A 266584-nucleotide genomic window follows, 5' to 3' on the forward strand; every position below is an offset into this window, starting at 1 on the left:
ATTGTTATCACACAGAAAACCCGTCAGGTAGAGGTTCTTGATCGAGAAGAGCAGTTTTACGTCCTCTTGTAGCTCCCATACTTTCGATGATCGGAGCACCAGGATGAAGTGACACTGATTCCTCGATAAGATTTGCACTTATGCCCTCCATATGTTTGGAGGAATTCAAGCACAAGTTCCAACGCATGTTGTGGCTTATTAGGTGTCAATGCATAGCATGTTCCATCCATTTGAGTTTGGCAAGGAAAATATAAATGAATTTGGCATATGTTTTTCACCATGTACGGAGAGAGTTTCACCCTAGGCGATCACACTTATGTTAAAGATTAGTCAAGGAGAAGGTAGTAGCTGTTCTTGATGTTCAGAAAATGGCACCGGCATGTGTAGGAAGCTCATAGATCGAGCACACTAGTATGCATATAAAGGAAGTGTTAATTGCATGCTGAGAAAAATGTACTATAGATCCAGTTTTGAAATCTGAAAACTAGCATGAATATGTTGTTGCTTAGCTAGAAAAGGTAAAGTATGCAAATTTATATAGTAAGAAAGTGATGTACGCCGATTTCTATGGGCTAGATGTGAGTCGGAGCATTTGTTTACTCAGATTACATTTGTTATTGCAACCTAAGGAAACTAGTTTATATTTTAGAATGATTTCTTGTTCTTATGCCCTAATTAAGTGCTAGAACTAGCTAGTGTTCTTTGTGCAGAACATCAAATTTCTCTAGAATTTGTAGGATGAATAATCACAATAGGCAGTCCCATCCACCAGCATCAAGCAACCCCAAATTAGACATCAACTAGACATGTATCCACAAATTTGCATGGTATAGAAAATTCCCAACTGACAACATTCAGGTGAAACAGGGTAGAGACTGATCTACTATTATTACTAGTAGAAGTAGTACCTGTAGTAGTTCATTCTTCCAAAAAGAGGTAGTGGTCTAGTCTAAAATACTACATACTCCTAGTAGTAGTGGTAGTGCTGGTAGTAGTAGTACTACTACTAGTCCACATGATTATGATAGGATGTTATCATTAATTATTCAAAATTGTTGGAAGCATGCATGCATATTAGAGGTCATTAGGTTGTCTGCAGACTTGAGAGAAAACACAAATTATTGTGAAACTTATGGGTCTTGTCACAACATAGCCTCGTAAACATTGAGAAGAGAGTTGAAGTCCGCATGCCCTACATCAGTCAATAGATAAAAAAAACATCTTCCCCCTCACACATGTTCTAGCATTAGGTGTCCCAGTCAGTGAAGTGTTGAGAGAACGCCTCTGTGTATTCCTCCTCGTGGATGATGTCCACGGTCATGATGTCCACGGTCTCCGATTGCCCCTTATCAAGCGGCCCCAGCACTCGATTCTGCAGGACAGGGAAGTGGATGCACTCAGAGATCATAACACCAATGGTAACGACCGTTTCCATGGTCTCTGCCTGGCTAACGAAGCCATGACGTGCAAGTGACTTTTAGGTGGCATATAGGGCGTCTTGGCTCAGCTTGAGCTTGGTGAAATCAGGTTGCAAACCTCCATGTGAGTAGCTACCGCTGCCGTTGAACTAAAGCTTTCTGATCCACTGAGCTTCCTTGACCTGTGACACACCCGCCAGCTCATCAGCGTCCTAGAAGAGATGCCACATGCTGTCGTGTAGAAAACCCGTCAAGTAGAGGTTCTTAAGCGAGAAGAGCAGCTTCACATCCTCTTGTAGCTCCCATCCTTTCGATGGCTGAAGCACCATGATGAAGTGACACTGATTCCTCGACAAGATTGGCACTTTATACCCTCCATATGTTTGGAGGAATTCAAGCACAAGTTCCAAAGCATGTTGTGTCTCATTAGGTATCAATGCATATCATGTTCCTTCCATTTGAATTTGTTAAAGAAAATGTCCGATCATAGCAAATAATTCGCAAAAATAATATTTTCCTATGTTGAAAATAATCATAAAAATTCTATGTACTGTTATTAATACAACCAAACAATCACAAATGCTTATATGTTAAAAACGATGTACATGTAATACTTTAAGAGTACAATTGATAATCCCCTTAAAAATATCTCATTCCTAGATCTAGAGTCACATTGTTAGCCAAACATCCTTACTGTCAGTTCTAGCTTCATAATAGATCTGCTCCACCGTGAATTTCTAGAGTAAAGCTAAAAAACCTAGAGTGGAGCTGTGCCAAATATAGCTAACTCTCTATGTGCATGGTGTTAGTCATGCATGACTACCACTAGTAATCTATTGCATATATTAAAGGGCTAAGAATTGGAGCAATCCTAGGGTCAAGTGACTGTAGCTACTATTTATGTGGGTCACGTGTATGTGTGTGTATATATATACATATATGTATATATATGTACACATATTTTTTCCCCAAAATTCCAAAAAAATAGCGAAAGGAATAATAGTTATATTAATAAATTGGCTGAAATAATTTAAAATGTATAGGAAAATATCTAAAACTCAAAAAAATATGAAACAAATTTAGTTAGGTTCATATTACCGTCGTCTACATGTTAAAATTATGTGCATGCATTAAAGTAACACTGTTTTCCCCATAATTAAATGAATGCGTTAAATATTGATAAATTCATAAATAAATATTGAGAAGCCCAAAAATGGTGAATCCAATTTTGTTAGTCTTCTTTTGCCATGCTATGTGCAGAAAAAAAACAGGCGCAACTTAGGCGTGCCAATCCACATAGTTACTATGATGCTGCCTTCATGTTCACAAATTTGGCTAGTCTAGTTGGTTATGCATGCAACGTACTTGAGTTAAGAGGTGAGATAAAAAGAGGTCCAATTAATAAGTGAATTAAGGACATACTTAATGTAGTAGTGGGGCTTTTTTTGTTACTTGTGAGAGGTTTATTGGTCTATGTGCCAAAGAAAAACACGTTCAACATATATTATGTTGGATGGATACTTGACGTTTTGGACACAACACATCTCTTATGTGTACCTTGATCATTATTTTTTACTATAATATATTTATAAAATCTAACGCAGCCCTCTAGGTTGTGAGAGTTCGTCCTCTTGATAGTTTGCTCAGTGTACTGGTATCTTCAGAAGCGTGAGAGCGACAAGGATGTAGAGGCACCAACATTGAAGGCCTTAGTCTGCTACTAACGTAGAGGCACAGGCAGCAGAGGTGCCAGCGGAGGAAGCGGCTGCTACTGCTATGCGCCTATGCCGATGGTGGTGGTGGTGTTTGGTAGCGACTGCCGTCTAGCGATACATGAATACTCTAGTTCAATTTAATTAACTAATAAGTTAATTTAACTTAATCAAAATAACTAATTAGTTGGTTCAAATGAACTAGAATAGATCCACAAATGCATACGGATAGATCCATACCCATCTCTAATAGTGGCAAAGGAACTGTGGCTAGCGCCTATGTACATTTTGTGTACAAAGAAAGGCCATGCACCGCGTAGAGTAATTTAGAACGTTACAACTGGAAAATTCCAAATATTTAATTAGGTTTGAAAAGTTTTACTCGATTTTTTCAATCTCTACTACTTAAAAAGAACATAGTGCCTTTTCCGTTCCGCGTTTTGCCTCCGTCGGTGGCGCCTCCACTCACCCCTCACCCTCGCGCTCGGAGCACCGCTGTTCCCATCTAGCCACGCCGTCGTCCCCTCCCTCCCCCCCAAAAAAAAACAGACACCACCCCCTTCCCTCCGCCGCCAACCGGCCCGATTCCCCTCTCATATCGGCATGGCAATGCTAGCCGCACCCCCTACCCCCTCTCCCTCCGCCGCTAGGAAGTTGCGCTTGCCCCCGTCCTCCAATGGAGTCTGTGAGTCAGACCTCTAGCTCTTGTCATCTCCAGCTCACCGGAAGCCACCGCCCACATCCTTTGCGCACACCCGTCCACCCACGTACACCTAGCGCCGTTCGAATATGTAACTATATGGTATATACGTATAGGAAGTACATCGTATTCGAACATGGTATATTGTATCCATATTCGGCTACTTTGGATATTGCGGAACCAAATCTGTTGATCCTGATACACCCGGACATCTAAAAAGCATATACTACGAAGGTCTCGATCAATTACCCGACTCAAGTATGACTAGTATCCAGGTCGGATTCATCTGCTTTGCCTTGGCCGACAAGCTGAAAGACTTCCTATCGACTACAGCTAGAACCAAGGCAGTATCTCGACCCCAGATAAGGTAGGGACTCAGATCCCAAAGGGGAACCCAATCCGGCACATCTTGAGGCAAGCGACATCAAGATCCTAGCAATTGAGAGACTGAGCAACTTCAACCCTAGATTAGTCTAGATCTAATTTACTTGATTGTAATAGGTTTAGCCACATTGCTTATACTTAAGATACTGATATACAACAACATCCACACATGACGTAGGGTATTACTCCAACCGAAGGCCCGAACCTATCTACATCGCGTGTCTTATTTTGTACTTGATCCCTGATCTCGAAGGCACTCCTCGTTCAATTTATAGATATATTGTCGGGAACAAATATTCGACATGCCACCGTTTGACATGTGCCTTCCGCGCCATGGCTACCGCCACAGTTGTGGCGGTGACGGGCTGCGCGCCTCCGTCTGACCCGCGCTGCCGTCCGACCCATGGAGAGGAGCAGCAGTCCTGCGCAGGATGTCGATGGTGCCATCATCTGGCCCTTGGAGTGCGACGTTGGGCTCTCCCTCAACCTTCTCCTTCTCGACGTCCCCGATGGCGAGCACGATAGGGAGCGACATGTTTACAAACCCCCCCCCCTCCCCCCGCCATCAGGGAGCCAGATGCAGTTGAAGTGCAGGCTCTACAGGTACTCCACCTCCCTCATGACCCCATGCAGTGGGGTTGACCTTCCCTCATGGTCGTTGTACTGCTCCTCCCGCGCCATAGTTGTCGCACTCTCCCGCGCTATGGCCGCCACCACAGCCACGACAGGGGTGGGTCATTGATGACGGTGTCTCACCTAGGAGAGCGGTGATGGTGACCCAGCAACACGACCACGGGTGAGTGATGGTCAGACTTGGGTCAACAACTGCCGTGGAACGACACAAGTTTGGCTCCAGCAACAATGGCCACATCTCATGGCAACCACCGAACATGGATGACTTCAATGTGGTACTCTACAGTACATAAAGGAAGAACCTCTCATTCCATTCTTTGCTAATGTCTTCTCTTACGTCATCTTCATCTGTGCTACTGACCGGAAGGGAGGTCGCCAAAGAGTAGGACAAGGAGGAAATATCGCCGAGGAGGAGAGAAGTGTCGCCAGTGAAGGAAGGTAACCCCATGAAACTAACAAAAAGTATCGAGATTTCATTCCATGCTCTGCTACTAACCTTCCTCTTGCGTCTGCTTCCATTCTCTGCTACTGACCGATGAAGGGAGGTTGCCTAGGAGGAGGAGAGGGTTCATAGCTACTGATTGATGTGGTGGCTTTAGTGTAACCTATGAATTCAGATTGTTGTCGCCTTCTTATTTTCTTGGTCTGTAACTTGTGATGATGTTCCTCAATGGTTTTTTTGCTTAAATAATACAACTTCTGATGCTGTTTCTCACAAGGAAAGACTAGAAATTTGACAATATGTAAGTTGACTATAGATAGCAATGTTAATGGTAGCTAATGTTAGTTTCATTGCTTGCTTGTTGCAATCATGCAGGATTGCAAGAAGCATATCATGTACTTTTGTTTGTCTAGCCAACCCAAAATTTCCAAGGATTACATTGCTAGGACAAGGAACTCTCTAGTCTAGAACAATACCAATAATATATAGACCTTATTTTTACTCTGCTACTATATATTGTATGAAAGTAGTAGATATCTCATGGCTTACTAGATCTGCTACTGTATAATTTTTGGGAATGACTACACTACGACCTAAAGCATCTGAAATTGTATCTTCTCATAGGAATATCTAATGTTTTGAGGCTCTGAGCTTTGCTAGCATCAACTGCATGTTGAGGTGTGGTTATAATGTTTTGTCTTGGCCTAATAGTACCCCTCTTGTAAGTGTAGATGTATAAGCTTTGCTAGCGTCAACTGTATGTTGAGGTGTGGCTTATAATATTTTGTCTTGGCCTAATAGTACCCCTCCTGTAAGTGTAGATGTATGTGAAAATATATGTCGACAAGTAGTCTGATATGAACCTTGATATGAATTTTTAGTTCAATATCTGTCCTTGGCTTGATAGAAATGGTCAGAGTTAAATTAGTTGGTGCATAATCTTGATATGAGTATTAAAAGCTATCCTTTGTTGAGTCTGTGCAAATTGCTACTTTGAGTCTTGTTCAGTTTTACGCCTTAAGTTTGACCATATAATGATTATTTATCATAACTAGTTTGAAAAGTCAATTATTAATTACCAAGATGCATATGCAAGCATCATCTTGTTTTGTGTCTTGTGGCACTCAGTAAATACCTCACGAGGGCATTTTTGTCTTGTGTCCAGTTCACTATTTTTAGATTTTAATCTGATCATGATTCTAACCTTCTAATATGCACATTTATAGTAGAATCTAGGTATTTTTCTTTTTCTTTCTTTTGCTTTTGGGGAATAATCACATTGAAGAAAATTTTAATGTTAAAGTGAAACTAGACATCGTATACAGAATAAATGTAGGAGGGAGGACCTCCAACAGGCTCGTCGATGATGGCATCCGGTGACCCATGGCGGCAGAGGCTAGTAGGGAAGGCAGGTGCCGAGGTAAGGTGGGGAGGGGCAGCAGTGATGAGAGGGACGAGAGATGAGTGAGCGGATGAGAATGATCGGGTACTAGGTGGGAGGAGATATTTGTTCTCTGCTCGACATAACCTATCAGTGACGAGTCTCTTTGTAGACGTGTCACTAATGACTGATGCATCAGTAATGAGTAATAACAGTGCTATTATTAATGATAGATTAAGTTGAGACACACCGCTAATGACATGTCATCTAAGACGGGTTTGAGCCCGAGGTTGTCATTAGAGACGTATCATCTTTAAACCTGTCATTAATCACATATTAGTAACGTATTTTGAGCGACCGTGGTTAATATTGTATCTTCTTTGTTGATTTTTTACGTAGTAGTTTTAACTAATATTAGAAAAATTTCAACTCAGATTTAAAGATTATTTTCAACTTGATTTGAAGATTTCCAGCATGAAATCAACAGCGTATCGCGAGTGGAGTGCAGCCGAAGGCGGCGGGGACATTCTCCGGTGATGGAGACTAGAGTCACTGCACGACATAGGGTAGGGAGAGAGAGAACCTGCGCATGTGCCCCGGTGATGGAGCTCAGAATAGGCCTAGGTGCACTAACAACTTATATTGCTCCTCAAGAATAAGTGAATAAATTGGAATTGCCCACGATACTCGTAAAAATTTCCCCACACTCGGCCTAATGACAAGGCCTCACTCAACAACGATATTATACTAAATTCACTTACCTTATGCAATTTTTTTCGAGGTTACAAGGATGGCCACTTGTTCGCTCATTTTTCGTCCCAGCCCATCTCTGCAATCTTTGTTACTTTATCTAATCACTACCCAGAATTAGTTTGTAAGGATTTCATCCATTACTGTTAGTAATTAATATTGTGGCATATGTGCTAAATTTACCATGAAAAGTTGGTGTACAGATGTTTAGATCACTTGGTTGCTAAGAACTGGGAATGGCGGAGACCTTGTTCGGAGCACATGAATTTTGCATGCAGGATCTCTGTTCCCGCGTGAATCGTGAGAAATTTCCGCATTCCAAACGGGATAAGCATCCAAGCCTTGTGTGATTTGATGATCCCCAGATCGGCCTGTCTAAGTCACGTGATTTGCACTCATGGAGAGGATGAATGAACCACATGCACACTTTCATTTTTCTTTTGAAAACAAGGAGTAGCGGAGCAGAACAAAAATAATCGGACATCCTAAACTAGCTTTATAGAGGTTTGGGTGTCTCATTTTTTTAACTAGAAGGTATTACATTGACTGTTATATACGATGAATCACTAGAAAATAAAAATTTAATCATTATCTCATACATCATGTGAACAAAGTTGAATCTGTCCCTGAAAACAATGACATCTACACATTCTAGGTAACCATTTGTTTTGGTCCACCCATAGAGATCATCTCATGGGTGTCGCTGTTTCGGATGACTTGTTAGACCAAGCACAACTGTAAGCATGATGGTGGCCAACGCTCACACGGGCGGATTAGTACCAAATCACTCTTAAGTGATAGCCCATTGTTTTTAATCATCCAACAGGTGATGATAAGTGCAGAATTAACATTGGCGTTCGTATTGCTTGGACCCCAAGGGAAGAAGCTTTCTTGATGAAGAGGGAGCGGAAGTTTCTATTGAACCAAAACATAATAGAAATTGGGTTGACCAACCCCTTGGCTTTCTCTTATGTAACATATTGGAAAACCTAGTAGATAGTAAGCCAAAAATATGTAGGTCGTGTAAACCAGGAAAGATTAATTTGCTACAAACAGTGATTTTTTATAACACCATTTTTTCCTGAGATATTTTAAATGATGTTTCATTGCATGAGATCATGCAAGTAATAACCAGTATCTTGCACAAAATTTATGAATTTAGATAATTTATTAGCACGCTTAAAAGTCATGGCAAATTCACATACAGTGGTGGAAAGTTAAACCCATGGTGCAGTAATGACTACTAGTCACCGGATGATGAAAAGATGGGCAACTAGAACTAGTCAAAGTAAGTTGTACTACTGTAAAACCGTTCTTAGTTTCAAACTGATTTTTACTATCGATTTTGTAACTAACAGTACGCAACAAACAGTGATAGTTCAATTGTTATCACTGTCGGCTGTTGTCCACCGACAGTATTACCATTTTTTGGAAATAAAAAAACCCCGCTCGGCCTCGCCCGCCTCGGCCACCGCTCGACGTGGTGCTCCCGTCGCCGTTGCCATTGGGCACCGCCGCTACGGTATTATTACTCACAAACAATCATAGAACACACTCGTAGAACATTCTTAAAAATCACTTAGATTACTTAAAGATTAATTGGTGAGTCATATTCATAGAATATTCACAAAAATCACTTAGATTACTCAAAGAACATTCACAAAATTCACAGAACATATTCACATCGCCTCCTCCCCTACCATGTACTTGGTCGGCACAGCCACCTTCGCGCCGGCACCACCGCCATGTCCACTCATCGCTTCCTGAAGATGAATCGAGTGTCCATCCACGTCGGCACCACCACCAGTTCGACACCGGTGGCACGCACCGGCCAGCACAACGAGGGAGAGGATGCCCGGAATGGAGCTAGCTTTGTGGCGGATATGGGCATGGCTAGCTTGGGGCTGGAGAGGAGCTGCAGCAGCTGCTTCGATCTGCTCAGCAGGGAGAAAGAGAGAGAGATGAGTGGACTGCAGTTGTCGCAGGCTTGCGCGTGAGAGACAATCGATCGAGAGGATAAGGACGCGACCGTGAGAGAAAAAGAAATGAATAAACATTTCAGATCCGGACACTAGTATCAATGCCGATGGATGGCTTTAACCGGTAGTGATGGCATCACTTCCGGTTAAAGCCACGGACCGACAATGATACTCTTTAGTGTCACTGTCAGCTCATGGCTTTAACCGGTAGTGGTAGCATCATTACCGGTTCTAACCATCGACCGGCAGTGATTCTCTTTATCACTGCCGGTTTGTAAGTCATGATGATAAATTTTTCGTGTATAGCAACATCACTACCAGTTCGTAAGCCATCGGCAGCGATGAGCTGATATATAAAACTGATTCTGTAGTAGTGTGGAGTAGTTCTGCACAAGGGACATACGGCCGTACCGATTTCCCAGAGAACAAGCAAAAGTCTGCTCTAAAATTTCCTGAGCTTAAACATCACATCACTAGCTAATTAATTAGGTAGTGTCATGGGAAATTCATTTTACAAATTTAAATAGTATCTTCTTTTACGTTTTCTATACCTTCCAAATTTTCCTGCCTTCAATCTTCTAGAATTCATTCCATTCATCGATGATGCATTTTTATCCTATCAATTCCTTATGATTTTCTCTTTCACTTCTACACATACGAGGAGTCAGGGACTACACGTATTACTGCTATCGTATTTCCCCATATGGACCGAGGACGATCGTGCTGAAGCGACAATATCAATATACTTCCCCTCCTCTCTGGCACCAGTCTTGTGCGGTCGCCACAAAGCGGTCTCCCGCGATCGTATTGGCCAGTCGATCTCCTCCCATTTTTCTCAGCGGCGACCACGACTAAAAATTCCTCGTCGCCTTAGCTTCCGCGAGCTGCTCTACGTGCCAGGGCTGTTCCATGAGTTGCAATCATGACCCGCGGATCAACACCGCGTGCGCCCCTAAAAAATTAATCCTCGAATGGCCGTCTTCCAAATTCTAGCAGAAGCATAGATACACAGCCTGATCAAGAAAGAGCTCCTGAACAAAGCCTCCAAGAATCCAAGCCTCCGAGACTTCTTGTGCCATGCCGCGGCAACATGTTGGCACGGCGCCGGCCACCGTCCCCGGCCGATCGGCGCGTGCTGCTCTAGCGGCTGGGTTCATGCCTGGGCGCGACAAGAATCGCGCTGCCACCGCCGACGATGCCGACGACGACGTTGCTGGCGCTCCTGGCGGGCAGCGGTGCTCGTGCCTGCCGTTCTGCTTCTTGGGAGGCAGGGGAGCGGCTTCCGGCGGCTCCGGAGCCGCGCGGGGTCGGAGACGGCGCCGCAGGTTCATGAACAGGCTCTCGTGGTTCTCCTCCTGGCCGTGGCTCCAGAAGAGCGGCAAGAAGGAGGCGGACGGCGACAGCAAGAAGAAGAAGGGGACGAAACGGAGGGGGAGGCGGATGCTGCTGCTGCTCACGACGTCGCTGCAGGCCAAGAAGGCGCTCGCGTCCGTCGTCTCCGGCAACAGCACCCTGCTACCGGCCAAGGTACGTCACGTCAGGTCACGTCCCTACGTGGAGATAGCCATGGCCGCGCGCACACGATCTTGAGCAGTTGATCATTGCACCGTGATTCATTAATCACAGGACGACGTACGATGCTGCTCGATCGATTGCGTGGCCAGTTAATTTTGCCCGTCCATTCGCGCGATCACCCTTGGCGTGTTGCCGGTGGAGTTAGCGGCGAGTAGGTGGGTGGGTTAACGTGATTGGCGTCATGGCGATGGGCGTGGGGGCCAACCGCGGGAGGCTGCGTGGTTGACCCACCAGCGCCGTCGCCGGCTGTCACGATGGTCTGACAGTTGGACCGAAAGCCCACCCAGCTGAGAGTCAAAGGGGACCTATATCAGGCAATCGTCCATAACAACAAAGGCATAGAAGAACATACAAGAAATCTATATTATTTTTCCCTAAGTCTTCTTCCTCCCTGAGCTATCCCTTCTATAATCCCTTGCTCTGCTGTTGTTCTCTTCTTCTTAATCTAGCTTGCTAATCTCCCTAGTCTTTGCTGCTCTCTCTACCAATTGTATTTTACTGAGTAATTGGATTTGGTCGGCAATTCTTATCGCTGATGTTTGAGAGTGAATTGAGGTGTTCATGTGTTAATTCTTTGTTTGATTGAGAGAGGAACGTGACATCGGTCCTCACTCTGTCTCCGGCGTGCACATCACTGTTGTGAGGTTTTGGACGCATCACTTTGGCTCGTCACGTGGGTTTACGAAAACCTTGTGATTGAAATGGACGTGTCTAGTATTGTGCACAGTCAAGAATAGTATATTACTAGTAGGGATTAAAATTTACCGAAATTTCAGTGAAATTTTGCTAATATCAGGAATTTCAAAGGGAACGAAATATTTAATTCTGAAAAAAATTCACTTGCATGTGAGACTCACAAAGAAGATGGCGAAAAATATCGATTTTTTCACCGTGAATGAAAAGAATTAGAAAACGAAACTGAAATCCCTGATTCGTAGGACTCTCTGATGAATCTTGAAGGGTTCGAATTCGAACTTTTCAAAAAGAAATTTCATCAGCGATGAATTCGCCTAGCTGGCCGCCATCTTTGTTACTAGTTCGCTACCACCTCCTAGCTTGTGCATATTGATCCATGTTCGCCATCTTTTGCCACTAAGCAACTCATCAGCGATCCAAATCAAGCGTGATGTCCCGAATTTAAATTCTGGCTTTCCGTGGGCGACAACAGCAAGCAACGTGATACTAAAATCGTTCTGTTTGCTTTCGCTGGGCCCATACGCTGCTGATGACGGGAACTCTATCCTAGTCAAGTACTCATCGCTTATTGACATGGTCTGCAGGTTAGCAGTTTATTTTTTAAAAAAAGTTTAATTATTTGCTAAAATAGCCCCGGTTTTATGCACGATGGGACCCGGCTCCTCCTTGGAGGATAGGTTATTGCCAGTCGTCCGCATGTAGCACCCGTTTTGACGCCCAGGGGCGCCGAACCCGGTTTGCGGCTGCTCGACAACAGCTCACAACATTGCGCTACAAGCGCGTCTGCTGCAGGTTAGCAGTTTCAGCGATGCCAAGAAGGAAAACAACCGCAAGCCACGGCCAACGGCAGACGACAACGCGTCAAGCGGCACCAGGCAACCGCAAGCCGCTACGGCAGCGACGAGCACCAGAGGAAGCACGGCGCCTGCTCTTGCTCGGCAGGAGACGAGCCAACCGTGCCCGAGACCAACCGACGAGCCGCCGGCGGCCAGCCGCGTCTGGCGAGCCCCATTGAGGCGCCACTCGCTTCATCAGCCCGACCACACCGAGCGGCCGGCCGGCGCCGGTGGCCTGTGGACGGCGGCGACGACGCTGGGCGTGATCGTGCTCTTCGGCCGCGTCACCGCGGTGGTCTTCCTGTGCTCGTGCCTGTACGGCACGCGCTTCGTCCGGTCGCGGGTGACTGGCGCCAGTGCCAGTGCCAAGGCCAAGAGCAGTGGCGGTAGCAGCAGTAGCCGGCGGTTCGGTGACCCGGTGGGGGTGGCCGCCGAGAAGGCCGTGGAGCTGTCCACCACGGAGGAGTGCAAGAAGGTGGTCATGGCAGGGTTGCTCGAGAGGGCCGACAAGAGGCCCTCGTCGCGCTTTGGTAGGTAAAATCACAAGCTGACGTTGTAAATGATGCCAGATGCCATTTTCTGTTGGGAGTGTGAACAATTTTGGTGGCTGGCATGGTGCGCTGGTGGTGATACCAGTATTTGTTTTTTGTTTTCTTCTTTGGTGAATTTGGCATGGAGGAGAGCTCTGTAATTCTGTGTACGATTGGAATGGTTTTTGGTTATGCTCAATGGCTGACATGGCATTCAATGGGACGACACTTGTGGGCACAAGTATAGGAGCTTCAGGTGTTCTGGAACAGCAGTGGATTCAGGCTTAAATGTGAGAAATCAGCTTAGTTGCACGAATCAAACAATAGCATTCGTTCAGTTGAACTAAGGTCCTAACTCCTAAGGATCCAAACCAAGGGTGAACTCTGGCTTGGAGCGAAGATGGCACAAATTCCACTAGGGACCAGAAAGAAATTGGAGCTTGAAATCCTATTTTGGTACTGACAGCTGTTGAAGCTAAGAGGTCTAGGCGTGGATAGTTTCACAAAATGTGGGTCGAAATCGTACCGGTGACCAGTATTAATTCTTGCAAAATGTTTTGCTTTATCCATCAAGTAAAACTATAGATTGTAAACTTTGAGAAGGCAGAAACGTACAGCTCTAGCTTGTTTATACAGTAGTATTGTGGAGTAGGAACTAGATTCTGGAGAACCCAAGTGGCCAGGTATTCTTGTTAAGGAAATGAACGGTAAAGTACCATACCACTATACCACCTAGTACTAAATAACACATACTACAGTCAGTCTATGCATATCGAGTATTTCAGACACATTTTCAGCACAATTCACTTTGGGAGGGAGGCATCCATTAACTTAACTGGCATATTGATCCATGTTGCTTTTTGGGGAATATCGATCCATTTTGCTTCGCTACGTCTTGCATATGCAGACCTTGAGTTCTTGAAGTTTCTGAAGCATTATCAACGATGCTGAATCTTGAGAGCTCTTTTTGTCGGTTCGTCGCTCACCTTGAAGTGTAATGACTGTCACATCAGGTATGTGCAGGGTGATGGTTGAAACAAAGCTATTAAAGTTTGTAGTTGTAACGCCATCAAGAGAAATAGGAGTCCTGTTGCAGCAAAAAAAAAGAAGAAGAAGAGAACATCATGAAAATACCCCAAATATCGCTCGATTAATTGATGAGATATATATTCAACACAAAGAAGCATGAGAACTGGGTGATAGCTCAGTTGGTAGAGCCTCCCGTCGAGGAGGCCACCCACTCGGGCTCGAACCCGGGTGCGTGCGGCGGGTACCTCCCTGAAAAATCTGGTTTCAGAGTGATCCTTGGCAGCCACGGTTCGGAACCCCCGCCCCCCCCCCCCCCCCCCTTAAAAAAATCAAAGCCCAGGGAACATGTCCTCCCCGTGGTCAAGGAAAAAACAAGCATATAAAAAAACCACTGCTCAGATATGTAATAGTGCAGATGATTTTTTATGGCTTAAAAAATAAACACTAAACCCGCCATACTATCTGCATTCAGATGGTAGGTTTCCCTTTTTTCCCCTGAAAATTGGTGACAGAGCATTAGAACCCTGCTGTTTTCTGCAGGTAGTCACGTGTGAATCACGAATCTTAAATAATTTCTGGAAGAGCAAATGAATAAGCATTACCAAGGTTCATGTGAATGAAGTTTCACATTCTTTTAATAGAAAAAGTATATTTTGGTATTCTTGTACATACCTAAACCTTTGTTCCACAAATTCAAATTCCGGCATTGGCCACTGCAAACTCTTGCATAGCCTAAAAAGAGCAGTCCGGGGTCCACCTTTATCCATTTTGAGAGGAAGAACAACTGAAAGCATATGAAATGGCATGGTATCTGAGTACTGCTAAATATTTTGCGGAAGTTAGGACCATGTAGAGACAACAAATTTGAGTTCTAGTATTTCTTATTGATAGCTGGCAAGGTAGTGAGTACCATATAACAAGCAAAACAGGGCATACCTGCTTCTCTCACCGAGGAAAGAGCTTCTAGGCTATGACTGCCATTCACATCAGGATAATCAATTTGGGGTTCCAACTACAGAGAAGCAATAATGTTAATTACTCAGAATTAAGTTCTATAATTTGATAAATCATTTGGTGCAAAACTCTCTAGAAGCTTACGCTTGTCAATTGAAATTGCAGTTCTGAAACAATATCCAACTGCTTAGCCTTAGAGAAACATTGTTTAATTGAAAGACCCCGTTTCTGCATAAAAGTTTAACATCAGTGTCTAGCATAGTGGAATAAATAACCAACAAAAACAAAGCATCTATTGCCAAAGCACCAAAACACCAGCGATCTTTTCTTTATGGCATTTGAAACACCCCAGGAAGAGTGTGCAAGAGATTTGAATGTTTCCATTGCAATAGGACAGAAATTTACACCCAGGGTGTAGTTATGCTGCCCATTAACACCATAATGAGGCACCTGCCCCAACCCCATGAACTAGACACTTTTTCACTATTTTTATTTCTGTTCGAAGAAACCTACCTTCAGATCGGCCAAAATATGGGCTGCTGCCTTTGCCTTTGCACTCTTCTTTTTTCTGTCATGTCCTTGGGCTATCAGCAGTTCATCTCGTAATTGCACCGTCATCTCTATAATTAATTCTTCTCCTTCACCAGTACATTTTGAATTTATGAAGCAACCAAGGTGACTACATAACTCCAGCAACTCACGGTAAGGTGGCAACGCAAGCTTATCAGGGGTAATCATCGGAGAGAGCAACGGTTCAACAATCTTCCAAACCAGATCAACATTAAAATTTGTGTCTATAAATATTGCACCGGTAATACTTTCCATAATGTCTCCAAGAACCTATACAAGAAAGAACAAAATTTGCTTTCTAACTTGTATGCATGATGTTGACTGGGGAAAAGCTCCACATTGATGAGTAAAGAGAAATAAACATCACAGAAACAATAAAAGCACAATATTTGTTTACGAGAATATGCATGAGAGATGTGCATCGTATGCTAAGATAGATAAAAACACAATGTTGAAAACAAGGCTCTTAAAACCATGAACATAAGTAGCACTATATTTTCTAACCTTGGGTACTTTGCATGTAGCATGTTGGAGGAATTCATTCTCTTTCCCATGGCACTCCAAATTGGACTTAACATATTCTGTTATTTGCTCCAAAAGTATTCCAGATCCATGCTGTAGATGATTATGAATGTTGTTTCTTACAACTGCTTGTGCAAAATTGTCATTACTAACCAAAGCAGAACGTAAGTCTGTTAATTCTCCAGGATCAATATCAGTGTGGGTAACATAGAGATGCCGTGTGATTAGTAAATCCAGGACAGAATCACCAAGAAATTCCAGCCGCTGATACAAAGCAGTAATTAAGACGTGTTAAAACTGCTACACCTACAAATACAGAACTACTTTGTTTGACTGACCTGGTAACAGTAGTCGACCCCTAATTCTTGCAGAGATGGATGAGTTATGGCTTCAAGCAGGAGGCTCTTCACTGAGAAGCTGTACTTCAGTTTTGCCTCCAGTTCCTCAATATCATTTAATTTTGATAGATAGCACAGATGATATGCATTAGATTTCACTTCCTGCACTAATTGCATATCACATCTGATATCAATACCAAACCACCGCATAACCCAAAGTGCACCAGCAATGCCACCACCAATATAATATGCTCCAACTAGTGCTTCAACACAATCAGGTACTGTTTTTGAGCACATCCATCTGTGACCTCTGTCACATGGTTTTCCTACAACAAAAGATGGATCGTCTCTGATATATCTTCCATCAACAGGAACAAATGCAGTCTCGATTCCACATCTACAAGGAAAAGGGCGCAACGATATCTGTCCAGGAGCGACCCAACGACGTGTGTCAAATGCACTATCACGTACATAACCCTGAAAGAATGGCAATATATATGCATTAAAGAAAATGAAACCTCAATCAGAAAAGATTTAAAAGAAATCAACCAGATGACACCAGTTGTTGAGGCCTCTGATGTAGGAAACTACAGATGGGTGGCACAGTAAGGAAAGCAATGTAACTGGACCCCTATTGTCCTTCTAGCATGAATACATCCATACATCCTTTTCCATTTGGACTAAGCTTCTGGGAAATTTCAACTTCATTACATAATGATAAGCAATTATTGGTGTCATTCTCAAACAGAACTGGTTGTTGCCTATTCCACAGGATGTAAAGAAAATTGACTAACAGAACCTAGTGTAAACTTCAGGAAGTTGACACCATGCAAATGGAATTAGGCTTAAAAGCATCTACCTGCAAGGATCGCCATATTCCATGTTTATGAAGTGTGGCATTGCATACGGCCTTGGATCTCATATCAGAAAGATGACCTTCATGTTTCATTGGATATCTCAGGAACAAGTCACATCCTATTACATATTTCAGTACTGAGTCTCCTAATAACTCTAACCGCTCTAGAGAAAATGTCTCACAGCACCTTAAAGTTGTGATAGCTTCCAAAATCTGACAGGAGGAGAAATCAAATTGCTGAGTTATGCATTACTATCCTTGGCAAATAAAACAATATGTAATGTCATGAAAGAGAACAAACCAGACTACTTGGTACGCATTGAGTGTAACCAATATCTCTGCGAAGTTGGCTGGCTAGCATGAGAGACTGAAGCCGATGCATTACAGAAGGGAGTAAATAAAATGATTTGAGAACATCGGTTGTGACATCAATGTGGATGAGTAGTTCAGGTGGGACCCGGGCATGAATTTGTTTTTTTCCCACGAGCAGAGGATTGCCAGTAGAACCATCTGCCATACGGTGTGTGGAATGTCATGTAAAAGCAGAGCCAATAGTAACACAGTTGCTATATTGAAGACATGCAATTCATTACAGCAGAGCAAGAGAATAAACGTACTAGACTAGAATTTAGTCATTTACAATACCTTGGTACTTCAATTTTGAAAAAAGTAGATTGTGTGCATGGTGGCTTTGCTTTAACAGCAACAAAGGTTGTCCTGGATGTTGAATAACAATACCATACCTACAAATAAGTCAAAAATAGATAAATTAGTGAGGAAGCATACCAGAAAGAATATTTCTTGAATTAAGACATGTAAATGAGCAATTACTTTTGATGGTAGTAGTCCACGAATGAAGAAAATGGTGAAGCTTTCCCATTATACATCTCATCAAATGAGTCGTCTGCAGTTGTGTCAAAAATCAAGTCAAGAACAGAATATATCCTCCCAGTATGAAGAGATAGCACGACTGAATCTTTGACGCTGGAAAAATGAAGAGATTTATTCGCCAGATGAATGATGTCTTCTCCCTTGTTTCTTTTATGTGGAATTAACTTTCCATAATCAAGATTTCCATCTTCTAGATACAAATTTCTCAACTGTTCAACTGCTCCAGAGCAGGATTCGATGGCTTCCCAGTTTATGTTTAGATCATGCCGGATATGTGAGGAATGCCTCAAAGGCAAAAGTAAGTACATGTTGTCCGAGCTCCATTGTATTTCATAGCCTTTTCTGAAAAGAAATTCCCTTTGCAGTCCACTCGTTCGGGAACCATGAAATAATCTACCAAATATACCATTGAAGAAGAATTCTTGAAATAACTTCCCTTTATGCAGCTGAAGAAAACTAGGACAAATAAGCCACTGTTAAACATTACGAAATTCTAGCAACGGGAATGCAAGTAGTATTGTTTCTTGAAGAACCTGCTCTTTGTTTAGTTGAATTTTTCCACAAGGAGTTATGGTGGTGTAGACTATTTTATTAGGGATAAGGAAGAGATCTATTTCTGAATGTGCCACATCATCGTCAAGTACTGATTCCATTAAGAGAACGAACCCAGCATAGTTTTCACCTTCTTGGTCACAGAGAAAATCAAATTTATAAGGATTCAGAGTGACAGTTCCACTTTCATGGATCCAATTTCCTGATAGACCTTGAACGTTTATTGTTCCATGAAGCTCCTTTCGTTTAGTTGTTCCTGCCGAAATGGGGAAAGGGCAATGAAAAAAATATAGAATCATCTTCAGAAGGAGAAGCGCTCATAGCTGTTGGCATACTTTACGGGAATGCTACTGTCAACTTTCATTTGCAGACTTAAGTATGTAGTGTATTGTTCAAATCAAATGTTAAAAGTAACAAATTAGAGAGAGTGGCTACATAAGGGCAACAGAGCAAGGTAGTTTCAAATCAAGCTCCCAATTTTCTCAAAATTGTAATTTTCCACTTTTGGAAGAGCATTTTCAAAGGAACAAGAAACCGTAGATTTGTTACTACAAAAGAAATCAAGGCTGCTTTCATTTCTTCTTGGAAAAAACAACACTATATATGAAGAGAGTTTCAGTAAAAGTAATTATAATGCAACATGCAAGACAACAAACAGATTCTACCAGCACTAGTTTCATCTTGGTATGAAAAATTTCAGACCCATTCCGAGTCACAATCATTTTGAACAGTATTTTATTAGTACTAAAACAGAGCAAAACAGACAAAGAGATGTTCCACTCCAAGAAATCTTGATATAAGCAAGAGTGCAAGACTTGCATGGCATTAGGCCCATACCTGGTCCAGAAAGACATTTTTTATCTTTTATAGTTGTATCAATATTCATAGGCTCTTCAATCAAGGGTACTAGATGATCACTGAGTTCTCCCAGCTTATGTAATTTCTTGCATGCCTCCAGGGATACAAGCTGCTTGGCTAAATTACATGTACTGCTTGAAGGACCAACTATACTTCGAAAAGCAGCATTGGGAGGCATTGTCAAGGTACATTGATATGACCCATCTTTGAGACCCACCTCAAAGGAAGGCTTTGGCATGTAATACCTGCAGAAGGGTGCTGCGATGAACAAACACTTTTATGCAACTAAAATACAGCCCACATAAGTCAGGTAGGAGGAATAGTTTTTGTACTGTGTGTGACATTTAAGTCTGGCCAACTTTTCAGCCCACATAAAAATGCTATCCATAACAGCAACAAATCCACTTGAAATTTTAAGCTTACAGTCATGCTCAATTATCATGCCAACGTTGAAATGCTAAATTTTAAGAAACTAAACTCTCTTCAGGCATACGCAAACTAATAGAACAACAAAGGTTATAAATAGTTACAGGAAGGTGTAAGTATACCTATCTTTAGGAAGCTTCTCACAGTATTTATAAATTAGATTGACACAGCAGTCTGCCGTGATAGTCGCTCCTGTTGAGTCGACATGGTATGTGTAATTCACTTGGAGAGGCAAATCATATGATGGAGTACTCGGCTGTTTATGCAGTGCAAAGTTTTTAACATAGTATTCAGTTCGTATTATACGAAATATGTGTTCCTGCTGCACCAAGTTCCCCCTAAAAGTTCCACAAAAGAAGAAAAGATGTAAACATGGGTGTGATTTAAACATGGGTGTGATTTAAACATGGGTGTAACTTCTTTTTTGTTTCAAAAATTGACAAGCTAAAAGATTCAGCAAACTAGGGCTCAGTTTGCTTCTTGACAAATACATAATTGCACCATTCATATCAAACCAAGTTATGCAAGGAACATATAATTATTCCCTCCATTTCTTTTTGTTGGACGTTTTAGCTCTAAGCACACAGATTAAGGAACATTAAAACTGAGGAGACAACAAGCAAAAAGACCATACTAGCCTTGCTCTTCCGCTGCAGGAAACAAAACGATCAAGCAATGCTGACTCTTTGTTGAATGCGTAGAGAAAAACTACCAGGTGCATGCTCTCTATTTATTGCTTGCAGCTTTCAAACTCCCAATCCTCTCTCTCGTGGTGGGGAGACGAGGCGGAGTGAGGAAACTGTAGGTGACCGAGCCACTTTATTCTCATGCATGTGAGCGTGGTTGGCAGTAATGAAATGGGGGCAAAATAGGAAGTGGTGAATGATCGCTTGGAAATGTTAAACGCCCTACAAAACGAAAAAAAATGCAATCCTAAGACGCCCAACATAAAGAAATGGAGGGAGTACTATTCTAGATCACATAATTATTTGCATAGCTGGTCTCCAACCTATTAACATGATTGGTGGAAAATGAACTTAGCATGGGAGTAAATCACTGTGACTACATAAATTTTTTTTCTAAAGCTAAATAACCTATATCAAAGTGCAATCGATGACGTGTGATAATCTTTGTACCTCTCAATCATAAGAACATAAGTTGAACTGCTTCTTCTGGCACGCCCACGAGACTGGACATAGCTACAAACAGTTCTGGGTAGGTCGAAGCGTATCACACAAGAACAGTTAGGTACATCAATGCCCTCTTCAGTCACATCTGTTGTGAAAAGCAAATTCACCTAGAAATTGACATAAAGTTAGCATATCATTTGAAATCCTATTTAAATCAAATTTGACAAGTAACACATCATACCTTCCCAGATCGGAACAAATCCAAAGTAAATCTCTGCACTGCTGGGCTCAAAGCATCTTTTGATGTACTCCCTCCAGTCAAGTAAGAAATTGAAAAACGAGAGATGTTTACAATTCCTCTCATAAACCTTTCAACAGCTTTGGCTGTCATAATTCTTTCTACAAAAATCAGGCAAAGCACTTCCTCTGATGAGCTGTGGAGAAAACACACATAAATGTATCTTTGTACCAACAAAAGACCAAAAATAGGCAAAACTAAACATCTTGAGTGGAGTGTGGTATTACCCAAATGATTTGAAAATATTGATCAGTGTCTCCACTTTAGAAGAAATATATCCCCTCTTAGTTAGTTCCGCAGAACCAGATTCTGATTTCATTATATCCTCATAACCTATTATACAGCGATGCCATAAGAATTAAAAAGCAAAATGCATAAAAGTTGTAGCTTCGTAGATGGTGACAGTATAGTGAGATATCAGTAAAACAATGCCTAAAAAGGAGGAATCAGAAAAGATGCAGATAAACAATAACTTCAATATGAAAGCTGCAGGATTTAATCTTGGAAGCTATAGATTCACACAACAGGAACTGCTGAAAGTTCCTTGTGTCTTTGTGGCACGACTCAAAAGGGCATCGAGCATGCCAAAAAAAAAATGTTTAGAAGCATGCCTTTCTATTCTTTTTATTTTGCAACATGACATGCAAATTACAAAAAACAGGGTGATTACTCTATTTAGTATTGAAGGCTACTTTACAGTAGAGCATTAACTAAATACAAGGAAATAAATAACAGTCAATAGGGAAGATAGTGCAGATTATCGTACTTATGTAGGCTATGTAGTTGCAAGGGAAAACAGTAAGATATTAAACATACTTTTGAGCTATATAACTAATGCATGCTTGCTTATGCAGTTATCATCTGAAATAAGAAACTGAACATAACATAGAGTGCATCATACCCTGTGGCAAAATTTCCTCTATCAAACCTAAAGCTTCTTTAAAATAGGACACCTGTAAGTTCAAGCTAGCTTTAGAAAAGAGGCAGTCTTCGGAATCACCTACTGTCTTAATGCTTTCGTTATATATTTTCACCACCTGTTAGAAAAATAAATAAAGAGTTAGCTTATAAGCAATTCAAACTGTACATGTTGTTACTCTGGTTAATAAGATTTCAAGCACAAATACATGAATGCTTTTCTAGAAAAGAACAACATAATCCTTCAAAACAGAAATAAACAATTTGAAGAAATGAAATGCTATGGGAGAATCCTTGCGAACATAGGATTAGGACCACAGATTTTCCAATACAAAACTGGTATTTGTGAGCAGTGTTACACTATTAAGACTGGCAGGGAAATAACCAGAAAATACAGCAAAATTTATTCGCTGAGTGGAGCCATTTTTTTTATGGTGAAACAGGAGAAAATACAAGAACACAATGGTTATTCTCAATTCATGTATGGTATCTTAATGGTGTTTCCCACAATCAACCAAGATGAGCAAACTCGATCGTGCAATAGGTTAGTTTCAGTTATTGCTCAAATAGTCCAGGAACTATCATAACAAAACTATTCCCTCATCCCTGCCAATTTTTTTCTATTACAATATATATTTCCCTGGCTGGGCATGAGTCAATAGAAATAATTAACACATGTGTGCAGGAATGTCTGAATCAATTTAACAGGACACGGGAACCTATGCAGCTACTAGTCAACAAATAGGATGAGATGTAGCACAATGACCATTATAATTCTTAAGAAAAAGAAAGATATAAATACTCAATGATTAGATAATACAATACCTCCAAGGTAACAATTGGACCAAGAGTATTTAGTCCGTACAATATCTTCCCATGGTATCTGGACAAGGTCTTTCTTGACATCTCCAATATACTATCAGTGTCTTCATATTTATTAGGTGATGATTCTTGTAGACTAACCAACAAAGCATCAAACTGCCCAACAGTACAATGTTTAAACAGATAAACATATACACAAAGGGGGAAAAGATACAAGGTATTCTAGGGTGTGGCTACTTGAAACGATATGATTGAGAAGAAATACAGTTGTTTAGTTCAATCACCTCCTCGAACAAGATCTGTAACTTTGATTCCAGATCATCAAAATCAATCAAGTAAGCATCATAGTATTTATTCACAATTGTTGCACCAGGGGCGAAGCTCTCAAGTTCATTCCTACCTTCTACGAAATATACCTGGGATAGCATGTAAGATATTGAAATCAATATGTTACTGCAAACTCAGGTTTCCTTAAAGAACTCAATAAATTTCAAAGCTAAAGAAGTTCTGGCTACTAGAGAAAACCTTGGCATCCAATATTAGTTCAAGTTGAGCAATCTGTGCTTCACAATCTTCTATTGTAGAAGCTCCTGAAAAAATGGAAGTCTTTAGAAATAAAAAGTTGCTGTAAATAGTAAGCAGGAAAATTAGAACCAGCATGGCGCGTTTTAAGGTAGGAATGTGCATCTGAGGTGTCAATATGTTCAAATAGGGCTTCCGTGCTACACTCTGCCTGTACCCAGCCAAACAATAGTTAAGGATCCTCCAAATGTGCATAGTTCGAAAATTCTATGCCTAATGAAACAATCATAGAACAGAAGACAACTTTGATGTAATAAATTGGTCACATGTAGCTTCCAGTAGGATGAATAGCAGCGCTAAAAATAATTGTTAACAAGAAAATTCAGTGCACACACAGGAGTCAAGTCAGATGCACAAACTGTGTTCTCCAAACATCAAAAAACTGAAGCCGCGACCAATATGACTGCTGAGCAGTAGAGCAGCATTAGCACAAGAGAGAGCAACATACTTGCAGGTAAGTATTATCTTGTGACGCACACAAGCATTAAATATCATCACAAGAGTTTTTCATGGCACATGACACAAAGAAAGGATGATAATTACAGTCATACAACATGATGATTGAAATAACTATAAAGCATAATTGCTGAAACAATTGACGAAAGAGAAAATACTCAAGGTACAGAGCACATGATTGTCATGTACATGATTCTTACCTTTTGTAGCAACTGGAGATGCCGTCATTCCAAATACAGCTGGCCTCCACTCAGAACCAATGTAAAATTCCTTTAAACTCAAGTAGGGTGTAAAACATTAGAAAAAATTGCATGACACTTTATTTATAAAATGCAATCCTAAGCAATTCATCTGCTCTACAAAAACTGCACGAGAGTATAGAGAAAAGCTTTATCGATATTTTCAGACCAAAGAAAAGATCTTCAAATCCCATTACCTTCATTATTCGTGAGTAGGGATGGTTTCCACAGGCACGATGACATTCATCAAATATTAGCAAGTTCATCGCACTCATTGTTAGAAAAGCATGCCTCAGAGCGTCCAACAATATCTGTGGCGTCATAACAACAATCTGAGAGAAAGAGGAAAAGAGTCATTGCTCAAGGAAAACGCATATTTCAAATCAGAGAGTAGATAAACAAAATATGGTACTTCAAAGTTCAAGCTGATAAGTGAACAATCGTATGCACAACTATGGTATCCAAGAGAAGAAACTAACTAGAAAGCTATATCATTTCAAATAATTTGACCAGAGTGGCATATTTGCAAGGATTGCAAGATCACACGAATGTAAGCCAAGTATCCTTGTAGCAATGACAACAGTGAAAGTTAAAATGATCAGGTCTTTGAGCCCTGAACCACCTACTTGGCTATTTCAAATATAGGGCCTTTCAAAGAATAACTTTAGTCAACAACTCTGACATTATGGACAATAACCTCAATCTACATTCGATGCAGGGCCACTACTGTCAACAAAACACAGTGTTGTCAGAAGGACAGGAGGTTTTGTGTCCCAAGCTATTTGTCAAGCACTTGGCAGGCACGGCAGTCGGTAAATTTTACAGTACATCACAATTAGTCAATTACCGCCTCAAGCATAGCACTGGCTTCAGTAAACCCCCATGCTTACCTCCTTACTCCCAATTTCCTCCTTCCAATGCTCAGCGCTCCACTCGCCGACCCCCGATGCCCCATGGCACTCCACCGCGTCGAGGTCCGTGTACTCCCGAATCACCTCGAATTGCTACAACAAAAGCACAGAGAAAGGGAAACGCAACCGCCTACAGATCAAAACACAGCATCCGCTCCACCTTCGCACAATGAGAACACAAAACGCAATGGCCGTTTGGTCGCCGCTGCAACAAACGCGCACCTGGTGGACGAGGTGCACGGTGGGCGCGAGGAACACCACGATCCGGCGCGGCGCCTCCCCTGCGCGCGAGCGGCGCGCGTGCTCTCGCGCGAGCATGACGGCGACCATGGTCTTCCCCGATCCGGTGTTGAGCACCGCGATGGTGTTGCCCCGCAGCGCCGCCGCGAACACCTCCACCTGGTACCTGCACGTGAAACCCCTCATCAGCTAAGACGCCAGCGGCCACGGCCCCGTAGCGCGACCGCGTGAGATCAGGGCGGGAGGGAATGTGAGCCGGTCCGTACCCCCGCGGCTGGAGCTGCTTGTGCGGGCGGCGAGGAGGCGGCAGCGGCGGCGGGGGCGGGGGAGGCGGGTCGGCGTCCTCGGCCATGGATGCGGCCATGGGGGCGGTGGGGCACTAGGGTTCGGCGCGGGTGAAGCCGCTGTGGTGGGGAAGCGCATGGCGGGTTGTGTGTATAAATCGGCGGGGCTGCGAGGCGGCAGACGCCGAGCAAGGGGAGACGAGCTGGGGGAGAAGGCGAAGTGCGTGAAGGTGGACTGGTGGGTGTGGGTGGCGGTGCGAAGCGTTCGTTGGCGCGGGGAAGGTTTCGCGTCGTGGGGGAGGCGGGCAGCCGTTGCGGACCGGAGAGACGGACCGTTTCTCGCTTCTGGGCGGCTGGCATGTGGGCTCAATTTGTCAGATGGCACGTGCCTGCGAGACGCAACACGAATGCTGCTTCCCTTCAGCCTCCTGATCATGCCATCCGGATGAATCTGTGTCTTTGCAACATCTCAAGCATTCGTTTTTTAGGAGACAGAGAGAATCATATTTTATGAAGTTTAGGGCATGTTAGTTGTAGAATCCGTAGAAACTCTTTTTATTAGATTGTGGATTATGAGATTTTATTATACAACTTAGGTTTTTTTTAATGAGAATCAATTTTTAGATTAAGATTCTTTATTTTTGCTTTTGCTTTTGCTTTTGGGATTAGAATCCATAATCAAAAACAAAAACAAATAGGGTCTTATTCTACCGAATTATGAACAATATAGTATGAGCTATTCTACCAAATTATGAACAATATAGTATGAGCAACTTTGAACGGTTGAATTCACGTAAGAGAAAACAATGTATAAAAAGTAGGTTTTTGCATGTAGGTTCCGAAGAGTAGCTAAAGCAGCAAGCTTACATGCACTAACAAACAACAACGCAAAATGACCGCATCGTAATTAGGTAGCTAACACACAAAAAAGAACTCAAATGCAGGTCAAGGCCAATTTCTTCTATATTTTAGGATATGGGATCACACATACAACATATGTATAGCCGCCCTTTGATCCTACATTATCTGCATTGTGTACAAAAGAATACCATCCTCAAATATCCAAGTCTCCTCTATGTCATCTATAACTTATGTGAAGAATACTAACGATGCTACCCTTGGTGCAACATCTCCAATATAACATGAGAACCATGTAAATCTAATCTAAGAACTATCCGCATCATGGAAGATATGTGTCGGATCTTCTGTATTTTCCAACTAGCAGGAACCAATCGAGGTCCTGCACCTCCGCCTGCTTCCATTGCTGGGAAGACTGGTGCCAACCTAAGCTCTTCCCGGGCCTCCTGAAGATCAGGGAAAATCACCATTAATAACCAAGATGCGACGAATTATTAATCTCGAGCCTCCTTGTTTCTCCAAGCAGCAATTGGCTTTGGGATATTGTCGAAGCGAGGGATAGGGAGAGGAAGAGCAAAAGCATCTGGTTTTAAGCTCCACTTGCTCGCTGACCATATGGAGGAACTGGTGTTGCTCTCTGGCTCTTGGAACTCTGGAGTGCTAGATGATTTCCGTACAGTTTGCAACCCATTGACGAACAAAGGCTCTGCCATTGCAAAAAGATTCTGCTGACTCTTGTTCATGTCTGGTCGATTGCTCGACTTTGGCCTCAATGCCAGGCCTTTCCCAGCGCTTGCCAAGAAGTCGCCACCATTTTCCTCCCTAGGTAACAGCTCACCATCAGCTTTCTGGCGCCGCCTTATCAACCTTTCACTGTCACCATTCTCATCAGTCTCGCCATTCACAAGAGAACCTATCGTCAAGCTTCTGGTTTTATTATTCTGAAGAGGGAACGGATCAGAATTTGGTGGCTCAAGCCACGGCTCAACATCCAAACAAGCAGATTTGCCTTTTCTATAGACTGTCATTTCAGTGCCTTTGCCTGTTTGATCTCTCTTTGGAGGATGTGCAAGGCCATAGTATCCCTGCAAAAGGCTCATGGCTGGCGAAACTTTGTGCTTTGGTGTTTTCAATATTGAATCCAAGATATCATCATGAATTCGACGTGGAGTACATTCCCTGAAACAATAATATTGTTGTATCAGGTAAGGCATAAAGTAGACCAAGCAAAAATGTCTGCTGATCTGGACAGCATTTCATAAAATGTAATTTTTGTGGAAGTGCTATAGCCTCGATAAGTTAGCAATAAGAAGCACTTGCAAGTTGCAATGCCAAATTGCCAACTAGAGAAAAAGACTAAAATTTTATGGTGCATAATGAATAAAACACTGATACAGTAGAATTTATCCAAAAACACCTCACACTCGTAGGATGTAAGTGCATACAGCTTTGCGGACATTATTTTAGAACATGTAACGGATAATACATGCTTGATGGAAACAAGATAATTGCAGCCACGTAAGCACAACATGACAAAGATCTATTCGCACCCTGGTTCACGTGCACCTTTTACTCATCTTTCAATGCTCTTCGCATGTCAATTTAACTAATGTCCAGAACTACTACTATGGTCACATTAGGAGAGGTTAAAGTCGAGAACGAGCCGTAGCTTGTTTGGCAAGTCGTACGGGTGGCACGCTGCCCACCACGTTCGATCCCCAGGATCAGCGCTGGTGTCTCACCGGGGCTCGCCCCCAAGTAGGGTTCCCACACATGTTGGGTACCACAGTACGAGACCATCTCTTCAAGGCAGGTGTATGAGTGTGAGTATAGGTTGTAGGTCTTAGCTTGCGCTTAAAAGGGTGTGTGTGGGTGGGTGAGTGCATGCGTGTGGTGTGGGTCTCTGTGTGAATTCAAATACTACAACTTGTACTTCGAGGGCCTACTCAAAAAAAAAGGAGAGGTTAAAGTCGCCAAAAGAAATAAGCTAATAACCATGAAATATTCCACATTAGCTTTCATACAGTCCGAACCCCAAATATCAAGTCATATGATCACAGATAGAAAAAGTGGGTAAATGAAAAATTCTTAACTCCAACTCCTTCAGTTACAGTGTCTAGTGCATACATATTCAATTAAAATTGTGTTCTAGTTCTTTCCATAAAAAAACAAAAATAACTGCAGGACGCGTGAAGTAACCAACTCATTTGAATAGTACAAAAGATCAAAACAACTCGAAGCACTCCACAGGGAAGGGGAAAAACATTTCTAAGATACCAAAGGTAGAAAAGGGAATAGCTAAGGAATATTTGCTGCTCGCATTGAACATGGAAACAAAGATCGACAAAAGGTCAAAAGGTAATAACTCATGCTGCATGTCTAGTCGTCTAGATTCTAACAAACGTGGCAAGTGGTTTTCCTAGCACTAGGGGAATGTCCACCTACAGCATGCATAGTTCAACACTTCCTCAGGTCTATAGCAGGTATGTGGGGACTTTGTAGTTCATATATGCTTCCCTCTCCAAGCACAAATCTCAAAAACAACCTGAATGGTCGATGTGATGGTGGGATGCCCCCTCGGTGGTTGAAAAGCTTTTTGAAACAAACATGTACGTCGTGTAGTTGAAACTTGAAACAATAAGAATCGTTTGCACTAAACTACAAGACTAAGATCCCCTTTCAATTTCTTTCAGGTTAGTTTATACACTTCGATTCCACGTGACAATAGTGTAAGTCATCCTCCAAGTACTCAACTACCTAGCACCGGTGTTCTAATCTGACCTTGACCATAATACATCTAGAAAACTTGTATCAATTCTGTAAACAACTATTGACAATCAATTAACACAAAACAAAACAAAACACTTGCTCAGCAGCACTGTGTAACTCGCTACTTCACTAGTGACATGGTTTAAGTGACATGCTGATGCAGAATTTCGCAATCTAACTACCTGTCATCACTCTCATATGAACCATTTTGCTGGCAAGACGACGGAGGATACCTCCCCGGGAGCGGAATCCGCAGCGTCTTGTGTGCAAACATCTGGAGGTCCGTTGAGAGGCCATTCAGCCTCTTAATGTCCGCTACCTGCACGATCCAAATACGCAAATCATTCTAAAATCATTTTCCTCATAAATACACAACAGAGCTGCATTCCACCCCCAAACAGCTACAAGTTAAAGAATGCTGTTATTTTATACCCCATCTGGCATTCCAAAGTAATACTAAAACCAGAGACCCTAAAAGAACATCACTCCTGTCGCGTTACCTCGACGCCGTACTTGATGGCGACGCCCGCGAGTGTGTCGAGCTTGCCCACCCGGTGCAGCATGTACTGCCCGCACGACGACATCGCCGGCGCCGGCGACGACGCCGACGGGGATGAGGACTGCGAGGGCGACTGCTCCACTGCTACGGTGGCCGCCGCACCCACTTCCTCGATCTCGCCGAGCCCGCGGGCCCCGCCGTCACAGAACCCATTGGCGCGAGGGAAGGCCTGGTCCTTGGGCAAATGGGGGCGGCTCATGACATCCGGAGGCGCGGAGGGGGGAGATCTGGGCGCGGGCGGCGCGGATTCGGGGCGGGGCCTCGCGAATTCGCCGTCTGTGGCGGCGGCGGCGTGATACGGGGGAGGAGGTGGCGCGAGCATGCGAAGAATCAGCGAGGAGAGAGGAGGACGAGGGTGTGAGAGGAGAGAGAGGGGAGTTCGCACGAGGTCTGGCTTGTTTGACGCGGCTCGGGGAAGGAGAAAATTGATTTTTTGCACTCTCAGGCACCCTCCACTCTAAATTGCCGCGTTGTTATTTTACCACTTGGAACAATTATACTTCATATTCCTCGTCAATCTCTTCTTTTCTACACGCCGGTTCACTCTTTTTTTTTAAGCATGACGTACATGTGCCTCAGCAACAGTAATGTTTGTATATAAATTCATAATCAATCCTTCACCCGTTGCATTTGACTAGGGTTTGTACGGTCACCTCTCCGTAACTTCTCCTCCCACTCCTATATCGTTGGCGGGGGTTAGGTGGACATCCACCACAAGCAGCTCCGCACACTTGGCCACCCTTTGACGGCAGCACCGGGTCGTGAAGTGGGAGGAGAAACCATTAGTCTCTCTATCAGAACAACGTCACTGATGCGGAGGAGGCGGGCAGGCGTGATACGCGCATGGTGGGGACAGCGTAGAGCACCTGAGGTGGAACTGTTCCACCATCATCTCCAAGCTCGCATGACCGCTGAGTCAGACATCGCGGACATTGCTGCCAATGTTGAGTCCCAAACCTAGCAGCACCCATCCCCTTATCGTCGCGACGGCTCAAGATCTACCCCGAAGCTACTATTGCGTGGCATGGCTGGTGCCGCGTGGCACTCGGGGCGGTAAGATTGTATAAATCTAATATGCTCATGATCGGAGTCGAAGTCCTGGGTGGGGTGGGGATTGAATCGATAGATGTGTGTGCCGCTATTTGGAATGAGAAGGAGAGGTTGGATGAGTTAGGGATTCAGGTGCTCTACACGTGCGCACTCTAGAAGATGAGTGACGGTGGAAATTAAAGGAGGAAGATAACCCTGACATATGGGACCATGAGTGGTTTTGGTATTTAAGGGGGAAAATAGCAAATAGCAATGTGGCGAGAAATAGAGTGACCATTTAGAGTGGAGCATACAAGAGGGGAGTTGGGAGTGGCAAAAAATCATTTTTTTTCCCCTCGAGGAAGAAGGGATGAGAGATACGTAGCGCATGGAAAAGTCCTTCCTATTTTTCCTCTCTTTGAAGCTTCCAATATTTTAATAACATCATAGAATATTCAAAAGGCACCTAATCTCTATTTGAAAGAAATGGAAGTTCCCACCTGAAATCGAGTCTCCAGTTGTTGTTTGAAATGGTCTTTCATCTGCAAACCCAAGCATGCTAGACCACGGAGAAGACGGTTAGCATGGCAATAGATTATGTTGAACTGAAACTCAATATTTTCTGGCTCCTTCGTGACAAATTTGTTTTTTAAACATCTGTTACAAATTTGTGAGCATACGAAAATATGGTTATATAAAATCTCATTTGTTATCTTTTTCACCGTAACTCTCCACTTGCCACAACCAAACGAGGTTGCAGCGTATTGCGCCATCACTGGCCATATCTTCTTCGTCGCCTTTGAGTAAGGCTATCCCTGTTGGCTTCTGCAAAGCTCAATGCGACCATGACAGGGTCTACGTGAAGACGATGATGCAGAAATGCAGCATGGTGACGTCTGCATCATGGTGACGGGACCAAGTGTTCATCATGTGATGACACGAAGACGATGATACAACACGCGTACATGGAGCTCGGTCAAGTGCGCAGCAAAGCCAAATACCCGACGAAAGGTGAGTACAATGGTGGAGTTATGATACAGGGCAGAGGGAGTTTGTCCTAGAAGCCACGATTAACCTGAAGACATGGTACAAGTACAAGGCAACCAACCTCGACGATGACGGTTTGACTTGTTAGGATCATAGTACGAATTTTATATGAAACAACGCACGGGCATTCGACCTGTCCCAAAGAAACATTGGAACTTGAACATTGTATGCCCTCTGTCGTTTACGTGCGAAACAAACACGAGAGGAGCAAGTGACACATGACGAGTATGTAACTGGTAGCTTCAGCGACAGCACAGCCTTTTCTACCCTTACTTGTTGGAGAGGGGGAAAATAAAAAATAGAATCTTTGATTAGGAAAAGGGCATAGTTAAACGAACTTCAATACATTATAAAATGTGTTGAGCTGCATATGCACATCAATCTACGCCTCTGCTGCTGGTTGAAACTATATGTACAAATATGATGGCCACTGTTTGCAGCTCGATTATTTGAAAGCTGTTGCTCATATTTCACATACAACTGTTCCTGTATGAAAACTATCAAGATGCGCTCAAAACTGTTAAATGCTGGTTGCGGCTACATAACTGTACCTTTAAGTGCTTTAATTCTAATTGTCCTGAGAAACAGAGGACTATGGGACGTTTTTTATGCGGCAAACCCGGTTGAAATGCCTTGGCCTCGAGTCGTTAACCAGGTTGAAGAGCAAAGTGGAAGTGGAATAAGTATATGATAGTGCCCACGGCTCACCCATGTTGGCAGCATGATATTATGAGCTCTCTTCACCCTCATGGCATGTTTTCAGAGTCAATGGAGATGCCACTTAACTCGCGCAACATACGGCCGGTGTTATCCACATTGAACCCCGTACTTGGGAAATGTAATGGCAGGCAAGACTCCAGTTGGCTCCAAAGGCAACTATGTACATAGTCACGCGAGATCGGAATGACCTGACAAGAAGTGCAACAAATCTAATGTTAGGTTTCCTGAATTATTAAAATGTTAGGCACACACAATTTTAGAGTAGGTAAAAAAGGCCCTCAGAACACAAGCAGCAAAAGACAGAACCTAAACTGAATTAAGATGTATAGCCCTAAACTCTCTGGTTATGGGTCATGCAAGCATATTAGTTAGCAAAATAGCACATATGACCCAAAAAAACATAATAAAGCAGGCATAATGTAGGGGAACAGGACGGTTTCTGCTCTACAGTCTCAACACTGACCAACTATAAGAAATGGTAATAGCTCTTCACTGCAGAGGGCACTTCCATTCTTGTGTTCACTTATTTGAATGAACGACAATAAAGTACAGCCTAGAATCACGCATGATAAAATCAGCCAGTTCAGAAAAAGCTGGAGTATCGTGCTGAATACTCTTACAGCTAATTAATGAGCAGAAGAGGCTAGCAGCGTGTCTGTCCAGCTATGGCACAAGCACCTCTGGGTGCATACATCCTAAATGCTTAACCCAAACAACATTTAGACATGCTTCCTAACAAACATCAGTCTGCCAGAACATTTCTAACTATTCAAGATACTACACTTTTAAACCAGACAGATCCAACATAATGAGATCCTCAGGCAACAAATGAAGAAATTAGTCCTTGAATTCATCAAAGACATGCATAAATACCAAGCCAACATGTTAGTGAGAATATGAGAAGTCCAGAACCATATTTACAAAGTTCCCTACCGCAGTGCTTAGCCAAATTTAGAATTAAATTGACCATGTTCTCACTACAAGTATACTACAAGAATCAAACACAACTTTGATCCAAAGTAGACAGACCATAGGAAAATCATGGTGGCTACCAGTAGTGGCTTCAATAGCATTGCAAAATAACAGCAGTGGAATTTATCCTAAATATATGCAAAGCTTACGCACTTCATTCAGTTCCGGCTCTACCCTATGAGAGAGCACCAACTGCTGCCTCAAAATGAAATTCAGCCAGTTCAATCCATCTTGTTCATTTTAATGCTTAGAACAGAGTTGATGACCATTTAGGATGAATATAGCATTTCCAGAAAGAAACTACGCCAAATTTGGATCAGTGGTGGCCTGCAACAACCAACATGCACCACCTCTACATGAAAGTAAAAATATTGGCATTTGGCAAGTGCAGAAGACGCAACAGTAAATATTATTTTAGTACAACAATGGCTGAATAGTAAACCACCGCAAGATGAAATGCAGTTTACCTTTAACTTCTTCTCTTAGAGGGGAACTAGTCAGGAAGCCTCAACTGCCTAAAGAATTCGAAAAGATGAAAATTTGATGTCCAGTAAAAGAAAGCTATGACAGGACCATCTCTGATGAACTGCAAGTTGCACAACAGAAGTGTTAAAAAATAATGAGTATAGGACAAGAGATGTGCTTTATTTATTAAATTCACCTTCCCATCTAGTATCAAAAGCTCCCCATCAACCCACCGGGGGTTTTGGAAACCAGGATCTGCAATTTTCCTTTGCCCTTTGTACCTAGCAACCTATATCATATGGAGTTGTAAGGTTTAATGTTTGTTGGTGAAAAGACAAAATCACTGTTCGGATTATGGAAATACCACTCCGAGTTCTCTAGGGATGATTCCCTTATGAGGAAGCTGATAGCGTTCGCCAACTTTTGCACGAAAGACAACCTGGCATAAGAATCATACCATGCCAATTTGAATTATTATGCTTATCATTGAAATAACACACATTAAATAACTATTTAGACTGAGAGTGGGCACTCCTTAGGAAAATTTCATGCAAAACTGAAGGAAATCAACAGGGAAGATTGTCCAAAAATGTGCAAAATATCACAATATGATGACCACACTACTTAGCAGAGAATTGGTGAGTGAAAACTGCAAGTTAACATGGGAATATAAAAAATGATGTATTAACTATCCTTCTAAATGGGAAGGGCATAAACCAGAGCACACACATTACTTACAACCATTATATATTTTTGTGTGGTAATAAGAATTAGTGAGAAAAAAACATCACCTGACCGGCTGGCACAAGGTTGTCCCCTGTTAATTTTACAGCTTCAACATACTCGTAGAATAGTAGATCCCTGTGCTCCTCAGACGAATTATCCTCCCGCCATTGACCAAATTTTCGTTGCAAACTAAGAATTTCTGAGTCAAATCCTGATGCAGTCACATATAAGCCTGCCCAAAGGATGCCTTTCAGCCAAAACCAGAAAAAGGGAGAAGACGAGAAGAATGTTATCATTAAATGATCCAGTGGTAGGTACGATTTAGAACATACCGGTAAGAGGATCTGAAGATATAGTCATCTGAATACGGCTGAAGTGGGTAACTCCATGCAGTTTTTTCTGAATCTTGTTATTATGTTGCTTGATGCCAAGTTGTAGTATCTGCATAAGTTGAAATGACATCAAAAACCAGTCTATAGGTCTATTTTCTTTACGCAGGTCTGCAACACCATTGACAAATTCATGCTCTTTCTTACTCCATGCATCTATAATATTCGATTGTTAAACTGATTGGTATTATTTGTGTTTGTGTGCATTTGAGAAGAAGCACTAAATACTAAAGAGACATCAAGGGTCATCATGTTCGAAGGTACTAATTCAGATCTAACAATATGACAATCAACAGCAAACTAGAAAAGCAGGTATTGTACATATTATGCAAAGAAATAATTGACAGATCCATGCTCTCTATCAAAAGGACAAGGTGGCGCTGTTTACAAAATAAATGCAGTTCACCAAATTCACTGGGATTCAAGCATAAAAAAAAAAAGTTATGTTTGGTGTTTTACCAGTTCATACAGATACTGAACAGCCCATCTAAAGAGACACCAAACCAGAGGAGACCATTAATTGCCAATCGTTAATCACCATGGTCAAATAAGACAGTAATTGATGTTTGTTTCAATTCAATCAAGCATAATGAAGGGTAATGCAAAACACTATAAATGTTTACCGATAGTTTCTTGTTGCTGCCACTCAATTTTACTCGATCAAGTTGGACAAAACCATCATCATCCTGCTGACTGGTACGCAAACCAACTGTTTTTTTCGAAGTCTGCTGGGCCTTTTTGGAATCTTGTTTTTTACTGTATTGTTCAGTATAGAAGGAAAATGAGAAGCGGTCTCTTTTTTCTAATCTAGCCGGCATTCGTTCAAAAGCTTCAGCTGATGAATGAGAAGCATAATCGTTGCTATTCTCACTGACAAAATCAATAGAAATCAAGGTTTCAATATCATTATCATCGCCAGATTCATCACCATTCTCTTCTGCAGAAACTATTTCTGCTCCTTCACTGTTATCCTCATCACCAATATCCTGTGAAGATTCATTTTCGACCTCAGGATCATCATTGTCATCATCTTCCTCTGAAATCTGATCAAAAATATTGATTATGTAGTCTTGGTTGACATTTTCCATGGGTACCACTTTCAAGATTTTAATCCTGGGAACTGCAGTTGAATCGCTTGACAAGTTTTTCAAACCAGCTGGGTCAGCAGCAATATTGTTATCGTCACTATCTTCATCATCCATTTTTACACCTCCATCGAATTCTTCGTGCTTAGACCCTACTGAACTGCTAGATATGTTTATACTGTCGATGCCAAGTTTCTCTCTTAACATGCTTGGCAATTGGTCAGAATCATTTTCATCTGGTTTCAGATGCACCGCCTGAAATCAACAGCCCGATTTTGTCAGAAGATGAACGGAACTAAAACACATTAGTTAACAAGATAACAGTTCTCGTAACCTTACTCATGGCTGCTGCAAGATTTTTGGTTTTTTTTAACACAATATCAGCTCTTTAGATTGGAATTCGATCAAATCTGACATAGGAAAACACCTCACAGTGCATGCTAAATATAATACAGATGCTAAAGTTCAATGTACATGAATTTGTGGCCATAAGGAAACTAATGAGCAGCGATAATGGGAAGGGTGTTGGCTCAATTGCATGAATAAAGCCTAGAACAGTCTCCCAGACTTGCTTAGAACTCAAGAGTGCCTAGAATACAATGACACGCAGTTCTGCTGCGTGTTAAAGTAAAAAAACAGTCTCCCAGACATCACAACAGCAGCTGTGAAAGTGGAACCAAGTTTTCCATGCTAACCACTCAAGTCTGAAGGACATGTGCATGTACAGGCCTTCAAGCATATAACCCAAACACGCAGAGTTCATAATATATATAAAAAAAAGGGGAAATGTAATGCTGACCAATATGACACTTCCAGGTGTCATTACCATAGTCTACAATGTCATTGTCATATCAAATGAAAGAAAGGATGTCATCCTGTGTTTCCAGGAGCGCATGAGATAACATGATATTCTAATTATGAAACTGTTAACAAGTGGCAACATTTCTATGATAAGAAAGATGACTTTCGAAGAAAAGAATTCCAATAACAGGGGTCACACGGAATTCCATTTCCAAGATGATTTTCAATTGCATAATGATTTTTCTTTTACTAAGTGTAAAACATTGTACCTGCAGGTTGTATCCACCATTTGCCTCTGCAAAGTATATTTCAAAAATAGGGAAACCAGGGCCGTCTGAAGCCAGCTGTCTGAAGATGTAGGAGTGAATTAAAAAGTCATTAAGCATGCAAAACAAATATTTCATACAATGATACAATAAATTAAACATGTTCCACATCAATAAAATGAAATCAGATAAGAGTTCATTACAATCTTTACAAGCATATTGATCACCAGCACATATATTGAAGAAAGTTCAAAATTATAGGGCTGATTATATTAATTTATGAGACTAATGTAGTTTTGCTACTGTTCAAGCAGCCTTGTTACACTATCTTACCAACTACGAATGCTAAAAAGAAAACAATTTCTTCTTGCAGTTCTCCATAAAACATTGTTATGACTTATGATTGGCATGGATACTAAGACCTGTTTTGAGTTATTAAAAAAATAACTAATTTGTTACGAATCCATAACCCGTTTTGTCAATGGAGTATAATAATTTCACCCAATTCTTCACAAATGAGCTTCGGCGATTGATTTAACCATCAAGTAGGCTAACTCAACCACAAGCGGAGACACATCTCTACTGCCGCACCCATCAAGTTCTCTAAGAGTGGCACTCCTGATGCCTCAAATCATCATTAATATGTACCCAATTGCCACAATGGCATTGGCAATAGTTCCTTAAACTAGAGCATACTGCAGTAGCCCGTATTATCCTAGGCATTTTTTTCCAAACACCAACGAAATAGTGATAAATGAAATGAATACAAACATTCCATCCATTAAAACAAAAACAAAAGGCATGAGCAGCAAGTCCACTCGCAATTATCAATTAAAGAAAAACACACTCTGGCCTCTAGAGTAAAAAAGCCCAAACTGCCCTTAAGGCAGTAATAACAAATATCAGAGATGTAATTATGCACGTAAATAATAAATCATCAACATAATTAATACCTTGTATCATAACTTCTTGCCACATATCGACCATGTTCAGCACCTATATGAATAATAAGACCATATGGATCAGACGAATTTCCGGAAATTCCAGACCACCATCCCACCTGCATGTGCTCTAACGGATCAGGCAATAACATTATTTTGCACGGATGGAAAGAAATAAATGCAGAAATAAGTCATTATGAATTACAAGTATAATCAAGATTTACTTTTTTGCGAAAGAATAATCAAGATTTATTAACTTGGATGGAAAGAGGGTAAATATGGATGGCAAGGGGTACATGTTATAGTTCATAGCTGCAACCATATAATTCCCATCCAAAAAAAAAGAACCATAAAGTTAAAGCCGTATAATTTACAAACATAGAAGAACTATGTGGTACTTACCAGTCCTGCACCAGCATGATCTCTGATATATGCTGCGTCCCTGTAGCGCTCCTCTTCTATGGCCCTCTGTTTAAACCCAAAACAATAGTCAACTATCTTGTGAATTAACAATTTTAATCCACCTACTTCGGTCATGGATCAAATTAGTTCTTCTACACAAAAATCAACGATACCGATTCCTTTATAAACAGAAGTGTCGTATTGTTAGCCGCCCTTCTGTTATCAACGCAGTTAGACATATGGAATAGTATAATGCTACTGGTCACGATGGAGGATGTCAATACAATAGCTAAGAGAAGATTTGGGTGCAAGAACACCTTGTTGTCCCCATACATTGAGTTACTTCAGACAGCAGCAAATTTATTAACTATTGCTTATTACTCCCTTCAGTCACATCCTCCAAAACACCACTTTGACAACTAATTTACTAAACTTCTAGTATTGTGTTTGTACTTTTTAAACAAATCTACACATATCGTTTTCTATATACAATATAAATGTTCACAGATATATGGGAGCCAAAGTTTAAATTGTCTGGACGTGGGAATCCTAAAATGTCACTTATTATTTACTGGAGTACTCTGCATCTAAACCGCCAACCATGCCAGACATTAGTCCCTTTGTAGCACAGGACCAACAGTACACTTTTTAACAAGTAGAGGTATCTGCTTGGCTTTTATTATATAGAGGGGCCAATTAAGTATTGCAATAAAATGATAAGGATCAGAACTGTCATATACAACTAACTACGTAAAGAAACAACAGATATTTCTTACATTTAAGTCAGAAATAGCTCTGCCCACAGCGTCGTTTTTTGCTGTAGCGGCAATAGCCAACCTCAATTTATGAGCACTCCTATAGTCTTCTCTATAAACAGCAGCCCGGAGTTGCAGCTGAAATGCAATATACAGCTATCAAAATATTTGCAATTTGACAATATACAGCTATTATGAAATTTGAAGTGAGATATAAGTTAATGGGGGAAAAGGCCTGCACACATACACATGGGTGAACCAGGCAAGCAGCCATTCACACAGAGAGAAGTTCTATCCAAGTGTTCTTGAAAAAGTTCTATTCAGATATCATGTGACTAGGAGCTCAATAGTTTAAAATCACATCACACATCACTCAAATGGCACATACTCCTGACACTCTACAACACTGGCATGAACCAAGGAGCTTTTCAGCAACATTAGATGGCAAATCATGCGGCTTATAGTGATTACAAAAGAGATACACAAGTTTTAAGTTGTGTGATCACAGGTTCCATGGCAACTGTTGTAATTCCAGCACTACATTCGAGCAGTGTTACCTGGACACCCATATCCAAAAAAATTTACCGAATCGGACACCCCAAATCCGAGCCAGATTCCGACACCCATGTCGGATTTCGCATGTCCAAATTTTCTTTGCCAAATCAGACACTTGAATCCGAGTCAGATTCCGATGCTCGTGTCCGTGTCCGTGTAACACAGCATTTGAGCAGAGGGGCTCTATCTACAAACAGACTTCAACCTTGTGAACCTATTGGGCGATTGGGCCTATCATGAAAAGGATATTTCAGTGTTTGAGATTCAGCATTGCAACTTTAAATGTGTATTGTTGACAACATGTTAAAAGTCGACAAGTCATTGGTGTTGTGATAGATAACATAGGCAACAAATGGAATATGTCGATGGTTTTGATGAATCATTCTTTCATCAGCCTACAAGCTGGTCTGGGTAATACATCAAACAACCTTCGGGACTAGTTCACACTGCTATTTGACAAAAACATTAGCTTAAAAGCAGCCTGTTCAAATTTGAGCGCGGGTTTAATAGTTCTTTTTCCCACAGTAAGCTTCCTAGAACAGTTAATTGGAATGAATGCAGTACATAAAGTATCCACATTAGGCAATTTTTCTTGAGACTTGTTCCATCCAAATCACGACGCATAATGCACAAGCTAAATATAAAATGGCAAATGATTACGTAGATGCTATTCACATAATGGTACACCTGCATTGCATGAAATTTGCCATTGTTGGTCCCTTTTGGAAAACATATATTGTTTTGATCACCGCCCTCAGGGTCAGGGGCATCTTTAAGGATAAAATTCTTAAATTTGATACTACTTACCAATAAAAATCTCATCTTTATTCAACAACGTTTTCAAAATTAAGTTAGCCAGTAAGTGATTAGTAATGTCAAAAATCCAATGCTGCGTTGTGAGCAAGTCCCATCCACATTCACAGGTACGCAATTTTAGTTAGGAAAATCAACCTGTAGCTCGTCAACGAGACGCTCGCTCTCCTCAATCAGAGCAAAGTGCCGCTTCCACCTCTCCCAGCTCCACTTTCCCTCTTCCTCCTCCACCTCCCTCTCCTCTTCTTCATCCCCAATCATCACCTCCTCTTCGTGAGAACTCTCAACCCTCTTTCCCAGACCCGCCTCCTTCGCTGCGAGCGGCGAGGGCCAGTAGTTGCTGACGTACTCGCTCCACCGCCGCACGGCACCCTGGAAAACGTCGTGGAGCATCGCCTCCCAGCCCCAGCGCCGCTGCCCGCCGCCCTCGTCCGCATCGGAGCTGCGCGCGGCGCACCGCACGGCCGACACTCCGCGCGACGGGGACGCGCCGGCGAGGTGGCGGACGACGCGGAGGCGCCGCGTGGTGAGGAACCGGCTGCCGCTAGGGTTCGGGTCCAGCTGCCGCGCACAGGGAGAGGAAGCCGCGGCCGCGGGGAGCGGCGCGCGAGGCGCGGTGGAGACGGGCGCCATGTAGTAGAGGGTAGGCCCTCCTCCGCCACGCGACGGCGGCGGGATGGCACTGGCGGAGGGAAGAGCTTCGTGTCCGTGTGCGCTCTCGGTCGCTGAGGCTCGCGCGTTCCGGTTGGAGTCGTGCTCGTCCTCTCCTCGTGTGGATTAGAACGAGGCGGGGGAAGAGAGGGATAACTCTACTCGCAGCTGTGACAGACAGATGGGCCCTTAAAAGTGGACACTTGGTTTGGGCCCATGCGCTCGTGGCGGCGCTGCGTCCAGTATTTTAGCGGCGCGCGTTTTACAGGCCATCTTTTTTTTGTGCGTTGCTTTCGTCCACGGATATGCGGGGGCCACGGGAAATGCTTCGCACCGACGGCGCTTTGTGTAAAGGCAATGACTTGTGGGGCCCCGCTTGCGTTCTCGCGCGGGTGGGACAAGCAGGTCCGTAGGTGACAAAGGATGGCTTCTCGGATGTTCTGCTTTGAAGACACGGACCCACCTGCAGCCGGACAATACGGCGGATTCACTATGGGGCGTTTGGTTGCTAGCATATATGATGAGTCTGGTCTGTATCTACGAGTAAAGCTTATCTTAATCAAGTACGTATATGTAGTAGTAATTTATTTAATTGTCTGGATATATTTAGTTTGATTGAAAAGAGATTTAGTTTAGTTGATTGTATGAGTATATGTTAAATGAGATTATCTGGATATATCGACCCACTCACGTGTCACAGCCCACTTGCGTGTCTCGGCCCACTCGTGTGTCTCTATCCTTTTCTCCTCGACCAATCGTCCACGGTGTCGCCTTCGCAAGGCAGTCGCGGGAGTACTGACATGACCAAGTATCATCACCACCTCTGTCGCCGCCAATAATACCTCACAGACCACAACAGTCCTAACCTGTGCGAGAAATCCCAAACCCTATCAGAAACTCGCGACAGTGGAGTAGAAAAGAGATAGCTCATGTATCGGGTTCTTATCGGGTCTCGGGTCCCCGTTGGGGCTGAGGGGGGGTTGATTTGCACCTGATTTAATTTTCGGGGCAAGTCAAGTTTTACGTTTGAGGTTTCGGGTCGAATGCGTTCTTACTCCACCCGATCCCGATCCAACCCGTTGCTATCCCTAATCCTGACGTAGTGAATACGTAGAATTTATTGTTACAACATGGCCCAACGGATACAAATATACGGTATTATCCTGGTATGGACTTCGAGCCTCGCTCGACGGATATAGGATCTGTATCCACTCATATAGAAGGATTCACTTATCAATGTCACAAAATTATTTTCATACAAGTAATCAATCATAATCTTTAACTCCTACGTCTGCTCATGCAACCTCAGATTTAGTCACCCAAACATAAACTCAGCTCAATATATTTAGACAGATATAATAAAAGATATTCTTTTTTTCAACAAATATAATTTCGCTTAGTCTGCTTCTCCTCAACATATTTATACGACACAGCTATATAAAAGCTCATCTAAAAAACCAAATACACCTAAATTACTAATCCATACATTCTGAAGCCGAAGTGTTCCGGAAGCTTTTGCGTCTCAAAATATCGTGACGGCTCTGCCAATTGATATGTTCGTTAAAGAGGTAAGGTGGTGTTACGACTTGGCTAGTTTAATGAAAGAGATTTTTGTTCTCGACATCTGGTTGTTTTGGTGCATTCACTACTCTGCAGCGAATGGTGATTATTATACTCTTAATACGTGGTAAGCATGTTGAACTACGGAGCAGTCTTTCATAAGCGCACATATGTGTATCTCTTTTGAGCTGTCTACACGTAGGGTATATTTACCTAGCATATTTCAAATGTGAGTTTCTTTTTGTGCATTTTTGCACAACGTATCAATTATTCTCTTTGCACGTGAATACTCTTGTTGTTACAATTTAATCCGATTACTTATTTATTTATGGATAAATACTTGAATAGGATCAGGGATGGACAGCATTTAATATTTATGTTTATGTTCATAAGCGAAAAATATTATTGACAGATAGACAACTACGGATATAAATAAGATGTACACGTACCTATTAAACCATGTAATCGTATAGTTCTAGACATATGAACCCTAACGTTTCAAATCCTAGTTTCCCACGTGCCCACATCGACCCATCCAGTCATCTTAATTCCTCATCGGCTCAGCCGCCACCTCCAGCCCAGCGCCCCGCCTCCAGCACGCCAGCCCCGCTCACTCCAGACCATGTAAAGAGATGAGCCAGTAAATGATTCGCAACACTATCTAATGCAGTGCCATCTAGGCATCTAGCATATGCATGTCGCATCATACAGTCAAGAGAACTCGTGTACTGCATCTGTTCCCTTGAAGTTTAGAACACTAGTTAAGCATTTTTCCTTGTTCCTTGCACATAAAAATGTCAATTGTTCATTGTATGTTAAATAATCATCCTTTTGGTTGCACAGAAAAATAAAGAATATACAATAAAGGGTTTTTCCAGCAATTTACATGATAGACTACCGCTACCCAAAACGGATATTTACAGACAGATTTTAAACACTATCACAGATGGTTATAGATTCCGTCTCTGTAAAATTGTATATGATATCAAGCTTGTTTTTATAAAACCGTCTACAATATACTTACACACAGACGAATTTTCTAGATAACAGTCTGCAATACACTTGCATAAAAATAGAGTATTACAAAGGAACTCATTTTTTTCACCATATAACCTGGGTCTCAAAATAATTTTAGAAATTAATACATCATATAAAAAGAACATTAGTGATTTTTTTCTAAATTTTTAGGATTTAATTCGAGACACTAACAATTGTTAGAAGTTATAAAAGTAGTATTTTTTGAGAATTTTAGTTTAAATTCTACACATGTATTTTAGGTGAATCTAATTAAAATGTGTTGCATATGGATTATGAAATACGTACACAAAGTTTTTTAGGATTTTTAAAAAAACCGAAGACCACTGATTTTTTATCCGTAAACAGTGAATTTCAAAGATAATAAAAATCTGGTTATGTGTAAAATTAATGTACAAAATTTGTAGTTTTGTGTTACTAGATACAATAGTTATAGTTTTATGTTATAAATGATACGGTAGTCATTTTGGTTTAATAGTTAGTGCACGAGTTTGAGACTATAAATACCCTCCATTTAGTCATTTGAAGGTGTGGCATGCTGCTGGAGTCTAGAGAAAATTCATACATACATGATAAGACATACAAGCCACCAAAGTGCTTAAAGTTATTATTTAAGGTAATTAAGCACAACATTATTGCAATTTACCTTTTTAGAAAGGTTGCAAGCGTTTTGATCGGTAGAGTAGACATATTAGATAATCTAGAACACATTTAGATATAAATTAATTCGTAGAGGAGTTTTTCTCCTTTCTTTTATTTGTACGAAATGTTGGTAGTATTTGACTATGGACGGGCCTCTTGTCTAACCTGAGGTCCATTCATGAGCAAACCCAAGCCAATTTTGACTTGTTTTGTGATAAGGTTTGTATTGAGAATATTATTATACAAATATCTAACAATATTATTACACAAGAGAATGATGAGCTTAAACAAGAAGTGGAGAAGTTTAAGAAGGACTTGACAAGTTTAAAGGGCAAAAGACATATCCAATTTTCTCAAGACAACCGTGTTTTTATAGTGAAGAAACTTACAGAGGGATCCACCGTGACATACTTCAAATGTCATCAAGAAGGCTACAAATTCTTCCAATACAAACAAGTGAAAAAAGAGACTAATAAGAAGAAGAAGATGACAAACCTCTCTAACAAGACATCTGTCGGTGTATCAAGAACCGGGGGTCTCTGAGTCCCGAGACCAGGCCAGCCATCTGCCACATGGCGCCATCCCGCGAGGTCCCTCCTGTGGGGTGGGTAAAGCTCAAGTCTCGGGAGAAGGTGCTCGGGGCCACAGTCACTGGTCCCCGAGCATCCCAGTTCCCCGATGATTCACAGAGTCTAAGTGCCGGAAAGAAAGTGCTCGGGGAGGTGCCCGGTCACCCCCGAGCACCCTAGTCCCCCGATGATCAGAAGAGCTAAGTTCCGGGAGAGAGTGCTCAGGGCTGCGTGCGGCAGCTCTTGAGCGCTCGGTTCCCCGAGGATCCGCTTAAGAGTTTTCGGAAGAGAGTGCTCGGGGCTGCACGTGGCAGCCCCTGAGCACTCGGTTCCCCGAATGATCGTGCGAGAGTGCTCGGGAGAGAGTGCTCGGGGAGGTGAACAGTACCCCCGAGCACCCAGTACCCCGAGGACAATGATAGGCATTCTCGGGAGAGAATGCTCGGGGAGGTGAACAGTACCCCCCGAGCACTCGGTGCCCCGACGACCCAGAAAGGCCCCCGAGGGGCCCACCGATGAGGTGTCAATCAGTCAGAGGTCCGAGGCCGCATTTAATGAGCGTGTGTGGCCTGACATCTCCAACTGCTCCCGCCGCGGTGTCAGTCCCTGCCATGTTTTGGCAGAGAGGCGTGGGGCCATTAATTGCACGGGTCCCGTCCCGTATCATCCGGCTTGCCTCGGGATAACATCGCAAGGATCAAGGCGTTCCGTCTGCCGCCCTGCTGTGGCAGAGGAACAAGACAGAACGGGCACGCCGGGTTGCTCTGCGGCTGCCCGGTGGGTCCTCTCTACGGCGCCCGTTGCCAGGACGTTTATGGTGACAAGTGACCGGACGTGCGGCGTTTTTTCCACCCCCGGTCACTTCACCCAGAAAAAATAATGACGCCTTTCCCAGTCATGGCGTCTTGGAACTTGTGCCCCCCTCCTTCCCGTTCGGAGCATGTCTCGGCAGACAGGTGCTTAAAAGAGCCGGCAACACAGAAGAGAAGATAGGTCCAACCCAATCCAACAGGTTGAAGGATCGACGAACATAGCAAGAACCGAACCATAGACGAACATAAAGCATAAGGCACAGTACCTGCCAAAGAACAAGGAGCCTCAAGCTCTTAGTTAGGCCAATATTCTTGTAACCCGCAACATCCTTGAGGGACTTCCTCAGGACAGTTATCGCATCCATACAGGAGTAGGGTATTACGTCCCTGTGCGGCCCGAACTTGTCTAAATTCCGGTGCATTTACTTCTTTTTGCACTAGGTCGATCACCCCCACCACCGGCCGTTGCATTTACTCTCATTCATTTCTCCGACGAACTTATTCAGGATCATCCCCCGACCGAATCTCTAAAAAGGGGTCTCTCGGGATCCCTGAGACAGGAGTTAATCCTCCGACAATATCTAACCTTTACACCCAGCCTAACTACAAGATAAAGACCAAGAGCAATCACTACAAACTCAAGAAGAAGAAAATGACAAGGTGGTTGCATACATAGTTAGGAGAAAGAATTTGAGATGGAACTAACCCATTTGGATGCCAAGGAAGTCATCACCAACTGGAAAGTTCGATGATCAAAGAAAGATACACGCCAGAGTATTTCCCTAGAGAAGGTTATAGCCATGGAAGATCAAAGATCAATACGCCGGAAGGTCCGGTGATGAAGCAATGCTACACCGGACAATACACTGGACAGTGAACAGTGCAAAGAGGCAGAACGAAATTCAAGACATCGGATAGTCCGGTGATGAAGTGATGTGCACCGGGTGCTAACACTAGAGTAATTTACATGGAGAGGACGCAGTTGGCTCGGATGGCTCAGGATAACTCACCAGATAGTCTGGTGATGGAGACAAAGTATACATCAAAGTGTCCCAATGGTTAGTTTGTGAGAGTGTACTTACTGGATGATCCGGTGTTAGTACTATTGTTCTCACCGGATTATCCGGTGTTAACAACTTTTATGAGCAGGGGGTCGAGCCCGAGCACTCGGCTCCTCCCGACCAGGGAGCAGAGCCCGAGCACCCGGTCAGCCCCGACCACGCCGCCGAGCCTGGGGGCTGCAACAGCCCCTCGGGGGAGGCTGCGGTCCGGCCCCCCCGGGTACAACGACCGGTGTACTTCGTCAAAGAAGCTCTCCGGGAGGCCAAAACAAGGTACTCCCAGGCTCAGAAGTTGCTCTACGCCGTGCTCATCGCTTCCCGGAAGCTGCGCCACTACTTCCAAGCGCATAAGGTCTCGGTGGTTATCACGTATCCACTGGGACGCATCCTCCGGAACCAAGAAGGCATCGGGCGTGTTGTCAAGTGGGCGGTGGAGCTAGCGGAGTTTGACCTACACTTTGTTAGTCGCCAGGCAATCAAAAGCCAGGCTCTCTCTGACTTCGTGGCGGAATGGACGCCCGTCCTCGATGTCGTCCCAGAAGAGATTTCTGCATATCCCGGGCACGATACGCCCGGGTACTGGATCATGCACTTCGACGGTTCCCTCTCGCTGAAAGGCGCGGGGGCCGGAGTGGTTCTCACCTCCCCAACGGGTGAAGAACTCCGGTACGTCGTACAACTGCAGTTCCGTGCATCCAACAACATGGCGGAATATGAAGGTCTCGTCGCTGACCTTCGGGCCGTGGTGGGCCTCGGCATTCGTCGCCTCTTAGTCAAGAAACACATTTAGATAGAAATTAATATATATTTATCTTATATAGTTTTTAGAGTCAAATAAACTCTAAATATCCTAATTCATCTCTCTCTAAAAACGTCACTGATCTCTTCATACTATTCCATAGTTTTTGACCACTGTACAATTATTTGATATGCAGTACTTTGCCATCGAAGCCTGTCTTTGCTATCGTACGTTATAAAATCAAAATTTACTTTTGTAGAGGAGTTTTTCCACTTCCTTTTATTTGTACGAAATGTTGGTAGTATTTGATTATTGATTGTCCATTCGCGAGCAAACGCAGGCCAATTTTGACCCGTTTATGATCCAGCCAATGAGACCCAACCCTGGCACTGAAAATAAGCCCGTATCAAAACCAGGCCACGGCCGACGGTCCAATTCAGAGAAATCCAAACCGTATCGTATTTTGTGGGCTGCTCGTGGCACGATAGGTACAATAGGCCGACTTCGGCCCGTTAAGCACGTTTAGCTTGTTAGCTTGTCAAAAAAACAGATTTTTTTTTAAAATAAGAAAAAATAGAAAAAATTAAAAAAAGAAAATAATATAAAGAGGGTTGGCGTGCGGCTCTATTTATAGTAGGCTAAATGGCAAATAGCCGGATATGTCATGTCTCTTTAAATAAAAAATTCTAGATAACTCAAAAATTCAGAAAAACTAAAAAAATTTAGGAAAACAGTAGAAAAAAAGCCGTCCGGCGGTTCCGACCTGATCCTTGTCGGGCAGTGACGGCCTAAGGGCCTGTTTGTTTCAGTTAGAGATTCTGAAAAGCAGCTTATAGAAGTTGGATTGTGAAAAGCTGGATTATGAAAAACTTTTAGGTTGTAGATTCAAAAAAATTTTATGAATAGTTTAGTAAAATAGATTTTCACAATCTATCAAAAGCTGAGAAAAACCAGCTTCTCAAATTTCTACAATCCAACCAATAAATTTTAAAAAACTATAATAAAAAATTATCTGTTTGTTTCAGCTTCGAATCCTAAAAGACCTAAGTACGGCCTAGCCCGTCGTGCCGCGCCGCACGATGATAAATGGGCCGTACCCAGAGTAGCGGCCACGTGCCGGCCCACTTGGCGCTCTAGTTCCTCGCGCAACCTCTGCTGCTTCGCTCGCGCGAGCATCGACGCGACGACGCTCATCGATTTTGCCCACTTCACAAAACCCTAGGCCCCAACCGCCCCCACCCATGGCGACGCCGGCACCGGGCGCCTCCGACGTGGCCAACCCTCAGACCGACGAAGCCCCACAGGCCGAGGCAGCAGCGGCAGCGGAATCGGAAGGGACCGAGGCAGATGTAGCCGCCGCGATCGAATCAGAAGGAGCGTCGACGGTGGCAGCGGTAGTGGACGGGGCGGCGGCTCCCGGAGACGCCCCGTCCGCTACCGCTCCAGCTCTCGCTCCCACTTCCACCTCCAATTCTGCGGCGCCTCCTCCTCCGGCTTCTCCTGCGACGCCTTCCACTCCAGGGCCGCCGCGGCCTCAGTTTGCGGGCTCCCCGGCCTACATGGCGCTCCCCGCGCCGGCGCCGTCGCAGTCGCCGGCCTTTTCTTATAACGTACTGCCTAGGGCGCCACCCCCGCCGCAGGTGGGCAGCGGTGCAATCCAGCCAGGCTCTTCCCCGGTAGGTATCTTATCCTCTGCTGCAGTTTATTTACATGTTTATGTGGGGGATTCTTCCCCACTGTTGTGTTTCTGCGGATGACTGCATGTTTATTGTTGTAACTAGTACAATATCCGTGCTAACGTTACGACGACATTTGGTAATGCAAATAAAACAACCAAAAGGCTATATATGTTTTGGTAATCAAGCATAGAATGAGATAGATTTAAGATTCACGCAAAAAGGAAGATAGAGCTTTTAGCTATCATCTCATTGCACAGTGCGATCGTCAGTTTGTTTCGAAGATGCCATTTGCGTGGAAGACAATCGATGATAAGTCCACATGATAATCAGCCAAACAAACCAATAGTGTCCAGAGTTCTAATAATGCTTCATTCTCAAACAGGATTAATTTGTTCTCTATGGTACAAATTACTATAGTTTGTGTACAAATGGGATTACTATAGTTTGTGCAACGGTTTCTAAGTCACATGCATAGGCAATTGTGCAAGCGGGTTGCGACACTGCACTCGTGAAACAAACATGCCCTAAACCTAAGCAATACTTCCTAGATATCGCAAGCTGGATCAGGCACTAAATTCATTTATAAGAAAAAATAGCTGCATCTCTGAAATAAATATTTAAACAAGAAATACTGTTGACTATTAAAGACCATGCAGGCAAGTTAGAACATCCTGTGGTACTTAGTTTCAAAAGAAATCATGTGACGGAGGCATGGAGCATTGGAGCTAATAGAAAAAGTAGCATGCATTGTAAGGCCATGTGTGCAAGATTGAAATATCCACTAATACATACAAACACGGTAGTAGCTCCTCCACCAGCTAGTAGCCCCAATCCCCAAACCCCATGCTTGCGAGGAAAGTGAATATTTTTCGGAATCCTAGATAGAGTATGGGCTGCCCCCCCCCCCCCCCCCAAAAAAAAATCAAAATGTAATTCAGAAAATTCTGTTTAAAAGTCCCAAAAAAAGCAGCCGCCGCTGCCTAGCACACACACATAGCCATCGCTGGCTGCAGGCCATGATCCTTTGAACTCATCCATCCGTGCCCATCCTCAGAAACAGCACGTTGATTCCGCACGAGGACGACAGAAGCCGACATGACTCACCACATCACACCAACTACTACTTGTGGCAAGAACACAAGAACAACAAGAACATCACACCGACTACCTTGATCTACTTGTTGCAAGAACAAGATCAGGTAGATATTAGATCAGTAGCAAGAAAGAATCATAGAAGATGATTAAATGTGCACCGGTTCGATTAAAACAACCCATGGAGCTAGCAGGTGGCATATCATCACAAACAACATGAGGAATTGCACAGGGACGAGCAGGCCAGAGATTGAAGAAATTAATTACCAGAAAATAGTAGTCATGAAGTTGGGAAATGATCAGAGAACTAACCGAATTAGGGAGGCAGTAGCAGTGCCAATAGCGATAATACCAGTAGCAGGCCATCTGTTAAATGTTTCTCGAGTTAAAAATTACAAACAACTCGTAAACTTGACAATTCGTATTCCATGAAACTGCACTTGTTTGCTTCACATGAAACTGCACTTGTTTGCTTCGCATGAAAACTCCATGATGACAATTCAACTTATTACAGTTATTGAGATATCAGAGCCGCGACACAAGAATTCAACTTATTATTTGATTTATGCACACTGTATGTATGGCACATAATAATTCAAGCAAACAACCAATGAATGGCATAATAATTCAAACAAACAACCAATGAATGGTTTGGCAGTTCATCTGATCCAAAAAATCTCTCACTTAATTTACACAAGTAACCCTCGAGCCCACATATACATGCTCAACATTTCATTTCTAGATTCCAGACCTTAGATTCAGCATATAAACATGCGATCATATGCACATTTAGAGCAGATTGAAAGTTTCAAAGGATGTTAAAGTACGTAGCACAAGTTATGCATGTTTGCTACTGACAACGAAGATGCAGTTTGACAGTGCAATTGAAAAGATGTATATGTAAAGCAGAGAGCAGAGAACTGATTCTGCCAGAATGGAACAACTATGAATCACAATTCACACCAACTCAAAATCATGATGCATTACGCGGACTAACTGAAGTATGGTTCAAGTGTCAAGGGAGATCACAAGCAACAAGAGAATGAACAAACAGGACCACCAAAAGGGCAAAAACCATGAAGAACAGATGAGCTATGCAGCTTGGAAGAACAAATAAAGTGTGGAAACACGGGATGGACATGCTTTTAGTTGCTCGTTTGTAAGACCCTATACATCATATAGACAAGTAAGAAATAGGAAATTACCTGATAGGAAAGAGTATTTGTGCCACTGCCACTGAGCCCAAATAGCACTATGGTGTTTGGTTTTAAGGATTTCAGACAAGAAGCTGAGGGAAAAAAACAGGCAAAGTTATTGCTTATATAAAAACAGAAATTTGAACAAGTAATGTGGCAAGCTTCAATATGTAGCACTGCATCTCGGCTCACCAGCTATCCTCCCAGAACTCCTTGTGCCTTGTCTGTGAAGCCTTTTCTGTTCCAGGTAGCATGCAGAGGTGAATTAGACAAAGGATAGAAATATATCATCAAAGAAGTTTGACCAGCATGCATGAGATCATTTAAGCCAACAGCATGTTATAAGAATTTCAACGTTCTACAATCATTTGACTGATTGACCTATGATAAAATGATAGGATCTTTACGTCAAAACAAGTTCATGTCCTTCAGTTTTAGAACGTCAATTTATCTTTCCAAACAATTATTAATTTTTTAGGCTAGGATTAGATGGATACATACTCATCAGAATTGAGATTGCAAGTTGGATAGCTAGCGATAAAGTGCAACGAAACAATATTCCCTCTCGTACATTGCAACTTTCAATCTAAACGGGTTTGAGCTCTAAAGAAATTGTGAAAGGTTTGGAGCTGACAACAAGTTAAGTAATTGTCGATGTGCAATTAGAGTGTTTGGAACAACCGAGGTACATATGGACTTGATGTAATAGAACCAACGGCAGAAAGAGAAGAAACATGTATGGCTGATATCAGAAGATCATTAATCATGGACACATAAGAAACAAAGAAAAAGAGTCCAGTTCAAAAGACAAGGATACGCGCCATTAATCATGAAGTCCAAGTTTGGCAAGATTTCTTGCTGAATATAAATATTATTTTAGCACTTTTGAGTCTACTTATTTTTGGTACTTTGAGCTTCTCAAGGTGGTGCATCCTGCAATATTAGATTATTCCTTCATTAACTAAACTACACAATTGAGCTTTTCGAAATCCTAGATGTGGGGAATTTATATAGTTTAGCCTTTTTTGTTCTTTTTGCCCCTATTAAATTTGCCCACTGTAGGACACCTTTTTGCTGCAACAAAAATGGATGACATAAGAGGCTCAAACCAACATCTCTTGTACTCTGCTCTCTGAATGTGGACCTTCACATGCCACATGGTTGCATAGTTGGGCCAGGTGCCCAGGTTCTCAGATCCAGTTCGAATATTGGCATTTGATTCTAGTCCAATTTACAATGGCATAGGGCTATTCGTCTAAAAAAGCAATCAAATATTATAACTGCGAGCTTGAACTTATATATGTGCTACATAGAACTATTGAGTTTGCGTCCAATCAGATTTCCAGTTAAAATATGAAGATTGAACCTTAACTGAAAAAAACAATATCAAATTCTGCCAACCAGATTATGTGACAGCACAATCTGTCATCTGTGCGCTGTCATATGCGATCCATAGAACCCAAAAGTGCATAACAAATCAGAAGCATCTAGGATTATTTTGACGGATACCTGTCATACTCTAGATTTTTAGAACGTTACTGAAGCAGTCCTTTAGTCTGAAATATCTGCAAATAAAAAGAATACTCCATGAGGCATCTAATAAACAAACATATAGCCTTATTGCTAGGCACAAGTGAAATGTGGAGTTTTAATCTCATCGAAAGCTACATGCAGCTGCTACCGTCCACCAGATCCCATGTCTACGTCCCATCCGATCGTTGAACCATTGCAGCCGATAGGGATTTGGATGTGTGAGGAAAGAGGATGGGGAGCGGAAACTCACGAGTAGTACAATTTGTGCGGCGGCACGGAGCTACGGCCGTCGCCGCGGTTGTCGAGGTAGCAGACCTCAATTCCACCGTCGTCGGCCTCCTCGTTCGCCCGCGCGGCCTCGTCGTCGGTGGGTGTTCAATCGGCCGGTCGAAGAGACAGTGCTGGCAGTCGGGCAATTGGAGGCGCGGGGGTGGGCGACCGGGGGAGGGTGCGGGGAGGAGGAATAGGGGGAGGGGGAAGAGGGCCCAGGGGATGGCCGGGGGACGGGGGATGCAGGCAGGAGAACGTCGGGGAGGAAACCACGGGCAGATTGGGCAGGCACGACTGCGCTGGGAGGAAATCACGGTGGCGGTTTGGCCCGTATTTTTTCCAGATCGTTCGCGTGTGCTCATCTATCAGCGCGGGAGGAGAACGGGCGGGCGCGCGAGAGGGGAATGTGCGGACGAAAGGCGGGCAGACGGACGAAGGATAGGGGTAGACGAACCAATTCATTAGGGACTTTTTAAGTATGAGAGATTTTGTCTAAGATGAGCATTTGGGGCTGAACTCTAGTGATAAGCTTGATGAGCAGTGAAATTCGGATAGGGTTATGTTAGTTGATGATTTCTGTACGCAAACTGCACAAAACGATAAACTCATCTATTGTTTTCTATAGAAGAATTCATGGGAACTTCAAACTCATAATTGGGCCTGTGAGTTTGCTTGCCAAATTGTACTATATGTCAAATTCTATGTGGAGTTGAAGATCACAATGGCCCATGATTATTAATGTCTGATTAGCTTCAATGAAAGATGGCTAGCCCATGCTTTTGGTCAAGGAGTTGCTTATTTAAGTGTATGTTGCATAGCTTATTCTGTAATTTTGGTGTTATGATTTTATTTCGTCTTGTGATGCTAAACATACTCTGGTGTGATAAAATGAAAACGATAGAGAAAACAGTTTGTTTATTACTGATGTGAAATCTCAGTAGCTTAAGGAGCTCCCACACGCTTAGTCTTTCTACATAAAACCTAGAAACCTACTCAGTCAGTGAGAGTTTTGCGGTATGTCTTATAGCTATTTTTTATAGGTGTCTTGTAGCTATTGGTGCTTCAGAATTGATTAACTGAAAGCTGTTAATGCAGCTTAATTTTCATATCTTGCAGCCAATTTAATATCTCAGTATAATCTGCAACATTTATTTAGAATAGTAATATAATTTTAAAGTATAGTCTTTTGACAACCAATTTCACTATAGTGTGCGGAATCACAAATTTTCTGTTAAAAGAGAACAGAAGGTAGAAATACAGACAAGTCAACTTACTCAACAATGCTTAAGTTGGTTTACCTTCCTAGTCTTGATTTCCCACTTATGGAAGTCTTATAAGTTTTTTCCTTTCCAGGCTCTCATGGCTCCTCCAATGCCTGCATCAGCTCTTCAGCCACCAGCCCCGGGGCAATATTTTGGGAACAGACCTTCTTTCTCATATAATGTAGTCTCGCATGCAAATTCTAGATTGCCTACTGGTCAGCAGTTTCAACTTGACACTGTAATTTCTCATGGCTTTATTTTTATTACTTTTATTCTTTTTTTCAGTTTTTTTAATCTTATGTTAGCGACCTGATCCTATTCTCCGATGCACTAACCCTTAATTATTATCTTTTATTACAGGGCACAAACCATACTGGTCAAGTTTCTAGATTTGTTCCGCCAGGTTCCTTGCAGCCTCCAGCCCCTGGTCAATTAGCTCGCCCAATCGCATTCCCTGGAGCTATGCAACCAAATCCTCCTGGATCTATTCGGTCACCATTTCCTGCACCCAGGCCATCCAATATTCCTTTTGGTGCAAGTCCACAACAGGTACAACACCAAGCCTCTCGGTTTCCTTTAAACACTATGCATCTATCTGTTTGCTTTTTTTATGCTTGAATCTTTTGATTAGAGAATTATTAATTTATAGAGTTATTACAGGGCAACTCGGAGGTTAATACTTCCAAGTCAGATGCCCCAAGTGCACCAGAGGTTAGTCCCTGTACCATGCAGTTGCCTGCTGGCCTGCCGTCAAATTCTCCTTCAACATTTACAAGTGCTTCTGGAAGTCCTTCAATCCCTATTCAGATGCCAAATCCGTCAGTGCCACCTCGCCCTGAGGCATTTGGGGCAGTTGGACCGTCTGTACCTGGACAACCTTCTGCAATCTTCTCTAATCCACCAAGTCTCCTTGGGAGGCCTATTGTTCCATCTGCTGCTCCTTTGCTCCAAACAACACCATCAGCTGCAAACCCCGGTGTTATCCCACAGAATTCTCAACCGCCATATTACCCGTCCTCCTATCCTTCAGCACCCGGTATTGTTCCACCTCAACCTTTATGGGGACATCCTCATCCTCAACAACCTGCTGGTTTTCAGCAGGCCCCCTTCCAGTCATATCCAGCTGGTCCTGTAGGGTCTCTTGGCAGGCCAATGATTGGGACTTCTGCTGTGCCTACAACTTTGCCCAATGTCCAACTACCTGGTGTCTCAACTGGTGGGGATTGGAAGGAACAAGCATCAACAAATCCAGGATCTGTGCAGCCCACTCGTACTTCAGCTGATCCACCTTCCACAGGCAATGCTTTTTACTGGATTTGATGTTCGGTCTTAGTTTTCCTGTTAATTCTTCTCATGATTATGTGCAATGCTGCAGGACATGGAGGTCAAGTCAATGATCAGCTGGAGGACCGAAAAAACACTGGAATTCAGGATTCGGACGCATGGTCTGCACACAAAACAGAAGCTGGTGCTGTGTATTATTACAATGCCTTGACAGGAGAATCAACTTATCAGAGACCACCTGGTTATAAGGGGGAGGTAGTTGCACAGAGGAATAGCTTTATCAAGTAATATGACTTGATTCTAGTCCGTGACATGGCAATTTAGCATCGCGATTTAACTAATTTCTTTTTCCCCCTTTTTTTCTTCAGCTCGAGAAGGTCGCAGCCCAACCAGTTCCAGTTTCTTGGTATGTCTGTGAAACTACTATGTTTGTCCTGTACTATATTTGACTGATATTGGTGGGTGAGTGCTGCAAGCGTTTATCGAAGTTGATTTATCCCACTTTACGCACTTGAGAGTTTCTGAACTTATTTAGCACAACCAACTTATAGTGGAATGACTGCCATGATTTTTGATTGCCTCCGCAGCAACTAAAAAGTTATAAGAGAATATGGTTACATGTATAGGAAGTGTCCGAAGCTAGGGTTCATTTTAGATTAGCTGCTTGTCAGCTGTGTATTTTTGGTTCACCTATATTCTGGAATCGGGCTGCTCGGAGCCTCAGACTACTTGTGCACACCACCTCATAGGAAATAGTGTTAGGTCAGCCACTCTGCTAGGCTCCTTGGCCACATATGTTTTGGTCGTGCTATGCAGTAGTGTAATAAGCCCTTTTGCAGAATGAGACTGTTACATGCTCACTTGCTCATTTTTGTTTGAGCATGTAGATAATATTTTAGCGCTCAGAGAATCCTTGTGTTTTTTTAAATGCTAACATTTAATACTATATGCTATCACATTGCATATATAATATAATCTGTAGTGCTGAAAACAATATGTTCTAGGCGCATATAAAATCAGTCTAACTCTATGAATGGTGTAATATAAAAGATGGTCCTAAATGCACTGTATATTAAATAATCGTTCTTGTAGTCATGTGGATTGCAAAATCAGTATATGGAAATCTTCTTGAGTGTCGATATCCTCCTTTTGTTGCTCTTTACGACTTTACCTGATCAATATATTCCAGTTCGTCTTTTCATTCGTGCATGCTCACGAATTTAATGCCACATGGAACCTAAATATTTCAATCTGCCAGGGACAAATTGGCTGGTACCGATTGGAGCATAGTAACTACTAGTGATGGAAAGAAATATTACTATGATAATAAGCAAAAGGTAAGATCGGGATTATGGCTTCACGGCTCAGCAGCATGTCTTTATTGGAGTCGTATCGTTTTCGTTGGTCTTTCAGTATCATGAGTTTATACCTTATTGCTAAACGCTGTGTTGCTGAACAGGTTAGCAGCTGGCAACTTCCACGAGAGGTGACTGAGCTCCTCAAGAATGCAGAGTCTGGTTCCTTAAAAGAAGGTCCAACTTCACTGCAGGATAAGGGAGTAATAAGCATTGATACAAGTACCCCTGCCATACAGACAGGTGGCCGTGATTCGTTGCCCCTTCGACAAACAGTTGCCCCTGCATCGCCTTCTGCATTGGATTTGATAAAGAAGAAATTGCAGGATGCTAGTTCTTCCAGTGCGCCTTCACCTCTCGCTACTCCATCTTCTGCTTCTGAATTGAGTGGATCTAAACCAGTTGATGCTGCACCTAAGGGACAGCAAGTCTCGAATAATGGTGAGAAATCAAAAGATAATAATGGCGATGGGAATACGTCCGATTCCTCTTCGGATTCAGATGATGAGGAACATGGGCCAAGTAAAGAGGACTGCATTCGTCAGTTTAAGGTGGTTCTTGCGACATTTCTCTGGATTCGAGAGTAGATGCTGAGAGGGCTCTTTGCTTCGCCATTGTTACTTCTTTTCATTTCCAGAATAGAGATGCTAGACTGCTAGTACAAAATAATGAAACTTGCTGTTCATTTCTGATGGATCTGATCTCTGATGTACCGTTCTGAGACGAACCTTTTGTTGTTCTACTGTTCGTCTGTATCTGGTTGGAGAATTAGAATAGCTGAATAAAACTATAAAGGTGCTTTTTGACTAATCTAGATAAATTTAATATGTTGTAGTAACATGATATGCTTCTTAATTTTCACAGGAGATGCTAAAGGAACGAGGAGTTGCACCGTTTTCAAAGTGGGATAAGGAACTTCCAAAAATACTGTTTGATCCACGTTTCAAGGTTTGTGAAATTTGTGATTTTAGTTTTATGCAGCTAACCTACTGTCATTGGATGTTGACTACCACTTACATCAGATGCAAAACTGAATGGAACAGTTGTATTTAAGAAGACATCCTTTTGTTATCACACTAAGAGAAACTTTGATTTGGATGATTTACTGCTGGAATAATAGTTCATGGATTTCTAAAATTTTATATAGTGGTGAAAATGTTTTTCACATAAGTACTTGATAAATGTTTGGTTAAAGGATTCAAAATAAATTTACTGAATTTTCTGCGTAACTGAATACTTTTTTATGGGAAAGAATAGCTTTGCACCTATGTGTTGTTCGTCTTTTTTTTTTTTTAACTGAGGGCTAGAATTTGAGTACATATATCCTTTTTTTAACTGAGGGCCAAACCTTGAGCACATTATGACTTATCAAAAGAATTACCGAGTAACTAATGATTTAAAGCTTTTTTTGTGTGTGTGCTTGTGGTACTGAAGAACTGATGATTTTAAGTTTTTTTTTTTTTTGCATTTAAGGCAAGGAGTAGTTGTGGTTTGATTTTCACATGGTGGTGATATTTTCTTGAGAAAAAAATGTGACTACTAGTTAGCTGCAAGTAATTTGTTTCTTTTGTAGTCTATTCCAAGTCACTCGACGAGACGGGCTATATTTGACCACTATGTTCGGACGCGTGCTGAAGAGGAGCGGAAAGAGAAAAGAGCTGCCCAGAGGGCTGCAGTAGAGGCGTATAAACAATTACTAGAAGAAGCATCCGAGGTCCGTTATTGGTGCCTTGTTTCTCTTTCTCCCCTGTAAATTGACTTGGCCATGTAACGATGGTGAAATGCCTTCAGTGCCTGCCTATATTCATGATAAGATAATTTTTTTAAGGCTGATGCCATCTTTATACATATGTTGCAGGACATCAGCCCCAAAACAGACTACCAGGAATTCAAAAGAAAATGGGGTGCTGATCCTAGGTTTGAAGCCTTGGATCGAAAGGAAAGGGAGGCTCTTTTCAATGAGAAGTATGTCCAGCCACTTTCTTGAACAATGGATTTTGAACTTCATATTTTGAATTGAATTGATAACCTATTGTCAAATTTTGAGCAGGATGAAGTCTGTTCAAGAAAAAATCCAATCAACACGCAATGTTGTCATTGCTGACTTCAAATCAATGCTTCGAGAAAGTAAAGATATAACCTCAGCTAGCCGATGGACCAAAGTAAGTACCTCGTTCTCATTTCACTGAACATAACAACAACAAAACCTTTACCAAGCAAGTTGCGGTATGCTAGAGATGAAACACAACAAGAACCATGGGCACCGAAAAATATAGTAGTAGAACAGAAGTAGTGATATAGTGCTAAGTAAAAGAAACTTGATTTCGAGGTCATGGTTCTGGCACATGGATTGCTAATTTCCACATGGGGGATGAGGATCTGATTTATGTTAATATGACGTAACCAACTCAGGCTATAATCTATAGATATGCTGTGTGATGCTTCCATGACGTTTTATCAGCTTTCGTTTCTGTTACCTTCTAATCATGATTGCAGGGATGGGTGCGTTCTCTTGTGAGATCCAAGTTATTGTCTGAACTTGATCGTTGTGTGCATAACTTGTGGATTAACTGAGTTCTTCTGAGACCGACCATAGACCAAGTCAACTGCTACCTCTGACCTAGAGAGGTGTGCTATCTAGTAACAGAATGGGAACCTTTTTTGGAACCTAGTACACTGATCTACTGATGACTGTTATGATATCTGTTCTTAAGATCCTGATATTGTCTGAATGAACTTAACTGAAGTATGATGGTCTGTTTTAATATAATAGCTGTTTGTCTAACTTATGTGCGGTCGGTCTCATTGTCATGATGTTCACATTGACAAGTTGTGCACTTTGTACCTGTAAGTGTGCTGTTGTGAACCAATCGTGACTCTAAAACAGCTCCTCCCCTTTCAGAACGTCATAAATCTGTGACTCATCTTTATCCGCACGACAATCGTGTTGAATGTTTTCGAAGAGAACAGTATGGGAGAGCTCTATCGAAAGGATATATCAATAATAGTAATAGTATTGTACTGATATTGTTGAATGTAGTAGGACCTTGCAGTGTATGTTTTGAGTTTTTCTTCTTTCTTTCTATTCATGACTCAATGGTTATACAATGAATCATATAGGTCAAAGAAAATTTCCGGAGTGATCCGAGGTACAAAGCCATGAAGCATGAAGAGAGGGAGAATACTTTTAACGAATACATAACGGAACTAAAATCTGCCGAATTGGAAGCAGAGCAAGCTGCCAAGGCCAAAGTGGATGATAAAGTCAGTCAGCTTAACTGATGAACTTCGTGATGCTTTATTTACTGTATACATAGCTTTACATTTACTTTGGTATGTATTGTCAGGCCAAGTTAAGGGAGAGGGAACGTGAAACGCGCAAAAGGAAAGAAAGGGAGGAACAGGAAGTGGAGAGAGTAAAATTGAAGATCCGAAGAAAAGAGGCTGTGTCATCATACCAAGCTTTACTTGTTGAAATGATTAAAGATCCCAAGGTGATTTGCATTACATGTTAAATTTCTTCATTTAACTGAACATGCTTCAAATTCTCAGTACTTGTCAATGTGGCACTTTTTTTTACTGTATTTTATTGTTGTCGACAAAAGGGTGTCATGCGGTCACACATAGGAGATATATTGCTTAGTGTTGTTTTCAATTAGAAGCAAACATTGCTGTCACTGGCCAGTTACTGCTGGCATTGGTAAGAAAAAAAAGCCATGAGAGATATATGGATAGAGAGATTGGCTAGCGACCACGAACCCCTATCATTTCCTTGAGACCCATGAACCCTAGCTTTTGATTAAAAGGACAACAGTCTGAACAAGATTTATGTTCTATTTTCATGCTTTGGTGCCGTAAGACTCCACAGCTGACCAATTGGCACCTGTTTAAACAGCCCATCTTTTTGCTTTATGTTCTATTTTCATGCTTCTGTTATTTCAGCTTCACATGGGTGGAGAAGTTCCTACCTTCGATCCCCGTGTTTTTGCTCAGTTCACTGCAGTTACCAGCTCCAGCATCTTCCTGGCGGATGACAGATTGGATAGTGCTGGTAACTGGCTGAGACAACTGTACTGGGTTAGCTGGTATCATGTCTGGGGCTTGTTTTCTGAAATCTGAATGCTGGATTTTTTCAAAACATCATGTGTTACTTTTATTAGTGAGAAGTACTAAGTGTATGATGCTGTAGCTAGGATGGGTCATCACATCTTGGGTTGTGTTTGTTTGCATTTACCTTTTAACTTATTTTAGTCTTTTTTTTGGTCTTTGACTAACATTCTTTTGCTTTATTACAATACTTGCTATAGTTCGCTTCCTTGGCAAGTTGGCAAATGTGTATTGATAATCAACAATTTTATTCTTTCTGCTATAGGCATCATGGACAGAGTCCAAACCGAAACTTGGAAAGGATCCACAAGGTCGTGCTTTAAATCCTGACTTAGGCCAAGGTGATGCAGAAAAGTTATTTCGTGACCATGTGAAGGACCTATATGAGGTAAATTCCAAATGTTGTAAGCGTCTGTAGCTACTGAACTAGAACTTTAAATTACTCTAGTATCTTGACTGTTTATTTACTGAGATTTTGCTTGGTGGCTTCTGTCCTGTTCCAACCAATTCCTTCATCCACCAAATTGTGTTATGCACATATTCCCACTGTTAAAGCCTCACAAGTGGACACATCCACTGCCTGGGAACTAGGTGCACAACCTGTGCCCACTGCCCACTGCCCACACCACTTTCAGACACTATCAGCTACTTTTGCCAATCCATCAGCAAAAAAACTGGTTGTAACTGGTACTTAAATAACAGGCAGTAGGCATGATTCTTCGTATCACATGTTTTGGTTTGACAAGCCTTGGATGCTAGTAGCTGGTGCTTAAATAAATCTTCATTGAAGCTGATACTGTAGGCTTTTCATTGTGCTGTATTTCTCATTTCATCTTGGATGCTTGAGTTATTGTATGCTTTTGATCTGATGTTGCTATAATTTTCACCAGCGTTGTGTCCGTGATTTCCGGGCACTTCTATCTGAGGTTATTACTCCGGAGGTAGCAGTGCGGGCAACAGATGAAGGGAAAACTGCATTTAACTCTTGGAGCGAAGCCAAAGGTCTTCTAAGATCTGATCCAAGGTACAACAAACTGGCGAGTAAAGACAGAGAGTCTATTTGGCGGCGCTATGCTCATGACTTGACGAGGAAACTCAAACGGTCAGACACGAAGGAGGAGAAATCGGATACAGATGTGAGGCAACCTAGGTCCTCCGATCCGCCTAGGCGGAGGTAGCTTGTAGTAATATCCATTTGTACTCTCTAGTTGCTGTTCTTTCTGTAGGTAGTTCAGGGCCTGCGTACACTCAACTTGTAACACACTGAATTGAATTGTCGTCGCCACAGTTTTGGTACCGAGAGCTTACATTTTTTTAAAAGTTCTTTCAGCTTTATTGCCATTTTTGGAGCTGTCAGATCACATATTGAGGCATTTCATGAATTTTTCCATTTACCTACAGTTGATGGAGTATCCTGCAGTCTTCACTTTAGTTTAGGTCAAGTAGTGAGGTGCCTAGTTGTCTTTAGTGCAAACATAACTAGTGGCGGAACCAGAAAAATTGAAAAAGGTATGCTTAGGCTAGTACGATATATCATATGCTCCATATCACAAATCTAATAAAATTCAAATTCAAATTAAACAAAATACAATACAAATAGTTTAAATAAGTGTACCAGTTGGTTTTACATGAATATAAATTACATTGCAAATTATCTAAAGAAAACTTCAATTTTCAATTTACCTTGAAGATGACCCATAGTTTTAGAAGCGTTTGATTACATCATCAACACTAACCCTTAAGAACATATCTCGCTCTATAAATATCACGAGACAATTATTTAATAGTTGATCATCCATACGATTTCTTAACTTATTCTTCACAAAAGGCATAACAAAAAATACTCTTTTGACACTCACCGTAGCCAATGGTAGGAGTAATACCAATTTAAGAAGCAAATAAGTCAAGTTATATGTCAAATGCTTTTATATTTGAACAAGTTTGACACAGAGCTCACCAAGAGTCTTTAGATCATTGAACCTACCATCACTTCTTATGTCAATAATAAAGTTATCAAGTTGAAAAGAAAGTTTTACCAAATCTATTTTACCTACTTTATACTTGTAGAACCGAACTGCAAAGTAACTTAATAAACCAAGTATGATTCAGTTGCCTAAGGTAGTTAGCAAGTGTAGCAAATATTCAACTGAGAACAATTGTTTATGTAGGATCGAGAATGACGACTAGAGAAGGGTGAATAAGCGTCTGAATAAATTTCTTTCAAAATCGATGGCCTTCTTCTATTTTCACTCAACGTATCTCAAAAGCACATATACAAAAGCATAATCTAGAGAGACAAAATGAGAAAGAAAGTTCTAAGTAACATGACTCCACGGATGGAGTATGAGTCATAGACTCTATTTAAGACCATTCCATGTCTTATTGTGCACAAAAGCTCGAAACTTTGGATGAAGAACAAAGCAAAAGATAATCACCGAAAGAAGCAATTCTCCAAGTTGATGGTCTAGAGGCAAGATGATTTAAAACCCTTTCAAATACATGAGTATATGATCGTTTATGCCTCTAACAACAAAAACAACTTCCCAAGTTTGAAAAAAGCGCAGCTCAAAGGCAAAAATAAAAATCAACAAGAAAATAAAAAAAGTTGCACCGAAGCAAGGGAACCAAAAGAAGAAGACTAGAAGGAGATGAATACGAGATGAATACGAGCATATGCAAGAAAATAATCTCTATTAAGCACAAAGGTCAACCCAATTTTAAGCGGATTACAAAGATTTTTCTTTCACAAAAGCTCTAACCTATTACAAAGACTAAACCTATCCTCTTCTCTCTTCTAAAATCTATCGCTAGGCTCTCCAATGGCTGGCTCAACCTCTCCATATAGTCCCAATCTTTATTTATAGATTTAGAAAGGTTCCTTGACCCTTAAGTTTCCTTGTTCCCAAAATAATTCTAGCTGGTAATGCACTCCTACATATCACCGGGGCATTTTGGTCCAAATTCTGCTTCATCCATTGAACGACCATGACTTCTTCACGACTTAACTCCGCCTCGATGTAAGCTTCGTGATGATGCCACATGGACCTTCAGTCATGTGGCATGAAAAGAGATCTCATGTAAGCCAACTATTTTCTCGCTCCCTCGCTTGTCTAATCAAAGCTTATAGTAACTTCATTGATCGGTAGAGTAGCTAACCTTAGTTTTGACTTTTCATATAATTCGCTTCCTAGCATATATCAGGCTAATTATTTTTAAAGTGAATTTTTTTCTCTCTGTTACAACACACGAGCAATTAACTAGTTAATAAAGTTCTCGTAAAAAAGCGTACGGCAGATAGAGTGGGAGGAAAAAAAAAACCCTTGCCGCTAGAGTGTGAGAGACCAACCGCTTTTCGTCCCAAACCCTAACGCCGACATAGTGTGAGAAAAGAAAGGGGAAGAGGCCCAAACCCTCCCAAACCCCGTACTCCCCCACCATGGCCTCCCTCCTCCTCCGCCGCCGCCACGCGCTTCCACGCCCACATCCACGCGCGGCCGCCGCCCGCCTCCTCCGCGCCTTCTCCGCGCTTCCCGACGTCGACCCCTCGGCGACTCCCACACCAAACCCCGCCGCGCCGGCCTCCTCCACCCGCGCCTCCGTGCTCGACCTCCAGCTCGCCGTCCGCGCCGAGACCGACCCGGTCCGCATCCACTCCCTCGTCGCTTCCGCGCTCTCCAGCCACGACCAGTACCCGCGCCTCCACACCTCGCGCCCGCTCTTCTCCCTCGCCGCCTCCCGCCTCGCGCGCCTCCGCCGCCCGGACCTCGCCGCCTCGCTCCTCGACCTCCTCCTCGCCTCTGCCGCGCCCTCCCCGGGCCTCCTCGCGCGCGCGCTCTCCCTCTTCCCGGGTCCCGACGACGCGCTCCGCGCCTTCTCCTCCTCCGCGCCCTCCGCCCGCTCCGACGTCTCCCTCTCCGCCCTCCTGTCCGCGCTCCACCGCGCCGGCCGCCTCGACGATCTCAAATCCACCTTCGCCTCCGCGGAGCCCTCGCTCGGCGTCGCGCCTGGCCGCGCCTCCCACAATGTGCTCCTCCACGCGCTGGTCAAGAACTCCGAGGTCACTGCCGCCCGCCAGATGCTCGACGCAATGGCCAACAAGAAGTTGAAGCACCGACCTGCCCCAGACATCATATCCTACAACACCGTCCTCGCCGGGTACACAGCGCAGAATGACGAGGAGGGGTTTGAGAAGCTTCTGAAGGAGATCAGTGCGAGCAAGCTGGAACCAAATGTTGTCACTTACAACTGCCGGATACAGTGGTTTGCCAAGAAAGGCAGGACCTTCAAGGGGGAGGAGCTGCTTGATGTGATGGAGTCAAAGGAGGTGGAGCCGAATTACCTTACCTACAATGCTCTCGTGCAAGGTTACTGCAAGGAGGGGAATGTCGGGGCAGCGATGCGGGTGTTCAAGAGGATGAAGGTGATGAAGAGGCGGGAGGGGAGGAGCGACTTGGGTGTGTCAGCGCATTCACAGACGTATGTGGTGCTGTTTAGGAGCTTGGTGGAGAAAGAGAAGCTTGATGACGCGCTTTGGATTTGTAAGAGCTGCTTTGCAATGAAGGCAGCACCACCTTTTGAGGCCGTTAAGGGTTTGGTTGAGGGATTGGTGAAGGGGGGGAGGTCTACAGAGGCGAAGGATGTTGTTGCTAAGATGAACTATCGTGTTAAAGGTGATGCTAAACTTGCTTGGGAGAAGATTGTTGGTGAATTATCTCTTGAAGAGGGAGCACCAAGTTCGAATCCATGATTTGCTAGAGGCATATGTGTTACTTCTGATTGATTCATGTGTTTTGGACTTTGATAATGACGAAGATTGAAGAAGATAGGCTTTTACATGGGATCTAGTGTTTTCGTCATGTTGTCATTGGGCTGTTTGTTTTTTCAAAGTCCATGGATATATCATAATGTAATGGATGTCTCTCTGAAGCAGAATGGTAAGAAATGCCATTCCATAAACCCTTCACTGTAAGAGCTTGCTCTACTTTTCTGTCTTTTAATAATATTAAAATGATGCTAAAGTTAAGTATTTGTTGAAGTACTAAGGGGATCATGATAGATGATACAATCTACTATCTCTTACTGTAAAATGTTTGTTATAATGGTGTGATTGATGCCCCAGCATGTAGTTTTCCTGCTTACTTTTCCTTTGCTACAAAGGTAATTGGACTGTAATCAGTTTGCTTATGCACGCAATCAGTACAGAAATGATCTTGCAATCAATAGATAGTATAGTGGAACAACATGCATTATAGTGCCTGATTTTACAAGTATCTTACATTGTTTGATAGACAGAAACATAAATACATTAAAAACAGCAACTATGTAGTGTGCAGATGCCATCAAGGCATCTATATGCTTTATGAGATGTTTCTATGTATAATTAGTCTTTATGTGGGCCATGTAATGCTTGTCTGTGATTCTCCTATATAGTAGCTTGTAAAAGTCTTCTAGGTGCTCTTTCAGTTTCAGTTAATGCCTCGAACTAGCAGTCCTTCAAATGTGATGCCTGGGCCAAAAGCCAAGATCAACCCCCACTCTTCACTTATTGCCCCTTTCTTCAACTCATCCCTCAAGTACTCCAACACATAGAAGACTGTGTTGCTGCTCACATTCCCATAGTTCATCAAGGCCTTTCTACTAATCTTGAGTTTCTCTGGCTGGAGTTCTAGGCAGAACTCTAGCCTGTTCAATATTGCTGGTCCACCAGGATGCACAGCCCAAAACATATCATTGAACTCGTTTACCCCAACCTGGTCCATGAGTGTCTTGCAGAACCCTTCTATGCGACTTTCAATCTTCTCTGGCAAATCACGTCCCAGTTTGAAATTAATTCCTTCCTCTGAGATCTTGCCATCAATAACCTTATCAGTCCCTGGTAGGAACTCCTGTGTTGAGAACTCAAGCTCCAAGAAGGGATTCTCCTCTGGTGTGATGGGGCCTGCTCCAATAATTGCAGCTGCTGCACCATCTCCAAACAGGGCAGCACCAACAAGGTCATAAGGACGGTCATAACTTGGTGGCCGGAATCCTAGCACAGTGGTCTCAGCGGCTGTTATAAGGACACGGCTCCCTGGGTTGTTCTCAGCAATGTCCTTGGCAGTGCGGAGGGCAGCGGCACCACCAGAGCAGCCAAGGAAGAGAAGGGAAGTGCGCACGGTGTTTGGACTAAGACCAAGACGAGCTGCCAGGTGAAGGTCGCCCCCTGGGAGACGAAGCTCACTGGATGAGATGTAGACAAGGTGGGTAATATCAGCAGCAGGACGGCCCCATTCATCAAGGGCAGCACGGGCTGCAGCAGCACCAAGGTCGAGCACTGCAGCGTTGCAGATGTCGAGACGTGATGTCAATGTTGGAGTGCCTTCCGTCTTCAGCTCTGGGTGCTCATCCAGGAGCTCCTTGGACATAACAGTGTACCTTGTCCTCACTGTGGTGGTCTTGCCTGTAAAATAAAATCAGAGGGGTATGATTTCTAGGGTCTGCGCAGATCATGGCATAACAAATGAAGGCTATATATTGTGATTTTATACACCTAAATTCTTACTCAGCCCTCACCAGAAACAGAAAAAAAAAGGGAACTAAATCTGTGTTGTAGTGATTTCTTATAGCTACTTGTGTGCACATTTTTTCCCCTACTGAATGGAAATCTATTGTCTTCTTTTCTACAAGGTCCTCACTAAAATAACAATCTTGTGCCTATGCAATGGTGTGTTTGCACCAAAGATCTTTTGATAATAGCTAAGCTAACTATGCTGTCAAATCAAAATTCTCAATATAAAAAGGAAATTGCGTTATAAATAGCAATTGCCATGAAACAAGAAAACTTACAAAGGCGTTCAAGCTTTGCCTTTGTGGCGGGATCGTCACAGCTGCTGTCTTGGAGGTAGCTCTCGACAACCTTCTCTTGAGGTAGAACTTGTTCAGGGAGACCCTTGCCTAGGGCGAGCAGCATGGCCTTGCCCCTGGAGCTCTGGCTTTTGCCGTTGACACCCCTACTGACGCTGCTGAGTCCAAGGCTAGACATTGTTACCTCACTGACACTCCTCGATATCTCTTTCTGTTGGCAACTATTCTACTGCTGTGATTTTGTTGTGCGATGAGGCCATCGCAACATCTTCGGTGCTTTAATAGTGGATTGTTGTGCAGGAGTTTGTTTGGTTGCATATAATGCAGGAAACGAAGGCATGACTAGAAGCATGGTAGGTTGCAGACTGGTCATCTCGTTTTCTCCTCTCTTTTTGCTGGGGGAGAAGGTTCATTCTTTCCACCCTTCTTTGGTTTGCCCTATATTTTTGCTCATCCATTCGGTGTGATCTTTGTATAATCTTATGCACGATGTTAAAAACTATTGTTTAGTGATGCTAAGGCCTGTGGGCATATATTTGTTTACCAGTAATGTAGTTGATGCTGCAGCTTGTTAGCAGATACTTGTTTACGTGAAATCTAATTGCAGTATGCTAAATTGCTGCACGATTATACTTGGATGGCAATAGCAATGGCACAGGCATAGGCCTGATAGTATAAGGCTATAAGAGATTTCTCATTTCGTGTTTTTTTTCTTTTCTTGCGAGAAATGCTCAGTTCGTTCTGTTCTTCCCGAATTGCTAAGCTGTTTATGAGTTTATCAGACCATACAGAAATGAATGGTACAACATTGTAAGATCGTGGAACCGAGTCCTGGACCGTTTTGATTTACCTGCTGCTTAGCTTATTGAGATTTGCTAGCTGCTTAAGTTTTTATTCTCTGGAAATGCCGTTGTCGCTGTGCTGGTGGTTGGCACTGCTCCTATTCGGCAACATCATTCAGTGATGGATTCTAGTTCAACGAAGAAAAATGGGGTCCAGAGGCTGTGTCGTTGGGTAGTGGGCCGTTGAATTGTACTAGCAGAACAAATGAGACGAGCGGCCGGCGGCCGTGCCCGCGGGCGCACCGCCCCATGCTTGCCAACACCCGCTGGGAGGGGCTCTAGAGACCAGGCGGCGGCTCGGAAAACGTTCGCTTCTAAACCTACCCGGCGAGGCGGCGAAGCAGGTGCCGCGAAGGCGGCGTTGGCTGCGAAGACCACAACGGATGAAGTGGCAGGATTGATCGGCACGGTCTCAACCGTCTACCGGTGCCCGGCTCAACGCCGTGTGATGCGTGCCCCCGGAAGACTGGCGGACTGGGACTGCGCGGCTGCAGGTTGCGCTCCGCCGTCACGATGAAGCGTGTGGGGGCGCGTCGGGTGCAAGTCAAGTTTTCTTTTGGTTGAGAGGGGTATATATCGGAACACATATAACCTACTCAAATTACACTCACGTTCAACATATACATACACGTATACATACGTGTGTATGTTCTAAATATATACATACATTATAGACGGATACTCGTTAAGCGCGCACGGCTGTGCATACCAGAAAGAATAGGGACCGAACCCGCACGAGCTGCTCGAACACCGTCGGAGCTAGCCACCCGAGCGCCAGCTCGGTTCTCGGTGGGAGTCACGTTTTTTTTTTTTTAGAGAGGTGTGAGTCAAGTTAGGTGCTGCCTACGAGCCTGGCTCAGTTTGCCCTCCCAAGCAACACAGAAGTCTTAGAATATTACATTAAATTTGCTCTTCTTTCAGAATTCGATGTACTACCCACATGTAGTTGATCCAGAATAATCTTATAATATAAATATCAAATGTTGAAAGTCACACAAATGGAGCGTAATATTCTTAAATCTCTCCCACCGTTTATGATGCCGCCAAAACCCGAGAGCGTCCTGAGTCCTAACTCTTGACTTGAGAACCTGCCCAATGGTATCAATCATTCGATCAGATACAGAGCCCGAGGTCATTCGACAAAACAGATACAGAGGGAGTTCACTGGATGGAATGCCTGAAATCAACGATGAATTTTGTCAAACATGTGGTTAGTGGAACTAGAACCGTGTCCATTAGCTACCATGAGTCCACGAGCGGTATTAATTGGGCTAGCCAACGACTGGTAGTGGTTAGCCAACTTCAGCTCGATCAAATTAAGTTGCAGAATTTCACACACACAGACAACTGATCTACTAGTATTTTGCAACATCCTAATGAGGAGCACGCAACACGCCGCTGCGCCTTGCGTTTCTTTTCTTTTTTTTTTGAAAAAATCCATTTTACTTCTTCAAACTATCACGTTTGTCCGAATAACTCTGAATTTTTAAACCGTGCATTTTACTCCCCCGAACTATCAATACCGTCCATTTTACCTCTTGGAGTGATTTTTCTCGGTGATTTTGATGACGTGGCAACGGTTTCGCCATGTGGCAGTCCCAGTCAGCGTGCTGACATCAGCGTTACGCAGTAATTCGATTTTTCTTTAGAAAAATAATTCATGAGAATAGATTATTCCGAAAAATAGGTTTTATGTTCAGAAAAAAATCCAAAAAATATAAAATGATTTAGATAAATGTTTTAATATGTTTTTAGCTCTGTTTTTATTTCTGTAAATATTATTTAATGTTTTTCTAGTGTAAAAATTATTCTAAAAATGTTAGAATAAATGTTTTAATTTGGAAAATAGTTTTAGAAAATATAGATTAATTCTGATAAAGTTTTAAAATATTTTCTTTGATAAAATAAATGCTTTTAATATGTTTTGTTGTATATTAAATTAGTTTTAATTCTAGAAAAATTAGGTTTAATTCTAGAAAAATCATTTGTAGTTTTCGCATCCCATTTGGACACATTTTGATCACATTTGGCCATATTTTGGTCATATTTGGGCACATTTTTAGCACATTAGGACATATTTTAGTCACATTTTGACATATTTGGTCATATTTTGGACATATTTGAGTACATCAAATACACCAAAATGTACCAAAATGTACTCAAATATGTTCAAAATATGGCCAAATGTGTCAAAATGTGTCCAAATGGGACGCGAAAACTACAAACTATTTTTCTAGAATTAAACCTAATTTTTCTAGAATTAAAACTAATTTAATATAAAACAAAACATATTAAAAACATTTATTTTATAAAAGAAAATATTTTTAAACTTTATCAGAATTAATCTATATTTTCTAAAACTATTTTCCAAATTAAAAAATTTATTCTAACATTTTTAGAATAATTTTTACACTAGAAAAACATTAAATAATATTTACAGAAATAAAAATAGAGCTAAAAACATATTAAAATATTTATCTAAATCATTATATATTTTTTGGATTTTTTTTCTGAACATAAAACCTATTTCTGGGAATAATCTATTCTCATAAATTATTTTTCTAAAGAAAAATCGAATTACTGCGCAACGCTGATGTCAGCACACTGACTGGACACGCTGACTTGGACTGCCACGTGATGAAACCGTTGTCACGTCATCAAAACCACCGAGAAAAACCACTCCAGGGGTAAAATGGACGGTATTGATAGTTCGAGAGAGTAAAATAGATGATTTAAAAGTTCAGGGTTATTCGGACAAACATGATAGTTTGAGGGAGTAAAATTGATTTTTTTTTTCAAACGTGTGCTTTGCAAATTAATCGCAGCCTTGTGTAGCTAAGCATCTTGGAATTCTTCTTCCCTCCAAACTGTCTGTGCGTACTTTTGCCATGGAACTACCTTCTATGGTGGTGAAGGTGTAAGATGGCGACGAAGATGTGAGAGTACGACTCTATTTATTAGATTTAAATCTTGATACTTATGCATACAAGTTCTTTCAAATTGTATTGTCTGTAAACATATGATAAGACTGTACTCGTATGTGTGTAAATGTGGTATGTTTTCATGTAATCGCAACAAAAGAAAATTGTCTGCGCGTCCTTTCGCCATGGTTCTTTCCGGGCTGGATCATCGTCTGCGCCTCAGCTTGCACCTGCAAATGGCGTTTAGGTGGCTGGTTTCACGTGACGCGCCCACACCAGCAGAGGAAACCAAGACGCCAACGCGCCCACACCAGCAGAGGAAACCAAGACGCCAACGCGCCCACGGATCGAGATCCTCTAACTTCAACAACGTGAAGTCAGAGACATACAGTAAACTGAGTTTAGGTAAACAGTATTTTTGCAGCTGGTACTGTAGCATAGGTAATGTTTATAAATACTGCAGCACAGTTTTACTGTTTATCGAATACTGTAGTACTAAATCTGAACTGTTCATCTGTGATTCGATGGCTCAGATTCACTTGAAGTCACCTAACTTCACATATGAGTGAAGTCAGGGATCCCGCGCCCACACCAGCAGAGCAAACCGGATTTTCGCCAAACCAAACCACTCGTCTCCCTGATCGCGCGCGCGCAGAAGCCAAGGCGTAGCACACAGCTAGCTGAGTGACCTCACCTTATCCGAACACTCACACAGTGACACACTCAGTGTCACCCAGCAAGCACGCGGCGGCGCGATGGAGCGGAGGCTGTCGGCGGCGTCGAGGCGGTCGGCGCCGTCGCCCATCCAGCAGCTGTCCCACCTGGCGCAGCGCGTCGGCGCCGTCAACCTCGCCGAGGGCTTTCCGGACTTCCCCGCGCCCGCCCACGTCAAGGCCGCCGCCGCCGCCGCCATCGCCGCCGACCTCAACCAGTACAGGTCCGTTTCCCATCCCGCCCACCTCTTCCTCCTCCTCTCTCCACCGTCCAACTCATGTCCAGGGGCAATGCTTCGATTCCACCCCGCCTTGACTGACTAACAATGGCGCGTAGGCATGTGCAGGGGATCTGCGACATCCTCGCCAAGACGATGAAACGGGACCACGGCCTCTACGTCGACCCTCTCACGGACTTCGTGATCTGCTGCGGCCAATCTGAAGCGTTTGCCGCGGCTATCTTTGCAAGTAGTACAACTAATGGGCATTCCGTATGAGATACTGAATTATGGTAGTTTGAGAACAAATTTCCTAGGTGAATCTTGTTGATGGAGATGCCATTTTTCTTTCTATGCAGTCATAGACCAAGGGGATGAAGTCTTGCTGTTCGACCCTGCTTATGAAACGTATGAGACATGCATTGAATTGGCCCGAGGTGTCCCTGTAAGATTAGATTTCAGACTCATAATTCGGAGCTTCATTTTCTAGCAAGATTGTTGGTTTTTGTTGGTTATATGTATCTGTGTAATTTTGTTAGGTGTATGTTCCATTGGATCCACCTTCTTGGACTCTGAACGAAGATAAATTCTTGAAATCTTTTACGAGTCAGACAAAGGCAGTGATCTTGAACAGGTGATTGATTCCCACCAGCGCTTGTTGAGTTGGCTGTATTGCTTGAATAGGTGTTGTTGTGCTTATCCATATTATGCCGTTATCTGCACACAATATACTAACTGATCGAGTTCCATAACATTGTTGAATTGTGACACAACCAAATCTCACCACTGCAGCCCACACAATCCAACAGGGAAGGTCTTCAGCAAGGAGGAGTTGCTTATTATCGCTCAAGCTTGTCAGAAAATGGACTGCTTTGCGATAACTGATGAGGTAGATCTGCATAGAGCAGTAAAGACTGTTCTTTCTTCTCTTTTTATACATGTATATACGTGAGGTTTAATAAATAAACTTCTGAAAGATATATTTTATCCAATCTGTTTGTCTGTTGTCTCAATGTGTCTGAATATTTTCCAGGTTTATGAGTATATTACTTACGATGAGAACAAGCATATCTCACTGGCTTCTCTTCCAGGGATGCAAGAGAGGACCATCTTCACATCCTCACTGTCAAAAACTTACAGTGTAACTGGTGAGCACAACTCAAATGTAGTGCTGTTTGTTGTGATGCACAACAGTATAAATAGCATCTTATTGTGAGAGCACATTTCACAAAGCAATTGACTAAACTAGGTTGGAGAATCGGATGGGCTTGTGCGGCAGCAAGCATTGCCTCAGCAATAAGAAATATCCATGTCAAACTAACAGATTCAGCTCCTGCGCCATTCCAAGAAGCTGCTTTGATTGCGTTAACAAGCACACCAGACTACTATACATCCCTGAAAAAAGTGAGCCTTCATGCTTACCTCCTACGCTCAACAACTTATGATTCTTTCGAATCTGAATTGCTCACCATATAAATGCAATGACTTTGGTAAGGACTACGAAGTGAGAAGAGACTTTATCCTTCAGTTGCTGAAAGACTTTGGCTTACACATCAGCTTCAAGCCACAAGGTTCAGTCTTTGTATTTGCTGAGCTGCCTAGGTCTTGGCAACTTTCAGACGTGAGTTCCTTCACTAAGATACTAAACTATATACCTGAAGCATGAGTAGGAAACGCCACTATTTTCTGGCAATTATAGCATTTGGAACAATTAGTTGGTGCAGGAAATTTATGTTCACAACAATTAGTTGGTACTTGCACATGCTTGTATTATTTACGATGGTCTGATGAAACTCATTGACATTGGTAGATAAGCAAATATCTGTCTGTGGATTTGTTTGCATCTATGTTGTCTTACTCATCAAGCTTGCCTCTAAGATTTCTGAACCCAAGTGTTCTGCTCCAATCCATATCAAATTAACACTTTTCTGACTGTCCATTGGTATACTAACTAAAACTCTGACGATCCATCATTTTTCTGTACTGTGCAACGCAGATAGATTTTGTGACGAACTTGATCAACGATGCTGGTGTGGCGGCCGTGCCCGGCCGCGGGTTCTTCCACGGAAGTTGTGACGGTGAAAGCTACCATCACCGGTACGTCAGGTTCGCCTTTTGCAAGGGCGATGACACCCTGAAGGCTGCTGCCCTGAGGATGAGGAATGTGGTTTGCTGGCAGACACGAATATCAACTGCACCCACCTCTCACTAACCAAACCAGCCGTGAATGTGAGTCTTGGAGTGATCTTTCTGGAATGAACTTGTGGATCTATAAAAGTTTCCGGGTATAAGTTTGGTATCATGTTATGTGTCGTTCCATACAATACAAGCAAAACTTTAACCAATCCTTACTTGATATTTTTTTCTATCTTTCATGTATTCTACTACGTATACAATTAAAGAACTAACGCCAATCTGGAAATGCTCTATATTGCATCCATCTTTTAACACAAGATTTTGAGTTCTTACGACGACGCGATCATTCTAACGAACACACAAGAAAAGGCTTGGAACAGGCGACTTGGATGGCAATGGCTGTCTTCTCCATCGATACAGCGCGTGTCCTCCACTGCTCTTTGGACTCTTTGTTAATTGCTACCATCTGGATGTTGAACCATGAACCCCTTAGGTCCTGGCAGTAGCCTCAGTTTGTGTAAGGAAAACGCTCCCCATGGTTAAACATTAGCAACTGATATCAACTGCTGGTTTGATCTGCAGCAAACGACTCTTGATCGGGCCATGGCATTGCATCTACGGACACAATTACATGGAAAGCTCTGTACAATCAAGCGAAAGACAGCCAAAATAGACCTATGGTTGATCTGAGATTTCAAAATAGAGACCTGTCTAATTCAGGTGAATAAGAACCGGTGAGGACATTCATCACTTGACAGTGAAAAGAAACCTGTCTAATTCAGATGAATAAGTAGCGGTGGTGAGGCAGGCGAAGCGGGCGCCGGCACTGGGCATGGCGGACTCGATGTAGCAATCGGCCCCCTTCGGTTTGGCTCCACGCTCCGCCACTGCTCTGTGGCGTTAGTTTTCTCCTCGCAATCGCTGATCTCCACATACCTTCTATTGTCCACACCTCCGTTGTACTCGTCGTTGAGAAGACGGTAGCAAGGTAGTTTTGGACACAACCAGCTCGCCCGCAGGGTGTTCGCGGAAATGTCCCTCCGGCAGCTGCTTCTCCAAGCGCGTCGGCGGGGCGCGCCTTCGCCGTATCTTCAGCTCCCTGGACTCCTATGCCTCTGCCGCGCGCTTTCAGTTCTCCCATCCGAAGCCTTGGCCGCGGTGCCGCGCCGGTCTCCACCTCTGCAAGTTCGGATGCCCCAAGGCTTGCCTTGCTCCGGTTCCGGCCCCCCTGGCTCTGGCTTCCGCATCGACGTGGTTGACTGTGATCTCTGGCCCGCGTACTTCGTCTTCTCGTCGGACACGGCACGGGGCAACGAGTGCCCAGATGGCTTCGAGCAACATGAGGATGATGAATTGCGCGACTCCGACGATGAGATCGATAACATGAGGCATCGCAAGAAGCTGTTCTACAGGCTGGACAGGGGATCCAAGGAGTATGAGGAGAACAATGTGCCCTTGCGCCGCAGCAGGAAGAGAGATAAAGACAGTGCCAAGAACACAAAGGAATGCAAGAAAGTGGAGCCTGTTAAATCTGTTTCCTCCAATGCTCCAAAGCTGAAGGCAAAGCGTGCAGTGCGTGAGGACGACATGTTTGAGGTGAAGCGAGAACGAGTGCTGACATTCAACCAGATGATCGATCCTTACCATCACCCATTCTGTCTAGATATACATGTTAGAAAGGGGTCAGTGCGTGCTTGCTTCGTGCACCGTGTGACAAGCAGGGTGGTGGCGGTTGCGCACTCCTATCAAAGGACATGAAGTTTGATCTGGGTTCAAGGAAGGGTAAGGGTATGAAGGCATGTGTGGCTGTTGGCGCAGTGCTTGCGAAGCGTGCGATCGAGGACGATACTCACAATGCAGTGTATACACCAAGGAAAAGGGATAGGATCCCCCAGTGATCAGTCTACCGTCTTGCGAGAGACTTGTTGCTACCGATTTAGTAGCACCTTCGGTTTAATTTAATGGAATGCCTATTCCATCTAAGAAAAACATCGCTCTCCAGGTTGCACTGGCCCTTACTTTATGTTTTGCCGATTACAGAGGAATTGGGCTTAAACCTGCTCACTCTACTATGCCCAGTCGCCTCCATATGTCCTGGTATTTTCAGCAGGAACGAATCTGCCAACCTTACAGCGTCAATTCCAGAGTTCTTATTGCGTACGCACCTCAGTGCAACAGCAGGAACCAGGAACAACCATACAATAAATTTCTTTCAAGCATCTAAAATAAACATTTTTCTAAAACAATCTATCGTATACAAAAACACGTAGCCCAGACTCCGCGGCAACAATTGACAGAGAGAATTCTGTTTGTTCCATAGTGCACTACCATTCCATAGTTGCATCTGATGGTGATAGGCACACCGCACACCTTACTCAAGCTGTCATTGATAGGCAATCTAGTTCAGAATAAATAAGCTGGATGCAACCAAGGGCAGTCGTTAAGGCCTGTTTGGTTGCTCGGCTTCCGCCATCCTGGCTCTGTGCGTGCAGCTCAAACAGGCCTATACAGGTGTTTGGTTGCTCAGCTGGTTCCGCACATGCAGCTGGTGCTGTTTGACAGGTGTTTGGTTGGCTGTGCGCGCTCGCACAAGGTTGTTCCCGCCGATGCAAAAAGACTGTATAGGCAGGCTCCACGGATACAGATAAAATCCTCGTTTCTCACGAGCTAGGTCGGCAGGAGCCAGGCTCCGTGCGTGCAACGTAGACTTGCAGCCATCTAAACACGCCCTAAGCTCAAACTGAACTCAAAAGTGAAGTAACTTACAGTAATACCTCAACAATAATCACATAAATAGATGGCACAAATAGATACAATGCCACCACAAAGTTCCTATTTTAAGCCCCAAGCAAAAGCAAGAACACTCTTTTGAGCCAAATCAACCCATGGTCAACCATCATTTACTACCATCAACAGGTACAAGACCACCAGTAGCAGGTTAGTGACTAGCTTCCACACATTTTGACACAAATAATATCAGATAAAATTGTCTGATTGAAAGAGACATAGTATGGAACAAATTTTGCACTCATGGCCTTCAGCAATTTGGACATTATGAATGTTGATTAACATGCTAAAGAAAAAAAAAGTGATTAGCAAGCGTCGGCACTGCAGTATCCAACACCTGGCCATCGTATTAACACCCACAAAGATTCACAACTCACAACTCACAAAACACCAGAACCATTAGATAGCAGAAGTTAGCACCATTTTAACAAAACAAATGGATCATCAACACATACAGAATTACCTATCAGCTATCAAAGCTGTTAGCACTTCTGTCCAACAGAATCATTAATCCACAGAGGAGCAAACAAACAGAGTCCAGTCACATGATTTCCGAAGCACAGATCAGCCACGCCTTCGTGCATAAGGAAAGATCATCACTGAACCGCCTAGAATTGGGACACAGAACTGTAGAAAATAAACAAGGACAACTATGACCTCAAACCCGAGCCTCACTACCACAAGACCAACAGAACAGATGCCATGTTTCAGAAGAAACGAGATCGATAGGTTCATCAGAAACAAGAACATTTCACAAATAACACATAACATTGATCGATAAGTTCATCAGAAACAAGAACATTTCACAGCTTAAGCGAGCGCTTCGACAGCGTTTCACATGGAGGGTAAATCCCTAGTACTTCTCAGCTACACATCATAGAGGCATTAGAATTACGCAACACATAGGCATGTGCCATCGATCATTCCACTGCACGTACTTGCCCTCCCTGGAGCGCCACCAAACCCTAGCCCTAGTTCTTACCGCCGTCGTGGGCCTCGAGCTCCTGGATGATGACGTAGCCGACCTTCTTGAGGCTCTCAGTGTCGGACGCCTCGTTGTCGTCCTCGTCACCGTAGAGCTCGTCGTAGGGGGAGGCCGCGGTGGCGCCGGCAACCACGGACCAGACGAGGTACACGGAAGCGGCGGTGAGAGCGCCGCAGGCGACGCCGAAGAGGAGACCAAAGACGAACACGAGGATGTTCCTGGCGCGCTCCTGGGGCCCCGCTGCCTCGGCGGCGGCGAGGTGGGGGAGCTCGGGGTGGCGGATCTGGACGTTGGCGGGGATGGAGTGGAGGTGGTGGTGGTTGCGGTGGTAGTGGGGGAGGTGCGGGCCGAGGCGGCGGACGCGGAAGACGGTGATCACCGTGGCGATTTGGGGGACGCGGCGGTGGTGGGCGGCGCCGTCACCGCTGGGGTTGTTGGGGTCGGCCGGGATGGCGACGTGGAAAGTGTGGCACGGCCGCGAGTCGGCGGCGAGGAGGGACGCGGCGGCGACGGCCAGGAGAAGGAGGAGGCGCTGGGCCATGGCGGCGGTGGAGAGGCGGATTTGCGGGGAAAGGGAAGGTTCGCTTGGAAAAAAAAAAGGAGCTTGGAGTCGACTCTGCAGCCTGATTGCTTTTCGGAGGAGTGCTTTGGTTCGCTTGGAAAGAAAAAAAAGGGGAACCCGAGGAGTGCTTTTCCACGGAGCAGGATGGAGAGGGACTTGTTGCATTTAGCCCCTTCGTTTATTCTCTAAATTTTGAGTTGTCCTTTTCGGTGACGGAAAGGAATTTGGAGGTGTTTACTGAAAAATTCAGAGTACGGCTTGGATTGGACCTAGTCAGAGATGATCAAATGGATCACTCGGGTTGGTCCGGTATGGATCCAGCTCGGCACGGCTCGATAGACCTGACTACTGTAATAGTCCGTGCCGTGTCGGCTCGCGTGCCGCGCTCTCGGCCCACGGCACGGCCCATCTTTCATCGTGCCGTGTCGGGCCGGCCCATGACACGGTCGACACAACGGACCTGGCGGGTACGGTGGCAGGTCGGCGGAACGGCGGCGCACGGCCGAGCTAGCGGGCACGGTGGAGACACACTCGGCCCGACAGCACTCCAAAAATAGAAAAAATAAAAAATAATAGCTACAAAATTAAAAAAAATCAAAAAATTATAGAAAAATAAGTAAAAAAGAGCTTTATTGATTGGTTGGCTCGTTAAAAAACTTTCTATTAGAAGGAAAAAAAGAGTATAACCTATGGCTATGCTCCGAAAATTACATGATTTTATTAGAAACACCAGAATTTTGCTTGTAATATTTAATATGCTTCGTTTTATTTGGAGATCTGGCACCTAATTCATAGCTGCATATAATACACTTAGCAAATCTTATCTGTTCCCCGTTAATTTCTCTAAAGACCTTTTCAAAATGTTGCCACACCTATGATCATGCATGCGAGTTCTCAGCGTCTTATCCATTAATGGAAATATAGAATTGATCTCTTGAAGTGGGCAAGTAGCTACTGGCTAGCAGGTAGAAAAAGAGAGATAAGTGGTCAATGGAATCACAGGAAGTTTGAGATGGTATTTATAGGCCAAGACGAGATATGGGTGGCATGTCGTTTTTGAAAAAAATAAAGAAAAATCATTAATAAAATAAAAAAACTTAGAAATAATAGAGATACATAATTAATTCTAAAAATGAGCTTTATTAATAGATTACCTCGTTAAAAACCTTTTTAACAAAGAAAAAAAGAGTACAACGTAGCTCAGAAAATAAAAAATTACACGTTCTTATCAACATCTAGATACAAATTTTGGAATAAATCTTCAAGCTCAGTGTTCTCTGCAGTGTGTTGCATTCGTGCTTCAGCTTATTCCCAATCTTTTACTATGGTGAGTATTTCAACCATCTCACTTGACAGATTTGTTCTTCTCTCTTCGATTATCCTTCTAGTAAGACTGAAGGTAACCTCAGAAGAAACTGTAGATACGAGAACCGTTAACAAATTTTGTGCTAACAGTGAAAGCACTGGATAATTCATCTTGTGCTCATACCACCATTGCAGTATGTTGAAATTTTCTTGTTCATGGCTGGTAACATCGCAATCGATGAAGGTAGTTAGCTACTCTCCGGATCTTGGAATTCCAACACTTGTAGTCATAGACGATCATGACGAAGATTCTGAACTTCCTGATGAAGAACCTCCACCAAATATATTTTCCCCACGTTGTTGTCTTCTTACTGGTTGTGGGTGCTAGTAGAGATCGTTGCAAGCGAACTCCAGCATACTTTGTTTCATATTTACTATAAACATTGAATAACTTAGAACGAACATTAGTATAATAAGTAGAATAATCATGGCCAAGCGTATTACCTAGAATTGTGATAACTCTAAAAAACCTGCGATTTTAGCTCTAGGATCTAAAATAAAGGCAAATGCATATAATAAAAGAATTTCTTTCCAATATTTTAAAATTTTAGATTTCATAGGAACTGTACAATCTCTTAGAAGATTGTCACTTTCATATATATATAAAAGAGTAGCAATTTTAACAATATTATACACTACTAAACAAGATATTGGATAATAAACTCCTGATAAACTTACAGTTGAATCATAAAAAAATTCAAAAACTCTAATATCCTTTCGGCAACATACCAATGTGCTTCCGTGAGTAAAGTTTGACCCCATGCTGATGATAGTGTGTATGAATAAACACACCAAATGTGCTCTTATATGGCACAATATTTTTTAGCATCATGAAAGTAGAGTTTCATCTTACCGGCACGTCCACAGCAAACTTACATGGACGCATACCCATTGCAACACAATATTGCTTATATGCTGCAATTCGTTGGTTAGAGCAGTTTACAAAAGATACTGCAGTACCAAAATCGTCTAGGTATTGCGACAACCTCTTCAAACCGGATTTTACTATAAAATTGATAATATGACAAGCACATCGTTGATGTAACAAGAAAGATTCAGCATATGTACTAAACAACGGAGTAAGAATATCCATGGCTCTAGAGTTTGCACCGGCATTATCTAAAGTGATAGAAAATATTTTATTTGTCAGACCAAAGTCTTCAACTACTTGAGATATTTTTTCAGCAATATTTTCACTGGTATGCGCATTGTTAGTAAACCTGAAACCTATTATTCTCTTTTCTAATTTCCAATAATTATTAACAAAATAAGCAACAATACTAAGATAATCCTCTCTAGCCCTACCTACTCATATGTCCGAGGTCAAAGCAACTGAAAATGTACATGTTTGTAATATTTTTTTAAGCTTGCTACGACACACATTGTAGTATTTTACCATATTCATACTAGTTATCTGTCTAGAAACATGTGTGGACCTAGAATTATGAGCTTGCTTAATGTAATCTTCAAATGCATGAGATTCACCGATGTTGAGTGGTAGATCCACTCTTGCAATGAAGTGGCATAACTCTTTTTGAGCATTGGTAGATTCATACTCCCAACGACGAACAGAGCCGTCGGGGTTGTACTGCAGCACCGTCTACTTCATGGCTGCTCCACTCTTTCGCTTGCAAGTTGTGGCGTGCCTCCTCAAATGTCCCGTTCCACCTGAGAACTTTGCAGATAATTCATGTTTGCAAATATAATACCTAGCATACGTGACACTTACCCCATATTTCTCTCTATAGAACGTTTCAAGGTCTTGTCAAACTTTGGAAGTACCGGCTCTTGATCTCTTAGAGCCGGTGCTTGCTAATACGTGTGCACTTGTAGAGCCTAACGATGGAGGTGTTGTTGTATCACCTGCATATGAACCAACCAGAGGTTCACTGTCGAGTCCATCATCACCTGTATCACTGGTATCAAAGGGGGCGTAATTTCCTATGAGTCCTTGGAGAAAAAAAATCATGATCAATGGATGTATTATGATCATGATCAACAGCATCCATGATCAATGTCGAATGGCACTAAAAAAATGCAAATATTCAGAGTTAGAAATAGTCAATTAATAAAACTAATAATAAAACACGAATGAACAATGATGCAAAAAATCACCAAGATTTCTTCAACGTCAAGACAACAGGATGACGGTTTTGGAATTACTTGGATTTTTGGCAACAATTCAAACTAATTTTGCCAAATTATTGCTAATTCTCAAGAACTTTGAGATAAGAATGAGAGGAGGAAACAAGAGATCAAATGGTGTTGCTGGTGTGCAATAGAAGGCCAATGTGATCCTCTATTTATAGGTGAAAATATTGACTTTTACAAAAAAAAAAATTGAATTTTTTTGAGCTCAAACGGTCACAAAATGGCTATAAAATTCAAAAATATCGGGTTAACAAGTTAAACGAGCTGTTCCAAGCCCATTTAACCATTAAACCCGCGTGCCCCCACGTGCCTCTGCGTGCCGGGCCCACGCACAATAGCTACATCCGGCCCAGGTGTGCCCGCTAGGCCCTGCTGCCTGGGCCAACCGTGCCGCTTGGGCCGACCGTGCCTCCTGGGCCGGCCGTGCCACCTGGGCCGGCTGTAGCCGCACTAGGCCGGCCAAACCGGCCGTGCTGCCTGGGCCGCCCCGTGCCGTGCCGACCGTGCCTCCTGGGTCGTTGCGTGCTGGGGCCGGTTCGGGCCGTGCTCGTGCCTACGTGGGCTGGGCCATGCCCGTGCCGGCCTGAAAAATATGGGTCGAGCTGTGCCGGCCCGTCATGCCGCGCGCTCGGCCCAGGCACGACTCGAGGCCTCGTGTCGTGCCGGTCCAACCCGTCTAGCCTCGGACCAGGCCGTGCTTAAGCCGTGCCTATAGTGTCGTGCTTCGGACCGGCCCAGTAGGTACAACCTATTTAGACATGTTTAGACCTGGTGTATTTTTACATTCTAATTTGGTCCTTGTACTACCTTGTTATTCAGCACGATGGCTTTGGTATGGGCTTGACTTGAACACGTCATACACCGACAGTTAGGGATGAAAACGGACGGCGTCCCATTCTTCTACCTTTTCTTGATCGTTTATGGATTTACGGGATTTACGTGGAAACAGAATGGAAATGGTTTGATTGTTTTTTCGGTTGCATTGTTGGTAATTTATTTTTAATTAGAAATTTCTTGTTTTTTTTAATTAAGATCAAACTTCACAAATCATAATATAGCCCAAAGATCAAGCCTAGTCAGCCAGTATAAACATCACCTTTATTCCAAACTTACCTAGATCCTAGTGGTCCAGTCTCAGTCAGTAGCCAACCTACCAATGTCGGTCAAGCTTCTATGCCTACACCGCTTCCAACTATAGTATTTGTGTGATTGTATGTTATGTCGAGTACTCGAGTTACGATATAATGACTAGTTTTAGTTGAGACTTATATCATTACGTGGACTATTTGTGTATAGTATGAATTATTTTATTGATGTGAATTAGTTATATATCGTATTGATACTTGAAGTCATGGTTTTATGGGTTGGTGTTCCTAGTTTTAATTATCGGTTTTTGACCGATAACGGTGTGTTTCCATTCGAATTGTTTCGTTTTTGATATTCCGATATTCTTGAGTTTGTACCCATTTTTGTCTTTTTCATTTTTAATTATGTTTTTGAGATAAAAATGTGAAAATGAAAATAGTTAGATGATTTTCTCGACTGTTTCCGTTCGTTTTTATCCCTACCGACAGTCTAAAGACTGGAGTGTAATGGTGGCAACAGATTGGATCGAGACCGAGTGGAGTAAGAACACACCCGACCCAAAACCCGAGACATCAAACCAAGCTAGTGGTGCGGGCCACCGACCACGGGTGAGAGGGAGCTGAGGAGGGGGAGGCGCCACACAGGAGCCACAAAGGGAGAGGAGTGGCCAACTCGAATTAGGGCCCATGGGGCACCCGCGGGTGAAAATAAAGCCCCGCCCCGTACACAACTTGAATCAGGGCTTGTGAGCACCCGTGGGTGCAAATTAAGCCCTAGCTCCAGACCCAACTCAAACCGGGACTTGTGGGGGCACCGCAAGTGCAAATTAAGCTTCAACCCTAGACCCAACTTAAATTAGAGTACTGACCCGATGATCATACCAGACAATTTCTGCATTTGAACCCGCCCCTACCAAACCTGAAACCCACTTACCCCAATCTGACCCAACCCACCCCCCGCCATTGAGAGTTAGGCATTTTGGCACGTGAGTGGTGGCCGTGTGGTGGATAATACTCGGTTCTTCAATATGGCATTAGATTTTGTCTGCAAATGCTGATGCAAACTCATTCTTGTCTGCAACGGAGCAGGCGTTTGATCCAAACTGATTCAAGATTGAAGTTTTCTTTACTACTGTGCAGTGTCCTGTAGAGTGGTTAACAGAAATATTATGCAGTGCTATCAGTTGTGTGCAGTGTACTGCAAAGTAGTGGAAGATGAAGGTTGAAGGCACCGAGGACGAGGAACAGAGGGTCCCCGTAAGAGCGTGAAATGGAAGGGAAACGTAAGAACGATTTCGGGTTCACATCTTCGCTTTCTTTTCTATTTTTTTTCTTCGTTTTCATGGGAACAGCAACATCGATGATCGTCTCTTTGTTCTGGATCGGGTCTTCAGAATCGGAACCATTCTGTGTTTTTCTTCTTTCTTTACCGCAAGTGAATTCGAGTTCTCGTTTTGACAACATGCCAAATTTGCAAATTGGTGGGGGATATGAAGGTGCTCCAAATGTTACTTCTGATTCTTTTTGGCGAGAAACATCTTCTTGAGCTGTGACGCATAAGTGCCTTCAACCTGCGGAGGCATGGCCTGTGTGTTTTGCATGGAATTGGCGATGGGGAGAGCCCGACCCGCACCCCGCACGGTATAGTAGCGAGTTTTTGTGTTCACCTAGCTGCATCGCGTGGTACCATGCATTAGAGCAACTCTAATTGGCATCTTGTTCAACTCGCTACCCTATTATTTAGCGAAAGAGCATAAAAAATAACAACTGACTCAACATCCAACTCGCTATTTTTGAGTGCTCGCTATCTTGTCTCCGTTGCTTGCCACATCGAGCAAGCAGGAGAGACTCGCTATCAACCAACCGCCGGCACGGAGAGGGCCATTCCCGCCAGCGAAGTGCATTCTCCTCTCCTCCTCTTCTCTTTCCTTCTCCGTACCTCCCTATCCATGTCATCCTGATTTGCTATGCAGAGCCATAGGCCCCCTAGCACTACATCGCCCCCGTGCAGCCGTCCCTAGCGCCACACCGTTGATCGATTTGTGACTCCTAGCGCCGCTGCACCCCTCCTCCAGGGCGGCTCGGCTCCGCGACTCCGTGCGACCACGTGGGCCCCAGACGCCACCTCCCGGAGGGGAGGGGGGTTAGGAGCCGCCGCTAGGAGGGGAGGGCCATCGCAGGCTACTGCAAGCAGGGGAGGGTGCTGAATTTGAGAAAGAGAGAGAGAGAGAGAGGGGCGAAAGGGGGAGACCTTGCAATGGAGCTCGACGAGGTGACGTTGCAGGTCGAGGTGGCCTGCTCCAGGTGCGTGTCGCCGCTAGCAGTCCCTCCCACGCCGCCACAAGTAGCACGTCCTGGCCTCAAACGCGGCGCTCGTGTCAGGAGAGAAGGAGCATGCAGCCCCTCCCTGCAAGGGGATAGAATTGGGGAGAGAGATTGGTGAGGATTTTGGTTTTTGCTAGAGATAGAATTGGGGAGAGAGAGACTGGATCTGAGAGAGAGGAGCAACACCTCCAGGCCTATGATTTTTATGGGTGCTCTCCGTGTTTTGTAGAATTGGTGCATTGACATAATTTGTTGCAATACAGGTTGCTTGATTAAATGGATAATTATTTAAAAATATAGCCGTTGAATATAAAATAGTTAGAACTATTTAGTTATAAGATATTAATAAAATATAGATGAGTAAAGAATAGAAAACTAAATTTAGAAAATAAGTTGGAGCGCACTAAATAGAGACAGAATCAAGATATGAAGCTACATATATAGAGAGGAAATAGGAAGATAAATTTAAAGAATGGGTTAGAGATGTTCTTACCATCGCACCCAGTACCAGAGGTATGTGTAGATCCAGAGGCATAAAGTATGGATTCTTTCTCTTTCTTTAATTCATCTTTTCTCTTCTTGTGCTCCTCCTCTCCTTCCCTTCTTTTTTCTCTTCCATGCTCAAAAATTGAAGAAGAGCTCCTAAGTGCTCCACCGATGGGAGGTGGGACCCATCGTTGGGCCTACGCGGGTAAGTGCTTTACAAGGTGTTTGATTTGAGAAATGAATTAGTGACGGATTATCCGATCTTAGCTCCAAATCTAATCTAATTGTTTGATTTGAGAAATGAGATGGATTGATTCATTACCACTTTATTTCTCACGAGCACATGGTTAGTGTAAGATGAGAAATGATGTCATACCATCAAAATTCATAGAACAACCAACTAAGGATGAGTTTGATCCTCAAACTAAACACCTCATCAATTCGCAGAGGACATCTCAAAGCTCTAACTAACCTCTCTCGCTCGCTCTCTGACTCGATCAAAATCTAAGCTAGCTCCGTCCTCTCTCCGTACGCATGGCCGCCGTACGTTGCTGCTTAATTGCCTCCATGCACGCTACTACCAACGTCTATCGATCACCGTGTACTCCCTTCAGTAAAAATTACACAACATTATTGTTTTTTTTATGGTTTTTTATGTAGAATTATTATTATTATTTTCTATTAGAATATATTTATATATCTAATAAAATTATGATATTAGAAAAGAATTTTTTAAGACAAATCTATACATATGATTTTTATGTTTTCAAATCAAATATTTTTAAAAAATATTGATAATCAAAGTTTCAAATGTTCGACTGGATCTTGGTTAAAATATCAAGTATTTGTGATGGGAGGAAATACTTGTTTCCAGAAAAGGTAGTCGTCGATTGCTTGTCTCGCTCGTGTTGCTGTGTTTGATTTCGTCTTGAAACCATTGTATGCATCTTGCTCGTGAAGTGACCGAGGATGATCAAGGGACGCGCCATTCCACAGTTCGTTCAACGTACTCGCGCCGCGCGTCCTACTACGGCACACGATGATCAAGGGACCGAGGATTCATTGAGGAAGTGCTAGCTCGGTGCGTATAAAATTTTGTTATTTATTTATTAACAGATTTTTTTACTCTTAAATTTGTCTAATTTGTGATCTTTAGATGTGCTTTGAAATCTATGCTAAGCTTTGATGAATTGTGATGAATTTTTTTTTATTATCAGGGGGCTTCGGGTATGCACCGCAATCTGGGTCGGAGTTGGAGACCCGTTTTTGGTTTTTTACGTTCATCTCTCCCACACTCTCTCCCTTAATGTGACAATAAACCGTCCCCCCCTCTCTCTCCCACTAGCTGTAACCCATACCTCTCTATCCCAATCCGTCTATCTGTCTGTCTCTCTCTCTCTCTACATATACAAATTGTTTGCTGTCTCCATCCCTTCCCATCGGCTCGCACTAGCGATTCGAATTATTTCGGTTGATTTTCTCCATTTGTTCCCCTAATCTATTCGATTTAATTGGTGATTTGTTTATTTCGTTGCTCACGATTGTTAGGGTTTGATTCGTGGTGTAATTTCGTTGTGTTTTTAGGGTCTAGTCGATTTAGAGCAGAGGGAGCCATATGGAGGAATCAAGAAATTACGATCTGAAGGTTCGATTTGATCTATTTTTGCTCCATTATGTCTCCTGATCTATTTGATTTGATTATCGATTCGTTCATTTCTCCAAATTTTTTGTGTGCTCATGTGGGGTAGGGTTTGATTTGTGGTGTCGTTTTGTTGCGCTTTAGGGTTAGTTCGAGTTGGGGCTGGGGAGCGCAGTGCAGGAATCTAGAAGTTTAGATCCTGTTTCTGGGTGAGTAGCGCTCCCATTTTAATGAAGATTTGTGCCGAATCCTCTTTTTCTTTGTGCTTTAGGGTTAGTTTGAGTTGGAGCAGGGGAGCGCAGTGCAAGAATTGAGAAGTTCAGATCCTGTTTCTGGGTGAGTAGCGCTCCCATTTTAATGAAGATTTGTTCTAGATCCTCATTTTCTTTTGCTTGTCGTTGCTGTGTTTATGATCTTTGTGCAGGTATCTCGTGGTGTTGCAAGACCTTGCTGTTGTTTTGTTTTGCTTGTTGGAGCGAGCATATCACTGGTGAGTGGTGATCTGTTTTTTGTAGTTGTTTAGGTTTTTTTCTTCATATAATCATACTTACGTGTTCTAATTGCTGTGGGGGTTCATTTTCACACTCATGTGTTCTGATGGCCTGTGGGGTGTCTAAAATTCCAGTATGAACAGCTTGGTATATATGTCATATAATTATGTTTTTTTAATGCTCTAGAAAATGCTCAATATGAATGTTGTTTTTGTCCAACAAATGCTCCGTATCGTATTCCATAATTATTTATATATTGATGAGATAGCACTATTTTTTTGTTCTATGTGTTCTTCATCTGATGCACCTGAAACATTAGTCACATACACATCTGTGATACACTGTACATTTTTTATTGATTTGTTTTTCAGTCTACTAAATAAAAATATGCACTTATTGTCCATTACTTATGTCTTTGTCCAAAGTTTGTGATTGTTTCAACATTTAAACTCCATATGAAATTATGTGTGCTCTTTTTTGTTGGGAACTAAAAGCTAAATATTTTTACTACACTAATCTTTGGTGCTGAATACTTTTTTCATCATAATACTCATATTTATTTTGAGAAGTGAGAAGCTAACAAACTTGCTGCATATTGGTGCTTCACTTGATTTCTATGGTTTAGGTTATTGAAGTTGATTTTGAGGCTTATAGCTTTTTTCATAGATCAAGAACCATGCATCAGCGTTGACATAAAACTTACATTAGTGACCCTTTTCATTAGTTGTTGGAAATTAATTGTAAAGAAACCACATCCTAGATGATTCCCTCGCCACAAATATAGACTGTCTCACTCTCTCTTTTATCTCAACATATCTTCCCTCTCTATGTCCTCATCTCTCTCTCTCTCTCTCCTCATGCGTTGTCTATGTTTTTTCGCTTTGTCTAGGTCTATCTCCCCTGTTTCTATCAGTATCACTCTGCCCTCCTTCTCATTTCTCTTTATCTACTTATGTTGTTTTTTTAGTTTGTATAGTTGTGCTTGCTCTTAGGTTATTTTGTTTGTCTGTTAGTGCTTCTCCAGTTACACAACGTGTAGTTTTTAGTGTGATTTACATAGTGAGTTATATAGTTTTTCTTTTTCTTTTATGTAGTTGCGAGTTACATAGTGAGGTTGTATATTGAGTTACATAGTACGTCTTATCAGGTCTTCTTTATGGTGAGTTACGTAGTTTGTATACTTCTTAGTTATGCACGCTTGTGTGTGTTTTTCAGTTATATAGTAGGTACTGAATATTGCTCTCTCTCTCTCTCTGCATGTGTGTAGGTCTCTATTATCTCCCCCCCTCTCTCTTTCTCTATGTATCTCTATTTTTGTTTTTCTCTTTATCTTTTTCTTTCTCTCATGTTCTTTCTACCCCTTCTCTCTGTGTCTATATATATATAGCTCTCTCTTTATCACTTTGTTTTTCTCTTGTTCTAACTTGCTTTATTTATTTCTCTCCCTTTTCTCTATTTCTCTATCTCTCGCTTAATTCTTCTCTCTCTGTTCTATATTTGTCCCTCTCTTTATCCCTTTGTTTCTCTCTTGTTCTAACTTGCTTTATCTCTTTATTTCTCCCTTTTCTCTATTTTTATATCTCTCGCTTAATTCTTCTTTGTCTCTGCTTCTCTGTTTATCTCTCTCTATGTGAATTTATAAGTTATATTAGCTATTTCTCTCTCTCTCTTTCTCTGCTTCTCTATGTCTTTCTTTATTTTCTCTCTGTATTTGCTTCTCTCTGACTGTGTGTGTTTGTCACAGTATTATCTCTTTATAAGATATATCTAGTTATTTCTCTCTTTATATGCCTCTCTATTTTCTAATTCTCCCTATGTGGTGTGTTTGTGACCAAGTTCATAGAAATGTGGTGTTTTAGTACTAAGTGGACGAGTTCTCTCAAGATGTTATTCTTATCATTCGAGTTCAAATCGCGAACGACATATGCCTCTACTTTTGTTTGCATTTTTGCTTAAAAAATATATAAAAATTGTTTATGTGAGTGTTTTTTGCTTTGTGATTTTATCCCTGAGACTTCTCATTGTTCATGTTGGTTTACATGAACCACAACTCAGTTTTTGGGGAAAAGAAGCAGCAGGATTGTGATTACGGTAAGCAAAATTAGATTATGGAAAGCAGCAGGAACACTGTAGTTCAGTTTTTTCCTTTCAATAATGTACATGTAAGCATCACAATATTATTTCGATTCAATCCCTTAGTAGTTCTTTCTTACAATGTGTATCTCTCTCCCCCTCTCTATGAGAACTACAATCTAATCTGCTCATTTAAATTTACACACGAACTATGCAAGTATGATCAGTGTAGTTAGCTAGAGTTATTTCTTTCCTCTTATGTAAGCTCCACGTAGATGTTATTAGGTTCTGGTTTTTTATTTTTTTATTGCATCCGTAATGATCATTGTCAGACTCTTTCAAAAAATTGACAGATTTCTTATTGTGTTGTCTGTTAGATTTTTGCATATGATATATCAGCATCTTTTTATTAAAAAATCTGTCATGAACGGTCCCTTATATATATGCCTGCACCTCGGATTGACACGCATCAGCTCATGGGCCTACTAGCAGTCTAGCAGTCAGGCGTCCTATCTGACAGCATGCATGCATGGAAATGTGAGAAGCATTGATCGAGTTGATCGATATCTTGCGACCAAATTGTTCAACAAGAGGACATCGATCCAATCATGCATGAGTGCATCACGTACAACACGAGAGAGGAAATCACAACACGCGAAAGGAAAGGTAGATTTCACAAAACTACAACTACTTCAATATATAATACTTTGCGCGCTAATTATTGAGCACATAGCTAGGCGAACCACGTACATACGCACTTGCCCTCCCCGTCGGCCGACCGGCAGGCCGAAGCACCACCGTGCCATCGCCTCAGTTCTTGCCGCCGAGGCCAGCCTTGAGGTCGTCGCGGATGGCGACGTACCCGGCCTTCTGTCAGCACTGACAGGCCACCAGAAGAGGAGGAACCAGAGACGGGAGAGGCAATTGAGCCCGGGCCACGATGTGGGCTTTGAACGATACGGTCCAGTAAGAAATACAGCCCAACCAAATGCCTGGTGTAGGCGTGTGTGTTAAAAGGTAGAGAGTGGCGTGAAGAAAAAGATGAACTCTGAACTCTGTAAAACCTAGAACGCCTAAACCTCCAATTTCTCTCCAGATTTCCCCAATCCCTACTTCTCTTCCCAGTCTACCGATCGTTCTTGTTACAATTGGTATTAGAGCTTGCAATCCTGGGACTGACGGGTTACACACAATCTGTATCTTGTAGTTTAAAATCTGTGCACACAATCTTTCAAATACTTAGATGAAGAGATATTAGATGCAATTTTATTTTGTGTCTCTACGCGGCATAATGTGTACCATCAAAATATGGCGCATGTCCGGACGGCATGAAAATATAAGAATAAGATGTATTTAATTTATCATAATTGAAACCGATCTCAACTTTCTTATTCTTGCCGTCGCCCGATATATCATCCTTAGGACTTTTTGAGTTTTTTGGACTCTTCTCCCCGGATGTCGATATCTTCAAAATCTCCAAACAGTGAAGCCTTGTAATAGATTAGACTCCGATACCAATTAAATATAATAGATGTCACCTCGAGGGGGGTCAATAGGCATTCCTGAAAATTATAAACGTCGTTGTGGATTAACATAATCTAGAACTTTCGACTTTAATCTGAAACTTTCGGGTACCAGAAGTTCAGAGTTCAACCCGAACTTTCCGACTAAACAGAACGAAATCGAAAATGAACAATGTCTAGGTACTTCTAGTTGAATCTAGCTGTTACCACCGGTTCTAAAGTAAGTGTATATTGTTTTTCATCTTACCTGCAGCCACAAACTCACAAACATGTAGATCGGGGCAAATTGTCCAAAAGTCAACTAGAACAACAAAGAACACAAAGACAATAAAGGAGACAAGAATTTGTTTTTCAAAGTTCAAATCCAATGATCCTAAGCCTCTGTTGAGATGCTCACAAAGAGTCGAGTCTCTTTCAACCCTATTCCTTACCAAGTGACCATAAAGATCAAGCTTGGCCTTCCTTAAAGTCCTCTTTTCTTGCAGAGGTGAGGATGAATCTTCACAAACGTCCCACGGCACTCCATAAGCTTAGGTACTCGGCGGACGACGCCTAGCCGTATAGGAGCTTAAAGCTCCAAGAGTAACGAATACGAAATCGACCGACTTGACGACGAACTAAGTGCTCAAAGGTTTGAATTGGAGCTCACGTCGTTTAACATCTTTAACGGGATTAAAATCTATTCATAATCTTATTAAACTCATTCTCTTAATTATTTGTCATCAATTATCTAAAACCCGTATAGTAGACTTAGATGCACTTTCAGGAGTTGATGACTAGGCTTGTGAAGCAGCACTTGATCCGTGCCCAACAACGAATCAAGGTTCATACGGACAAGAAACGATCGAAGCGTGAATTTGCGTGATTGAGCGTATCTGAAGATACAGCTATATGTCCAGACATTAGTGGTGTGTCGAGCTAATCATAAACTTGCTTTTCATTACTTTGTTCCATTTCTGATCGTGCAAATAATTGGAGCTGTGATGTACAAATTGCAGGCGCTATCCCAGTGATTCCTGAAGACGGTGAAGGCGTCCAGGTGGCTGAGGCTGTGCTAGAGCGTCGTTTGTACAAGAAAGGCGCTGGAGCGGTCGTCCAGGTGCGTGTTCGCTGCTCGGGGTTGCTAGATGTGCTCACGACCTGGGAGGATTTGGAAGCACTGAGGTAGCTTGCTGATGCTCCGGCTTGGTGACAAGCCAGCTGTGAAGGAGGAAGGAATGTCAGCACTGACCAGCCACTAGCCACTGGAGGAGGAACCAGAGACAGGAGAGGCAGCTGAGCCCGGGCCGCGACGTGGGCTTTGAACGAGACGGCCCAGCAAGAAATACAGCCCAACTGAATTGCTGGTGTAGGCGATTGTTAAAAGGTAGAGTGGGGTCAGGTGAGGAAAAAGATGAACTCTGAACTCTGTTAAAACCCAGAAACCCTGAACCCCCATTTTGTCTTCGGATTTCTCCAATCCCTTCTTCTCTTCCCAGTCTACCGATCGTTCTTGTTACACCTTCTTGGCGGCGCCGGACGCCTCCTAGTCGTCGCCCTTGGCGAAGCGCTTGTAGATAGATGGAGATGCAGGCCACGCGGATGAGGGTGCCGAGGACGTAGACGACGGCGCAGTGGAAGCCGCGCGAGACGGGGAAGCAGAAGCCGGCCGACGAGTCGCCGTCGCCGGTCGGGATCGCGCACGTCTGGAGGAAGAACACGATTGTGGCGCTGGTCAGGAGCGCGGCCGCAGAGAGGAGAAGGACCAGCAGAAGGCGGCGGCGCGGGGCGGCCATGGCGTTGAGGAGGTCCATCCGACTAATCCGAGTGAGGTGATCGAGAGGTGACAGGGAGAGAAGCGATCGAGCGTGGGAGGGAGGGGGTTCTTGGAGTCGGAGGCTGGAGCGCGCGCGGCCGGAGGAGGAGGCGCCGGGCTGGGGTAACTGTACTTGTACGTGGAGCCTTGGCAGGGGCAGAGGGAGTGTGGATGTGCGAGGTTTCCATCTCCGGGCATGGCGCGCCATCCTCGTCATCCTCCTGTTTCGCCACGCCTGTGAGCCTCGCGAGTGGTAAACGTCATTACACAAGCCTCAGACTTGAGTAATGATGCTTGTTCGTATACTTGATAGGCTCTTCCGCGTGCTGACGAGTCAAACGAAATGCAAACTAGCAAAGGGCAAGCCGAAGAATATAAACAAAAATCCTCTCCCCCTTTTTGCTTTCAGCGGGTCCGGGCAAACGGCTCTCAGCCCGACGTCGAAGCGCGAGGGGCCGTGCGTGCTTCGGCTGACCTGGCTCCTCGCTGGGCTCCGGAAACCGTCGAGCGGGCCAGGCCAGTTCTGGTCGAGAAACCGTGCTCCTCTGCGAATCCTTGCCAAGCACTTTGGGCTAGGGCCACACTACGACACTGCAACTGTCGATTGTAAGTACTCGCTTTTCTTCCCTCGGGCGCAACGCGAGTACGCAACGCAACCATGGAACGCAACAATGCGCACGCGTGACGCAACGAGGCATGGATATTGAGTTACTCATTCCATTTCGTAATGGTTGTCTATATCCACTATTACATATAAATCAATAAATATTAAAATTAAGTGAAAAAATACAGTTATATAACCATACTATTCCTAATCAATATAAGGATGAGAGCAAGTAACTCACTAATATTGAAGTAAATGCATACATACACTCAAAGATATAGTAGAAAAATTGACCATAAAGCATCCTTAGTTACCGCAACAGACAAACAATTTGATACAGATACTCCCGAAGCTATGGAAAAGCATTACGAAACAGAAAGAGTAGACAAGAAGTAGACAATTTACTTATACTAATTAAATGCACTTCTTTTGTTCGTCACGTGAGTAGACGACGCATGGTACTGTAGCACGTGAGCGAGAGTATGCGGGCCAACGTGTGACTGCGCGCGAGCATGCGATGCGACAACGTGTGAGCGTGAGCGCACGGGCCCACATGTGAGCACGCGTGGGCGGGAGCGCGTGGGCCCACATGTAAGCACACGGTGCAAGAGGCTGTGAGACCCACGGTAGGATAAATCGTGGGAAAGAAGCACCACGTATTTTTTAAGTAGTAGAGATTTAACACTTTTTTTTATCGTGAAGCTCTCTTATATCTCAAACGTGAAAATAAGAGTCTATTGAATTTTTTTAATTTAATTATGCTTCTCAAAGCTTGAACTCAAAACATCTGATCCTGATACTATATTAAACTACATGCACTGATCAACTCACTTAAAAACTATAACAAATAAACAGTTCACTTATACTTAACATTATTGCTCCAATACAACCATATTTTCTCATGCATATCATAGTCTCATTTCATGATACTAGATAGGTAGGTGGCTACCTATCGATCAATTGCAAGTTGGTAGGGCTGGCCCAATCCGATTGGGTGCCCGACCAGTAGGTTCTGACCTGCTTGCTGCCTGCTGCGCGCTGGTCGCGCCATGCGCAGACGCAACACCTGTGAACGCCGATCGAGATCTTGCTCGCCGCGAGCCCTCGAGGAGGGAGCACCGATCGCCTTTTTGGCATGGTCACCGAGCGAAGCATTAGCATGCCGCATGCAACGTCGCCAGCCGGGCAGGCGGTGCAAGTCGAAGCTGGTGCGATTTCATGGGGGCAATGCAAGTGAGACGGAGGGGTGACTGTGGGTGGCCGTGTAGGAGCGGTAGGGGTGACAGCTAGTGGTGGAAATACTGCCCTCGGGTTCGCGCGCAGGCGGTGATCGTCTGTGCGCCCGTTTGCATCCCGTGCACGCGTAGTGCTGCTTGCGTTGCACAACCATGGAGAAGATTACCACCGCAGGAAACATGGGTCTAGGTGGTTGCCTGCACTATATTCAGCAGATATATATAACCTTAAAAAGAAATGTGTTTGGTTGTCCATATACACTGTTCTAACATAATTTGATAGATGTAAATTTACGCTCAAAGCCTAGTCTAGGCTCGATTCGAGCTTCACTCTACAGCCTAATTCGGTGGATGCAGCCTCCTGCATGCACTTAAGTAGGCGAGTTCATGTGTCAGTGTTATAAAACCACCTTCAGAGACAGTGTCTTGTGAAAAGCCCATTTCCGCCTGTCCCGCGCTGTCTCTCGAGAGGCGACATGGGGGTGCCACCGCTGCCGCTGCTAAGAACCCCCCACCTCCCGACCACGTGCGGAAGTTGCTGCCTCCGCCGTCCGTTGACAACATCATAGGTGGTGGCGGCCGGCGACGATGCCAAGCGCCCACCACTGCCTTGCCCCTTTCCGCCTCCCCCTCCCTTCCTCCCCCATTCACTTTTCCTTCCCTTCCTCTGGTAGATCGTCGATGGTGTCGTTGGTTGGTGGCAGATTCAGTGTGGCGCCAGCAGTTTCGGCTGAGGGTCGGTCGAATCCATCCTGTTGCCACTCTCTTGTCCTGTGGCTGGCCAAACCCAGCTGTTAGGAGCTTGCCACCGACGGATCTCGTCCTGTGGTCGAGCTCTCGTGGGTCACCGACGTGGCTTCTTGTATATAAACAAAACTAAATCGATTCTCTACTCACACATCTCCTGGCCTTAAATTGAATTGAGACAATGATGTATCCTCATCCTCCCGATGGCCCCATGGATCCACCGCCTCCACACCCCCATTTATACGTCTATAGTAGAGATTACTATAGAAACCACAATGCTCTTCCTTGCTCTTTTTAGCCGTCATGTCAACATGGAGATGACGCTATAGTCCAAGTTTATGAGTATTTCGGTGACGCAGGCCGTCAATTCTTCCATTGCCACATTTTAGAGTACGAACAAATAATACTCACTTTCTTTCATATTATCTCAACACTATTTACTTATCTCATCTATCATTTTTTTTCCAAACGGATGATAATGGTTTCCAGTATTGGATTGACCTGCGGATAGAACCACACATTCAAGCATATATCCGTCACCTTGATATCGTCATCGAGGAACTACAGGAACAATTGTACCAAGAGAGAGCTAGAAACATTGGAAAATGTTATATCCCATCTCGCATGGTGGATCAAAGGAACAACTTAGAGTAATGTCAATGTCTTCCAGTTGTCGACAGAGGATTTGATTTTGTATTTGACTTGTACTGTTTTTCATTCCCTAACACATGTTAGGTGAAGCGTCGATACACCACTAGGGGTATCGTATATGTCATCGTTTATTAGGTCAACTTGTTTATTATGATTGTTATGGAATAGTCATTGTACGAGTCAATAGTCCAAATAGAATCACAAAACAAAAATACGGTATATGAAAGCATGAAGAAAGACAATACATAACACCATGAAACTAACAATGATATAGCTGCATACAAGTTACATCCCCTCTTAGGGATGAGGCCCCTGGTCGTATCCGTCCTCGGGATCTTACGCCTCCTCGCTCTCACCTGGTTAGTTGAGTACGTAAGGTGGTCCGGTCGAATGATCAGTCGCTCAGGCTGTCCAGCAAGTGGTGGAGTGGTGTACTCGTCCTAGGAGGGATGTATCACCGGGAGTGGCACGCCAGGTAGCTGTGAAACACCGAGCTCATCGCCTGTCCGAAGATGAAGTTGTACATAGGGACCTGAGTAACGTCCCTGCTAAGTAGCTCCATGTAGCTACCCTGCATCTCTATGTCCTAGAGATAGTCGATCTCTGCACATGTAACAAGGAAGAAAACATGTTAGCATCGATAAAACATGTTAATAATTCCGTGTCGAAGAACGAAAGCCCAGGCAACATGCAGGGTCAAAGAGGAAGTCGCGGTCAAAAACATCCTCGACGGGTCAGCGGCGAAGGTCGGCCGTTCCAGTGGGTGCGGTGGCTCAGTGAAGGTGGCGGACGAGCATGCCAGGATATGAGCCGACGATCGTGGTCTTGTCGTAACGTCCGAGGACAAACTGTAGCTCATCGATAGGAAGACCTTGGCCATGTTCCAGATAATCTGGCCAAACGCTGCGCTCATCTCGGCCCTGGGGACCTCGCCGCCACTATCGAGCAGCAGCTTCGACACACAAGCATCGGATCTGGTGCAATATATCCCTCTGCAAAGGAAAGCTTCATTTAATTACACAATTTTTTTTTCAATCTACTGTAGTAAATGAGGGCTCGCGTAGTGTTATTTGTACCTCAAGAGAAAGCGCATGGTCCCTGTATGTTAGGTATGTGTCGCGCACGTCCACCACGTGATGTGAAAGCTCGGTCGGTGTGTACATGACTTGGATCCACGTCCGAGGCACGAAGCACGAGAGGTACTCCGCGTACGACTCCTCAGAGTGTGGCTGACACTTTTGTGCATAGGTCTCAAGATACCCTTGTCCATTGAGTGAAATACGAATAATACTGCCTCTTTCGCACCATATAATATTTCACTATCCCCATAAAAATTCTAAACTACCATATATCTGATATACCTGACAACCATCGACAAAAAATACTAACATTATTGTGAAAGAACAAAAATAATTATGTAAAACTACATCTACAATGAAACAATGATTACAATCATAATCTAACATGTAATCTATACTGCAACAAAATATTCCCGGATCATTACATCAAACACCTCTAAATCATACATCTATCAAACCAGTTATAACTACACTATGTCCAAATCATATATCTATTGCCTAACATATGTCTAAATATCGCATCTAATTGCTAGAAGTGCATATAAAAGTGAGCTAATCGCTAAACTATATCTAATCTAATTCTAAAACTAGATCTACATTCTAACCTACGTCTAGTGGCTATCCTATCAGGTTTGTAAAAAAATTCTAGATCTAGCATCTAACCAATTTCAAAATCTAGTACTAGCGGCTATCCTACCAAATTTGTAAAAAAAAATTAGAGAAAAAACATACTTCTTTTCTCCGGTAGGGCTTCACCACACAATTACCCCCTCTCCCCTCCCATCCTCTCCTCTCAGCTATGTTGGTATAAAATGAGCGGCTAACGTTGGCAGGACTGGCAGGGCTAGATTAAATACCCAAAAGATCTCATCCATTCAACAGGCGAGACCGTTTGAGTGGGTCTGGCCGGTGTCATAGCCATGGAGGTCTCGCCTGTTCAACGGGCGAGACTAAGTTCTCGCCCACTGAACGGGCGAGATGTTCCTCTCACCGGTTATTTAATGCACTGAGCGCTGAGGTCCACAAGTTCTCACTTGTTGAATAGGTGACAGTAGTCTACATATGTAAAATTTTCAAATGAACATGTATTCTTGAAACTATTAAAAAAATATAAAAAATCCCAATATCTACACACGACAAGACCTGGCTTTGTCGTCTTTCCAATGGATCGTTCACATCAGTGCTCGCCACCGATCAATGATTATTTCTGTTGCCCTTGCAACACTGTAAACAAGCAAAGGGCATAGATTCCATGGACAACGCCCAATTTTAAGCCATGCACACAAACAAATTCAGTTTTACTCCATATCATTGTCTCTACCACACTCTCAAGAACCTATCCAGAAACAACCTTTTGTAGCTTGTCTCTTGTTGTAGCGAAAATAGCCATATTAAACTATAATTTTTATTTTAGTGATTAATGACAATATAGTCATTAGGACTAACAACAGGAGTCCATCATGACATACTTCAAGTGCCATAAAGAATGCTACAAGTCCTTCCAATGCAAGCAAGTCAAGAAGGATACTAAGGAAAAGAAGATAATAAACCTCTCCAACAAGACCTCTAACATCTACACCAAGTTCAACTACAAGATCAAGACCAAAAGTAACCACTATAAGCGTAAGAAGAAGAAAAATGATAAAGTGGTTGCATATATGGTTAGGGAAAAGGACCGAAGATAGAACCAACCCATTTAGGTGCCCAAGAAAGTCATTACCAATATGACGGGATCCCAATTAGTTTGTGTTCCAAAGAAGACTTGAAGTCCATAGGTGTACTCGCGGATTTGGAGACTTGACTCACAATATAGAGTGAAGATTCAAGTAAAAAACCCAAATGTACAAGTTTGAGCGTGTATATGAAAATCATGATCATCATATACCAAAATCTCCATCCAAAGGTAAACGTGGTAATTGTGCTAGATGCAAAAATCTTTTCAATTGATGTGCACCTTTGCCTTGTCTAGAATTATATGTGCATATTTTAATTTATTACAATGCTTAGTGTAGGTTTTCATATTATAGGTTACTTGTTTTTCTCTCTTTTTTATGAGTAACCTACATAGTTTATTAATTGTAGGTTTATTTCATGGCACTAGTTTTACAATTAGTATCTTTCATGTATCATCATCTAATCTATAGAATAAATCTATATTGTTATAAAAAATAAGTGCATATCTCTCACAAGTATTTAACATTTATATACACATATTTAGGGGGAGCATATGCTATATGTTGTGATTTTTAGACTAACATATGTTTTAAGTAATATCTTTTATAGTCTCATGAACCAATCAACATGTCTCTAGAGGCATGCAATGTTTAAAAGCTTCAATTGATATTATTGTCAATTTATTTTTATATTTAAGCTACCTCTATGTATGATATGACTTAAACTTTCTACCTCTACTTATTGTCTAGATGTGCATATATTTCTACATTCCTACAAGCAGTATTTACAAGTGGGTCTTGTTACATTATTATACACATATATGTGGAGTTTAGATTATATCATGTGAGTTTCATGAATTATGATCCTTATTTGTCATTTTCAATTGATATCAATACCTTCTACCCTTACAATTGGTATATCTTTTTAATTTGTATCATTTAATTGGACCATAATTTATGAAACTCTTGCCCATGTGCTCTAACGCTTTTCCTCGAGTTCAACATGTGTTTATAACCCTTTTTGAGATTGTTAACAAAGGAGGAGAAGTTTAATGACCAAAGTAAGAGACATGCCTAGTGGAGAACAAGCAAGATGTCAATGTTAACAGAGGGTGACTAATCTATATTTAGTATCAAAAGCATGCAATAAAGAAGCTCTTGCATGGGTTGATCAAGGGAGATAGTGCAATGGAGAAATGGAGAGCCACAACAAAAGAGGAATTAAGTGGTAAGAGCATGTATCCAAGCAATGTGTTAAGGCTTTGTGCTCTTTACATTTGATATCATTTATTATTTGCCACTTGTTTTGGTTGCGTTGTCGTCGATCACCCAAAAAGAGGAAGATTGTAGCAAAAATAGCTCTGTTAGACCATAATTGTGATTTTGGTGATTAATGACAACATAATCATTGAGACTAATATGTTTGTCAAGTATATACTTTAGTATGTCTCATGGATGCAATACATGAATAAGCCACCGTAATTGGGACAAAAATGGACTGTATTGGATAAGTCCTAGGAAGATAACCCACCGGATAGTCTGGTGCAGAAGAAATTGAACTCACCAGAGCATCTCTGACAAAGGGGAGAGAAGGCTGAAGACTTCACCGGATACTCCGGTGCTCAGCAAGGTATAGCATTGGAACTTTATCTGCAGAGAAGAGCAGAACTAAAGAAGCCATCGGATAGTTTGGTGTTGATGAAGAAGATACACACCGGAGTATTTTGGCTTGGGACAGAAGAAATTGAACTTACTAGAAGGTCCAGTGATCAGCGGAAGATATACACTAGAGCAATTCTTGTAGAGAGGGTTTCAAGTGTTGAAGATCAGAGAGCAATGAACCGAAAGGTTCGGTGATGGGAAGTGAGTGCACCAGAAGCTTTACCAGAGCATTTCTTGAAGAGGCGATTCTAAGTGATGAAGAATGAAGATGAACTGACCGGATAGTCTAGCATCAAGAGGAGTGCACCGGAGGTTTACACCAGAGTGTTTTGCATAGAGAATAATTAACGCGGTCTAGCTCAGGATAACTAATCAGATAATCCTATGACAGAGATAAAGTATACACCGGAATATCTGATGTTCACAGAGGCTTTAAGTGGAAGTCCAACAGCTAGTTCTGAGGATGTACTCACAAGATGTTCCAGCGATGGTACTACTGTTAACACCAGAACATTCGGTGATTACAACAAAGTTGAGCCATTATGACAACGGCTAATTGATGGATTTGAGGCTATAAATACCCACTCATTTGGCCATTTGAAGGGGCTACAGTCTAGAGAAACACAAAGACACTTGAGAAGATATCCAAGCCACCAAAGTGCTTAATATGATCATCTAAGGTAATTAAGAATATATTTAGTGAGTGATTAGTGCTTATAGACCTAGAGAGAGTGTTGGTAGGTGATTGCTGCCTAGAGAGTGGATCAATGAGTAATCTTAGCTTGTACCGGGTGGTACGCCAATGCCTTGGAGTCTTGATGACTCACCGACTGAAAGTGCATCTAGCCCTTATGTGTGGTTTTGGTAATTAATGATAATACTTATGAACTAACAATATTGTTAAGAATTGTTAGTATGTTGTTCCGTATGTGATGCATGGAGGAGAGATATGCATCCAGATTAATGAGCTCTAGGTGATGGTCGTAAAGAGAAGCTCACAAGAAGAAATAAAAGCTCATATAAGAATGGTAATAAGGGTGAATGCTAAATTACTTATGGAGATCAAGTAACTAAAGGTATGCCATTATCAATAGAGTTTTATGGACTAACCCATGTGCTTTATACTTAAGAGTGAGTTAGGGTTAGATTACATGAGAAGTCATAAGTTGAATTGAAATCCAATATGCCAAGAGTGAAGAACAAGATTATACTCCATATATGATAAATTGAATTTATTAAAGATGTCGGATACAAAATAGTTTTCTATGGCAAGACAGTGAATGACAAGCAAGACTCGGCTGCGATGGACCATCCGGTGGTAAAAGGCAAGCAAATGGCTTGGTGTCGAAGGACCAAGGCGATGGTGAAGAGCGAGTGAAGGCTTTATGCCAATGGACCGTGTGAGGCCATGGGAAGTTATGGGTGACTCGCATCAATCATATGAAGAATCAAGAGGAGATGAAGTGAAGATTATATGAAAGTTGGCAACCCTCAAGGTTTGAAAGAAAGAAGCGTTACTTGAAAGTATTCAAAGGCTTAAATTGGTTCAAATGAGTTTTACAATTAAATTTGAGTATAGGTATACCACACTATTAAGAGGATGTAATGTAAAGCTAATTGTTGTGTCTCAGTGCTCAAGAGTTTTCTAATCAATCCAAAATAAGAGTTAGCTTAAGGAGCCTGGTGCGGAAAGTGTGAAAGTGTTCAAATTGGGTTTCAAAGTATTCCTAGTTTGATAAAAATATGTTTTTGTCATTAATTCAGTTGAGATGTGTGTCCCTCTGAATAAGATTTCTATAGAGTCTAAAATCATCAAAATCGGACTTCGGGATCAAAAGTTATCGTCATTTTCAAAGGGTCGACAATGTTGAACTCGAACACTCGAGGCTGATCCGGATACTCCGGATTGGCAGGAGTCTCCGGGTTTAGCTCCGAGCCAGGTGGTTTGTTAGGGACAAAGTGTTTTATCTGGATGCTTCAGGTTGACCTGGATACTCCGGGTGGCCAGAGTCTATAGACTTTACTCTGACCAGCGCTCTCAGTTATGCGTTCTAGTGCCAACCGGAGACTCCGGATTGACCCAGATACTCTGGGTCAGTATAAAAAGCTGTGTAAAGGCTAATTTTTGGGGGAAGAGTATAAATACCCCCCTCACCCCCACTCTTGTTTGCTGCTGCTTGAGCACGAAAGAAAAACCTTATAGAGTCAAAAGAACTCCCTCCCACTCCAATCTAGTGTGTGATTTGAAAAGAAAAGTGAGTTAGGTTGAGAGATTGTAATTTTGAGTGCAAGTGAACGTATCATCTTGAGCACTCGAGTTCATTGCCAAGAAGTCTTCAAAGCGTCTGTTACTCTTGGAGCTTTGAGCTCGTAGGTGGCTAGTCGTCGCTGGCGAGCAATTAAGGTTGTGATGTGCCGTGGAAAGTTTATGAAGGCTTCGATTTCGCCTTTGGAAGCGAAGAAATCAAGAGTGGAAGCTAAGCTCAAGTGTGACCGTGCTTGGAGAGGAAAAGGATTGAGAGAGACCCAGCTCAAGTGTGATCGAGCCCCTCAACAGAGACATAGGAACCTCTAGAGGAGGTGTCCGAACTTTGGAAAATAAATCTTGTGTCTCCTCTCTTATTTCGTTGTTCTTGTGTTCTTGCTCAATATTTATGCACATTGCTCGATCTACTTATTCGTGTGAAATTAATTATAGGTACTCCGTGAATCTACTTGGAATCATCACTTGGAACACACAACTTCATTTGGTTTGAGCTAGAACTCTTGAGAAACACTTTAATTTCAGTTTCAAGTTCTTTCTATGCTGAATTCGGAGTGTTCGAATCAACCTAAAAACTCCAGATTCTGTACAATTTGAACCCGAAGTATATGAGTCAATCCGGAGTATCCGAATGAACAATATTTTTAGGATTTTCTTTTTGAGTGTTATTGCATATCTTTTGCTAGATTTGAGTAATCTTAGTCACCTTAGGATTGTAATCTCCACACTTATTTAGGGTGATTATGCACTAGTTGAGCCTAGCATATTTAAGATTTTCACTTGTTGGTGGAGCTCTAACATGGACTAAGAGTGGCATTCATACAATCGATACTATAAGATAAAAATCTCTTGTGTCGAGTTTATTTTCTCTACCATCTTTATGCTTCGCATTTATATTCTTGCAATCTACTTTTGTGCATTTAATTTTCTAAGTAGTTTGCTAACATTGGCTATAGATTATAAACCTTTTGAGCAGTAGAATAGACACACTAGATAAACATAGAGTATATTTAGATACAAATTGATATAGTTTTGTCTTGTGAAGTTTTTGAAACCAATTAAATTAGACTTTTAAGTATCCTAATTTATTCTCCTCTTAGGATGTCACCAAAACTTTCACCTGTGATCCTGTAGACCGCACTATGGTGTGCACAAATTCACGTGCCAATGCACTGTTTGTAGCCTTTTCCCTTGCATCTCTTGAGGCAAGTATATTAGTGTTGTAGTCCCCTCATGCATTGACATGTAAGTATAGATAACCTCTATAATAAATTGTCTTTTCAACTGTCTTATAGTAACTTCATAATTACTTAATTTGTATATGAATAAATAAATATTATAAGTTATATGACAATGATAACATAAATAGTCTCATAATCCTAAATTTTAACTTATAAATTATTTTTTCGCGAAATAACGATATTTTTCTCTCACCTTTTTCTCTACTCCATCTCTCTAAAACTCCACATGACATTATATGAGACAACTTATAAGTGTCCTTGCCTCACTCCATAGCAGAATTAATTCTCTGGCAAGGAAAGAAACAAAACAGGAGATCTTCCAAAGTACGACCCCAATCTGAAGAGCATCTCCGCTGCCTGCCCCCCCTGCCGCTTTCGACTCCAGCCTTGTATACTCTGTCCTGCCCGGGGGACCTCCTCCTGCTGTGCATTCTCATTTCGAGAACAGCAGCCGCAGCAGCAGCACTGTAGTGCCAGCATCGCAAAAGCTTTTCTCCTGCACTGCGCCCCCTGCTTTACGGATCTCGCATCCCTTTCGAAATCGATGCAGATCTAGCAACTAGCAAGGCTAAGTAATTAAACTATATTAAATTAAAGAGGGATAAGGTTAGATGTAATCTCAACTTGGGCAGTGCAAAGAGTTTGTTTGATTAGTGGAAGAAGATTAGGCTTTAGAGGCTAGGTGATTGAAAGGCTAGGAACCCAGGATTTGTTATAGCTTTCGTAGGGGAAGGAATTTGGGGTTTTCTATGCATTTTTTTGCTACGTGTTGATCGGCCCTGGATTGTGTGCACGACTAGGGGTGTTGTTTATAAATTATTGGGCGTTGGATTGTGTTGTAAAAGTTAAGTAAAAAATTGGATACTTCTTTTTATTAAAAAAAGTTGAATACTTCTATAGTTCTATTGAAGTCAAGTTGTCTTTTTAAGTGTGGGAAATGATGTGCTTAGAAACGACAAATCCAAGATGAGAAATTTCCTATGTGACTCATGCCTCATGCGGTGTAGTGTATTTTATTTGGGTTGAGTTATGGATCCCATTTGCAGAGTGCAAGTCTGCAGGCAAGGTAGTTAGCGAATTGCGTCGTTTTTTTTTAAAGTATGCATCCTAGAACTACACATCTTTGTAATAAAAAAAGATAACAAGGTGAGACACAAAATTTGAAATAAACAAGGAAACAAAGGAAAAGAACATGAGGGTCAAAATGTAGGCGACATCCTTGACGGCATCGTTGTGATTTTCATTCTGAAAAACCTAACTGTCACACCGTTGTGTTACTTGTGCTTAATTTGTAAAACCCGAGATCATAGTTATTAGAATCGGACCGGTAATCAAACATGTGGGACTCTCAGTTCGTAGTTCAATGGTCCAACTAGTGGTTAGACCGGAGAACCGTTGGTCCATAATTACTTAATTAATGGATGTTTTATCCAAACACAACAACACTTGTAGTGCAATGGTAAGCGCCTAACCGGCCCATAGCCAACACCTATAGCGTGCGACCCAACCACCTGCCCAAACTTCGGTTTCTCTCACAAATCGGCTAGTTCCTTGCAAAAACCATAGCCCGATGCTAGTTCACGGCAGAGGTGATCTTTTATCTAAACTGGACTGGACTAGACTAGACTCTGATTCTGATTTTCCCTGATTGAACAGCTAACCCGATTCGGACCTAATAACTATGCCTAGGACACCAAAAATAGTCTCAAGGATTACATTGGCTGGGAAAGAAAATAGTGTATTCAAAATTACACATGGAGAGTTCACATTCTGTATGTCTAGGATACTTCTTACTATCGACAGATACATTACCTATTACTTTAAAAATAATCACTTGATGAGACTAAAAAAGCAAATCTAAAATTTAATCTCTGACGGGTAAAAAGTACAACAACTTTCACTAGTCACCCAAGCCAAAGCCCTAAAGACAGGCTTGTTCTTGACTCACCATAGAATTGGTTATCCGTCACCACTTCTTTTTTTTTTTTTGAAATTATCATGTCACCACTTCTCCAATAGAAAACCTAATAACTATGCCTAGGACACCAAGAATAGTCGCAAGGATTACATTGGCTGGGAAAGAAAATAGTGTACTCAAAATGACACATGGGGAGTACACATTCTGTATGTTTAGGATACTTCTTACTGTTGAAAGATATGTCTCTTATTACTGAAAAAAATTCATCTCAATGAGACATAAAAAAATATTTAATCTCTGATGGGTAAAAGATACAATCACTTTCACTAGTCACCCAAGCCAAAGCCTAAAGACAAGGCTTGTTCTTGACTCACCATAGAATTGGTTATCCGTCACCACTTCTCTTTTTGAAATTATTATGGTCACCACTTCTCCAATAGAAAACCGCTGACACAAAGCGATATCCAAAGGACAATTGCGCAAAGAGTAAGCAAATCCTTAGCCGTAGGAGCGATAGCGAGAACAATAAGCACCGTACTAATGTGGCTGCCACATCGAACAAGGAATACAGATCGAATAGAATCACTATGTCTACCCCTAGAGCTGTGCTTCCTCAGCCTGTACAAAGTTCCAAAATTCCCAGTGATATTCACCACTGGGTCCTCCTCTCAAAGTGCCCAAACCGATGCCTCAAAATGCCGAGGAAACTAAGCAGAAGATCCAGAAAAAGAAAGAACAAGATCCCATCCTAGTCACCTATGTCTTATAGCCCTTATTGTACTGCCACCTGACACGACACTTCCTGACGTTGTAGCTAGCTTCCATACACTGCATTGTTGCTCCTGGGGAATATGCCTTGGCCTGGCCCCAGGATGTGTAGCGGGTCGAACCGAATTTTGCGCTCCGCGAACCGCTCCCAGCTATGGCCAAAGTGCCGGTGCCAGCCAGCCGGAGTCGGGTGGTGACCCAAGTACTGCTTTGCATCGATGCGCACTCCGGCGGTGTCGGCTATATGGCGGTGACGGCGGAGAAGCTCTTGGAGGCAGTCGTGGGAGCAGCCATCATCAGGGTTTGCGGATCGGAGGATGCCAACCACGTACATTACCCGGTCCATGGACCCGGAATCCGGTAGCACAACCGATGTGTTGGTGTCCCACCTGTCGGATGAAGAGAGACACATTAAACCATGATATCTCAGGGCCTACCGGAGCATCACAGAGTAAAATAGGAGTACAAAATTATACAGCTGACATTCTGCAGTTCAGTGTATTCTGACTCATGCGACTTTTGTTTGTGTTTTCAGGAGAGAAGTCTACATTGGGGCTATAAACAAGTTCAGTGCAGTGATTCAGTGAACATGGATCATAAGCCTTCGATCAACTCAGAGTTGACACTGGGATACATTTTAACACCTTTTTCTGGTAAACTTGTTTAAACTTATTGGGAACATGAGCAAATTACAAGTAATTGCATCTGGGGTCAATGAAACCATCATAGAACTTATTTTTTTATACCACAAAGAATTTGAAGCCGTTTGCGATGTGGACAACGTTATGCATTACAGAAAAAGTGTCTGTAGTTAGTCAAGTATTAGTTGCTGATGCCTGACCTTGATGCAAGTAACTATTTATCATGCCCTGGAATATGCATAACTTATCTACACATAAATAATACACAATATAACGCTACTTTTAGTTGAAGTCAAAACTCGAAATTTTAAAGATCAAGCAACTTATGTTTATAAAAATGAGCACCGAGGGGGAGGACGGTCCCTAAAATTTCATTAAGAGGATGCAGAGCTTCGAACCCGAGTCGGCTCAGTGAAACCATGTTCGACTGACTGTTAGCACCGTAAGAGATTTGACAAGCAACTTATGTTTATATATTTGAGCAAAGCAACTACTGCTACTGAACAAAGGTTTCACAAATAAACAACGATGCCACTGATTCAGCTAAGTTATTGTTTCAGTTGAATCATACAATGCTGATGGGAGATGTCATTCTGTTTGAAGGACCCACGGAAAGCATGATATAATCATTCATAGTCGTGCAACAATCTCCAATTTAGTCACTGTAGGTGTGGACTTTCTACCAGAAATATATGGGCATACATAGTCGTCCAACAAAAAAGGTGCTACGGCATTAAACATTTGATCTCATATTCTCATTCTTGTGTCCAATGTTTGCAGTAAGCAAGGCTGCAATATTCTTTATGTAGTAATCTGGAGCACTGCAAAGCCTATGCAAACGATGGAATCCCTCTATACCCGCCCCACAGCAACTTTTATTTTCTCCCACAAAAACAGAGTTGGGACCAACAAGGGAATACTGATAAATAGTTGCTTTAGAGCTTAAGTGGGCGTGCAGAAGGATACATCAGGCAGCATTTATGAAACAATGTTCTCTTCCTGACAAGATTGCAGAATTGAAGAGAGAATGCAAAAATCATAACTGCCATGGAAAGAGCAACTGGCACTAATCGGTGCCCCACATTGAAAGAGCAACCGGCACAAAGGAGCCCCACATTGAAATATGAACCTAATCGGTTCTGTACGGTTCTGTACTATCTGCTATTCCCTGTCATAGAAAAATGGGCCAACATGCTAAGCAAAGGGGATTATCTCTAGTGCACAGAGAGCCCACGCTGATCACTTTTCTCATCACTTAATTATCTATAAATAACTAGTTACGACAATAGCACAAAGACGCAACTCATTGGATAATGCAAAGAAATGCATGTCCAACTTAGACGTCTTGGAAGCTAATGCAGTGATCACGAAAGACGAATTAGTTAACAGATAACCCTTTTCCAGAAATAATGCTACCAAGATTGCTGCGCACTTGGGCATATCTTCACGTATTGTATATTTTGTGTCAAGTAGTAATGCTTACTTGTCTCTGAGGAGTGGGTAGATGAGGATGAGGCCCTCAAAGTTATCTGGTGAGATGTTGTCCATGAGCAGGTCCTTGAAGTCACTGATCCCAGCCTTTGGCACAAACATGTTGAGCCATGGATGGTGTACCTCCCACATCCCGATACTCCTTAGGCTCACCTCCTCCATCCTGACCCGATTGAGAAAATCGAAGTAGGACACCTCCACACTGTACAGCTGGGACGCCATGTGGCTCATCTTCCTTGAGATAACCTCTACAACCTGAAAGAGATGCATATTAAATCATCACCGATGCTCGACAGGTAAAACAGAACAATTTTGGAGCTTACCTTTTCCACTTTGGTGTTCTTGGGCTGGTAATCGTGAACTGCAAATTCTATACAGTAGTAGATCTTAGGGCTGCTCTTGGTGCCAAAATCTGGGTTGAAGTCCACATTTGCAGGGAAGGCAATGGAGGAGCTGTGAAGGGATTGTTCATTCAGAACAATGAAACCTTCCACATAGTCCACCAAATCCGGCATTGATACCAGCAACTCCTGGTCTTTGGTGAATGTGCCGAAATCATCGTAGAAGGCTCTTACCCACTTCACCTAAAATTAGTTCAAAAATCGTTTAATCAACACAAACGTCAGAAACCAGAACTAATGTAATAATAATATAATGTGTACTAAGTACAGGACAGTTGTAACAAAGACGCATACTTTCTGTGGAGCCAACTGCAGCAGGATCCTTGCCCTAGTTATGATGCCAAACTGGCCAAGGCCTCCCAAAACTGCATTGAATAAATCTGCATCCTTGCTGGGTGAGCATGTGACAATCTCCCCGCGGCCTGTTAAACAAGAGTAACAGAAAATCTACTGCCCATCAGTTAAAAGAGGTTGGCCAAGAAAGACAACAGCCAAAAGGCAAAAATAAGATCGTATCCTTTTGTTTCCTTCACCATGCACATATCTCACCTGTGACTACCTCCAGCTGTAGAACATTGCTAATCTGAGGCCCATGCTTGAAGGTCTGCCCACTGATGCCAGCATTGGACAGAGTCCCACCAACAGTGAGATAGAGGTAGTCAGTCCAAGACCTTGGAGCTAGCCCAAGCTTCAAGCTCTGCTCCAGGAGCTCTATCCACATAACCCCACCACTCACATCAGCATATGAAATTTCTCCTTCTCCTCCTTTGTAGAACTCTATCTCAGAAGGCAAAGAGCACATCTCCACCACAATGCCATCAAGAGCCTGGGCTTGGCCATGAATGGAGTGGCCTGCTCCCCTGGCTGCCACTGTGACTTCGCTTAGAGATGAGCTAGAGAGGAAGCTGAGAAGCAGGGAGATATCCCTTGAGGACTGAGGCTTCAGCACTGCAGATGGAGAGTGGAAGAGTATCCTACCGAAATCACTGGATGCGGTGGTGGTGGTGGGGAGCAGGTTCAAGGGGCCAAAGTCCATGGGACTCTGTATGAACTTGTATGGAGAGCAGACAGATAGGATGAGGACGAGGAGGCTAACTCTTGTGCAGACCATGGCAATCTCCATGGCGTGGGTAGTTCTTGGAGCTGCTTCTTGCAGGAATATGGAGGGTGGTAAAAGCAAAGGCGATGTGTTTAATCTTGGTGTGTCACCACAATGTGTAGGATTGTGATGGCTCTTGGAGGAAGGGATCAGAGCATTATATGGCTTTGTTCTTGCCTTTTAGGCAAAGGTGAGGGGATGAAGAAAGAGATGGGCAGGGGAGAGGGCTCTTAAAGGAACAGGAGAAGGCACTCACTCGCTGATCAGCCGATGAGGTGGTGATTTGAGGTTTTGAAAGGGGTTTCATGAGGAGGAGAAAAAAGGAAACACTAAAGGACTAAAGGCAGAAGCTGTCACATACCCAAAAAAGGCCACCATGTGATCTTCAGCCCTCTTTCTCTCTCCCCTTCCTCCCTGTGACAAAAGAATGCCTCAGGGCAATAGCTCTCTCTCTCTCCCAACTCGCACAACATAAATGAGTGTAGAGAAAGAGGACAAGCCCGAGGCTCCCTTACCAAAGGAAAGGGCCAAGACAATATATACACTGCACTCTCTTTTCTGTTTCGGAAGACTGTCCTCAAAGGAGGTCCATGTGATCAGCTATCACCTCTATCTCCCAAGCAACTCTCAAGCATGGAGCTCAAAAGAAATTTAAAAAAAAGGCAAACATGAATTAAATAAGAAGACCCATTTATGATGCATGTAGCCAAAAGATCCTTCTCAGATTTTATGGACCGGGGAGCACAGAGGAAAGCTGGAACAACCATTTCTTCTCTCTGCCCGGTTGTGCTGATCTATCTGAACTGTCTTTTAAGGAGAGCCTATCTATCCCCCTGGCTCCTGTTACCCTTGACCATTGATCACTAGCTGGTGTGTCATGAGGCTCCGCTCTAGATACCAAATCTGTTGCAGGGTTACTATTTTGTAATACTGTTCAGAGGCCCCTGGGCTCACTGATGATGATTGGCCACCACTCAGGCCAAGGAGCCCATGGATTGTGTGGCTGGAATCCATTAGCTCTGCCTCTAATGCAACTAACAGGCAAGCGTGAAAACCTACTCCATTAGTTTAAACCAAATTCTTTTTCTGAAGGGCATCAAGACCATTAAGTAAGATCCATAGGTCAACTGGCAATAAAAAATATTGAATTCTAGTTCAGAAGAAAAGGAAGACAAAGAAAGGTTTGCCAGCCTCGGGATGAGGCGGCAATACTTAATCGACTCGATAAGTACAATGTTTATATAATATTTGATCCTCTCCCAGTTTGCGTCGAGAAGAGGTTAGCTGATGTTATGTATTTATAATGCATATGAATGAATTTCCTCAGCTCTAACCGATATTATATAGAGCTCTAATTATTAAATGATTTTCAGTAACTATATTTTAGGTGCCAGTTGACATCACGTTTGATGTGCATATTCAATGTAGTTTGTTATGCTTAGGAATTGCATTTTCAACTGCGGTTTGAAAAAGAAAATGTGGCTTTTCTTCACTTGGAAGCAATATATTGCTAAGGGAATATAATCTAGTTAGGTCATTAGCAATGTCAAGAATAGAATCCAAGAACAGTATTAGATAGCTGAAATTGTTTGTCCACAGATCGATGCAATATCAACAGAGATATCTATCTTCCCATATGCTGCCTAGGTACACCACCACAGACTTCAAATCACGATACCCTATAAACGCGAAGTCAGTATCTGGTGCAATTGGTCCACGACAGCACTAAAGTCCCTTCTATTAAATCCTTACGTAGAAGAGCTCATACACACACAAAAATAACAAGGTCCTGGCCTGTTCCAGAGTTTCCACATAAAATATGCCATGATCTTGATGTTGGTATAAACCCTAATTAACTATTAGGTGGCTCAGAACAAGTTCCTTCCTGGAACAAGTATATGTGCTGCATTGCCATCGCACCGTAATATACCTTAAATTTTGCAAAGTGGCGCCTATATCTAAGGAGCAACACTAACTGAAAACTTGAAGAAACAAATAAAACGAGAAACGCACAAGCCTCACGGCATCCATATCCTACTGACCAACTCTCCTACGTCCGAAACTTTTGGCCTTTGCACGAGCAGTGTCAGGGTGCCATCACACAATAACAAAATGCCCCATTGCCGATCGAGTGGAGAGTACACAATGTGATCTTCGCCCAAGATTTGAGACATTCAGAATCACTTTCCATCTCCAATCCATGAGCTCGTCCTTGTGGGAAAAAAGGAAAAAGGTTGGCCACTAAGTCCTTCCTAGATCTCCCTTTTTCTCCCCCCCCCCCCCCACTTGCGAGAGCCCAATGACCTCATGAGATCCTCTCTGCCATTGATGAACGCAAATCTGTATGGAAAAGAGCAGGCACACCCTTTCCACTGAGTCCCACCCCCTCCCTTTAGTTTTTGGAACTACTTGGTATTGAGAGGATGGAACTTGGTATTGAGAGGATGGAAAGCCATGGTGTGGGTGGGCCCAAGGAGATTCGGGCTTTATAGCCTCACGACACCGAGCGCATCATGTTATATATGGCTGGTAGAGTACAATGGTGGTCCTCACATACTATGCTCTAAGTTTTTAGAACTATTTTACTACGGGATATTACACTTATGTGATATTAGCCGTGAGACATTAAGAAAAAAAATCTTTCCTAAAAGTTACTAGATTGATAAAGAAAAACTGATTGACCTATGGATCGCTCATGATATGATCGCTCCAGTGATGGTAGAAACAACCAAGCAGTACACTAACGGCTGACTTCACAGGCTTCCGATCTTTGTTGCAGGACATTGAGTATCCCATAGCTAATGCCACCTGCAAGCAGTGTCCGGTAGCAAAATTCCCCTTTTAGAACAGTCGATTCTTTGTTTCTCACCCTCCGGTCCTCCACAGTGTGCAGTCTGCACCACCGAGAATAATATACCAATGGAATTTGGTGGTGATAATGGACAAAGTTATTAGTTCCCAAGAAACGGGTGGGCAAAGATTTACTAGATTATGATACTCCCTCCATATATTGGACGAGATTCAGTAAAAGTTTTAAACTTCAACTGCTAGTATGAGCAAACATATCTCAATTGACCAAGTGAAGCTAATACTAATATGTTCATCATAAAAAATAATCTCATTATACTATATTGTCATAGTTTTTACCAATGTATTGTGGTAAAAAGCAGTTGTCTTGTATCCTAGAGGCAGTGGCATGTCCAGAAAGTCATCTATTTATATACTGGGGGAGTGTATTTAAAAATAATCCTTCAAGACAGATGACATACTTTACCACGCTATTTAAGAAGATAAAAGCAGTGACACTTCGGAAGAAACACGGGATAGAAGTATACGCTTGAAAAAGAGGCGTTATATTAATGGTAAGTACAAAAACACTGGAAGTGTATTATGAAATTAAATGCGAAACGGTTTTATAAACAATGAAACAGTCTGGTAACACTTTCCGTACCTGCAGTTCTTCCGAACTTCCAAATGCAGAATGATTTCCCTGTCAGCAGCGTAAATTTTAGACAGATCCATGTTTCAGATCTCATGAAGGAAACAAATTTCTTGGCTAAAGTATGCTAATGATGTCACAGAAAAGTGGGCATTGAAGTTCTCAGTTTTAATGATATATAGTTTATGGGACCATCACAGAACTACTCAAGAATAGTTACACAAAGGGGCACATAAAGTTGAGAAAATGTGCTTTTTCTTGTGATGACTGCACTTTATCAGCATACAAATCATAGAATCAGATCAGTTAGAAAAGCAGTGTTAGCCGTGATTGCATTCATAAAAAACAATTACAGGTCACAACAAATTTATTATATATCTAATTAGCCAACAATGTTCCCCTTTACTTCCCTTAGGTATCCTTGATAGATATTCCGAAACAGAGGATAGGCCAAATCCCTTTCCATGCAAGCACAACACCTAGCAGAACGGAACAATAATTACAGAGATGGTGTATTTTCCAAATGGCCACGCTTCTTTTTGGTGACATGTTCACCACTTGCATGATTAAACAACAGAAGCTGTCACATACTTCATCAGATGGTCCTGTCCTCTCCTATCACCTTTTGATTTATTCATTTAGATTAGTTGGTGTCTTATATCAGGCTTAGTTGTATGTGTTTCCGCTATTTCCTTGTCATTGGACACTTCTCAGCAAACCAATTCGCCAGGCTAAATATCTCTGACAAGGAATGAGCCAGCCTTTACCAATCAAGCTAGAGTCACCCTTGTTTCTTGCATGCTGTTTTCTCACTAAATTATTCATATTTGCTTACCCCCCCCCCCCCCCCCTAAACTGAAAGGGTAGTGCTCCCTGTGTCTGCTTTGGGGCACTGCTAATAATGCACACTAAAATATTCACTTGCTAATGGTGATAATTAAACTGGCGACAGGATAACTGTTGTTTTGTTCCCAGCCTGCATGTTGCAGAGTGATTGCTTGCACTTTCAGTCTTTCAGATCAGTACAAGACTATATAATCTTCACTCAGTTATGTCCTCGCTCATCTAAAGCACACCCAAGTACAAAGATAGAAGAATGATAAAGATTGTCTTCAGATGGATATAGAACAGCTGTTTTCAACTGTTTTTAACCATATTCTGGATTTTTTTTGAGAGGGTACAAAGGGGACGCACACTATCCACACACTCCACACTCACAACACACACGCATGGGCGTCCATATACACGCTAGGAAAGGATTCGGAGGCTCGAGGCCTCCAGTGAGTGGGAACGCGCAGTACCACTGATCGCTCACACGTGTGTACTCTACTGGGGAATAAATCCCCAGTGAGACACTCGGGTCGATCCCAAGGATCGAACCCGGGCAGGTGGGGCGAGCAATGTGGCACCCAACCACCGAGCTACGCGCCCATTCTCAACCATATCCTGGAATTATGAGGTCAAAACAAAGAAAGACAAGGTTTGTCTCATCAGGAAGTATGGAACATAAATTAGTTGTTATCTTCTCGTACTAAATTAATAAACAATGTGTGTGAGAAGGTAATGAATGCTTACCTCTGTTGCATAAGTGATTGACATCTGAAACATTTGTGCACCAATTCATAACGACATAGGTTTGTCATTGTACTTGATTGAGTTTGTGATGCCAACCTGTGATTTACATGCTTACAATGGAGTTTGTCATGCAGGAAGGTTCTATTCATTTTCATATCATGTTTCTAGATAAAAATATTGGCAACAGATAGCTGGCGCCTGAAAGTAAGGGCAAGATGCGAAGGCACTCAATTCTCCATGGCTTACAAGCAAAACTGCTAGTATGGGGGAACATCACTAATCCCTAAATAGTAAATACCAGCATGTAGCAGCAACAATAAATTCCGAAATCTCAAAGGAGATGCATTGTTTTAAGGTGTAACTTTAATCAGGATAACCAATTTCTTAAGCTTCAATAGCTACTGTAACATAGGATGGCTCATATCTCAAATGTACTAGTTTACCTCCAGTTTATGCTCCATATCACAGATGATAGATGAACCAGTGTCCAGTGGGCAGCTTAGCTTAGCTCCACCAGCATGACTCGGTGCCCAGGCCCCAGTTTGGTCACCTAAAATTATTGATGACCGAAATGTGCAACTCTTCCTGTGCTGCGTGAGGACGACTGGACGAGAACATCAGAAACACATGTTGAGAATCTGCATCGTCAGAAACTGTCGATCATGGAAGATAAGAATGGATCTTGTACAGAGACGAGTACGGTATGCCCCTTTGTCCCAGCTAACATCAGCTAAGTACTCTGTGCGTACTTCACAAGTTGTATATTTTCCAGTAAAATAAAAGGTAGCTCAAAACCTGTCCTAATCTACCTCAATTTATGTAATTTAACTTCAACATCACAGAGCAAATCATTCATCTTTCTCAATGCATAAGCAGTTCTGTGGAGGTGCTGCAATCTGACCTAGAAAATTTATCTTCATCTAAAACATTGGAACAAGATAACAGAAAAGTCGGTTAAGATCTATCACAGACGGCAAAAGCAATATGGTTGGTGAGATCTCAATATTATTGCCCGGAAACAGCCACGGGATCATCATCTGACATGTCCCAGTGATCAGCTCTGCATCAGCAGCACCTATCTTCCTGTTAAATTTTACTATTTGCCGATTCTTACGCAATCATTACTTTAATCATTCCAAACTTGTCCCTGATAGCATTAGCTATATATGTTGGAATTCATGAAGACCTAATTACTAATTCACTTACAGACAAGCTAACCACGTCAGGTAATGTATTGAAAATACTTGGTTCTACGGTTTTTTTTAAAAAAAAATAACATTATGCTCTTCGCTAAAAAAACACTCTATGGAGTGCTTTCTTATACAAAATACAAGAGTATACAATGATAATGTTGAAGCTAATATGTATCAGAGTCAGTTAACCATATATGTATCAGAGTCGGTTAGTATATGTTAGTCGGTGCCTGTTTATAAAGGCTATTGAAGGGGTCCTAGTAATACAGAAAAGGGCTTTGCCCGCCAAATTAGTATCGATGAGAGCCTCCAGCCACACGGGAGAAGCCCTCCGACTTGAGGGCAATCTGGCCTATTTTGCCATCACTATTTTCTCCCCTGATTGCCAGATCAAGTAATAACCAATTAAACAGGTAATTTTACATGTCCATCTTTTGACACCATTCATTCAAGTTCAAATGGACTCAAACTGTGGAATCATTTCACCTTCCAGTTATTTCAAGTGAAATTACTCTGATTGAATCTTTAATACATGTCTTTCTGTTCCAGGTGCAGCTGTAAACTGCTATAGAACTCAAGGATCCAAATTACACACATACAATAAGATAATAAAAGCAGGCATCATAGGTGCATGCATTAATTCCAGTGGATTCAAGCTGAGTCCAGGGAAGACCAGTACATGAATTTGCTAAACTTTGTCCCATTAGCTAAGCGGTTATGCTCAATTCCATTTGGCTTGGTTTCGACAATAAGCCAAAAAAAAGTGGCTAAATTCAGTGTGAAAACGGACCACGGAATAGAGCTGCAAATTAATTAATCTAAAGGTACCCACTGACCATCCTTACTTCAACCAATAACACTATTTTTTCTAAAGATACCCACTGACCATCCTTAGTTCAATCAATAACACTATTTTTTTTTAAAATGCTCAATTTAAAAAAAAATAGCATTGTTGTTTGAACTAAAGAGGATCGGTGGATAGTTTTAGATTAATTAATTTGCGCCCCTACCATGGACTGCTCAGAAGCAACTGAATAGGATCAGTAAATTCCGCCAGACATAGAATTGATGTCAGAGCTGTTGGCAAGGCAGATTGTACTTCATAGTATAATTAACAAAATGAACATAAAATCATAAATAGAGATTGATCTAGTGCAAAAAAGTGCTTTAGAGTTAAATATGTGCCATCACGCAAAGGTAGTACTGACAAGCAGGACAGCCAAATGGAGCAAAACAGACTTTTCAAAATTGTCTTTTATGTTTATCCTAATCTGCATTGATGTAGTACCAGGACTTTGCCCAAGCGCACATAAGCTATTACACTTTACCTACAAATTTACTGTTTTATTTTGCTCAAATTTACAGTGTAACACTATTTCCACTAAATATAGATATTGAAGGACATTCCATGGCATCACAAGCTGTGAGGTTCGCTGAAAAATCACTTACAATTTTTTTTGTTTGTTTGAAGAATACGCAAGGGAGCAGCTTCCCATTCATTAAGCAGGAAAAAACATGTAGTACAAAGTGCAGCAATACAAATGACTGAATCACTGACATCATCCGAGGTCTTCTTCATTATGCCCAATCATCACCAGATTTGTTCTCATGGTTCCCCTATACAAACTGTAATCACAAACAGTATCATAACTAAGACAAAGGATGTGTGTAACCAAATTATCTTAATTTTGACCAATGATCTAGTTATAAATGCTTTAATTGGCCATGCGAGTATATTTGTCTCCAAAAGTACTTCATAATACTCACTCCAAGCTCAGCGTCCAACCTCCACCCATCGCCAGCTTCCCCCAATCGGCGACCGAGGGACTAGCCCTCTCCCCGGTGACCTCCCTGCTCTCCCCCTTTAACACTCCTTTCCGCCCTGTCGCCGCCTCCACGGGTAGGTCGAAGGTTCAGCGCTAACTCCATGACACCCCAGCCTCCGCTGCTTCGGCAGAGTGTTCACCTTTGCCTCCACCGTCATCTGTCGCGCCGGCTTCTGTCGCCGCGAGGTTGTCTGCCGAGCAAAAAGAGCATCCCTAGCAATGTTGTCTTGGAGGTGGCGGAGCCAACCCAAGCCATTCGCTACAAAGACCCCGTCATGCAGCAGCTCTTCGGCAACATCTCATCGCTCATCATGGAGACGAGGACTCTGCGCTACAACATTTCCATCAGTCTTTCCTCGCTAGCGGAGTTTTGCATCCCCTCTTCCTCCAACAGCGACGGCGCGGCCTCCTCCGACGATGGGGGTGGCGGCCTTGACGGGGATCTACCTAGCGGCATGGGCCATTACGGCCTTCCACTAGGGAGGCGGCTATCGCACTTACCCCTGTCGGCCGCGGCGACTGGGACCGCGGCCTCACTGGTTCACAATCGTCCACGTGGTGTTCGCTGGGCCGCCGGGGTGTTGCCTTCTTCCTTGACTTCCGTGCATATTCCTTTCGGTTCCTACCAAATCGTGCCAATCGAGATGCTCCCACCCATGCCTCCGCCAATAGGCACTGACAACAAACTTCCAGCTTTTGGTGTGTCTCAGACAGGGGCGTAGGACCCTGTCGCGGTCCTCCTCCCCACTCGTGACCTAGCCTGTATAAGAATCTTTGACCCCATGTCTGATGAGCTTCGTCCCTGTGTCAGGACGACCTTCCAAGCCCCTGGCACCTCGACACGTTACCCTGGTGTACTCAAGGCGTCAACGTCACGCCAAGTCTGCTGCTAGCGTGCCTGGGTCTACTACTCCCTCTCTCCCCGGTGGCTAGAGCTCGGAGGGTATCCCTCAAGCCATTTCGACCTGCTCAGCGGACGCCACTCGCTCTGCGACCCACTCTCCTAATAGGTCTCCGCCCGTGGGCCATGGATGCCGGTCCAGTGCGCGCTCTGCAAGGTGCCCCTCAGCTCTGTGGTTGGGCTCTCGGTCTCAACAGGCCTGTTGTCGGACTTCACGGATTTAGAATGACAATCTTGCTGCTGAGACCGGTATCGACACCCAGTCTGCAGCGGCCGCCCCGACGGGAGATGTGGATGGTTCGGTTGTGCGAACGTTCCTCCAGGGGCTCACTAGAGAGATTCCTACCCCCCCCCCCCCCGGCAGCTCCTGGCCATAGATACACATCAGGGTCAAGCTTGGTTCACACCCCGCGGAGAAGCACTCGTCTGGCAGCGGTACAGCCTCTCGGTTGTCAGGCCTTCCAAGCGAGGGGAAACCCTGCTTATACATCGTCTTGACATTCTCAGAGATGACGAGGCAGTCTCACCCCAACTTCATCAAACACTCGTTCAGTTATGAGCATTCCCTATTCGAGCAACATTTAAGGGCAATTCAGGACCTCTTCCCTGATCAAACACTTTTGGGCACGCATGGCGCGCTTGCCGCGGGCTCTTCGGACTACTAAGCGTCTGGTCCAACTCGTTGATGCTATACATGGATAATTTCAATATCTTTAGTTGGAACGTTCGCGAGCTTAACTTCAAAGCCCACCGGGAAGCCATTCGTACCATGGTTTCGGACAACAATGCTTCGGTTGTGTGTGTGCTCGAGTCTAAGCTCGAGGTTGTCAACCTTTTCTTAATTAACGAGATCTACGACCCGACGATTTCTGGTTACTCCTTGCCTACAACCGGCACTATGGGAGGTGTAATCGTGGCATGCCGGCACCCTTTTACCTTAACTATCATACAAGTTCTTCGCTTCTCTGTCAACGTGCAAGTTTCTTCACCGACAAAGCACACCTTTTACATGACTGTCATGTACGGTCCCAACGATGACAGTCTTAAAGGAATTCTTCCTTACCGAGCTCACTAGTGTCCGAGCGTTGTTACCAGGACCATGGCTCATTATTGGAGATTTCAACATGATTTATTCAGCGGCTGATAAGAACAATGCCAACCTCAACTTGCGGTAAATGGCAAGATTTAGGCGCTTCATCTCTGAGCAGGGGCTTAAGGACCTGCATCTATTCGGTCGGCGCTACACTTGGTCCAATGAGAGAGCTTGTCCCACCCTTGTGAGGCTCGATAGGGCTCTGGCTTCTTTGAAATGGGACAACGCGTTCCCTGATTGCTTCCTTCAAGCTTTGTCCTTGGATTGCTCGGACCACTACCCCTTGTTGCTCTTGTCTTCTGTGCTCCTGGAGACGACGTCGCTTTCACTTTGAAACATTTTGGATCAAAATGCTAGGCTTTCTTGACGTCGTACGGAATTGTTGGGTGTTGTCGCACGACGAGCAGTCCATGCCACCACTAATTAGGCTGGACATCCTATTGAGGAGGACCGCCAAAGTGCATCAATGTTGGAGTAGCTCATAGATAGGCAACATCAAAGAGCAGTTGCTCGTCACACGGGCGGTCATCGCGTTGTTTGATGCTGCTCAGGAGGATAGGGCCCTCACGCCTGCAGAAGCCGAGCTGAGAAAGCGCCTTAAAATTCTCTGTTTAGGCCTCATCTCCCTTGAGCGTACTATCGTTCGGAGTCGCTCTAGGTTGGCTTGGATCAGGGAGGGCGACGCAAACACCAAACTCTTCAACGCCTTTGCTAGCTTCGGAGCGCACAAGAACAGCATCGCGTCTTTGTCTAAACCATGCAGCCCGATCTCCTCGCACTCGGAAATGAAGGAGACGTTGTTCACCCACTTCTTCTCTACCCTTAGCACTGCCCCACCAAGGAATCACTCCATTGATCTACTCTGTCTCGGTATCTCCCCCATCGATTTGCAGTCATTGGACTATCCCTTCACCGAAGAAGAGATTCTCGGAGCGGTGAGGCGATTACCGCTCAATAAGGCTCCAGGACCTGACGGCTTCACGACGGAGTTATACCGTGCAGCCTAGTCTGTCATCAAGAGAGACGTGACTACTGCCATTTGCGCTTTTGGAAACGGCAACCGTCGAGGGCTCCATTGACTCAACAATGCTCTCATCAGTTGATGCTGAAGAAGGAAGAGGCTACCTCGGCGTCCGACTTCCACCCTATAAGTCTAATCCATAGCACTGGCAAAATCATCACCAAGACCATGGCCCTTCGTCTCGCACCCCAGCTGAACCATCTTATCACGAGTAACCAAAGTGCTTTCATCGTCGGGCGTTCAATACATGACAATTTCAAATTAGTTCATTCCACGGTGCGGCTGCTCAAAAAGGCAAAGAGACCTAAGATATTGTTCAAATTGGACATCTCAAAGGCGTTAGATTCGACCAGCTAGGCCTTCCTTCTTGAGGTCCTGCGTGCATGGGGTTTTGGTACACGTTGGTGTAGCTGGATTGAGGCAATCCTATATTCTTCTTCTACCCGGATTCTCCTCAACTCCATACTAGGGCCAGCTCTCTGCCATGCTTGTGGGCTGCGACAAGGGGACTCCCTTTCCCTCTTTCTTTTCGTGATGGTTATGGACACTCTCAACCGCATTCTAACCAAGGCGGGTGAGGCTAGCATCATTGACACTACGGGCCACGCTTCCATCTTGCATCGCTGCTCTCTGTACGCCGATGATGCTGTCATCTTCCTCTCGCCAACACCACATGACATCAAAGCACACTTAGACATCCTTCAGTTTTTTGGGTTGACTTCAGGGCTGAGAACGAACCTGCAAAAGTGTGTTACGGTGCCCATTTGCTGTGCTGAAAATGACATTAGAAGTATCAATGATAATCTGCCTTGTGGCCTTTCAGCCTTCCCCATCCAGTACCTGGGTGTGCCCCACTACGGGTCATCTCCGCAAACACCATCTGCAGCCATTAGTGGACAAGGTTGCCGCCAAACTGCCGCCTTGGCAGGCCAAGCTAATCACCAAGCCTGGACACACCACCTTGGTGAAAGCAGTCCTCTCTTCGACGCCTCTGCATATATACTCATCTTCATTGCTATCCCGCCGTGGGTAATTAAAGAAATCGACAAGATTCGAAAGGCTTTCCTTTGGTCCGGTGACAAAGAATCGTCTAGAGGGCGATGCACTCTCGCATGGCAACAGGTGTGTAGACCGGTGACATACAGTGGCCTGGGTATCTTGGACCTTCGGATGGCTGACATCGCTTTGCGTCTCCGATGGCTTTGGCCCCAACAGAGTGGCCCTACAACGCTTTCACCATATTCGAAGTCGGCAATGGGGACACCACGCTCTTCTAGACCGACGCTTGGATTGATGGTCGCTCTGTTCGCTCCCTGGCACCTAGCCTCTTCGGCTGTGTTCCTCAATCGCGCTTGAAGAACAGGACAGTCAAGGATGCCATGCTCCATCGCAAATGGGTTTGGGATATCACAGATCCTCTCTCTATCCCTACGATCATCCAATACCTACAGCTCTGGGCATGGCTTGAAACCGTCAATCTGAACGACGAGAGCCACCGCATTATATGGAAATGGACTCCTACCGGACAATACACGGCTCAGTCCGCTTACCAGCTCCTGTTCCATGGGTATGTCCGTTTTGCAGGTGCCAAATTGCTTTGGCAAGCGTGGGCGCCATCGAAGGTTAAGTTCTTCAGTTGGCTAGCGCTCCACGATCGTCTCTGGACTGCGGCGATGAGGAAAAGACACGGACTACAACCTACGGACTCTTGTACACAATGTCTACAACTATCAGAGACCACCGATCACCTATTCCTACATTGTGTATTGCCACGGGAGATGTGGTGGCACATCCTGGGCGTGCACACTCCTTCAGAGAATGTCTCTTTCATCGACTAGTGGCTCGATCTTCGGGGCCGAGTGGCCAAAGATCTCTGTAAGGGCCTGGACTCCCTCATTCTCCTAACATCATGGTGGATATGGCTTTCGCGCAACATCATATTCAACAGTCGCCAAACCTCATCAGACTCTTTGACGGCCATAATTAGAGAGGATGCAGAATGGTGGTGTGACGCCGGGGCCAAGAAGCTGTCCGTTGTGATGCAGAGGATGCGTACCTTTGGATCAATTCTCTAAGTCCTGCTGACATTCTGCAGGAGCTCAAGTCTCTAAGTTTCAATTCAGTTGTAATGTTTCTTGTATAAGCTCACTCTAGGCTAACCTAAAACTAGCCATCTAAAGGTCGTTGTATTAGACTCAATACCCATCCCTTCTTAATACAAAGATATGCAGCTCTCTTACGTATTCAAGAAAAAAAAGTACTTATTAGCCTTTTACCAATATGCTACAGCAGAATGTGGTGGCAGAAGTAATGTTTTTTAGGCTGCGTCAGTGTCCAAAGTGATACTTATTTGTGATTGGAGTGAGTACGTGTCAACTGTAATCCATAAACATTTTGTACTTATGCTGTACCTTGTAGAAAATGTTATTCCATAAATACAAAACATGCAACAGAAAAGTAAAGCATTATCAACAATATGTTTTCCAATATACAAGAACCAAGACAAGTATACAACATCGTACTTTTCGTATCTCAATACCCAAGATTAATTACAACACAGACTGTCTAACGGTGGGCAAGACAGCACCTCTCAATATGAAACTTATTGATCAGAACCAGCAAAGCTTAACAATAAATATGAAAGCTTACCTCAACAACCTAGTACAGAAATAGAATGGAGAGCAAGCTGTCAATCATTACAGTTGACAATATCCTTTTTTCGTAGATGTTCAATATCAGACTTTGTATATAATATATTTAATGATATCTTAAATACGCCCTATGATTCAATTTTTTGAAACAATGAAGGGATTTAGTATGAGAATTGGTGACCTGTCTGCATAAAAGCTACAACGTGAAACAATCACAGTTGACGAATTGTCTCTATCAAGCAACAATGTGAAACCAATTATAATGATATGCAACAAGTTGGATGCTGCCATCCGATAGTCTGTATGTTGTCTAGTAAAGTCAGCTTATGTGGCACACACTAAGGCAGGGGAAGCAAACAAGATAAGTGAACTAATCCATAGTGCAAACCACTCGTAACAGGATAAAATATGCAATTAAAAAATCTCTGGGGTCAACAGACAGCCACTAGGACTAACACAAAAATAGAAGGCAACTGTACCATGCTAAATGTATGTTCAGGAGATGCATTACTTCTGAATATTATAATAAATTAATGCTTACCTAGATGGCAGCTTGAAGGATTTAAGTAATCAGTCGTCATTTGCAATATTTGACAAATCCTACATATGCAAACTGTAATTCATGCCACAGAGAGGCACTCACGGTCCATGTGGAACCAACTTAAGCTCCATTTACTCTGCTTGCACCCTCTGGTTTGTTGTTTCCATTATCAGGTCTTGTCATACTCACCCTATCTTACGAATAGAGTATTGTTTGATTCGTCCAAAGCAACTACAGCATATGCTGTCACATTTGTCGATGCAAGAAACAGAAATTGCAGTTTTCTGGGGCTTCATATACTTCTGATATTTTCATATAAATTGCCGTTTATTAGTTTGCTTGATACTTAGCTTATCAGAAGGATGAATGCAGACATTAAGAGCTATGGCTTACATTCTGGTAGCCAACTAGCCATTTATGAAAACTGACAACGACAACAGACCTTTGCCTAGGTTTGCCAATCAATATCAAGGGATCCCTGAAGGTGTTGGATCAGGCTTGTACAAAAAGGCGTATACATTATTGACTATTCTTCGTAATTGTGACACAGAAGGAGCATGTCAGGATCACCTTGATTAGGGGACAATTTGGTTTTCATGAACCACATGAAAGGGTGCCCTTGTAAAAGGTAGAAAAAATGAAAGAGAGCTTGTCCTCAGTATGGATTTCTGCCAGGTGGATAACTTTCAGTTTTAAAATATCTAATTGTTCTGGCCTAAAAAAAAGATATGTAATTGTTCATGTTGCCTCTTTCAAGCCAGTAGAATAAATGAACAAATTATAGGAAAACACGGTAGCAACTGAACCTCAGAATATATTTTCACGGCAGATGAGCTAGGATATTTTAAATAAATGTCAGTTGCTAAAATGCAGTTACAAAAATACATACAACATGGGACACACAGAATTGTCTCAGATAGACTATGTTCTGTAAAGAAAGCACATAATCGCAACATGCACTTGAATCACATACCCATATGGATATAGTTACATCTCACAGGAACAAAAAGATACTTCAAATGATTTACACTGCTCTCATATAAACTGACAAGTAATCATCCACTCCTTGCTTTATAGACATATGTACAGATACAAATATCGTTATCACATTGTGGGGGAACGGTGACGTCCTAAAAACTAATGGCTCCAAAAACTTAAAAACTAATAGCTCCAAAAACTTCACAAGATAAATATATCTCAATTTCTATATAAATGTGCTCTAGGTTTATTTAGTGTGTCTACTCTACCATTCAAGAGAATTACAACTTACTATAACAAGGTAAATTACAAGTATGTAAATGCATAAACATAAATGGGGTAGAGAGACAAACTCCGCATAAGAGATTTTTGTCCCGTGGTATCGGTGGCACACAATCCACCCCTAGTCCACGTTGAAGCTCCACAAATGATATACTCCTGATCGCTAAGTCTCTTCCGATCACGACTCTTGAGCTACCAAGTCACCAAGACAAGGCCTCAAGCACGATAAGCCATCAAGCCACTAAAGCGAGATCTCACCACTAAACTCTCTGTCACTTGTACGTTGTCTTTACTTCGAAGCTTTAGTCACAAAGACAAAGGTCTTTGCATCCCCGTACAATCTTTTTATCGCCGCTCCACACTAAGTCAGAGGGTCAACAAGTTACCGGCGAGTCATCAAGACTCCGAAGCGTCGACGTACCTCTCAGTACACGTTTGGATCACTCGTTGATTCACTCTCTAGGTTAATACACCTAGCAACACTTCTCTCTCGGCCTATAAGCACCAATCACTCTTTAATGGTGTGTTTAATTGTCTTAGATGAACATTTTTAGCATTTTGATAGCTTGGATGTCTTCTCAAGTGTTTATAGGATTCTTTAGACTCCAACACCTTCAAATAGCCGAGTGGATGGGTATTTATAGCTTTAAATTTGCCAACTAGCCGTTGCTCCAACGGTTCAACTTTACTATGAACACCAGATGATCCGGTGACAATATTGCTACAAGCATCGGACCATCCGATGAGTACAGCATCAGCAACTAGCCGTTGAAACCCCACCCAAATACATTCTGAACACCGGATTGTCCGGTGTATCCTTCACTTCCATCAACGGACTATCAGATGTGTTGTTATTAATCATCAAAATCATAATCATATTCTAGTAGGATCATTTTCACTACACATAAAAAAGATGCAGTCATATACAACGGTTTTTACCTGGCTCAAAACTGTGAAGTTAATACAGTGGCCTTGGATGCAGAAGATGAATTGGAGGATGATGTTTCACCTCGCACTCTACTTGTTGCATCATAAAAGTGGGTCTTGTGGTCTTGAGCTCTGGATCATTTCTTGTCAACAACACAACCCTGTGACATCACTGGCCTTGCGGCAACAGCTGATTGAGTGCAGAGAAGCGCTATCTCGATGATTCTTTTTACCTCTTCAGGCCTATATTCTTCTGGATCTAGTGATTGGTCCACCAAGCCCATTAAGTTGTGAGTTTCATATAGCTTCCAGGCCTGTGCAACCATCGGGACATTAAGATTAGGCCATGCTTTCTATGCTGGAATTTTGACAATTGCCTGTGAAATCTTCAGATTCATGGGTATAGTGAAAATCCAGCAAAGGAGTGTTTATATCACCAAGAGAAAATCCAGATTGATGGGCAGCCATCGATGTTCCCGTCGCCACCTTCAGGCACTGCGCTCGAGGTCGCCGACCAGCGCCCGCGCCGCGTCGGCGAAGCCGCCGCCGGGCATGGCGGAGCCGTTGCAGAGCTGCGTGTTTCCCGGGAGCGTGGTCTGATCGAAGAAGGCTGCCCTCGTAGCGGAGCACGCAGCCGTCGAGGATGGCGCGCCCGCCGTTGGCGGCGCGGAGGCGCGCGGCGGCGGCGTCGAAGCACGCAACGTAGCCGCCTACGATGACGTAGGGGTGGCACTGCGCCATCGCGAACGACGGGGAGGCGGCGCGCGGCTCCGTCGCCAGAGGAGAGGTTGGCGCGGAGGTCGGCGAATGTGGAGTTGAGGGCGGCGAACCGGCGATGAAGGTGGCCGCGGTCGTGGCGTTGTACTGGCTGCACCCCAGGTTGAGCAGCGTGGCCTGCGGGTCGCCGACGGTGATTGGGACCAGCCATGCCGGTGTGAGCAGGAAGCGAGCCATGCAGTTCCCGTGCGCCGCAGTTGAGGTCTGGGGTTTTGACGCGAGCGGAGCGGCGCGGCGAGGTGTGTGCGTGGTGGGGTAGTGGTGCCGGGATGGATCAGGGGCATGTTTGATGGGCAACTAAGCATGTCATAGCTAAGGTTAGATATAAATCATAATTGTAGCATGTCTACTTTGTTATAAAATTTAGATTGTTTGATTGGTTACTAAGAATTACTTAAATTACAATAAATTGAATAAGACTAGTGTTTGTATTATTACCACAAGATTTATCATAGGTTTGATAAAAGTTTATAGTCATTGTTTGGTTTATGACCAAACTTTGATATTCGCCCCTCGGTATGAAGTGTTAAGATTACCAAACTGTCTCACAATTTTCACACGTGGACTTCAGACTAATGTTAACACGCTGGGATCAACCATCATTATGTTCACATCTAATAATGTCATGAATGAAAGTTCTTTCAGTAATCTAAATAAGATTGTTTACATCTTCTTTTTTTTCCTCGTGTCTAAATGGTCATATCACTTAATTGTGTCACAATATTTAAATGGCTACAATTCAAATCATGATATTTTCAATAACTATTTTTAAATATATAAATATCAACGGTCGTTATCATTCAAGTCATGGTAACAATAGTTACAACTCAGGTATGGACAATGTAACTCTATTTATGACACTGGCAGGTGCACTGTGATCGTAGTTACCATTCAAGTCATGATAACAATAGTTATAACTTGGGTATGGATAGTGTAACTAGAGTAAACGGAATTACAACATTCTCACGCTATGATAGAAGTATTTACAATCTGTAGCAATCTATACGATTTACACCATGGTATTGTTCCAATACTAGCCAGATCTTAAATATTAGAACTTTAGAAAATATTGCTTATAATATTTGTACCATATCTATTACATGATCTACTTTAATTTTGCGAGATCGATATGATCTCTATGAGAAGAATCAAGTTGTCGTACAGGTGAAACAACGAAGCATTGTTGTATCATTGAATTTTGATCAAAGTGACCACGGCGAGCGGATGCAAGAATGCAGCGACGCAGCCGGTTTCACAGGATACGTTGCCCCTCAAACATATCAACCTCCATCGGTTTGGTGTGTGTAACAATGATTTCTCTTTACAAAATAACAAGCAACGTATGTGCAGATACAACTGCAAGAAATAAGGTTAACTCAATAAAACAACACGCTGTACTTCCGGGAGTATATACTCTCACATACGTATCTCATAACATAGAGAGTAACTCATGTGATAAATGGTATGTACATAGAGCATGTGAGTATATAAGATCATCCAAGTGGTATGCGTACTTTTTTAGGTGGTTTGTACATATTTTTTTGTGTATATTACATTTTATGTACAAATATGAAGGTATTATCATAATCTATTAAAATTGATGGACTTCTTTTTAATTTTTTTCATGTAATTCACATTGAAGTATCTTAGAATGAGTATATAAGTATACTTATAGTGATAAAAGAGTATATCCAGTTCATTTATATAGTATATTATAATAGAAAGTATGTACTCCCGAAAGTACAGACTAGTTTTCCCCCCTCTCTCTCTCTCTCTCTCTATATATATATATATATATATATATATATATATATATATATATATATATATATATATATATATATATATATATATATATAAAATAACGATACTACATAGCAAGAGCATGATGTAGATGCTCTTACATTGATCATAAAAATGGATGGATATATTAATACTACTATTACCCAAAAGCATGCGGTGGACTTCAGTACCATTATACAAACGATTTAGCCACATCTCTCGTGGCACATCTCTATCCAGCAAGGAACCATATGCTAAACCTTTTCGTTTTCTCTTTCTTATATTAATCAAATACGAGTAATTGGCCAGACATAAAACAACAACAACAAGCAACATTTTCCTCGACATGTAGTAGCGGTAATAGTAATTGCAGAAATATTGCAAGTGTAACTGCCTACTTTGGTCCATCTAAATAACAAAATGGATTTTACCTTAGAGCCTCACCAATTTGGAGAGCACGAGATAGAAATTAGATGCAATGATGGTGAAACAACGGAGCGCTACTGTATCATTGGATTTTGATCAAAGCGGCAACGACGAGCAGATGCAGGAATGCAACGGCGCAACCGGTTTCACAGGATACATTGCCCCTCAAACATATCAGCCTGCATCGGTTTAGTGTGTGTAACCATGATTTCTCTTTACAAAATAATAATCAACATGTGTGCAGATACAACTGCAAGCAATAAGGTTAACTCAATAAAACAACACACACATATATGTATGTATGTATGTATGTATCATAACGAGAGCTTGATAGCCATTATGATACTTTATATAGCAGGAGCATGATGCAGCTGCTCTTACATTGATTATAAAAGTGGATGGATATATTAGTACTACTACTACCCAAAATCATGCAGTGGGCTTTAGTACTATTATACAGACAATTTAGTTGTGTCTCACGTGGCACATCTCTATCCAGCAAGGGATCATATGCTAAACCTTTTCTCTTTCTCTTTCATATATTAATCAAATACGAGTAACTGGCTAGACATAAAACAATAGTAGCTATCAACATTTTCCTCGATATGTAATAGTGGTAATAGTAATTGAAGAAATATTGAAAGTGTAACTGCTTACTTTGGTCCATCTAAGTAACAGAATGGATTTTACCTTAGAGCCACACCAATTTGGAGAGCACGAGATAGAAATTAGATGCAATGATGACGATAATCACATGGAAACCCCCATGTCCACATGGCCATGGTGATTAGAAGGGGAAATGGAGAAAGAATCACCTGAGAGGATGTATGCACATTACTTGGTTGGGGGGAGGGCAGGGGCGATTGGTTGTGCATTACGAGAACTATCCAAGCACGGTGCTGATGGAGGAGCATATCCGAAGCTAGATTTGGAGGAGAGAGAGAGAGAGATGCCCACACATGGATTTGAAGCATATCCAAAACCCTATCATGTGTCCTGCCCCACTCGATCTCCTCGTCGGCTAGACTCCTAGATTCACTCGAGGAGCAGCAAGTTGTTCTAGAGCAACAGCACGCGTGAGTCTTGCCCCACTCGATCTCTCAATCAGATTTGGGGGAGAGGGAGACCTAGATTTAGGGGAGGGGGAGAGTATGAGAGTGGATTCGATGGAGGGGGAGAGTGAGAGAGTGGATGCTGGATCTAGGAAGATGATGCAAGCTACATTAGAGACACGTTCCTTGGACTTCCAGAATCTTCTCGAGAAAGAGACAAAGAAAAGGGCCACGTTGGAGTTTTCCCGTGACTCTACTGATACACTTCGCGCCAATATTTTCTGGGATGGTGACGCTAGCGCATTTCTTCCCTTCGCGCGCGTGTGTGGCCAAGTAGTGGTGCCAGATTTCAGCGCTACGAGTGCGGCAAAATTTTTTTTTGGCAAAGTTACTGGCTGGTGCTTAACTTCTTAAGGCATCCTAAAGTTTGGAAGTAAAACAAACGGTAGGCTTAACTAGTGTGACACGGCTAACCTGAAGTATGGCATATTAAAGCTTCAATCCAAACATCCCCTAGATCTTCTAACTTCACCCTTACGAATCTCTAACAATCGTTCAATTTATGTATAATTTTTTATATGTCATTAGATTCCACACGTTAGTGACTAAAATGACTCCACGCGTAATATACACACAATGTCATATCCAAGATTTGTAAGTTTTATCGGTAGCATATAAGAAATTGCCCTTTCAATTTACATCAACTGTTAAAATTGAATCTTAATCTTATTGAAGCCCATGTTTTTCAATTAGTGTAATATTTCCTTATTTCGTAACTAGTTTAATATTTTACGATTAGCTATATAAATTTTTTAGTTTAGGGTGAAGTTACGGTGACTACACGGAGTGAAGTCAGATAATCTGACATGTTGGGATTGGGTTGGATTGGGGGACTGGGGAAGCGTGCAACGGAAGTAGGAGGTGATTGGTTAGAGGAGGCATAAATATCTGAGAACTGGCTGATTTTACTATAACGCTAAATCTGGACGGTTCATTTCTAATCCGATGGCTCACAATGGGGACAAAATCATGGTACTGTTCACCTAAGCTGGTTCCAACTAACGTAGGGTTGAGATGGTGGGGCACTGGTACAACATCCTGCGCTCCAGCTGCGGAAAGCCAGAATGAAGATAGAAGAGGTTAGCTAGATTACATTGGTTGTTCAGAATCTAAACTGAATCGTCCGATCATGATACAACATCCTGCGCTCCAGCTGCGGAATTTCTTCCCTTGTCGCTTGTTGTTAGCATAGCGATGGTCTTAGCCGCTTGGGGGACGCTTAGCACGTTTTATCGCTGAGGATTTGGACTTTGTGCATCATCCTTACGAGAATTATATTGTTATAAAAAATCATTCATTTCGAGCATGCAATTGCTCAATTGTAAACAACTCTTATAACTGCAAAATGTACGTGTCGGGATATGTAAAATTTCTATGTCACAAGTAGCATTCACTCTCACTCCTGCATCCTAACAAGTCAACAAGGCAGGGCAGTGTTCTTACAAAAACTATGAAGCATAACGGGCTCAAAAAACTAGTTAAATTAGATCTAAGCACTACAGAGATAATACTATAAAATACAGTTAAAACGACTATAAAAATTAATAGAAGAAGAATCGCAACTGACAATACCGGGGGACGGGGTTAGGAAAAAAGCAAGATGTGACAAGAACGGACCGCTCTCGACTTGTAAGTCTTTCCAATTCTGCCGACCAGACAGTTAGAGGCTAAGTAATGTTGAATTTGTGTTGCTTTTTTATGCTCATAGATTATTTTACACTCATAGATTATTTTGCCTGTTCGTGCATATTGTGAGTACCAAATTGTTTTTGGGAAAGAAAATTGTTGCTCGTGCAATGTCAGGGATGTGGGCGGCTAAAGAAAAATGGTCAAGAGGTCGCAAGTCCCAATTTAGGTCGAGACCTGGTCACAATCGAAAGGCTTGTCGTACTAAAAGTTGTCCTAGGCACCATAAACCTAACTAGCAAGTTGTACGGAAAACCTTAGCCCCCTTTAGGAGTAACAAGCAATCAGAGCCTCCTCACCACATGAGCGTAGGGAAAATCTATTTAGGAGCAAGTCCTTAGGTTACTCGAGTAACACCCGGGGGCAGGTTCTAACAATTTGTTTAGTGTCCTTAGGATCCGAAGATGCTTCTTAGTGGTTTGAACCAGACGGTCCAAGAAGAGAGCGAGCTGCGAATAGAAATGAGTCAGCAAGGTCGTGAAGCTCTGTCGTGGTCTTCTGGGCACCAGCGAAGCCTTCTGAGACTGTCAGAGCAAGGTCAAGGCCGATGAAATGCTTGCTGACACAAGCAAGAGCAAGGCAGGTGCCGTAGACTCTGAACTCAAAAGGGTGGTCGCCAATGGTCTTATGAATCCTCTGCTCGAGTTCACCTGCCTCCTCGAAGGTTGCTAAGAGCCAGTTGATATGAACAGTCATAGTGCTCCTGGGAGTTGGACGAACTTGAACACCCGCAGACCGAAGTAGCGAGTCGAAGGGAGAAAATGTCTGACTAAGGTAATCATAAAAATATGCTTGCCGTTGATCATTTTCCCTCGTCATCCGCTCCAAGTCCCTTTGCGCTGCCAGCAACACCTTCTGGTAAACTGCTCGAAGAAACATGTCACAAAACATGCAGGAGTTAGCTGGTCGAGTCTTACTTGGCTAACCTTAGACTAGATGTGACTTAGTCTATGGCAAGATCGACTGTCACATCCTGAAATGCTAATTACGTAATTAGGCATGCATAATCGTCATCACATGTGCTTGGACGTGTTTGTTTATCAGAAACCGGTTAAATATGTCTCAGATACCTTAGAGATAGTTTAGAGCACTTTGGAGAATCCCTACATGCCTTGGAGAAGGAAAAGAATGGAAGGAGGGTGATGTGGGGAGACTTAGGAAAAATTTAGCAAAAGAACCCCCTCGCGATCTGACCGGTGTCACCCGTGGTCAAACCGCCAGGTGCGCTACCACGTGGGTTGCCATGTGGATTTCCCGTGATCTGACCGGTGTCACCCGTGATCTGACCGCTAGCACACAGAGGCTCAGGTTAAATGGATTGATCACTTCCTTTTGCTCCCCCCCTCTCACTTTTCTCTCACTCTCCATCTCTCCACCTAACCCTATAGAGAGAAAGAGAGCTTTACTCGTCGCGTTCGAAGGCCGAAGATCAGAGGTGGGAACTCCCACAAGCTTGTCGAAGGACTTCCCCAAATTTTCCCCCTCTTCTCCCTCGCCGAAGACCCGTTCATCGATCGCAAGTTTCACCACCACTCCGGGAGCTGATCTGCGAATCGAAGCCTCCTCGAAGTATTACAATCCAATAGAAAGCTTCCATAAGCTGAGGTGGGCTGTCCACTACTGTTGTTTTTTTCAAGCTCGATTTGACCCTTGTGTCGTTTTGCTCCAAGTTCAATCTAGACTAGATCCAATCCATGGGGTATTTTGAGTTTAGCTCGGTGAATGATGTCCAAATCACTTTAGAAACACCACTAGTCCCATAGAGAATTTTGGTACCTTTCGTTGTCGAAGGCCTCGCTAGAATCCTCGCCAACGACCCCGTAAAGGCGCTGCCAGCAAGGTCTGACGGTCTGACCGCCAGTTGGGGACCGGAGGATTCGAGTTGAAAACTTGTACAGGAGTCTGACCGTCACTTGGGCCTGTCTGACCGTTGGTAGGAGGTCTGACCGCCACCATGCCTACAGTCGGACTGCTAGAGGCCAAAACTCTCTGCTGGCCACCGGTCTGACCACCACCCCAAGGCTGGTCTGATCGCCAGCCTCTGAAGGCTAAGGTGAGGATAGGTTAGCTTTTCCAAGATTTCAAACTTCGAAACCCTAATCCTTTGGCGATCCTTTGTAGATGTTTTCGAGTTGTAACGCTCTACTATTACTTGAGCATGCATGTTGCATCCTTTTTGCATTGTTTGTTTATTTATGCATTGCACCCGTGTTTCTTTTAGAGAGTGTCAATCCGACAGTTCAAGCAAGTGAGCAGAGTAACTTTTGTAGCCGTGATAATTTAGGCTTAAACATCGACGGTGTGAGCGTGCAAGCTTGTAGGGATATCTAGTTTGCTTCAGAAGTAGTTCTAGATATCCCTATGTCGAGCGATGCACGATCCAAATGGTTAGAGCTTATTAGAAAAGGTTGTCACGAGTATCCCTTGTGTGCACTTTAGCGAGTGGTACAATCCGAATGGTCCTCATGTCGTGTGGGTAAAGGAGTATCCCCATGCATGATGTAAAAACAGTTCGAACTACCACGCTCTTGATCATGAGCATGCCTTCTGTCCATGCGCACCATCGTAGAGTCACGAGTTGTGGATTGTGGTTGGATATATTGGTTATGATGGAGATAGTTTGTGTTATATATATGTTCATGATGGTTCCAGTTACTTTTATGTACAGTTGGTTATTGCATGGTATATTTGTATTGTTGTTGGTTACGTTTAGATACTCACACTTATGTGTCTAGGTTGTGGATGCATATGTTTTAATCAACCTTGTGGTATTTTTCCTTGCTAATGGTCCAATGCATAGTCCTTGGAGTCAAGCTATTTATACGTGTTCTATATAGATTAATTCTTGCGAGTACCTTCGTACTTAGTTGCTCTATAGGTTTTGTAGGTGAGAAAGAGACGGTGTTTGGCTACTTCATACCCACCGATGCTAGTGGAGGGAATGAGTAGGTAACTACTCGGAGATCGCGCTTTTGGGGTGAAGTCTAAGGGCATATGGCTTCACCCATCTTATGTTGTCTTTAGCTTTTATTTCCGCTGCGTAGTTTCTCTTTTGGCTAGGAGTTGATTAGTTTTAGTATCCTCTTAGATCTCTTCACTGTAAATTGTTAAACTTGTAATGGTTAAAAACTTGTAATATGATTTAATTACTCGCTCTTTATTAAGCTTGGTTATGATTGTTTAAGTTGAAAAGGTATGTGTTTCGATCTTGGGCACAAAACACGTACAATACTATCATGATGATATTCTGATTAATTGTCGAGGTGGTGATTAGGAATAATCATCCACCTGATGATTAATTAGAATACTATTTGGATGGTTCCTCACATCAACACACCTCGAAGATCGCTCTGTAGGGTCTCTTGCTCGACCACGAACATAAGTTCACACTCGGACACCGCTTCCCGGCTGCACTGGTCGATGAAGTCATCGATGGAGGAGGTCGGGGCGCAGAGTGAGGAGGAGGGCTAGTCAATGCAAGAGCTCTACAACTACAGCAACGATACAAGCCCATCAAAGAAATAAAAAACTTCATTCAAATATGATACAAGCCTACGTTACAGGGCGACATTTACTCTTCAATGGTCACCATCTGGAAAATAGACCCTACATACTCCACCGGCCCTTGGTACTCTGTCTGCAGCCTCGCTTAAGCTTGAGGACCAGCAGTCACAATCCCCCTCGAACAACCTCAAGGTTGAAGTTAGGGTCACGACAGTGGTAGCACTAGAGAACATACTCCATCAAGGTTTTCGCGCCTTCTTTTCACCATGTCCGTTGCGGTTCTCGCCGTTAGGATGCCCAAGAGCTGGGTGAACTTCTCTGCCAAGAAGCTGATGGCGTAGACACAACCCTATGCAGTTTCTTCCTTTGGCCTAGTGACTTTCAGATATAGCAAAAATGACCCTATTAGACTATGATTGTGATTTTGGTGATTAATGATAACATAGTCAATGAGACTAACATATTTGTCAAGAATATATGTTAGTAGGTCTTATGGATGTAATACATGAAGAAGCCACAACAGGCGGGATAAAGTTTGATTAAATTAGAGAAGTCCCAGGAGAAATGAACTCACTGGATGGTTCAATGCTCTGGGTGTTGAACTCACCGGAGTATATTTGGCAAAGGGAGAAGCATGAAGACCTCATCGGAAGGTCTGATGACCAGAGAAGATACACACTAGAGCATTTTGTCCAGAGAAAGTTGCAGTCATTGAAGTTGAAGATCAAAGCACCAGATGGTATGGTGATCAATGTGTTGCACACACCGGACAATGAACAGTGCAAAGAGGTGGAACAAAGTTGAACGCATCGAATGGTCTAGTGATGAAGGTTGTGCGCACTGGAGCATTATTTCTAGAGAGGGTTGCAGTGGCTCAGTTAACTGAAGTCAACTCACCGAATAGTCCGGTAATGAAGTAATGTGCACCGGATGCTTACACCAGAGCAATTTACACAGAGAAGAAGGAAAGGCTCGAATGGCTTAGTATAACTCACCGGATAGTCCGGTGATGGAGATGAAGTATACACCGTAGTGTTCAGTATTCACATAGCCTTGAGTGGGGTTCCAACAGCTAGTTTGTGAGAGTGTACTCATCAGATGATCCGGTGTTAGTACTATTGTTCTCACCAGATCATCCAATGTTAACAACTTTTCTGAGCCGTTGGGTTAACGACTAGTGCGCGAGTTTAAGGCTATAAATACCCCTTCACTTAGTCATTTGAAGGTGTGGCATACTGCTGGAGTCCAGAGAAGTTCATGTACACCCGAGAAGACATCCATGTCAACAAAGTGCTTAATGTGATTATCTAAGGCGATTGAGCACAAGATTAGTGAGTGATTAGTGCTTATAGGCCTAGAGAGAATGTTGCTAGGTGATTGCTGTCTAGAGAGTGGATTAAAGAGTGATCCAACCTTGTACCAAGTGGTACGCCGACACCTTGCAGTCTTAGTGACTCGCCGGTAAGCTTGTTGACCCTTCAACTTAGTGTGGAGCGGCGACAAGAGGCGTGTACGGGGACGCAGAGACTATTGCTTTGGTAGCTCAAGCTCTGAAGTGATCACGATGCCAAGGAACCAGAAGAGAGGCTAGTGGCGAGACCTTACCTTGACGGCTTGGTGGTTCATCCGGGTGGAGGTCTTGTCTTTGTGACTTGGTAGCTCAAGAGCCGTGACCAGGTGCCGACCAGGAGTATATCCTTGGTGGAGCTCCAATGTAGACTAGAGGTGGCACTCATGCCGTCGATACCACAGGAAAAATCCTTATGCCGAGTTTACTCTCTCTACCTTATTTATGTTTTCGTATTTATATTCTTATAATTTACCTTCTTAGATAGATTGCAAGCGTTTTGATCGGTAGAGTAGACATACTAGATAAACCTAGAATACATATAGATAGAATTTAATATATGTTTATCTTGTATAGTTTTTGGAGCTGAAATAGTGCTAAGTGTCCTAATTTATCCCACTCTTAGGACGTCACCGATCCCTTCACCATCCCGATGCTTCTTAGCCCCCCCCCCCCGGCATTGTCAGCAAGGCGTCCCTCAGAAAATCATGGGTCGATCGCTCATCCTGCAACTGCTTGGTGCTTCAGGCAATGAGCGCAACCTTCTCCTACTGAAGCGCATGCCTCGCCTTTTTCTTGTCGGCCACCATCTTCTCTAGCTTGGCACAAATGTGACCTGCCACCTTTTTCTCTATGATTCATTTGCTGATGGAGGCAGAAATGCTAGCAACTGGAGAGAGCGGGTCAAAGGTAGGAGAAGGCGCTGCGGGAAATGTTGCGGATGGCTCGACAGCTGTGGAGGCCACAACAAGTGACCTTGGTGGGGGAGTCACGGCTGTCCTGAGGGCTGAGGTGTCCAGCTAGGGAGGCGATGGAGGAGTTGTGGTTGGTGTTGTTGAGGGGGTCAAACACCTACAACGACAACAAAATGCGGAGTCAAGGAAAGAACACGAAGTGTCTGCGCCTAACCGGAGAGCTTACCGCATGGACGGAGTGGTGAGCACAACGCGTGTCCTTGTGAAGCCGCTAAGAACAGGCGGTGGGGAGGTCGGCGTCCCACGGTGTGTTTGGACACTTCTAGGGAAGTCGGATCCTCCGCCGACCTCTTCCTCCCTTGCCGGAGGCTTGACAAACATCAACCTAGGTACCCCGGTTGGTTCAGTGCGAGACTAGTCACTCATCTGCTGACCGGCACTGCTCGTAGAACCTCCACCCGTGGTCGATGGTTGACTCCGAGCAGCCTGATTGTCACTACAACTAGATGGGTCTATACTGCAACCAGGTTGGTTGTTAGTGGGGTCAACACTAAGCGAGGCAGTGGTTGATTGGGCATCGAAATGGGTGTCTTGGCGAGCCTCTCTCACTAAGGTGGCCTCAGAGACCTCCAGGACCCCGTCTATTATCGGTCAGGCACAGGACATCGACCTCAGGAAGACCCTACAGCAGCACAAACCGTGAAACCCTATCATAGGAGAAGGCTTGGGGGCAGGTATTTTGGAAATGCCAAACTTACCCAAAGTCATGCTCTTTCCGATGAAGGAAGATCGCACAGCGGAGGGACGCTGGCTGGAAGACCGTATTTCCTCATGGCAGCTGATATTAAGTTTCAGACCCATGATTCGACGACCTCATCAGTAAGATCTGGATAAAAGGGGAGATGTGAGAGGTCACACACCTAACAAAAAGCACCCAAAAACGGCTGCAACATTACATGAGGAACTCTCCCGAGTGACATCGTCTGGCACATCGTACTAGAATGCCGGATGTGCTCGCCTCCGAAAGGGGCACAACTAGCGCTTGATGAAGTCGCAGATGACGTCCGACCCTGTCAGCCTGGCCTCTTAGAGCCGGTCGATCCATTTGGCGAGGGTTAGCAACTTCAGAGTTATCGTGGGGTTGCTCCCAGTTTTCGATGACTTGCGCTAGCACGCTTGACACATTGAGGTTGTTTAAGGAGTTGTCTATCGTGAGGTAGAACCATTCCCTCATCTAGTCCGATTGCGACAACTTGAGGCCCACATCGATGTAGGAGACCATGATGTCATCGCGGAGACGAAACCCATAGCTTCCGATGGCTAGCCCGGTCATCAACTGGCATGTGTAGAAGAACCGGAAGATGTCTAGGCATGATTCGACTCCGATGAAGTTCTCACACAAATAAGAGAATATGCTCATCATGAGAATAAAATTGGGGTTGAGATGTAGGTAACAAATGTCATAGAAGGAGATGATGGTGGTGAAGAACTCGAAGAAGGGCGGCACAAGGCCGACCAAGAAGAGGATAGGCAACGAGTGAGCAGGTTGCTTTCATGCATTTGCTTCAGCCTCATCGCATCGCACTTGGATTTGGGGAAGGTGGGCTCGCTAACGGTGCAGGCCATTGGACGATGGAGAAAGATGATTCAGTGGTAAGAACGGAGGTAGAGATGAGGGGCTCTGAGCGCGGAAGCTTGAAGGCTAAGGGAGATGATGGAAAGATTCGTGAGGAAACTCTGCGCTCCATTTAAAGGGTCGCTGTGGGGTTTGATTCTTTCGAATTTCTAAAGGCTACACTTGTTAAATCGAAATTCCGTCAGGTCCGACACCATTTCGTCCCCCACGTCTCTCTCCCCCCTCTCTCCGGATATTTAACCTCCCCTCAAGATACGGTTTTCTAAGTCGACCATTAAAGTGAGCCGCATCAGCGACCACTCCCCAGGGTGAATATGCGCTCACCTGGGTCCTAAGTGGTGCCACCAGACCCGACCACATGCCATTACAACGAACTATTCAGTTCACACATCCACAATGGAGTTTAGAGGCTTCTGTTGATGTAATAGGTAAAGGGGTGCCCCACCGGACGGGCTTCTCGCTGTCAAATGTCAGCCTGTGGTTGATATCCTTGAGACCACGGCTTCACCCCATGACCTGGTCGGGGCTCAGTCGACTAGCCCCCTAGTCAATGGAGAAGACCTTGCGACCAACCTTTGCTGGTCATATGGCAGGTACTCACTTAACTAGTTAAATCGTATTAAATGCCATCTACTCAAGTTTTTTCCTTCCATCCACTCAAAGTTTTTTCTTTCCACATGCACCTCCTTTCGACGAGCATGGTCGTGGACATACATAAAGTTAGAGTGAGCTGTCCCATAGCATTAAATGCTATGGAACAACCTTGCAGGCGAACATGACAACACTTGGCGGATTTGATAGGCCTGCAGGGCGACCATGGTAGGTTAGGCGTGCATCCCTCTATAATGATAAACTAGGAGTAGTTGGTTTCGTTAGAAGTAAGTCTGTTACAGAGTTTGGCACAGACCATTTGCTTGTACTCATTTTTTCCTATTATATAAAGGAGAGGATCCGACTTGCAAAGTGAGGAGATTCTGTAACAAGTTCATCTAATCAATAAGAAAATACACATGACGTAGTGCTATTATTCTATGGAAGGTCTGAACTTGAATAAATTTCTACGTTCTTGTGTTCATTCGATCCCACTATAAAAAGACGCCGATCAACACGCTCATCATCCAGTATTCTTTAGATTCATTGTGATAGATCATCCTGATACAAACAGAAACTCCGTTTAACCTCTTCAAACATATACAATTAAACAAGCAATTTAATTAATAAATATAATTTTACTCAACTTATTTCTTATAAGACCCCATACACAATCCATATAAGATAAATCATATAAATAATCAATGACACCCTGAGCCGGAAGTGACGAACGGAGCAGACCTGACTGTAACGAAAGCCACCAAACAGGCGAGGCGAGCGAACACGCACCCGAACCCCGAGCATGAGGCCCCCACTCCCGCACGCGACAGAACCCGCGGCGGCACCCGTCCATCACGAATCGGACGGCCAGGGATCCCTCAGGGTTAAAACCCTAAACTAGAAAGGGGCTCGCAGTGGCAGCCAGCCGAGCCAGCCGGCCTCCCGAGCCCTATCTTTCTATCTTTTTCCCCTCTCCCGGTCTCCTCCCACAGTCCCACTCCTATCCTTTCCTCCCCTCTCCACCCCCGCGCCGCCGCCGCCGCCGCCGCCGCCGCAGCGTCCCCCCCGCCCCCCGAACCAAGGTGAGCTGCTCAGGCTGCCGTGCAGCAGCGCTGCTAGTACAAGTAGTTTCCTTTCCGCATCGAGCAGGGGTGTTTCGCGCGATTTTGTGTGGCCTAGGGACGACTGGATCTGTGTTTTTGCTGGTTTACACGCCCAAGCGCCTTTGTCAGATTTGGGTTGTAGTCCGAGGTTATCGTTTTGGGCTGTTTTCTCGATCGATTCGTGGTCGAAGCTAGTAGGGAAGCACTGTGCTTTGTGGTTCCGATTTTGTTACATTTGGGGTGTTCTGTTAGGGGAAGGGGTTTAGCTTGTTACTATTGATCGCTTGATATTATGTTTGGGAGCAGCAGCCGTGTTGGATTAGTTTGTGTTGAACTGTAGAAGAAATCATTAGTTAATTTTACTCACAGCGTGAGTAATAACCTGATAGCATTTCGTTCTAAATAGCTGCTGCATGAAGTGTTATTACGTAATTAAGCGAGCAGTTAGTTGAGAGAAGGTAGATTGAGAGCGTTCTTTAGCAGTGGCTTAGCAAGCAGCATACATGTCTTATGTGTGGCTTCCGATGTGCAACTGAGGACAGCCTCTGCCATGCCAGCTGCCTTAGTATTGCTGAAATAGTTAGGATGCATGCCGTTGGTTGATTGAAACCGTTGCGGTTAGGCTTTTTACCTTTGTGTGTGCGACGTATTTACATTCATGCCGCGGCATTGTATTAGTGTTTTCTGTGATCTCCTCCGTGCACCTGTACTCCATGTTGTAGTTAGTGTGTCTTGTTTGCTGCCTTTACTGAAAGAACTTTATACTGATTTATTTTTCTTCCATGCAGATGAATGTTGAAAAGCTCAAAAAGATGGCAGGTGCCGTGCGCACCGGGGGGAAGGGTAGCATGCGCAGGTCCTTATTCTTCTTATAGACGTATTCAAGATGACATGTTAACAGTTATGCATAGTTGTCCTGGTGCTTTTACTTTGTGTTGGCTCATATGATTTCTGTTGCACTCACAACCTATGCTTGTTGCCTTATGTGGAGTAATGACTTTTTTTGTTTACGATGAATTAAGTGTGCTAAATACCTTCACTTATGTGTGCTTGTTGTTCCTTCCATAAATGCACTTGTCCTACCATTTCTTACCTATGTTATTGCCACAGACTTGAGGCAATCTAACATGGTAATCAGCTATGAACTAAAATGATAGACAAATGATGTTAAATAGTACCAATCATGTTTTGCTACTCATGAACTTAGGACAAATTGGCACATATTTGTACTGTCAGATGGTAATCAGCTATGAACTAAAATGATAGACAAATGATGTTAAATAGTACCAATCATGTTTTGCTACTCATGAACTTAGGACAAATTGGCACATATTTATACTGTCAGATGGATGTTCTACCCATGATATTCTATGCTTGAGCAATTGTTGCCTTTTGTGGAGTAATGACTTTTTTTGTTTACGATGAATTAAGTGTGCGAAATACCTTCACTTACGTGTGCTTGTTGTTCCTTCCATAAATGCACTTGTCCTACCATTTCTTACCTATGTTATTGCCACAGACTTGAGGCAATCTAACATGGTAATGAGCTATGAACTAAAATGATAGACAACTGATGTTAAATAGTACCAATCATGTTTTGCTACTCATGAACTTAGGACAAATTGGCACATATTTGTACTGTCAGATGGATGTTCTACCCATGATATTCTATGCTTGAGCAATGCTAGCAGGCTAGGAACCTCCTGGACTATACTTATTATGAGCTTTGCATTGGTGGCAGGAAGAAGAAGGCAGTCCACAAGACTACAACCACCGATGACAAAAGGCTTCAGAGCACCCTGAAAAGAATAGGAGTGAACACCATCCCTGGTATTGAAGAGGTCAACATTTTTAAGGATGATGTTGTTATTCAGTTTGTGAATCCTAAAGGTGAGATACCTTAACACGTAAATATAAGTTCTGCACGATTAGTACTCCAATTCCTGCCTTTTCTTTTTACATTGTTTTCTTGTTTTCCCTCCAGTGCAAGCTTCAATTGGTGCTAATACATGGGTGGTCAGTGGAACTCCACAGACAAAGAGTATGTTCACATGACTTGCATTATCTGCTCAAGTAGCTTTGTCAAGATGCCCTTAATGACCTGATAATGTTCAGTTCGTCAACGTGTGCTTAACTAGATGACAATGTTGTCTTATATTCACTGTCAAATCATCAGCTGGTTCTTTGTGTTACACATATTTTGTCAATTTAATTTGTTGAAGTAAAATTAGTTATGAACTTTGTGTTAAATTTGCATGACAGTATTCTTATGTTAGCATTTTCTTATTTGAACAGAACTTCAAGATCTGCTGCCATCAATTATCAATCAACTTGGTACGTGTCTCTTTACACGCTTTTCATGAATATCTATTGAATTCAAAGTTTATAATACTCTACAGTGCTTTCAACATGTAACTGTTATCTTTGCGTCCCCACCTTTCTGCTAGTTTCTAGAGGACTACTGAAATATTTTATGCAAGTTATAGAGTCACTTGCTCTATTGTCTTATTGAATCTTGTAGAATTGATATTGTCTCATTTAATTTGCTCCTATTCAGGTCCTGACAACCTGGACAACCTTCGGAGGCTTGCGGAGCAATTCCAGAAGCAGGCCCCTGGTGCTTCTGGTGCTGAGGCTAGTGCGAGCACAGGTGCTGCTCAGGATGATGATGACGATGTGCCCGAGCTTGTCCCTGGAGAGACATTTGAAGAGGCTGCGGATGAGAAAAAGGAGTCGTCATGATTTTGCTGCATGTCTGCTGTTGTGGAGGGTTATAAGTTCAGCGTTGCCATTACAGACCTCCTTTTAAGAAGTTTACCTACCTTATTTGTGCCCATGGTCCGGTTTTGTCATGGACGAGAATTTGGTCCGGTATGTTGGTGGAATTTTACATGAGGTTTGCCTCTTTTTGTTACTTGGTCCGGTATGTTGGTGGAATTTGGTCCGTACTCCCATCGCTTGAGGCTTGAAGTGTTCTAAATCATTGGGGCCTGACCATTGTTCCTGTATTCTGATCTGCGATTGAAGTCTAGCTAACTGGTAAAGGCAACCTGAGCCTATTTCAGAATTTGATATTGCACGGGTATGAGCACCATGTTGGATTTGATCTCGGCAAATCAGCTAATGTGATCTAATTGGAAACCAAAATTTTAGGGGGAGTCGTGACCTTAGACGTGCCACGATCAGAGGTGTAATCAATGTTTTGGTTGCAGTCTCATTCCATTAGCCTTACAATATAAAGGGGAATGGTGGGGTTTGTTGGGATTTCTATCTCTGTAGCTAAACACATATCCAACATTTAAAACTCTAAACTGATCAAATCCTCACCTGTTTTTTTTTTTTACCAATACGTATGACTATACTGACGGTCTACATGGCTACACCGATATATTTTTCTCTCACCGTTAAGAACTAATGACGTCACTGAATATATGTATCTTACGTTTCTGCAATTAAGATGGGTTTGATCTAGCACTATGTTAACATATTGATTAGATGAGTATTAAATTCAACACACCAAGGTTACACTCGAGTTCAGGGTTTCATGATTCGTGTAGATGAGGTACCAGAGAATCAGATCATTGGCCATTGACTTACCTTGGCTGGAGGAAATTTCTTGTAGTTTCACCTTAGGCTATCTTCGGTTTCAACAGCTACAGTACCCCGCAAACAGTGTAGCGCTCGAATTTCCAGCAGGTAGGGTAACCATGGCTGAAATACTGTAGCACCGTAATACTGTTCATAAAAGTTGATTGTGGGTTTAAAAGGAGGAGAAGAGTAATAGAAAGTATGAAATATGATAGCTGTTGGAGATAGAAAAAATAAAGAGTATTGTAATAGTGTAAGAGGATGTTGTAATAGTATTATAGGAGATGAATTTTTAAAATATCTGTTGGAGATGTACTTGCATGCTAGGCCTGATCAGCAAGAACTCCAGGTTGAAGATGTGGCGATTCCTCGTGTAGCTCTATCTAGCAAACAAGGACGACGGCCTTCACTCCGATGCTTTTCGTCTAGCCTTCGGTGGATTGGTACGGCGTTGCTGCTGCCGATCCCACCAATTTTTTGTTGGAGCTTTTAGCCATTTTGTAGCCTCAATGGTACAGCAACTCCGATTCATTCCAACGTTTCAGAGGCCGAGTTCGCCTACGGCGCCGGCCAGGTCAACCCGACAGGTGCGGTTGATCCAGGCCTCGTGTACGACGCCTCCGCCCTCCGAGACCGACCACGTCGACCTCCTCTGAGCGCAAGGGTACACACGACGCAGCTCGCCACCATCACCGGAACGAACGCGACTTGCTCGTCGCCGACGGGCTCCATGGCTGACTTAAACTACCCGTCCATTGCCATCCCAGTCAACAACTACGGCGTGGGCTTCGCCGTTGAGGTCCCCAGGACGGTGACCAACGTCGGGCCAGCCAACTCGGCGTACCGCGCCAAGATCAGCTCTGCGCCGGGCATCACGATCAGCGTTTGATCCCGACGAGCTGGGATTCACCGCGGAGCGGCAGTGTTGGAAAAATAGAATCTCAGATTTAATTTAATTCAATTTTAAATATGACATGAATATGAATATATACTAATAACAAGCTTTGATTAACTCTAGCGAATACCGACTAGATTCGAGAATGAGATTCGACTAGTTTTCCTAGTAGGATCTCGACAAACTCCGATGAGATATATAACAAATCGTAGTATACGTATTCAATGTCAATATGAAATGCATAGACTCCCTTGATATCGATATAGTAGATGAAGACAAAGTAGATAAAACAGATCGCGATGATATAGATAAAGCAGATTATGAATCTGTTGCATCAAACGCTTCCTAAAAATCTTATTCATCCTCTCCCAATACAAGATCTAAGAAGAAGTTCGTCGGTATATACTGACGGAATGAGATGAAGTAGTCTAAATGTAATGGTGTAACATAGAGAAAATAGATAAACCCTAATTATATATATAATTGTCCTTTTACTTAGAAAGGTTTGATCTCTTTTCTTTTGTTTTGGGCGCCTAAGCTACTTGCTTACCAGGGCCGGTTGGGAGCAGGGTTAAAAAACCAACGGTAACCGAGCAAAAATCGCGATAACCGACCTTCTCGGTCCGGTTCGGTTTCAGAAATCGAACGGTAACCGAATTTGAATTCAAAAAATTCAAAAAAATAATTCAAAAAAATCTTTAAAAAAACTAAACACAATTCTAAGACCTTCTGTGAATTTTTTTTCTTTCAAAAATAATGTCTTTTGAATCATATTCTATAGGGAGGAAGTTTGAAAAAAATGAAAAAAATTGAAACGTGCGGTTCAATTATTAACTCATGTTAAGAAAAAGTTCAACATGCAAACATATATTTTTCTTGTGTAAAACGTATCTTAAGAGGATCTTTGAAATTTATTTCACTTTATTTAGAGTTTTATTAATTTCTCTATGATTTTTACAAAGTTCACAAGCATAAAGTGAATATGTTAAGAAACAGCACTGTAATTAACTTTTTCATATCTACTATTATTTTTTCTACGTAAATCATAGTATAAATAAACTAATGAAAGTGGTTTCACTAATTTTTGAGGTGTGATGGGTCAGTTATGAATTAATCTAGTCGCAACATATTTACACAATCATGCATGTTACAATAACTAATTCATGAGTTCATGTATTTTTAAAAGACATAGGATCATGTAAGAAGACTAACAAAATTAGTTTCATGATTTTTGGATTAGCAAAGAGTAAACTATGCATTTAACTTGGTTTAACAAATACAATTTCTCACAGAAAATTTTGAACGTTTTTATGAGTATAAATATTTTTATCATGTAGATCATATTACAAGAAAACCAACAAAATTTGTTTCACTTGATTTGAAGTTCATATGAATTAGTTATTGATTTTAGAAGATTGAGATAATTTTTAGGTTTTTTGTTGAACTTCACTGAAAATCGAGAAAACCGCTCGATAAATCGAGAAAACCGAACGGTTACCGAGAAAACCGAGAGGTTACCGACTATATGGAAAATTTGAGAAAACCGTTCAATAAATCGCAAAAATCGCTCGGTTGGACCGGTTACCGAATGACTAAAATCGTGATTTTTTTTTCCAAATTTCAAATTTTGCCAAATGAATTTTATCCAGATTTTTTTGAATTTTTGACCAGTTACCGCGGTAACTACGAATTTTCGGTCCGAGCGCCAGTCGGTAAGGTGAACCGTGGTTGGGAACCCGCTACGAACTCCAAACGGTGGACTTACCACACACACAGCTCTTAAATTATTCACCTTTGTAGTCGCAACGTTTAAACATGGATTCGTTCGTTAGCAAATAAAGCCCAACAAATGCATCGCAAAACTGAGCGTTAGCTCAGTTAGTCCAGCCCTGAATAGAGTAAGGAACTGACCAGTTAGGATTCCAGTCTCAATTATCATGTTTTTTTATAAGACGGGTACATATTCTATTCCCTGCACTCTATAGGACGGGTTCCATCTGGATTTTAATTCACGGTGAACATGCATGCGAGCTAGCTCGCTCTTCCTGAGCTCGACGCCGTGACGCCGGACGTCCGCTCGTCCCAGTGTTTCCATTCGCAGGCCCTCGCCCACGGCCCTCGCCCACAGCGCCGGCGTGTGGCCGGCACTCATCTGAACGAGGCCCGCGATGCCGGCCAGGAGCCTGGCGTTGGCCCTGCCCGTCGTATTGCTACACATTGGTGGCTTCATGGTAGAGCACACCAGTAACCTGCATTTTCACATCCATGCATGCATGTAACGTATGATACTGAGGGTGTTGTATTTTTATTTTTTGGAAAACTAATTTTAGATTTTAGCTGTTGGTTTTATAATAAATATTTAACTTTTTCGTACACTATTTCTAAAAAAGTTAATTCCAGCTAGTTTCTTAGTTTCTAATTTATTTTTTAAAAAATAGATTTCTAACTTCTATACCTCATCCTTATTGAATCTTTCAGGTCCAGTCTAGGCGTTAGTGGCGTGACATCCCTCCCAGGCTGATGATGTTTCCTGCTGACTCCCGGCGTTCTGGAACGCGCTCCCCTCACCACGAGAGTTACTGTGGTGAACGCCTTGCCATCACCGGCGGTGTGCTGGCCCAGGGTCCGCCAGGCCGTGGAGGTGGCCTCGGAGAGGACCTGACGCGCATAGTCGGCGCCGGCGCCGGCGTCGAAACTCCTGCCCGCCGGGGTGTCCGCGATGGCGTAGGCGTGGCTGCTGAACCGCGCCGTGGCGTCATTCCACGAGGCGACCATGGTGAGGGACATGCTGGCACCATTCGCCTATAATTTATCTTTTCTAATTCTCCCAACACACTCGGTATTTGATCATGAATTTTTGCATTGTGATTCTTATTATCCTCCGTCTCTGTGATTTATTTCATAATTTTTCGTCGATATTTGATCGGTGAAATACTGAAATAGAAGATCAAGCGAGTGGTCGTTATTTCAAATACCGACCACCCAGAGTCTGGGATTTTTTTTTTCATCTCTCTCTCCACAGGGCACGGTTGAGCTTGAATTTTTGTGTGCTGCTGCTTCACTTCGTTCCCCATCTCTGTAATTTATTTTAGATGTTTTGGTCGTTATTTGATCGGGAATCAAAGCAAAATAAGGTCAGGGGTGGTCGGTATTTGAAACACCGACCACCGCGCCTCGACTCCAGGCCCGCCGGCCAGGGCACTCGTTTTTCCATCCCCAAACGAGAGGATTGAGGAAGGTGCGAGACGAGAGAGACGGAGGCCGCCGACCCCCGGGGAGGAGAGCATGGCGACGATCTGGTCAGCCTGCTTCCTCTTGTTTCTACCACGATCACCGGTACCGTTGCGTGCTCTTGCTACTGTCTGTCTGTTCCCCATCTGCATCCTGAAGTGTGTGTTTTTAGAAACCTTAGAATTTGTGGCTCGTTGCGTCAGGACCCTCCTGCGATCAAATTGGTCGAATTAGGTATTACATGCCAAAAAGATCGTTCATCCAATGTAATTACGTGATTTACTTTTGACATGCTCAAAGATTTCGTTGCAAAAAAAAGAAGTCTTCTTCTGGTTTCTCTTGAAGGACAGGCTGAATACAAGAGAACTTCTAAAAAGGAAAAATATGGAACTTTCCTCATACACTTGCGACCTCTGCATCTTGCAGCTGGAGGAAACTAGGAATCATCTCTTCTTATACTGCAATTTTGCTCGACTTTGTTGGTCCAAAATTTATCTGAATGTTAACATGCAGCTTAGGCCCACCCAGGTTCTGAAATCTTTCAGGAAATGTCTGAAGGTCCCTTTTGCTATGGAAATTATAACTCTAATGTGTTGGAGTATCTGGAGAATCAGGAATGATTGGGTTTTCAATGAGGCTTCGCCGTCTGTCCACGGAGTTCTGGCTCTCTTAAAAAAGAGTTTCGTTTGGTTATCCATCGAGCTAGATCAAGTCTTGTTGATGATATGTTCCAATGGCTTGCTTCTTTAGAATAAATTGTTTAGGGTTGTTTATTTTCTTTGCTTTTGGATTGTAATTTTTCTATGTACCTTCCTTTATCTTTTTTTAATATATAATCAGTAGGGGCCGATCTTACTGTTCCATAAAAAAAAAACGTCTGGAGGCTTCATTGGAAGCGATAACGTCTGGACAGGTAGAAACGCATATCCTGCATGGGGGCACAGACCTTTTGCCGTCTCACCCAAATGAACAACCCAGTACAATTGCAAAATAATGTGTCTCTTTCCTGATGCTATGATGTTCGTTTTGGCATAATGTATAATTGAAATATGCTTGTCTACGGTATGTAATTATAACAGAAAATCTAACACTAGTTATTAGCTCACTACATCAAGTGAGCAGCTCTCAGCCTCTGACCATGCCAAGATTGTCCCAACCATGCCATAAGCCGCCAGAGCCGGAGTATTCTGACTTTGAAATGCATATAATATATACATTTCATTTTAGTTTTCCTTTTTTGATGATTGTACACCTGACGTTGTATCATGTTTATTCACCTTGTATTGGTATGCTCGCATGTTTAGGTGCAATTAAAAATGCAGTTGTCAGGATACATGTTTGAATTTAATTACCATGTCACAAAATCATGACACGAGCAATCCTTGCCAAACGGCTTCGATTGGATCGTGTTCTGCAAATATAATATGCGTGTTTTTCCTCATTGGCCTCCTTTGTTTACGATCCAGTTGCAACTTCCAAATTGCTATTTTTTCTGTATGTGACCATCTCAGCGGAGAAACACAGTTTGTCCTACGGTTTTGTTATAGGTTGATTTGGATTGCAAAGTAGATAGTGAACAAATGATTCGAACTATTTTTTTTATTGATGATTACTATAAATATATACATATTGATGAGGTGTTCATCAAGGAGACATTCCTTTCGGACGGACACCTATTCGATCAATCAACGTAGGGACCAACTGCCTGATGGATAGGCGAAGATCACTTAATTTCTAACACTCCTCCTTGATCAATGCCTGTCCATGTACATATATATTTCATCTTGAAAGCTCCTCTAAAAACCCCATAAGACAAATATGAGAAGAATAATAGTGATATGCTATTAAAACTCTTTTAAAACCCAGTAAAAAAATAAGAAAAAAATAATACATCATATATTGATTATTGTCTCTTTGTTAACTCCTATGAGAAAACCTTATAAAAGAAAAAACCCATAAACGAGTTTAGAGAACAACCGATATGTCTTGTATACCTCTTTTAAAAACCTCAATAGGAAAAATAAAAGATATGACATATGATATTGTGTAGATATTGCCTCATTAAAAAAACTTTTATGAGAAACTTGTAAGTAAAACTAAAAAAGGAAAAAAGAGTACAATATGATGTATGAACAAATTAAACTCACGAGGGGACTCCCCTGATACTTGTAAATCTCAAAATCGTCGCATACCAATACCATGAACATATTTTTAGAATATTAAAGTTGGTAAAGATTTTATGAATGAATCTATGAGGTGATCACAAGATTTAATTTGAAGATGTTTATCTTCCTACTTTGTTATAACTCATGAGGATAAAATAATTTATGTGCAATATGCTTAGTGATATTGCTCTTTATGTAATATATTTTAATCTGAGCAACACAAGCAGTATTATCTTTGTAGATAATGGTAAGTGATTCAATGGAACTAATACCACATGACATTTGTATGTGGTTGATCATTCTATAAAGCCACACGTATTCACGTGATACCTCATATAATACAATTATTTCAGAATGATTGATGGATGTAGTCACTAGAGTCTGTTTAGAAGACTTCCATAAAATAGTTGTCCCACCATGTAGGAACACGAAGTGTGTCTGTGATCTGGCGTTGTGGGGAACTGATAAGTAGCCAACATCAGTGTATCTAATCATATTTGAATTTTGGTTTCTTTGAAATTGAAAAAATAGACCAAGATCTTTGGTGCCTTAGAGATATCGAAAGATATTCTTGACTTCTGCCCAATGACATTTAGTTGGAGCAGCATTATACCTAACTAGTAAGTTCATTGCAAATGTGATATCAGGTCTGATGCAATTTGCAAAATACATAAACGCTCTAATGACACTGAGATATGGAACCTCCGGTCCCAATATCTCTTCTCCATCTTTCCATGGTCTAAATGGATCTTTCTCCATCTCTAGAGATCGAATAACCATAGAGGTTTTAGATGGATATGATTTGTCCATATTGAATTTCTCCAATATTTTCTTGATATAGGCATCTTGGTTTACCATAATTCCCGACTGAAGGTGCTCGAGTTGTAGACCCAAGCAAATTTTTTGTTTTACCCATATTCTTCATCTCGAATTCCGTCTTTAGATGATCACAAGCTTCATCAATATCTTGTGCGTTGCCAATGATGTTTAGGTCATCAACATACATAGAAATAATACAAAATCTCGTTGAAGATTTCTTGATGAACACGCATAGACAATGATCATTGTTGGAGTAGCCTTTCTGCAGAAGGAACTCACTAAGTCGGTTATACCACATTCGTCCCAACTGCTTTAAGCCATATATTGACTTATTAAGCTTTACACAATATATATTGCGATTTGAATTTGAATTTAGAATTTGGATTCCATCGGGAACCTTCATGTATATGTCCAAATCAAGTGACCCATATAGATATGCAGTCACTACATCCATCAACTGCATAGATAGATTATTTTGGACTACCAATGAGGTAAGATATCGAAATGTGATTCCACTCATGACTGGAGAATATGTTTCATTGAAATCAATGCCGGGTCTCTATGTGAACCTTTGTGCTACAAGCTGAAAGGATCGAATGGTCCAAGAGGGGGGTGAATTGGGCAATTAAAAAAACTTCTTTCGATTTCTGGAATAAGTAGCAACCTTAAACTAGATGCAAAAAAATGCGACTACACGATCAAACTAAGGAAAGGGAACCAAAACAAGCAAGAAAAAATACAAATAGAAATGCGGAAACAAAAGCTTGCAAAAAAGTAAATGCTCATAGTAAATACGGCAATGTAAAGAGATGGACAAGAGAACACCGGATTTTTTTCCGAGGTATCGAGGAGTTAGCACTCCCTCTAGTCCTCGTTGGAGCATCCATCAAGGATATCGCTCCCCCTTGAGTCACCAAGACTCAAGTTCTCTCTCATGATTGCCACTTCTCCATCTCCGGATTGACGGGCATCAAACCAAGTACAAGCTCTTCTCGGGTTTCCCACAAGAACTCTAAGAACTCACCGAGAACATCTCTAATCACCAAAACCGGCTAGGTGTTACCAACCACCAAGAGTAACAAGCCAATAGCTTCACTTGACTAAGATCAAGCCTAGACTACAGCTAGATGCACACTTGATACTCTCCAAGCACTAATGATCTTCTTAATCTTCAATTATGAACTTGAAAATTAACTCAAGTGCTCTCTCTTACTTCTTGATGACACACACAGTGTATAAACTCCTCTGGATCGCAAGAGTATAGAACGGAACCAAGTGGAGGGGTATTTATAGGTTAGAGATCCAAAAATAGCCATTGCCTAACCACCCATATTTTCTGTTATCACCGGATGGTCCAGTGAGTATATCCTTACTCACACCAGACAATCCGGTGAGTACAAATTTTTATATCCAAGTGCCAGCTATCACTAGCCATTACTCCTAAGAATTAGTCCACTGATAAGCATCATGTGTTTAATACACTGACACCGGACCATCCGATCAGTTGAACCAAGCCAAACTTCACTTTGCAAGCCTCTCTGCTGAAAAATGCTCTGGTGCTCATACGTATTCATCACTGGACAATCCGATGAGTAGATCACTTCAAACTGCCCAAAGAAACCTCTCTGCAGAAATTAGTCCGATGATCTCAACTTTTAGTCACCATATAATCCGGTGAGTACAAATCTCTCTGGTCACCAAAAAAGCTTCTCTGCAAGAATTAGTCCGGTGAGTACATCTTCCCATCACCGAATAATCCTATGAGTTCAACTTCATTTTTCTCAGAAAAATTCTCTTATATTGAAATTAGTCTGGTGCTTTAAACACTCTAACACCGGACCATCTGGTGTAACACTTCTAAAAATTTTGGACACATGTCAACAAAAAAAGCATCTGGTGATACCCTAGCCTTGTTCATCGGAGCATCCGGTGAACATAGAAGTGCTTTTCTGACTTGTGCAAATAATGCTCCAGTGAGACCAATAACACAACCACCGGATCATCCGATGAGGCAAGTTTTTCTGAGCTCATCCAATTCAATCTTTCCTTGAGAACTAACTTCTCAACATCTCAACCATGAACTTCTATGAGCTAGCTAGTGCTAGAATTTCACAAGTGTACATCAAACTAAGTCTAGACTCAATTAGGTCAAGCTACTACTCTTAGCCCTGCTTTATAGTACGGTCAAAAAATTAAGAAAGGAAACCTATACTACTCTAAGTGTCCTTCATCTCCTTTGTGACACTTAGAATTAGAAGATCCTTAATCTTGATGCACATATCTTTTGATCGACCAGATTATCGCTTTAGAGACCAAGAGTACCCAAATATCATTGTATACTAAATTTTTTGATTCCCTTCAAAATAAATTGTTAGTCACAATGATACAGTTTTCATTAATCACTGGAACACTTACCAGTTACCTAGGGACCTAGATGCTACACAAGCCTTGCTTGGTATCTCATCACCTCTTTGTTCTCATTTCATTTCCGGACGAAAAAGGATTTGAATCCCACATGAAAGATATTTGGAGGTGTAGATATTACTTTTGTGAATATCTCTCTTGTTGTGAGCGAGACTATATCTGCTTGGATTTCATCCTTCCATTAAGTCTAGTCTAAGCGTTGTTTACACTCTGCCATGGTCTTGGGATCTGGATCATTTTGGAGGTTGTTTGCAATCGTAGTGGAGAAGTATGCATTGACAATTATATTCTTTTGGTCATATGATTATCCAGAATCTAGATAGTTGGTGGAAATCTCTGGTTCCCTTAGTGACTGTTTGTGATTTTTCAATATGATTGAGTCAGTGTATTACAATGTCCCAGCATCATTAATTGAGTGCACTATTAGGCTGGGTTATGGATGCTGCCCATCCATTGGGTATATACTATCTATTGGGTGTCTGTCAACTTGAGGTTGACTTGCACTTACTGTTTAGAGGGTTTCTTTCTCTGTTTCCTTTGGTGCTTGCAAGAAGTTGTATCCTTCATGGTGGTCATACTTCCCCCCTCTTATTTTGAACATGGAGTTGAGTGGTTTTTATTGATACCTCAACTCTTTTGGGCATATTTTTGGCAAGATTATAGGATTTTGTGACACTTTTGTAGTCAGTAAATGCATCTAACAGGTTATTTGCAATATGTTTATCGAGAGTTAATCCCTGATAACGATTTCGGGGTGTACCAGTCGAAGGGTGCGTGAACAATGCTTAAGGTGTGCTTTCATTGGTGTGTGTGTTGAACTCAAGAACACCCGGGTTATCCACGTTTAGGCCTCTCGAAATACAATAGTCCTACGTCCTGTGTATTTTGTTATGAGTGCTTGTGAATTGGTTACCGATTCTCCCTTTACAAATCAGATTTTCCTCTCTTTATATACCAGAGAGAGGGAGAAATTACAAGTGGGCCTCGATTAGCAGACTCATACCTAGCTAGATATTCTACTCTTGGATTATATCCTGGAGAACCGGGTGAGCCTAACTTGCTCTAAGAGCTTTAAGTGCCTGTCCCAACAGTGGAATGTCTCCACACCTGCCTCCCCTGGTCGCTCGGCCTGTTCCACACCTCTTCCTCCAGAAGGTTCCAATCGATCTCCCCCTCATCATCGGAGACTTCGATGACCTCGACTGGGGGATCCGCCCAGGATGGAGACCAAAACGAACTAGCAGAAGACGGTTCATGAAGAAAGAGTGGAAGTATGATGGTCGCCGGCTCGAACTTGGCAAGCACCGGCTTCGACCATGCAAGCATACCCGTGACGTCGATTGACTATGGACGCACCACGGTGAGAGAGACCGGCGTTGGAGGCGACTCAGCCGTCACCAAGCATTCTGAAGTCGTCAAGCTCTCCAACGAGGAAGGAAAGGAGCACGCCATGACCCCGGGTCTTGCCAACACTACTAAGCAGAACGCGAGACAGGAAGGAAGACGTGAGGGCAATCCAAAAGATCATCAAACACTCCCCTTTTATAAAAAAGATCCCAGCGGCACCCCAATAGGCGCGGCGGTCAAGCCGCTCGAAATCCGAGGGGGCACACTAAAGGAACCAAAGAGTCCTTCAGGGCCAGCAGCAATCAATGTCTCTCTCTCTCTCAGGACGCTTAAAAGCTCCCCCCATGATACGAAAACTCAGACTTAAACTCGAAAGACTGACAACGTCAAAACAACCACTCCCCGACAGCTTACGTTTGCCAGGGGCCCAAGTTGTACGACTAGGATGGACAACGATCACGGGGAAGCTTGGGGGATATTATCGGTATATGGAGTATAGGGGTATCTTGGCAAAAAGGTCCCCTAAGGAATATAAGAACTAGAGATGTGTATGTCCTAAAAACTAGTCGGTCACACGACCAGGGTAGGAAGTCCCGCGACCAGTATGAGGCTTACGCAACCAGCCTCATTGGGATCTCGCCTGAACCCGCAATCAGCCCCACTAGTCGCAGGGCCGGACCTGACACAAACTATCCAATCATATTTATTGATATTTACTCAAGTATTTTTTTCCTTCCCTAGACGCATTCCCCTACGAACAAAGTTATGGACGGTGCAGAAGGGTAGTGTCCTGTCCCGTGGCATTAAATGCTATGGGTGGGGCAGTGCGGACCAGCAGGGCACCGCACAATAGATGGGACGGTGTTAGTAAGCCAATCAGGCAAGTTGATAACTCCACATACAAGAGGCAGGAAGAGCACCTGAACGAGATGGTGTGATAGCCAAAGATCTACGGCGCACGATGAGAGGATGTATCAAACCTTTAGGGCAAGTGGGCACACTTTGTCCTCTGTAATGATAGTTTGGGTTAGATATTAGGATGAGCAGGAGTCCTCTGTTTGGATCCACGTGTAAGTTCTCCTCCTCCCTCCTATATAAAGGGATGGGGACCCCGTTTGTAAGAAAGAGGAAAAAGCCTGATAATCAGTTAGAACACCCTCTGTAACCCACTCAGATCCTTCAAAAAACACAACACACATGACGTAGCGTTATTATCCTCCGGGAGGCCTGAACTTGTATAACTGCTCGCGTCTCAGAGTTCATCACACACACAATTCATCATGTGCTTCACCGAACGCTAGCTCATCAACTCCCCGTGTTCCCAAAACACCGTTCATGCACCCACTATCCAATATACTCCGGAATCACTGTCAAGGATTAACACTCGACACCTATGGAACGAGGTTCTTCATGTGTCATAACTATGAGTACGATCCATCGCAAGGAACCACCAATGTTGGCTTCCACCGCCAGGTGACCATTCTGGCCAAACTACTCCAAATACAACTAAGAATTAGCACTTAATATTTTTGTCTCTGTTGCAGTCTCCGTCACCATTATGTGACTTCTTACAGTGGCTAGATACTAAGCAGTCACAATCGGATGTGTTTCTCCTTTACACTCAGTATCACACCGTTTGGAGACGCTTCCGTGAGATGGAAGCCAATGAGAGGATGGAGGCTACGCTCAAGCGTATTCAGGAGGAGGAGCAGAAGATGAGAGAGGAGCGTAACCACATGATGGTGGAGGCTTGTGAGGCGGAGAGGGAGAGAAAGCGCGAGAGGGCACGTCGGGCATGTGAGACATGACCGGAAGCGACAAGAAAGGGAAAGTACCAACGTACTACTCAGTAGATCACATGTTGTAATCATGTTGTTTACATTCCCTAATACATGTTAGGTTTAGATGTGGTACTTGTTAAGATTAGAATGATTATGAACATACATGCCATCGTCCGTTATGTTGCAGTTCCTATTAAAATCACCATGTTCACCTTTCCATTTCAGTAAAATCTGGGTATCCAAAATACCGCACGAACATCTAATGTCACTAGACGAATCTAAAACATAGACATTGCGATGCGCGCCTGTTCCGCCGTAAATAAAAAAAGGCAGCAAGGTGTCTCCTATTCATTGGGTGACACCTTGTTGTCGCCTGTTCAATGGGCGACACAAAGATCATGCCCATTCACTGAGTGACAGCAAGGTGTTGCCCAATGAACGGGCGACACATGGCCTCACCACATTTTTAATCTTCTGACTGGTGGGGCCTACAAGGTGGTGAGACCTTGCTCTCGTCCGATGAACGAGCGATGGTAGTCTATTATTGTAATATTTTGAAACACTCGTGTAATTTTTGCAAATTTTGAAACAAAAAATATAAAAAAATGGTCTTGGATATGCATGTCATGTGCTTGAGCCGGAGTCCCTGCACATGCCTCTGCGTGATGTAATTTTTAAATAAGGGGATGGATGGTTGTGAGCCTTTGGATAGGAGTCTTTAAGACTTCAACCTTCCGACAGCTTCCCAAGAGCTCGTGCTCCCCCGCCTCTTGCCTTTCTTCACCCGTCTTCAACGCTGCTTCCGCCACCAGATCCGCCGGTGCTACCTATCGTCATTACCCCCGGAACTGGTCTACTGACCATCCTCTGCCACCCTCGGGCAGTGACATCTCCGCTGCTCCGCCCCGCGCTTGCCTTCTCCACCGGACTGGCCTTGCTCCCCATGACCTCTTTTAAGTCCGACGATGTAAGGATCCCTAAATCAACTCACTCCCTACCCCGTTGACATTCTTCCTCATCTGAACAGACCTCCAGGAAGCGTGTTTTTAATAACGATCCAAGTGCGAGGTGATACACTTTAACCAGTGCTACTTGTGCACGCACACACTACAAACCTGATGCGAAGAAGTTGTTGGACTGAAAATATCTATTCACGCTTCCAATCAAAGTGCAACTATATTGATCTGAAAAGTACATAAGCCAGGGTTTCACACTTTTGATGGTTCGTGAAGATGAGATACAAGTGAATTAGATCACCTGTCATTTACCTACCTTGCTGGTCATCGTTTGATCTCTTATCCTTATCTTGGTTCTCGTATTCATGATACATGTCTCGCACTCTCCGTCCCGTGCAGCAAGCCTTGCTATGCATGCTCCCTTATCTCCTCAACCAAACGAGGAGGACGAGAACATTCAACTCCTCTCGCCTAGCCACCGGTGTTATCAGACACTCGTATTTAATTTTTTTTATCACATCAGACGTATCAAATTCAAGTTGAACTTTTAAGTTATATTTTACATATATAATTTTTTTTAAATTGAACATCTAAATTCGAATTAGATTCTAACCCCACCTCGGTGGACTGGTACTGCTGTGTCCTAACCCCACCAATCTGTTAGGCCCGTGTCCGGCTACCAATCTGCCGAGTTAACGCTGTTGCATTGCATTGCATCCGGTCGCCACTTGCCACCGCCTCCCGGATCAGCAGATCGCATTGGCTGCAGGGCATTCGGTGAGACGGTGCCGTGCCGTCTCCGTGCCGTCTCGAGCTCGCTGTTGGCGGAGACGGCAAAAAAATAGCTGGTCCGCCGTCGCCTCGCCGTCAACGGTGCCCAATGTTTCCAGTTTTCCACACGGCCTGCTTCAAGCGTGAGGCGAGAGAGACCGGGTGAACTGTGCGTCTGTGCGCCGACCGTTTCGTAGAGCTCCATGTTTGCTCACGAGAGATGCTCCAGATGTTAAGAGGTAATCGGTGAGCAGCTCCACTGTTAGGCGAGTGCACCTGTGAGTTTTTTGCGTTGAGCACGGCGACAGACACAGGTGTCCCGTACAGCACTCGTGTGCTAATTCGTTCTGGCGTATGGGCTCACGTTACTGGCTATGTATGTGTGCAGACACGGAACTTTATTCAGTTTATTGTCTATGACGAGGCGACGAGCATGTGCTTGGGCCATGTCTCGAAGACTCTGTCTCTGCATATGCATTTACGTGGTGCAGTTTTTTAACGATCAAAGTAGTACTTGACGATACACTTAGCTATATTGTTTTCAAAATTGTAAAACTATACTCGTATTTCAAAATACTTTCACACTATATTGGTTTTCTAGTATAAACGGTATATTTTATGAGTAAATAATGATGAAGATTTAGTTTTGAAGGCCGAGCCACAATAAATTATGCTTTATTGACGCTATCTAATTTATTTCCGGCTCATCTCAGTGATCTCACCATACAAAAGCTGCTGACGTATCAGAAAGAAAATTCAATCTAGCAATGGAATAAGAACTGCCCTCTGAGAAACTTCCAAATAAAATATATGGGTCGCACGGTTGACAGTTCTTCTTGCCATTTGGTCGCCGACTTGTCTCTGAAACATGCAGCTACGTATTTATGCGTCCATGAACGATACAAAAAGGAGGTGGTTTCACCAATTGACGTGTTGATGTTGAAACCAAGCCCAAAATTTGAACCATTCCTGTGCATGCATATGCACGTCCGTGAGGCAGGTCAGGCGTATGCAAGTGTCTCTCTGCCAATTGAAATGGTCTCGGCTCCCGAATTAGCGTCGAAGTCTCCACAACTATGTCTTGCAAGCGAGGAAGGTTGTCACGGTTCTGTGATGGAGCTGTTTTCTTTACTCGGTGATATGTATCAAGTAAAACACACGAGCTTGTGAGGAAGCACAAAGCTGAGGCAGCACCATATTAATCCTACAGATAACATGTGAGTCAGGTAAGCCACAACCGGGCTTGAAGCAAGAAAAATCATGGAGAGTTAATCCTGCAAATACTTTCACATCTCCGAAAAAAGATAATACCTATATTAATAAAGCATGCATCATTAGCTGTAGAATTTGTCTTCCCTGATGATTAGGCATGTACACATGAAACAGTCAGCACCATCTCAACGGCAACCAAATGGCAACAAAAACTGGACATGGTCCAGCTCCAGCCCTGATGTGTTCTGAATTTGGTGCATTTGTTTATCTGCTGATGCTGGAAGGGTTGGTGCTTCAGAAGTTCAGATACTTTGGGGGATATACAGGAATATGAAAGCGACAACGATCGAAGCTTCAGGCCTTGCTTGGCATTTGTCCGGCGAACCCGATGTGCAGGCAGCAGCGGAGATCGTCTCGTAGCGGCCTGTTCGTAGCGTGAAAACGACTAGGATTGATCCACCGGTTTTCTTTCGTCCGGCAGGGAAACTGTGCGGAAGCTGCTTGAATGTCGACAGTTTCGATGCTTGACGAAGTGAAATCATCACCTTGCCGGATCTATCACACCGTGTACGTGTCTGGCCCCATGGCCCCTTTGCACGTATGCTTCTCGCCGGCGCCCAGCTCTCAGATGGAATCGAGCCAACGTGTGCAAGCCGGGACGTGATCCTTCCGGCTGAACCCGAGGCAGATATACGACCCGTTGATTCTCGGCGAGGGCTCCGCTGCTCCCCGTGTCCTGTGTGGCACGGCAGCCTCCCTTCTGTGACTCCAAGATTTGCTCGTACCAGGCTCGGAACTCTGACTTCAAGTCCACTGCCGAAGCTCACACACCCGTCTGTCCACCACGAAGTCAAGCGAAAGCCCGTACAGCCACTCGTATTTCTCCTGTCCTGTCGAAAATCAAACCGGTACCATGAGATCGATCCCCGAGCGCGCATCAGCTAGGGATGCAAGTTTTGAATTTTTCAATTATTAAATTGATCTAAAACTTATTTAATTGAATTAAAAATCTGTATCTATCTAATTAATTTAATAAAAAAATAAACTAACTCGTCAAACGACCCCGCCCCCGACCCTCCCGTCGTCCGTCAATCGCTCGGCTCGGCGACATCACGCCTCCCCTCCCCTGACCGACTGACCCCTTCTTCCCCGTTGAACCCTTCGCGCGAGCGCACGCCGATTCACCCGGCCCTCCACGTCAGCGCCGCATGGCCCCACGCACCGGGCCCACTCGGACCCCCGTCGTGGCGGGCGGATCCCGCGGCGGTTCTTAAACCCCCCCCCCCCCTTCCCGGCCGCTCACTCCTCGTTCGCCTCGCCGCTGAAACGAAATCCCAAATCCCGTTACACAGAGCAGGAGGAGAGGGAAGAGAAATACCGCTGCCATCCCGTTCCGTTCGGGCCCCTCCTCCCGTTCGTAAACACAGGCCCCGGGAGCAGAGAGTGAGACAGAGAGAGATGGGAGAAGAGACCCTCGTGGCCATGCCGCTCGCGCCCCACCACCACCACGCCCGCCTCGACGCGCTCCCCCACCACCTCGCCCCCGCTCCACCGCCGCCGGAGCCAACGGCTGCGGACAAGAAGGAACGGGATCGTCCCTCTGAAGGCGTCGTCGAGCCGCCGACGCGAGTCCCGCGGCCTGAGACCCCGCCCGGGCTAGCAACCGTGGCGGGCGCCGGCGAGGTGGAGGAGGATGTGTACTACGCGCGCAAGATGCTGCAGGGCGTGGTGCTTCGACCGCCGCCGCACCTGCCGCAGCCGGAGGCGCCGCCGGGGCTGGCCAGGGTGCTCTCCGCGCCCACGCCGCACGGCTACGCGGGAGAGGAGGAGGAGGAGGAGGAGGAGCAGAGGCCCGTGGAGCGGTCCGCCTCCGCAAACTCCGCCGGCACGCCCGTCGTGGACGTGGCGTCCATCGGGCGGTTCTTCCGCGACCGCCGCGACGTGCTGTCCTCGGCCATCACCCGCCGCATCTCGTCGCTCAAGGAAGCCTCGCCGTCGTCTCCCGCGGTCGACACCTGCAGCGTGCAGGAGATCCACCTGCCCAACGTGAAAGTCACCGTGCGCCTCAAGGACGCGATCGCCGCCGACGCCGCCGAGGACGAGGCCACCCTCGGAGGCGGTTGCGACGACGGGTATTCCTTCTCGGGCACCCACATCAAGGGCCGGGTCAGCTTCTTCTCCCGCTCGGGCTGCCGTGACTGCGCCGCCGTGCGCTCCTTCTTCCGGCAGTCCGGTCTGCCCTACGTCGAGATCAACCTCGACGTGTTCCCGGAGCGCGAGGCCGACCTCGCCTCCCGCGCGGGCGCCGCGGCCCGCGTGCCCCAGATCTTCCTCAACGAGAAGCTCCTGGGTGGGCTCGTCGTGCTCAACTCCCTGCGCAACAGCGGCGAGTTCGAGCGCCGCGTGCGCGACCTTGCCGGCAGGCGGTGCCCCGACTCGGCGCCGCGGGTACCCGTGTATGGGTTCGACGAGTCTGGCAAGGAGGAGGAGGAGGACGACGCCATGGTAGGCATCGTGAGGGTGCTCCGGCACCGGCTGCCTATCCAGGACAGGTTCGTCAGGGTCAAGCTCGTCAAGAACTGCTTCTCCGGCGCGGACATGGTCGACGGCATCGTGAACCATTTGGAGTGCAGCAGGAAGAAGGTGAGTCGTACTAGATTGCCACTGCTTCATCGTTTGACTTTTTACTCTTTTGGCGCTTCGGTGTTTGCTGCTCTGAATCTTTGTTTATGCATGCATGAATAGTCAGTGATTCTGGGCTAATTAAAGGGCTTGGATTAAATAATTTGGGGCTGTAGGGGGATAGTGTCATTTGCTCCTGTTGATGTGCTAACTATTAATTTTGCATTTATATGGGTGCTGGGTACTTTAAATTAGGCAAAACTCCCCCTTCAGAAAAAAAAAAAGCTAGGCAAAACTTTGTGTTTCTGTTAATTGTGGCTTTTTCATTGAACCCCTTCGCTGGATTTGAATTCAAACATATCTAAGGAAGTCTTACGTTGTAGTAATATGCACAACGAGTACATTTACCATCTTTTTAAGGAATAAATGAACTAATCTATCTGGATGGAGGTGAGCAAATGGTAATTTGGCATGACTGCCAACCAAAATTTAATGTTTTACCTTAGACCATAGATGGCATCACGGCAAGGATCGATCACACAAATGTCGTTCAGCGAGGAGTAGAACCATCACACTAATATCATTCCTTTAAGCCAAGGGGTGATGTGTTGGACTTCAAAGAAAAACGAAGCCAAGGGGTCGAAAATGTTTGATCGAACGAGAATCAAAAGATGCACGCGGCCATGAATGAATTTTAGCGGAAGTAAGGGGCTCGGACGCAAACTCTCCCTAGGATCACGTGCGGCGGGCGTGTGGGGGAGCGTTACGTGCTGCCGTGCCGAACCGGTCCGCGGGCCCCCCGCTCGCCTGGTTTTCCCGCGCCGCGACTGGAGGAGGGCAAGGCGGAATGGAACGGGCCGGTGCGGGTGCGGGACACCCACATGGCACGCCGACCGATTGGTTGTTCGTCTGGTTAGTTGCAGCCAGGCCCCACACGAGGCCGGCCCGTTCATCGCGTCCGCGACTCCCGCGTACAACTTGACCGTTTCTGCATCCGGGTCCGGTGCTTTTATCCCTTTTGGATGTGTTTGGTTACCGAATTTACTCTAGACTGATCCGATGATAATTAAAAAAACATGTTTTTTTCAAAAATATGATTTCGTTAAGCATATTTTTACTTAGCCTGCATAAATAATACAGCTCTACGAAAGGACTCAAAAGCCACATTTTGCATCGCCGATGAATCTTCACTTGCGTTAGCTACGAACCAATCGACGTGGAGAGTCACGTGTGCGTGGCGAGGTGCGAGTGGGCCCTGGTCCGGTACCTGCCATGCCTCCAAAACCCGTTTGGCAGTTTTGACTCGGATAATAACTGAACGGATCGTGCTTGTGTGTACAAGAGATATTTTGTGCCGACCACGTAGCTCCGCTGCTCACACGGTCACACGGCAACCTTAGTGTGTGCTACGACTTCTGATTGGTCTGCAGCTAAAAGATTTTTTTCCCAGCACAAACCTTCTTCGCAAGATTTTTTGCCCCGCGGCAACCTGACCTAAGTTTTGAATAAGTATGAACAATGTTTAGGGGACATATTGAGGTGGCATCCCGGTTACAATTTTTTTGGAGGAAAAATATGAAAAAAATGAACCTTGATGAGGATTTGTGCTTAGTGGGGTGAACCGAAAGCAGAGGCCAAGGTCATTGACCCGTTGGTGCTTAAGCACCGACCCAACAATTTGATCGAGTGGGTTCCCCAAATTTCCTCTCCTAAATTTGACTCCGGTTCATGTTGCTGTCACTGTCCTACTCCTAGCTAGTCGTTGTCATGGTTGCACCACCTGATAGATTTTTTGGCGTGCAGATTGCGGTGGACGAAGAATTTGTCTAGTGCAGTTTGTACTTCGTTTCCTTTTGTTTTTATGGTTTCGGATAAGAACATGTGGTGCTATGGGTTGAAGTGGTTCAGTCCAATTGTTTGAGTTAATTTGATCAGCAAATTGTCTTCTCCTTTTCTGAAGAACTCAGTTGTGCATATTTCACTTCAACCACATTTATAAATCAAGGGGATACACAAAAACTGGCCAATAGTTTTTCTTTCTTTGTTTTTTGCATACTTGCATATTCCCTCGTTGAATCATGAATTTAGGATCAGATCATCCACTGTTCTTTGCGTCCTTTTGCTAGCATTAAGTAACATCTGTCAACTGACGGCCACGCAATTGTTGTCTGCAGGCTGTGGAGATCGGCAAGGAGCTCGCAAGAAAGCACTTCATTCACCATGTCTTCAGGTGAGTGCACGATCCGAAGTTACCCCAACATTCAGCTCGTTTCTTCCAGTGCCACAGCTTGTTCACCGGTCGATGATGCCTTGTTCTGTGCAGAGAGAACGACTTCGAAGACGGCGGCCAGAACCTGTACCGGTTCTTGGAGCACGACCCTGCCGTCCCCAAGTACTACAACTTCCGGGGTTCCACCAACGACGGCGAGCCCAAGCCGGCCGCCACCATTGGGCAGAGGATGACCAAGATCATGGTCGCCATCCTGGAGGCCTACGCCTCCGACGACCGCCGCCACCTCGACTACAGCCGCATCGCCACCAGCGAGGAGTTCAGAAGGTACAACACGAACCAGCAGCTGCTTGCATTGCACTGCTCAGAAGCAGATCATCGACGTGTGGACCAATCCAGCAATGTCAGGTGCTCATGGCCTCGTGTTTATGCGTGCATGCAGATATGCGAACCTGGTGCAGGAGCTTCAGCGGGCGGACATGTCCGCGCTCCCTGCCGAGGAGCGGCTGCCGTTCTTCCTGAACCTGCACAACGCGATGGCCATCCACGCCGTGATCAGGATCGGACAGCCGGGGGCTGTCGACTGGCGGCCCTTCTTCGTCGACTTCCAGTACGTCGTCGGCGGGCACCCCTACTCCCTCGCGGCGATCAGGAACGGCATCCTCAGGGCCAACCGGCGGCAGCCCTACACGCTGGCCAAGCCGTTCGGCTCCAACGACCGGAGGCTCGAGGTACGTACGATTCAGTTCAGTTGCTGTCAGCACTGCAACTGTGCAATGCTCTGCGATAGCTGATCACGGTGTTTCGTTTCGTGTGCAGCTGGCGCAGCGACGGGCGAACCCGCTGGTGCACTTCGCGCTGTGCGACGCGACGCGGTCCAGCCCGATCGTGCGGTTCTACTCGTCGCAAGGCGTGGAGCCGGAGCTCCGCCACGCGGCCAGGGAGTTCTTCCTCCATGGCGGCGTGGAGATCGACCTGGAGAGCCGGACCGTGCACCTCACCAGGATCATCAAACGGTGAGCTCTCCAGATCTCTACCTATCTGGTCACTTTGTCAGGTCGCCCTGCTTCAGTGCTCTTGTGACTTCAAGACGAGTTCCTGAATTTGATCGCCATTGCTTGCTGTTTCAGGTACAGCACTGATTTTGGGCAGGACAGGGACATCCTCCGGTGGATCCTCAACTACCTGGACCCGACCAAGGCCGGGCTCCTGACGCATCTCCTGAACGACGGCGGCGCGATCAACATCTCCTACATGAACTACGACTGGTCACTGAACGTTTGAGCTGAATTCACCAGCCGAGTCTACATGTGCATACGGTGCCGGAACTTGGGGCAGTGCCACGATACACTCAGAGTCAGATTTGCAGTCTGTTGGATTGGCGATTGGCGAACAGGACGAATCATTGAGCACACAGGTCATCAGCAAATGGAGCTTAATCTGTAGGGGAAAGTCCTTTTGAAAGTGATCGGTAGATGGAACTATCAACTATGGAAGTCTGAAGTTGTATAGTACATATAATTGTGAGCTCCTGTGGGAGGAAAGGAAACGCAGTGTGTGCTGTGCGTGTTGGTCGCTTTTTTGTCAACGAAGGGTGTATGCATTTTGGTCATGATAGTTGAGTGTCATTGTGTTGTAACGAAAATAAAAATTATACAAGATAATATTAAATATATAAAAAACTATTGTTTATATCAATGGATCTAAGTGTGATTCTCTATTGTAACTACCTCACAGCTTAATAATTAACAATTTGGTATAAAATGAAACAAAATTTGTTAGTCAAAATCTGCCCAAGCGAGAGTTGTCTGGTATTCTTTGCAGCTAAGTACCACATGATTAGAAGCACACAAAAGTAAAAAAAAAATTGTTAGAAATTCACATAAGCACATCAAACTTGTTTGATATATAAATCAATAAAAAAATAGTAGCAGGTGACATTCATGTTGCCGATATGCTGAACTTGGCCACCTCATTCTTCCACATATGATCAATGAAGTACTACGGCTCGATTTGAGCTTTCCTGCATATAGTTGGTCAAATATCAGATTGAAATGATAAAGGCTTTAAATATGAAAATGATATGAATTGCACTGCAATACAATTGTATACATGTAATAGTCTTGCGGATTGAAATTTATATTCTATGAAAATTATCACAATATGACGTAATGAGTGAAATAAAGGAGCTAATAGAATTCAAAAAAGCAAAGCATGAGTAGTGGAGAGTAATTGGCAAATAAGCAACCAATACCTCACCTATGGCGTAAGGACCTCTCTATAGACCATATTCTTCGTATATGTCCTACTTTGCTTTGAGCACTTTTTTTTTGTCATCAGCTGGGATGACGAGGATCCTGATGTTCGCTCTGGCGATGGCTCTAGATAGCACAACGTATAGCTGACCGTGAGAGAACACTGACACAGGAAGGTAAATGCCAATGTTGGGGATGGTCTGCCCTTGTGCTTTGTTGACTGTCATGGCAAAGTCGAGCCTAACAAGAAATTGTTTTCTCTTAAACAAGGAACATCTCATCATCAGAGGGGCACAGGGGGATCCGAGACATGAAAACCCTTTTACCAGCATGTTGCCCTAGCACAATCTTTGCATCAATGACATTTCTTTGGAACCCTCGGGCTACCAACCTCGTCCCATTGCAAAGTCGGTTTGCGGGGTCAGTTCTTGAGTAATATGATAGTGCAGTTAATCTTGAGCTTCAACACGTGTGGAGGCAGCCTGATAGGAGTCAGTGAGTTAAGGAACTCGGGAGGGTAGTAGTTATGGGGATCATCTTCTGCATGATCAAAGCTAGGATACACCATCTCATCCCCTCGGAAGAGACTGATCATCTTCATATTAATCATATCAACGCAATCATTCTGTGTGGACAAGATGGTTCTCAATGTGATGTAGTTCAGATCTGACATATTATCATCGAGCATTGGAAAAACGTTGTTTATCAGTTTATCAAGGTCCATGTCCTTCCCTGTATAAGGCACGCATATATCGTCAGGAAGACATACGTCACCATCACCATTGACCTCTTCGGTGCCACCACCGATGTTAGTAGGTATTCTGCAAACCACGAGTCGCTTTGTGCCCTCATGTTGCGTAAAAGCTTTAGGTGATGCATGCAATCCCATAAGTACGACCTACGCAAGGACGCATCGATTATCTCAGCCCTTGACCTCTTTTAGATAATAGAGAGGACCTGCTTGAAATCTCCACCAAATACAACTGTCTTCCCACCGAATGGAAGATTTGGTTGTTCCATTATGTCATGCATGCTGTTGTCCAACGCCTCCACCGCATGTTTCTTAGTCATGGAGGCTTCGTTCCAAATAATGAGTGAAGTTGCCCGCAAGAGCTTGGTAGTCCCACTCTATTTTGTGAAGTTACATAACCCACCATCATAAATACTTAGTGGTATCTTGAAGCGCGAGTGTGCGGTTCTTCATCCGGGCATTATGGAAGCTGAAATACCGGATGTAGTTGTTGCCACGACAATCTTACCATGCCCACATATCATTGGAAGCAACGTTTTATACAGAAAAGTCTTCCCTATGCCTCCTGATCCATCCACAAAGAACACGCCACCCTCGTGAGTGTCAATAGTAGAAAGAATCTCATTGTAGGTGGACCTCTGCTCGGTGTTGAGGGAGTCCAACAGAGTTGCGTTCTCAACGCTGAGCCCGATTGTGGACTCCTCGAAGATCTCCCTGGGCACACCATTTGCGGTGTTATGTGCCTTGTCGATCTCGGGGAGAGGGAACGACCTTATATCCTTACCCATTGACTGTAGCATATTCCTGATATATATCAAAATCATCTATTCTACAGCAATTATGCATGGATTAATGTGGTGATAGTCCTCTAACATTGCCTCTAGGTGCTTGTTCCAGAGTCCACGCATGTCGCTGGGCTCATATAATTAAGGCTATCAACAGGTCATTGCGGGTCGGGTCCCCGCGGGTTTTAGACCTGGTGGGGCCAAGGTCGGGTGTAGAATATTCCCCGCGGGGGTCATGGGTCGGGGACCCAATAAGTATTCGAGTGGGGCGCGGGGGCGGTTTTTCGCCTGTGGGCATCCACGGGCGCCTGGTAGCCCAACTGCTTAGGCCGGCCCATCCAGCCCAGCCGCCACCCCACCCCCTAACCCTAACCCGTGCTTGGCTCGCGGCTCCTGCTGTAACTCCTGCCCGCTGTTGCCGCTCCCGCCCGGTCGCCGCGCCGCCACCCATCACTGTCGTTGCAACTCCCTCCCTCCCGCTGCCGCAGCTCCAGCTCCGTCGAGCCGCTGCCCATGACCACCTCGGACCTCGACGTCGTGCTGCCACCCTTGTCAGCACCCGCCTCCGCCCTCATGCTCTCCTCGCGCGCCGTCGCCACTCCCATCCACATGTTCCCGCCACTGCGCCTTCCCTCTCGTGCGCGATCGCCGCTGCTTGCTCGCGCCCGCGCCTGCCGTTGCTCACGCTGCCTCATGCTCCCACCCGCGGGGACCCCGTCATTTGGGTCCCCGCTGGGTTTGGGGCCGGGGCTGGGTTTTCTCCCGTTAGCTATTTTAGGAACGGATCGGGTTTTTTGGTTCAGGTTTTAGGTTAGGTGCGTTCTTGGTGCACCCAGCCTCGACCTTCCCCGTTGCAGTACTACACAGAATACCAGTTTTGTTGCAAATAGCCTTCGGAGTGATGATGGCATCTGGAACAACTTAGCTTCTATATGGCACTCGTTCAATGTGTTGTCTGCTTCGATCAGGCCCGTTCTTTCTGCGGCTTCACGAAAGGTCAGTAGGATCTCACCATCAATCGTCCTTAGGTCCTTGTAGGAGGTGGCACCAATCACGTGGTTTAGAAGAACTTGGAGATAGTAGCGTTCCACCTCAGTCGGATCAGCTGACACGATTCTATCAACCTGTCCACCTTCTCGTCTCCTTCTTTGCCAGAATTTTTCTTTCTTGCCTTTATGCCAGGTATACCACTCGGGGAAATCCTGGTACAAGATACTCCGAGCATTCTCATGTACTCTGTTTGCCTTGAAGTACTTTGTCAACATTGACTTCTCAACATCTTCACGATTAACCACATTTTGGATATCTTCGCCCTCTTGAAACGAAACCATATGCATGCTTGGGAGATGAAGTTGTAGTTGCATCATAGGTGACGAGTTCTTGCTCAGTTCAAAGCTGTATATCCTGCACAAGGCTTCCGGAGGGGTCACCCACCTCGCATCTCTATATTGCATGATCTCATCGATGTTGCCGTTGATGTCTACATTATCAACCTCGCTCACAGTCGCAGACGCCCGGTCATGGCCCTTGTATATGTACTTGAATAGGTATTTAATGGCATTTATGCTCAAGCACACCTCAACACTAATGTGGCAGTTGAACAGCCGCAAGAGGTAAGGGTTGTAAGGGGCAACCCACCTTTTGTCTAGCACATGTTTTTGAACCATCTCCTAGCGACCGTCTTCACGTCTCCTATATACCGGTAGGAGTCCTTGCCTTGTAAGGTAGTCGTGTTGAATGGCCACGGATAATGATTCTTGCATGATGGACAATCCTTCGTGCATCGGCAATCGTTGTTGAGCACACCACAAGGGCCATGCATCATAACGACCATCCTGTATAGCTCTAGGTACTTATGCTTATCAAAGAGCTCGGCAGAGATGAGACAATCATACCATTCTGGACACGTGAGCTTGTACTACCCGCGCATGATGAGCAGGAAGTGGGCATACAGTAGACCCTCTTCTGGAACTCAACCACACAGACGTAGGCCTTCACCTTGCCAAGTATGTGTTTATCAAGCAACTGTTTTTTTAGTTCCTCTAGCTTTGCCCTGAAAACATGCATGACGAGATTTGGACGATCCTGGGGTATCTAGCCATCGTAGAGCTCACGTGTGAACTCATCCTAGTTTGGGTTGCATATCATTGTGAGGAAGACGTCTGGCTTCCCATACTTTTGCACTAAAGCCATAGCATCCATGTAACGACGCCTCTTATCCCGAGGTCCTCCGATAAATGATGTAGCTAGCACGATCTATTTTTCAACTGCGTCCGCTCTACCCTCCCCAGCATGCACGCTGTCCACCAAGCCTCGGTACAGGTCCGCCCTTAACTCCTTCTGATGAGCCCACATGTAGTCCACCTGCGAGCTCTCGATCTTGATGTATGTGTCGACCGTGAACTGCTGGAAAAGACGCTTGCCAAACAGTTTTGGGTTGAATATCTTTGCCCGTATTTGGAATTTGTAGTAGTAGTAATCCTGCACGAACACGCATAATCTACCATTAGAATTTGCACAAAGCATATGCCGTTCAAAGTTAGTGTTGGACATCAACGAGTACAATGCCAAGAATTGACGGTGCAAACATCATATTTTGAGAACACTAACTTGAGTCCTCGTGATTATTACCACACAGTTCAACCTATGATCAAGGTTCAGTGTCACACGGTAGTCATCAAGGTCCTCAACCTATCCCATACTCCTGAGTTCAGAGTACGGGTTGTCACGAAGTATGTCAACCAGCTTTCTGATGACTTCCTTATCTTGCTGGTACTGCTCTTCGCGGCAACGACGATACAAGTGCTCTAGACTGTGATCATCATCGTAGAAGTAAAGCTCCAGGTGCTTGGGTTCCGAACCATCTATACCAAACGACCATATGTTGTGGTAAATTTGGCCGTGGGTACGAAAAGTGTAAATACCACTTTTGTTCATGTCAGTGGTCTCACTATCAAGGTGACAGTAAAATGACGTGAATGAGAAATGACTATTGAAAAACCTTATGTTGTCACGAAGTACCTAGCATCAGCGTTGCACTTGAATAGAGCCTCATGAGCTCGAGTGGTGTTTTAGGGGTGGATAGTCTAATCTTTCCATTCCGACAGCAGAACCCATCTGTTTCATGCTCGAACTTCTTTGCACCACAATATTTGCAGTGTTTAATAGGCTTCAGCATGTGCATGGTTGGGGTATATTGCTATACACACGGTCGTACAGATCGGGTACACTAGAGATAATAGCAGAGGCGCCGTCAGTTTCATCGAATTCGACATCCTCGTCAGTGTCCCCGTCCGAAATGATTTTTTAGCATCAAGGAGTTAGATAAGGCTCTATGAGATATGGACAGGAGGGAGGAAACATGTCAAAAGTACCTTGACCAACGAACATGTAGCCCTCCTCCTCTTCGGAGTCCTCTTCGAATATGACATCATCATCACCTGTCATCTCATATAGATTTGTATAAGTATATGATGGCCCTGGATGTTTTCTTTTGCAATATAAAATGAATAGAATCAAGAAAATTACCATCATCGGTAATTGGTGGCTTTGTTGGAGGTGCTGCGGTGTTGGTAGTTTGAGGTGCTGGAGCTGTATTTTCTGTCAATACAACATGAGTAGAGTACATCATGGTCTATTTTGAATTGGAAATTGGGGAACCTGAATACAGGTTAGAACATTACCGTTGTTAATGACGACCGATTGTGCTGGAGGCTCTAAACCATTGATGTCTTGTGAACTTACAGTTGAGTTTTCTTCTGACGAAACAGAAGTTTTCTTGTCCTGTCTAGTTGCAAACCTTTCGTTACGACGGGCTAGCAATGCTTGCCTTTCTCCGGGTGTTACACGTTGTCTACGTGATCTTTGACTAGCATTCATCTCCTAGATCTCCCCGTCTGACATCTGTTCCGAAGTTGACTAGATGTAAATAGGTTTACCTTTTACTATAGGAATGGTCCAATCACCAGTGACTATAGATCCAATCGGACCAGATGCATCCACAGTAAGGGGTATATTCGATGGGATATACATAGGGTTCTCCATGGTGATGGAATCTTGGCTCGGAGTGTTGCGTCATGCCACATAACATGTTTTTTTTTATCTCTCTTTGACTATTGCTCCTTGGGTGTCATATTATGCACACTTTGACGTCCACGCCTTGCTTCAATGTGCTTTTGACTTAGGGTGTTGCGTCGCAATGCGTTTTGCATATTTTGACGATTGCGTCTCGCTTGCCTTTTCTTGGGTGTCAAATTTGCATGTCGTGCCCTATCCCTCACGTGCTTAGCTTCAATTTGCTCGTTTGTTAACCTTTGCTTACGTAGGTCTTAGCCGAGGAAGTAGGGGTAGCACAATCATCATTGGTTCTCGATTGAATCATGGGTACATCGTGATTGCCTTTGGTCATCTGACATGATAGTATGATGTGAAGCATCGCGAGCACGCTTCTTTCCTAAAATGGAATCACATACTATCATTAGGAATGTAATAACGTATAAGCTGATATGTGTCCCAATACAGGTAATAAAAGTTCAGTTATGTGCTAAGTGTGTCAAATTTGTATCATGCTTACACCGTACAAGTTCAGGTTTCTCTAAATATGCTTACACCAGACCCAATAATTTTAATATAGTAGCATCAAATAATTGTTCAAATTACTGAAATAGTAGCAACATAAGTAACTATTCAAATTACCTAGAATAGTAGTACCATCAAATAACTGTTCAAATTGCCTAGAATAGGGCAGCGTGTGGTATTAGTGACGTCAATGATGCTTCCGTTTCCAACAATGTCTTCATATGTCGGTGTGTAGTCACCTACAACGTGATCCGCTTTTTTTAATATAAAATCAATATATTGAAACATATGTCATATTGAAATCTTTTCATCTAAATGACATCATCTGATAATTATTCACAGTACCTGGCAATTTAATAGGGGTCTTTGTTGTTTCTGTACTGATCGTAATGCTTTCTTGCATCTGATATGGTAAAGAAATATTTTGCCTCTGGTTCGTATCACTTCTGTGCAACCAATTAGTACTATCATCCGGAGCCATATTCTACTTGTTGGATGCAATTGGAAGGGGTGTGGATGTTTAATGCTGTTCGACAGTTACAAGAGTGGCTTCAGCTTTCTTTTGATGATATGTTTAATATTTTTTTTTTCAAAAATTCATCTTTTTCTTGGCCAGACATTTGCGCATATCGGTTCCTTGCGATTTAATAGGTTGTTGTTGCAAAAGAAACGTACAAATGGGCTGCATAATTGACGAGTTCAAGTACGTGTCATATAAATGTTGTAGAAAATAATCCATATATCTACTCATGAATGGAAGCAGATATAGGTTCATTTGTTCAGCAAATAACTGATCCAGATTCATATGTATGCATATTTACCTACTTCATATGCAATGCTTTAAATCTGAATATTTTATATAGCATTAGGAAATAGGATGAAACATTTTTTATATTGGATTGCCTTCGAGTTTGTAAGAGAGATATAAAATTAGGTACAAACACCAAGCAAACAATAAAACTGGTGTAGACTACAGAATGTTGCATCATTCGAAAGAAAGAAACCATTAGCAGTTGTTGTATAAAAAGCTGATATTTGCAGCTCATCTAGAAACAAAAAATGACAGATAGTATAATCACTCTGTATATTATACACTCCAAGAATCAGGAAGTGAAATATTTTACATGTATAATGTGGTTTTTTCCAATTAATTGTCGCAATCAGTATATACTTCAAAGGTTAATAAGCGGTTGTTAGTTGATATTTGCATATCATCTAGAAACAAAAATTGACACATAGTATATCAATCAGTGTATACTCAACATGGATCGGTCCATTTAACTGTAGAAATAATAGGTTATCAACCCTACTTTATTAATTTGTTCATAAGCTATCATGTTACTTAAACATGTTTACAAATGAAGCAATGCAAAGAGATGAACACATATGTCTCATGTCTTTGTATATTAGAAGAAAGTGTGAAAAATCTAATACAAAATAGAGTTGCACTTACCCCTAATTGATTGAGTGCATCAGGGCAGCATGAATGGCAGCTGCAAATCGGGCAGACTGGCGGCAACAAACCTCAGTGGTCGCCGGTGTACATCAGCGGTGCGCAGGTGCCCCTAACAGCAGCTGCTGCACAGCACGTCCAAATTAGTGGATGAGTGGAGGAGATGCTATGGCGGTGAGATCGAGCACGACATAGAATCACCTGGTGGAACAGACGGATTGAGGTGGGCGACTGCCCGCGACCGCGTAGCTGAGTGGTGACCCAATCCCTAAATTGGGCACAAAGGAGGAGGGCAGTCCAAGGAGGAGTGACAGGGCGAACCATGCAGTGCTGTCACTGGGAGGGATGTGGGGGTGGGTAGTGACTTGGAGGGGGGGTTAGACGGCGTCAGGCGCGGGCGGGGGTGCTGTTGCTGGGACCTGGAAGGGAGGAACGAAAGAAGAGCGGGGGAGGATCTGCGCGGAGGCAGCGCCGACAGGGTGGAGATTGAGCAGAGGCGGGATCGACCGAGGATGGCGAGGCCAGTGAAGATGCGGCGGGTGAGAGGATACCGATGGTGAGGAGGCGGCGGGTGAAAATGGAGGCTGGTGGGGCAAGTGGAGCGGAGGCAAAAGCTATATGCTCTCCGAGGCGGCGTGGAAGGGAAGGAGGCGGCGATAGACAGGCGAGTGAGCGATGCGAACGTGCGGGTGCTAGAGATGCTAACATGCGGTGCGAGAGATGCGAGACGCAGAACAATGTGGGCCAGCAGGCAGACGAAGATGCGGGTGGGCAGGTGAGCGGGAAAAACAGGACGTACATCGTGTGAGGAAAAAAAATCGGCTATAGGCCGATTGGGTGAGCGTGGGTAGAAAAGGCTAACAATACATCTATTAGAGGTTTTTTAAGTAGGAGAGAAAAAGAGTGATGCAGAATATTTTGAAGCTTAAGATGCGTTTTATCTGTGGTCGTGCACCAGGTTGTTATTTGTCTTATAGGAGGCTATTATGCGAGGCCAAATATATGTGCTTGTTTTTTTTTAAAGAACACGAAATTATGCACGTATTTCATTAAGACGGTTCCGAGTTTTACACGACTACAATCTGACGAGTAAGAAACTTAACTAGCTAGAATATTACTTATGCCCATATTACTTAGAGGCTGTTTGGTTGGGTTAATTTTTTTTAAAAGCTGTTGTTGAAAAGTTGTTCATAGAAAAACTATTTTTAAATTATTTTTTATATAGATAAAATGTATAATATATGTAATACCATTCAAAATATTATTCCTCCTAAGCTATAAAAGCTCATCCAGATCAGTTTGTCTTCTAATAATAATAACAATTTTTTGCTTCCTAGAATCCATTTTTAAAAACAAATTATTTGGTTTAGTTTTCTACTTTTGAGGAATAAAAGCCAGAAGTTAAACATAGCCTTACGAAGAAATGCTACCTCGGCCTCGACCGATAGAGAGCAAAGCTACTGTATAAAAAAAATGTAGGGACCGTCTACATATCAGTCACATGAAAAAATTGTCATTTCTGGCAAGCTCAAATGACTGTGGTTTAGACGTTACAAAATATCGAACACTGCAGCAACTTAAATGTAGTTTACCATTGATAAAGGCCCTGTTTTTCTTTTTTACTTCCGGCTCTATTTCTACTGTTTCTAGAAACTAGAAGGTAGAAGCTAAGAATAAATAGGAGGTTTCTAAAGAAGTGGTTTTTAAAGTTAGAAGTCTGTTTTTGAGGAAAATGAATTAAAGTTGAGAAACTTATTGAGAGATATTTTTTCTAAAAAGCTATATATCGAGAAGCCAAAAATTTGTTGTAGACGTCGACAGTCTATTTGCAAAAATAGCTTTTTAGATAAATCAAAAACATAGTTTTTCAAAAAAACTTAAAAACAGAAGCCAAATAAAAAGATCCAAAATTCAACCAGATACATAGATTGGACCTTTCTCGTGTATTCTCGATAAGGAAAAAAAAGTCAACCTGATGTATTTTCAGATGATTTTTTTAGCCTGATGGTCTATTTGAGGCAAAATATTTTTAGTTTCATGGGATAAGGATACATATACTCGTACAGTCACACAACATTTTGTTTTTCAAGTAGTGTTTGTTAAAGAGTAAGATGTGATATGATAACTCATCTATATATTTAGGATATGATAATTTAAGATATTTACTTAATGAGATGGAACGAGTCTATTTTAAATCTCAGATCCACTGTTATCCTCACATCTCAAATAGGAGGACTCCGCCCACTCATTTTTTATGAATTTATCCATCATATTTGAAGAATAATTTTTAATTCCAAACCACCCCATCTAGCTACCCTTTATCCAAACAACATCAAAAATAGATAAATCCATCTCATTCCATCCCATCCTATGAATCAAACACTCCCTAATATTCACAACATTTTGCTTCTTCTGCCTGAATTCATTCTTAATGGGCCTACAGGGACTGGGCTGAAAGAACTTCGGATTTCGAGACGATGAGCTGATCAGCCCAAAGGCCCAACAACTGTCTAATCCATATCTGTCCGCCCATCACCAACGAACGGCTGAGATCTCCACCCTACCGCCAAAACCTAGGCCCCACACGGCCGCGTGCTTTATAAGTAGCTCCCCCTTCTCCTCCGCACAAAATCCTGCCCTAATCCTCGCGCCGCCACCGCCGCCGCAAACCAGCGCCAAGCCGCCTCCGTCGCCGGAGAAGAGGAGGGAGCCGTCGCCAGCCATGGGTCGCGTCCGCACCAAGACCGTGAAGAAGACCTCCAGGCAGGTGATCGAGAAGTATTACTCGCGCATGACGCTCGACTTCCACACCAACAAGAAGGTGCTGGAGGAGGTGTCGATCCTCCCCTCCAAGCGGCTCCGCAACAAGGTGGCCGGCTTCACCACCCACCTGATGCGCCGCATCCAGCGCGGCCCCGTCCGCGGCATCTCGCTCAAGCTTCAGGAGGAGGAGCGCGAGCGCCGCATGGACTTCGTCCCGGAGAAGTCGGCGCTCGAGGTTGACGAGATCCGCGTCGACAAGGAGACCATGGAGATGCTCGCCGCGCTCGGCATGGCCGAGCTCCCCGGCGTCGAGCGTCAGGCCGAGGTCTCATCCGCCCCAGCATATGGCCGCCCGCAGTACGGTGGTCCCCGCCGCGACCGCGTCTAGGCTCCCCCGCCTGTCGCCGTGGTTGCCTCTTGATCGCATCGCCTCTCGTAGTTGCTATGCTACTATGTCTTAAGTTTCTTTAGATCTGTGGTTGCTTCTGTGGCGATTAAGTTTGGACTTATCTGTTATGCTCTAAATTCTAATGTGTTTTGGTCTGCGTCTGATGAACATGAGATTTATATTGTCGCACCGGTGAAATCTTAAGTGATTTGATATATCGCTATGTGATCTTTCTACCTTTCGCATATGTCGGTAGTCATATGCTGTTTAAGTTTCTGATTGTTGAATGTTATATATCATGCCGGTAGTCATTGACTGCTTGAAGTCTTCAATGAATCAGAGGTCTGTTTGTCGAGTAGATTATGTTTGTTACTCGCAGAGAATTTAAAATTGATTGGTTTTAGATCTAGACGCACATCTTAATGCTGCTGTCAATTAGGTCCTTTTGAAACCTGAGGTGATGTTAGTCCAAGTTTGTAACAGTTATATATTTCCATTTGTTACAGTTTTTTTTTCTTCAGTTTTTCACTAATTATCTCCTACTTTGGTAGATGCTAGTGATTACCCTGAATTTTGTTAATATTGATGGTATTGCCACTGTTATGCCAAAATCTCACATTTAGCATTCTCGCAACTGCATTTGTTTGCTCTGTTGCCACCCATGCGGTACCTGCTATGTTCGGCTATTGCATTCTTTCTATCTTTGGAGTTATTGTATAAAGCAGTAGGGCTAGAACAATCTTAAAGTAGAAATAACAACCAACATTCTCTCCGGTTCACACTATTCTGAATTCGTTGGTTCTGCTTCTGAATTTGTTGGTTTCGCGGTAGTACGGTGGCGTGATATGGATCAACCAGTATTGGTTGCATTGCTGTCCACTGAAATTTGTGTCATGTTGGTAACCAGTTTATTAAGTAGCCATTGACGGAACAATGGAATTACTGGGCTTTCTTAATTTTCTATTGGGTATTGGAATTTTAGCTGTTTTGGATCATTTCAGGTCACTTCGATGAGTTTGGAATGGTGGCTTGTTTTGGTTCTACTTTCTTAGGCTGAATTTGGTTCAGGATGCACATCACAGACACATTGGAGGGCTATAGACTCTCTTGCGTGCACACACCTACCTAACGTGTGCACACCTGTGCGTACCCTATGTTGCCTCCAGATCCCAGGGATAAACCCTCACCACCTATGTTGCCTCCAGATCCCAGGGATAAACCCTCTGGTGAGACCGTGAGTTTGATCCTAGGGATGAACCTGGGTACGGCTGGCAATGGGTCGGATTGGAACTGGGTGGAGCAAAAACATGCCCGACCCGCCAGCCTCACTATAACCTGAATCCGACATAGGAAGGGTGCGAAAACCAACACGCAAAACCTGCACTCGACGGGCGCGGGTCGGGTATTGGGTACCTGTCGGGCACTTAGATCTGGATCTTGGGAAGCTGGTGGAGACGGGGGCACGGGGCGGTGCGACGGTGGCGCTAGGTGGAGATGGGGTGCGGGGCGGGGTGAGGCGATGGCGTGGGGCGGGGCGACACTGGCGTGTGAGGTTGGGGTGCGGTGGCCAGGTGGGGAGGCCGGGGAGGGGAGGCGGACAAGAGTTCTGGGAGGGGCGGTGGCTGGGCGGGGAGGCCGCGGTGTAGAGGTGGACAAGAGGGCACGACAACCGGGCGGGAAAGCCGGTGGTGAGGGGTGGCGGTCGGGCAGGGAGGCCCGAGGCCGGGCGGGGAGGCTTGAGGTTGGGCCGTTGGGGTGTGGAGGTTGGGGTAGTTTGATGAGCTCGTTTGATATTCGGCTGAGGGTGGATCGAGGGAGTTGGGTTGGGTTTCGGCGAGTCGTGGGCACTTGTGGGCGAAATGCAAAACCTGAGCCCGATCCAATCCTAGTCGGGTACCCGACCCGATGGTCCTGTGGGTGGAAAATGAAACTCAAACCTGGACTTGTCGGCTGTAGAACCCGCGGGAATCCGAACCGACGGGTACAATTACCAGCCCTAAACCTGGGTGGCAGTGCTCACAGCCTAGCGACTGACCAACTGAACTACCGCTTGCTCTCAGTTTTGGTTGGTCTTGCTAAGCTTTCTTGTGGTTTCGTGGAAACCTGCTTGCCATACCGACCTGCTAGTTTCACATTTGGGCAGTTGTGGTGAAGAGTAATCCAGTTAAGTAATCCATGGCTTGGACTACTTTGCTGGATACTCCTTTTTCTGTAGTGTATAAGCTCGTACTTGGGTGTTGCAGCTGCGTTTCAACCAATTGTTGATGATTATGTGGCTTTAAACTTGTTTGCTGACGGGATACGGTTATTCTAAAGAGACAGGGTTTCGCGGCGTGCTCCTCTCTCCAGAGAGAGCGTCAACGAGAAAGCACCCTTGATCTGGACCTGGCAGCGCCTCTGTGAGTTCGTCGCCGAGGTTGTGTCCATTGTCGACGACCTCCACTAGGCGAGTGGGCGTGTGCTTGCTTGCCGCCGGCTCTGCTGGGGACGAGTCGGCTGCCCAGCCAATCACAGACAGTGGTCTCTACTGAGCATCGTCTAAGCCATTATGGCAAGTGCATTGTTGTTGTCTGAGCTAATCTTGGTGTGGAAGTAGCCAGAACTTGCTCTCTTGCTTAAGATCGACACAGCAATGCATGCATGCATGTATAGGTAGCGCTAGCAGTGCTATTATTTTCGGCTCTCGGAGCCACCGATTCACACGATCGACGTTGGGGGGCGAGCTTTGGTCCCGTGTAACATCACGAGACTCGCTCACAACTCGCAAGCGTGCATATATGAACAACAAGAGAGCGAAGTGCTGTGTTGCTGATCTCCTTCCTCTCTGGAAGAAGCAAGGACCCAATCCCAGAAGCGTACGTGCAATCGTGCATGAACAACAAGAGTTTAGGGATCGAATTCAAATCCTTGTCTCTGTGACTGTCCGTGCCCAAAGCGATCTCAACTGATGTTGTTAACTCATAGCATAGCACAGGCCACGACGGAGAGTTGGACGCCACGTACGGTTGCTTCGCACGAGCAAGGTCCGCGTACTATCGTGACCGTGCACACATTTAGGGCTTATTTGGTTCTTGGGGATTTAATCTCAGACGGGAACCTATTAGACTCTAGCGAGAGATTGAGTGAATCATTCTCATATTACCCAAATTTTGTACGGAATAAATTCATTGCTTTTCCTAATCCCTTTCTTGAAGAATATGTTCGGTTTTAACTGAGATCCTAATCTAATAAACAACATTCCGGTTTGGGAAGTGCAATGACCCAATGCATCAAGCAGAAATGTGATCAGCTAGTGGTGCCCGAATCCAGATGTATGAATTGACCATCAGCATAACATGAATTTGGGTCAAGAAACATTTACATTAAAAGGTTACGAGGTAAAGGTGCGCTACAGATATGAAAAATAAAAAAAAATCATTAGTTGATATTAAGTTACCCTCTGTGCTTAACAATGCACCGACCATCCCCTTCAGCAATATGTGTTGTTATTAGCAGAACATGGACACAACGGCCTCCTCGGGTTTCAATATTAGATTTTATGTCAGGCTCAATATTTCGACAAGATGGTCAGGTTCTAAAACTTAAATGCGAGAAATACAAATTGCTCTTTGGCAGTGCACCAGCAGCCCAGTATAAAACCGTCATGTTTCCATACATCCTTCCTATGGTCCGGTGCCAAATAAAGAACTAAATCCTGAATGCCGTAGAGCATGTTTTGGTAACAGTCTGCTGATAAGCTTCGACGGTGCATTTACTAGCTGCAAAGGAACAAGAGAAAAAGATTTTATGGCTCAATAATCTTTGCACATTAAAAGAAACTATATCTGCTATAATAATTAGTGCATATTATGCGATAAGGATGCAAAGCTCATGCGACCCTGAGTTCAACCGTCTCCAACTTAGTCGCCACCCCGCCCCACCGTCATGCCCCCCCCCCCTAAACCTTCACTACCTGCGGCGCTGCAGTCACCGCTCACCACCACCTTGTCTCATCAACCGATATCAGAATCTGACACTCTCAAAAACCAAACTTCCTGTTCTTAGACATTGTCATGTTGCCAACAACCCCTCCTCCCATCCTACGGCCAGTGGCGTTATGACAGCCTTGTCCACTTGCTATTGCCAACCCTACCACACACCCTAATTCTACAATTAAACAAATATATTGCAAGTTAAAAAACATTCTAGATTATTGATAAAGTAAGCAAGTATTTGAGATTATGTGCTTTTATAGAGGAACCAGGGTAAGGATATAAAAACAGCTAAAAGATACAACTAGTACATGTTCAAGTTATTACAACCCATAAAACATCAAAACATATTTAAATGTACCACTTATTACAACCCACTAATTTCTATGCTGTTAGTAATCATTTCACATTTGTTGTGCTATCATGTCTATCAGTCTATGAAATTGTTGCCTTGATCACCTTCTGGTAGATTGACAAAATTTTGTGGATCAATATTATCTGGCTGGTCATCTAACCATTGCTCATCTCCCTTGAGTGATCAGATAATATTGTGCAACATAACAGCAGCTACGGGTATCTTCACTTGGTTCTTTATTTTGTGAAATGTGGCAACTTTGAGGATGAGGAAGAGCTTCTTTAGAACCCCAAAGTCCTTTCAACATGATTCCTCAATACCGCATGGCGATGGTTAAATAACTCATTGTAGTTCTGAGATCTACGGTGACCTGCCCCATACTCCTTCAGATGGTATCTGACTCCACGATATGGTGCAAGGAAAGAAGGGGTGTTGGCATACCCACCATCAACCAAATAAAACTTCCCTGGAGGTACTTGGAAACTGCTGTTCATTGCAGATCTAAGAACTCTAGCGTCCGTAGCCGACCCCTCCCATCCAGTAGATATGAAAGTGATATTCAGATCAAAATCACAAGCTATCATCACATTTTTGCTAAGAGTGCCCTTCCTATTTCTAAATGGAGCGGCTTTGTCAGATGATATGGATATGGGTATATGAGTGCCATCAGTTGCACCGATGCAATTCTGCGTAAAAAAAAAACTACTTGCAATTTTCTAAAATTTGAAAAAACAGATATTGATAAGGATAGAAGTGTTAAAGTAAGCACCTTAAAGTAGGGATAAAATCTAGAATCTCTTTCTATTTTCAAATGTACTTGATTAGGATTGGAAGGCTTCAGAAATCGCTTGGAGATGGTAGCGACAACCTTGTCGAAAAAATGCTTCATGTGACGATGATAGGTATGACTACTATGCCCAAATTTTTCTTGGAGATCCTCATATGAAGCATTATGACTAAACATGTATAAGAAGAACCCCAACTTCACCTCAACCTTAATCCTAGAATCACGGATCAACCTTCCCCTTCTAAGGTAATTGGCTAAGGATCTGAATATTTCAGGTTCCATCCTGAATGCTACCAAGATGCTACCCGACAGTTCTTGACATGCCCTTCAAGCAGCTCCCGAACATGTTCCTCGCCTGTTAGCGCCGATGTATGCCACCGCTTCTTTTCCCTTCCTCCACTAGAACCCAATAGATATAGTGCAGGAAAAATAAACAGCATCATATCATCGTCGTCCTCCTCCCTCCTCTTTCTAATGTGATCCCTTATTCGCATTTTCATTGCAAAACTAAAAAGAAAGTCATACAAAACAAAAGTGAACACCCAGCAATAAAAACAGAACTTCATTTCAGCAAAGGATTCACAAAGGTCGATAGATAAAGAGCTTCATTTCAGCAATAAACAATACAAATACTAATGCAAGTCTAACAATATAAATAAACAACTTCAAGGAAAGGAAATCGAATAGATCAAGTACCTCTTGGAGAGGATACAGGGTCCCGGTAGGGGTTCGTCTTCTCCAACTCTAACTGGTGTAGGAACAATCTACAAAGGAAATAAGAATACATTTAGTTTAGTCTAGAAGAAAAAGAAATTGAATGGGTCAAAGGATACAATCTTAACCTACCAAAAGAAGTACTACAAACAGACAGTAAAATGTAGCACAAAGAAGCTTCGGCTAGCATTCTTATTTTTTCTAGTCACATATCTACCATTGATGAACGACCTTGTAATTCTATGATTCCTTCTAATTTCAAGCTCAACCCACTCTCAACAGGTTATAGAAAACAATAGGGAGACGAATGACCTTGTAATTCTATGATTCTAAAACCTGAAGTTCCTTTCTTCAGACAAATAAACTTTCCCAAATTTACTAGTGCTTTAATTTGATAACCCGTGACCCCTTTCCTGGTTGTAGTCAGCTGCCCATCAAACACAAAGTGATGTAGTTCTTAATTGGCTCCCAACCCCAACCACCTTTTTTTGCGATGGGGATTGAGGACCTTGATTTAAACCAAAAAAAAAACAGTGAAAAGTCTGTGGGGGAGAGACACCGAAACACTTTTTCGATGATGAACTCATTGGCAGGGTCTCTGGGTCTCGATCGCATGGCAGGTGTCATTAGCATGTTGCAAGTTCACACGCTAGCAACGGCAAGTGTCTCCAACGATTCATATGGTTGTGGTTTGCTGGAGGAGGTGGCAACAGAGACCAGATATTGTCAAAAGATTAAAGAGAGGCAGGAGGGAACCCTGACTAGGCGACTATGGCTGACGAACGAACGCAAATCAAGAACCGACGTGAGGAATCCTAGCACGCGAGAGTAGAGGGGAAGGAAGAGGAGGGAGACACGATTACCGCGAGAAGGTGGCCACTGGAGGGGATGGACGCTGGAGGGGAGGCCGTCGCGTCGCCGCAGCAGCTCAGCAGTGCCGCCCGTCGCCCATAGTGAGACGAGTCGAGGATTTTTTCTGCCCGCAGTGAGTGGATGATTTTTTCCCAGGCCCGTGGGAGGGGAAAACCATGTGGTGGGCTAGGTTACAATCCCGAACAGGCTTAAATGAACACGTAAAAAATGTTGGGCCTGGAACATTTCTAGGCCAGGCTAATCCCGGTGGTTGGGCCGTGATCCCGATTCAGCCCAGTGGTTGGGCCGTGATCCCGACCGTTCTCGGCCCAACCGAACAAGGCCTTAGCGGACGCCGGATGGCTTGGGGTGCCACGTTTAGCAAGCTGGGTGGAAAGGGCTGTAGACAAGGCATCTTTCCACAACGGGCAAGCGAGGTGCTTCCACGAAACTTCTCCTTGCTAATAAAACTGTAAAAGTGACAGGTTGTGCTTTCGCATGGGACGCGCTACCTTGGCCAGAATCAGGCCTCGTCAACAACCAACTTCAGCAGTAATTTTTGCCAGGCAATTGCGTCGTTGGTCAATGAGAAATCCAATGTACATTTATGGCGTGCAAATGCAGTAAGAAAGAAATCAAAGTAATTATTACCCCCACCCCCACCAGCTAGGGCTGAACAAAAAGCTCGAGGCTCACAAGCTAGCTCGAGCTCGTGGAGGCTCGGCTCGGCTCGGCTCGGTTTGACTCGTCCAAATGAGCCATGCCCGAGTCACCTTACTCACTCGTTTCTCAATCGAGTCAAGCCCGAGTTAGCTCGTGAGCTGCTCGCGAGCCAGACTGAGCCCGTGGACCCCCAGCCCAGCCCAGCAGCCAATTGGCAGCGGTCCAACACTCCAGCTCTGGGCCTCCAGCATCCTAGCTTGTAGATGGCATGAACGAGGGACTCGTCAGAGAGGAGGAAAAATCCTAGCTGCTTGGGGTCTGCCCGCGCGATGGGGGAAGATACGGTGGCGTAGTAGACGATGATCCTGACCGCGCCGGACTGGGAGAAGCTAAACTTCTCGAACATGATGGACGAGCGCCGGTCCCGTCGGAAGGACTATGTCTTGATCTCCCCTCCCACAGGGAAGGCGAGGGCCCCCGTAGCTCCAGCCTGGCCCTTGAGGGGCTGCCTTTTGGGGACCGTCGTACCCCGGAGACCATGGACAAGGTCGGCGGCGTGACCGTGGAAGTCGACGGAGCATTTCTTGAACCGGGTGTAGTGGCGGGAGAACCAGGGAGCGATGAGCTAGCGGAGCATGGCATTGGGGGTGAGCGCATCGTCCCAGAGCTCCCGCATTGTGGTTGAGCAGGTCTGGTGGCCCAGTGCTAGCCACCGGGAGATGTTGGCTCGCTTGTATGTCTGCCCCGTGCACAGCGTCACTGGATCGACCATGGGCTCTAGCGATGTCCCCAGCGACATCCAGGTTGTCCATCATCTTCTCAGCTCCACCAGTTGCTTCCCTGCATCCCCCGTCGCCGCATCCTCGAGCTCTGGGGCACCATCAAGGATGCCATCCCTACTCCCAGCGAGTCTGGTGGGCTCGTGAACCCTCACGAGCTAGCTCGAGCCAGCAAACGAGCCTAGCTGAACCGACATTTTAGCTCGATTCGCAAATCGAGCCAAGCTGTGCCGAGCCTGCAGTTCACCAAGCTTCTACGAGCCGAGCAGAGCCAACCTCGTTTCTAGCCCTACCACAAGCTGGATCTGTAAAAATGATGTTGATCGAGCTGCTGTTGTATGGAAATGCAAGTCCACATGGCTTATACTCCCTCCGTTCAACAATACACGGTGTATTTTATTTTGACTTGATCTTTAAAGTTAGATTTTGACTATTATTTTCTTATAAAATATATACTCTCTTTGTTTAGAAATAATAGACGTATTTCTTTGAGCTCGGTCTTCGAAGTTATATTTTGACCAAAGTTTTCTCACAAAATATATCATTTATAACTACAAAACCTATATATTGTGAAATCATTTTGAGAATCTAATTGTATAATTTTTATACACTAGACATTCTTATAACTTGATTAAATATTAGTTAAAATAAATAATTTTTGACTTTTTCAGAAAGAAATATGTTTACTATTTCTGAATAGAGGGAGTAGTTTATAGCTACAAAACTATAGTGTGAAAGTGTTTTGAAATATGAAACTAGTTGTATAATTTTTATACATTAAACATACGATTAATTGTTGATCAAAATATGTAAAATTTGATTTTTTTTTTTTTAACAAAATAGGCTTTTATTTTTTGATCTGAGGGAGTAGATATCTTAGCCATCCATCTATCTAATATGATATTTGTCTATTCTTTAATTTTTCTTAACTATTTTATAATTTTTATTCACCTACCTCTTTAGCATAGATCTGGTAAACCATCTTAATAACCATATAGCATCGTGCGGAAGATGCCTACGGGGAAGGTCTGTTCTACGCCGTTGCTCAGCGTCAAGCCTCCGCACGGGAAACTGGGAATAACGTACGCGGATTCATCGATTGTTTCCGTTAGGAAAGAGATAATTCCCTTCCCGGATCAACTGCGATTTACCGGGTTTGCGGAGTGCCCTACAAGCCAAGGGCTATGCAACTGACGGCCGCAGAGATCTCCTGTTGTTTCAGGACTCACCTGGACCGTCTGATCGACCGAGCTGTGAATGGTAACCACGAGTTCGTGCGTCGTACGACCTGGATCAGAAGCCATCTCGGTCCCCTTCCTGTCCCTGGTTATATATTTGCGCCCCCGTGTGGTGGATTGATCATCGCTCGCCATCAGCATCACCTTTGTTTCGATCGATTCCACCACCAAACATTCTTGTTTCGATCCGATCCGCCGAGGCGAGAGCAGAGAGATGGCGACCTTCAAGGTCGCCGACGCGTCGGAGTACATCGCTATCACGGGGTGGGGCATCGACGACGTGAAGCTCGCGAAGAAGGCGTGGGTGTGGATCGGGCAGCAGTGCAAGAAGTTCGACATCACGCCGGTGAACTACGAGTTCGAGGTGCACGCCATGAGCTCCGAGAAGCTGCCCTTCGTCCTCCCCGCTGTCTTCACCATCGGCCCCAAGATCAGCGACGACGACAGCAAAGCCTCGCTGCTCCTCTACGCCAAGCTCATCGCGCCGCACGACAAGAACTCGAGCCACGTCAGGGAGCTCGTCAAGGGCGTCATCGAGGGCGAGACCCGCGTGCTCGCCGCTTCCATGACCATGGAGGAGATCTTCCAGGGCACCAAGTCCTTCAAGCAGGCCGTATTTGAGAACGTGCAGCTGGAGCTCAAACAGTTCGGCCTCTACATCTACAACGCCAACGTCAAGCAGCTCGTCGACGTGCCCGGGCAGGAGTACTTCTCCTACCTCGGCCAGAAGACGCAGCAGGGGGCCATGAACCAGGCCAAGGTGGATGTCGCCGAGGCGCGAATGAAGGGCGCGGTCGGCGCCAAGGAGAGGGAGGGGACGACGCTGCAGAAGGCGGCCGAGGTGGACTCCCAGACCAAGGTGTTCAAGGTGCGGCAGGAGGCCATCGGGATCAAGGAGCAGGCCAAGGTGGAGGCGGAGGTAAAGGTGTTCGAGAATGAGAGGGAGGCAGTGGTCGCCGCGGCCAAGGCCGAGCTGGCGACGAAGAAGGCCGCGTGGGACAGGCAGATCAAGGTGGCCGAGGTCGAGGCGGCCAAGGCAGTCGCCATCCGCGAGGCCGAGCTCCAGATGGAGGTCGAGCGCAAGAACGCGCTGCGCCAAACTGAGAAGCTCAAGGCAGAGCAGCTCAGCAAGGCCACCGTGCAGTACGACACACAGGTACATGGTCCTGCATGCAAACATACATGCTGCTTTTAATTTTCAAGTTTGAGATCTCATTATTCAATCGATTTGTTTGCGTAGGTGCAAGATTCGAACGCCGCGCTGTACAGCAGGCAGAAGGCGGCGGAGGCGAAGCTGTACGAGCAGCAGAGAGCGGCGGAGGCGCGCAAGGCGCAGGCCGACGCGCAGTTCTTCGAGCAGAAGCTGGCCGAGGACGCCAAGCTCTACGCGAAGCAGAAGGAGGCCGAGTCCTTGGCCATGGTGGGCAAGGCCAAGGCCGAGTACGTGTCGTCCATGCTCCAGGCTCTCGGCGGCAACTACAACGCGCTGAGGGACTACCTGATGATCGACGGCGGGCTGTACCAGGAGATGGCGCGCATCAATGCCGGAGCGGTCAGCGGCATGCAGCCCAAGATCAGCATCTGGAGCAACGGCGGCGCGGACGGCGGCTCTGCGAGCAACGTCTCCGAGTCCGGCGCCAGCACCGGCGTCGGCGCGCTGCAGCAGGTGGCCGGGGTGTACAAGATGCTCCCGCCGCTGCTGTCCACCGTCCACGAGCAGACGGGCATGCTCCCGCCTGCATGGATGGGCGCGCTGCCCAAGGACGGAGACGCCAACTGAACCGCCGTCGCGTCGCGCTTATCTTAGCATCTCTAAAACAGTCTAGGTTTTCGCTGGTGTCGTTAATTCAGGCCGGTTAGGAAGGCTTGGTTCGCGGTTTTAGTGCTACATTATCTATCTGATACCTTTTGATCGTTAATTTTCTGATCTTGGAGCATATGGTTAGACCTACCTTTTTGTCTACTTGGATTTCATCTTCATGAGTATCCATTTTATGTTTGGTTTGCTTACATTTACCTAGGAAACAATGTTGTGCCAAGGCTGCTTCTGCACTGATACACGCAGCGCACCGGTTCTTCCTCACTTCATCTGATGAGCCGGCTCGTGACACACAGGTCTGTTTGGTTGGCTGACCACCCCAGCAGCTCGGCCTGCACGCGTCCAGCCAGGCTGAGGAGCGAAGAACTTCGATGTGTTTCCATAGGGTCTGGCTCTAGCGGTAGTGCACGAGCGGGGTATGGGCTGAGAGCACGTGTGGACGGACTATCAACTACGCACACCCTGCATGGCCTGTCACGTCCGAGAGTACGTGCAGTATAGGTGTTTTGGTTCTGACTGTTTTGAGTCTAGCCAAAATTTCTGATTTCTAGTTCGCCGCGGCCATGTTGGCTCTAAATTTGCCGTTTTCACCGTAGCAGCAAGCCAACAACCGTCAACCGGTACGGCTATGTAACCAACCGACCATCACGAGAGACACGCCCAACCCGCGTAGCTTTTGTCAAGGAACCACGGTTACTGATGTACATCAGAGATCTTTTAAAAAATAATAATACAAAAGAATTATAATGTAGAAGAAAAAAATTTCTTTTTTATTTATCTATATTTTATATCGAGGTGTTCTGTCATGTATATATAATGCTAAAAACTCATAAGAGAGAATCAAATCTTTTAAGAGATCGAGACGTCCTCATTCGATTGTAAAACTCTATTTTCTTAACATTTCTCTTGAGCACTCAACTCAGTAGGAATAATTGGGAGAAAGAGTACATAGCTCGCGATATAGTCACACGAATTGACTCATTAAAAATCTTATCATGAGAAACTTTAGAAAAACTTATCTAGGGGAAAAGAGTACAATCCATCCAAAATGCTTCGTATAATCTTCTTGATTAATTTTAGGCACTCAATCTTCTTGACTAAAATTTTATATCTTATCGGTATTATGTGAAATTCTCCCTTTAAAATATGCAATTCTCTAAGCCTTATCATTCCAATGCCACAAATATATCTTTCAAAACTAGATACAAAAGAGACTTAGCGAATAAATCTGTAAGATTTTCATATAATTTGGTATGTATTACCTTTATTTTATTTATTTTATGAAATTCATGAACATAAAAGAACTTGAGGTTGATATGTTTTGCTAAGTTGCTTTACACATATCTCGATTGCACTTGTGCAATACATACAATATTATCTTCATAGAATGGTAGGGGTGTTAGTAGTGTTCAAACCACATGACTACTGGATATGATTGAACACTTTTCTAAGCCATGCGCATTCCTGTGTGACTTCATATAAAGCTATTATTTCTGAGTAGTTCATCGAAATAGATATAAGACTTTGCTTTGACAATTTCTCGGATATTGCAGTCCCACCTGATAGGAAAACATAACTAGTCTGTGATTCGCTGTATGCAGGTCTGATAGATACCCAGCATCTGCGTATCTAACCAGACTTATATCCTAATTCTTTTTATAAAATATACCTAGATCTTTGCTATCTTGTAAGTAACACAGAATATCCTTTAAATCCTTCCAATTACTTTTAGTGGGCTTTGCACTGTATCATACAAGTAGGTTTATTGTAAACGTTATGTCCATCCTAGTGCAATTAGCCAAATACATTAGCACATCTATTGCACTTAAGTATAGGAATTTCGATCCTAACATTTCCTCCCCCTCTTCTCCAAGTCTATAAGGATCTTAATTTTCTTGCAATGACCTTCCGACCATAGGAGTTTTAGCGGGAAATGATTTTTCAAAACCAAACCGTTCTAACACTTTCTGAGTGTAATTTGATTGATGTAAAAAATTCCATCTGCCACATGCTCTAGCTGCAGACCTAAACAAAACTTGATTTTACCTAAATCTTTTATTTCAAATTCAGAGTTCAAGTATGAACTTGCTTCCTTAATTTCCTCTTCTGTACCGATGATATTTAGATCATTTACATATATAGAGATATTATGCAGAATCTATTCCGAAATATTCTTATGAATACACAGGGACAATCCATGCTATTTGTGTGGTCTCGTTTTCTGAGAAATTCACTCAAACGATTGTACCACATTCTACCTGATGGTTTCAACCCATATAACGTCTTCTTCAATTGTATGCTATAAATGTGTCTATTTCTTCTGTCCTGATTCAGTAATGGTATTCCTTCAGGTACCTTCGTATAAATATTTGAATCAAAGCTCTCATAAAGATATACGGCCACAACATCCATCAATTTTATTTTTAACTCTATATTGACTGTCATTGAGATCAAATATCTAAAGGTGATACCATCCATGACTGGGGAATATGTTTCTTCATAATTAACGTTCGGTCGTTGAGTGAAATCCTGTGCAACTAGTCGTACTTTGTATCTCATAATTTCATTCATTTTATTTCTCTTACGAACAAAAATACACTTGTATCCTACTGGATTGATTTGGAGAGGTGTGCGACATATTAGCCCAAAAATTTCTCTTTTGTTCACGGACAACAGTTCAGTTGTTATTACCTTCTGCCAGTCTTCCTAATCTGACCTCATTCTACAGTTAGTGAGCGATACAAGCTCAGAGTCATAATCTATAACTGTGACAACTTTATTTGCGAAGTATATATCAACTATTGTGGTTGTTCTGTTCCAAGATTCCCCTGAATTCACATAGTTTATTACTTTTTCATCATGCGTTGCACTTTCAGATGCTTCTACATCTTGCTCTTCATTATTTGTTAATGTAGGAGCAAGGTCATTTAGTTTACCAGCATCAATTTTAGCTTGTACATTTTCACTGATTTCTTCCTGTGTGGGAAGATTTAAATCTGGTATGCCTACTTCCTTAAGTTTCATACCATCGCTAGACCTCAACTGGCTCTCCTTTTTTTTCCTTTGGGGTATCTTTATGATCGACTATGATAATCTCTCATTCTCTACTTTTTTCAAACGTCTCTAGCTATTTGGGACTTGATGAACCGAACTTCTTGTCATTTTATTATTTTTCAGGGCTCCTAGGATAAGACGAGGGGTACATTCTTTTGGTACTTCCACCATCTCCGGTGCATTGAGTGCAGGCACATGCAACTTAGTCACACTCTTCAAATCAAAAAATGATCAGACAGATCATTTGCTAATTTTTGCAAATCGATAATTTTCCGTACTTCATTATTTGCTTCATTAGTGTATGGATCATGTGCCACAATTCCTTCGGCCGGCCAAATAATTTCTCGATATTTTTCATCCAAGGGTATATTTGCCCTTTAACGATGGAAAACTATTTTCATAAAAATACAGTCAGCGAAGCGGGCCGTATACAGATTTTCAGTTATTGGATCTAAATATTGGATTATGGATACAGTCTCATAACTGACATATATTCTAACTTTTCGCAAAGGTCTCATAGCGCTTCGCTATGGCGACGGTATTGGCACATAAACCATACTTCCAAATTTACGTAAATGAAAATTTTTTAGAATTACCCCTTGCACTAGTAGCATAGATGAATGGATGTTATTGGAGGATGGTCTATAATTAATAAGAGCCGTCGCATGTAAGACTGCATGTCCCTAACATGTAGCAGGTAAATTTACAATGCTGCAACAAAGGTCTAGCAATAAATTTTATTCTTTTTATCAATGTTTCAGCTAGTCCATTCTGAGTATAGACGTGCGGTATAGAATGTTCAACTTTAATTCCCATACCAGTGTAATAATTCTCCAGCATTGTCCATTCTAATGGATTTCATTCAATGGTTAGGAAAATTATTCCTAATTTGTATGATCTGCGAGATCAACTTTGCAAAGACGTGGTTGTGGTAGATAATAGACATACATGTGATCACTTTGAGGATGCATCTATCAATACCATAAAGTACCAGAACAGGTCAAAAAGTGGTTGAATAGGACCATAAATATCCACTGTATTCGGTCCAGGAATACAGGGATTTCATCTTATACCTTCAAGGTAGACGGTCTTATTATTAGTTTCCCAGTAGCACATGCAGGGCATACAAAATCTTCATAATTCATGAAATTCTTTACACTTATGCAAGACCTTGTAAGTTAGTAATTATGTTTCTCATCATTCTAAGACCAGGGTGACATAATATATCATACCATACGGAGAATAATTCTATACTACGAAACACATTCTTTAAGGTTGTAAACACTTCAGGTGCTCTAATGCGAGTGCAGTACAAGCCACTGCTCATACAGAGAAGTTTTTCTAGTATTCTCACTTCACTACGACGCTTAGTGATGAGTAGGTGCTCTCTACCATCTTCTTCACCAGTTTCTATATGGAAACCGTTAGCGCGGATATCTTTAAAACTTGTAGATTCAGGTACAACAATACTTCTTCAATGTGCAAGGTAGTTCCCATCAGTAGTATGACTGTAGCTCTTCCAAAACCTACTATGCACTTATCATTATCAGTGATAGTTACCATTTGTCTAGAGTTATTTCTAATAGACTGAAAATACATCTTTTCTCTTAAGATGGTGTTTATGGTTTCAATATCTACAGTACACACTTCCTCCATACGGGCGCCACACATATTCTATAAATAAAACATTCCAACCTGTACATACGAGAAAGTAGCAACGAGAATAAATGCTTTATTAACTATCAAAAATATTATTTGTAGCTAAGCTTGCTCTTCTAGAGTTTACATTTATTTATTCAATCCTCCTAAATTCAGCAACTAAATGAATGGCTAATTACTCTAATTGTAGATAGAGTATGTGAAATATCTGGCCACTTCATCTTTAATGGTTTTCTTTTTCACTTCATACTTTATGGCATCTTCTATGTTAGTGGAGGAGAGCAAAGTAGAGGTATTTGCATCCTTAATTGGGAGGTCATTTACTGCTAGTGTGGGAGTATCATCAACTTCCATGTGAGATGTTTCCCTTTCAACTGCTACTGCTAGTATGTCCCCGTTTGGAATTATAAATGCTATCAATAATAGATTTGGTTATGAGATTTCGTACGACATGACATGGAGAGCGAAACAGAAGGTGTTAGAGAAGATGTGTTGCACATATAAGGACTTATACCATAACCTACCTTCATTTCTATAGGTTATTCAAGGGAGGAACTCGGGCACCTGTATTACTACTCACGATTTCGTGAATCAGGATGAAGATCGAGTCTTTTAGCGGGTATTCTGGTCATTCAGCTGTATGATCGAGGTATTCCGACATTGTCGACCGGTGATGTGCGTGGGAGGGACATTTCTCGTAGGAAAATACAGGGGTCAGGTACTCACAACTATCGAGATAGATGGTGAGAACCAGGTTCTATCTTTGGCTTTTGCATTCGTTGAATGCGAGTCTACGGATAGTTGGCTTGTTGAACGCTATCAAGACATTGTAGAGTGGTACAGGCGGGGTATTGCCGTGACCAGATTTGAATAGCTGTTGGTGCATACGACATCTCAGAGCAAATTTCTACAAACAATTCAAGAGTAAGATGTTGATGAATCTTTTTAAAAAGCTGTGCAAACAGAACCAAAGGAGGAAGCTTGATGGTCTGTGAGAAGAGCTGGATAAACTAACTATTAAGCACATGGACAAAGTTTTGAATAAGCCAGTTGTACAAAGGGAGGAGGAGCCCGAGAGCCTAGAGCCTTTACCACTTGAGCTGCAGAGTGTGATAAGGAGAAGGGAGGGTAAAAGGAGAGTTAAGTGTTTCTCCGACTGGATCAGACACAAACCATTGGAGAAATGGGTACTGATGCGGACATTGATGGTTCACATTATGGGATTATGACAACTAACCTCGCCGAGGTTTACAGTTGGATAATGACTGAGAATATGTCACTACCATTGGTGGCAATTGTGGATCAAGTCACTCGTGGGATGTAGCGGTATCTCCGAGAGCATTATAGTAAGGCCACGCTACATATGTGGAACCCGCAAAGGTTGTACACAGAGAAGATAACATCTTACATGGAACAGAAGAACGGGAAGGGCAAGTCCCATAAAGTTTATGTTGTTGGTAACCGTTAACACGTCTTCGAGGTGATGTTGCGTGACAAGGGCGGACTGGGTATCATAACAAAGGAAATTACAATGGAATGTAGGTTGTGAGTAGCGAACAACAAGTGCCAGTGCACTTGCAACAAGCCATCACTGATGCATTTGCCTTGCTCTCATGTGCTTGCTTATTGCGCAAAAGGGCAACCGTAGAAAGCGTGCTTGCGCTGGTTCCACAAGGCGACGCGGCTTACGTGCATCCCAGTGCCTTCGAAGCCGCCGCAGCACAAGCTGGAGGTCACCGACACTTTCGCTATGGAGCCGACGGCGGCTTACCACACACTGGTACGTGAGGCTTGTTAGACTGTACTAACTTTCATTCTTATATTAAATGTGTTCTCTCGTGCATTGCAGTCAGACACATGTAGGGACATGAAGCTATTAGACTTTATGGACCACTAGGAGTCAGTCCCACCGACGGTTGACCCAAGCAAGCTGATGACCGGTCTGCGTATAGATTGTATAGATATTATATTAAGATGTTGAACCATCTCATACAAGAAAATTGGCTGCAACCTCACACAGACTCTGTCAACTTCTGTAATTACATGTACTTAGTGATGATTAGTGAGTATTAGTGAGAATTAAGAACAATTAGCTATACGTTAGTTGCAATTATATGTTATTAGCTATAATTAAGTATTATTATGGATAATTAGAATAATTTATTGATAATTATAATTATAAAAATATCATTTTGTAAAGAAATTAAGTTATAAATAAATATAGTGCTTATCTTTTTAGCAACTAAATATATTCATATGTACATCTCATACATCCAATCAAACACTATCATATACTATTCCATACATCATACCAAACATACCCTTTGTACTATTACATCCAAAATTATCCTATCCATTTAGAATAATCTTACCATATTCAACTTCGTACACTCAACCAAACATTACCTAAGTTTGTAAAACCGCAGCCTATGCATAGTTGCTCCAGAATGGATCCTCGTGAAATCTAAATTCTGGAGGAAGCCGGCAACCCCCCCCCCCCCCCACACACACACATATATTACAAATCAAACGCATCGAAAAGGAGAGCGCATGCTTATATCAAGGTGGGTAACCAGTTTTATACTCATAAATTTCGTGGTATTTTTATCACTTGGTGAAAGAAAGCAGATACACTTCGCAAACAATTGGAGTTATGGAACATTTGGCACGAACACGACCTCGTGATCATTCTCGCGGCCGGGGGAGGAGGCGGCGGAGACGAAGAGACGAAGGGCGTGCTGGCCTCGGCTTCACCGGTGGCCGGGTACGGCAAGGGCAGGGCCGCTTCGTTGACCGACGCGGCGGCTGCGAAGGAGGCGCAGCTAGCCAGGTCCGACAGCTTCGATGGCTACGACCAATGCAGGTTGGTAGCTCGTTGGTGGGGGTTTTTTTTTTTTTTTGCTTTGCATTAGTGTGAAACTGGGCGTTCTTTGGTGTGATCATGTGCCGAAGCTCGGATCCTTTTGATGAACTGCGAATCGGGAGGAGGATGGATGAGTACTCTGGTTGCGAAAGTTCCAATTTTGCATGATTGCCACGCTAGGTTTAGCAGTTGAGCGTTTCATCCCCGAATTACCTTTGGTGAACCCTATTTCAGGGAAATTGCTTGCTTATCTAGTCATCTTGCTGGGAATTTAGTATAGGTGCATAAACTAGTGGGGAAAGGAATGGACGAAAAAAAGGGCGCGCTACATCCCTAGAGATTATGCATGATATGAACTTTTTGTGATGTAGTAATTTTCATACTAGTAATTCGTGTCTCTCTAGCACATGGATCATGCGAAGTGGATATGCGGTTACCCTGGATGGCTTTTCTGAATGTGATAACACCAATGATTTATAAAGTAGCCGGAATGCGGATCAAAGTAAGTTCATCATAAATACTAATAAAGGTGTGAGCAATGAGTCCATGAACATGTTGATTGCCAATTTATCAGTATCTTTCTTCCTTAATATTGTCCTTCTCCTAGCTCATGATGTATATGTGACTGGTGCTGGTGTGGTCTAAATCCTCACTTAATTCACATATGTTAGTGCAGTTAGGCCGTGGGGTGGTTATGTGATGGATAATTTGAGGGGCATGGATTGAACGTAAGGCTTATTCAGAAATGTTTGGGCTTACATTAACTTTGTGTTCAAGTTCAATAAGATCTTGTCGGTAACTACTATTACAGACTGACACAAGGGTTTCAATAAATTTTTCTGTGTTGTTTAGTTCTTAGCTGCGAAAGGCTAACTAGCAGCTATGCGGTTCCAAGTGTAAAACTTGAGTAACCGTATTGATATGCGAATATGTGATAATCAGTGCTATTCTAGTTCAGCTACATATTTCTTGTACCGAGTCCGCTATGCACATGGACTGCACCATTGTTGAACTAGTGCATTTCTTTCTGCTTCATATTTTATTTTCTTTCTCTTTGTGTGTAGGGATGGATTAGCCCATTTTGGGTTACATTTGCATTTCTGATTGGCGATCTTTTACTTGATGTGATGATATCTGTTTCTCTTAGTGTTTCTGCACTTCATGTGAACATAATAGTTGGTATGAAACAAAATTTTGGTCTACGACATCCGAATATTTTTACAGTTCAGTTATTATTTATTTAGGTGCCTTTCTTGAATTGAAGAGAGATAGAGCAAGGAGGGATAACTGTTTGGCTTCCGTTGGTTCTTAATCATACAGTTTGTTCTTCATTGGTGATTGATGAATGAATAGTCTCTTATTTCGTTAAGAAAAACCTCCGACCCTCTTATTTCATTAAGAAAAACCTCCGACCTAAGTTTACACATTTTTCATGTAAAAGCAACCTTACAAGGAAATTAAATCACATGTAATGTTATTGTTTATACTTTTGTCTAGTGTCGTTCCACTTTCTAATACCATCGTGTTCACAAAATAGTTTCATCGTAAAGATCCAATATGAGGGACAGTTTCTGTGGAGGCTTGTTGTACACGATGACCATGTTCTTGTTTGCTGTGCTCTTTGGATGCCTAGCATTGCCTTCACAATGTAAGTATACATCACCATCTTGCCTTCGTCTCATTAAATTTTTGACAGATACATGTTTGAGTATTATGTATTGATGAGTACAAAAATATCGCAAGCTGGTCATCCTCTGTCACCATAGGCTAAAACTACTACCGCTACTGCTGTCAACTCGACATCATTAGATGAGAGCAAGCTCCACATGATATTTTTCATCTCAGGAAGATGCAATTACTGGGGTGGATGGAAGCAATGCCACTGCTGCGGGGACGGCAATCAGAAACAGAATTGCTACAGTACCATGGATGAGTGCAGGGTCAGGTGCCCCAAGTGCAACCCCACATGCCTGCCGCAGCCGTTCATTCATTCAGCGAGGGAAGGTCGACCAGTGCATGCACCAAGGAACAATACCTTTCACAAGTGAGAGGTCTGTGATCTTAAAATCATCAGTATTGAGCCCAATCGTGTACCGAGGCACATGATATGTACATATGACCATGCAAGCTATAAGATCTTTTCTGTACTTACTATTACAGACCAGGACACCATGGCTTTAATAATTCATTCTATGTTGTTTAGTTCTTAGATGTCAAAGGTTAACGAGCAGCCAGGCGGCTGCAGGTGTAAAACATGAGGAACAAACGCTCATATGTGAATATGCCATAATCAGTATTATTCTACTTTGGCTTCATATTTCATCTCCAAATCTGCTATGCGCATGGACTGCACCAATGTTTCTTGGTGTATTGATGTTCTGTTGAATTTTCTAATTTACTGAGTCAAAAAACAGCTCTGCCAGCTACGATGCACATATTCTTTTGATAAAACATCAATTCAGTATCCTATGATCATACCATCCTGTATCTTTATTTTTACAGTATTAATTATTTAAGGGTACCCTGTGTTTGGTAACTCTGTTTCTTATGATCTCTCTGTTTTTTTTAGCAGCTGTTCTGCTCCTATTATGGTCACCTGCAAACGAGAATGGCTGTTAGTGCCCAGGGAGTTTGCGCTTTTGGGTTACTGGTTTGACCGGAGCAATTTACAGTGCACTGGCAATTAAGCTTTTCTCTCTCTCTTATTATATAGTGGCATAGCTTAATCAATTGTGGTTCAAGTTGTGTAAGCGAAGGAATGAGTCAAAATTATATCGGAATTGGTCAGCAGCGTTTTCTAAATGTGAAGAACACACACACACATATCATATGGAGGTGCGAGGAGAGAAAAATCTCCTTGATTTTTTGTGTCTTGGGGAAGTGCGGTTACTTTGGGGATTGCTACTGCTGCCCGGACGGAAGTCGAAAAGAGTATTGCCACTTGACGATGGAAGAGTGCTGGATTGGTGGTATAAGTAAAAGAATCTTGAGAAGGTGGTGATACATATGGATGAAAGAAGGGACTTTTTGGTGGTATGTATATAGATGAAAAGAGAGGTATAAGCAAAATAAATCACTGGCTCATATGCCCGGATTTGGATCAGTTTGCACTAACTATTTTATATATGCAGATATGATTACGTATGGCTCCACGCTAATCGATCTAGGCATCAACAACTTCGATGCATTTGTCGCACCAAAAAAAAAAAAAAAACCGACTGAGATGCACAAATGGCAACAAGCCTCTATTAAGATAGCACCGCTTAATGTTAACCTCCCTCTCTTTTATTGAAAACAAAGGCGCGATTAGAATTAATGCTAGCACTTAGCATGCACATTGAGCTTTATGGACTGCATGCGTTTGTGATAGCTACGTCCCTGCCAAAAATTGCGACGTAGCAAAAGCACAATGTATTTTTTTTTTCTCCACTTGAACTCACAAGAGTAGCCACAGGCAAGAGACTCTGGTGCTAGGTGCTCCATAAGGATTGAAAAGGAAATCAGGATATGTCGTCTGGCCCCATTGTGTTTGGCTTTGACAATGCAGCTCGTATGGTTCAAGAGAATCATATCATATGTGGAGCGTCCACTACACCACTACGGAGAATTTGAGGCAGACATTAGAGGCTAACTAATCTTGTTTGCCTCCAATTAACCTACGAGACAGACGATGTCAGCCTCAAAAAATCATGTTGAGGCTAACAATGTTTGCCTCAATCTGTTCCAAGAATCTGAGACTGACACTCAGCCTCAATTGCTTCGTTGAGGCAAACAGCACAACTCCCCTTTTGCTTCTTAATTTCACTATCTTTTCTTTTGGGAAATGCTCTTTCCCGCTCTCAAATAAATAAATAAAATTCATGTTCCTCGTGGGGAAAAAATTGGCAAAAAAAGAGGCGGGTAAAGCTGTAAATGACAAAAAAAGATGGGGAATTCGGGATTGCAGGGGGAGAAATTGGCGCTAAAAGAGGCGCGCAAAGAAAAAAAAAGGCTTTCATTTCACTTCTCTGGTATTAAAAGACTAGGAATATAGCTCATATTGTGAGCAATTAGTCACAGGAGGTGGGATCAAAGATAAAGAAAAGAATCTTGGTTGGAGTAGCTGCCATTTTTTAGGTTATTTGACTTCGTCGTAATGATATTGTGTTTAATAAAAAAACAACTATGTCATTTATGCAGATAATTTTCAGAGGAATCTACTGGCTAAGGTTTTAGAGATTACTACAAAAGGAGGACCAAAAGGCAAATATTTTGAAGGTGTGTCACACTCTGGAGGTGGTGGCAATAGACGTCTTCATAAAATATGGGTGGCGTTGTAGTTACAGAATAGATGTATGATGTTATTTACCATGCTTTGCTTCTTTAATATTGCTGGCTATTAACCAAAACTTTATAATAATGACGATGTATGCATCCCAGATGAAAAAGCCAGAATACTTTCCATTTTCTAAAAAAAATTCACTTCTCTGGTCGTCTCCACCCAAAACCCATCGCAGCTGCCCTATAGTTCCCTGATCACTCTTACTGGACCTGTCTCCAATCTCCACCATGGTCACCGGCGCCTGGTACCTCAGACCTCACCACCCTGGCCACTATCCCCTCCACGTCCCTACCTAGGCCACCGACCACTGCCTAACTCCCCAAGGCAGTCCCCTACCGCATTCCCACCGCTAGCCCTTCCACCTACAACAACAGCAGCACACAATCCGCATCCCCACCATCAGCTTGCTCCCTCCATTTCCCTCTCTCTATCATCTTTTCCCTGTAGTCAAGCTAGCTTCTGTGTTGGATCTGTGGTACGTAAGCAAACCTGCTAGTGTTTGTGGTCAAGGACTGGATTGGGGACAAAAATTAGGATTGCTACAATCATTTACTTGATCTCCTAAATTAAGACCCTGCAAATTAAAATGACTATTGTTCTTTGATGCATATTGAGATCTGCTGCACCTAGAGGTTGGAGCATCTTCAAACGGCTACCTACTTGCGTTTCGGGTGCCTACTTTTGTGTTTTGAAGTTCCCGCTGCCTCTGAAATTGCATGTGCAATAGTAGTCCTCTTCTACAAAAAGGTAATTTCTTCTAATTCCTAGTCTTATTCTATTTGGGTATTTGGAAAAACTGGTAAATATGTGTGGATATTTGGTTTTTTGCACCATTGAAAAGGACGAGTGAAAAAATCTTGATTTATAGATTGAATGCATATAGTTGGATGAAAAACCCTAGATAAATGTTGGCAATAAGATATTTCAATACTGGTGTAGCAGAGTAATGTATAACAACCACGTCTTGAATCGTCCTGACTGTTTGTGTAACTAAGTTTAATCATCATGGTCGGCATGATAACCATACCTTAATTGATAATCCATACTTAAGTAAAATCTGTTGCTATCTGCATGGTAGGCGTATTACCACTTTGGATTATAACTCTTGGGTTAAAGCCCATAGAGTGCTATTCAAGTATGACCATATAACCATTTCCTTCAGTATGCTCAAAAACCATGTATTCATTTCCTATGTTAGTGTAGGCACATATTATTTCAGTAATATAACCATGTATTAACTAAATGATTCGTGGGTTGGTTTTGTGTTGCTGAGACTTCTAGTTTATCTAATGTGAAGGATCCCCTATCATAGACGAAATTGCATATTACGGTAGTAACATAGATGAAGTTGCGTATTACGGTAGCATCATAGACATGATTAAATTAAATTACAGCATGAAAGGAATAATTATGTTATTCAAATTTGACTGGATCAATCTTTGGTGGGGCAGAGGTGTTAAGAAGATAAATACGTAGTTACATTTGTGAACTTTAACTAGTTATCTACTAATACAAATAGTTTGACTGATGAACCTTTCATCTTGTTAATGCAGAAACAAACAATGGAAGGGGCACAAAGAAGAGAAAGAGCTCATCCCAGTTGGTATATTTCTATAATTTGCTGCCTTCTTATTTGTTATATTTCCTTGTTTGCATATCAGTTCTAATAAACAAACTGAACACTTTTTAGGTGCAAGAAGTTTCACAAAAGCCACTATTTGGGCAAGTGATAAAGACAGGTACATATAACTTTGGCATAAAAAGACTTTAGAAGTTAGTTGTAGTTTCAGCAAGATAATGCAAAGATTTGTGTACTGATCTCTTTTTCCTCATGTAATGCTAACAGTAGTGCAAATACTTTAGGCATAGGATAGTAGCAATAGATGCTTTTTATTTTGTTCGCTGAAAAAATATCGATAAACAAAACAAATTCTTTCTACAATTACAAGCAGGTTCTAGTTTTCACATCTGCAATCCATTGCTTTAGAGTTGAGTTATATCAGTTGGTATGTATCATTTTTTTAATGCCAAGCCTTTCGGTTAAGGAGAATTGTTAGTCATGAATTATGTGTTTCTTTGCTGCTAGGAGAAATTTCATTGGCTTATAACATTTTAATCAATAGCACTAAGTTGGCTTCAAATTTGAACCGCAGGTGGTCGAGTTTCTCTAGCAAAAGATTGCTAAGTTGTATGGTCCAACTATTGCAAGGCTTCCGTTGGCCACACCTTTTGTATACATGATTGATGATGTCACCTTTTGTATATGGATGATGATGGGTTAAACCCTCTAGAATGCTTGTGCTTAGATGTAGAATGTTTGTGCTTAGATGATAGGTTGATATCTTTTGTGTGAGGATGACCACTATTATTTATGAAATGTATTATTATGGATCTAGATATTCAATTACAGATTGTTCATGAGAATGTATAAAGTGCAAAATAATTCAAAATATTGTCATATCCTAGATTTTGAGGCAACCGTAGTTGCCTCAAAGTGCGCTTGAGGCAGCAAGCTATGGTCTCAATATATTGCATATGTTGTGTGCCTCGATGTGAATATGAGGCATGGGAATCAGAGGCTAACCCTGTCAACCTCAATTCATCCATTTTGAGGCTAACATCGGTCAGGTGCTCAAAATACTACCTTTTGAGACAGGGATATCCGAGTTAGACCATGTTAGCCTTAATATATCATTTGAGGCTGCATTTGCTAGTTTCTGAGGCTGAAAAGCTTGTCTCAAATTCTCCACCATGGTGTAGTGGTCACATCACTCAGATGTATATAATTATTTTAAGAGAAGCACACTATACCTTAAATTTTTGGAGATGATGGAGGAAGCATTAGTAAGAACAGATTTGGAACATCTCTCTCACTCACTTTCAACTTTCTTCCCAGCAATAATATGTGAAGATGATTCATTGTGACCTAAAACTCAACAATGAATGAAATATGCAACATATTACTTTAAATTCAAGGTGTTAGGGTTCATAGAGTATTTGTTGTAACTAGGGCATCAAATAAACCATGTGGTTGGTGGCGCCTCTCTACCACTGCTATCTACTTTTTGGTTGGTTTTCCTCACCGGTTCTATGGTCGGAGGGGGAGAGTAACCTCTCTGGAACTTCCTAACTCTAATCCAGCACTGGCTCCTGCGTCGCAACTGCCGATGAAGTAAGTGACAACTCGCTATCTTTTTTGCTTTTGCATCAACATCGAAACATCTCTTAAACCTTGTCCGTCCTTTCTTGTCGCCTTGCCGACGCATCCAACCCTTAACTCGTTATCGGTGAAATCGCCGTGTTGGAGACACCAGAGATGCAATTAGAGCTAGCACCGTAGGGAGACCCTACGTTGACAAAAGTTGATTAAAATTCTGAAAATTAGCAAAACGCTTCTTCAAATTCTGGCAAGTTCATCCGTGATTGGATTTTAAGAGGGGAAAAAACATGTACGCACATTCATACCCGCGACGTGCACTCTCAGGCGCACTCACAGTCACACTACAGACACAAGTCCGTACTCATCCATTGACCAGATCCACACAGGTCGCAGCTTCTGCACTCACCCCTCCTGATGCTCTCTCACTGACAACGTTACCCCACAGCACGCTCTCGCCCACCCGTCAGTCGCACTCCGCGTCCCCCGCAAAGCCCTCGTCCTTATCCCCTATCCGCACCTGCAGCGCCCCATCCCACCCGGCCCCATCCGACCATCTCTCCCCGTCGGCGTAGGCCCCCCACCGCCCCCCCGGCTCCCCCGCCCCTACGCCGTCGCGAGCCGACCAGCCAGTAGCCGCAGCTGTAGGTGCCGTGCCCTCATTCCATTCCCCAAAAGGGTACCCCATCCCTCGCACGCGCGAGGTGTTCGACGGAGAGCCGCACAGCAGGAGGAGGAAGAGGGAGCGGGCGGGCCGCCCATGTCGAGCGGCGCGCACGGATCGGAGCCCGGGCCGGACCGCGAGCCTCCCTTGCAGCAGGAGGTGGCTGGGGCGGAGGTTGAGGCGCCGGCGCCGGCGGTCACCATCGTGATCTCGCGGCTGGGGGAGGAGGTTCAGGCGCCCGAGACGAAGGGCGACGCCCCGGTCTCCTCCCCGGAGGCCGGGCACGGCAAGGCCACGGCCGCCTCGGTGTCGGTGACCGCCGCGGCGGCCGCGAAGGAAGCGGAGCTGGCGAGGTCTGACAGCTTCGACGACTACGAGCAATGCAGGTAGCCCGTCGGTGGGGGTTTCTCTGTGCCCAAGCTCGGATCCTTTTGGTGAATTGCGAATCGGGGCAAGCACGGGGGAGTGTATTTTGTTGGGAGTGCTCCAATTTGCATGATTCCCTCGTTAGATTTAGCAATATGGAATTTCATCCCCTGTCCCCTGAATTACTTGCGACGGTCTTTGTCTATCCCTGAACTATCTTTCAGGGAAGTGATTTTAGATGTATGAACCTGTGGGGGAAAAGAAGGGCACGCTACATCCCTAGATATTAAGCATGAAATGAGCCCTTTTGTGATGTAGTAATTACTGTATACGTATCTCGGAGTCTTACTAGATGGATCGTGCCAACTGGACATGTAATTACCCTGGCTGGCTTTGCTGAGTGTGATAACTGATAACACCGATGAATTTGTAAAGTGGCTGCAATGGAGATGAAAGTTGCTCATCACTTATCCACATGTGAGCAAGTCTGTGAACATGCTAACTGTCAGTATATCGGTATCTTACTTAGTATTAGCCTTCCTGGTGTATGTGATCTGTGCTGGTGTAGTCAAAGTACTAAACTGCTAATTCTTATGAAGCGCATACATTAGTGCAGTTAGGCCGTTGGGAAGTGCCAATGGGACTACAAGGAATTCTGGGCTTTTAAGTTATCTAAGAGACAATTTTAGCAGTGGCGGAGGATCAAATAGGCCAACACTAGCAATTAGACACATGTTATACTTTGCAATGTACATTTGCACTCCTGGCCCTCCCCTAATTATGATTCAAGCACCGCCACTGAATTTTAAGGATGTGGGCTTGAATGTAGGGAAGGCGGGTTAAGCTTCCTAATGCAGTTGGGACTAGGGTTGACCTTGATTGTAGAAGCAAACCTTTAATGGTATTTGAAATGGTTTGAGCTTATGGCAACTTCATGCTCAAGCTTCACCGAGCATGCTGAAATATCTTTTCTGTACAGTATTGTTATAAACTGGGTCACCATGGATTCAATAAATGTTCTATGGTGCTTAGTTCTTCTCTATTAAAGGCTAAATATGAGCAAGCATGCGGATAAGTGATAATCAATATCTGGCTAAATATTTCATGTACCAAATGTGATATGTGCATGGACTGCACCATTGCTTTGCCATGTATTGATGTATTTTGGGATCTCTTTCTTTTACTCAGTACAAGTAATAATACATCATATGTTTCTTATGGTCACATCATCGTGGCTATTTGACATGTCCAATTATTCAAGGGAGCCTGATGTTTTGGCAATTCTGGTTTCTTATGACCCATAACTCTGAATATTTATTGATTTTCTAGAAGCTTAATTGTTCCCAATATAGTCACTTGGAATCAATAATGGTTAGTACCTAGTAGTGCTCAGGGATTTTGCGCTTTGGGTCACTTGTTTGGCAGGAACAATACTCATTGCTCTAAATAAATCAGGTCCCAATTAAGGTACCTTGGGATCAAACAGTTACCCTTGTATGACAAGAACAATGCATTGGCGATGACGCTTTGTTCTCTTATGGTTGCATAGCGTTGAGCTATGTTTTTTTTTGGTGCTTTAAGCTTATAATGCTGGCATTTTTTCGTATATAAAGCATCTTTACTGTTAGGCATTGCAATGTCATCCAGTCATTAGGTCCCTGTTTTGCTTGATGTTTTAAGCAATGTGCGGTCAATATCTAGATCTCAACGGTTGAAAGTCATGCAAAATGCACATCCAGAGCCCCTTCTTAGTTACCCACTGGCATTTGTGTTACCTTCAAAATTTGTATATTCCTTATTCTTTTATTGCTCATTACCTTCCTATTTCTTCTTGAGGTTTAATATTTGTCACTTCTGCAGAGTTTGTCAACAGAAGACAGAAGAACCTCTGGTAGATCTTGGATGCAGATGTCGTGGTGATCTTGCAAAAGCTCACCGGACATGCATTGATGTTTGGTTTCGTACTAGAGGTTCAAACAAGTGTGAGATATGCCAGTAAGTGTTCTACATTGATGGTTCTTGACTGTTGCAAATTATTTTGATGTACTGATGTTCCTTACTACGCAGGCAGGTGGCGGTCAATATCCCCCCTCCAGAGACACAAGCAAGTGTAAGTTTACTATTTATCATTCGAGATGTATTGGACCATTTGGAAAATATATGCTTCCTAGTTGCTATGTCTATCCATTATCAGTTATGCTCTAACTAAGGATAAACTGATCAATGTTTATGTTTAGCCAAGTTAAACTACCTATTGTTAGCTCATATATGTTTGTAGTTTGAAGAACACTTCATTACGTATACCAAGTACCAACTTCTATTGACTGTATTCTGGAATATCTCTGTTTCATAGTTACATAAATAAAGACCATGCTGAATTCCTCTTTCTAGTTGTGAAATTTACTTGTTTTCATTCAACAGACAAGTTATTGGGTTTGGAGGGTTGATTCAACTTATGGAAGGGGCCGAGGAGGATGTGAAAGGGTATTTTTATGACTGTGGATATGATAAATAAGAAAGAAATGCACTAATCTGACTCTCTATCTGCAAATGAATTACTAATCAAATAATCATGTGCAAGTTTTCTATTTTATCGAACTTGTGCATATCATTCTGCTTCATATTTTCTTTTCTTTCTCTTTGTGTATGTAGGGATGGTTTAGCCCTCTTTGGGTTGCATTCGCAATTCTGATTGGCGGTCTCTTATTGGATGTGCTGATATCTGTTTCTCTTGGTGTTTCCGCACTTCCTGTCAACATTATAATTGGTATGGAACAATAATTTGTCTACCACATTCCAATGTCCTTACTGTTCTGTTATTATTTACCTTTTGTTGAATTCAACAAAGCGATAGAGGAAGGGAGGGTAACAGTTAGCTTAGTGGGACTTAACCGTACAGTTTATTTTTCATTGGCAATTGATGATTGAATAGTCTCCTATTTCATTAAGAAAATCATCCAACCTACCACCACTAGATTGGGCAAATAGGAGATTGGAACTGCACTTGTTCCATGTAAAGCAACATTACAAGTTACTAGAGGAAATTGAGTCACATGTGATGTGATACCTTTTTCTTGTGGCTTTTCATTTTCTAGTGCCATCATGTTCACAAAATGGCCGACCTATTAATCTTATTTTGTCCAATGGTCCTAATCTTGAAGCCTTAGGATTTAGCCTTAGGCTCTTAACAAGAAAGGTACAGATTTTCAGGTGAAGACAAGTAACTCAAAACTTATGTTCCCAGTAAATTTGAATAAATAAGGCACTGAAATAACTTGGGCTTCTTGCAACAGTCATTGCTATTTATGTGAGTAGTGAATAGGAGATAGTGATTATGTATGTAGCAGAGCAAAGTCAAATTGACAGTTGGAAATGTTCGGCAGATTATGTGTTCAGGTACTGTAATGGCCCTTGAAATATGTCCCATTAGCAATCAAGGACAAGACATATTGGAGTTATATTCTATTTTGATCATTTTTTTTCTCTTTGTTTCTTCATTGGTTCACTTGAAGAAGGTACCACATACTGGATGTTGTTCATTGACTCACCTACCTGATATTTGCAGGCATTCTTATCGTTCTTGGCTTGGGCACCGCCCTTCGACTAGCCCTGGAGTGCTGCCAGGAATGGGGCTCGAGGAGAAACGTGGGCAACATGCCAAGGCTGGAGAACATACCGCCGACTGGATACCACCCTGCAGTAGTATAGTTATCAGACCTGTAAATAGCATAGGAACACTTCAAGTTTGTGCTGTCATTCGGATTCTCCTTGCGATAGCTTAGCTCACACGTTGCTCGCTGAAGACAGCTCGAGTTCAAAGCTTCTTGATCGCGATCTGATCATACTCCAAGGTAAATTCCCGGTTCCTGATGTTAACTTCTTACGGGCACGTGTTCATGCCAATCCCGTCATGCGGGGAGCTGTCTATGCTGGATCATTCATCAGTGCCTCCTGCCACGTAAGGTTTACGTGTTGTTTGTGTGCTCGGGTTTGCTATGGTAATATCAGTGGCTGTGAAGGCCGTTTGTGCCCATGGTATTTAAACTCAAGGCTTCCAAGCTGTAGATATAGCAATGGTATGGTTGCCTACCGGTTTTTGTGTGCTGACCGAGCACTGAATTTGGTTTAGGAAATAGTATTGTATCAGAAAAGTTAACGAAGGCAAGGCATTATTTGGCATTCGGTAGCTAATACGTCGAAGCTGGATATTTCAGATTTCCCTACTGATTCTTCCTAAGCCTTGATTATATCAGAAAAGAGTGCTAGACATCTATAAAAAATTGTAATTTCTAATATAAATAAATATTATAGATGTTTAAACATAGTTAATTATCTTGATATCACTAATATAAATAGCGATGTTTAAGTAAGCATCTTTTTCTTAGTCTAAGCAAGCATCTGTACCAGTCCCGTTGAGAAAAAAAAATACGTCATTTCCATAAGTATCTCCTCTAAGACCCCATTGTACCTGCTCAGTTAAACGGAGAACTGAAAAGTCTCGAGCCTTTGATAAGCATTACTGCATTAGCCAGTTGAGCTGGGCAACGGGCCACTTCATTACCAGATCTCCATTCAACTTCAGCCCGGCCCACCCAACCCACCACTACGGCCCATAAGCGTCGCATTCTCCGAGCCTAGCACATCACCGGCGGCACATCTCCCAGCACCGTGGAAAACCGTAGACGAAGAAGGCGAGGCAGACGCAGACCCACCCCGAAATCTCTCTTCTCGCCGGCGGCAGCCACCGCCTCAGCCATGATCAGCATCCTCGCGCAGGTAACCCACTCTAATCCCCACAAGCTCTCTGAAATGACGGGATTCCGTTTGATTGTTGGGCTGATTCGGTTCGTTTCCTTGTGGGTTGGGGTCCGGATCTTCGCGCAGGAGCGCCTCCTCGGGTTCGCCCTGGGCTCCGTCTCCATGGGCGGCTTCGTCCTCCACCAGCGCCGCGCCATCTACCGCTCCCTCGCCGACACCAGCGGCTCGCCCTACTCCTATCAGGTCGGCGTCCTGTTCCTGGCTTAATACTATGCACGGCGAGCATCTTGTGACCATGGGAATGTTAATTTCGAATTCCATAGCCGTAGTATTGATTTTTTTTTGTTGTTGTTGTGGTGGTGGTGGTGATCTTTTACGTCGTTAGTTTGGCAACAGAGAAGTTATAATCTTGAAGAGTCCTCTTCTTTTAATGGTGCTAATGCCATAAACACTAGTGTTTTTCAGTAAGTAAATGGTTGGTGCAGCAATTAGGATCAGAAATTGCAGATGGCTCACTTCCGCACCACGCTGGATGTGGCCTGTGAACTTTTGCATCTACTAGAGAAATCTGGACATTGCAAAGCGAACAGGTGATAAATAGAGAGACAAACCAAGCTCAGCATTTTTTGAATAAAGGAAAGAATATGAAATTTGCAAAGCTTTTAGCCTTCCATCATTTTGGTTGGATCTATTTTTTTTATTTGTGCTATTCAAATCAATGTATCTGCCATTGCTTTACTAAAGAGATAAATAATACTTTGTATGGTATTATTGCCATTGAAAATTTGTGGGAAATCTCTAAGTTAAAATATCAAATCTTATTTTTGATATCATGACCCTTGTGAGTTTAATGCCTATAGGTTCCTAAACTAGTGACATCACAAGATACAGAAACAAAACCTCAACACATAGAGTTACAGAAATCTGGAACTGTTATTTAAACCGTCGCAGATTTTTCATGATCTCTTATCAGAGGGCTTAAACACATCCCAAGCATTGAAGGGTTATCCCATATGTTATATGCTTGTTTAGGGAGGATTTATTGAGAGTTAATTCAACATGGTCGGTACATGGTATACCTTTTTGAAAAATGATGGAGCTTTTTTATGCTCTGGCTCATTTAGAACTTGTATCCCATCAGATTTCTCATATATCAAGATAAAAACTTGAAACATTCATACCGAAGCCAGTGATCAAATGAGTTTTAAATATCACACCTGTGGCACAAAGCATGTTCCATAGACAAATGTTATAGTAGCTGCAAACTCTCTTTCAAGTGAAAGTGACAGTTAGGAAAGGTATTAGAATCTCAAGCTGGACAGTGGTAAGCCTATTATCATGGATGTGTAATATTTTTATGGGGACATGGAGCATCATATTTTGAGCAGTAAGAAGTCAATTGTTCCCTTTCATGAACCTCAGGAGCTGTGGCTACAAATCAAAGTTGTGTCGTGCGGAACTGTTACTGAGCTGACCCTCAGTTGCCTTTTTAGTTTTCTATTTCATGAGGAATCTGCTCAATGTCTAAACCTTTCCTGTTGCACAGCCTGGTGAAATCACCATTAGAAGGGGCTCAACTGAGCTGGCTCATGTTTGGAACAAGGCAGTGGACGAGACTCTTGGGCGACTTGTTGTATACCTTAGCTCTCGTGGATGGTGATTCAAGGACTGTGTTGAACATGACAAGTGATGAAGTGAGCAGGGCGGAGCATGACTCATTTTCACACCATTGATGTGCTGAAACATCACTGATGTACTTGACATTTCTATGTACCCGGAGTTGAATATCTTTTGTTTTAAAAGGTTTGCCATGATAATTGTTTGATGGATCGATGACCCATTTATCTCGAACAATGTTCTCTAAGCAAGAATCTGGATGTATCATCAGTGTCAATGCTCTAGCCCTGTGAAAGGCAAGGTTCCGCGTACTATAATGGTAAATAATGAATGAGCACCGCTTCGCTGATTTTTTGCAACATTATAATGAAAATTATCCAGATGGGGAATCTCATCCCTCCGCTATTACCCTAAAAAAAGAGAGAAATAAAAAAGCTTATCTCCAAAGTTCGCTGCAGCCTCTTTTTTTTTTAGATTGCCTACTTTATTTTCTGTGACCAGGATGGAGCTTGATAAGCTAGTTTGATAGCCTCCTTGCATCATTGCCTCTGGCTCTCCCTGGAACTGCTAATGCTTTATAGACGAATATGGTTAGATTTTGTTCGTCATGTTCATTCATTACCGGTGTATAATCATCATTGCAAACTCAGTTTTCTCATGATTATAGCGCGAAGTTTAGTCGTGAGCTGGAGAGATTCTTAACCTGCAGTAAACAGGAGGCATCACTAGTTTTAAGCATCTCATTGTTCTCTGCACTGCTCGAGTGCTCGTGCAAACAAATGCACTTTCTCTCAGAGAGACTTGACTTCAAGACAATGGAAAGCGCATGCTTCCACTTTCCGCCTTTCCCAAAACAGTATCTTCAAACTCCGGCTCGACCACAAAGTGTTCCAAATTTGCACAAGCAGTAGTACCCCGCCCGGCCCAACTCTCTAGGCCCACCCAAAACTACCAAACGCAAACTCTACTACTCGCACGGATCTAAAACTGGCCAAGTGGGCCAGATCAAATGGGTTGGCATGAGGCATGACATTTTCGACCCGGCCCAAGCATAGCACGATGGTAAACGGGTCAGGTCATACCTAGACCGAGGCCTTGGCATGGGTGCCGACACGGCACGGGCACGACACGTTTAGGCCCGGCACATTTAGGCATGGTTAGGCTCTTTTTTTCATTCTAGTAGCAAGTTTTTTTAACAAGCCTATCAATTAATAAAGCTTATTTTTATCTATGTTCCATAATTTTTTTACTTTTTGAATATTTGAGCTATTATTTTTGAATTTTCTATTTTCGGGGGAATTTTTCAAAAATGAGTCGCGCCAACCCGCCATGCCCATCGTTCCTTAGCCGTGTCCGGACTGGCCCCTGATGGGTCGTGCCCAAACCAGGTCATGCCTAAACGTGCCTGAGCCGGATTAGCCTGTCAGGCCCTACATAGATCCACTAAGCGTTCGACTTGGGCGTGTCCACACTCGCGCCACCACCGGCACCCCGCCACGGCATACATCACACCTAGAGCCACCACCGCCACCATCGTGGCGCCGACAAGCACGCTGGCCAACTTGACATCATGAAAATCTCCACACCGGACGAGCCTGACAGGCACCACACTCCCCTCCTCCTGGTCGGCCCTCCCTACTCTTGCTCCCCTGACCATAGACTCCCTGACATGCTACTGCTACTCATGCTATGTGATGCACCGGGGTGGAATAAATCATATGCCTCTAGCGAGAACAGGACCTCAAAGGTCAACAGAGTGCCCTGTGTTCACCTGTAAGAGTTCAAGCAGCGGAGTGTTCATGTTGTCAAATCCTGACACAGAAGCAAGGACACCAAGGCGTACGCGGAGGTATCTCGCAGAAGAAGCAGCGTCATTAGTGTTGATTGCTTGTTCGGGGTGGTCGGTATTTGAAACACCATCCACCCTTGACTTCTCCATCGGTTTCGTTGTCAAATCACAATGGAGAAAAAAACTGCAAAAAACACAGGGATAGGCAATGCAACTTATAAACACCAAACGAAATTTTAGACTCGGAAACAACCTGTGGAGGGAGAACTAAAAAAAGATAAATTCTCGACGAATTAGTGAAGAGGGGTGGTCGGTATTTGAAACACCATGCACCCCCAGTAGGGCTTCTCCACATAAATGTTTGTTCTTCTATGGGGATGGTAGCAAAATCAAGTGAATTTCACTTCAAAGATGCAACAAGAATGGAAGAATCCAATTCCAATATAACCTTTCCCATTCCAAGATTTGAAGTAATTTCAATTGCCGCCAAACATGCTTCCACATTTGATTGTAGTGTATCTGATAAACAACTGCAATTTGCTAGCGCCCCAGCTCTGAAATCTCCCTATTGGTCTCGAATTACAACACCCCCATCCACCCTTTGAATTTTTATATATTTGTATTTTTAATATTTGCAAGACTACACGCCCATTTCAAGAAATGACAGGAACATGCTATTGTCCCCTGTTCATCAGGCGAGAACAAGATGTCACTCGATAAACGGATGAGACCATATGGGCCCCGGTGGTTAGGGCATTAAAAAACCAGAGAAAGCAATGTGTCACATGTTCACTGGGCGAGACAAAGTTGTCACCCTCTGAACGGGCGACATATTTGTCTCGCCCGGTGAACGGGCGACACGTTGCTTAGGCCGAATTAATTTATTGTGGCAAAATATGCAATTTTTAGTCATAATATCGTACTAGCCTCGTTTGTATCATAGAGAAGAGCTCACTTCTACTTCGGCTCATTCTCAATCCACTCACTAAATGACCTGGTAGATGACTCGTTTCTCCGTGTGATACCAACTTCATTGTCCGTTAGCAGGGACTCAAAAGGTATTGGTTTGTCCTCCGGTCCCCTCATGGGCCTCCTTGCACACTCATGTGTTTACTTGTCAGCTCACCCGGTGTCTTCCAAAGAGCATCAAACTTCCGTTGTTGGTTCTAACTGTACAACCTCTTGAACATATTCATCAGATTCTTGTTCTTGAATTAGAGAAAGAAGTTTGCACAAAAATACCTCATGCACCACCTACTCTGCAAATCTGGTCACACAGGTCCAATCAAGCCATCATATGTTCCATTTTGCAGATCTTGAATTACCGCAAGCATCTCAACATGCTAGTCATGTATAAGGCACACGTTCGGCCAAGCACCAACAATTATCATTTTCACACGGTACAGGAATCAATACCAACTATTGGTGTTCTCACTCTCTACAAATGCAAAGACCAACAATAGAACTTGCTTGTTCCCATAAACCCTAATAGCAGTCAGGATCTGTCCCTTGTACATGCCAGTAAGAAAAATATCATCGATGCACAGGATAGGACGACGATGCTTAAAACCTTCGATACTTGCCAAGTTTGGACAACAATGCGTATTTATTAGTGTCATAACACATCCCTGGGTTCCTTCGAATAATGATCTATAACAAATGTGGCAGATTATCATATGACACTTCGTAGGTCCTGAACCTCATCTCAATTGCCTTCCTAGTTACCCAATGTGCCTTGTTGTAGCTGATAGTGTACTCGTACTCCTTCTCAATTTGCCCAATTATGAACTTTGGTTCGTAGTTCAGGTTGTTCATAATCTAAGCGTACATCATATTGGCAACAAAGGCTGAGGTGATGTTCTTGTGCCTGAGCTCAAGGTCGTCCATTGTTCAAGTGTGATCGACCACAATCGACACCTCCTAATACTCAACTCACTTCCCCTTGAAGTCGTGCATCCACCACGCGTAAATGTCATTCATATACTTGACATCATATTCGTTCTTACTTAACTTGAGAATTTTTTTGTTTAATAATATTTTTAAGAAAAATTGCAAAAATAATAGCTAAATCAAAAAATTACAAGAATAGGTACCTGTCGGCATTCCGAATAACAACAGCCTACGTGGCACTGAGCCCGGGGCCCTGTTGGCACGCAGAAAGCGGACAAAATGCATATCGGCATTCCGCATGCCAACAGGACCCCGGATAGACACTGATAGAGGTGTCGTGGGAGCGGAGAGCCAATATGTCTGTCGGCAAACGGAATGCCAATAGGCGTGTCAACATTCTATTTGTCGACATGCTTCTTTTTATTGATTTTTATTAAAATTAGAGTTGACGACAGCTACTTTTCCATTTGAATTTGATTTTTTGTTTTTAATAAATTTATGTTATAAGAATACTGACAAAAAAAACTATTAATCAAACAATAATAGTCGAGGAGCACAATTATTATAGAATCATGTACGGATGTTACATACGCTGAAAAATATTACATGGGATTTATCGTCGGTACGCGAATGGATCCTAATCATAAAAGAGATGACGATAACAAATGTTGGCATGTACGGTATACCTAAAGACTAACATAATAGCATGCCGCTGCTAAACCTAACATGCTTTAGGAAATAAAAGTAGATCGGGTTACAATAGATGCACTCTACTGAGTGCACCTAGGATATTTGCCCTTTTGCAGGGCATCGGGGCCTCCCGCCTTAGCGCGGTGGGCCCTCTCCCACTTTCTTTTCCTCTCTGCTTCGCGTGCTTCAGCCATGGCGCGCTCCTCTGCCACCTTCCTCATGCGCTCCTCGTCCTGATACTTCAGTCGTAGTTCCTTATGTTGTTGCTCGTATTTCCAACGTCCGTACACTTCCCTCCTCCACCGCATGGCCATTTAGACCCACTGCTTTTAGTGCTCATTTTGCTCCATATCCAATCATTCTATGAAGTCACAGATAGGTGGAGGGGACTAGACAAATTTAACAAGAGGGGAGATTAGTAAGATAGTGCATAAAATCATATAGAAAGTGTCACATGAGTAATTTGTGTCGCTATACTGGTGGGTATTCGTATGGTACATGTCGAGACTTGTCGTACTAGTAGTTGGCACACATGAAGAATCATAGGCTATAGGTGTAGGAGATGTCCTAGGACTCGTGAAGCCTACAAGGGTCGCCATAAAAACACATCAGGGGTTCTACCAACTGTGGGATGAAAATCCTCCAATATTTCTTGAGTGGGCTTGGTGGAGTTGATGAAGACATTGCATTTGAGATAGTTGAGGAGGGAGCGATCTCTCCATGGATGAGGGTGGAGTTATTTATAATGGTTGGGAGTTGGTGCATTGACTGAGTGCATATGTTTGGCTGGAGCCTGGAGCATAGGATTCTCTGTGAAAGCTAGAAAAGTTATAGCATTCATGCTTGACAGAGATTCCTTATGAAAGTTGTTGCTTGGTGTGGTCATATCATTCTCCAAAAGTTCAGCAATGAGTTATTATTCTCTCTGCATGGAAGGCAGAAATAAAGACGTCCAAATGGGCCATGCCTACTGGGCCGGCCCGAGGCACGGCACTGTAGGCACGGCCCAGGCACGGCACGGCACGAGGCCACGGGCCGTGCCTGGGCCGAGCGCGCAGCACGACGGGCCGGCACGGCACGGCCCGATCGAGTCAGGCCGGCACGGGCACGGCCCAGCCCAGGACGGCACGGCCCGGCACGCAAATACCCGATTATTTTCTATTTTTTATATATATTTTTAATTTTGTAGCTATTTTTATCTATTTTTATCTATTTTCTATATTTTTTCTATATATTTTTTTTATATATTTTTATTGTCTATATATTTTTTTATCTATTTCGACCCGTCGGGCCGACCGGGCCGCCGGGCCGAAATCGTGCTCGGGCCGGCCCGACACGGCACGGTCACCGACGGGCCATGCCGTGGGCCGAGGGAGAGGCACGCGGGCCGGCACGGCACGGCACGCTACAGTAGATGGGCCGTTCGGGCCGTGCCGTAGCCGGGTCGTGCCGAGCCAGGCCCGTGCCGGGCCGGCCCGAATGGCCCATTTGGCCATGTTTGGGCAGAGAATCCTATGAAGGAAGTAAAATACATCACAAATGCATCAGTGATGGCTTGTTGCATGTGCACTCGCACTTGTTGTCCGCTGGCCATAACCTGCATTTCATTGTAATGTCTTGCCTTCCGATACCCAGTCCGCCCTTGTCACGCAATGTCACCTCGAAGACGTCCTGATGGTTACCAACATTATGAACTCTATGGGACTGGCCCATCCCGCTGTTCTCGTCCATGTAGGACGTAATCTTCTTTGTGTACACCATTTGCAGGTTACCCATATGTAGCGCAACCTTACTGCAACGCTCTCGGATATACCATTGCGTTCGATGAGTGACTCCCTCCACAATTGCCACCAATGAAAGTGACATATTCCCCTTCATCACCCAATTATAAACCTCGGTGAGGTTAGTTATCATAATTCCAAAAATGTGAACCATCAATATCTGCAATAAGTGCCTATTTCTCTAGTGGTTCGTGTCTGATTCAGTCGGAGAAACACTTAACTCTCCTTCCACCCTTACTTCTCCTAGTCACACTCTGTAGCTCATGTGGTAAAGGCTCTAGGCTCTCGGGCTCCTCCTCTCTTGTTACAACTAGCTTCTTCAATACTTCGTCCATATGCTTACCAGTTAGTTTATCCAGCTCTTCCCACAGTGCATCAAACTTCCTACTTTGGTTCTGTTTGTATAGCTTCTTAAAAAGATCCATCAACCTCTTGATCCTGAATTGTTTGTAGAAGTTTGCTTTGAGATGCCGCATGCACCAACATCTATGCAAATCTAGCCACGGCAATACCCTGCCTGCACCACTCTGCAATGTGTTGATAGCGTTCAACAAGCCTGCATGACGATCATAGAGTACACACATGTTAGGCCTGTTACCAACAACACCTTGCTTAACCCACTGCAAGAACCACATCCAACTATTCGTAGATTCGCGTTTGACGAATGCAAAGGTCAAAGGCACAACTTGGTTCTCATCATCTACGCCGATAGTTGTAAGTATCTGCTCCCTGTATTTTCCTGTGAGAAATGTCTCGTCCACACATATCACCAGCTGGCAATGTCGAAATGTCTCGATCATACAGCCGAACGACCAGAATGCCAGCTAAAGGACTCGATCTCCATCCTGATTGACAAAATCATGAATAGCAATACAGGTGTCCAGTTTCCTCCCCTGAATAACCTCTAGCATGTAAGGTAAGTTGTGGTATAAGTCCTTATATGTGCAAAACCTCTTCTCTAATACCTTCTGTTTCGCTTCATTGCATGCTGCAGATGGAACTTGTTATGAAACATTTGGCATTTGGTCACCACGGTGGAATCATACTCTCATGCTAATTCGTGTCCAACGTTCATTGTCAATTTCTCCAATGCAAAATTCGTCCATTCTTCCAGAATTCCTGCACCAGAGTCCACAAATGTGCAGAACTCATTGTTATTATCTGCCTCCATCTGATCCACTAGTGTCTTGTCCTGCTCTCCCTGATCAGCACATATCGCGACCCGATTTTCTTTCGCGTCGTTAAGTTCTTCTCTTGCAGTATGTATCTCAACCGATGCACTAGTCTGCAGGGGTACCTCCGAAACCACACTCTCCTGCACCTCCTCAGGGATAATATTTTCACCAATAGCTTCTACGGTGCTAGGTCTGGCTTCTGTCGACGTAACATCACTCGCTTCTACAAGTATGCAGTGAGAAAAACCTCGTCTCAGCCCCAGTGAGACAAATTGTTGTTATTGCTTCGAACATGTAACCTACAAGAGCTCCCACTGCCAGTTGGTTTCTCGACATCTAGTAATCAGAACTTTCACTGTCAATCGCTGATGTGCCAGACTAAGTTGCAACAGATTATACAACCATCCTAACACTTAGGACAGCCGAATCTCTCTTAGACTATGCAAATCTATACCCACATACTGGAAGTTACTCAGATCCACCCTACTGTCATAATACAAGACACATCCAGGACCGTAAAAAACCCTGAACCTCGACATACCTGATTCAATAACCACACTATACTAAGTCAGGTTACATAATTGTAACCGATATACAACAGCTACGACCACAAAATCTATTCAACCTCATCACTTGTATTCTACATTACCATCAAATATCACCGCTAATTTACTCATTATGTTCGCACTGTACCATTCTAAATGTATTGCTATGAAAAACAATTATTACATTTCTATTCTAAATATCCTACAACTATTAAATATTTATACTACATATTCATAACAATTTAACTTCAAACTAGCCTATATTGTCTAACTATTGAAAATCCACAACAATTCAAATGTACGATTCCTTCATCGACAAAAATTATATACATCTAACAATATCCAATTTTCAGAATGCTATTAAATAACCTATTTTAATTCTACATTAGCGAAATTAAAAAAAATCAACTATTCCACATGTCCTAACTAACTATACTATATTTTCTAGCTATAGCTAATTCTAAACCATATCTACTCTACTCTACTCTAAATTTCATATCCTTATTTTTCTAAATTATGTACTATACTGGATATTTCTCTAATAGTCTCTAACTATTTTACTACTATTTTCATAAGTATTCCTAATTTTTTTAATTATTCCTAATTTCAAACTATTTTTCTACTATTTTTCTTAAATCACTGCAATTTTTCTAACTACTACTATTTTTTCTAATTTCCTAATTAGTCCTTATTCTTCTAACTAGACTACTTCCTACTACTCTAAATTTGCAACTAACTCTAACTAATTAAAAAAAGAAAAATCACTTATCAATGTTACTGCACGCTGGCCGAAGCCGCTCGCATGCTCGCTACCGTCGCTCTCGTCGGGCGTCGCCCCCGCCTCACGCCTCCGCCTGCCACACGCATCCGCTCGCCTCTGCTCGCCTCCCGACACCCCGCACTGCCCGCCGTGTCCCACCACACGCCACCCAACCACCTCCCGTTGCACGCCGCCTCCCGCTCGTCGTAGCCGCTCGTCGCCACCCGCTCTTTGTGTACGGTCGTGTGTGGGAGAGTAATCGACGGTCGTGGAATATATAAAGTGTTGTTGGCACTCGGAATATCGACATGCGTGTCGGTATTCCAAATGTCGATATGCCGTCACCCTACACGAACTGCCTATATGGCACCACCCTTTAGGTGGGCCCACAACTTGTCGGCTTTCGGAATGTCGATAGGCCCCCAGGCCCACTGCCACGTAGGTTGTCGACATACGGAATACAGATAGGTCCCTTGTCGTTATTCCGTATACCGGCAGGTACCTATTCTTGTAATTCTTTTAATTTGGTTGTTAGTTTTGCAATTTTGTAGTAAAATAATATTATTTAAAAAATTCCTTAACTTGGCAACATAAAACTGCTGTCAAAATAATATCACCTATTGAGTCCCAACATCTATAATAGTCTGAATAGTAGGATACCTAGCACCCTCGATAACCTCATTCTGCGTATACTCATAGGTATCTAATTACTCTTATTGATCACAAGGTTGTTAAAGTTGAAATTATTCCAGTCCGCAGGCGAGATCTTGGGGAAAACCATTTAATATCATCTGACTGCCAGGCCCCATAAGGTATCGCTCATTGAGCGAATGAGATCTTCATCTCGTCCGATAAATAAGCGACGGTAGACTATTCAGGTCATTTCTTGAAACAGATATGTACTCTAGTAAATTTTAAAAAATATATAAAAAAAATTATCCACCCTTTCGGCATAATCAGTTGCACCTGACCCGGCCCAGCTCTCTGAGCCCACCCAAAGCTACCAAACCCAACTCCACTACACACATACGTAGGAAACCAGCCCTCGGGCCATGCCTACCGGCCCATTACACGTTCGACTTGGTCGCGCCCGCCTCCGCGCGCCACCCGGCGCCGCGCCACGGCGTACGCCGCGCCGAGAATCACCAGCGCCGCCGCCGCGGCGCCAACAAACACCCAAGCCACCGTGCGGTGCCGGGCCATCCTGAAGGGCGCCACGCCGCCCTCCTCCTGGTCGGCCCTCGCAACGCTTGCTCCCCTGACAGCGGACTCCCTCAGCTGCTGCTGCTGCCCGCGTGGCGCGAGCGCCGGCGCCTCGCCGGGTGCGCTGCTCACCGCGCACGCCGGGGTGGAAGAACTCGTACGCCGCGGGCGAGAGAGCGAGCGGGCTCTCGTAGGGGAGCCCGTGCGGGTGCGCCTCCGTGGGCCTCTCCTGGGCCTACCCGAGTGGCAGTAGCAGAAGCGCGATCGCCGCCGCCGCCGCTATTGCCGTGATCTTAGCCATGGTTTGAGTTGCGCCTTCAACCGGAGCTGGAGCTTTTCTGTCCTTGATCACATAAGTTTGCAGGTGGGCGTGAGCTTGGATTCTTTGTGCTTATATAGAGGACGTAGGACGAGTAACCAACCAAAAGGTGTGTGTGAGTGAGGCTTTGCTTCTACTGCATTTCTTGTAGTGGCAAGTGAAAGGGGAGCAGAATGATGAGGTGTGGAGAGATGGAACGATGTTCCCGTTTGACAGAGCTCCAACTCCGCATCAGATCTTGAAGTTTTAGGTTAAGACAAAGTGGTAATTTTACACTTAAACGTAAACAAAATAATTCTTCCAAACATCTAGCTTCAAAAATTCTTAGAGCTAGCTGCAGAAGATAACCATGGGTGAGAGTGAGACACATCCTTAATAAATCTTGTTTATTCAGACTAGCTAGGGGATCAATCATAGTCTGTCCATCATTTGTTTCAGAACACTGATAGTCTGTTAGTATTTTATGACATGCCTTTTAAGCAACTTTTCTTTGATTTATGTTCGCTTTCAGGCTACTACTGATGGAAGCATTCTTGGCCACAGAGGGCATGAACAGAGGACGTGTTCTAATAGTATTTAGACTCAGTCATGGTAAGTGAGATGGATATTGAGTAGGCAATATCTTAGTGAGTTATGTTTGGAGCACTATGGCTAGCTCACTAGTCATTCTTACACAACGTTTGGAAAAGGTAAAAAGGCTAGCTCACAACAAAATCAACGGCTAACACTAGAGCTCAATGGTCAGCTGAAACAATTGCACTATTAAAGGCAAACAACTATGGTTAAGATTCTCCAAGAGTCAGCAAACAAAATTAGTATTCAAAAGAAATTAACAGAGGTAGATTCCGTCGCACTATTAAAGGCAAACAACTATGGTTAAGATTCCGTCGCCTTTGCTCCACCTTTTACACGCAGTAGTGCCCGCAGGGGGTCCATCCCGAGACATTGCAATGCAGAACCTGTCCCAATGTGTTTTTATACTAGCAGCAGCCACTCTTCAGAAACAGAAAGATATATAGTACTACACGAATATAGTACTTCCGAATGTGTATGCCACATGCTGATGTATCTTTAGCTTAACTGACAGTCTAATATGTTTTAGATCTGACTGTTTGGCACAGTTCACTGGATGCAGGATGTTGTTTGGAATCTTGTACTGAATGTTGTTGGAATCTTGTATTTATTAAATTTTGTTTGGGTAATCATGCCCATGGAAGCATGGCTTAGATTGTATGATTGCTCCCTTTTGTCGGAGGGAGTAGGGATAAGCGGAAAGGAAGCAAAGAAATGGTTATATGCAGCGTCGTTTTTTTTTTTTGGGCGTCACGGGATTCAGATTCCAAATTGCGAGTACTGAGTACCTGTGAAGTCTGAAGCCTGGACAGAATGTTTCGTGATAACTTATGCATCATTAGATCGAAATGACTCTTTTTTTAATAAAAATAGTTTGTTTAACTATTTCTGCAGTTCTGATATACTGCAAAAAAAATCAGTGTGCTTCGGACATCAGGGAGACCCAAGGCTCATTTTCGCCAGGATAACGAAATTAGCAGTTATCAGGAAAAGGGAAACACTTACTTCGTACAATGTAGGGTTGTAACACATTACAATTTATGAAAAAATAAGGGCGTAAACTCCGGGAAAAAAAAATAGGAAACCAAGTGACCTGGAGAAACAAGAACGGAGAGATGAGGCATGATCCAAAAGGGGGACGAAAAGACTGCCTTATGCATCTTTTAAGGTGGTGATCAAGATGCTTTATCCGAGCACATTGTCTCTGAATGTATCCTCTTGCTCCAGGTATGACTGATCATCGCAAGATCCAAGAACCTGTTCCCTATCCAGCCTTGAAAGAGCACAGTGCCTTGAGAGCACTTGCCCGCAGGACGTGCTCGTGGTAGAGCGTGGCAATGGCCGCCCCGATGAGTGGTCCTACCCAGAAGATCCACTGCAAAAGAAATGATTAATCGCAATGGAGAACTCCTAGTAATTTTTTGATGATCATAGTTTTTCCCCGGCTTAATTCACTTATGAGTTTTATAAATGCGAGTCCGCTAACTTTTTTGCATGTAATAAACTGACAATCCATGAGTAGCGTGATCGTTGGTTAACAACTACCTGATCTTGCCATGCCCTGGCTTGGTTGTAGACGACGGCGGCGCCGAAGCTCCTCGCCGGACTGATGCCCATGCCGGTGATAGGGATGGTGGCCAGGTGCACCACGAACACCGCGAAACAGATCGGCAGGGGAGCCAGGACCTGCACAATAATCGCCCGTTCAAGCATCTCTCTCCTCTGCAGAAGACATGAAACATTGACGTATGCAGAACGTGCCATAAAATTCGTTACCGGGATGTGGCTGTCGCGCGCGTTGCGCTTGCGTCGGTGGCGGAGAAGACGGTGTACACGAGCACGAACGTGCCCACGACCTCGGCGGCGAGCCCCGTTACCTTGCTGTGCCCATCGTCCACAACGTTCGTGCCGCCACCGTACCGCGCGAAGCGCGCCGGCGAGTGGAGCGCCCTAACGAGCCCCCCGCCGCGGACGGCGCCGAGGCACTGCGCGGCAACGTCGAGGGCGGCGCGGGGCAGCGACACCTTCCGCGCAGGAGCAGCCCGAACGTCACGGCCGGGTTGATGTGCCCGCCTGGCCCGACATGTTACACGCGACACGTCAGCATCCAAGAGACCAAACTGAACAAGCAGAAAAAAAACACTCAAGTCGTTAGCACGTAGAGCGCTCACCGGAGATGGCCGCCGTGCAGTATACGAGGAGGAAGATCATGCCGCCGAAGGCCCAGGCTATGCCGAGGCCGCCTCAGCCGCCCGACGCGTCCTCGTCCGACTGGCGCTTGTGCCCGATCACCGTGGCCACCGTCACGTACAGGAACAGCAGAGTGGCAACTAACTCGGCGATCGCCGCGCGGTACAGCGACCAACTCCGCAGCTCCGACGCGGCCAGCACCGGCTGCGGCGGCGGGTCCGCGTAACCCCTGCCGTTGGACTCGCCGCCGCCGGCGTGCTGGTCAGCAGCCAGTGGTCTCTGCCGGCTTTGGAATCACAATCTGAGGATGCTGTCAGTGCACCGATAGATATGATCATGTACATAAAGGAGAGATTCAGACGTTTCGTTGTACTTGTAAGAAGAAGAATGTGCGTGGGGAGGCATGGAAGATTGGAGTTGAAGAGAAATGAATGAAGTTTCTTTTGGGTTACTCGTTTCCAAGATTCCGATTGGCCAACTAACTCCTCATTCTTGGGTTTATACTGCCAATTTGCATCAGATCTCAGGTTAACAGTTGACTACCCGAGGCAAGAAGATGTAAATATTGCGTATTTTTCACTCCAGAGATTTTCTGTATATATGAATTCGTGTGCAATGTAATTAAGCTGAGTACCCCAAGGTGCCTGTTGAATAACCGTCGTCCGGCGGATAGCTCGTCGGAGTAGCAAATCACCGAGATGTCAGCTTAGAAGTTGGCCGGCTGGTCCATTGCCCCCTCGTCCATTCGGATTATCTTTGCATAATGTCTCGAAATATTTTTAAGCAGTGATTGTTGGCAATGAACTAGAGTAGAGATATTTCTACACGTAAAACTTGCTACAGCACTCCAACAATGGAAGCTTGCAAATCATAGTTTTTTTTATCTGGTATAATATCTGACAAGCACTTTACAGTATACAAGTTTTTATATGCAGAATACTTACCCCAACAGTTCGTGAGCTCGTATGTTAGTACTCTCTAGTTCTTTTCTCACAAAAGATGAGACTGAGTGACTGACCATGATAAGGGTATGGAGCACATACTCACTTTCTCAGAAGATTCAGAGGGAATTCCCAGAAAGCCAGACGCTTCAAAATTGTAGGCAAAGCCAGGTGGTTAGGCCGTTTGGTGGACCTAGCCAATAGGCTACAAGAGATTGGATCTGTAATTTTTCAAAATGTAAGTTTTTTATTTATATAAATATAAAATAAAAAATATTCCGTTGATTGGGCTAACTAACGCGTTAGAAAGAGACAGAGAGGCCCAAATAGATTAAGCGTTGGACCGGATCTTGTCAAGGTTTATTGACGAGACTTTCGGTCCAGGCCCATATTTATTAACCGTCGATTGGCGAATAGCTTAGCACACGGCTGCAAGTCATATGATCCCTCTCAAAAAAAAAATGCAAGTCAGAAGATCAAATATAGTCAGCAATGGAAGTTCCATTCTTCTTCTGCCCACACTGATGTGTCTAGTCTGCTAACATGGATCAACTGCTACATAATCTATGAACGAATACATGCTTGCCAATACAACGGAATAGCCTAGACCTATGAGAAATAGACATGCATGATGGTTCATTAACATGATCCATAAGCAACATAGCCCACTCTAAACTTGGGCGTTTAGCAGAGTCACTGAATCTGGGAAAGCTCCAAGGATGCAAAGCGGCAGCAAATCGCCACGCAATGTTTCGGCCCTCGTCTCTATCGTCTATCCCCATCAATAACCTACTTCACAGGTACGCATCAGATCATGAGGTGAACGAACTGAATATACGTAAACAATGCTCGCAGTTTAACATACACTAATCTCTCAGTTGAGCCACTTGCCCATATGGCAGTTAACTATGCTCGCACAACTTCAACAATACGCTGGAATCAATCGACCAACTTTCCCCAAACCAAGAAAAAACAAAGCGCTCAAAGAGCAAGCTGAGGATAAGATCGGTGCCCTGCCCCCCGCAAACAACATTATCCATCCAGGCTGCGAATCCCGGGCGCAAGCAAAGCTAGCTCATGGGAAACGATTGTAAATTAACCTCCCATTTTTTGCATCTAACACAGCTGTTCATGCCTTAAACTATCCTGCAACAGTTACAAAACTACGCTTATACACCCAATCACCAGGTGCAAGTGCGTGGAAGAGCCTGAAGAAGGTTGAGATGCATGAATGGACAGCCTTGCATCAAGTGGCCGCTGAACGCGGCCGAGCAGTACCTAACGCCTGAATCAAGTGAAGTTCTTCTCCGACAGCAGATCAACGAGATCATCGTCGGCGACAGCGGTTGTCTATCTCTAAGCATCGGATAACTCATTGCAGATCATTCGCCAAATCCAAAGGACGCAGGCCTGCGACTATCTGCGTCTCGGCTTGCTCCCCGTCCAATTGCACAACCTGTCCCCTGTTTCAGGTGCAAGGGAAGCGAAGGCCGTTTCTTGTAGGCTTCCGGCCGGTGCGCGGCAGCCGTGTGGAGAAAGTGATGTTCTTGCGCAAATTGCAGCTCAGTACTGCTGAGATTTGCATCGGCGTCAACCACTAAAAAGTCATCTAAAATCGGACGGCACGCTGTGTATCAGGTCAAGATTGGTTGCCTGAGAAAGAGAGATTTTAAACCTGCTTTGATTGACCAAGACACTCTCCGGGCTTACTTTAACCACACCTCACTCCCGTGCTCGCTTCCCACCGGCACACGTGTGGCACGTGTGAGTTGTGCACTTTTTTTTGGGGGGGGGGGGGGGAGGTGGTAAACAAGTCTAACCGGTGACGTGCTCTCAGCGTGGAGTACTGGAGTGGTGCTACAGCCTAGAAAAGTCAGTGACTCAGTGTCCTTCAACCGGCTAACATCACTTTTATTTATATTGAGATTTATTTTTAAGTAAATAAAAAATTATATAATAGAAAAAATCAACAGATAAATAATTATAAAATAAGAAAAATAAATAGTCAAGGTAAACCGTGTCTACGTAATGACCTACAGAGTTGTATTTCCAATCCAGCCAGCCTAGGGGGCCTCGCGACGCATCTGCGCCGTCTGTCCGTCCCTCCGTACCATCCGATGGTTGTGGGTCACAGCGAGGCACCGCAGGTACGCTGCTCCCCTCCGCACTCTCTCTCTCTCCTCTCTCTCTCTGATCAGTAACTTGGCCTCGGATCCTGTGGGCCCCGGCGAGAGTTGGAAACTGACAGTCCCACTTCCACCGGGGGCCCACCGTCACGTGAACGTCCACTCGCCGGCCTCTCACGGCCGAACAAGTGTCAGCAACATCAAGAGCTCTACACGTGTCACTCCCCCGCTGGCCCGCGCGTCGCGACAGGGAGGGGCGCGAAAGGCAGTAAAGGCGCCGGGTACCCGCGTCCCACCACCGAAGGTGATTACGAGTGCGAGGCGAGATTTACCGAAACGCCCCCGTCCTCGCCAAACGCTTTCGCGCCGTTGTCGTTTTCCCGGGGCTGGCGTCACGCGAAGCTCCAGCCGTCGGATGGAGAGGGGCATCGGCGATCTCAGCCGTGCGTTCTGGGGCGGATCGCTTGGTGGCCCGCGGGCTGTGGGCTGGTGTGATGCGCCTTTCGGGGGCTGCAAAGACGGTTTCACGAAAGTGGGACGCAATGATGACAGTGGCGCAACAGCCATAGTACTCGTACTAATTACCATGGGCTCACAGCTTTCACGTTTTTACGCCAGCAAATGTTCTGTGGAAATTTGTTTACTGGTCACGAATGTCACGACGAGGGAGTACGGGTGAACAGCGAGGGAAAAAAATCATCCGGAATATCTTATATTATCTAATTTATCGGGTCTATCCTGCATCCATAAGAAAAAATTTACATGGGTCTAATGTATGAACAAAGCATACTGTTTTGCAGTTTTGTGACACTCCTGTCCTGCCAAATGGGGAAAGCTTGTGGAGTCCACCGAACCCTTGCTCGTTGGGGTCATAGTTATTCATTGATATTTATTAAGCGTCTATTTGTCAGAACTCTCATAGCAGCTTTTCAATTGAAATCAGATGAGTTCTACCAAACAGCAGCTTTTAGTTTTTAGCTTTATAAGTAGAATCCGTGGGAGTGATTCTCTGAAATGAGCTAAAAGTTGATGAGTTAGAAAAAACAGTTTCTCCTGATTCACTTTCTGCAGAGAATCACTTTTCTATATATTTTATTTTAGAGAATCATTTTCAGTCACAGAATCACTTCCTTCAGAGAACCACTCTCCGTAAAGAATTTGAATCAGTGAAAACTTTACCAAATAGACCTAAAACTAAGGTAGGATAACATTAAAGAAAAGCTACATCACGGGGCGCATCATTTAGAGTGCTTTCTGACGAATAGCCGCTCCACGCTTTTTTAAGGATTGAAACGCTTTCGTATGGTCCTTCCTTGTTTTTGCTAATTGTTTTTAATTATGTACTCTTCTACTAATTAATATAAAATGTAGCTCTTTTGTTAGTTACATTTTAAAAAAGGAAAGTTACAATGGGTGAATCATAATTCGTAGAAGCAACAATCAACTATCAGTGGTAGATAAATACTATACTTTTAACGAAAGTTGAAATAAGTATTTGCTCCCATCTAGTGCTATAGAGCGTATTACATCAAACTTATCTAAGCTACTACGCACAAGAGGGAGTGATTAGTCCGCACTCTGGGAACAAGGGAAACTAGAAAAGAAAAGAGATAGGACCTGTATTTGAAAAACCGGAATACAAAATGCATTGCCAATCCGTTAGGTGACTTGAAACTTAACAAGGATAATTCAATCTTTTTGGCCCATTGGATTAATATCCAATTATATGGTACATTGACTTCTTGGTACGTCCAGTAATCTCCAAATTGACGTGAACTTAGGAAGTTTTAGCCAACTTAGAAATAGCAAATCTCCGGGAAAGAAGTGCATATTGTGGTTCTGTTTTTGGTTCCAGTATTATATATCCAAAATTTTCACGATCTCGCTCGCTCCACCGACGTACACAAGCGGCACGAGCCTTGGTTTGTCAGCCCCTGTCGTGTTGCGCAGAAACGCAAGCACAGGGAACAGCGTATGCACCGCGCCCATACCTCCACCCCGATTCCAGCCGTTTTTTCGCTCCTCGCACACCCCGAATCCGGATGCGAACGAGACAAACTGCTATGGGTGTCACACCCCAAAACTATAGTACAATCATTATTATTAAGTATAAATACGCATCATGATATTATACATATATTATTAGTATTGATTTAAGTATTTAAATATGTTTCAAAAATATTATATTATCGATCAATGCGTATTTCCACTATATATATCTAAAATGAGTGAAAATAGTTTAGAAATAGTTAGAAAGATCTCAAAATTATTTAGGAAGAAGAAAGAAAAAGAAGAAATGGGAAAAGAAATAGGCTTCCAGCATATAGCCCCTACTCGTGGTCTAATGGGGTCAGCCGCAGTCTGATCGCTAGAGTGCAAAGGTGACACTTAAATCCATCAACTAACTCTCACTCGCTTTTTCTCATTCATTTACTCTCTCACTCACTCCCCTACACCAAACCAAGAGAGACCACTCAATAACGTCAACAACCTGAGATCGATGGAAAGAACTTCCCCGAGCTCCCCGCAGGCTTCCCTGAGCTCTTTCTTGATGTCTTCTTTGCTGGAGACATTTCCACGCAACATCTTCCACCTCAAGGCTAATCACTATCCTGGAGTCTAATTTTCGAATCGAAGCTTCTCCGGAATCAACCAACCCCATAGACAGCTTCCTAACGCCGACATGGGACTTTCCCTACCATTTTCCTGACATTCCCGAGCTTCAATCGGTTCCCATTTTATTTAGACCCAAGCTCCACCCTAGCAATGGACTTTATCCATGGGGTCCTCGAGATTGACCTTGTGCATGTTGCCTAAATTACACAAGAAACACTTCTCTAGTCTTGTATAGTGTTTTGGTACTCTTCATAATCGAAGGCATTGCTAGAGCCTTCATCGGTGACCTCGTCGAGGTATCGTCGGCCAAGCCTAGCAGTCTGACCACCACTAAGGCCGATTTGACCGTCAATTTGTGACTTGGCCAATCAAACTTCCAATCAAACTCCATAGGCAGAAGTCAGACCGCCACTAGGACCTATCTGATCACTAGACCTAGTGGTTTGACCGTCATATGTCTGATCTGACTGCCAGATCTACTCAGTATTGTTTTCTTCTATGTTTGATCCCTATGGTCTGATCACTGCTTGAGCCAATCCGACCACCAATTACTAGTACCTTGTGACTTTAGGTTGCCCCATCTGAGGTTCAAACATTTGTTAACCCAATCACTTAGGCGTTCTTTTTGCTAATGCTTTCATAACATAGTGCATTTCATCTCATTCATGATCACGCATTATAAGCATACATTTTCGTTCATTTGTTTGTTTATTCGATGTGTTCTGAAATTGTTTAAAGAGTGATGCGTCGACGGTTCAAACGGTTTTGGCTGGCATAGAACCGGAACTGTACGTGAATGAAACGCTGGAGCAACAAGACAAGCATGTAAGCATATTTCACCTTTTTTACTTTGGATCTTATGGTGTCTAATTTGATTGCTTTATGTATGTTGTGCATATTAGCGAGTCAATGTTAAGATTTGTAGATAGAACCTATATTGATGTATTGTTCCTATCTTGAATTATTGATGATCCACATCCTTATAACCTAGGTATAATAATATTAATGTCTAACTTAAAAGTTATTTAAGATACTTAGCAATGCATAGGCCATAGGTAGAAGTCGAGCGGTGGTTCGACCATCGTTCGCGAGCTATAGTGCTTAATTATTTGGTTCACAATGAAATAAGGTTGGGATGGATGAGTGGTGAGAATAAGACGAGATATGGACAGTGTTAGGGGTAGGTCGGGAGAGAAACCCGAATGCCATAGACTGCTTGCATCGATTAAGTGTTGATCATTGTTTGCCGTTAACTTAAGCATTTTTTATACTTCTATATATTCAATAAATGTACGAATGACCCAATTATCATACGTCGTGCTAAAACTTAACTTGCGATCCTATGACACGTAAGAGAAAAAAAATGAGGAGAAGCAGGGTGATGGGAAACCGGAGGTGTTTGGGGTACACTCGTGGTAACTCTGGTGTCATATGGGTATGTGCAAGTGGGTACTTTTGGTACGAGAAATGTTGTTTCGAGGGTCAAGATGATAGACCTGAGTCGTGCGGGTAAAGATGCAGGATGTAAGAACAATTCGAATTATCACGCTCTTGGTTATAAGCATGCTTTTATTCATCCGTATGAACCGTAGAGTTTCGATTGGGATGTATGTGTATGTTTGGAAGTGGATATTGTTAGTTATGTTGAGAGGAGTATGATCATGTGATATATACGTTATGGTTATGATTTCATGATAGGTGGGTACGAATTGTTAAAATGTGTAGATACTCATACTCTTGAGATGACAAATGACTTGTGGCTAATTCATTTAATCTTGTGGTCGATTTCTTGCTACTCATCCCTAAATACATGATTTTTATAGTTGGGTTATTATATGTACCTAATATGGAATAAATTTTGTAAGTATCTTCGTACCCACCTTATTTTGTTGAGTTTTGTAAGTAAGGAAGTAGTGTACAATTATTTCATACCCATCGATATCGGTGACAGACAAGAGTAGTATGGGCTACTCGTGTTGTGTTGGGTGATGTCTTAGGGCAAATAACACCACCTATCTTTTACTATTTATAAAATTTACTTTAGATGCGTAGTAATTCTAACCAGCTAGGAGATGAAACTATTATATTTTATTCTTCTAGCATTCGTGATTCTGTAAATTGTTGAACTTGTAATAACTTAAGAATTTGTAATATATTTATATTACTCGTTCTTTATTATGTCTTGATGTGATGAAACTTATTGTAAAGATATGTGTTTTGATCTTTGGCATAAAATATATACCAAGACTACTAGAATTGGATTCTGATTAATATTTGTTGGTCGCAATTGTTATGGTGAGATATAGGTTAGTATGTGGCATGTCGAAAAAAGGCCGTGTGCTAAATTTCATCTTCTTAAATGATCATCCTAATGATTAATTCGAACGTAATTTGGATGATTCCTCACAATATGTGTGTCTGTTTGCTAGGATAAACTTTAGTGTATACTCGGGTTGAGTGGAAACAAGCTAAGAGGGCAATATTTGCTGAAAAGAAGATTGGTTGGTTGGTTATTTTTATGCGGATGTGCGGGCAAGCATAGCTGAGTTTCTATTTTTGCTAACCGAATCTGACACCGCACGAGAAGATACCAAAGTTATGATTATAATTTATTACTTATATAAATATAATTTTATGATATTAATAAATAAACATGCATATATGAACGGATACCAAAACTATAACCATCGGGATAACATGTAGAGTGAAGCCGTATATTTACGCCCGCCGATCAGACTAAAAAATAAATGCAAATAACTAAATGAACTTTTCTTTCAATATTATACACATCCATGGCAAATTGTGACAACCAAACACACCAGGCTGACACCCTACTCCAGTGGCAGGCAGAGTCGTTCGTAAGTTGAGGCAACAACCGCGCCCAGTTCCGTCACGGCGCGGCCTTATCCACATCCCCTTCCCTCCCTCGCTCCCTGTCCGCCGCTATAAAGCCCGCGACCCCGCCCGTTGAGAGAGTAACCATCCGCTCTCCACAGCTCACGGCTGCTGCTCCTGCTCACACGCGCCCGGTGGCTTGTGTAGTCCGCTCACGGAGCAACCAGTTCTCTTCTCTCCCCGAGCGATGGCCGGGCGGAGCGGCGTCTCCATGGTCGCGGCGCACCGGCTGTTCGCGCCGGCGCGGGCGCCGCACGCCGCCGCCGCAGACCAGGGCGTGGAGCTCGACGAAGCGGACGTCATCTGGGGTGGTACCGGCGCATCCTCGTTGTCGCCGTCGTCTGTGTCGCCTTTCTTGCACTCCTCCGCGGCCGACCCGTACGCGTGGTCCCCGCCGGTGGCTGCGCCGTCCAAGCCCAAGCCTCGCGGCGGCGGGGGCCCGGGGCCAGCGTCGGTGCCGGTGAACATCCCGGACTGGTCCAAGATACTGGGCGCGGAGTACGCCGGGAGCTGCGCTGGCGCCGGCGCGCGGGGGTGGGCGGCGCACGACGACCGCGCCGACGCCGAGGAGGTGGGCGGCCGGAGCTGGGTGCCGCCTCACGAGATGCTGCAGTGCCGGGAGCGCGCCGCCGCGTCCTTCTCCGTGCGCGAGGGCGCCGGCCGCACGCTCAAGGGCCGCGACCTCCGCCGCGTCCGCAACGCCATCTGGGAGAAGACCGGCTTTCAGGACTGACACCGTGACCCCACCTCCGCCGCCCACCTTGACGGCGGCATGGCCTGTGCGACCTTACTGATCCCGTTCTCGCCTTGAGGAGGAAGGAAGAGCAGCGTTCGTTTGATCAGTGACCTTAATCCTTATGGATTGATTTGATGAGTTTTTCTTTTCTTTTCTTTTTTCTGTTCGTCGCCTTCTAGCTGTGATCGATGAGGGTTGAGGAGAGTAGAGATCAAAGCCTCTGTTTTTGGCACTTTTTCCCCGGAGAGGCTCAATCCATGTATACCCCTATTAACATTATTTATCGCCACCTAGTTTAATCTTGATTACTACTAATGATCTGCTTTTATTCTACTTCTGGTACAGCAATTACCCTACTAATTATTCATGACTATTGGGAGCCTGGATTCTTTTTTTCTAATTACTGAGATTAAAATACTTCATCTGAAATTCTTGCAAATTCTTGATCCGAACATGCTATCGACGAACATTGCTCAATCTGATGAGTCTTACCAATTTACTCTAGGTATCGATGAACATTTCTTAATCTGATGTGCATTAGCAACCACCAAATGTTCTGTGTGAAGTTCCAGGCAGCGACCCGGGGACAGATTTGGACGTGCGGAGGGTGGAAGAGAAAAAAGAGAAAGAAATGGATGTGAAAACGGATAGGACGAAAAAGAAGGAGGGAGAGAGAAGGTGTGGGCCCTCCCCCTGATTGGACGAAGGGGGGAGGCGAAATGTCGACACTTCGCATTAACTAGTTAGTTAACACATACATGTAGGAGTAGTTAAATGCAAAGTGAGAATATGCCTGTTCCCATTCGCCGGAAATGCTAAACCAACACCGCACACTGACCATGCTATACCCAACAGCAAAAAAGCGACGGAGGTTGAAGATGAACTGGACTCATACAGTCATACTGTCCCCTACTTAAAAAAAAACTAGACTCGTACTCGGTAGGACTCTCAACTAGCTGAGTTTGAATGAGCTTGTTCTGTAAGGCTTGAGTTTGATAAAAGATCAAAGCTAAGCTCAAACGAGTCTACGATGACAGCCGAGCTTAGGGATAGGTTTGAGTTAGGCTTGAATCAAGCTCGAATAGACTTAGATCGGCTCGAATAGACTTAGATCGGCTCGTCTAAGCTTAATAATGAAAGAAGCTCAAATAAGCATTACTGTTTTAGTTGATTGTTGTGACATGATCATCTAGATAGACTTGAAAATGATCACTCCCTTCTGATCCTTGTAAAGTCTTCTTGAACCTTAGAGATATATAAGAAAAATTACGGTATCATAGACTAGATAGGGTAACAAACTTAAATAAAAATTGTAATACTCATTAACACAAGTCTTATTGAGCTCGAGCTCATGAGGCTAGCAAGTGTTACCCAGGCTCGAGTTTAGCTCATTTTGAGATTGAGCCGATCTTAAATGGAGGCTAGAACGAGTCGAATTCAAGTAACTCGAGAGAATTAAAGATATTGTATAGCCGTACATTTGTACATGCCTAGATTAGCTCCTTAGGATTAGGATCTCTCTAACTTACCAATCTCAGCCTCCTTCGCCTATATATGAAAGGTCATATCTGTTGATTGGACGGGTTGTGCTTGTTCTATCTCTGTATCTTTCTACATAGTATCAGGGGTCATTGCGATCTCTTCCGTTGCCTCTCTCCATTCCTAACACGTCAGCACCCATTCCGCCACGTCCCAACCTCGCCACGCGTCGCCCCTATGCGCTCTATCTTTCTAGATAGAGCTTCAAACTTTTTTTTTTGACATACCTAATACTGAGTCATGCAACTGATGGTCTCATAATGATGTGCCGATTTAAGTTGGAGAGCGATTGCCCCGTGCTCCGCACATATCGATCCAATGTATAACGTGCGACACATGTTTTAAAATACCTTGGGTTCACGGGACTGTAAACCTCCATGACAAGAAAAATGATCGTTTCTCTATCCTTTGTGCTCCAAATAACGAGTGTCATTAGTTAGATGGAACACCGATGGAAAAACTTGCATGCGTATCTCTCCGCACATGCTTCTTCTATAACATACCCAGGTTGTTCCTCGTGGCACGTATTTTCGGACAGTGCGTAGCGTAGTGGCATTTGAATTTCGGTACAAAAGTACGAACACCATTTATAGCTAGGGAATATTCATAGCCGGGGAAGAAAAAGGAGAATGGTGAAAGAGTGTCGCAATTGCGCGGCAACTCAACCCGAGTGCACCGGATTTGTTCGCCTAATCATTCATAGCGATGTGATAGAAGCATATTTTATATGACTCTACCAGAAAAATTCTCGTAAAATCTTATCTACATCATTTATCTTATAATCTTATAGTTAGGTTGAAAAGCAGAAAGAAAGTAGATATATATTATTATAAAAAAAATATTTATAAAATATGATACTATAAAATTTGCTTTCTACGCGAAACCTCTTCTCTCTTCTCTCTCTAAAAGATGCCGAGACACGTACGCGGCTGTTGCTTTCCTCGCGCGTGTATTTGATCCCGACAGGAAACGAATAGAAAGGGAGGGCGAGAATCGAGATAGGTGCCATTGTTTATGGACTGGTGGTGGCGGAACGCCGCGTTCGCGTTGCCTTTTTGCCTTGTGCTCCAGTTGACCCAGCCCTTTCTCGCCTAGAGGGGACGAAAGCCACCGACGCGATCGCGCCACGGCGCCATTTTTCGCCCTCTCTTCTGCAGAAGACGATGAGCGACGACGACATACGTAGCAGACCGGCCGGTGCGAGCTCATGTACAGTCCGCTTTGCTTGTGCAGCTGTGTGCTGTAGCTGAAATTAACAGCTGCGTTGATCAGCTGCTCCGGGCTGATGGCAACACTAGTTAGGTCCGGATCAGTGCGCAAAAAGTGCCCTAATGGTGGCTGTTTGTCACTGTCAGTGACCAGCGCAAAGAGAGTGGAGATGGATAAGACTGGCCGAAAGAGATATGAGTACGTTTCTAATAGTTTTAGCTAGTGTTAGCTAGTAGATGAGATATTACATTTTTTTTAACATTTATACTAGTTCCGTCGTTTATTATTTTTTATATCTCATTTTAAGAGCTAATATTTACTCTTTTGGAAGGCCTTATATCAATATACGAGGTATGAAAAATTATAAATAATAATATATAAATTTTAAAAATATATTATCTTATTTAAAAATTAGTACTAACTCTAACTATTTGAGATAACCTCGTGGGGCTGTAGCTGCTTGCAGGTGAGGTACCGTCACTAACAGAAGATTGTACCTTGCGAGCCAACGGAAAAAACATGGCTGTTAGGCCATTACTAAGGATTTCCTTTAGTGGGAGGAATTTCTGTTTTTTTCAGCGTTTCAACGGGTTTTTTTTCATAGTTTTTTTTACGATAGGATTCTCAATGTTATTTCTTTCAGTACGGGATTCTTTTTCCTTTCCTGCGTGATTCTACTCGAAGGGAAACTGTTGGAGATGAGAGTAAATAAAGAGAATGGGAACGAAATGAAGGGAATATAATTGGGGTGATCTTAGTAGTTTGTAGTTTCCTTCGTCCAGGCTTAATTTTTATGAAATCTCACATGCATTCCGTGTGGTTGATCTGATGGGATGGGAAACAACCTTTGACGTTTCACGGGTTATCATCAGAGGCGAAGAGGATCTTGGAGCGTGCGTGAACTGTAAAGGCAAAGGCCTAGATAGGTACTGCTCCGTAGCTATTACTCTAGTTGCTTTGCTCTATGCCTCTATCGTCAATCAAACAAAACTAGTGCGAGACGTAGGCGCCCTTACAATTGATCTCACCTAGAAGGTTCCTTTTGAAACGTTACCTTACCTCACCTACCATTCACGGGTTATCATCAGAGGCGAAGAGGATCTTGGAGCAGCTGAACCGCGCGATTGTTTCGCTCCTTCTGTTTTAGGGGCCAGACAGATGTCCTACGCAGCCTCGCCGAAGCAGCTACTCCCGGTGCCGAGATTGGCAGATTGCGTGCGGCACGAATGGCTAGCTCCCAGCGCACGTACGTACGTCCGCCGCATATTTCGAAATCAACGAGGCTCCCCCCAGTAATCAAATGCCGGGTGCCGAGCTGCCGACATGGCCTCGGCCTGAGCCGCGCGGCATCGGTTTCACGCCCGAACCAAGCAGGGGAGCGCACGCGCCGTATCGGTCGTAGCGGCGGCCAGGCCAGGCCAGGCGTGCGCCCGCCGCCGCAGACACACCTTTCGATGGCGCCGGCCGGCCATGTGCCTGGTCCTGGTCGGTCGGTGGCCACGGCGAATCGTCGTCGCGCGATCTGCCCTTGGGCCGTGGCTGCGTGCCGAGTCCGTTGCGGATGTGTGGGTTGCGCTTGCACGGCAGCGTTCAGCTGGGAATTGGTACATTTCTTAATGCGGGTAGATGATAATATGTTCTATACCATTATTTTTTATTAGAATCTTATATTTACTATTTAGAGGTTTTTTCTCTATGTTAACCCTAAGAAAATTCTAGAAATTAAAAAAATAAAACATCCACCCGTCGACTTGATTAATTGACTAATTATAACTATGGATCAATAACCAGACAAAACAACGTAAAAAATCATAGAATCCAGTCCCCAAACTACTTCTTGTCTTGCTTTTTTTTTTATCGATATCTTTTGTCCAACAAAATTACGTTAGTAAACTTCGACTTAGTTACATTAGCAATCTAACACATGTTTTCAAATCAATTAAAATATACCAACTAAATATGCGTGTAATCAAACATTACAAAATTAAAACAACAGAACGCAAACGTATTACGGATTATCACATAAAAATAATATCAAAAAATTTATAATGTATTTCAAAAAAATAATATGAAATACGGTGATGACATTAATAATAATAATAATTTCAAAAAACAAGAAACAAATAAAAATCAATTTTCATAACACATAAAATTAAAATTAAAAATTAGATCTATTCACAAATAATAAACATGATTCCAATATTATGAACAAAAATTACATTTATATTTTGCATTTCAATATTTAAATATAAATAGCTGATGTATCTTAGCATACAACCATTATTAACACAAATATCTACAATTCAACTGTAAGCTAAATTTCTAGCCTAGGCAATCACACGAGTTGATGCGCTAGTTTTTACAATCCTAATATGAGGTTTTAATTGTTTGGTTATTGTTGGAGGAATGATACCTTATGAGCCCCCATTTATTAACTTTGGTCAAAGTAATCAATTCAAAAGTTAAAGTAGTGAGGCTAACGTCGAGATAGAGATATTTTTTTTTTATATTTTGTAAGGGTTAGACTCTAGAGGACATAACAAAGCTCAGGAGGGGAACCTCAAACGTGTGGACCGAAGGGCGGAAGTAGTAGCGAAGTCTAAGGGAAGAAACACAAAGGCGGGGATTGAAGGACAAAGGGACGCGACGAGACCTGAAAGATGAAAAGTACAACAAAACCCTGAGACCGAAGGAAGACGGCACAAGTACCTTCGACAATAAAATGAATTCTCATATGAGAAAAAGCCAGCGGGCTAGTTAGAATCTGATAAGAAAATAGTCAGAGGAGATCGCTAGCAGCCCCAATAGAGGGCTCGGTGCAGACCTCTTTAGGACACATATCAAGATCAGATTATATAGGATATCTAAGTGAGAAATGATTGTGATATCTAAGAAATATTTAAGACATTCGTTAGCGTTGAAAAAAATATTTTGGTAGATAATGAGTATAAATGTAATGATGAAAAAAAATAGTTGAGTGTATCTATAAATACCCTCACTTAACTTAGTGTAATAAAAGGCGATAAATAATTATTACACCTACAGTGAGAGTACTGTTCACTGTGTTATCATCATTGTCCCAATAGTTATAGAGATCAGTTTGTGTAACCGTTGAGCGTTCTAGGAGTGACCATTATTTGTACAGATCCACTTATGACACACCGACTCCCTGCCTTGTGTTTCAGTAAAGCAACAGCTGAAAGAACATACCTTTTCTTGTCAGGCTATTTTCTTAGTGTCCCAAAAGAGAAAATGGGCTCAGATCGCAGGATCATCAGGAGAAGAACGTGTGTGTGTTACTGTTCACTGTGTGTGCTGTCACGTTGCGTTGCCGGTGTGGGGCCGGAGAGATCGACCGGACGATTTGGATGGTGCTCGTCTGGAATCAGGTAGCTTTTAGGTTGTGAGCGGATCAACCGGAGGGGCTTTTTTATGCCGTGCCGATTTGCACTCCCTGTCGGGCACACGCTTTTGTTGTGCTCGAAGACATGCATCGCACCATTGGATGCCAGGTTCGCAGATGAACTACTTGGACTAGCTTTCAGGCCCCAAGAGGAGGGTGAGGCACAAATCGTGTGACACACAAGCCTGAAAACAACTCAAAATATTATGGAATATTTTTGGAGAAGATATGAACGTTTTCACATGGGCACAATGAAGGCCTACTTAAAAATAGTATAGATCAACGTATAAACACTTCGTTGCATGAATTGGAAAACATGAAAAAAATTAACTAGAGAGAGCATGACTTAATTGCTGAAAATTGCATTTACCTGTGATTTTTCAACAATACAGTAACACCTGTCGGAACCAACCCATCTGAATGCACTCTACATCATTCCAGCCTTTCTGTTCTCCACTGTTTGGTTACTAGAGGTATATTGGCATTCATCTTGTCCAAGAAAGGCGCACTATGGTTTTGTTTGGTTTCCTGAAGGATTGAAGGAATACGAGAGTGTGTTGGTCTGTCACTGTCAGGATCCGATCTCGTGCCTCCTATATTAGTTTTTAATTAAGCACTTGATACGTACATAATTTAATAAAATATTATCAAATACATATTTCAATTAAAATAATTATCTAAAAGGATAAAAGATGTTTTTGTGAATAAAGATATACGATAGAACAGTCAAATAGAAGAGCCTACAACGGAACGAAGTGAAACGAAACAAGTGGAACAACAAATGCCACAAGCAACTCGGGTGCGAAGACAACCTTAGACTTCTTCTCTTTAAATTTATATACTACTTAAAAGAGTTGATAGATGCATAAAGGATAATATAAGGATAATACTTTACGGTTTATTTTTAAACGTAAAGCAGTTTTATACGGATATCCAGTTAAATATTCTCTACTGATAGTTTTTAAAATAGTTTAAATAAGGTGACAAGATATATCCGGTGGATTTTTATTCTGAAAGAGGCTATATGTTACTTCGCAATCCCTATCGTTATATAATTGTGATGTAAAATTGTTTGCTGGACATTGCATACTGTGGACTGTGGTTCATGTTGAAGCAAGTCTGTAATCGAATCGGTTGTTGCCATCCAGTGATGATGGGCTTTGAGCCCATGAGCAGGTTCCTTGTCTAGCTCCGTTTGGAGTCGCAGGCCGGACGAGCTTCCCTTCTGCGGCTAGTGTCCGGAACAGTCTACGTGTTATTTTATAAAAGCCCATGGAGTGATGGCTCGGCTCGTCGTCGTCTGCCGGCGTTTTTCTTATTGCACCATGCCGCAGGTGCGCGAAGAAACTTTGATGTGAGTCGGCCAGTCCTAGCCCAAGAAAACCGTGCAGGTTTTTCCCTTTTTTTCTTTCTAACTAGCCGAGCGTGTTTATGCGTAGCAACTGTTGCAGTTGATCTTTCCGTAGTACCCGACGCGGAGAGGGTGTCTCCTCAACTCACACCCACTCGTCATGCAGTGTTTATGTGTTTGCGATGAACTAAATAATATGAGATTATTTATATTTAGGTATCTTCAAATATAATAGTTATGTGTCTTATGTATTCTGTTACGAGAGTTTGTAAACTGGTTACAGATGAGTTTTTTTAACTCAAGCATTTTCTACCTCTTTTACAAATCGAGTTCTTATCTCTTTATATACTAGAAAGAAAGAGAACTTATAAGTGAATCCTGTCTATTAGATCTATGTCTCACTAGATATTCTACTCTTAAATCATTATCATGGAGAACCGGATGAACCTAATTTACGCTGAGAGCTCTGCCTTTCTGTCCCATCTGTGGAACGCAACCTAACTTGCCTCCCTCGGTAGCCCGACCTGTCTCATCGCCATGCGCCACAAGTTCGTCTGTCAAGTTGTCTTATTCTTGCACTCCGTGAGTCTACCTGCAGAATCACTACTTGCCTGGTTGTTCTACAGATCATGTCCCATTCATCGCGTGACGCAAATTAGTCCGTAACACTCCACTCCGTAGCAGTTAATGCTACGGGATAGGGCGTTGACCATCTGCGTCGGTCATGACTTTGTTCGCTCGATGAGGTGCTTCAGGAGGAAAAACACTTGAGTAGATATTAATAAATATGATTAGACATGTTAGGTATCGACGTCCTACGACCAGCAAGAACTAGTCGTGGGACCATATTATATCGCAAGGAGACTGGCCGCACAAGCCTTGCGCTGGTAGTGCGAGCCAAGGGCTGGTCGCTCGATGGGCCAGGGTTCAGAAAAAATCTCGCGCCGATCGTTGTATCTCTCATGGGGCCCGTTAGATAGAATGCCCCTTACTCAATACTCTGACAGTAGCCCCCAAACTTCTTCGTGGTCATGGTCATCGACACCGTTTAGCTTTTAGAGTTTGACTCTAAACTTCACGTCATGTGGGGAGGTTAAACATCCTAAAAAAGAAAGAGAGTGAGGTGTTTTAAGACGAGATAGGTATAAAAAGCTAAGGTGTTGGTGTCCAGACGTAGCCATGCATGCACGGCTTTGATTGGGAAGCTTTGATAGGATTGGGGACATCCTCTGCGGTAGTTCCATCCTTCACCCTATACGTGAATCAATGGTTGGTCGGGCTATAAAAGTAGGCGTTCACCTAGCCGACCACCCATTGAAGTTCTTGCAAGGTGATAAGGCAACTCTTCTTTTGGATCATGATGTTCTCCTCCCATTCCTTGCTTGGAAGGTCGATGATCTTCGAGGAATTGGCAAGGACTGAGTTGCCTCTGAAGCTGGCTCCGCTCGTTGTGGTGCCCCCGGGGGCAAAGAATCTCAAAGTCCTTCTTCCAGGGTTGGAGTCGACCACTGTCGTGCTTCCCTCTCATTATAGAGAGGGTCTCCCTTGCCGCTCTCACTCGATATCCGGCATGTGCGGTTGCCTTGGTCGAGATTATCGACATCTCCGATGACGAGAGGGGGATCGATTGAGACCTTCTAGAGGAGAAGGACGACGGAGAGGAGACGATGGAGGAGGTGCATAAGGAGGGTCAGTCGGGTTTGCCGGTGCTGGTCAGCCTGGTAGGGTCTTCATGCCGACCACCCTCCCTGACCCTTACGTAGGCCATCGTTCGATTCCCGGGGTGACCAGCTATCGCCACAAGAAAGAGTATAAGAGGTTACTTGACTCGTTGAAGGGTAGTAGGGGTCCGTATACTTCGGAATTCTTGGAGGCAGTGGATCTTCATGATATGCAAGAGTTAGACAGAACCTTTCCGTCAACATGGCTCTAGCCACTCGAGTTTAGAGGAAAATAACAAGTATATAATATGATAGTTAGCCCGGTCGAATGTAATCGACTCACCTGTAACCAATCTTATCCATAAATGAAAAATGTTCTGGCCCTTTCTGATGGCCTCGCCGATGGCTAGAAGACCACTTTGTGATCCCTGTGGGTTTTGGACCGTCCGGTCCTAACCACTGTTCGGAATGTTTAGAGAGTTTTCCCTATACTGTCGTGGCGAGTAGGCTCCGACTGTTCCGCCCTGCTCGCTAGTTGGGCTTTCAAAGCGTGGGACGTCCCTTAGCATGACAAGTCCCTCGGTGGCGACCAACGCCTAGCCTGAGTGGGGACTTATGGCCTTGTGGTCGTTATCTCAAGATATTTGTACCTTTGACATTGCGCGAGTAGCGATCCCACACCGTTCATGAGCCTTTGGCTATCTGGTCATTTTAACTTTCTGGTCGCTAGGTCCTATAGTGGTCATCAAGCGTTGCCGCGTGCAGTAGTCAGAGAGCCAATCTAACGGGGGTCTGCTGGTGGTCGTGAAATCCTGCAAAATAGAGAGTCTGGTCTTTTGAAAACAAACTTACAAGTTATATTCCATGCTCGTTCGGAAGGTTCTGCAAAATAGAAAAATAGACTTGTCTCTGAGCAACCCTACACATAGAACTTATGCAGCAGGGCGATGTTCCAGGAGTTGTGTAATTCATGACCGTCCTTCATGGCTAGCTTGATCGCACTAGGTCGGGTGACATCGACCACTCAGTAAGACCCTTCCCACTTGGGGGAGAGTTTATTCCGACCCGTCTTATTCTGAATTTGTCTAAGAACGAGGTCGCCTACAACCAGTCTCCGCTCCCACACCTTGCGGTTGTGATAACGTCTGAGGCTTTGCTGATATTGGGCAGCTCAAATTAGGGCACGCTAGCGGAACTCTTTGATCAGGTTTACATCATTCTCTTGTCGTGCCACCTGGTTATCGTTCGAGTAGTTGGCCACTCGGCGCGATCGAAAGGCAATCTCGGATGGAAGCATTGCCTTTGCACCAAAACCAAGGAAGAAAGGGATTTCGGTCGTAGCCCTACTGGGAGTCGTTCGCAGCGACCAGAGTACTGTGGGTAATTCGTCCACCTAGCGTCTTGAATAGCTTTTAAGCTGATCAAAGACCTGGGTTTTGATCCCTTGCAGTATCATCCCATTATCCCTTTCGACTTGTCCGTTGCTCTTTGGGTGTGCCACTGACGCATAGCAAATGTTGGTCCTGATCTCTTCACAGTAATCCTGGAAAACACTAGTAGCGAACTGAGTCTTGTTGTCCATGATTATACGATTTGGACTGCCAAACCGCACTACCAGTGCCTGTATGAAGTTAATCATTGTTGCGGCGGTGATCTTCCTGAAGGGCTTGGCTTCTATCCAGTTGGTGAATTTGTTGATTTCCACAAACAGGAATTTAAAAACGTACGGGGCTTTAGGGAATGATCCCACGATATCGAGCCCCTAGATAGCGAAATGTCAAGAGAGTGATATAGTTTGCAGTACTTGAGCTGGTAGGTTGGTATGTCGGCTAAGGTACTGACATGACTCGCACCGTTTCACCAGCTCGCAAGCATCCTGGAGGTTAGTGCGCCAATAAAATCCTTGTCGGAACGCTTTTTCTAGCCAAAGCGTTGTACGAAGCGTGGCTTTCACATATGCCTCTGTGGATATCAGAGAGCATTGTGCTCCCCTCTTCCCGAGTGATGCACTTTAGTAAAAGACCATTGTTCTCCCGGCGGTAAAGACTTCCCTCTACCAGGGAGTATCTACGGGCTTGCCACGAGACCTTTTCTACTGACACATCATTGTTAGGGATTGCTCGATTCTGAAGGTAGTCCAAGATTTGATCCATCCAGATCGTACCTGAATCGAGCAGGGCGACCACATGATGGCCACCCGAGGTCGACGGCACCGTAGGAGGCATTGCCTCCAAAGGTGTTGCCTCTGGTGCTCTATTTTCAAGCGGAGCATCCTCTTCACCTTGGCCCGAGACCGCGGTGGATGGTCATGTGAGTCTGTCTTTGAAGATTCCGACCGGGATAGGTTCGTGAGAAGAAGCTAGATGGGCTAGCTCATTGTCTAAGAAGTTGTCCTTGCGAGGGACATGCTTGACTTCAAAACCGAAAAAACATCGCTCCAGTCTTCTCACTTCGACGAGGTATGCCACCATTGTCAAGTCAGAGCACCGAAACTCCTTTTGCACTTGGTTAACAACCAATAGTGAGTCCCCTATCGCTAACATGCATTTAATCCTAAGTGTGCAGGTTGCTTGCATTCCAAGCAAGTGACCCTCGAGATTCTGCAATATTGTTAGTGGCTGGAAAATATAATTGAAATATGTACCTAAGGAGGTCGCCGGTTGGTGAGGCCAGGACCACTCCAGCCCTCGCTCCATTCAATGTGAACGATCCATCAAAGTGCAGGGTCCAATGCTCGTTTGCCTCTGGTTGTTGTACCTGCTCGGGCTCAAAGGACAATCACTCGCCATAAAATCGACCAGTGCCTAGGACTTGATAGCCGTTCGAGGGATGAACTGGAGATCAAACTCCCCAAGCTCTAATGCCCACTTTGTTGTTCTTCTTGTAGTATCCCTATTGTGGAGATTTTATCTAATCGGGAGCGAAGAGATTACCCTAATTTTGTGTGCCTAGAAATAGTATCTAAGCTTGCAAGAGGCCATCAAAATGACGTATAGCAGTTTCTGAGCCTGTGGGTACCGAGCCTTCATGTCGTGTAGGACCTCACTAACGTAGTATACTTGTCATTGAAGATCTTCTCGCTCGATGACCAGTACCGCGCTCGTGACCTATGGGGTAGCTGCAATATAAAACAAGAGCTCCTCGTCTAGTACATGAGGGGAGGAGAGGTACCTTTTTAGATCTTGGAGGGCCGTTTCCGCTTCTGGGGTCCACCAGAAGTGGTCGCTCTTCTTCAGGAGCTTAGAGAGTGGCAACCCATACTTTTCCAGTCTTGAGATGAACCTGCTCAAAGCTGCCACACATCCTGTTAGTTTTGGACTTCTTTTTAGCCCGGTCGGTGATTTCATCCGATCGATGGCTCTGATCTTATCAGGGTTTGCTTGTATCCCTTGACTAGAAACGAAAAACCCGAGCAACTTCCCTGATGGGACTCCAAATGTGCACTTCTCAGGGTTCAATTTCATATGGTACTTCTGAAGGTTGTCGAACATTTCCTGGAGGTCCGCGACCAAGTCGTCTTTGGTTATACTCTTTACGACCACATCATCAACATACGCCTCGACGTTTCTACTAAGCTGTGGTCGAAGAATGAACTGAATACAATGCTGGTAAGTGGCACCGACGCTTTTCAAACCAAAAGGTATTTTTATATAACAAAAGACCCCGAAGGGTGTCACAAAAGCAGTCTTCTTCTCATCTTCCCTATACATGCTAATTTGGTTGTACCCCGAACGGGCATCTAAGAAGCTAAGAAGATCGTTGCCAGTGGTTGAGTCAACAAGTTGGTCGATCCAAGGTAGAGGGAAGAGATCTTTCGGGGACCCCTTGTTGAGGTTAGTAAAGCCTACACACAGCCTTCACTTACCATTGTGTTTTTGGATCACGTTATACGCGGTCTTGAAGCCCCCCACATCAAAGATGACCTTTTTGGTCCTGAAGTTATTTGGTGAGCCAAAAGTGACCGGCAACTCGATCTGCCCCAAGGGCATAGCCGAAGAGCCTAGGGTAATCCCAAAAAAGGGGGGAGACAGTTTCAATGTGCTCCTTGGGACTTGCAAGGTGTCTAGTGCATTGGTGAAGAGGAGGTTGATGGAGCTCCATCAATCGATCAGCACGCGACCCAGTCAGATGTTCTAAAAAGTGGGTTCGACCACAATAGGGTATCTGTCGGTGAATCAGGAATCAGGGTCCCCGAATCCCGAGACCGGGCCAGCAATCCGCCACATGGCGCCATCCCGCTGGGTCTCCTCCGCGAGGCAAAAAGATTAAGTCCCGGGAAAGGGCGCTCGGGGCCACAGTCAGTGGTCCCCGAATACCCAAGTTCCCCGATGATCTGTAAAGTCTAAGTACCGGGAAGAAAGTGCTCGGGGAGGTATACGGCGACCCCCGAGCACCCGAGTCCCCCGACGACCAGGAAAGCTAAGTACCGGGAGAAGTGTGTTCGGGGCTGCGAGCGGTGGCCCCCTGGGCACCCAAGTATCCCGGGGACCCACTGAAGGAAGTTCCGGGAGAGAGTGCTCGGGGCAGGGTGCAGCGGCCCCCAAGCACTCGGTGGAGGATCCGTACAAGCGTGCCCGGGAGAGAGTGCTCGGGGAGGTGAACAGTAGCCCCTGAGCACTCGGTTCCCCGAGGACCAAGGAAGGGCATTCTCGGGAGAGAGTGCTCGGGGAGGTGAAGAGTGACCCCCTAGCACTCGGTTCCCCGACGACTCAGAAAGCCCCATGACAAGTGGCCCCCGAAAGGGACCCACTGATGAGGTGTCAGCCAGTCAAAGGCCCGAAGCCGCATTTAAGAGCGCACGTGGCCTGTCACCTCCAACTGCTCCCGCCACGCTCGGTGTCAGTTCCTGCCACATTCTGGCAGAAGGGCGTGGGGTCATTAAGTGCACGGGTCCCATCCCGTGCTATCCGGTCCATCTCGGGATAACGTCGTGAGGGCCGAGGTGTTCCGTCTGCCGTGCTGCTGTGGCAGGAGAACAAGACAGGGCGGGCACACCGGGCCGCTCTGCGGCTGCCCGGTGGGCCCTCTCCACGGCCCCTGTTGCCGGTGCATTTATGGTGACGGATGACCGGGCGCAGGACGCCTTTTTCACCCCCGGTCACTTCGCACAGAGGCTATGATGACGCCCTTTCCATTTATGGCACCTTGGAACTCGTGCCCTCCCGTTCGGGGCACGCTACTGCCGGCGGGTATTTAAAGTAGCCGGCAGCAACGGACAGAAAAGAAGGCTAAGAAGATCAGAACAGGCAAAGGCTTTGAAATCTCTGAGCAAGCTCGACAAGTTAGACAATCTCTAAAAGGTTGGAAAATCCCAGAGGAAGTAAGTAGCGAAGAGAAGAGAAGATCGAGAGCACCCAAAGCTAATAGATAAACATTCTTGTAACCAGCAACATCCTTGAGGGACATTCTCAGGGCATTTATAGTATCCATACAGGAGTGCGGCCCGAACCTGTCTAAACACCAACGCATTTACTCCGTTCCGCACTAGATCGTTCCACCCCGCCGGCCATCGCATTTATACCCATTTATTTCTCCGGCGAACATATTCAGGATCATCCCCCCAGGTCCCTCAGGATCCCTGCGACAGGAGTTAACCCTCCGACAGTATCGATCAGGTTGCTTGACACTCGTGGGGTGGTCGGTCTGACTGAAGGTAAGGGGTACCTCCGACCACTTCAGACGTGGGCTTGGGACTGGCGTGGTCTCCCACATTTCCCACACCACCGATTTGTATTCTATATTTGAGGAATATGTCGTGGCGCCCCCGAAGATGTGGTGGACTATGTGATCAGCCTGGTAGTACCCTAGTGTCGACTGGTCGATGTCAGTCCCATCCTCACCATCCTCCTTATGCCTGGATTTACGCTCTCCAAGTTCCTTGTCGATGATGCCCCACACAACCTTGCACTCAGTCAGGTCGTGGGCATATGTGCGATAGATCGGGCAGTAGCCATGACCTTCTTCCCCTCCCTTTTCTCGAAGCGCTGGCGCGATCGATCGATCTGCTCGACCACCATGATGTCAGGCGGTCCCTCCTTGCATTTGTCCTTCTTTTTCTCCTCTTGGCCGACCCCTTTAGAGGAGCTGGGCTGGTTAGAGGTCGGCCGCGACCTAGTGTCAATCTAATGCTCTCGGGCCTTGACGGTCTGTGCGCACTTGTTTGCGTGCTCGAAGAGCTTGGTAGTACTTTGGATTTCTTGGTGACCAGCTTCTCAACCATCTTTTGGTCTCTGACCCCTCTCTTGAATGCTATGACTACTGATTCACCCATGATTCTTAGAATGGTGTTTCGGCGCTCGGTGAAGCGCCGATGAAGTCTCGCAACAACTCACCTTGTCAATGCCTGACTTGGTACAGGTCGTCCTCGACCTCAGGTTGTTCATAGGTCCCCTGGAAGTTGGCGAAAAAATGGTCACACAGATCCTCCCAGGAGCGAACCGACTTGCGGGGGAGGTTCATAAGCCAGGACCCGGCTGAAACGGTCAAGGCAGTTAGGTAGTAGTTGGCCATGACTTTTCCGTGGCCTGCACCATGTTTGTTTAGATATGTTAGAACTCCTCAAGGTTGATCAAACCATCATGCTTTTCGGCTAGGACCGACTAAAACTTGTCCGACAGGTGCATTTTTCCTAGCCGGGCTGATAGAGTGCTGCACCCTGTTTCGTAAAGGGGACTCACCTATTGATGGGCGACAACGTGTGCTCAGGGAGAGAGATGATGATCACACGGTCCTGGGGATGGGATGGAGGTATCTGATGCCTCCCAGCGTGGGGGAGGCGAATAGTAGGGCTGCTTGCCCTTTTCCTGCTATCGTTGGACGCAATCCTCCTGCTCTCACGTGGCCACCTAACTTTGGATCATGCCACGGAGGTCACGTTGCATAGAGAGTCGCGTAGGTTAGAGGGTTGGCTATCCCGACGCGGTAGGGGTCTCCGAGCGCTCCCCATTATCGAGAGAGGACATAATCTTTCCTGCCGTGGGAGCTGCCATGATTATTGGCGATTGCGACCTTCACCAATCCTAGTGACGGACGAGGTGTTTTGTTTGCCACCATAGTTTGGCGTCGGACAGTCTCAACTAGGAGAGCGAGGTCACGCAACCATAGCGCAACTGGTGAACCCTCAGATACTTCTACCAGTGGATGGCTAAGGAGCATTCACACGGTCTGTAGATTCTGTGCAGGCATCATGGCCTCATAGTCAAGCTGCCAAGCACGAAGTAGCGACATGTCACGAGGGGTGATCCCCCGACATTCTTGCAGCATGACGACCTTGGTGACGCCACTGCCAAAGACTGAGTCCTTTGCGGCAGCTCCTTCGAGTGACGCTGTAGTGGTTGGGGCTTTGCCAGATCATCCCTATGTCCGGGGTTGGCCTGGTTTCCCTCTGGGCGCGTGGCTTGGGGATCATCACTAGCACCCAGAATATAGGAGCCTCCGCTACCTCCTGTTGCATGAACTATCATGCAAACTTCTCGTTGAGTCTCGGAGCCCTCAGACTCCGATTTAGTGTCCCATTCTTGGAGCACACTAGGCTCATCTGGGTTGTATCATATGACGAACATCTTGAGGTGATTGGTGTCCTCGGAACGGGACTCAGCGGTTACCATAGATGTAGTCATGGGTAGCCAAATCTAATCTTCAACACATATCGAAACGTAGAAACGCGCCCCCTCCCTGGCGTGCCAATTGTCGAGGGTTAATCGCTGACAATGATTTCGGGGTGTACCGGTCGATGGACGTATGAACAACGCTTGCGGTGTTCGTGTGCTTACGATGAACTAAAAAACACGGGGGTTATCCAGGTTCAGGCCTCCCGAAGTATAAAAATCTTACATCATGTGTATTTTGTTATCAGAGTTTGTGAACTGATTACATATGAGTTTTCTTGACTCCTGCATCTTCTCCCCTTTTATAAATTGGGTCATCCTTTCTTTATATACTAGAAAGAAAGAGAACTTACAAGTGGGCATTTGTCGGAGGATTAGCTCCTGTCGCAGGGATCTCGAGAGACCCCTTTTTAGAGATTCGGCCGGGGGGATGATCCTGAAGTTCGTCGGAGAAATAAATGGAAGTGGATGTAAATGCAATGGCCGGTGATGGGGGATGATCGACCTAGTGCAAAGGGAAGTAAATGCACCGGAGTTTAGACAGGTTCGGGCCGCACGGGGGTGTAATACCCTACTCCTGTATGGATGCAATAACTGTCCTGAGGGAGATCCCTCGAGGATGTATCTGGTTACAAGAATGTTGTGTCTAACTAAGAGCTTGAGACTCCCTGTTCTTGGGCTGGAGCTCTGCTCAGGCTTGCTCACAATGTCTCCGTCTGTTGGCTTAGTTCGTTGTGGGGTTCATCTTCTTCGTGAGTCAACTTGTGTTCTGCCTAGAGCTCTCCCTTTTGCTCCTGTGTTGCCGCCTCTTTTAAGCACTTGCCGGCTACGCCATGCCCCGAACGGGAAGGAGGGGGGCACAAGTTCCAAGATGCCACGACTGAGAAAGACGTCATCATTTCCTCTGGGCGAAGTGACTGGGGCGGTGGAAAAATGCGGCGCGCGTCCGGTCACTTGTCACTGTGGACGCCCTGGCAACGGGCGCCATTGAGAGGGCCCACCGGGCAGCCACAGAGCCACCCGGCGTGCCCGTCCTGTCTTGTTCCTCTGCCACGGCAGGGCGGCAGGCGGAACGTCTTGATCCTGGCAATGTTATCCCGAGACACACCGGATGATACGGGACGGGACCCGTGCAATTAATAGCCCCACGCCCCTCTGCCAAAGCATGGCAGGAACTGACGCTGCGGCGGGAGCAGTTGTATATGTCAGGCCACGCGCGCTTATTTAATGTGGCCTTGGACCTCTAACGGGCGGACACCTCATCGGTGGGCCCCTTGGGGGCCTCTCTGGGTCGTTGGGGAACCGAGTGCTTGGGGGTACCGTTCACCTCCCCGAGCACTCTCTCCCGGGAATGCCTATCTTTGTCTTCGGGGTACCGGGTGCTCGGGGGGTACTGTTCACCTCCCCGAGCACTCTCTCCCGGGAATGCTTATCCCTGTACGAGCCTTCGGGGAACCGAGAGCCCGGGGGCTGCCACGTGCAGCCCCGAGCATTCTCTTCCGAGCACTTTCGCACTGGCCCTCGGGGAACCGTGCGCTCGGGGACTGCTGCGCGCAGTCCCCGAGCACTCTCTCCCGGAACTTAGCCCTTCTGATCATCGGGGGATCAGGGTGCTCGGGGGTGACCGGGCACCTCCCCGAGCACTTTCTTCCCGGTACTTAGACTCTGCGGGTCATCGGGGAACTGGGGTGCTCGGGGACCAGAGACTGTGGCCCCGAACACCTTCTCCCGGAACTTAGACTTTCCTCATCCTGCAGGAGGGACCTCGCGGGATGGTGACACGTGGCGGACGACTGGCCTGGCCTCGGGACTCAGGGACCCCCGATTCCTGATACACCGACAACATTGTTTACTAGACCCATGTCTGATCAGATATTATACTCTTAAATCATTATTATGGAGAACTGGGTGAATCCAACTTGCCTTGAGAGCTCTGCCTGTCCGTCCCATTCGTGGAACGCCACCACACCTACCTCCCCCAGTCGCCCAGCCTGTCCCATCGCTGTGCACCGCAAGTTCGTTTGTCAAACTGTCTCGTTCCTGCGCTCCGTGAGTCTACCTGCAAAACCATCCACTTGTCTGGTCGTTCTGTAGATTCTGTCTTATCCGTCGTATGGCGTAAGTCGGTTCGTAACACCCCACTCTGTAGCAATTAATGCTACGAGATAGGGGTTGCCTATCTGCGCCGGCCATGATTTTGTTCACTAGAGGAGATGCTTCGGGAAGAAAACACATGAATAGATACCAATAAATACGATTAGACAGATTAGGTATGTGCATCCTGTAACTAGCGAGGGCTGGTTGCCGGATCATATTATATCGCAAGGAGACTGGCTGCGTAAGGCTTGCGCTAGTCGTGCGAGCCAAAGGCTAGTCGCTCGATGGGCCAGGGTTTAGACAAAATCCCCTACCAGTCATCATATCCCTCGTGAGACCCGTTAACCAGAATACCCACTTACTCAATACTTCGATAATAGAGAAGCCTATAGGTAATCCTCCTATTATATACCATAGAGGATGACAGGTGAATCCACAGTGAGAAAGTTACAGTTTTTTGCAACTTGTTTTAAAATAATTGTAGATTTTTAAATATACATAAAAATTATAGTTTTCTACAATATATATTAAAATAGTTGTAGACTTTTAAAATTTACTTATAAATATATGATCGATCAATAGAATGAACAACGAATTTTCTATTCGACTCTACACTGTAGCAATACTTCAACAACAACGATCACAAATAAATGAACTGTAGTTGCGAATTCGAAACCCTACCAAAATTTGGCATTCCCAGGTCAGAATTTTTTTGGCACGGTTGCTGTGCTAGGTTTGTCCCCCATACCAGAGAAAATACTTAGGAAGCGTGACGCCGTACGTGAGCCGAACATGAGTACATCACCAATACATCCCGTGTCGGTGCTACGCAACGACGCCAGATCTTGACGCAAGCAAGCAGCCCAACGGCCCAGATCGCGACGCACGACGCCTACTCGTCGTTTGCGACGGGTTAAGACGGCGGTGCATGACGAGACGAGGCGGACTTCGACGCCGCTGACTCTGCGCGGGGACGGCCGGCCGGGCGGCCGACCGCATGCCTGCGAGCGAGCGACAGAAGGGAAAGCGCGTCACGCCGCGCGCGCGCAGCGACGTGCGAGCTCGGCGCGCGGGTGTCCACATCCATTCAGAAGGAGAGATAGATAGAGAGGGAAAAAAAGAAAAAGAAGGCGAAAGACAAACTTGTATGCTGGCCTGCGGCTGCTTCAGCTTCCGGTACAATTTATAGACCCACGTATACACTCATATCACTGCCACAGGCACTTACACACTGGCCATGGGTTTGACCGGTCCTTTTGGACAGCCAGCTCGGCGGGCGTCAGTGCGTACGCGTGGTGTGACTCACGACACGGCAATGGATACATCGGTGTGTCATTTCCTCTCCGCGAGCGCGTGTCTTGCTGCAAACCTCCAAGGTACTCTGGCAGGTCAAGTGGTCTTTTGCCTGGTTCGATTTGTTTGTTTCGTAGGATCTCGTTGAAGGTCGATGACCGATCTTTGCTGATCGGTGGCTAGTTTTGTCGATTTTCCGGTAATTCATCCATGATCTTTAGGTTGCTGATGAGCTTAAAGATGGCTAATAAAGTGACAAACTTCACTCTATTTTTCTTTAAAAGAAAGCGGTTTGTAAGTCGTACGTACCATGGAAAGGAAAGAGAGAGATGCCCCTGCATGCATGCTCTCGTTCACGCCTGCTGCCTGGGCAAACCCATGATTCACATTCGCACGAACTGTAGACTTGGCATGCATGAGAGAGTTTTAACACGTGTGATGGCCTGATGGTTCATAACCTCATTAAACTCGGTACGTGTGTGGACAGTCAACTTTCGAGTGGCGGCGTTAGTTTCATTTGACCAATCTCAATCTCTACGGCTACTTTTCGTTAACTTTTCCTGCACTGGGATCTTTGGTACGCAAAGTTGTGCGGCATTTGCCTTTTCTTGGCGTGTCTGTTCACAACTAGTAGGTAATAGGGGCGTAACATCCTCGTGCTCCACTGGAAGAAGTCGGCGTGGAGGGGGAAACTAGCACGCGTTGGCAAGTTTCTACAGGTAGCAACATCATCTTTCTCCTCCTCCTTCCCCCCTCCTCCCTCCACCACAAAGAAAAACTTTCCACTGATGAGAAAAAATCTTTCATAACGATTGCAGAAAACTTTCAGCACGATTACTAAGAACTTTTGACATGATTTGAAAAAACTTTCAAATCGGTTCAAACAACTTTTGACATAATTGGACAAAACTTTCCTCCCTGGTGGCAAGCATGCGCCGCACCTCCGGTGAGCTCTCGGCGCCCATAGGACCCACTTGTCATCGTTCCAACGACCTACTTGTCGCCGCTCCGGCGAGCTTGCACTGCCCACTCGAGCCTGCTCGTCCTTGCTCCAGCGAGCTTGTGCCGCCCACTAAGCCCGCTCCTTGCCACTCCAATGTGCGCCTAACGAAGAAGTCAAGCAAATCAGGGGGAGCGAAGCAGATTAGGAGGAGTCCGTGACAAAGCCGATCTCGACCCTTGGAGGCAGAGGGGCTGCTCCGGTGCCAGGTCCTCCATCTCACCCCTTTTCGAGCTGTGCCACCCTCGCCATCTCCATCTCACCCGATCTTGGTGGCGCCACTGACAGGGCTCGACCACCTCCATCATGCCCTTGCGCTAGGTCTAGTTGATGCCAAAGAGTCCCACAATTTTTGTATTCGACAGGGCACCGATGCCTCTACTTGCACCGATGTTTGGAAATTTTCTACATACACCAAGAGCTGCAATGGTAGGCTTCGATGCTTGAAGGGGAATATTCCTTCATGCATCGGTTTGAAGCACACATTGTTGCTCCTCTATATAGCTATCCGAGTCAACATGCCTTCCTTCTATCAATGGATTTGTTGGGAACTTGTGATCCCGAAAAAAATGATGGGCCTTCCAAAGGCTAGAGGGAATACACAAAGTATGGAAGCTTCCATTGATATTAATGTCACTCGTCTTATCAGTTACATCCATGCCGTATTTACAAGCCGTGGCCAACTTCTCCATATTACAATTTACATGATTGCCCCCCTAATTGTTGCATTCTCGGCATATTCGTAGGTAATACAGTACTATTCTGAGTACATCCAGATTATTTACAATCTTACCATTCATGGTCTTCAGTCGCCTACAGTGGTCCACCTTCGACCATGACTTCTTACTTTCTTCCATCTTCATGGACTTTCCACCCTTCGCATGATCTCCCAAAGGCTTCCTTCGGGAACACCTTTGGTGCCCCCTTGTAGGAACCCTTCGCGATGTCAAGTGAAGCCCCTTGGCCAAGCTCCGAAGGCCTGACATAGGATTTGCCTGTCAGAGTTGTTGTGTAGGAGTCGTTCCTGCTGTGCTGAGCTCTGAAAGCCCTTTTGATTTACCGAAGGGTTCCTGCAACACGGCAAATCCACGACAATACCGTTAGCCTTGTTAATTTAGCAATGTCTATAGAGGCCTTTGCCCTATAACCCAAAGAGGCCTAGGAAACCATTCCCCAACAATAGCCCTCCACGGGCAATGTTCCACCTTGATGGGTCAAACCTGTGAATTAGATGGTATCACCGAACACCGTCCCCTTTGGCTCGTCGAAGGCCTCATGCTACATGAGTTACCATCGGTGAACTAGCCCCCTTTTTTTATGCGAAGGGTCGCCCATTTCCATCAGGGACAGTTTTAATCAAGTGAGACGGGTTGGTTTTCGAGACATCAGTTACTATTTACTTAACTTCCATTATGCGATGGTTCGAATCCCATCGCACGTATTTTCAACTGCCTTAACATTTTGACCGCTATATATATCTTACCCCTCGGTTCATTTTTTACCGCAAACGCGTCGCTTTCAAGCTTACTTAACTAGCTCCTGACACTCCGCCCAAAGCTACAAGTTAGCCTTCGTACTTTAAACTGAAGCCAACACATCTTGATCCGATGGCCCCTAAAAGCAAGATCATGAAGCCGAAGACCTACTGGATCAAGAGATCGAAGGTCGACGAAAGAGTTCTGGCTGGTCTGAAGGAAGAGGGCCTCATAAATGACATTTTGAAGGTTAGGCTTTCGAAGGACCAGGAGACTCCGTGACAAAGTCATCGACTTTGTGAATTACTTCCGAGCAGGACTTCGCCTATCGTGCAACAAGATGGTGGCGAAGGTCCTTAAGATGTTCAAGCACTTTCTCCATCAATTGACACCGAACAACATTGTTCATCTCAAATGAGGGGCCCCGCACGCGCTCGTTTTATAGCAGCCCTAGGCTATGGAGGATCCCGCCATACCCGAGCCCCCACGCCAAGGTAAAAACAGACATGATTGTACCGCTCCCAACTTCGTGCTAGGGCCACCCACCGTTCCCGCTCCGTTATAGTAGGGGGCCCAGGATCACCTCCGCGATCTCCGCCGTGCGCTCCAGCGGGAGGTAGCTCTTTGAAAGAAAAAGACAACTCACATCGGTAGATCAAGAACCCAACTACAAAAGGAACGCACCAACGCTGACGGGCGGACCGGAATGCACCTTCGGCCACTCTTCTGCACCTTGCTCAAAAACGCAGTTCCAGCCTGTTTGGAGGGGCCGAACACGCAACATGGTGAACTCCTCCATGAGGTCACGCATGCTCATCTTCTCAACCACCCTCCGGAGAAGGGCCAGCCGTGAGGTGAACTGGTCGTTCGTAATCCCCGTCTCTGGCTCTGGAACATATGCGATATCCCGATTTGTGGAGCGAAGGGGCGATGTAGGGCCGACGCTGTAGTAAAACAACCACTGCAACTAGCCGGTATACCACCGGCCGTTGATGGCCTTCGCCGGGAAGGCATCGCGGTACTGCGACCGTATCTGGAAGTTGATACTCCCGAAACTGAGGGGCCTCTTCGTCCCCTCAATCTTGATCAACTTCGGCTGGCAGCTAGCAAAGTGGAGGGCCGCGAAGAAATCCGCCCTCCCTTCACACCCCTCTGCCCGCATGGCCCACTCAAAGGTGGCCAGGCGGGCAATGGCATTGTCATGGAGCTGCGGGAGCTCCACATAGAAGTGGCGGAGCACCTCTTCAAGCAATGGCACCAAAGGAAAACCCAAGCCCGCCTCAAAGAAGGCTTCAAACACCACGACCTCATGGGCCAGAGGCCTCAGGAAATCCTCGCCCAGCGAAGGCCGAGCGACAGCTCGGGAGGGGATATTCCCCTCCCTAACCATCCGGTCGAGCTCCTCGTCACCGATGACAGACAATCCCAGCGCGGTGATTTGCCGGGAGTGGCTTTTGCTGGCGCGCCGGAGCTCCACTCCCAGCGGTGGCCCCATCAGCAATGGGGAGGCCGATGACACCTGAGGGTCCCGCACCACGGCTACTCCGGCCATCTCCCCCGCCGCCCGAGTTTCGGCTTCACTCTGGGTACACAGGTTAGCCATATGAACCGCAAGAGGATGGCAAAAGGCGATGAACTAAGAGAGAGAGGGGAGTAGAGATCAAAGGACAACTCACGCAAGGCAAGAGACACCAAAGACAGAGGCAGATGAGAACGAGGAGTCGGCAAAAGGGTTGCTCTGGGCAATCCCCCTCCTCCTACAAATAGGAAGCGACTTGCCCCCTCCAGGCGGCAGGCGCACGCGTCGTCCTTTCGCCTGCCAGGCCAAAATCATAGGGGAGTGAAACTAACTCCCTTGCCCCCCCCCCAATGACAAGATGACACGCATCCCATGCTCTGCCAGATAGGGCAGGACTACAGCTCTCCCCAGGGCCCATTCAATGCCCCCTATCGCTAACGTCATCCAACACGCTGTTATGTCACCCGGGTCAAATTGTCCCGAGCAAGCTAAGCGATTCTCGAACCACGAGCCATCAACCACAAGCTAGGGACCGCTGGGGGCCCTGCTCCAAAGGAACCATGGGCTCGACCGCTCCGCTGGCCACCCCCGCGAGGGGCTACTGTTGGGGGTCGTTATTAAGGACTCCTGACGGCCCCTTGGCTTAATTAGCTCAACCTCCCAAAGGCTGAGCCTGTTTTCTCCTTCCAAAGCCTTGGCCTTCCGGAGCCCAGCTTCCTGAAGGTTCGGTCTTCGAGGCTTCAGCCTCCCGAAGCCTCCCCCTTCCGAAGCCCCAGCCTTTTCCGGAGCTCAGCCTCCCAAAGGCCCGGTCCCCGAGGCTTCAGCCTCCCCTGCCCGTGCCGACTTCCCGAAGATTGCTGGGTGGGTCATTAGGCCTTAGGAAAAATCTGCCAAAAGGCAAGAACCAATCATACATTGCCTGCGAGGAAGTGACCGGCATTAGATGCCTGGGCTAGTGGACGCCGCTCTAACACCCCAACACGATGGCACCTATCCTGACACCCTTGGCGGCATGGCACCGGGCCGCAATTGGCGACCGGCTCGTCCCCTTCAGGGGGCAGGCACCATGATAATTACCATGGTAGATATTTATCTTCCAACAGGATAGAAGGTAGTCGTTCCGGATAAGGCTCAGTAATTTGGCCGGATCCCGGATATTTGTACATTATGATAACTTGTACGTCAAGCTACGTATGCCTATAAATAGGAGGCCATGGTCCTTTAGGCGAAAAGGACACAGAACACGCATCACAGCGAACCTGTGATACTCACCCCCAAATCAATTTATTTTTCCTACCATCAATACATTCGTGGTGTTCCTTCCTCTTAAACTTCGTCTCCAAGCTTGAGTCTCCTCCTTAGAAGAAACTCTCGCTATACTTACTGAGGCAAGACGAACTCTTGCTCCAACAACTATCATACCTCGAAGGTCAAGTTGCATGAGGAAGGTGCCCATTCTTCAGTAAGACACCTCTCTATTTCTTCAACATGAGCGCTAGAAGGGATTCGGATGTCAAGACCCACCTCTGCTTCAGATGGTTGGAGGTTCATGACAACCTTGAAAGAAGAGTAACAACTACACTTATCTGTAAACAGTACAGCTCAGAACTGTCGTTACTGAGAAACTAGATAAAAAGAAAAAGAGCCAAAGTAGTTGAATTATAATGCTAATGCAAAATATTTCGCCTAGGCGATGAGATCAGAAGAAGCAAAGGCCTCAGCCAGCGCCTTCGTTGCTGCTCACCAGCTCCACCACCAGCCAATGCTGGTTTTTATGGATGACGTGCAGTGCAAAGCCTAGTACAGCTGCGTGGAATTCTCTTATCGAGTGGGTTTGGCTACACCTGTCGTGGACTACAAAAATAAATGACTGAAGGTCTGGACACACTGGTGGTTCTACCATAAGGTAGACAAGGGGGATTATTGTCGGAGGGTTAACTCCTGTCGCAGGGATCCTGAGGGATCCCTTTTTAGAGATTCGGCCGGGGGGATGATCCTGAATATGTTCGCCGAATAAATAAATGGGTATGAATGCGATGGCCGGTGGGGTGGAATGATCTAATGCAGAACGGAGTAAATGCGCTGGTGTTTAGACAGATTCGGGCCACACGGAGCCGTAACACCATACTCCTGTATGGATACTATAGATACCTTGAGAATGTCCCTCAAGGATGTTGCTGGTTACAAGAATTTTTATCTATCTTAGACCCTGTGGCTGGGTTCTTCAGTCTGCATGTATCTACTGGCTTCGGGTGCTCTCGATCTTCTCTTCTCTTCACTACTTCGAAAACTTCTTCAAAGCCTCCAAAACTTTTTTTCTCTTTTTTTCTGTCCGTGTTGCCGGCGGCTTTAAATACCCGCCGGCAGTAGCGTGCCCCGAACGGGAGGGGTGGCTTGAGTTCCGAGACACCATAAATGGAAAGGGCGTCATCATCACCTCTATGCGAAGTGACCGGGGGTGGAAAATACGTCCCACGCTCGGTCATCCGTCGCCATAAATGCACTGGCAACGGGCGCCGTGGAGAGGGCCCACCGGGCAGCCGCAGAGCGGCCTGGCGTGCCCGCCCTGTCTTGTTCTCCTGCCACAGCAGCGCGGCAGACAGAACGCCTCGGCCCTAACGACATTATCCCGAGGCGGGCCGGATGGCACGAGATGTGACCCGTGCATTCAATGACCCCACGCCCTCCTGCCAGAATGTGGCAGGAACTGACACCGAGCGTGGCGGGAGCAGTTGGAGGTGACAGGCCACGCGCGCTCTTTAAATGTGGCCTTGGGCCTTTGACTGGCTGACACCTCATCAGTGGGCCCCTCGGGGGCCATTGTCAGGGGGCTCTCTGAGTCGTTGGGGAACCGAGTGCTCGGGGGTTACTGTTCACCTCCCCGAGCACTCTCTCCCGAGAATGCCCTTTCTTGATCCTTGGGGAACCGAGTGCTCGGGGGTACTGTTCACCTCCCCGAGCACTCTCTCCCGGGCACGCTTGTACGGATCATCGGGGGACCGAGTGCTTGGGGGCTGTTGCACGCAGCCCTGAGCACCCTCTCTCGGAACCTCCTTCAGTGGGTCCTCGGGATACTTGGGCGCCCAGGGGGCCACCGCTCGCGGCCTCGGGCATATTTCTCCCGGTACTTAGCTTTCCTGATCGTCGGGGGACTCGGGTGCTCGGGCGCCACCGCATACCTCCCCGAGCACTTTTTTCCCGGTACTTAGACTTCGCAGATCATCGGGGAACTTGGGTACTCGGGGACTACTGACTGTGGCCCCAAGCGCCCTTTCCCGGGACTTAATCTTTTTTACCTTGCGGAGGAGATTCCGCGGGATGGCGCCACGTGGCGGATTGCTGGCCTGGCCTCGGGATTTGGGGACCCCCGGTTCCTGATTCACCGACAGTTATCTTGTGTCTAAATGCAAGATTACGAAATGTGTTTGGTGAAGGGCTCCCAGTGGTCAGTCTTTGAAGCATTTACGAGGTGTGCAAAGCACCTGAGCACTCGCGACCTCATCGAAAAGTTCATCGTTGCAGGGGTTTGGCAGTTAAGCGAAGGGTGGACCATTCCATCCTTCGGGCTGAAGGAGATAGAGGGACTTTGCCGCCCCCAATTTAACTTTAGGGGAAAACCGGGTGTGTGTTTTGGCCTAATCCCCATTAATCTTTGATTTTTCTGCTATTTTCTTGACTTTTTTTAATGCTTTTGCATAGTTGTGACAGTCAGCGAGGTGGAAGGTGGAGCCCAACTCCTCCTCGGAAAGTTCACACTGTCTAAAGACTAAGCTTGTGCCGAACAGGCCCTTGACTGTTGGCTAAATCAGATCTTTGAACTACGGGGCCTCGCCTATGAGGATAGACCGAAGCTCACTAGGTCCTCTGCGAGCGGTGCCAAAAGGGGGCACCATTCAGACTCTAGCACCATAGATCCCTCCGCCACCCAAGCTCAGAAAAAGGGGAAAGGTGTAAACCCTCCAGCTCAAGGAGCCAAGAAAAAGAAGGCAATTGCCTTGAAGAAAAAGCTTTGCAACCCGGGCTTTGGTGATTTAAGGGGTGATGAGGACCTCAGGGGGGGGGGAAGCTATTCAAGCAGTGCCCCTTTGACAGGCGCCTTCGACGATCACACCAGATGTGCCCGTCCAGTAACCAAAACACGCTATGACTTTTGCACGAATTGGCTTCACCCCCCCTCTTAATTGACGCTGATGACGATGACGAGGAGCAGCTGTAGTCGCGACTTGATGCCAAAATAGTGGTGGAGGAGAGGGAGAATGCGCTTTGGTGCGGAGAGGGGGTTGAGGAGGTAGAAGATGCTGAAGAAGCTAGAGGTGATTCAAACAACTCATTCTCCTTCAACCCGGACTCCGTCTCCTCTAAAAGTCACGGGGCTATGGATACCGGAGAGGGGAGGGGGGAGGAATGGTTCGCCACCACCACATCATTGTGGTGGCAAAGACCTTATGTCAGTGGCGCCTCATGCAATGCTAGGGTCATTGAGGCCGAAGCACTATGACTGACTTCGTTTGTACCAAGCATCGGAGAGGTGAAGGACACGAAGAACATATTTGATAGCTTCGCTCTCCCGGAGCTCGAGATGTAATTGGCGCAAAACAAGCTGCTGAGCTTATGGATGTCTCAGACGTCGTGACATCGAAGGTATTTTTTATTATTCTTCTTCCCTTCGCATACTCGTATATATGAACTTGTTATGGGGTATGCTTCTCTCACGCGCTATGCATAAGCGTGTGGAACAAGCGGAGGCTCGCACGAGAGGGACAGAGGCAATGAGGGACATGCTGCTCCAAAGAGCGGAGAAGGCCGAAGGCAAGCTAGGCAAATGTCTCTGGTAGACAAAAGTGGTCGTTCTACACGCGTAGGAATTGGAGAAGGAGGCAAACACCCTTCATCAACACACGGAGGCATCTAAAACACGAGTGTCAAAGCTTGGTAACCTTGAAAAGGATAATCAGGAACTCTGGACCGCTTCTGCAACTGAGAAACTTGAAAATCAACACCTAGTCGAAGCGTTATATGAGGCAACGCAATTTGCTTGGGATGCGGTCCAAAAATGTGTTGAAGTTCTGGAGTCAAAGGCGCTGAGGGCTAGCGAAAATATCGGTGAAACTATGTAGGAATCAGGCGCTTCAGCTTCAACTATTGCCTTCAACCACGACGACCTCGATGGCCTACTCGGGTGGATCGTGGAATCATCTGAATGCATTCAGCAAGCAGCCCACTTGTATGGTGATTTCTGCACTATGATTTCTAGCCGAAGCCTTATACAATATTTAGAGATGACAGGCTGCGACCACCACAAGACGCTCCAGAGCCCTTCGTTCCTTTACCCCCCGGACATGTCGACCAGGGCAGTGTCAAGGCATCGAAAGTCACTGCCAAAGCTTTCACCGGCAACTACTAGTGCAAATACGGGCGCGACCTCGCCCGTCAAGAGGTGGAGAACAACCGCCAAAGGATAAGTACATTTTCTATTCGTGATCCATTAGCATTTTTTTATTATTCTCTCTCACTTATTTGTGATTGATTTTTGTTGGAGGCTGCTGCGAAGACCAAGGTTGCTTCGGGCACTGCAAAAACCTCCGCCCCACCTCCTTTGCCACTTGTCCCTTCGCAAGAAGCTACCGAAGGACCGAATATGTCAAAGTGTCTAGAGCAGGTGTGAGTGAGGGGCGATAGTGTGTCATCTTTTGTGATCCAAACACGATGTTTTTCCAGGTTTATAATATACTTTTGCTTGATTCCTTTTTAAGTATTTTGACAATATTTGCTTCCTACGTAGATCCTCACTTCGGACTCTACGCAGGTGGCCAAAGGTGTTTTCCCTATAACTATGATGTGAGACAACTTTTTTGTGTCATGGACTTGTTGGGATTCATTCCATCGCCGTCACCCTGACATAGCATTTGATAAATATTGG

The 266584-nt window shown here is 44.2% G+C and overlaps 18 protein-coding genes, 1 long non-coding RNA gene and 2 pseudogenes across 25 annotated transcripts; 13 read left to right on the forward strand and 8 right to left on the reverse strand.

Annotated features, from left to right (window-relative positions):
• The first annotated feature begins 10136 nt into the window (after positions 1–10136).
• LOC133907319 (uncharacterized) lies at positions 10137–13235 on the forward strand. Its single transcript, XM_062349336.1, has 2 exons — positions 10137–10926; positions 12463–13235. Exons 1-2 carry the CDS (start codon positions 10477–10479, stop codon positions 13042–13044), a joined length of 1032 nt encoding a protein of 343 aa, XP_062205320.1. The 5' UTR covers positions 10137–10476; the 3' UTR covers positions 13045–13235.
• A 356-nt stretch (positions 13236–13591) lies between these two features.
• LOC133907318 (endoribonuclease Dicer homolog 3b-like) lies at positions 13592–26233 on the reverse strand. Its single transcript, XM_062349335.1, is given in 27 exon segments — positions 13592–14123; positions 14738–14849; positions 15002–15077; positions 15164–15247; positions 15533–15859; positions 16094–16375; positions 16450–16926; positions 17309–17518; positions 17607–17815; positions 17951–18048; positions 18137–18642; positions 18730–19004; positions 19586–19851; positions 20155–20370; positions 21169–21329; positions 21404–21596; positions 21688–21793; positions 22362–22497; positions 23204–23356; positions 23485–23616; positions 23726–23790; positions 24439–24508; positions 24675–24809; positions 25368–25481; positions 25611–25794; positions 25895–26004; positions 26007–26233. Coding segments are annotated over 27 exon segments (4941 nt in total). The 5' UTR covers positions 26052–26233; the 3' UTR covers positions 13592–13924.
• A 595-nt stretch (positions 26234–26828) lies between these two features.
• On the reverse strand, positions 26829–30562 carry LOC133907623 (uncharacterized). 2 transcript variants are annotated; one of them, XM_062349695.1, is made up of 3 exons: positions 30040–30562; positions 29773–29858; positions 26829–27949 (listed from the first exon to the last, which is right to left on the reverse strand). In XM_062349695.1, exons 1-3 carry the CDS (start codon positions 30418–30420, stop codon positions 27265–27267), a joined length of 1152 nt encoding a protein of 383 aa, XP_062205679.1. In that variant the 5' UTR covers positions 30421–30562; the 3' UTR covers positions 26829–27264. The 2 variants fall into 2 exon arrangements, with proteins under 2 accessions (XP_062205679.1, XP_062205678.1); XM_062349694.1 differs by having other exon boundaries at positions 29722–29858; positions 30040–30561.
• Positions 30563–32499: 1937 nt separating this feature from the next.
• Positions 32500–41855, reverse strand: LOC133906923 (protein EXECUTER 1, chloroplastic-like). Its single transcript, XM_062348884.1, has 12 exons — positions 41203–41855; positions 39718–39834; positions 38942–39007; positions 38552–38658; positions 37602–37680; positions 36070–36786; positions 35390–35498; positions 35123–35289; positions 34696–34770; positions 34528–34620; positions 34334–34452; positions 32500–33082 (listed from the first exon to the last, which is right to left on the reverse strand). Exons 1-11 carry the CDS (start codon positions 41695–41697, stop codon positions 34360–34362), a joined length of 2118 nt encoding a protein of 705 aa, XP_062204868.1. The 5' UTR covers positions 41698–41855; the 3' UTR covers positions 32500–33082; positions 34334–34359.
• Positions 41856–49254: 7399 nt separating this feature from the next.
• On the forward strand, positions 49255–63311 carry LOC133907104 (pre-mRNA-processing protein 40C-like). Of its 3 annotated transcripts, none has more exons than XM_062349128.1 (16): positions 49255–49809; positions 55257–55403; positions 55526–55714; positions 55826–56462; positions 56541–56704; positions 56818–56855; positions 57708–57786; positions 57909–58355; positions 58669–58752; positions 59378–59518; positions 59663–59769; positions 59855–59966; positions 60925–61068; positions 61152–61298; positions 62177–62299; positions 62802–63311. In XM_062349128.1, exons 1-16 carry the CDS (start codon positions 49375–49377, stop codon positions 63087–63089), a joined length of 3282 nt encoding a protein of 1093 aa, XP_062205112.1. In that variant the 5' UTR covers positions 49255–49374; the 3' UTR covers positions 63090–63311. The 3 variants fall into 3 exon arrangements, 2 of the variants coding, with proteins under 2 accessions (XP_062205112.1, XP_062205113.1); XM_062349129.1 differs by having other exon boundaries at positions 49670–49809; positions 55257–55380; XR_009907930.1 differs by lacking the exons at positions 61152–61298; positions 62177–62299; positions 62802–63311 and adding an exon at positions 60301–60432 and having other exon boundaries at positions 60925–61061.
• A 1940-nt stretch (positions 63312–65251) lies between these two features.
• On the forward strand, positions 65252–66946 carry LOC133907731 (small ribosomal subunit protein mS86 (rPPR1)-like). Its single transcript, XM_062349810.1, has one exon. The coding sequence runs from the start codon at positions 65348–65350 to the stop codon at positions 66656–66658; it is 1311 nt and encodes a 436-aa protein (XP_062205794.1). The 5' UTR covers positions 65252–65347; the 3' UTR covers positions 66659–66946.
• Positions 66947–67159: 213 nt separating this feature from the next.
• LOC133907732 (type III polyketide synthase A-like) lies at positions 67160–69105 on the reverse strand. The gene is made up of 2 exons (XM_062349811.1): positions 68737–69105; positions 67160–68350 (listed from the first exon to the last, which is right to left on the reverse strand). Exons 1-2 carry the CDS (start codon positions 68930–68932, stop codon positions 67377–67379), a joined length of 1170 nt encoding a protein of 389 aa, XP_062205795.1. The 5' UTR covers positions 68933–69105; the 3' UTR covers positions 67160–67376.
• A 3999-nt stretch (positions 69106–73104) lies between these two features.
• LOC133907971 (uncharacterized) lies at positions 73105–75804 on the forward strand. 2 transcript variants are annotated; one of them, XM_062350113.1, is made up of 9 exons: positions 73107–73454; positions 73568–73698; positions 73808–73893; positions 73988–74082; positions 74241–74337; positions 74482–74596; positions 74698–74852; positions 74944–75069; positions 75445–75804. In XM_062350113.1, the coding sequence occupies exons 1-9, from the start codon at positions 73273–73275 to the stop codon at positions 75658–75660; spliced, it is 1203 nt and encodes a 400-aa protein (XP_062206097.1). In that variant the 5' UTR covers positions 73107–73272; the 3' UTR covers positions 75661–75804. The 2 variants fall into 2 exon arrangements, with proteins under 2 accessions (XP_062206098.1, XP_062206097.1); XM_062350114.1 differs by lacking the exon at positions 74944–75069 and having other exon boundaries at positions 73105–73454.
• Positions 75805–76095: 291 nt separating this feature from the next.
• Positions 76096–77482, forward strand: LOC133908043 (uncharacterized; annotated as a pseudogene).
• A 1638-nt stretch (positions 77483–79120) lies between these two features.
• On the reverse strand, positions 79121–80023 carry LOC133907910 (uncharacterized). The gene has a single exon (XM_062350017.1). The coding sequence runs from the start codon at positions 79895–79897 to the stop codon at positions 79343–79345; it is 555 nt and encodes a 184-aa protein (XP_062206001.1). The 5' UTR covers positions 79898–80023; the 3' UTR covers positions 79121–79342.
• Positions 80024–108197: 28174 nt separating this feature from the next.
• Positions 108198–113091, reverse strand: LOC133906964 (cytokinin dehydrogenase 3). Its single transcript, XM_062348931.1, has 5 exons — positions 111775–113091; positions 111520–111647; positions 111148–111408; positions 110817–111079; positions 108198–109081 (listed from the first exon to the last, which is right to left on the reverse strand). Exons 1-5 carry the CDS (start codon positions 112346–112348, stop codon positions 108739–108741), a joined length of 1569 nt encoding a protein of 522 aa, XP_062204915.1. The 5' UTR covers positions 112349–113091; the 3' UTR covers positions 108198–108738.
• Positions 113092–128712: 15621 nt separating this feature from the next.
• LOC133906901 (uncharacterized) lies at positions 128713–129807 on the reverse strand. Its single transcript, XM_062348861.1, has 2 exons — positions 129189–129807; positions 128713–129065 (listed from the first exon to the last, which is right to left on the reverse strand). Exons 1-2 carry the CDS (start codon positions 129703–129705, stop codon positions 129049–129051), a joined length of 534 nt encoding a protein of 177 aa, XP_062204845.1. The 5' UTR covers positions 129706–129807; the 3' UTR covers positions 128713–129048.
• A 13640-nt stretch (positions 129808–143447) lies between these two features.
• Positions 143448–146544, forward strand: LOC133907637 (nascent polypeptide-associated complex subunit beta-like). Its single transcript, XM_062349704.1, has 6 exons — positions 143448–143609; positions 144419–144486; positions 145372–145520; positions 145615–145671; positions 145926–145964; positions 146188–146544. The coding sequence occupies exons 2-6, from the start codon at positions 144419–144421 to the stop codon at positions 146370–146372; spliced, it is 498 nt and encodes a 165-aa protein (XP_062205688.1). The 5' UTR covers positions 143448–143609; the 3' UTR covers positions 146373–146544.
• A 17581-nt stretch (positions 146545–164125) lies between these two features.
• On the forward strand, positions 164126–169369 carry LOC133907617 (uncharacterized). The gene is made up of 6 exons (XM_062349688.1): positions 164126–165462; positions 167616–167671; positions 167765–167998; positions 168114–168402; positions 168491–168687; positions 168802–169369. The coding sequence occupies exons 1-6, from the start codon at positions 164278–164280 to the stop codon at positions 168953–168955; spliced, it is 2115 nt and encodes a 704-aa protein (XP_062205672.1). The 5' UTR covers positions 164126–164277; the 3' UTR covers positions 168956–169369.
• Positions 169370–180107: 10738 nt separating this feature from the next.
• LOC133907873 (small ribosomal subunit protein eS17x-like) lies at positions 180108–180863 on the forward strand. The gene has a single exon (XM_062349969.1). The coding sequence runs from the start codon at positions 180216–180218 to the stop codon at positions 180642–180644; it is 429 nt and encodes a 142-aa protein (XP_062205953.1). The 5' UTR covers positions 180108–180215; the 3' UTR covers positions 180645–180863.
• Positions 180864–190217: 9354 nt separating this feature from the next.
• Positions 190218–191783, forward strand: LOC133906948 (flotillin-like protein 2). The gene is made up of 2 exons (XM_062348914.1): positions 190218–191159; positions 191244–191783. The coding sequence occupies exons 1-2, from the start codon at positions 190218–190220 to the stop codon at positions 191781–191783; spliced, it is 1482 nt and encodes a 493-aa protein (XP_062204898.1).
• A 7286-nt stretch (positions 191784–199069) lies between these two features.
• Positions 199070–201713, forward strand: LOC133907741 (uncharacterized). Of its 2 annotated transcripts, none has more exons than XR_009908017.1 (3): positions 199070–199398; positions 200936–201046; positions 201142–201713. It is a non-coding gene; the product is annotated as an uncharacterized LOC133907741 (long non-coding RNA). The 2 variants fall into 2 exon arrangements; XR_009908016.1 differs by having other exon boundaries at positions 199080–199398; positions 201244–201713.
• Positions 201714–207446: 5733 nt separating this feature from the next.
• On the forward strand, positions 207447–211997 carry LOC133907390 (uncharacterized). Of its 2 annotated transcripts, XM_062349423.1 has the most exons (6): positions 207447–207926; positions 209767–209901; positions 209974–210016; positions 210328–210390; positions 210559–210673; positions 211472–211997. In XM_062349423.1, the coding sequence occupies exons 1-6, from the start codon at positions 207637–207639 to the stop codon at positions 211612–211614; spliced, it is 789 nt and encodes a 262-aa protein (XP_062205407.1). In that variant the 5' UTR covers positions 207447–207636; the 3' UTR covers positions 211615–211997. The 2 variants fall into 2 exon arrangements, with proteins under 2 accessions (XP_062205407.1, XP_062205408.1); XM_062349424.1 differs by lacking the exon at positions 210328–210390 and having other exon boundaries at positions 207449–207926.
• Positions 211998–212524: 527 nt separating this feature from the next.
• LOC133907391 (uncharacterized) lies at positions 212525–214545 on the forward strand. The gene is made up of 3 exons (XM_062349425.1): positions 212525–212682; positions 212791–212907; positions 214211–214545. Exons 1-3 carry the CDS (start codon positions 212662–212664, stop codon positions 214322–214324), a joined length of 252 nt encoding a protein of 83 aa, XP_062205409.1. The 5' UTR covers positions 212525–212661; the 3' UTR covers positions 214325–214545.
• Positions 214546–226066: 11521 nt separating this feature from the next.
• LOC133908046 (aquaporin PIP2-1-like) lies at positions 226067–232849 on the reverse strand (annotated as a pseudogene).
• A 3001-nt stretch (positions 232850–235850) lies between these two features.
• LOC133908079 (protein S40-4-like) lies at positions 235851–236843 on the forward strand. The gene has a single exon (XM_062350206.1). It carries the CDS (start codon positions 235962–235964, stop codon positions 236505–236507), a length of 546 nt encoding a protein of 181 aa, XP_062206190.1. The 5' UTR covers positions 235851–235961; the 3' UTR covers positions 236508–236843.
• Positions 236844–266584: the final 29741 nt, after the last annotated feature.

Source organism: Phragmites australis, chromosome 24, assembly GCF_958298935.1.
Source record: "Phragmites australis chromosome 24, lpPhrAust1.1, whole genome shotgun sequence".
NCBI lineage: Eukaryota > Viridiplantae > Streptophyta > Magnoliopsida > Poales > Poaceae > Phragmites > Phragmites australis.

Coding starts and splice junctions, on each gene's coding strand:
- LOC133908079 (XM_062350206.1), top strand. CDS start 235,962: ATGGCCGGGCGGAGCGGCGTCTCCATGGTCGCGGCGCACCGGCTGTTC.
- LOC133907391 (XM_062349425.1), top strand. CDS start 212,662: ATGATCAGCATCCTCGCGCAG. Junction 212,683..212,790: donor TGATCAGCATCCTCGCGCAG/GTAACCCACTCT, acceptor ATCTTCGCGCAG/GAGCGCCTCCTCGGGTTCGC. Junction 212,908..214,210: donor GCTCGCCCTACTCCTATCAG/GTCGGCGTCCTG, acceptor CCTGTTGCACAG/CCTGGTGAAATCACCATTAG.
- LOC133907623 (XM_062349694.1), bottom strand. CDS start 30,420: ATGCTCGCGCCACCTCCTCCCCCGTATCACGCCGCCGCCGCCACAGAC. Junction 29,859..30,039: donor CCATCAAGTACGGCGTCGAG/GTAACGCGACAG, acceptor TGGATCGTGCAG/GTAGCGGACATTAAGAGGCT. Junction 27,950..29,721: donor TCATATGAGAGTGATGACAG/GTAGTTAGATTG, acceptor TTATTGTTTCAG/GGAATGTACTCCACGTCGAA.
- LOC133907873 (XM_062349969.1), top strand. CDS start 180,216: ATGGGTCGCGTCCGCACCAAGACCGTGAAGAAGACCTCCAGGCAGGTG.
- LOC133907910 (XM_062350017.1), bottom strand. CDS start 79,897: ATGGCCCAGCGCCTCCTCCTTCTCCTGGCCGTCGCCGCCGCGTCCCTC.
- LOC133907732 (XM_062349811.1), bottom strand. CDS start 68,932: ATGTCTAGCCTTGGACTCAGCAGCGTCAGTAGGGGTGTCAACGGCAAA. Junction 68,351..68,736: donor GGCAAAGCTTGAACGCCTTT/GTAAGTTTTCTT, acceptor TTTATTTTACAG/GCAAGACCACCACAGTGAGG.
- LOC133907104 (XM_062349128.1), top strand. CDS start 49,375: ATGGCGACGCCGGCACCGGGCGCCTCCGACGTGGCCAACCCTCAGACC. Junction 56,705..56,817: donor CACCTGGTTATAAGGGGGAG/GTAGTTGCACAG, acceptor TTTTTTCTTCAG/CTCGAGAAGGTCGCAGCCCA. Junction 61,299..62,176: donor AAATGATTAAAGATCCCAAG/GTGATTTGCATT, acceptor TTTCTGCTATAG/GCATCATGGACAGAGTCCAA.
- LOC133907971 (XM_062350113.1), top strand. CDS start 73,273: ATGGAGCGGAGGCTGTCGGCGGCGTCGAGGCGGTCGGCGCCGTCGCCC. Junction 74,853..74,943: donor ACTATACATCCCTGAAAAAA/GTGAGCCTTCAT, acceptor GACTTTGGTAAG/GACTACGAAGTGAGAAGAGA. Junction 75,070..75,444: donor GGTCTTGGCAACTTTCAGAC/GTGAGTTCCTTC, acceptor TGTGCAACGCAG/ATAGATTTTGTGACGAACTT.
- LOC133907617 (XM_062349688.1), top strand. CDS start 164,278: ATGGGAGAAGAGACCCTCGTGGCCATGCCGCTCGCGCCCCACCACCAC. Junction 165,463..167,615: donor TGGAGTGCAGCAGGAAGAAG/GTGAGTCGTACT, acceptor TGTTGTCTGCAG/GCTGTGGAGATCGGCAAGGA. Junction 168,688..168,801: donor CTCACCAGGATCATCAAACG/GTGAGCTCTCCA, acceptor TTGCTGTTTCAG/GTACAGCACTGATTTTGGGC.
- LOC133906964 (XM_062348931.1), bottom strand. CDS start 112,348: ATGGAGATTGCCATGGTCTGCACAAGAGTTAGCCTCCTCGTCCTCATC. Junction 111,648..111,774: donor ACAGCTGGAGGTAGTCACAG/GTGAGATATGTG, acceptor CTTGTTTAACAG/GCCGCGGGGAGATTGTCACA. Junction 109,082..110,816: donor TACCCACTCCTCAGAGACAA/GTAAGCATTACT, acceptor TTCATCCGACAG/GTGGGACACCAACACATCGG.
- LOC133906901 (XM_062348861.1), bottom strand. CDS start 129,705: ATGGCTCGCTTCCTGCTCACACCGGCATGGCTGGTCCCAATCACCGTC.
- LOC133906948 (XM_062348914.1), top strand. CDS start 190,218: ATGGCGACCTTCAAGGTCGCCGACGCGTCGGAGTACATCGCTATCACG. Junction 191,160..191,243: donor CCGTGCAGTACGACACACAG/GTACATGGTCCT, acceptor TTGTTTGCGTAG/GTGCAAGATTCGAACGCCGC.
- LOC133907319 (XM_062349336.1), top strand. CDS start 10,477: ATGCCGCGGCAACATGTTGGCACGGCGCCGGCCACCGTCCCCGGCCGA. Junction 10,927..12,462: donor GCACCCTGCTACCGGCCAAG/GTACGTCACGTC, acceptor CGTCTGCTGCAG/GTTAGCAGTTTCAGCGATGC.
- LOC133906923 (XM_062348884.1), bottom strand. CDS start 41,697: ATGGCGCCCGTCTCCACCGCGCCTCGCGCGCCGCTCCCCGCGGCCGCG. Junction 39,835..41,202: donor GTCTCGTTGACGAGCTACAG/GTTGATTTTCCT, acceptor ATTGCATTTCAG/CTGCAACTCCGGGCTGCTGT. Junction 35,499..36,069: donor GCAGCAACAAGAAACTATCG/GTAAACATTTAT, acceptor CAACTTATGCAG/ATACTACAACTTGGCATCAA.
- LOC133907637 (XM_062349704.1), top strand. CDS start 144,419: ATGAATGTTGAAAAGCTCAAAAAGATGGCAGGTGCCGTGCGCACCGGG. Junction 144,487..145,371: donor GGGAAGGGTAGCATGCGCAG/GTCCTTATTCTT, acceptor CATTGGTGGCAG/GAAGAAGAAGGCAGTCCACA. Junction 145,672..145,925: donor TGGAACTCCACAGACAAAGA/GTATGTTCACAT, acceptor TTATTTGAACAG/AACTTCAAGATCTGCTGCCA.
- LOC133907390 (XM_062349423.1), top strand. CDS start 207,637: ATGTCGAGCGGCGCGCACGGATCGGAGCCCGGGCCGGACCGCGAGCCT. Junction 209,902..209,973: donor AACAAGTGTGAGATATGCCA/GTAAGTGTTCTA, acceptor CTTACTACGCAG/GCAGGTGGCGGTCAATATCC. Junction 210,391..210,558: donor GCCGAGGAGGATGTGAAAGG/GTATTTTTATGA, acceptor TTGTGTATGTAG/GGATGGTTTAGCCCTCTTTG.
- LOC133907731 (XM_062349810.1), top strand. CDS start 65,348: ATGGCCTCCCTCCTCCTCCGCCGCCGCCACGCGCTTCCACGCCCACAT.